This window comes from Pimephales promelas, chromosome 6, assembly GCF_988280905.1.
Source record: "Pimephales promelas chromosome 6, fPimPro1.hap1.1, whole genome shotgun sequence".
Lineage (NCBI taxonomy): Eukaryota > Metazoa > Chordata > Actinopteri > Cypriniformes > Leuciscidae > Pimephales > Pimephales promelas.
The window spans coordinates 25777398-26045182 of NC_142774.1; the positions used below are offsets into that span (position 1 = coordinate 25777398).

General features: G+C 38.7%; 9 protein-coding genes across 15 annotated transcripts; 5 read left to right on the forward strand and 4 right to left on the reverse strand.

Annotated features, from left to right (window-relative positions):
• The first annotated feature begins 10230 nt into the window (after positions 1-10230).
• kcnip4b (potassium voltage-gated channel interacting protein 4b) lies at positions 10231-26176 on the forward strand. The gene is made up of 8 exons (XM_039683714.2): positions 10231-10561; positions 20753-20877; positions 21000-21069; positions 21644-21714; positions 22016-22123; positions 22203-22307; positions 25545-25607; positions 25684-26176. Exons 1-8 carry the CDS (start codon positions 10474-10476, stop codon positions 25729-25731), a joined length of 678 nt encoding a protein of 225 aa, XP_039539648.1. The 5' UTR covers positions 10231-10473; the 3' UTR covers positions 25732-26176.
• A 9967-nt stretch (positions 26177-36143) lies between these two features.
• On the forward strand, positions 36144-46983 carry synpo2b (synaptopodin 2b). Its single transcript, XM_039694173.2, has 3 exons — positions 36144-36572; positions 40107-42107; positions 45497-46983. Exons 2-3 carry the CDS (start codon positions 40428-40430, stop codon positions 45977-45979), a joined length of 2163 nt encoding a protein of 720 aa, XP_039550107.2. The 5' UTR covers positions 36144-36572; positions 40107-40427; the 3' UTR covers positions 45980-46983.
• A 2191-nt stretch (positions 46984-49174) lies between these two features.
• On the forward strand, positions 49175-59900 carry myoz2b (myozenin 2b). 2 transcript variants are annotated; one of them, XM_039694162.2, is made up of 6 exons: positions 49175-49274; positions 50305-50417; positions 53098-53264; positions 57262-57370; positions 58169-58352; positions 58753-59900. In XM_039694162.2, the coding sequence occupies exons 2-6, from the start codon at positions 50333-50335 to the stop codon at positions 58976-58978; spliced, it is 771 nt and encodes a 256-aa protein (XP_039550096.1). In that variant the 5' UTR covers positions 49175-49274; positions 50305-50332; the 3' UTR covers positions 58979-59900. The 2 variants fall into 2 exon arrangements, with proteins under 2 accessions (XP_039550096.1, XP_039550099.1); XM_039694165.2 differs by lacking the exon at positions 50305-50417.
• A 1229-nt stretch (positions 59901-61129) lies between these two features.
• On the forward strand, positions 61130-118717 carry usp53b (ubiquitin specific peptidase 53b). Of its 3 annotated transcripts, none has more exons than XM_089132296.1 (18): positions 61130-61498; positions 63286-63944; positions 66086-66178; positions 67815-67949; positions 74556-74669; positions 74780-74862; positions 75232-75337; positions 83425-83571; positions 85738-85887; positions 87736-87904; positions 93271-93384; positions 94236-94355; positions 105771-106425; positions 106502-106566; positions 113443-113509; positions 114270-115081; positions 115611-115695; positions 117129-118717. In XM_089132296.1, exons 2-17 carry the CDS (start codon positions 63762-63764, stop codon positions 115685-115687), a joined length of 3090 nt encoding a protein of 1029 aa, XP_088988422.1. In that variant the 5' UTR covers positions 61130-61498; positions 63286-63761; the 3' UTR covers positions 115688-115695; positions 117129-118717. The 3 variants fall into 3 exon arrangements, with proteins under 3 accessions (XP_088988422.1, XP_039550084.2, XP_088988423.1); XM_039694150.2 differs by having other exon boundaries at positions 61130-61442; XM_089132297.1 differs by lacking the exon at positions 61130-61498 and having other exon boundaries at positions 63801-63944; positions 66076-66178.
• Positions 118543-119689, reverse strand: fabp2 (fatty acid binding protein 2, intestinal). The gene is made up of 4 exons (XM_039694145.2): positions 119551-119689; positions 119228-119400; positions 118870-118977; positions 118543-118764 (listed from the first exon to the last, which is right to left on the reverse strand). The coding sequence occupies exons 1-4, from the start codon at positions 119615-119617 to the stop codon at positions 118714-118716; spliced, it is 399 nt and encodes a 132-aa protein (XP_039550079.2). The 5' UTR covers positions 119618-119689; the 3' UTR covers positions 118543-118713.
• An 8236-nt stretch (positions 119690-127925) lies between these two features.
• On the reverse strand, positions 127926-183088 carry gucy1b1 (guanylate cyclase 1 soluble subunit beta 1). Its single transcript, XM_039694136.2, has 13 exons — positions 182880-183088; positions 182361-182434; positions 180254-180354; positions 179818-179936; positions 178764-178961; positions 169083-169313; positions 168853-168969; positions 168516-168649; positions 163618-163815; positions 139316-139553; positions 134065-134205; positions 131597-131751; positions 127926-129121 (listed from the first exon to the last, which is right to left on the reverse strand). The coding sequence occupies exons 1-13, from the start codon at positions 182880-182882 to the stop codon at positions 129004-129006; spliced, it is 1827 nt and encodes a 608-aa protein (XP_039550070.2). The 5' UTR covers positions 182883-183088; the 3' UTR covers positions 127926-129003.
• Positions 183089-183972: 884 nt separating this feature from the next.
• gucy1a1 (guanylate cyclase 1 soluble subunit alpha 1) lies at positions 183973-194730 on the reverse strand. The gene is made up of 8 exons (XM_039694127.2): positions 194176-194730; positions 193900-193958; positions 193415-193503; positions 192613-193328; positions 188869-189354; positions 187775-187918; positions 186942-187096; positions 183973-184691 (listed from the first exon to the last, which is right to left on the reverse strand). The coding sequence occupies exons 1-8, from the start codon at positions 194407-194409 to the stop codon at positions 184520-184522; spliced, it is 2055 nt and encodes a 684-aa protein (XP_039550061.2). The 5' UTR covers positions 194410-194730; the 3' UTR covers positions 183973-184519.
• Positions 194731-227429: 32699 nt separating this feature from the next.
• Positions 227430-251966, forward strand: map9 (microtubule-associated protein 9). 4 transcript variants are annotated; one of them, XM_039694097.2, is made up of 14 exons: positions 227430-227575; positions 227670-227757; positions 228779-228896; positions 229091-229711; positions 230266-230465; positions 237147-237243; positions 237406-237461; positions 237662-237732; positions 245883-246036; positions 246142-246231; positions 246679-246840; positions 249646-249794; positions 251181-251316; positions 251720-251966. In XM_039694097.2, the coding sequence occupies exons 2-14, from the start codon at positions 227683-227685 to the stop codon at positions 251837-251839; spliced, it is 2049 nt and encodes a 682-aa protein (XP_039550031.2). In that variant the 5' UTR covers positions 227430-227575; positions 227670-227682; the 3' UTR covers positions 251840-251966. The 4 variants fall into 4 exon arrangements, with proteins under 4 accessions (XP_039550031.2, XP_039550037.2, XP_039550032.2 ...); XM_039694103.2 differs by having other exon boundaries at positions 249649-249794; XM_039694098.2 differs by having other exon boundaries at positions 229094-229711.
• Positions 251967-264844: 12878 nt separating this feature from the next.
• Positions 264845-267272, reverse strand: npy2r (neuropeptide Y receptor Y2). The gene is made up of 2 exons (XM_039694084.2): positions 267078-267272; positions 264845-266265 (listed from the first exon to the last, which is right to left on the reverse strand). Exon 2 carries the CDS (start codon positions 266241-266243, stop codon positions 265098-265100), a length of 1146 nt encoding a protein of 381 aa, XP_039550018.2. The 5' UTR covers positions 266244-266265; positions 267078-267272; the 3' UTR covers positions 264845-265097.
• Positions 267273-267785: the final 513 nt, after the last annotated feature.

The window sequence follows — 267785 nt, forward strand, 5'->3', positions numbered from 1 at the left end:
ATTAAAACAGTTATATACCGTAGAAAACAAAACTAGCCTACAGGAATATACTGTGAATTAACAGCTCTCAAAGTCAACACTCAGAGACTGTGTTCCTAATCACACCCTATACCCTCATTCACTGTCTATTCCCTACATTAGTTCACTAATATAGTCCACTTGAATGAAAAGAAGTGAGTGAATTGAGACACTGATGAACACCTGATAAACAGAATCACTGAAGCACAGAGAAACAAGAACTGAGAAAGAGAAACACAAGCTCTACAACTGACTTCCAGCAACACTGAGTGTGAAAACAGTTTACAAACCAGTTTAACATTATTTATTTCATACATGTACAAAAGTTCTTGTTGAGAATTAACAGATATTTAATTAATAATAAAGTTTTTGTCACCATAATGGAGATCAGTATTTGCTTTAGTAGGTCTCTTATCCCTGGACTTGTGACATTAATCTCATTCTGACTGCTTTAACAGTGAGTTTTAAAACACATTTGTTGTAGCAAGAAAAGTCAAGAGGAAGTTGATCTGGTGTTATTGGCTTTTGTGATGATGTCATGATCATTCTGGATATGTCTGATTATACAGTTTGTATTCTTAGAATAAATGGGTGCTTAATATGAAATTTACATTAAGTAATGATTATAAAATAAATCTGAGAATCTACAACACGAAATCAATATGTTGGTTAATCATGTCTTCTGAATTCTATTGTAATCACATAAAACATTTAAAAAATATCCTGCTAAAGTCAGACACACACAGACATCAACAATTATAATATTCATCTCAACAACGGTAACATTCAAAAGTTCCATGCAGCAGTGCATGCTGGGTTCCAGGATTGTATAAAACTCCCAGCATGCACTGCTGCATGAATAAAAAAAATTGTCACCATTACTGAGATTAATGTGCTAAATTATGATATCTTGGTGTTTCAACAACACTGTAGCGCTGTTTTGGTTTATGTATGATATGTTAAAAACAAATAGTCATAATTAATTGCTGTGGTTTCACGGTGGTGGTAATGTAACTCTTTTGGTTGAGATTGAAACTCTGAATGAGTAAGAATGAATTATTTAGTAAATGAACAAGACCATATGATGATTGTCATATTTTGACAAATCATTACTAAACTGTGTGTCTGCACAAGTGTGCCTTGCACAAAACACAGCTCACAGCGTCTAAAGAAAATCTCATGTTACAGCATCAGCAGACCAACTAAAGCAAACACTGATCTCTATGATGGTAACTTCAAGCCAAACATTTTTAATTAAACATCTCAACAACATCTTCTATAGATGTATGACAGAAATAAAGCCATACTGGTTAATAATAAGTGTAATAATGTGTAATGGCTGAAGTCAGTTGTAGTTCTTGTGTTTCTCTATTTTCCGTTCTTGTTGTTCCTCTTCTCTTCAGTGATTCTGCTTGTTAACAGCAGGTGTTCATGCTCAACAATCACTTACATATTCCCCTAATTATCTCACTGCAACACTGCATCAATGTTAATTTTTAGTCTTTGTAGTGTGGATTTTCCTGTGGGGTTGAAAGGGTTAACAGTGTAAGATAAAAAGACACTCCCACAAAATGTATTTTAACAGTAATAAACTGTAAGTTATAAAACAGGTTTATACTGGCAACACTGTTGCCAGTAGTTTACTGTAAAATCTTGTTTTTTGGGTCACCGTTGTGCTGAAGAGTAGAGCCTGTGCTTCAGTCCAGGAGAAGATCTACAAACATTGATGATACGCTGCATGTTGCTTTATTTAAAAGGCACTGACTGTGTTAGTTGCAGAATCTGGTAAAAATCTCTTTATTTACAAAAGTTAATTCTTGTTGTTTCTAATTAAATAAGTTCACAATAATACCTTGCTCACATTATTAATGCATTATAAATTTAGTTGATTCTTTTAAGTTGGTTTCTGCAAGAGAAATTAGTTAACTCGAGTTTTAGTCCATTTTTACAGTAAATAACTGGCAACACTGTTGCCAGTTATTTACTGTAAAAATGCACTAAAGCTAATAAGTTTTATTTTTTTTTTTAGTTAACTCTAGTTTTAGTGCATTTCTACAGTAAATAACTGGCAACAGTGTTGCCAGTATTTTACTGTAAAAAAACCTGGTAAGGTCTAACAGTGAAGTCAATAAACGTGTAAAACAAGAAAAAGAAAACACCAAAAAAAATGTGTCCTGTGTATATTAACTCCATTTGGAGTTTTAAACATTGTGTTTACAAAATGCTACTTGATGCTTCAGGCCGAAGAGAGACCTTAGAGTGTAACGCTTGTCTGCAGAGTCTGGATATTTAAAAATGGCTTTGAATGGAGCGCATTTGTACAGAGTTGCGAGTAATTTTGAGCAAAGACATTGAGAAAATTTAGTTCAGAATCAGTTAAAATGCTGTTACAGAATGGGAAGTTCAAATGCCTGATTGCTTAGCCTTAGAATAATGCTGGTTCAATCCAAGCTAACAAGGAAAGTTCCCATAACTTTCACTAATGTTCTTTAAAAGTTATGTAAATGTTAGGGCAAAACGTTCTTAAAACATACAACAAACCTAGATGTTTTGACTGTTCTAAAAAACATTCAGAAATATCGTTTTCATAACATTTTCAAAATGATAGAATAGGATGTTCCTCTAATGTTCACATAAAATAAAATAAAAATGTTTGTAGCAACTCATAATATAATAAAGGATAACGTTACAGCAAATTGTAATAAGCATTACATTATTATTGTAATAAAATGTTCATAATGTAATACTTTTATCAAAACGTAAAAAAATCATAAGCTCATAATATAATAAAATATTTTACATTATGAGAAGTTTATTACATTATAAACATGGTCATATTGTTATAATTGTAGCTTTTAAAACTTTATGCAATGCCATAATTGCATTGCCAATTGTCGTGGAAATTCTTTGCCTATAGATCTCAAATAACAAATGAAGATCTCGAAAGTCATAAGCATAAGCATTTATTTCTTGCAAGAAAGGCAGTTCACACACAGAGTCTGATATGAGAAGGGCAAAGGTCTTCTCATCTTACACAGTTTGTATACAAAAGAACATCCTCCAAAATGTACCCCTTCCCCTCTTATCTTTGTGCAACAGCTTGTGTTTCCCTTTCAAGGGAACTTGCGTTGCATCTTTTGAAGCATCAGCGCGTGATGATGTCTTGAAGCACATGTAAAATCAGTCAAAATATAGCGTGACGGGAAGTCAGAGCGGGTGACGTCATGAACCAGGAAACTATATAAACTGGTTCAAACCCAGCTGCGACAGCTTCTGTGTCTTCACAAGCACTCTCTGAAACTGTATCTGTTATTTGGTGTTGTCTGTTTCATTATTATATCTATTATGGCGAGCAAGCAGCAGTTTAAGATGTGTGTGCACCCCTGCCCTGCCCTTATATAATGGGTGGGGACACTCATATTCTTTGTGTTGCTTGTTTGGGTGAGGAGCATGCACAGTCAGCACTCGAGGGCGCTGGCTGTGAGCACTGCGAAGTGCTTCCTTTGAGGACACTCCGATCCCGCCTGGCGTTCTTCAGCAAGGACGCTCAGGCTCACATTCCCCAGGGCTCAGGTCTCGCTGCTGCCGGAATTGGATGTTGTAAGTGTTGATACACACGAGTCTGAGGATTCGACAACCCAGTCTCGTGCGTATGCGGAGCGGTTGAGAGATTAAGTATTAAAGGGTTATATTTTGGGTTAATTCACCCAAAAATGAAAATTATGTCATTAATGACTCACCCTCATGTCGTTCCAAGCCCGTAAGACCTCCGTTCATCTTCGGAACACAGTTTAAGATATTTTAGATTTAGTCGGCAAGCTTTCATTGAAAATGTTTGTACCTTATACTGTCCTTGTCCATAAAGGCAATGCAGACATCATCAAAGAAGTCCATGTGACATGAGTGGGTTAGTTTGAATTTTTTGAAGCATCGAAAATACTTTTTGGTCCAAACATAGCAAAAACAACGACTTTATTCAGTATTTTATTCTCTTCCGGTTCTGTTGTCATTGCTCGTTCATGATTCCGCAATGACACTGCTGACGTGTTATCTTGTGCGCCCGAGCTTGGTTTACAGTCTGATGGAGACGTGCACTTAATTCAAGCTTTTCTACATTGTTTGTATTTTGGTAATGCAATATTTTTAAAAAATGGTTCATAAGTGTGCATGTCACGGATGTCCTAATCGTCCTAATCGGGCGCACAGGATAAAACGTCAGCAGCTTCATTGCGGAATCGTGAACAAGCAATGACAACAGAACCGGAAGAGAATACAAAGCTGAATAAAGTCATTGTTTTTGCTATGTTTGGACCAAAAAGTATTTTCGATGCTTCAAAAAATTCGAACTAACCCACTCATGTCACATACTTTGATGATGTCTGTATAGCCTTTATGGACAAGGACAGTATAAGGTACGCACATTTTCAATGGAGGAACAGAAAGCTTGCAGACTAAATCTAAAATATCTTCAACTGTGTTCCGAAGATGAACGGAGGTCTTACAGGCTTGGAACGACATGAGGGTGAGTCATTAATGACATAATTTTCATTTTTGGGTGAACTAACCCTTTAAGTATTGAATGGCCATCTGATAAACAGGACGTTCGGTCTAAAAGAAAGCTCGACGAACGCTTCCTGCCCTCTCGTGCAGAGCTTCAACACCGGGGTCTGCCGTTTTTCCCCAAACTTCACACTGAGGTGTCTAGATCGTGGGAGAAACCAGTCTCATTCCGAGTTTACAATGCACAAACATCACAATATTCCAAAATTCACAATTATAAGGAGGAATATGGTTATTGAGAAATGCCTAAGGTGGAAGAGACACTCGCAAGCTATCTCTCCTCTGAGTCTGCGTCTTCTCAGAGCCCCGGTGTTACCCACCAAACCAGTTAGTGACGTCTGGTTTGGTGGGTAAAGCTTATTCTGAAGCTGGTCAGGCTGCAGCATGTCTCCACACCATGTCATTGACACATGTACCTCCCTCCAGCAGGGACACAGGGTTTTACAGCTGTTATTTCATCATTCCAAAAAAGGAAGGGGGGTTGCGTCCCATTCCCATAGATCTGAGAGTTCTGAACGAATCGGTCATGCAACTAAAGTTCAAAATGTTAACGTTGAGACAAATTGTTCCACAGATCAGATAATAGATCTCAAGGATGCATATTTCTATATTTCCATCCACCCATATCACAGGAAGTTCGCTTTCGGGGCGAAACATACCAATATCTCCCTGCACCTTCACGAAATGCGTGGATGCAGCTCTGGCACCTCTACGTATACAGGGTATTCGCATCATGAACTAAATCGACGATTGGTTGATTTTAGCTCAGTCACATCAGTTGGCGGTTCGGCATCGAGATGTCGTCCTCGCTCACATGAACGAGCTGGAGTTACGGCTAAACACCAAGAAAAGTGTGCTTTCTCCATTACAGAGGACCACTTATCTAGGGGTAGTTTGGGATTCTATGTCAATGCGGCAGAGGTGGGTAGTAACGAAGTACATTTACTTCGATACATTTACTTGAGTATTTTTTGGAAAATTTTTACTTTTAAGTGTAGATTTAATTGTGGGTACTTTTACTTTAACTCAAGTACATTCCTAATGAAAAAACTGTACTTTTACTTCGTTACGTTGTGCGACGTTCCTCTCGTTACTTTATTTTAATGCAATATGTTGTTAAAAGCGTAGTTTTTTATAAGCCCGCGCTCTCTCTTTTTTCTGGGCATGAGCGATGCTCAATTCACAAATGAATCACTCTTTTGAGTCGATTCTGTTCAAAGACTTCATCAAACAAGTTGGGCAGATCTGTCTAAATCGGTTCGCAAATCAGTTTGAATAATCTGTTCAGTTTCTTGCACGCACTGAATCGTCTTGGATTCGTAACAGAAAGATTTAAGAACACCAAGAGCGTTATGAAATGGCGGTCCTAAAAAGTAAATCATCATATTTTTTGCCAGCGATGAAGATCTTTATTAGTTGAACATCTTCGTTATCATTAACATCTGATTAATGTTACTTCGTAAACTGTCTGTGAATTAATTATTCCACACGACGATACGTTTGATTTCATTTCATTCAGGCAATACATTTGCCTGGATGCCAGCCCGAACTCCGCCCACAACATTTTTTGGACGGGAAGTTCGGTCTGGACTCGATCCGTTGAGGAGTAATTATGATCGGTTCAGAAATCATCGGGCCAATCAAATTGCCAGGGCGGGCTTTATATGATGATGGACAGGTCAGAGCCATCTGAAGGGATGTAATCATCACGTTATCAAAGAGCGCTAACTGTCTTCCCTCAGAGATGACTGCAGCTGGAGAATGGAGATGTACAGATTCCGCAGCGGAATCTGTACATCTCCATTCTCCAGCTGCAGTCATTGTGTGAAATAAATCATGTTGTGAAATAAATCGACAGCACATTAATTTTAATAGACAAACAGAAAACTGCAATCAAGGCATTTGTCGATTGGAAAGATACACATGATTCGGGAAAAGTGTAACTTATCAGCTGGCTCTGACGGTCGCTAAGAAGATGGGACGTAATGAAAAGCCTGGTCGTTGTGGTTTCTCCTTTGGTCACATTCATGAAGGAGTAAGTAAAAGAAAGCAACACTCGTTATTTAACTTCTAAAATCAGTAAAGCTAGGCTACGTTCTGTATTTGACAACTGCATGCAAAGTAGCTGACTTACTGCGTTGCTCTGATTGGTTGTAGGTTTACCGACTATCCAATTGAGTGCATAGTTGTTGTTTTTTCCTGATTCGGTTAAGACACGCCTCATAATCAAAGCCAGACGGAGGGGTTTCAGACTCCGATAGGAAAATGAGTGTGACGAAGTCAGGCTAGCAATTTACAACCAAACAGATATAGCATTACTACAAAGTAGGACATTACCTTTTTTTTGGACATATGCATTAGTTTATACATTAAAAAAGCTATCATCATCCAGTTTATGAATGTGTGTAGTGTACAAACACAATGGCCCTCATTTATCATTCTTGAGTAGAAACGCATTGGCGTAAGATTATGCTTACACCTTTGAAATCCAGGTGTATGCAATACCTGCCCTTGATAAATCCTGCAGCTGAAAACGATCGTCATTAGAATAACACGCCCCTATTCAAGGGTGTTTCCCAAAACCAACAATGCAAAGAATGGACTTGTGTTCTTGGGGAGAACGCTCTTGCTCTTGGAAGAATGAACTCACAAGGTGACAATCACACAGAACGCTGCTGACAGTTTGAGACGATGTGTTCTTGCTGGTATTGCGCAATAATACCCCCGAACAGACGCCGTCTGCAGTACCCAAACATAATGAGAATTATTGACGATAACAGCCAGGCTGCAATGGATCTCATTGTCTCTTCATGGTGGGGTAAAACGAGTCTGTGAGAAGACTGGCCAGTATGCTCGCTAGCTAACTTAACACCTGCTTAAGGAGATTCTCACTTCCGAAAACGTCTGAGCACATAAAATGCCAATAGGCTATTTGAAAAAAAACATAGTTGATTTCTCGCATCAAATGTTCTCAGATATGAATTTAGTGATGAAATAGTGTACATAATTGTAGAAAAACGAATTGCTGTATTGAGCTGCCTCGAATGCCGAATTGAATGCTGGGATATTTCTGCCGTCAAGTTTACACAAGTTACCAACTGATGCGTCCTCGGTAAAATGGGCGTGTCAAGAACACATCCATCAAGAACATTTAACCATTCTTGCCAAAATGCAAACTTGTATATAGGGACAGTACTTGGGCCACTAAAGATGATGTTTCACAAGGACACAAGTACAGACAAGAACACAGATTGAGAAAGGCCCCAAGTTTCTGCTTCCCCCACGATCTCATTTTAAGCCATGGACACAAGGAAGATGGCAAAGAAGAGAAACTTCTCTGACGTGGAGCCGAAATGACCTATCACAATGCATTATTTTACAGCACGTCTTTTAAATTAGCATTCAATTTCGAATCACGTCACATGTATAATAGTGATAAAAAAGGACTTCAATTCAATTCAACTTTATTCGCCATGTATAAAAAATACAAGGAATTTGATTTGGTTTTCTCCATGCAGGCAACACACAGTGAATACAAAAACAAGCAAAAGAAAAGGACAAAACCACAGTGCAAGGACAAACAAAGACATTATGCGCAATAAATTAATAAGGGTATAAATAGTTTTGTGTTAATAAACAGTGTGCTATTGCTTTGGGGAAAAAACTGTGTCGGTGGCGTGATGTTTTAGGCAGAATAGCCCTGTATCGCTTTCCAGAGGGGAGAAGATTAAACAAACTATTGGCAGGATGAGAGAGGTCGGCCGCAATCTTTACAGCTCTGTTAATGGACCTGGAACTGTGCAGGTCCTTGATGGATGGCAAGGGGCAGCTTGCGCAGAGGCAAACCAGACCGTGATGGAGGATGTTAACACACTCTCAATGACCGCTCTGTAGAACTGCACCATGATGGGTGGACTGACCAGTAAGCCTTTCAGGCGGCGGAGGAAGAACAATCGCTGCTAGCCTTTCTTCACTAGTTGGGAAATGTTGTTGTCCCATTTAAGTGTTTTGGTGATGGTTGTGCCCAGGAACTTAAAGTGCTCAACCACAGTCAAAGATGTGTTATTAATGACCAGAGGAGGATGAGTCGGGGCCTTTTTGCGGAAGTCCACTATCATCTCCACTGTTTTATTGATGTTCAGCTCCAGGTTACTGACTGCACACCAGGACTCCAGGAGACTGACCTCTCTGCGGTAGGCTGACTCGTCGTTGTTGGAGATGAGGCCTATTATGGTGGTGTCATCCGCATATTTGATGTTTTTGACAGAGGGGTCTCCAGAGATGCAGTCATTGGTGTACAGTGAGAATAGCAAAGGGGACAGCACACACCCCTGGGGGGCACCGGTGTTGACTGAGCCGGGCTGTGAAAGATGTGGGCCTAGCCTGACATACTGAGTCCTGTTGGTGAGGAAGTCTGTAATCCATGAGCAAAGGAGGGGGTGAATGTTGGATCTATATGCAAACGGAAGGGGGTCCATGAGGTGGTCAGTAGATGTTTTGAGATAAGAGAGGACCAAGTGCAATTAAGAAAAATAACATTTGAATTATCATTTCGTCCCCTTGGAATTATAAGGTTCTATCTGCATTCTGAACAGTTTATTGAGATGTTGAGCTTCAAAGTTTTTGCATTCCATATAAGAAAATGTGTATGGGGAACAAGTTTCTTTCAAACATAAAAATAACAGGGACCCTGAATGTACAAAACACATCACATAATGTAAATAAATTGTCACAGAATAAGAATATGTGAATAACTCAATTTTGACAAAAATGTCAGATAGAACCTTATAACTCCAAGGGGACGATTTTGCCACAGTTTTAGCTTGAACATGTTACACATATCTAATCATTTCTGTAATGTATTTTAATTTGAATTTTGTCACTTATAAAGCGTTTCAATATGCATATTAAAACTAGTGTTTGAAATGGCGATTGTAAATTATGTAATTTCATTTTCATTTTGCACCAAAGGTTACTAGAATGGTAATGTAAAAAGGTAGATTTGAATACAAAATGCAATGTCATTTTACATATTGCATTGTCATTTTGCATGTTACATTTCAAATTGAATATTGCTACACATATGCTTCCATATTGTAGCCTACTTAGGCTACTTTACAAGAGGCCTCACTACGGCTTTAACAACCAACATGTTGTCACACGACCATTCTATGTACTATAGGCTATTTTGTATATATAGTAATGTAACACAACCTTGTTTTTCTATTATTGCATAACTGAAGAGGCAGAATACACAGAATGATCACATTACATGATTTTGTCCACCAGAGGGAGTTGTAAAACAACACAGAGTGAACTGCCTCATTTTTGCTTTTAGAGGTACCACAGACTCCTTCAAAATGAAGTTTTCTCACTGAGAAAATGCATGATATTCATTGGAACTACATAGGCAGAAAGCCAAGGTTGACTTTATGAGAGTTTGTTTTATTTATTATTTTTATTGTCATATTCATTTTTATTTTTCTTATTAAAAAAGAAAGAAAGAAAGAAAGAAAGAAAGAAAGAAAGAAAGAAAGAAAGAAAGAAATAAACTTACAAATGGTCTGACGTATGAGACAGTAGCCTACACCAAAATAATGGTAATCTGTCATGAAATGAAGAAATCCCTACATGATATGTGTGTGCGTGTGTGTGTGTGTGTGTGTGTGTGTGTGTGTGTGTGTGTGTGTGTGAGAGAGAGAGAGAGAGAGAGAGAGAGAGAGAGAGAGAGGGTTGATTCGCTCTCAGGTGTTTTTAAGGCTGACGCGGATCTTTCAACGTCACTGTTCATCCATTTAGCCTATCTGATAGGGAATTGAAACCAGTGAAATCCAACCTGACAGCACATTGGAATAAATCGGAGAACTTGCTTTTGCTCCAATTCCTTCTCTGAAAATGAGCAGCCGGCGGCGACGATGCAAGCGTCAGTTGATCAAGTTTACCCAGCATATTGCTCGCTTAATCACAGGAACTCTGAACTCAGGTAACGAGTTTTTTTTTTTTTTTTTTTTTTTACAATATTTTCTGGATATAATTTACCGCATTGCACCGAGACTATAAAGTTTGCATCGTTCTGTCGCTTTGTTGTTCTGAATTTCATTTAGCCTATCAGCTTCTGTTCCAAAATTGTTAACATTAACTGCTAAATAATTGCTTTACCAGAGTTAGACTATTTCATAGCCCAGCATTAGAAATCAGGTAATAGTCTATACTGAAATAAATCTAATCAACAGGTACACATAAGTTCATGAATATTCTAATATGACTACTGTGTGTGTGAAAATGTTCATGACTTTTCTATTTATATTTACTTTAACAAATTATCTGTTATGCATTACCTATCTACAAAAATGTTAATATTAAAAAAAGTAATATATATATGGGTGATTCTCCAACTAGGAGCACTTTTGGCACTGTGAGTTTTTGAAAATTCACTCTCTTAAAACACACTTAAAACAATCTTCCTAGCTTCATTAATTTGTCTTCTAACACAATATAATAGTGGGCAGTTTTAGAATTCCATGGAATATTATTATTTTTAACAGTTTTTCTGAAGAGCGATTTCAAAGATGTCATTTCCACCACTTTTCAATTTATGTATTTTATTACAATATAATATTGTAAAACTGATTATATAAGATTATGTATCAGTCAACAACATCAGTGGCTACCTAATCATGTAACAAAATAAATCTTAATACTTCATGAACTTAATACATTTCCATTTAAAGTTGTTAAATGCCACGAGTTGCCACGAGTTGGGATTTTTTGCCTACAGCATTTCATTTTTGCTCAGGTCTATGATTATTTTTTAAAGTCACTAACACATTTATTGTGAGTAATGAACTATTAATACTTGATTTAAAATACATTTAGATCCACATAATTTGTTATTCTTATGTTTTTACTTAAAAACTGTGTAGTGGTGGAAAGTGGTGGAAATGACGGTTAAGATAGTTTCTGTTAATTTTTACTTAAATTGCCAGTCCAAAATATTTTTAACCTTGTATTTTATTATTTAACATGTATAAATTGAACAGTATACATAATAGTTTTGAAAATAATGATTACAAATGATATGAAAAATATATGAACCTGCTCAAAACATTAATTTCATTCAAATAAAGCTGTACACTGTGTGTGTGTGTGTGTGTGTGTGTGTGTGTGTGTGTGTGTGTGTGTGTGTGTGTGTGTGTGTGTGTGTGTGAGAGAGAGAGAGAGAGAGAGAGAGAGAGAGAGAGAGTCTGTGTGAGATAGAGATACTGAATGTAGTGTCATAGTGTCTGTGTGCATGAATCATAAAAGTGCATGGAATGCCCCAGCTTATAAATCACGTTGTGTGCATTACACATTAAAATGCTACCATCATAAAAAAACACAAGTGTAACATCTTAGCCATAACCACATAGGCTACATAAAAACAGGCTAGACATAACTAACATGTTTTACATAAACAACAGCAGTAAAAAAACTGTGACTTCTTGGCCACCGACTTCGGCATCTTAAATAGAAATATAGATGATACATATAGAGTGTACTGGAATGTTAATATATAGTTTTCAGTCCAAAAATCACAAATATGTCATGAGAACACACAAATAGCACACAAAAACTGCATTTATATCATGTCCAAAGCTATGCCTGTAATTTCTCAGAGGTGGAAATGACGGAGGTGGAAATGACATTTTAGCAGTTTTTCTGCAATATTAGCACACCCTCATGTCATGCTTAGCTGCTTTTAGACTTAGCATGTTGTTTACTCATAATAAACATAAATACATTATTTTCATATTTGTTGTACATAATTCAACCAAACTACAGCCACGGTGGAAATGACGCTGAATAAAAATACTCTGTATAAAAGCTTGAGTTACCTTGATTTATTTTCTTGTACTGAAGAGCACATGTGCCTGAAGTTTCGTCTTCAACTAAGACGTCATTTCACTAATATTGCCATGGTTACCAAGTAAATAAAATATTTAAGGTGGATGTATTAAGGTGGATTTTGTTGAGGGAGGTGGAAATGACGGAAAACCTGGGGACAGACTTATTTTATTCCAAAATTAGTTTAAAATTGTGATATAAATGTGGAATTTCGATTCGTAAGATATTATTTTATTAGTCCTTAAGACAAACATGTAAAAAAAAAAATTTTAATCGATTCTTTAATTTGTATTTTTAACATTCAAAGAGGGCCAGTCTGGGCTGGGGACAAGCATAAAACTGCAAAATCTGCTAATAAACAGCCTTGCAAAGGCATTTTAAAAAGAAAACAGGGGCCAGATTTGGTGGTTACTAGGATGATGGAGCATGAACTTCATAAATACAATGTATTTTTGCATTTGTTTGTTTATGTATTTACAAAAAAAGGCCAAGGACACAAAAGTGCCTGTAGTTGGAGAATCACCCATATATATATATTGTAAAAGAACAAAGATTTAAGACATATTTTGATAGGTCTACAATGAAAATATTTTTTGTAGAAACACTTTTAACTCAGAAATCATTAGTAAATGTCAAAAATAGACATATGGCAAAACTGAATTAAAAATGAAATCTTGTAGTAGAAAAAAGTCGGTAGTAGGCTATGATTCTCGTTCCCTGAAGGAGGGAACGGGAGACATTATGTCCATGTGACGACGTAATTGGGATCGCCTTGAGAGACCAATCAGAGGACACAATTATTTGTTATATTTAACAAATAATATTTCAAACTCATTCTGGGATTTATTGTGCCATCCCCCCCAACAAGGGCAAGAAGGGTCTTGGCTACCATGACTACGATCAGAAGTTGGTTTTATTGCTGTTAAAAATGTGGTTACGTGAAAAAAGCAGAGGCCATAGGACAGGTAGAGGCCATAGGACAGACCCTTAAAACAGACTTTCTTGCATTCGTTTATGTACGAACTGTTCTGTAAATGATCCTCATTTAATGACTCACACTTCAGTGTTCATCACCTTCTCATAGAATGCAGTGTGTGTTTGTTATATCTATCTGAGTATAAATTAACACAGACAGCAAGGCCTATGTCTAGCCACACTTGAGAGAGAACCATAAATCCTCCCAACAGAAGGATTTACTGTATGGAAATTCTCCCTTTCTTACTCTCAGGGAGCTGATCGTGGAAGAATACACGTGGTCACCTAGAACCTCCACGTCCTGTCAAGGCACCAGACATGGAGTTTCCAGAGGTCTGGAGACGGGTGCCACAGAGTGCCCCGTCTCTGAGAGAGCACCTCTCTTAAGAGGTGTAAGAGTCTAGCTGAGCATAGCCAAGTCTTATGGTACGGATGAGCCTGTCTCAGGGGACTGCTGAGTTGCAGCCCTGAGACGGGTGGTGCCATCTTCCTGCAAAAGCTCCATGTCACAGTTGAGCTGGTGTGGCAGATGTTTTTTTTTTTTTTTTTCTGGAGGGGACAGACACCCTTGGCAATGAACAGACTGAGGGGCAGCCCACCAGTGACTCAGAGTCGCTTGGCACAGTCTCCCAACAGTTTCGCCAAAAGGCCACCTCGTGAGATGGGAGCATTGAGAAAGCGAACTTAGACGATGTCTTGCACCTCTTGAAGGTTTGGCCAGGGGGCGCTTCTGGACCACTAGGGTGGATATCATCTGGCTGAGGGCCACTGCTGTGACTTTAAACACGGTCAGTCACCAAACATAGCTAAACCCCGACTCAGAACTACCCTCATGCATTATGACTATTTGGCCTTCCACAATTTTTTTAGCACTGCCGCCCCACCATTGAGGGTATTGAGAGAGGGAAAAAAAATCTTATGCTTTTTGCATGTTTTGCTTGCCATATTGGTGCCAAAATGCTTCCATACTGCAAAAGTTCTTAACACACATCTGGGAAGGCACACTCTAAAAAATGCTGGGTTGTTTTAACCCAACTTTGGGTCAAATATGGACTAACCCAGCCGTTGGGTTAAATTTTTACATTACATTTTTAACCCAACATTTTGGGTTTGTCCATATTTGACCCAAAATTGGGTTAAAACAACCCAGCATTTTTAGAGTGCACAGGGCGGGGCAAGATGATTATGCGTCACACTGCACCTCCAGAGTAGTCCGGGAAAGCATGGCTGTCAAGTCTGAATTTGATTCAGCATGAGCACGCAAATCCATATAGCGGGATCTCAGCATCATCTTCATTTCCAGAGCGTAACAGCCCTCTCTTTGATGCAGCGATCGACATTTAGTTCTCCCCTGTAGCCCCGAAAGAAATGCTAGGTTTATCATGAGAATGACCAGGAATCACATCTAGAAAGCTGCCAGGCATACGAGACAGTGAATGTGATCATCAACTCGACGGCACACAGCACGCTGATTGTTTAAACCTTAAAGGTATAGTTCACTTTAAAATTAATTTTTGATATGTTTAGCTTACCTCAAGGGCATCCAAGATGTAGATGTCTTTGTTTCCACACTATTTTCAATTTTGATATTTTTAGGTCAAACAGTTCGTGTCTGCCAGTCATATAATGGATGTTTATGTGAATGGGGTCCACCCTGGGTCCACCTTAAAGAGCATGCACAGAGAAGTCCAAATTAAACATGATTTAATGACTCATAAATGTAAGCACGCATTGATGGCCTGAGACAAGAAACGAGCAGTATTTTTATTGTTTTTACCTCGTGTATCCCTTTAATGAAAAAGCCAAGACGAATAACATGCTGATGTGTTCATGTTCTCATAAGAGAATATAACCAACCACAAACACAGTCTCAACATGTTTGCTATGTGATAGAGGAGTGAGGGGCCCACATGGATTGGTTACATGAACTGAACTGAAAAAAAATTGGCGTTGAAAACTTGTTGTTTATGACAATTAAAAGTAAATTACACCAAACATTTAAAAAAATATATAGCTTTTTTAAAGTCCCCGTGAACCGGAAGTTGCAAACGATTTTCTCCAGTGCTGTGACGTATTTCCAAGTGAAACGGAATATTGAACAGAGGGCAGGGTTTTACTCTAGCGCTCCTCCTCTCCATCGCTCGCTCATAGCAAACTAACGGTTTGAGGGGAGTGGTTAAGCGTTTCCCCACCCAAACTGTGAAACCTACGTCATCAGAAAAAGAAACCGTTCCAGACCGGAAGTAACTTTTCAGATTTTGATTAAAGATTACCAAGGTAAAGCATTTTTTAAATATATATTTACTTGCACGGATTAATTGTTCACCACAAGACTAGTAATATGCGCTAACAAAGTAAATAGGTTCAATTTTGTTTTCACAGGGACTTTAAGCAACACAAAAATTGCGCTTGTTAGCGCTGGCAATTTCGATAACGTCACTGGCATGGTAGGCATGGTCCTATATACACAGAAGGAAATGAGCACTTTTAAGTCAAGTCAAGTCAAGTCACATTTATTTATATAGCGCTTTTCACAATACAGATTGTATCAAAGCAGCTTCACAGTAATAACATGAAAGTAGTACAACACAGATCAATAATATTGTAAATATTAAATATCCCCAACTGAGCAAGCCAAAAGCAAGGCAATGGACTTTTAACGGCACGGATTACGCATTTGAGCTCGTGAGGGACAGGCCAGTAGTATCGGACTACACCACATGGAGGACGGACCTCTTGTCCACTTACAGTACAGGATCGTTTAGGGGGAAGTGACTGTGGGCGTGGGTGCTGCTGGAGCATGGACACTGCACCGCAGTCAATCTGTTGCAGAGAGGTCAACCCGGAACATTTATTGATCGGCGAAAAAATACTTTATACTAATACTTTTCTCAGACTGTTTAGGTTAACAGCGTACTGGCAGTTCACTATGGGCGAGGGTGCATTTAGGAAGGAGAATCCCATCCTTTACAGTGAACTATACATCAGGGATCTTTTCCCCTCAGCCGAATATCAAGGATTCGAGTAACGTTAACGTGATGCGTTGAACTTGTAACTTGTGTAAATAAAACATTTGATGCATACATTGTCCGACGCTTCATGTACTCATTGACGAAAGTACATATCTCTAAATAGTGTGTCGCTAAAAAATCTGTTTCCTCAGCTAGCCTCAGACTATTTACAAGCCACGGCTGCTCTGCTGGTGCGGGTAGGCAATGGAGTGGCTTACCATGCCAGTGACATAGCCGAATGTTAAAATCCAACATGGCGGCGACCGTGCAACACAAACAACACTTTCAATGTACCATTTTATCCCTTTTAAGAAATTCTCCCAGATAGCAGACTGACATTGAATCAACGTGGAAATATGACATAGAAACAACGTTGATCTGACATTGTTTTGCTCATCGAATTAACGTTGAACCAACGTCAGACGCGTCATTCTTTCAAAACTAACGGAAAATCAACTTGAAATCAACGCGTTGTTTCAACGTTATGAAAGCAAACCAATTTTCGATTTCATTTAGCTTTGAAGAATGCCGTGTCTGACGTTGGTTCAACGTTAATTCGATGAGCAAATCAACGTTGTTTCAATGTCATGAGAGACGTCGTTTCCACGTTGATTCAATGTCAGTTTGCTGTCTGGGCTGCCATTTTAAAAATTGTACAAATGAGAATAAATAAAATACATCTGTTATATCACCTTTTCTCAAATTTCAGTTCAGTTCATCTTTAAGCACGGGCATGTGAAACAGTTATCATGGCCGTCAGATGAGGATAGGAAAAGACCGCATCCAGAAACACGGTTTGAAAGACATCTTGAAAAAGGCAGTGTCATCCTCTTTCAAGAAAAACTGCTGTGAAAATACAGACCGGAAGTCAAAAGACAACAAGCGCAGAGCTGAAAAGGGGCGGGGCTACATAAGGTCTATACACTCGAAGTACATTGGTCTCTCAAGGCGATCCCAATTACGTTGTCACGTCGACGTAACTTAGAACGTGAGCGACTGAAAGGAACTGAAATTTTATTTTCTTGTAAAATTTACTTCAGTAATCTGTTTTATTTACAAATTTGAAAAATCAAATTTGTACACAAACAGACCAGGGGCAGTTGTCATTTACATTTGCTGCTTTTATTCAAAGAAACATTGCACTGAATGTATAGTCTATATTATTTCATTGTCAATATACATGTATTTTTGCTTGTCCTATAACAGCAGAAATGCTCAACAGTGTTTTCTATTTACATGTAAGTCTTCCAGGTATGTGTGTCTCTCAAACTGACTTTCAAAAATACCCCACCATAAGAAATTGCTTGCTGTACACCCCTTCTTAGTTTCCCATATGCCATATTTTCTACGACAATGATTCATATTTAATTTTCAAAAACCGACATCAGGCAAGAAGTAACAACACCATACTATAAATGTCCAAAATAAAAACAATAAAATGTTAATTAGAATGACACAGATCCAAGACTAATCTCACTTACAAAGGTGTTGATGAGGAATGAGTAAAATGGCATTGAATAGCAAGGAACATGTTATCAACTCAAACTGTCAGTGCAAATTAAATTAAATTTACAACATTACATCACATTGCAACACTTATGCTAATAGAAAGGTCAACAGGTGTTAAAACTCTTTCCAGACTGCTTGTAAGTTCATGCCTTACACCTCTTTTTCTCCCTTGACTCTCTAAGGGTGTAATTACACATCTTACTGAAATACTTAATATTTAATGGCAGAGCCGTAGATCAGATACCTTGCCAATGTAATACAGAGCCATGTTTAACAGCTATAGAGGTTGGCTAACTGCCTCTAACATATTTTAGTCTAAAAATAACATAAGTGTACACCATAATAATGCAAATCCACCATATTAAGGTTTAAATATACACTGTTCTTCCATAATTTTTTATTTATTTATTGACAATTAGTAGATTGTGTTGTGTATTTTGTTTGTATTCAGTCATCACTGTCTTATCATTAAATGCAATGAAAATAACAATATAGTTGCTTACCCCACCCCATGTGGTGTATTACTGTTACAGTGCTAGTCATTAATGGTCTTAACTTTGTGGATGAGAGTTCTAATTAATTTCATTTTTCCCTTGGCTATGCTTCATCCTTGTGGGACTAAATATAATTACACACTCCATCATTCCATAGCCAACCATAAGACACTGATGATCCCTTAATAATGCCATAAATTAAGTATTGGAGACACCAGTGTCTTTTTCAGGTAATTTTATCCGCCACATTTCTGCTTCATTTCTTCTGCATTTGAGAATTTTAGAAGAACCTTCCTATTTTAAATTCATGCATTCTGAATGGATACTTACATTTAGTTTTTTAATCATTTAATACAGTTGATCGGTTTCCCTCTGGGGATTCACTGCTCAGTCTGTATTTATGCCTTAAAAGCATCATGAGACAAAAATAGCTACAAACCATTCAATCTTTTTTCGCTTTGTACTTCAAAAACAGACCAAAGCAGACATTTATGAAAATTATACTGTGTCATGTTGCCACTCAGCAGGGAAAGAATGATTATCACACTCCTTGCGACACACTATGGCAATGAGTGGAAATTTATGAGATTACATTTAAAATAAGCTCTTAAAATTAACAAATATGGTTAACTTACAATTTGTTTTTTTAATTTTTATATATAAATGTTCCAAAAAAAAAGCTATTTTTATAGAAAAAGTTTCTTCTATCAGACACTTGATTTTCTTTCGCTCTTTCACCTGAGTCAAAGCATTTTCTTTTTGTTTCTTTCTTTGTTTGTTGTTTAATAATGCTTTTTTGTTTCTGTTTCTTGTGTGTCCCAATGATTCATTTTAGGTTTCCTCACAACTGTATTCTCAGTCCTAAAATAGAGTGAATTATTCTATAATTTAGCTCCAAATCTCCAGTGAAAATGGTCATTCTGACCCCCCTCAACAAAATATTGGATTACTCAGTAAATATTCATCCATGACATTTAATATTTTGGCTTTCTTTCTTTAGAAAAAAATATTAACAAAATCAAAAATTTGAGCCAGTGAAGTTTCTGAAATTTGATTGATTTAACACGGAGTAACCCTATTGATAAATCTATATTATGTAACACACGTGATTGTTTTCTCCATAAAAGTTTCCCTTTAAACAAGTTGAAGATCCAGAACTAGACTTTCAAATCTGCTCTGGTTATTTATAGCACACCAGTGAAATGTGCACAGTGAAGTGGTGGGTGTTGTGACTTGATTATGTTTTTAGAGCAGCTTGTAAAGTCTTGACCAGTCTTTAAGTGGGTCATTCTTCTACCCCAATTTATTAGTCCCAATGTACCCCCAATATATTAATCCACTCATTCAAAAACAGATGTTTAACAAGAACATGTTCACCTTCAAATAGTAAATAGCAGTATAGTTCAGATAAGACTGGATGTTTTAATAAAGGTTTCATGCAATTATCATTGCCTTTTCTTCTTCTTCTGTATTTCCTCAGAAATGGTATAGCCTAGTTCCATACTTGGACAAGGATATAGGTTTGAAGTAGTACTTTTTTTTTAGCACAGCGACTATTTTGTGAATAGCATTGCTTCTTTACGGCTGCAAGCATCAACTTATGCACCAGGACGTTCTTCATGAGAAACTGGGACAGAGGTATTATGGATGTCCTAAAGGAGACACTAGATACCTGACCTGCTAAGGCACAGTGGTGAATATTTAATAAAATTCATGGAAACAGGCCAGTAGACCCGTTAAGCAGTTTATGCTATGAATATTGAACCATACATTCTGTACATAATAGGCATTAAATGGTTTAGGTTTTTTTATGAACAGCTTTAAATATCAAAAAAGAGTGATACAAAATTAAATCAAAAAGCAATAAAAAATGAAAAATACAGTACTGCACAATAAACTACTTGCATGCTCCCTAAACACGATACATTTTGTTATGATACATTATTGAAGTAAAGACATAAAATCTGGTTTGGACTATAGTGTAGTTTCTTAAATCAAAGGAAATGTGTAAAAGGAAACCTAGGCTTGAAAAAGCCATCAATGCATGTCACGCTCTTATCATTATTTATTATTTCATTATTCATCAAAAAGTCTTTGTGTAATCAGTGTCATTGGACCTGCTAGTGTCAGGATTCTTAATTGTGAAGATTCTTAAAGGGTGTGTCTGACTCTGAACACATGCATATCACAGTAAATAAAATTATGTTTCTTTGATACATTATTTTGCTTATTCTTTCTTTGATGCAGAAGCCGTATTGCCCATAAAAAATAATAATGGCAGCTGTATGCGCTATGTTGTAGATAATGAGGACGAAGAACAAGAGAGCACAATGGTGCGGTATCACCCTGAAAATCTGGAGCAACTGCAGTCACAGACCCACTTCTCCAGACAAGAGCTGCAGTTACTCTATAGAGGATTCAAGAATGTGAGAGTTCAGTATAACCCCACCTGCTGGGTAAAAATGTTGACATTTTTAGGCTTCTGCTCTCTTTGGAGAAATCCCAGTCCCTTAAATATTGCTTTCTTGTCTGATCCTGTTTTTACTAGGAATGTCCAAGTGGAGTTGTGAATGAGGACACATTTAAAAACATCTATGCTGTGTTCTTCCCACTGGGAGGTTGGTCCACTTAAAGTTTATATTATTAAATATGTTTAGGTAAAGAAAATGTATATATATATATATATATATATATATATATATATATATAAAGATCTATTGTGCAGGCATTAAACTCTACTAGTAAATTACTGTATTTAAAAGTATGTGCAGATCATGTGAAAATACTTTGTAATGTGACAGAGTTGGACAACCGAGATCTTTTTCTGCACACTGTAGTCAGTGTCTCCTCCTTGTGGTCTGATGTGAAATTTTTCACACAATTTTACCAGAAAGTTACAACTCTTAAAGTTACAATATAATATGATGAAACAAACAAACAAAAAATAAGTGTGCCATTTTATGTGCAGATTCAGTTCAAATCCTGATTTTATTAAGCTATAGAACAGGCCAAACCAATTCAAATAAATATATAATAAAAAGTAAAACTGCCTGCCATGCCATTTATAATAGCCTACTATTTCTTGTTGTTTAGAAAAATGTTTAGAACCTAAAAATCTAAATACATTTTATGTTCACATTTTTTCACATTTTTTTTCCTGCAGTAATATAATTATTTTCATTATTTTCTTAGATTCATCAAAGTACGCTCAGTTTCTCTTCAATGCATTTGATAAAGACAAGAATGGCTCTCTCAGTTTTGAGGTGAGGATTTTTAACTAAATTGTTTTTTGTAGATCAGGACAAACATTTATGTGGAAAAATATGCATATGAAAAAGTCAATGTTTTGAATGGCTTTAATTGTTTGAAAACAGTTAATCACTATGATCCCTTATATTTGACATTAATTTGATTCAGATTTTTGAAATAGATAATGTTTTCAATGTTTTCAGATGTTTAAATCTTTAACACTGGATAAAAGATTAGAAAGGATGTACTGACACTTTATTATAACCATTCTTTAAGACTGTTGTTAACGTGTTTATGTGTGTTTTGCTTTTAAAGGAGTTAGTCTGTGATCTCTCTGTTTTGTTGAGAGGCACTACTGAAGAGAAGCTGAATTGGGCTTTCAATCTATATGACATCAACAAAGATGGACAGATTACTAAAGAGGTCTGAACACTCTAATGTCAAGGACTAAACACCTTGTGAGGTTTGGTTTGTGATGCAATATTTGATCTTTTTGTTTCAGGAAATGTTGGATATTTTGAAGTCTATTTATGATTTGATGGGGAAATCAATCCACCCACGACTCAAAGAGGAGGCAGTGAGGCAACACGTCAGAATTTTCTTCCAAGTAGGCCTACTGCTATTTTACAATATTATAATAGGAAAATGTAACTATGCATACATTTTTGGAAAACATGCAATTTAGCTTTGTATAACAGTTGCCAGATTAAATATCCACAGGACATTTGAACTTGTGTTATTTTACCCTTGTCATGGAAATTTATAATACACCCTACGAAAACTAATCTGACTTTTTCACTTGTGACAATTCAGATAACCTACAGTTGTCAATACAATACTTGCAATACTTCACTTCAGGTCAACTGGTAAAAGAGCAAACCTAATCCTAACCCTCCAGTTCAAATGTCCACAGGAGTAGAACTAAAAGCACTATTACATGCACTGCCTCTTCACCCGATAGTATTTCGACACCCCGGGATGCAAGTTGGCAGGAAACTTAGCGTTTAACAGCCAGCAAACAAACTGGGCCAGAGATTGCAGATTCTATCCGAACTAAAAAGCCTGAGTAAGGTTCTCCGTCTTAAAATCTCAATGAACGAGAGCATATTAAAATGCGGGTAAATCAACTCATCAACTTACAGCGTCCATCTTACACTTAAAGGGTTAGTGAAATGAAAATTCTGTCAATAATTACTCAGCCTCATGTTGTTTCAACCCCGTAAGACTTTCGTTCATCTTCGGAACATGAATTAAGATATTTTTCATTAAGTCTCAGAGAAATAATAACTTTATTCAACTATTAATTTCCTTCTCTGTGGGCCTCGAGATTTCACGTAGTGTAAAGTACTCGCTTACTAACGTAAGGTGTCGGTTACGTATGTAACCCTCGTTCCCTGAGTAGGGAATGGAGACATTACGTCAGATGACGACGAATGGGGTTTCACTTAGAAAGCCTATTGACTGAGTATACAAAACGAGCCAATGGCAATGAAATGCCATAGGTCTGTAGAATTGGCATAGCGTATCTCCGCCTTACCTCGCTGGTATAAAGAGAGGATGCCGGCAATATGCAGATATGTTAGAGAATACACATATGACCCAAAGGAATGCATATGGAGAACACTGGGGTGTCTAGCCGCAGGTGGAATATTTCAACCCCAGGGGTGGAAAGGTGGCTTGCCAAGGGAAAACACATGCTCAGAGAGGCTTACAGTGGAAATACACATGTGGGGGTCGCTCGAGTGAGGGACAATGCACACGGGAGGCACCTGCCCAGCGCACAGGCAATAGACACTGGCGCCGACGTCTGGAGTGGTGGAGGAACTCAGGGCTTTGGGGAAGCTCACCTGAGGAGAATATCGCACATAACCAGTCCGTGGAGTAGAATGGCGAGCAAGCAAAGACACCTGAGCAGGTTCAGTACTAGCGGGTTGAAGCGAGTACATGAGAGGACACAGGCTCCACTCGGAGATTGTAGAATCTGGCGAATGTGTTGGGTGTCGCCCGGCCTGCAGCTCTGCAGATTTCTGTTAGTGAGGCGCCATGTACTAGAGCCCAAGAGGACGCCACACTCCGGGTGGAGGGGGCTGTCACACCAAGGGGGCACGGTCGACCTTGCTGCTGGTATTCCAAAGGAATGGCGTCCACTATACTGTGAGACAGCCTTTTCTTGAAGAGAGGCCTTCCCTTTAGCTTCTCATCATAACAGACAAAGAGCTGGTCTGAGGTCCTGAAACACTGCATTCTGTCTACATAGGCGGAGAGAGCACGTACTGGACAGAGCAGTGCCAAGGCTGGGTCTGCCGCCTCTAGGGGCAGTGCTTGCAGGTTCACCACCTGGTCCCAGAAAGGAGTGGTGGGAACCTTGGGCACATATCCAAGACGGTCAGGGAATAATACAGGGCACGATGGTGTGAGTCGTGAGAGGCAAACAGATCTATCTGTACGTCCCCAAACTAGTCCCAAACCAGCTGAACTGACAGGAGCACTGGGTCTGTGTGTTCACAAACCTGGTCTTGAGAGTGAGCTAGGATAGCCAGTCACCCTCTGTTCACACAGAGGAACCAGGGCTGCCTCGACAACTTTTTTGAAGGCGCAAAGAGACAGGGCTAGATCGAATGGGAAAACAGTGTACTGATATGTACAAACCATAGGTACGGTCTGAGTCAAAGGCACACATTCGAAAATGCATTTGGCCAGGAGCATCTTGAATGGCAGCCTGTGAAGGGGGCAGTTCAGATGCGCCGATCCAGGATTGGCCGTAACCCACCGGATTTCTTTGGGACAATGAGGTAGGGGCTGTAAAACCCAGACCTCATTTCGGCTGGAGGGACAGTCTCGATCGTACCCTTCGCCAGTAGGGTAGCAACCTTTGCTCTCATGATAGGGGCATAGCCACTGAACATAATGGAGTGGACTCCCTTGATGCAGGGAGGAGACCATGAGAACTGAATCGCATAGCCAAGCCGATGGTTCGCACGACCCAATGGAACAGATTGGGAGCCCTAGCCAGGCTCTCAAAAACTGTGCCAGTGGAATCAAGCGAACCACAGCAGCGAAGTGGACCCTTCGCCAGTAGGGTAGCAACCTCTGTCGTCCAAGAACTCTTTGCTTAGAGACGGGGGAGTCAGTTCTTTCTGAGAAAAGAGGATTCTCCCCCAGCCCTCCACCGGAGAAAGGAGTGGGCCTGCTACCACCTCCTGGAAAAAACTGAGTCCCATCTCTGAGGAGCCTGTCTCAGGAGTGCCGCTTAACCCGGCGTTTTGTAGGGAGCAGGGCTGGAGAGGGCTGGTTTGCCTACCTGCGGCTTCCTCCACAACACAGCTATGTGAAGGCTGCTGCTGGGGCTTCGCGGGACGGGTGGGAGCCGTGGGAAGGGGCCCATGGCAGTGGGCAGACTGATGGATCTGAGCCAACGGCGGGGCAGCAGCGGGCCGTCGGGGCAGAATATATTGGAAAGCCTTAGTCTGCTCCTGGGCGGTTAAGAACTGTTGGGCAAAGTCCTCAACTGCACCGGCTTGGGATATGGGGGTGTTGAGCAGATGAGTCCAGTCAGCACCCCACACATCAGCCAGGTTCAACCCCAGGTGTCGTTCCTGGACCACATTGGTGGACATCACCTGCCCCAGGGAGCTTGTGGCCACTTTTGTCGTTCGGGGAGCAAGGCCAGTGGCGGCGGGCACACAGATCATTATAGAGCCCTGGTTCATGGGCTGATGCTTGCAGACATTCTCACCCTCAGATCACCCTGGAAACTATATCAAAAGTCAGTTTTACTAGATTACTCCTCACTGTACATATAAAAGAAAATGGCATTTGAATTACTTTTTTTTTCTCTCCTTAGAAAATGGACAGAAACCAGGATGGTGTGGTAACTATTGATGAATTCAGTGACTGCTGCCAAAAAGTAAGGCTCATTTTATCTTTATCAAAACATGCATTACTTTTAGCAAATGCATAATAATTTCACTTTTGTTTTGCAGGATGAAAATATCATGCAGTCTCTTAAGATTTTTGACAATGCAGTCTAGATTTAAGTCAGGAATTCCACTAGTACTTGGACAATTCTATTATCCAATTCTCATTGGATAATTTCATATTTTCTGTGCTGCTGTTCTGGAATGCTCTAGACAGCTCTGGATAACTCTGGACTGCTCCAGACTTCTGTGAACTGACTGCTGAATGCATACATACCTAGGTAGAAGTTTGGGGCTCTAGTGTGATGCAAATATAATGTACATGTTAGTGGTAGAAAACACACACACACACACACACACACACACACACACACACACACACACACACTATTTTTCATCTAAAGTTGTTTGCATGCACAATGTGCAATGATGATGAAATGTAGCTTCTTTTCTGAAGAGAAAGAGGTTGAAGATGATCAGAGTGTGACAACCTAAATATTATGTTGGTGCTATTTTCTGTTCTCTAAGTGCTGCAATGCTTAAATTCTTTAAATTCTTATTGTCTTTCCTTATTGTTCATATAATCAAGCTAGCAATTATTTCAAGAATAGATCCCATAAATGACATTTAATTAGTAAGTGAAACTGCATTACTGTAGTTCAAGATGCCTGGACAACGTAACACATCACAGTAGTAATAATACTATATCTCTAATAGACTATATTGCACATTTAAGCTTATGCATAAAACAAGGAATTAATGCTAACTTGTAATTATATAGGACTCTCAATATATATTTAACTAACATGAGAAAGGGAATGAGACACTGCATCGAGTTGATGCTACGGTAACACACTACGTGAGCCGGTTTCTGAAGCACTTGTGTTACAAGCCAGTCTTGATTGGCTATCGCAGTCGGGAGTCATCAAAGAGGTGCCTAGTTAAGACGACATCAACGTCATATTGCCTGAAGGAAGATGTTAAGGCATTACAGAAGTATGGCAACATGACAGTATCTTGTTCTCCTTCTTAGGGAACCGGGTTACATACGTAATCGAGATATTCCCTTTCGAAGAAGAACTCAACAATGCGTCATGGAGTTGACACTATGTGAATGTAATACCCACATTGGCGCACTGAACAAATGCCTGTTCACTGTGCTGTGAAATTACCCAGCAGGCTAGGCTGTAGACAAATAATTGCCTGCGTACCTAGTGACCTTGTTCAATACCTGGAGAGAGAGCATCGGGAGTGGAGCGCATAACCAGCTCTACAGCCCCCTGCACTCTATCACCTTTCTTCACAGAGGCATGACTCCCAACCTCTTTCTGAAGACCGAAAAACTTTGCCGTCGAAACTTTAGGGAAGCATTCTACCCTATAAACAGATCCCCTTGGGATTTAGTTGATGTAAACCCATCTGACTACTACCTCCAGTATGAACCGGAGGGGCTACTGAGACATGAGTGCCATAACGCTCTTAAACTGATCCCTACCAAGTAGCCCTTTTCAACTGATGGTTGTCCATTTCTACAGTTCTAGCAACTTACAGAGATACTGGGTCGCTAACTGCTAATAATTCCACTTTTATGCTCTGTCCCGATACTCCTTACGAACCGTTAGGGACAGGGCTTGACATCAACACCCGCCAAGCCGCCAAATGCGGGTGGATTTCACCCATGGTAACACAGTCACTCCCACTAGCCACTTTGGCTTGTTGAAAAGTCTTGTCAAAAGACATCTGACATAACTAACGAAATGCAATTTATCACTACGACACTACAACTCCCATGAGTACTATCTGCACATAGTCTAGTGTTTCGTGAATTCGTGAATCCTCTTGAACGACATTAGAAACGTAGAGATTAAACCTTTTTCATTTTATGGAGTCAAATGAAACGAGTTAATACATGAGATTTATCGCAGTCGGGGGGTCATCAAAGAGGTGCCTAGTGAAGATGGCATCAACGTCATATTATCTGAAGGAAGATGTTAAGGCATTACAGAAGTATGGCAACATGACGGTATCTTGTTCTCATTTTTAGGGAACCGGGTTACATACGTAATCGAGATACATTAGGGCTGTGAATCTTTGGGTAGACAGCGAATCGATTCGATTCAGGATTCATAGGTTTTCGATTCGATTCAAGAACGATTTGTGCAAATTCAGAACGATCCAATTCAATGCTATTTACATCCAAATTCGATGCGATTCGATTAATTTGATTCTTATTTTTTTATATGCATTATACTGTAGTATTATTTCAATGCTTCCCCCAATGGGTCTTTGTCTGGGTTTGAATTACACAGCGGCCTTCGGGGGTCAAATAGTGGGGACAAAAAACAACAACAACATTTTGTCCATTGTTAATGTTAGTTCATGTTTGTTCTTAATTTTCATAAATATATTATTATAAAAAAAAAATCAATGGCCTACAAATTAGCATTGTAGAAACCTAAGTAGCCAATATTTTGAAAAAGGCTTTAAAAGTGTTGCATTAAATGACTGCATGCACAAATTAATGGAGACATTTTCATTGGTTTCATTTTGCGTCCTCTCAGTGCTCTCGTTAACATCTTTTCACTGGATTTTGCTTGCGCTTGGTCCCATTGCTCTCATGTACAGATTTTTGAGCAGTCCATGTTTGAGCTCTCCAGCTCTCCATTGAGAAAGCAATAGTTTTGAGGCAAACCTCAAGACATTGATAAAGCTCACTATGAAATAAAACGTTTTCATTGCGTGGAAACGTTGCAGTTATTTTCTTTAAGATAAGATTTTACTGAAATGGGTCATAGCATTGACATTGCCCGTCCTTAGCTGTGAAGTAAAAGCCCACTTTATTCAAGGGGCGGCATTTATTACACGGAAAGAGTCTCTCCGCACACGTAAGGTGGTCTTTCGCTAGCTTTCTCTCTCTCTCCCCGCTTGCTCTAGATTTCGGGAGATTTTAACTAATTTGCAGTATAACTAGCCGATCACGATATGAGTAGCTCAACAGGTAGAAAGATAAACTCATCTTTCAGGCATTTGACCGACTGTGCTTCAGGGTGAGAAATCGGTGGTGTGTGAGCTCGTGAAACCAATCAAATGTGGGTGTCTTACGGCCAATGCGTGAGGCCCCAGATAGCAAACTGACATTGAATCAACGTGGAAATATGACATCAAAACAACGTTGATCTGACATTGTTTTGCTCATCGAATTAACGTTGAACCAACGTCAGACGCGTCATTCTTTCAAAACTAACGGAAAATCAACTTGAAATCAACACGTTGTTTCAACGTTATGAAAGCAAACCAATTTTCGATTTTCATTTAGCTTTGAAGAATGCCGCGTCTGACGTTGGTTCAGCGTTAATTCGATGAGCAAAATCAACATTGTTTCAATGTCATGAGAGACGTTGTTTCCACGTTGATTCAATGTCAGTTTGCTATCTGGGGCAGCTTGTACCAGAAACACTTTAAGGTTGTGTTTATATATATTAAACCACTGAATCGCTATAGAATCACGATTGATTCAATTCTTACCCTTTTAAATCGATTATTCACGTATATAAACGATTCACGATTCAAAATACGTTTCAGGATCGATGCATATGCAACTTCAGGATTTGTAATCGATGCATCGAGAAAACGAGTGAATCGTTACACCCCTAAGATTCATGAATTAAAAATCACTTTGCCATGGGAAAGACGGAATACGCATGAAACCTTCACCACAAATCGAAATCCACCATTGGGTCATTTTTGTGGCGCTTTACAAAGTTGATAGGCTTTCTATGTGAAACCCCATTCATCGTCATCCAAAAGAACTCGGAGTGACAACGAAAGGGAACTATTTGATGTATCATTTCTGGTTTCAGGAGATGTATCATTTCTGGTTTCAGGAGATTTGCTATAAACAAGCAAAATTCTACAATTAATATTGCAATATGAAAGACAATGAGCAAATGCATTTTATGCATACAGTACATATGCAGACCATATGGAGTAAAATTTAGTTACGTGGTGCAAACAACTAGGTGATAATTCGTCCCCTTGGAATTATAAGGTTCTATCTGCGTTCTGAGCAGTTTTGAGATATTGAGCTTCATAGTTTTTGCATTCCATATAGGAAAATGTGCATGGGGAACATGTTTCTTTCAAACATAAAAATAACAGGGACCCTAAATGTACAAAACACATCACATAAATAAATTGCCACAGAATAAGAAAATGTGAATAACTCAATTTTGACAATGTCAGATAGAACCTTATAATTCCAAGGGGACGAATTACTGTATAATTAATCATATCCCCAATCATATTATTTTATCTCTGTTCATGCTTGTGAATGCATGAGACATAAATGGCAATGAGACTGTCCAAGGAGCATGCAGTAGAAGAAAATATGGCCTACAGAGCACACAATATGGAAAACAGCCACCACACTGTTGTGTTTGGCTTCCAGGACACAAATGCTAGTTTAACATTTAAACACAAACAGTGAATACCATTCCTTCTAGAGAGAGCAGGAGAGCTGATGGCTTTCCAGACATTGCAGATTCCCTATTGAGGGAGAAGAATGAATGCACTCCATTAGTCTCACTATGAGTTGGTGAATTTGTATGATATCTATTTACTTAGATCCTTTTATACTCCTAACTTGATAGATATTTTAGTTTTGTAATGGCAGGTGACTCCTTTTTTCGACGTCTACTGCACGTCTAATGTTGACATCCGTGGGACCAAATGTGGTCGTTTGTGGACGTCTTTTCAACATAAAATTTAGACTAATTTTTGATGTCGTTTTCATACAACTTTTATAACTGTAGTCCCATTAAATTTACATTTATTCATTTAGCAGATGCTTTTATCAAAAGCTGCTTACAAATGAGAACATAGAAGCAGTTACACTAACAGTAGGACAACAAAAGTAAGTGCTATGACCCCTCTCAGATACATTTAACACAGTTTTTTTTTCTTTTTTTTAGAGAATAGAATAGAAGAGAAAAAGAGAAAGTGTTAGGATCAAGTGCTGTCGAAAAAGATGCGTCTTCAGCAGTTTCTTGAAAGTATTTACTGACAGAGTAGCTCTAGTTGAGTTAGGCAGATCATTCCACCAGCAGGGAACAGTCATGGTAAAGATCCGAGAAAGAGATTTTGTGCCTCTTTGAGATGGTACCACAAGACGCCATTTGCTAGCAGAGCGCAAGTTTCTGGATGGCACATAAGTCTGAAATAGTAAGTTTAGGTAAGAGGGAGCAGTCCCATGTTTCAGAAGGGTGGAGGACATGTTTTCTGTACCATGTATTTACATGTATGCATTTGGCAGACACTTCTATCCAAAGTGACTAACATTGCATTACACATTTACATTCCTATAGTTCTTGCTTTCCTTGGAAATCAAACCCATGATCTTGGCATTGAAGGCGCCAACGCTCTACTGTTTGAGCTACAGCATTATACCTTTGTATGCGTCTCCAGTTATCCCTGAGTTTTTGGAAAATTAAAATAAATATTTATAAATAATCTGTATTCATATGAAAAACTTTCTCATAATTATGACTTAGTATCTCATTATAATGAGAAACTTTCTCGTGACTTAGTATTTCTTAATGATGAGTAATTATCTCATAATTGAAACTTTCTCATAATAATGAGAAGCGTTGTCATAATAATGACTTAACATGTAACATCTCATAATAATGAGAAACTTTGCTAAATTTACGACTGCTAAAACCTAATAATTTATTAGGTTGTTAATAAATGTAATTGCTAATTTGCTAATTTATTATCAAATCATCTGCTTGTCCAGAAAACCTGATCACTCGATCTCCATCATCCTCACAAAATGATTCTGCTTTATAGACATTCAAGAGAAGCTATTCCTCTTAGCTTTGATCGCAACATTAAAAGGACTTTGAAATGTGCACGAGACAGTCAATCGAATGCATATAATGTATTTAATAAAATGAAAGCTAAGTATACCTGGAATAAATGTATATAACAGACAATAACAACGAACTTGACACTGAAAGAAACTGAAAGTGAAAGAAACAGAAAGTGAGTGAGAGAGAGTTCCCGAAAGAGAGCAGCAAATTACAGACCTTAAAGGGGTGGTAAAACACAATTTCACTTTTCAAACTTTAGGTATTGCGTAATGTTGCTGTTTAAACATAAACAACACCTGCGAAGTTCGCTCAAAGTTTAAAGCGAATGGAGATATTTGCTTTAAGGAAATCAATTTCTAAGAACTATACAGCAAACGGCCGATAAGGACTACACGACATTCCTCCAGGGTTGCTGACATCATTAACCCCAATATTTACATAAACCCCTCCGACGAGAATACTAAATAAAGTGGGTGAGTCTAAAGTGTATATTGCTTTGGAGAAGAGTTGTTGTGGTATAGTAGGCTGGAGTGTTGTTGACACAAGACTAAGACTACTAAGAGACAAACGTCCAACACATGAAGAAGCCGAAGAAGAGTGAGCTGATCTTGATGATCAGAGATTTTAAAGCGTGACGATGTCACACCCTCTGGAGGTGTATGGGAGTTTTTACGACTCTTTGTCTCTTTGCTGGGCATTTGAATGTTTAATGAACAGTGTTAAAAGATGTAGTTTCTAACCAGAAAGCTGTTGGGCATAGGATAATACATATGGCATTAAAATAATGCCAAATAGTTTTGAAACAAAAAGCCTGTTGATTTGTACTACTTGAAAAAAATACGCATTTCATTATCCCTGGTTTTGGCTCAATTAATTAAAAAATAATTAGGTTAGATTAACACTTTTTTCACACAAGCAACATACACATCTCTGCATGCTACAAATGAACACTTAAAGTTTTTTCTAGGACCTACCATTTTCGTATGTTGCACTGAAAGTGACAGAAGTGCAAATGTTGCAACTTACCCCATGCGGGGTTAATTGTAACAGACGGAGGGGTTAGTTGTAACACTTGTGTGTTACACATAATTCAGTACTATTTTATTTGTATAGTTTGATATTGTTTGTGCATCTGTAGACAGATATCCATACATACACCCCTCATCCAATCATCCTTCTATTATGGATCAATATCATAGAGACATAGAAAAGAGCTGCATAGTTTTGCAATAAATAATAATAAATAAAATTATAAATATTGTTATTGCAATTAAATTAGATTTGTGAGTGGCAGCTTCATGTACAATTATTATTATTAATAATAATAACAGTAATAACAATACAAATGAGCTTAAAATAAAAATGTAAAGGGTTTATTGCATTAATAACAGGCCATATTTTTAATAAATAAACAAGTTATCATTCATAGTACGCTAAATTTTAAACATTTTAAATTCCAACATTGTTTGTGAAAGTCTAACAAAGTTAAATGTATGCTCAAACCTGAAAAGTTGTGTGGCTCGGTTTTCATTTGATTATCATTGTAGGCTACACTTGGCGGCTTAGTTGTAACACTCTGTTACAACTAACCCCGCTGTGTATTACATATTTTAAACCTAGCTAACAGTCGCTAGGAATTTCTGACATGTTTCAAAACGGTGTCATGTTTGAGCCAACAAGACCGTGATTAAGGCAACGGTCTGTGATACATTTAACCCCGCGTTAGGTTGTGCCCCGCGCTCCCCTACACTTAAACCTGAAAAGTTGTGTGGCTCCGTTTTCATTTTATTATCATTGTACACTTGGCGGCTTAGTTGTAACAGTACAACTAACCCCTCTGTGTAGGTTGTGCTCCGTGCTCCCCTATTTCAATTCAAAACACATTTTCATTAGAAAAAATTCAATAATCCATATTCACCTTTCATATTTCACTTCCAAAATATTCAAACTGATTAAAAATACAACATATAAAATTTAACAGGCGGTTTTTGGTCCATTTTATTTTACTTTGCAAATTCACTTCCACAAAGTCAGTGGTTGAAATTCGAAAGTAAATTCAACATTGACATTCAGGAACGGCAGGAAAAGCAGTAGATTACTGAGCATAATCTCCATCTGCTGTTAGTCGACCTAATCAACAGGGGGTGCAAGCACAAGTCGTTTTTTTTTTTTTTTTTTTTTTTGGTGTCCCGGCCTCGGCCGATGGTGTTATGAGTGTAATAAAAAATGCCCACAAACCAGTGCTTATTCTACATGCAAACACAGCCCGTAATACATGCAGGGATTGTACAAGTAAATTCGACTCGTAAGGTATATTTGAAAACTCCAGATATATATTGGGACATTACAATTTGTAGTAATTATGCTTTTCCTCCAGGGTGACATGACAAGCTCTTTTTTCAATGGAAACACATGGGGTATAGTAACAGTTCAGGATCTTTGTAGAGAAGGTACATTTAGCTCTTTTTTTAACAGCTAAAACAAAACTATGCTCTTGTTTCTGCTCATGTCTTCAGTTATTTGCAAGTTAGAGACTTTGTTAGAAAGCACATTACAAATTTTGAAGTTTTGAATTTGAATCCCACCTTAGAGAGAGTTGTTAATTTACATCTTGGTATGTGTGGTGTGTGTCAAATTTTTACAAATTACTGATAGAAAATGTGGACAGTAACATAGAGAAAATAAAACATGACTGGGAGGAGGAAATTGGTAACATTCATGAAAACGTGGGATGCATGCTTGAGAAACATACATGTTCTGTGAATGCTAGACACAATTTGATTCAGTTTATGGTAATTTAGGCTTCATTATTCTAAGTCAAAACTTCATAAAATATATCCCACGATTTCTTCACTATGTAATCAGTGTAAAATGTCAGAAGACACACTGGTCATGTAGTAAAATTCAGCCATTTTGGGAATGTATATTTAAAATTATTACTGAAGCAAATTCTATTGATTTGGAGCCTGAGCCTTGCACTGGACTTTTAGGGGCAGGGAATGATTTTCGTAATAAATATCAGACACAGGCCATTTCGCTGAGCACGATTTGGCAAAAAGACTTATTTTACAAATGTGGAAAGCAGATTCTTTCCCCATGTGGGCTAGGGAACATATTAAAGGATTAGTTCACTTTTGCTGAAAAAACTTTTGCTGATAATTTACTCACCCCTATGTCATCCAAGATGTCCATGTCTTTCTTTCCTCAGTCGAAAAGAAATTAAGGTTTTTGATGAAAACATTCCAGGATTTTTCTCCATGTAATGGACTTACATGGGAACCAGACGGTCCAAGGTCGAAAAGACAGTTAATAACAGTTTCAGATGCAGCTTCAAATGTCTTTAAACGACACCAGACGATGAATAAGGATCTTATCATGCGAAACGATCGGCTATTTCAAAACTTATTCCAAAAATGTAACTTTTCTAAGGACAAATGCTAGCCTTGCTCTATTCTGTGAGGCGAGTTTGTAACGTCACGTAATACGTAATTACGTTCAAAAGGTCACGGGCGACGTAGCCGGAAGTAGCTACAGAATCAAAATCGTCCGACATCGTTGTTTTACCTTTTAATTCCTTTTTTTGTAAACGGCGTTGAGTTGGTTTGCACGTTCAACCTATGCGTTCAACTTGTAAACACTGACTCTGTACTTACGGCTACGTCGCCCGTGACCTTTTGAACGTAATTACGTATTACGTGACGTTACAAACGCGCCTCACAGAATAGAGCAAGGCTAGCATTTGACCTTAGAAAAGTTACATTTTTGGAATAAGTTTTGAAATAACCGATCGTTTCGCATGATAAGATCCTTATTCATCGTCTGGTGTCGTTTAAAGACATTTGAAGCTGCATCTGAAACTGTTATTAACTGTCTTTTCGACCTTGGACTATCTGGTTCCCATGTAAGTCCATTACATGGTCCTCCGACTGAGGAAAGAAAGACATGGACTTCTTGGATGATATGGGGGTGAGTAAATTATCAGCAAAAGTTTTTTCAAAAGTGAACTAATCCTTTAAAAAACAAATGATCCATTTTCATTAAGATTTGGGAACCAATAAGAAAATTCTTACAGATGGACTGAACAAGCTTTATGTGTTATTTTAATTTCTGTTGTTGCCATTCACTAGGATAAAAGACTGTGTGTGTTCATTCCTTGCCCATTTACAAAATGTTTTTGTTTGTAGAGCCCCTGAAGACACCTAATACAATCATTGCAATTTTGTGGGGGGAGAGGGATATTCTAATTTAAAAGCTGTAAGTACCTAGCTCAATGAAGCATGTAATGATATTAGAAAGTATATATTTAGTCTTACTCCTATATAGTTACTGTTTTGGTGCATTGTGCATGTGGGTTGTCTTCATGAAAATGAAAATAAAGAGATAAAAAAAAATATCATTAGGCCAGACTGGGAAGATTCTGTCAGATTTTACAATCTGTATTGTAAAACAAATATACTAATAAACAAATATAGGTGACTTGAATTATAATATGAGGAAATCAAGCAATGAATAGTTGCTTGTAATAGCAATGTAATTTAAATTATACTATAAATTCCATGTTTTTACTCTGGATGTCCATGTGATGTCTATAGTACAACAGAAGCTATATTTGTATTCATGGATCCATTGTGGAGAAACAAAAAGTCTCGTCAAGCATCCAGAGCACAAGCAAGCAAGCAAGCGTACATTTCTTTGGTCACTTAAATAATGGTTCTATCAGTATATTTTGACATGAGAGAGCAACTCCCCATTTCCACATCGAAGAGACTGATATGGGCCCTTCTCAAAGTACCTGGCTCCTCATATCTGAACACAACAACATCCTCAAGTGGACTAATGCTTTTCTACCACAGGTTCTCACTAGAACCCAGAGAATTTGAAGTATGAACTTTTTGATTCCTTGTAAACTGATGGAAAAAGGGCCGAAGAAGAGGAGGAGACGGGAGAGGAGGAGGAGGGAGAGGTGTGGGACCTCCTGTATGTTAAGTGGAATTCAAGTCCAGGGTGCTGAGCAGGCAGAGTGGTGGGGCACTGGCTCCTTGACGAAACCGACCAGACTCAGCAGACACCAAGCAAGATAGGCACGTAAGACAAATCTTCTCCAAATCTGTCCCTCAGTGGCTGTCTTTGTCTATATCTGTTTGTGTTTTTCTTTTTCTTCAGCTCTCCTCTGATAATTACTATTCTACTGTTATCTAATGTTATTTAATTAAAGACATTTTCAATAATTTGTAATTTGATGCATTATATACTGAACCTTTAATAGAGTGAATATAATTACAACAATATAAAATATAAATTAAAAGATATATTTGAAACTTGATAATTTGGCTGGTTTGTAAGGAACTTGCTTGCATGAGCATGTCTTGAATGGTAAAGTGCCTGGACAGAAATAACCAACCAATTCTGGAATAGGGTTTTCGCACTGGCCTTCCCTTGCTATATTAGGCAATGTATCGTCTGATTATGCTGATATTCTTTAAACTTACATACATTTCCTCACAGACTGAAACACTCAAGGATTGTTTGGTTTTGCTCTTGGATGTGGAGAGTCTAAACTGCAATTAGAAGACTGCACAAAGTGAATTTGGACACATTTCTTTTCTTCTTAAATTGATCATCATTTGTCAATAATGTGAATGGTTTGGGATTGATGAGGCAAGCCAAATGCTTAAAGACCATTTGAGAGCTTCTTAAACAGTAGTGCAATAGTGCAGTTGTCCTCAAGCCACTGGTTTGATAGGCACCAGCATGTGTCAGTAGAGATATGTCATACGACCTCTTGGTAAAGAGCCCTGACTCCATCCCCACCCCACCCCACCCCCTCTCTCTCTTTCTCTTTTTTTTTTACTTTTAATTTTACTCACTTGTTTCCTTCATAGTCCTGCCACCACACCACAGTTTTAGCAGTAGCACTGACACAGTTTGCACAGAAGCACATTAGCTACGGGGTTTTATGACCTCTTACAATGTTTGTTTACCTAAAAAAGCTTTCAGGAGTCAGGGGGCTTTGGATTAAAAATGTTAGAAAGCTAAATGTCAGCATTAGAAAATTATTATTATTTTTACAAATTCGTGAAGATAGATTTTCTTCAAAACAACTTGAAGATTGCCTTGTGGTTTCAGCTAACCCAGCTAACAATGTTCTACTGAGGCTTGTGTGATGAACTTTTTTAAGGATTTGAGTTAAACTGAGAAATTGATCATTGTAAGCTAATAGACGATAAAAGACTTACTTAATTTACTTAATTTAAATGTTCTTATCTAAACTGCACTTTATTAAAACGATATAATATTGGAATTTAATGATAATACATTATCTTATCAATACCTTGAAATAATAGTTGCCTGTTGTGTCTAAACACACTATGGTAATTACATGAGACGACTTATGCAAATTTCAAGGTGCACTATGGCCACATTCACAAATTTCAGGAGTGACAACTGCATTTAAAGGGATAGCTCACCCAAAAATGACATTTCTGTCAGTAACTACTCACCCTCATGGTGATCCAACCCTGTAAGACTTTCGTTCATCTTCAGAACAAAATTTAAGATATTTTTGATGAAATCTGAGAGCTGGCTCACTCCTTACATTGGCTTCTATGTAATTTCATTCTACTGGCCAGAAAAGTTAGTAAAAACATTGTTAAAATAGTCCAAGTGACTACAGTGGTTTAACCTTAAATTTATCAAGTGAGGAGAATACTTTTTGTGCATAAAAAAATTACAACTTTACTCAACTATTCAGTTTCTTCTTTGTTGGCCTCTGACGTGAGTTCACGAGACCACCACGACACATGAGCAAGAACTGTGTAGATGATGCAGATGGGTCACGATGTAGTGTTTAAAATGGTTCTAAAGTGTGCATTTCCTGGATGTCGGAATCGTTGAAAATCAACGAGGAAATGTGAAAGTGGCTTAACAATTCTGCAAAATGAATGGTTTAGCTTTCGCACTTTACCATCAAATGATTGTGAGTATCATCTTCAGTTCTTCTTGCGCATGTGTCATGGTGCTCTCGTGAACTCGCGTCAGAGGCCAACACAGAAAATTAATAGTTGTTAAAGTTGTTATTTCACAAAAAGTATTTTCGTCACTTGATAAACTTTAGGTTGAGCCACTGTAGTCACTTGGAGTATTTTAACAATGTTTTTACAAACTTTTCTGGGCATGAAATAACATGAAGGAGTGAGCCAGCTCTAAGATTTCAGCAAAAATACCTTAAATTGTTTTCCTAAGATAAACGAATGTCTAACGGGTTTGGAATAACCAATGCATTCTCATCCTAGGGCGTCATTTAGTGACGCTTTTGACATTTCGTCTAAATCCAACGCACATGGCACCCTTTAGTGTCAATATAATAGGCACAGAGCTTTGTTCGGATATGGGTAAGTTTAGGTCTGGGATAGGGTTAGGGTTAGACCACTAGGAGGCGCCTTCTGGCCCATATACAGTATATCTGCGTCTCATATTGACGCTAAAGGGTGCCATGTGCATTGGATATAGACGAAATGTCAAAAGCCTCAGTATATGACGCCTTGGGATGAGACCGGGCTGGAATAACATGAGGGTGAGTAATTACTGACATAATTTTCATTTTTGGGTGAACTAACCTGTTAGTTTGGGTGAACTAACTTACTTGTCTGGTTTATACTACTCTGAGCAATGTTTGAACTTTGTATTTTGAGCATTTTGACTAAATGTCTAAATGTAAATGTTAAATATTGGAGCGAATCCCCCAAATTATTGTTTTGTGTGTGTATAGAACTGAACTCACTCTCGAAATTATGATGATTGACACTTTGGTAACCATATCAACATTCTGGCATCTCGCATGTTTGATATCCAATATATTATTTTTTTACCAAAGTAATATTACAGCAACCAAAGACTTGCTATGTTCAATGAACACTAAACTACCATCAACTAAGCCGTCTTGTTTTGTTTATGTGTTAAAGGCTGCTTCATAGAGCACGCTCTTTAAGTGTTGCCATGTCCACTTATTATAAGCAACGTTTATAAATTATCTTTGGACGTGTTGTTGGACATGGCTCAAATAGCGATCCAATTTAGTGCAGGTTGTGTTATTATGGTATTTGGAAATAAGTTTATTATGGACTTGATCTTATTTATTTATTTATTTATTTTTACTTTTTAGCAAGATCTGGCAACTCTAATGAGTCAAGTACCTCGTACCCTGTGATTTTCTTGCACCATGTGCACAGAAGATACAACTTTGATGCACGTTTAAATACATCATTAACAATTAGTTGTTCACTTCAGATCTGAACACACTACATAGAATGTATGTAAATGTGGTTGTCACTACTTGAATTTTTCATGAGCTAAGAATGTGGTTGTCCCTCCCGTAAATTGCTGAATTGTGTGCTTACAAAACAGGATTTTTTGTTTTTCAAGTACTAAAAGATGAACTGACCTCTGAATTTACCTGCACTGTGTATGTGGCCTGTGAGCCCATGCTGCATCATGTTGTCCAAAATGCATTAATGTATGAATTTCTAAATAATTGCTACGTGTATATGGTGTTATGAATTTCCATTCTTCATCATTTTCATGCCATGTTTTAATGTATTTGTCTTGAATTTTCTTTCACAGGACTAAGACGGAGTGAGGTACAGTCAGTGAGACAGCTGAAAAAACAACTCTAAAAGTGAACGTAACGCTTTGTTTTTACTGCTGCCAAAACAAGCGTGTGTTGATGTTCAAGAAGTGCTAACAAAGGGTCAGAATTACGGTACGTCGTCTAGAAGACAGATTTCAGGACAGGAATAAGATAGTACACTACAAAGTAAATCAGGACGTCAGATTGCCACGCTCTTCAAAAGTTTATTCTGAGAAGACGACTGATCTGAACCAACGGACTGTTTTGAGCTATATCTGAATTTTTAAGCACAGATCGAGTATAAGTTGGAAACAATGGAGCATCTTCCACAGACGAAAGGCAAGGGAATCTTTATGTTTGCCAAGAGGCGTCAAAGAATGGATGATCTTTCTGCAGAACAAGAGGAAATGAGACGAAAAGGCATACCAGTGGATGCAATTGTGGAACCATTAGGTGAAACTGTAAAGCATCCTCCACAAGAAGAAAGTACACAAGCCTCAAAAGATGTCTATGAAATACAACAACAGTATCAAGAGCAGCCAATTCAGCAACAGATGTTAGCACAATCACCAAATGGTATGAATGGTCTGGATCCATATCAAATTTTGGCTGTTCCCAGACTACTTGTTCACAACAGAACTGCTAAGCCCTTCCTTGGTGGTCCTTATCAAGGCCAAAAAACATTTTCACCAGTCAGAGGTGTCTCAAGCCCAACACCTAAGAAACTTGAAAAAATATTTAAAGTAAATGTTCCAGTAAACACAACCCCACAAGTTTGGTCCCCCACATCAGACATCATTGCTTCACGTGATGAACGTATTGCTGTACCTGCAATTAAAAGAGGTATCCTACCAGAAACTAAAAGGAGAGGAGCAAGCAAGACAGACTTTAAAGAAATGACCTTGATTCAAAAGAAAGGAGATCAGAGGTCAGAGTCAGTTCCAGAAGATGACTTTCTCAGTCTGGGTGCTGAAGCATGCAATTTCATGCAAGCTCCAAAGATCAAGCAGAAAAACCCTCCACCTGTCCTACCCAAACCTGTTATCAACCCAGCTCACCCTCCCTGGTCCGCAGAGGGCAGTGCCATCTCTTGGAATCCCCTTACAGCATCAAGCTCAGTTCCAGTTATGGGGCACACCCAGGTGCAGGCAGTACCCCAGAAAAACCCACCAAAGCTACAGCCTGCTGGAAAATCCCGGCCCTCATCATCTTCTCAACCGAAATCACCAGATCTGCATCAATCAGCCTGGACTCCAAAACCACATCAGTCACATAAGCTAGATTCACTCCAGGCTGGTCCTTCCCAGTTTAAAACATCAAGGTCACAAAATGATGGCAACTCTGTTGCTTCCTGTCCACCCCAACACCTGGGCACATATGTTCAGGTATCTAAGGCTCCATCAGGTTCTCCCAAAGGGTATTCGTCGGATACAGGTGATTCTGTTGGGCTGAACCTTAAAGGAAAAGGAGCTGAACTGTTTGCTCGTAGACAGTCCCGTATGGAAAAATTTATAGTGGACAATGAGACTGTGCGAGCCAACAAGGCAAGATCCTCTTCACCAACATTTTCAATGCCAAGCACTTGGAAATACACTTCTAATGTCCGTGCCCCACCTCCAGTGTCCTACAATCCTATTTTGTCCCCCTTTTATCCTCTTGCAGCAGTTAAACAACCCCCTCCTTCAACTAGTCCAAAGATAAAGCCTAAAGCAAGCAAGGAGGAGATGTATCCACCACCCAAACATCTCAATGTTCTGGACGTCATGAAACATCAGCCTTACCAACTGAACGCCTCACTTTTTACCTACAACTCCACTCTAGAGGCTAGGGAAGCAGTTTCCCCTGAAGAGTCTAAACAAACTTCTTATCAACCCCCTACCAGTTTTCAGACCCAGTCCCTCGCTTATGAGCCATCTACAACATTATCTCCATCCCCAAATAGTTTTTCCAAAAGTTCACAGCCAGTTCTAAAGCCATCTAATGCCACCGGAGAGGTAAGTGTTCCATACCCATTTGTCCATAAGTCTACATCAAATGAAGCAACCATTGTTCCACGACAATTAGATGGGAAACGACAGTCCATGTATGATGGTCCCAGAAACATCTCCAATGCCCCTGGTAGCACTGGGGCCAATCTTTTTGTAGGGTCTTCTTTACGCGTGAATAATGAATTTGCTTCACGGTGTGCATTACCAGTGACTCCAAGACCAAAGTTTTCAGCCAAAAAGTCAAACACTGGCAAGCAATGGAAACCAATAATTTTACAACTTTAGGTCATGACATGCTTTTTATATTATTGTCTTGTTTCTTGATTCACTTTTAATGCTAGTAAAGTTAGTAAAAAAATGGCACAAAAAAATAGAATATACAAGAAAAACATTTTGTTTTGGCAGATTCAAAAAATGCTGTTTTTGCAGTTAGGAGGAATTGTTGTGGTCCGAAAATTTTTTTATTGTACAATGTTAAAGGATCAAAAAAAGTTTGATTCCGTAATGACCCTTTTAATGATACTTTCTAGATAAATGCACAATTTAAGAATGTCATACATTATAGAACAGTTCTACAATTTATCGCTTACATTGATTTTGATTAGATTTTATTAGTTTCCCTGCAATTTTATTTTGATTTCCATGTGAATGACAATTGCATTTATTTTTATCTGTATTTTGTAGAGAGAAAAAAACTGATAAACATTTTCTCATTATGCCAAGTGGACTTGTGAAAAGGATTGTCATTTTCTGATATTTGTGGACAGGCAAAGCACCAATGACATAATGAGTGTCAAAAGCATTAGGTGCTACATTTTGGCTACAGTTCAAAATCAACATACTAGATTATCCCCTGGACCTGGTTTCTTTTGCAATTCTGTCAGACCTCTAATTCATTCATATGTATTTTGTAAATTTATTATTTGTACTGTATTTAGCAGACTGTTCAAATGCAGAAAACAAATGATGGGTGTACATATTCATTTGTACTCATTCAAATATCAATCTGAACAACGTTAGCCTACTACTGTTCTTGTTTCTTCTTTCCCTTGCACTTCTTGATCTCTCCCTTTAATAAATATTTCCATCAGCTCTGTCTCACCTAATGCTTTCTCTGCTCTCTATTTGCTTTTCTTTACCAATTTTAACACAGTTCTCTTTCTGGGATTTCCATATTGCTCATGTTAATCTATCTACTTTCTATCTGGTTCTGGAAAGAATAGTCCCTATGGGCTTCTTCAGTCTAAAATGACCGAAAACTGTTATGTTTTTAAATTTTTTTTTATTTTTTTTGCTTCATTGTTGCTTAATTTTGTTCAATTACCTTTCTGAACACATAAAACAATCAAGGAGATGATTCGGATATTTTAAAGGGTCATAAAACAATAGTCACACTTAGCTTCCTCCCAGTCAAAAATGACTGACCATAGGAAATGAATGGGAAATACATCATCAAGATTATTTTTTGCCAAGCATCACTGAATTGTAGATGCAATGGGAAAACTCAGATACACTTTTGGTGGTACAAACTACAGATCAGCCACTGCAGAAAAAAAGTGTACAGCAATGAAGGGGTAAAACTCTAAGACATCAAGAGTGCAAATAAGACCCTCCACCTCCCAACCACACACATATACACCCCATCCACACACACACACACACACACACACACACACACACACACACACACACACACACACACACACACACACACACACACACACACACACACACACACACACACACACACACACACACACAGAAAAACTAGGAAGACTGCAACAGCAAATTTTTAGAATATGCAAAATAAGATCAATAAATGAAAAAAAAAAAAAAACGCTCAAATTGCATGCACACACACACACTCAGAGAGAGAGAGAGAGGAAAAAAAGCTTTTTGTATTGTGTTCCCTTTCTAACCAAATGTTATTGTATGATTGTAATCGAAATGCAAAACCCGATACTTGACTGATTCTAAACCTGATCTTAAAAACAAAAACAAACAAACAAAAAAAACAACAACAATAAAATAGAGAAATCCTGTCTAAAACAACAATAGGAATCAAAAAAACCTTTCTATGTATTTATATAGCAAGCTACTGTATAGGCAGCCTACAGTACAAGCAGTTACAGGACATTTCACACGTTTATATATTTTTAAAGCCACTAGATGGCGATTCATTTTAAGGCTCCTGTCTTTTTTGACTGGGAGGAAGCTAAGTGTAAACCCTAAACAAAGAAGCCCAGAGGGTTAAATGTACTGTAACACATTCAGTGTAATAAAAATACACATTGGGTCAATACGTTCCAAAATTGAGTCAACAAATACTAAGGTCTAGTCTTTATTCTGTCCGAATAATTCTGTTCTTCACAAATAGTTGAAGTACTATGGTTTAGCACACGTAGCTCATTTTAAATATAGCTCTTGCTCCACCATGTTTACAACACACAAACTCTAAGACACCATCTCTGCTTAGCAATCTGATAGGTCTTATACTTATCAACAGCCTTTAACTAGAGGTAAGTGCTGAAATAACCCCATCCCCAACTCACTTATCATGTTCTAATGAAGACACTAGAACACAGCATTTTTTTTTTCCTGACAGAGGCAATGTCAGAATCTTTTAGATAATAATTTGGAAATTGTGTTCAGAGCTTACTTTATGACTTGCATACATTTTTTTTTCTCCTATGAAGTCCCCCCCACCTTCCCAAACTGAATATAGGCCTATACTTTTGTAGGTTACAAAGTTATGAAAAATCAAACATATTTCAGGATGACTGTTTGAAAAAAAGAAAAAGAAAAAAAAAATCAATCACAATATTTGTCAAAAAAAAAATCTTTTTCATAATATGATTAATGCGTTAAATGTGATTAATGTTTAATGCTTTTTTATTTTAATTATACATAATTAAATTACATACATTTTTAAAGGGACAATACATATCAATTAACATTTTAATAATTTATCATTTTAATTATTACATGTCTCTATTAACTGATATTCATATTTATTCATATTTAAACTTACTCTTATCAAGAGTTTAACTACTCTCAAAAATGTTGCGACAGTCTAATTATAAATCATGATGACTAATTATAACCACAGAATTAATCCAGTGCCAACCAAACCCAGTAGCCAAACAACCCTGACCTCCCCTAACCTAAAATGAGTCTATAGAGCATTTACAGACACTGTCCAGATGAGGGCAATCTAAATGCATGTGATAATTTATATTTAGTTTGGTGTAAAAAGTCTTGTTAGAAATCCAAAAGCATCAAGATTTTCTTTATGTTACAAACTAAATCTGTGATAACTTGATAAAGCTTATGAGTCTGTGTTCACTTGTTTTACAAGAACTAATAAGTGAATGTCCTTCTGTCTTGCTCTGTAGGGATTCAGCAGGAGTCGGTCCTTGTCTTTTCCTCAGAGACTGGCCTCTGTGTCTTCCGCTTTCCCTGTATCCTCCTCAGGTGTCCATCCAACACGTGATTCAATGAACAGGCAATATTCTTGGTCGGAGCCGCCCAAAAAACTACTCGCTTCTACAGCTGCTCAAAGCCCCTTTGTTCTCGATGAGGTCAAAATGTCTGCTACTCATAGAAAATCACTACCAGAAACAACAGCAGAATGGAAACAAAGAGTATTCTACGAGTTAGCTGGTTGCCCACAGGAGATGGCGCCTGTTATAGCTGTTACATCCCCTACTAACAGTTTTTCTTCAGTGGCAAAAAAACCCATTGTACATGGGCCGCCTTTCCATTCTGCCCAGCCTCTGGTGACCAGCAACAGGTGCAGCAAGGGTATTTCTCTGCCAAGTAAATTCACACATCACACAAACTATCCACAATCGCATAGAGTCAGTTGGAAACTGTAATCAAAATATTATTGTGATTTATCAAGTTAAATAATAGTTATTAAATGTGGCTTTATGAGTTGATATTTTGAATTGATTTATTACAGAAGTTTTAGGAAATTTGTTATTAAGTAAAAACAGTTAAAAGGAAAAATATGAAATATTTCATTTGATCACTGCTATTTACTGAATACTATTGGTGTGCAATTAACTTTCTACAAGCAATCAATTTGGGAGTTTTGTAGTTTATAATAGTAATAATAAATAGTTCAACTTATATTCATTATTGTCAATATAGGACACAGCTTTTAGTGACTTAAATTAAGCAGGACAGTGTGTACTGAGAAAATAAAAATCATTCTTACCAGTGACTACTCTGAGTAAAATCTGCTTTGGGTGGTTGTGGAATGAAAGTCACAGTAGTGAGAAATATGATGTCAGTTAATAGTATTTTGTGGCCTAGCACTGATTATAGTAATTTAATATATTTAAAATGCATTGTATATTACATATTTTACACTATGACAAAATGAGTGAAAGTCACTTAAAAGGGGAGTTAGTATTAGGTTAGATTGACCTCATGCAGAGAGGAAATTCTTTTACACAGTATGTGTGAATATTTTCTGTTATAAAGGGGAGAATGTGAGTGTTGTAACATGGTGTTAAGAGCTGTGGTGACGTCATCAAATATCATACACTCCAATCTGCTTTTTGAGCTCACAGGAGAAATTACCCAGACTGAGAGCAAATTTGTACATGTTATGACGAAAAAGAAAAAAAAAAAAACAGGTAAGAAAGTCATTTTTCATGAAGATTATTTTTGGCCAAGCATCATTGAATTGTAGATGCAATTATTAAACATGACCTGTAATAACTGCGTATCTAGTTTAATTTGATGCTTTGTATTTATGCTAAGTTCAAACTGTTTGGGGTGTGGATAGTTGTAACAGTTTATTAAAAATATTACAAACTCCTATGATGATTTCAATGAGACCAGTTATCAGTTACATCCTCTACTGAGGCAAAGTCACTTGATTTTTTTTTTTTTTTTTGCGTAACGATTTATTTAGTAAATTTGTGTTTCCATATAGTTTAGCACATCTTCTTACCAGATACAAACAATCTGCCTCAATTGAACACACACATTTATTGTGCACAATAATTAATTTTTGAGCATCTTGATGTTTCCATCCATTATTTTTTATGCAATATCTCAAAATTCACATAATATGAGGCCAGGACAACAGCACGCTTACACACATACTCACACAATCACCTATGCAATTTTTTGCACTACATTTAAAGTCCTATAAAAGTACAATTTAAAAAATTTTGTCAGTTTAAATTGTTCACGTTGTTCAAAACTGTTTTTTTTCTTTGTTTTTCAATGATGTTTATGCAAACAAATTGCATAGTTAGGCCTACCTGTACATCTGTCCCTAGTAGTTCAACTCAACCCAGTAGTGGGGTATACATTATAACACTGGAACTCTTTGTATTTGACATTAACTCATATGTTGTAACCAAGTGAGTTATATTTGCAGTAGACAAATGTGGCTACCATATATGAAAATTTGAGATATATAGCACAAACAACTATTGAGTTACTCAAAGCGTTTTACAACGATCCCCGTTCTCCCCCTATTTTGGTTTGACTTCTGTCTTGTGATCTATTTAGTTGTGACAAATGCTTGCAACAGCGTTACCAAAAAAAGTTCTTGATTGAACATTGATGGAGCAACAGATTTTGTATGAAAATGAATCATAAAAGTGGTTTATTGGTTAAAAGACCCACTGTGGTGAAAATCATTTTTTTAATGTTTATGTCTACATGGTGTTTTTATTATGCTTTAAAGCCCCCCTGAAATCAAAACTTAAGTTTTTTAGCTTTTAGTTTGAATATGTTAGCCTTTTAGGTTATGAATAAACTGGTGTGCTCCAAAACAACGACAAAATTCCTATTTAGAAGATATAAGCATTCAAAAGTTACAGCCCCTCACTTCAGCTAAAATGGATCACAGGTTTTTATGACTTCACTGCGGACTTCATCTTCTCATCACATCTTCTGTCCAATCAAACGCTCTCTAGAATCTAAAGCGTCCCGTCCCCAATACTATAAATACCACCTGACCAAAGCGACCATTGCGTTGACTCAATATGAGTTTTAGCCAGGGTCGATATTGTCCCCACCACTTTTTGAAACATCTAGTGGCACAAATGTACCTAATACAAATAAATAAAACATTTCCATCTAACTAGCAGGACATTAATTTAGTTTTTTGTCAAGTAAGAGGCATTCTGAAATGTATTGGGTGTTTTTTAAATCTGCTGAGTGCTCGTTGCCGCTGCTATCAGTGTCTTGGATACAGTGTTCTCTTGTGTGCATGCTTCAATCTATTGCCATTGCGGAGACTCTATTCATACAATTCAATTCAATTCAATTCAGTTCAATAGCTTTATTGTCTATCCCCATAGACGGGAAGAAAATTGCCTTTAGACAAAGGCTCAACAAACAGTACAATACAAAAGACAACCACACAATTTATTCCTATTTAAAATATCAATGGCAGTTGGAATAAAAGTCTTCTTATACTTGGCCTTTTTCACCAAAGGTACTTTATATCGTCTACCGGAAGGACATTAAATGAACTATGCAAGGGATGTGAAGAGTCTGTCACAATAGCAGAGGCTTTCCTTTCCACTGCCACAGTGTAAAGATCAGTCAGAGCTACTTGTTTCTCACCAATAATTTTCCTGAAAAGTCTATTTTTGCATTTGACAGAAAGAGAGTTGAACCAGGATACAATGTTGAAAGTGAGCACAGATTCAAAGTGATCTATACACCACTCTCAGAATGTCCTTTTCAATATTAAAACTCCTCAATTTCCTCAATAAACCTAGACGTTGATGCCTTTAGCGTCAGTTAGATGACGCAGTAGGATCGCGTCATGTAAGTGACGCTAAAGGGCGCCTAAAACGTCAAATATTGAAGCATGGTCAAAGGTGACGCCTTGGGGTGAGAATGCGTTGTACAAGTACTCACCCACAGACTTTTGTACACATTATTCTCATGCATACAGTTCTCCCTCCCCCTTCCATACCATCTTATAGTATTGTGAGAGGTTTGAGTGCTGAACACAGCTAAAATTAGCCTATTGATGTAAGCTGGCGTTCCACTAACACCCGCACACACCCCCACCCCAGTGCAAGTCAAGAACAGAGAGCGAGACAAAGACAAATCAGGCGGAATCGATCTATCTAAAGTTAAGCTCTTCATTTGTACAGGTAGAACTCAAGACAAACACAGCTTTAAAAGGTAAGACGAAGCTGGCCTTGCTTGAGAGAGTGTGTGCGCTGTGTGGACATAATGATAACCAACATGTGTTATAACAATATTGGGGGTTGTTTTGTGGACAGTCTGACCCTTAAACTATGATAACAAAACAAAGGTACAAAGAGATGTTTGTACATCTTAAATGGGTAATTTAGATTGATTATATATAAATGTGCCCTTAATAATGGAATGATGACTAAAACAGAATGAAATTTTGAATGTCACAGAAATACAAAGCATGCAAATAGACCAATTTTATTATATAAACTTGAGAAAAAAACAAAAAAACAAACAATTTAATTAGGAATAACAGTCGACCAAGACAAATCAGTTCAAGCAATACTAGCAATGTTACCAAAAAAAAAAAAAGAGAAGAGGATAGAATTCAGGGATTTTGAAAGTTAGATTTTGAAAATAGCAATGCCGTAACTGTGCAAAAAAGGTTTCTATTGTCTTTGCAACCAAATCTACACCCTGGACACAATGTTCTGTCACCAGCTCATGCATAACCATTGATTTATATCACTTCATGACATAAGATATCTTGTTCTGTATAAAGATTTGGCTTGTGGTCGGTTAGTTTCACCTTTAAGCTTTAATGACTGATATGGAAGGACATTTAAAGTGGCTTAGAAAGCCTAAATATGGAATTTAATGCAACTAAAGGATTTGCTTTGGTGACTATTGTATTTTCTGTTTTCTATTCAAATGCTCTGGTTCAAAAACACCATAGCAATCCTTAACAGTTTTACACAGAAGCCCTAAATTAGAAATTTATATAAATGGATTTTTATTTCAGTTAGGATATATTGCGATGATATTTCCAGACATATGAATATTAGTAAAAAAAAAAAAAACATACAATATTGTTACAATGATAGATTAATATTTCTAAAGCTTATCTTTGTATCCTCATGTATGACCTTCTTTTTTCAGACAGGTTCTCTCAGGACTTTTCATCAGGACTTTAGATAGTTCTACTTCAAGTATCTGTGTCCTTTATCTATTACAGCACTACTGGGATTCCCATTTAAACCAACATGTCACAGTTCAGCACTCTTTCAGTGCGTGAGAGGAAGATGCAGGCAGCTGCCCTTTGCCATGAGGTTCATGGTGGTGCCAATGGTATAACCTTCTATTAAAACCTGCCCTCAGATCAGCACTGAATTATTACAAAGCACACTCAAAAAAATGATGTGTTGGCTTTACTTAACTTTTTTTTGTAAACAGGTTCCACCGGTTCCACATAACTTTGTTTTGTTAAACAAACAGAATTTGTTCATGTAACTTCAACATTATGGAAGTCATTTTAAGCCATCCAATCAAACTCTGAGCTGAGTGTTAAAGTTAATGAGACAATTAAGTGAATAATTTAGTGATGATTGAGCATTATTGAAGACACCTGATGTTAACAAGCAGAATCACTGAAGGAGAAAATCACAAATTGTAAGCCACCGTTATGGAGATCAGTGTCTGCTTTAGTTGGGCTCTTGACCCCTATATTATTAACTTTATATTATGTTTGGCTGTACATGAGTTATAACAGCTAGATGATCACATAGAAAAGGTGGAACTGTGGATTGAACCACCAAACTTCCGGTTTGTAGTCAAACTGCATGAACCACTGTTAAGTTTACCTTATGGATCATAACAGCACTGCTGTTGTAAAACATACAATTTTAGCCTTTTCAATGAAATTCAAATGATTAAATCAATAAACAAAAACATTTTCTGGGTGCATTCTGGGTGCCACCAATCAAAATTCATTCATGGCTCCCATCATGCATTGCAGCATGAATAAATAATGAGCTTAAGACACCTAAAGCAGAATCACAAGGAAAAAAATCTAAAATTTTAAGCCACCGTTATGGAGATGAGTGTGTGCTTTAGTTGGGCTCTTGACCCTTTTATTATTAACTTTATATTTTAATCTGCTGTTGCATCTGAGTAATACCTGCCAGATGAACAAAGATAAACAATTATAAAATGATGTTGGACATACAATGACATTCATCATTTGAAATTTATGTCTGTGATTTATTCTGTTGGTTACTGCATAACTGAAATTCTGCATAAATATCCAGAATGTTAAATATAATATAATGGATTTCTCAAAAGTTGTATTTTTACAAAAAATTCTTTCTTTAAGGCACACACAGACCTCAAGATTCAGTCAATGCTTCTCAACAACGGTGACAAGTAGAATATTCAATTAGGAAAAGTAAATTACATAGACAATTCAGATCATAATTTATTCATACCGCAATGCATGATGGGAGCCATTAATGAGTTGTGATTGGGGGCAACAAGGACTATTAATGTCACCACGATTGAGATAGACAGGCTGATTATTGATATCTGTTTCTACATAAAGATTAAAGTGATTTGATCAGAATAGTTTTATTAAATATTTTCTGTTATAAGAAAATACAAATATGCTGTACAATCACTAAATTGTTGCTAGCAAGTTAGTCCTAACCATCAGAATTACTAATTTTTGGAATTTTCAGATCACAGCTTGATTATGTCAAAACCTAACCAACACTATCGGATCACAGCTTTCTTTGTTCATTTGACTGTTATAAATCAATAACAGCAGCCAAACAAAGTTTAAAGTAAAAGTATAAGGATCAAGAGCCCAACTAAAGCAGACACTGATCTCCATAACGGTGGCTTACAATTTGTGATTTTCTCCTTCAGTGATTCTGCTTGTTAACATCAGGTGTCTTCAATAATGCTCAATCATCACTCAATTATTCACTTAATTGTCTCATTAACTTTAACACAGCTTCAGTGTTCATTTAACCCTCAGCTCAGAGTTTGATTGGATGGCTTAAAATGACTTCCATGATGTTGAAGTTACATGAACAAATTCTGTTTGTTTAACAAAACAAAGTTATGTGGAACCGGTGGAACCTGTTTACAAAAAAAAGTTAAGTAAAGCCAACACATCATTTTTTTGAGTGCACACAAAATGTAGCTGCCTATCACAGAGAGAAACGCCAACATTTGGAAAGGGCCACAGCCTCATTCTAGCCATAAATAATCTTGTATGGATGTTCTGCTGCCTGCCAGTGGATTCACTCTGTCATTGTCATGAGCTATTTCTGCAGAAGCTAAAGTTGGATGGGATGGGACAGCTGTGTTGGAGCTGAAATGAGAACAGAATAAAGATCATGTATAACAAGAGAGATTCTCCTGTTTAAACAAACACTGAAGTGTTTGAATCTTTTTAGGTGCAATTTTAAATGCTTCAGTAAACATTCTCACATTGAAACATCATTCCGTAACAATTAATGATGCACAAAATGAATGCTTTTTATTTTAGATATCATGTTAGGAATCATCATGATAAATGCTCCTGCAGCAAAAGCACATGACATCCAATTTTCCTTAACAAAACTTTCACAATCATCATGTTTTACCTGTTTATAATGAATTTATGATTAAATTGAAATGTTTTCCCCATGTGACCTGTCCAACCTGTCATAGAATCTGTCTAACACAGGCATCCACACTCACACTAAACCCTTTTGTATTCTCATTTTTTTATATCATGATATATGATGTGCTATATTTGAATAGATGATGAATATTATGAAGCAAATTACAGTTCACATACAGACAGACCCTATGACATTATAGTCCTGTAATCTTCAGTATTTAACATCCATATAATTTTAATAACGTCATGAGTCATGTATGTTCATTTATATAAAGCGTCATCCAAGAATTTAGATTATCCTTTTTCCATTCTGGCTCTGTTGAATTATTCTGTAATAACAAAAATGTTATATTAATGCAGGATTTACTATGGACCTGGGAAAGAAACTTTCCACTCCAAAGGACATCATGCTGGAGGAACTTTCTCTCTTGTCAAACCGAGGATCACGCCTTTTTAAGATGCGACAGAGAAGATCAGAGAAATACACATTTGAAAGCATTCAGAATGAAGCCAACACCATTTTAAATGTAAGACGCATTTACACAAATACACTGGCTTGAGACTACATGCATAATGAAGTCTATTTGCTTATATTGTGCACAAATCATTTTATGACAGATCAAAGGATGCAAATCAATGTAATAGCTACTGTGGTGCTGATATAACAATAATATCTAAGCTAATAATGGCTTGAACCTCTAATTTGATGTTTAATTTGTCACTTGATCACTAACACTGAGCCTAAGACTAAACTGTTCTGTAATATAATTGTGATTTGCTTGTTTGAACTGTGTGTTTTGTTACTTTGTCAGTAAAGCCAGCATGTGCTCAGCTGAATGAATGGCAGACACACATGGAAGATAGCAAATGCCACGTGCCCCATGTCCTTCCAAATGTTCCTTCTTTAGGGTCAACACTGTCATGCGTCCCTGACAACCTTCATTTATCACTGTTCAAGTGTATGTGTGTGTGTGCCATGCTCACTACTGTGTTTCAAAAAACAAACATCTACCTACTGCTCATGTCCCGCATAACAGTTTAATAACTACAAAAGTAAAATTTTGATCATTTTCACATTTTCATGGGACTGTTAAAGTTAAAAACAGACAAATTGTGTGACTGGTCTCTTTTTTTGTACAAAAATGTTTTCAATTTAGATTGAAAAACTAAAACCACAATTTTATCATTATAGTCTTTAATATGTCAGGTGGTTTGTCATGTCTTTCATTTTTAATTGCCTTCCCTAATTTTTTTCCCAAAAAAATAAATAAATAAATAAATAAATACAGTATGAATGTGATAAGGATGAGAATCTTGTGATGACGTGACTGTTACAGGTTTGAAGGAAGACATTGCCTTCAGTTTTATATTTTTAATTTTGACTGACTTTCTGGGTCAAAATATCTGCGTGAACAACACAGCGTTTCTGCTGCTGATATGGCTCCCATCTGGATGCTTGTCAGTGTTTAAGTGGAGACATTAACATAAAATATTCTATTTATAACAAAATTTTGATTTTGGTATGTATATATTTACTAAAACGATGACTATTTATATATTTTTTATTCAATTATTCATAAATGAAGTGAAAAAACACAAAACAATGTGAAATATAAAGATATGTGACAGGGTTGAGTGTAATGTGTTTTTTTAAATGTAAAGTTTTTGTTTGTTGTTAAAAATGGCCACAGGTCCATCTAGAATAATTAAAAATAGTATAATTATTCTCATGTAGAATAATTAAAAATTTTCCTTAAAAATATGAATAAAAAGTACCCAACCAAACTGCTGCCAAAAGCGCCTGGTTCCCTGAAGGAGGGCATGGTAACGTATTTGGGATCACCTCAGGTAGCTATCTTCTTCGAGTGTCTACAGAATGAGCCAATGAACATTGGCGTTCTTGAATCACGTCACGGGCCTCGCCCCACAGCGCGGGTGTAAACAGGAAGCACACATTTTTTTTTCCGCTGAGGAGCCAAGATCATGATGGCCATCACAGCGATTGTCATCAACAGTGGTGACAGTACATTACATTTCCCGTTCCCTCCTTCAGGGAATGATAGTTACATTAGCAACCGAGACATCCCCTTTCAGTTGCTCATGTTCGACATAACATACGTGACGACGTAATGGGGATCCCATGGAAAACGCCACGGTTGCTGCCATATGCAGTGCCCTATGGAAGACTCTCAGACCCCCCAATTAGCTGGGGCATAAAGGCCATTGCACACCGAGTCCGAAATTCGCATCCGAAATTTTCGCACGTTAAAAAAAAAATTCGACCTCACGTTATGTCAGTCACGCTTGCACACCGCCTCCGAAACTTTCGTCCGTCATAAAATTAATCGGATCGGGTTCGATTTTCTGCGTTTTTCGCATCCAGAGCCAGCATTTTGAGAGGTCTTTTGACAATTCAGGGCCGGGGGGAGCTCGTCCTCAAATCATTGCATATGCGCCGTGCTTTCAGTTTCGGTTTTCAATTCGATCAAGTGTTTATGTTCTCTTCTCCATATTGGATTATGAAATTAATAAACCTCCCCTTTCAATCAGATTGAAATTTAGGATCGAATAAGGTGTGATTGAGCAGCCTATTCGATAACTAATGTATTATTTGGGCACAATACACAATAACAGCCTAGCTGGTCTGCCCAGCGCTTCCAACAGGCCGCGCGCGCCGCGCGGGTGTGTGTTTGTCCGTGTGTGTGTGTGTGTCCATACCTGGTCCATTTCAGACACATTGCCAGTCTCCGTTCAGAATCGATTGGTTCACGGAAATTGGTGGTCTTGTTTTTAATATGTGGCTCCAGAATCGCTAGCAAAGCATCGAACTGTCCCACTGACATTCTGAGGTAAATTTTGAATCGCTCAGGATAAATTCGCAACTCCTTGATAAGGAACTCTCCTTCCTCTCGGCGCAATTTCAGGATTGGATGGACGTAATATTTTTTTTCTTTCTTCCCTTTTCAATATGAGAGAGGGCAAAAATCATCCTCACTGCTTGACGAATCCATTTGGTATTTTTGCGTTTTTCCCCGCAAAGGTTTAAGAAATACGCAACGGACTCGGTGTGCAAGGTTTCTATGCGTGACGAATTTTTAAGCTGACGAACACGAAAATACGCATACGAATATTTCGTGCTCGGTGTGCAATGGCCTTAAGGCTTGCATAGGGGAAGTTCAAACTCCGGTTCCTTTATAACCCACACAGTGGAACTCTTGGATAACACTGGGAAAGCGACTTGGTTGGGTGTGGTCGACTTCCTGGATAGTGGCTGCTGAGGCTTCGTGGGTGTTACACGTGTGGAGTGTCGACCTCAGCGACGAGTGGAGAGAGCTTCTGTGGCTGGTGGGAGCAGCAGCGGTCCGCGGGGGCAGGATGTGTTGGATCGCCTCCATCTGCTTCTGGGTGACCGAGAACTGCTGGGCAAAGCTCTCTACCACATCACCGAATAACCCAACCTGAAACAGAGGGGCAACCAGGAAACGATACTTGTTGGTGTCCCTCAAATCAGCCAGGTTGAGCCAAAGGTGGCTCTCTTGGACCACCAAGGTGGACATCACCTGACCAACGGAACGTGCAGTTTCCTTTGTTGGCCGGAGAGCAAGGTCAGTCGCCACACAGAGCTCCCAGAGGACCGTATGACCGGACGAAAACTTACAAGCCATGGACGGGAGGCATAGATTGCCCGCCAGGAGGAAGCGTCATGCAACACAGCCGAATCCTCATCTCCAGAGGACTGAAGCTCCCCCTCCGATGCTGGGATCGACATCTGATCGTCAGGTGGAGCCTTAAAGGACATGGCTGGCCATCCAAGAGAAGGGCCAGTGTGTTCCTTTGGAGGCTCCAATGGTGGCAGCGCTTGTGAGGCGTGAGGGGCCCACGGAGACTGCTCCTTTTTTCAGCATCCAGAAAAGCACAAGGGGAAATAACATCCTGAAAAAGATGCAGGGTCACACTTGTGTTGCTCTTGTTAGATAAAACAAAAAAGAAAAAGAACTCTTTCAGTCCTGAAGAGCCCAGGGGTAGCCGCAGTTTAAACGAGGTACACACTCAAGGAAGCGCACACCGAGACCAACACACACACACACACACACCCAGTGCAGTGCTGTGAAAACAGCAGTTTGTGAGTTTAGATGCTTGCGGCCACCGCTGATCGCGCTGTCACACCAACACCAGAAGAAAGAGTCGTCTTGAAGAGTCTTCAGCATAGAAGGAGCTTTGCAGAACTCAGAAGTCAACAGAAGCCCAGCTCTGAAGTGAAAGACAATATGTTCATTGGCTTGTTCTGTAGACACCCGGAGATGATAGGGCTCCCTGAAGTGATCCCAATTACGTTGTCACATCAATGTTACGTCGAAAGTGAGCGACTAAAAGGGAACAATATCCCTTTCATGCCACTTTTTTTTTTTACAATGTTAATTGAATTTAAAATAAAGAATATTCTAATATGGAAACAGTATTTGTATGTCTTGCTACAAACGCACAATAAGCTATGTCCAAATTGAAACTGACATTTTGTTTCAGAATGAAAATCAAGCAAATGCAGAAAACTCAGAAAATAAAGTTGCCTCAAAAACACCACCAAACACGCCAGATCCCAGAAACCCAGCAAACCCAGAGGAAATTGCACCAGGTATGTCAAAATCACAATGCTTATAATGCACAGTTAAATCATACTATGTTTAAAGGTGCTCTAAGCGACACGTTTTTTAGGCCAAAATAGTTTTTGTTACATACAGCAAACATCTCCTCACTATTGTCATCTAACCTCCGTTTTGTTTGAAAATAGCTACTTTAAACGTCAACAAGAAGTCACGTCACCCGACATCGCTTAGAGCACCTTTATTATGACAATGTGCTAACAAGAACTAGAATTGTGTTACAGAACAAATTTAATTTCAAAACTTCTTCATTTGAAAAATGAAAACGTATTAATGGATGTCACAATGGCAGATGAGTCAGGATGATCGCAGTACTCTTTCTTGTTATATACCCTCACATGCTTGTAAGATGTTTTAAAAGCCTTGTATAATCTATGACAGTAAGTGCAATGGAATCAGAGAAGGTGAAAAGAGAATAAGATAGCGACAGCACATGCCACCCCCAACTTACTTTCTATTTTTAGTGAGTGAATCACTCTAAGTGACTTTAAAAGGGTTAAAAGGTATGTGTGTCGGTTTCACTATTCAACAAATGCAAGCTAAAGTAAAATAAACTATGTCTAAGACAAAACTGGATTCAGACTTCTGCTTTAATCTCTCCAATTCAGTTTAGTTCTAATCCCTTTCATCTCAGTTTAGGTTAATGCCTTTCAATTTAAACGGTGTGTTGTGTTCTACATAAGATATTCTTTACAGAGGGCCATCCAGAACTTAGCCTGATCAAATGATAACATGCAATCAAAGTCTAAACAGCAGAAACTGTTTCACAGGATATGGCGGTCCCTTGACAAATATTCCTCCAGAGAGGTTCAATGCAACAGCTATGCCAAAATCCTACCACTCCCCATGGGAAGAGGCCATCATCAATGACCCAACTCTGACTGACACACTTAAAGTTCACATGCCAGTCCCAGAGCCCAAACTAGAGCTGCCTGACTACAAAAGCTTTAATAGGTATTTCATTTTTTTCATTTTAGTATTTCCAACAAAAATGTCATGTTAATTTCAGAAAATGCAAATAGTTTTTTTAAGGATAAGTTGGTTTATTTGATGTCATATTTATCATTAAATATTGTGTATTGACCGTTATTTTAACATTGTTATTTTTAATGTACAACACACTGTTGAAAATTGTACAGTTATGCAGTATGTTCAGTTCTGTAATAAAGTTTCTGCACATCACAGCACCATCTTGAGGAGATGAACAGGTGGTGAAGTTTAAAAATCCAGTTATTAAATAATTCATACCTGAAAAATGTGTTCATGCCCTAAAATGTTTTTTTTTTTAAATTAAAATCAGCATAACAGAAACCAATACAGATGCCTTAGTAATTAAATCTCTGTTAAATCTCAGGGTGGCTACACCATTTGGTGGTTTTGAAAAAGCTCCACGAGGGATCACCTTCAAGCTTCCAGATGTTGATTTGAATGCTCCTCGATATCCTGAGCTCCAGGATCCTACAGCTAAGCGGCCCACTTTCAACAGGACTGCCCAGGGGTGGATCTCCGAAGGAATGCCTCTCATTTTACCCACTGTCTCTCTGGAGCCTTTCGAGATCCCTGAGTCTGAAGATCTGTAACACTGATTGAATTCTTCATGTCCCCCAAGCCCAATGAGCTTGACTGTGTTAAGGTGTTTGTAGATGTCATCCATAGCTTCTGATTGCAGGCCAGATTTGTGTTTTATTTCTTTTCTTTGTATGTTGAAGTGACTTTTGGACAGCTGTTCTAGGGACAGGAATTTCCACTTTTTTAAATAATGGATGCCTCAAAAGTGAAGAATAAAAGGGGAATTGAACAAAACAGTAATATGAGGCAGCATTAGTAATCATCAGGATTAATACTTTTTGTACTGTTTGCAAAACAATAAGCATCCAGAAAGTATAAGAATATACACGTGGTGTTTGTGCAATTACTTAATGTATTGATACATTAAGGATTTCATAGTGATTTTCACTAACATTTTGCATGGTCATACTGTGAAACATCATCAGTATTCTAAGGTTGCAGTCATCTTTATCAGTAATATATTTAGTACAGCATGACATAATTTTGAGGTTGTAATTTTTTTTGCACTCTAGGTTCCACACACACACACACACACACACACACACGCGCACACACACACACACACACGCGCACACACACACACACACACACACACACACACACACACACACACACACACACACACACACACACACACACACACACACACACACACACACACACACACACACACACAAAAAACCTTTTTAAAATCATTCATTTCATTAACAAAATCAAATTGATCAGGGATAGGTCATTGGTTGAAAATGTAATGTAAATATAATATGTCGTGTTCCTGAAATCTTGTTTGAACTTATAATCTATTAATATACAGTATATTTCTGAAAATTAGTTTTGTGATGTTTTGGCTTATGTTTAACATTATATTCACAGTGTTAGAACCTTTGCTTGTATTGTAGCTCAAAAAATAAATTGCATATATATTTATATTAATTTCTGTCATCATTGTTTATATAGCATGGTCAACAACAACAGCAACAATAATAATAATATTAATAATAATAATAATGTTCCGCATGGTATTTTCACCTATACAGTCTATCAGCATAAATCATCATCATCCAAAACAGTCTCTGGAAGAATCTGTCTCAGTTACCCTGACATATAGCACACAGACATATCCTCTGACACTAGCTATATTTACAGGAGTCATAAGTAGCCTTGAATTTGACACTCTCTGCGCTACAGTTAGTTACAGTAAACACAAAGAATTCCAGACAGTTAGCAAATGCTTCCTTTTTGCTATTTAACAAAACATTCATTGAAAAAACATTAGCTATTTTATACTAGAATAAAGACAATTAATAATCAATAGCATTACCCAAATATATACCATATTAGAACATACCCTAAACAACAACCAATACCTGTTTTAAGGGTGATGGGATATTCTTGTAATCTGTCAAGAAAGTTATTGCCTGCAGCCTGGTTTCACCTCATTATTATTGTTATTCACATCATTATTCATACAACAATGACTAACAAAAGCTAATTAGTCAGCAAAATATAGATAGACTCATATAAGATAAGGTAGTAGCTATATTAACTGTGAGCGTTGAGCTGACCAAAAACAGAAGGACAAGGCAAACTTTATCTGTCTGTGTACTGTTCAGTGGGAAAAATCTTGTCTGATTTATGACAATAAAAATAAGATATAAAAATTGAATATATATATATATATATATATATATATATATATATATATATATATATATATAGGCTATATATATATATATATATATATATATATATATATATATATATATAGCCTATATATCAGCTTGCACAAATAAAACAACATATTTCATCACCTTTGAGTCATATAATTTTGCGCGTAGGCTAGATGATCTATTCTTTTGCCCTAGTTTCGGGTAGAATTGGTTTAGTGTTGCATAATTTTTTTGTTAATACCTCTGAGGTCATCCACGTCATGCTGTTTTAAGCTGGGGTAGGCTATCGTAGCCTATGTTTTGTATTCACAATTTTCTTGAAATGCGACTGTAATATAATAATAATATTATGATAAGATCATGTTAAAACATTATTGTTCTTTAAAATGCAATCTGTTTGTGATGCACCAATCACTACAACAATCGAAATGTCACATCGGTTGTTTTGGTTGGTCTAGTGAGAAAATGCCTGAATCCACGCCCTCCAAACACGCGGGTAATTTCTGCAGAATGACAGTAAATATTGTTGCGATATGTGGGGCGGAGTCAGCGCGTCTAACTCCACGTCCATGAATAATCTCTCCAGCTCAAGACCTGAACGGATTAAACCTCAATGAATGTTGATAGAATGAGGCAGGAATGCATGAACATAGACACAGCGCTGCGGTGTTATTGTATTTAGGCCTGTAAGAGGATCTTTGACCATATGGATTTACTGCGCTTTTATGGCATGCCGAATGAAGGATTCCGACAGCAGTAACTTGAGCTGGACGCGCACAACGAACTCCTTATACATAGGCTACCGGTATGTGGATAAACACGCTTCTAAAAGCAAGTTTTGAATATACTGGACACGTGTAGGTGAGCTGTGCTTGTTTATTAACGACTGTGTCTCAAAACCTAGCAAGCTGCCTACATTGACATCATTTTGTGGCATCATAGGCGCGTTCTAATGCCCCAAAATGCTGCAGAGCAGGTCACCAGAAGCGCATGCGTAGTAACAAGTGTAACGGCATGCTGAGCGAATTTCTGGTTTTGTTTATCGTCTCACGTTATGCATATTTTTCAAGACAACACAGTAATGGATGGTTAATAACTACTTAAAAGGAGAAAGCACATTTTTTTAATGGCTGTATCGTTGACACAATGCGAATGACATTCAGAAGAGTGCAATTTTGAGCTCAAATGGTCACCCAGATCTGTGTTAACATTTTTCGGACAGTTCTGTCACTTTCCGTGTTTTTAATGTTCGTTTGAAAAAAAAAAAATGACAGTAAAAATAAAAATAACAGTAGCCTACCACGAATAGTTAGTTGTTCTGCATTGTTGTTTCATGATGAAGAGCAGCAAAGAAATTTAATGAGACATAGCCTACAGTAGGCTATTTACAATGATGAACCCCAAAATATTATATATCACACATGACAACCACACACATTATCCAGAAAATCCTTAATTTTTTTATTTTATTTTATTTTTTTTAGTATGAACAGGCTAGGAATTCAGCATCAGTGCTGCAGCTGCCTACAGCCCATCATCTTCATGCTGTAGCCATGGCAATGGTCCAGCAATTTACAGTACTGCATCATTGCAGCAACAAGTTATACATTCATCCTATGGGCACTGAGGCTCTGGAAGAGTATTGCCCCATTGCATAGAAACCAGTCAGATTTCCTTAACAGTCAGCCTCAGACATCATGACACAGCTAATCTTCTGGAGTAGTTCACTTTTAAAAAAAACTTTTGCTGATAATTTACTCACCCCCACATTATCCAAGATATCCATGTCATTCTTTCTTCAGTCGAAAATAAATTAAGGTTTTTGATGAAAACATTCCAGGATTTTTCTCCATATAATGCACTTTACTGGTAACCAAGCGGTTCAAGGTCCAAAAGACAGTTTCAGTGCAAACTGCAAACTGTACGAAGGTCTTTAAACAATTTCAGACGATGAATAAGGGTCTTATCAAGTGAAACGATTGTTGATTTAAAGAAAAAGTTTAAGTTGTATAAGGTCAAATGGTCGCCTTGCTCTGTTCTGTGATGTGCATTCGTGACTCTCTTGTTCAAACTCGTTTATCAAAATGAACAAATCTTTTTTCGTGTCATTTGATTCATTCAACGAACGAAATGAACGAATTGACTCGGAAAAAGAATTTGTCCTCTTCACCTATTCAAGTTAGTGCTCACACATTTGCAGTGAGTAGTGAACACACACACACACACAGCAAACCATGGACACGAATGCAATGAGCATTTGGCAGCCATTTTGCTGTGGCACCCAGGGAACGATTTGGGGTTAGGTGCCTTGCTCAAGGGCACCTTAGTCATTTTCTGCAGACCGAGAATCAAACCTGCAACCTTCAAGTTGACTCGACTCTGTAACCATTAGGCCACCACGACTGCCAAATGTTGTGTATGTTGTGTATAGTCTCATAAATTCAGATGACTGTATTGTGAGAGAGTTAAAAAAAAACATCCTGTAATGAAATATAGTTGGCAACTGTGCTGAATATGTTAATTATAATAGCACCAGAGTTCAGTAAAACAGTATTCTAAAGTAGCTTTCTATTTAACAACATTTGTTTTCCATATCACTCCCCTTCTGTACCCCAACCTCTTCTCTGTGTGTCTCTCCTTCTCTGTAGGTCTTCCTTTGTTAGCCTGTGATCTTCTTCAGTGGCTATCCTGAGGAGCCTTTATGAATGACCCCATTCAATGACCTCCATTGACTTTGCTGGAAATGCTGAGGAGAGTAATGGATTTGTTTTTCTATCTACATCCATCCTCTTATTGCCAGTGTGCCTGGATGCAGATGAATCCTCACATACAGAGGAGACAGAGTGTGCTCATTGTCATAGTAACTGCTGGACTGATAAAGCAACGTCCTGCATCTTGTGGCTAAAAGTCACATTATCACATTATTTGAAGAGCTACTGAAAATCCTGCACATTGAAAAAAAAAAAAATACAGTGCAGTATATTTTGCAATTTTTGTGAAGTTGGCATTCTCTGTCAGGTACAGGGACTGTGGCACTAATGTCGCCTAAAACAAATGCATCAACCTCAAGTTCCTTCAGTAATTGACTCTGGTTGTTTGCTGGGGAGGGCCAGGCTCCAACCTCATGGCATGGGTCAAACTTTTTAAAAAGCCTGGAGGCAACATGGCTGGGACAGGTACAGGTGCCTTGAGTGGAACAGGGCTGGGCAAGTCCTACCAGCCGGGCAGTATGATCTCTCTCGCTTTGACCAAAGGTCTTCTAAATGAGCCAGGCCAGAACAGCTGCTTCCTTAACAGTGCTGTGCAGGTGAGTAAAGTTATTTTAAAAACGTGAGCAGATGTATGATTTAACTAATAGATAATATAAAACATTTTCTGTTATGGGGTTGCTGATATAAGCAGCTGATGTAAGTAGCAGATGTATTTTTAAGAAATAGAGCCCTATCTTGCACCCGGCGCAAATAACTTTGTACACTGACGCATTTATCATTCCTATTTTGCACCCCGGCTTTTCCCTCCACAGACGCACGTCAGTAAACTAGGAAATGAACTTGTGCTCCCTCGGCGGGTCGGCGCAAAAATGAGGCGTTTCGGTGCAAATATTCCCTAGTGCTATTTTACAGTTCCAGAAAACAATTCAGCCACTGACCAGAAAAAAACTAGTCTAAAGTCAGTGACACGTTGCGCGTTGTTCATAATGCTATTTAAAGCGTGCAAGCTTGGACATTATAAAGTGGGTGCACAATGCGCATACAGTACACTTTGATTCTCTCATCAACACAGATGCAGCAGTTTTTATTTTGCCAAATCATACATTATAACAAGGAAACATATTAACACATGAGGGAAATCATTGTGGTGTCCACGAATATGTAAAAAATGTAGGCCTAAATCTAGCTTACACATTTACCCAAATTGTTCAGATTTAATTGTAGTAATGACTGATCAATAGTGGCAAGACACATATGTATATAATGTTTGACCGACGCTGATTTGAACGTCACTTCTGTCTTTCACTGCCCTGACAAGAACGTTGGTCTCCTCGGCTGTGAACCGCTCCATGCGCGCGCCTGCTAAATTTGCCATAATAACAATCCGCCATGCAACATGCGCACCTGCTCTTAAAGGGTATGACGCTCTGATTGGTTTATTTCACATTACGCCCAAATAGGGCTGTCGCGGTAACGTAAATATTGTATTACGCGCTTCTGACAAGTCAACCGCAGAGGATTGCACGTAACCGCAGCAACCGCGATATTCACGTTTGTTTTTATAAAGCTATACCCTTCTTGTTTTGAACTTAATGCATGTCTATTGAATGTTAAACAAGTTCATAATGATAACAAGACTGTTTATCATGGTGATGTGTAGCCTACAGGCTTCACACAGACAGTGAATGAGAGAGACGCAGGTAACGATTACCTGCGTCTGTCTTTGAAGTCGTGAAAAGCTTGTCGTGTCAAAGGGAAGCGAAATATTTGTCGCATCATCATTTTAACGTTCTCTTCACGGGTATTTTCCCATAAATGTGCGTCAGCAGCAGCGCTAGTCACGCATTGAATCAATGCTATATGGGCCTCTAATAAGCGAAGCATCAGCTTCAGCGTTGCTCATGCGACGCATTGCTGCTCAGCTGAGCCTTGAAAAGTTGAACCTCAAAGTTAAAAATAATTAACATCTTGTTTCTTTACATCTCTTTTAATGAATCAGCTTTTTTAAACGTGTTCGTTGAATGAACGACTCGCTCAAAGTCCGTTGTCATAACAATATGCGCGCTGAGTGAAAGTCTTTCAATGCGCATATACTGTAGACGCTGTTTAGTTTCGGTTACATTGGTTACTGAAAATGTCCTCGTTTTTGTCCACATCGTAAACTTTATTTATATAGCAACAAATACATATAAATTAAATAAATAAATAAATGGCTGTAATACCGCATATTGCGCTATTGAGCATCTCAACATTACCTCAAGGGAAATTCCATAACCGCGACAGCCCTACGCCCAAACCACACATATGACCCTTTTAAACTTGCGTCGGGCGCTAGAGTCATTTATCACGCCGGTAAAATAGCAACAGCGCCCAAGACCCGCCCACAAAGTTACTTGCACTGCGCGCTTGATACTTACGTTTCAGAAGGTTAGTAGGGCCCATGGTGTCTTTATAGCAAACTGTGGTTCCATTAAGCGCTTTTATCATCCATGGAACCTTACTATTACAAAATAGGATCTTTATAGTGTAAAAAGTTTCTTTCGATTTATTCTGTTCACCGTATGGTTCTTTTGGGAACCAAAACAGTTCTTCTATGTCGCTACTGTGAAAACCCTGTATAAACCATATGCAGAATAGTTCTTAATTAAGCAGTATTAAGGGTGCAACAAACAGTTTACATGGTAGCCTACACTGTAACAGGCTGATTATAAACAAAATAAAGACCAGTTTCTTACAGGTTCTTTGGCAGCTTGACATCTTCAGGAGGAGCATACGACACCTATCTGGCCATTTCTGCTTGGGAGATGCCTGTATTTTCTGTGCTTTAAAGGTGCGCATGTGAAGGCTAAAATGTCTCATATTCTAGTGATTTTCCTACCTAGACAACATTAAAAACAACATGAAAATTGTCTCAACTTGTAAACATGTATTTATTGTACCTTTTAAAGTTGGCATTGCAATCATCTTCCCAATTGTGATATACACAGAGGAACCAAAACATTATGATCACCTGCCTAATATGCTCTTGGTCCTCCATGTGCTGTCAAAACAGTGCCGATGGACTCTATAAGACTCCTGAAGGTGTCCTGTGGTATCTGGCACCGAGACTTTTGCAGCCGATTGCACATTGGATTGAGATTTGGACAATTTTGAGATCAGGGCAACCCCTTGAACTCTTTATCATGTTCCTCAACAATGTCTGATTCCTGAACAATGTGTACAATGTGACAGGATGCATTATCCTGCTAAAAGAGGCCACTTCAACCAGGCCACTTACACCAATGTCATGAATGGGTGTACCTGTTCTGTTACAGAGTTTGTAGGTGGCACGTGTCAAATTTACATCCATATAAATGGCCGGACCCAGGGTTTCCCAGTAGAATATTGCCCAGAGTATCACACTCATTCCACTTTTGTTTTCCCACAGTGCATCATGGTGCCATCACTTTTCCAGGTCCACGTGATGTAAAAGAAAATGGCACTCATCGGACCAGGCAATCTATTTTCCACTGTTCCAAAGTTTAATTCCGGCACTAGTGTGCCCATTGTAGGCGCTTTCGACAATGGACAGGGGTTGTCCGATACACTCTGATTGGTCTGGGGCTACGCAGCCCCATATGCAGCAGAGTATCATGCACTGTGTGTTGTGGCACATTCCTCTCATAACCATCATTACAATTTTGTGTGACTTGTGTCAAAGTAGAACATTTGTTGGCTCTGACCAAATGGGATAGCCTTTGTTGCCCTCATGCATCTATGAGCCTTGGGCGCCCAACACCCTGTCACCAGTTTGTGGTTTGTCCCTTTTCTGACCACTGTTGGTAAATACTGTTTACCAGTAGCAATCCACATGCCTTGCCATTACTGAGATACTTTGATCCATTTGCCTTGCCATAACAATTTGTCTCTTTTCAAAGTCAGTCAGATCTTTATTCTTGCCCATTCCATGTGTTCAATGTGTTCAACACTGATTTGGAGAACTGATTGTTTGCCAATGACCTTAATATGTGACCTTATTAGGAGAGGATCAACACTATTCACTTAACCTGTGACTGGTAATAATGTTTTGGCCCATCAGTGTATATCAGGGTGGCAAAAAAATTAGGGTGTGATATTATTTTGTCCATCGGGAATTGATTGGATCAATTAATTGGATCTTGGATTGTTAGATCATTGTTGTTTGCTAAGTTCTGCACTAATGTGCACATTTAAATAATTTATTGATATTCCATAAAACATATTTGTGAATTTTGATTTCATAGTGACATAAAGATCTAATTTTGACCAAATTAGGGTATCTTAGACAACCAAAGTTAACATGACACACATTATCACATAATCAGATTTGCATATCTTACAACAACGTTTTGATACTCTTTTTCACTGAACACTATTGCAATTCTGAATTGTGTGTACGCCATTGATGAGTTTTTACATGAGGTTAATTTGGCTGTTTCTTTTTACAGAGCATTTTCTGTCAGTTCCAGCAGAGTCGAGAGCGGGCTCTGCCATCAGACACCCTGCGTCACGCTCTGGCCGAGACCTTTAAAGATGAGCAGCGCTTCCAGCTGGGCCTCATGGATGATGCAGCTGAGTGTTTTGTATGTCTGACTTCAGAGATAAAATCTGTTTATATTACCATTTACTTTTCAAAGGTGAACTCTACATTGTGTCATGGAGTTGATGCTATGGGAATGCTCCTTGTTAGCCGGTGTCTGAAGCACATGTGCTACATGCCTATCTTGATTGGCTACCGCTGTCAGGTGACATCACACGTTCACCAGCAGGGTATATAAGGGCTTCTAGAAAGGACTTCATCAGCTTATTTGTCTTCAGTTTGTTTACAAGCTGTGTGTGAATTGTCTGTTTGTTTGTCTGTTGTCTACAGGATGCAAACAGAACGCTTTTCGGCGCCACCTGCTTTTTCACATCAGTTTGGGTGACTTGTGTGAATTGTGCAGATCCGAAGAGATTTTTGTGGGGGTGGGGGGTGTCTGATTATAATTTCACCAATAATAATTCTGGATTGCCTCCACCAAACAAGTAAATAGGAAATAAGCAAATCAGAACACTGCGGGCCAAAACAGCAGTATGCTTGCAAGTGTGAACCTAATGTTTCTTCCACTAACTCTTGGCCTGATTGGAGGTAGCTCATGCTCACTGTGCAGAAACGCGCCCGCGAGTGGATGGCACTCAGCGCGTGTATACTGTTTTTTGCCCTCGTATCCTGTGCGCGAGTTTTGAGACTTAATAAACGCCGTAGGGCCGGTAAGAGTTCGCTATTTCAAATGTAGGCACAAACTCTTACCCTATGTACATACTCAACATGTATGTACATACAAACATGTACATACATGTTGCTCACATATGATGGTAGCCCTGTTTGTGCTAAATAGAGTGTAATTTCAACTGTGCCATTAATATGTTTATAAGCAACTGAAAAAAGTACAAATGTCAGGGCATGTCAGAACATCTCAAGGACCCCAAATACACCTTCGTCCCCTGGGGGTTAATGACGTCCTCTTTAGGTGCCCATAACCCTCTGGTGTCTAAGTTGTTTTTGGGGTCCTGGAGATGTTTTGACATGCCCTGACATTTGTGGGGGTTTTTTTCAGTTGCTTATAAACAAATTAATGGCACAGGTTAAATTACACTCTATTTAGCATAAACAAGGCTACCATAAGATATGAACAACATATAAGTACATGTTTGTATTTTTGAGAGAATATTGTTTAAGCATGGTTATTGACAAAATTAAAAATGAAAGTTTCTGAAATAAGGCCACAAAACACATACTAAATATGAGACTTTTGACTAAGGAATGTTGTCACCTAGAGATTTTGCATCAAACTGCCTAATCATTCACATAAAACAATAGATTGTTTTAAATTGTGAAAAAAACATTTTTTTGTTTGTAAAGGCAATATGTGAATGGACATGAACGGCCCAACAGCCTCATCATGAATAATTAGGTGGTTCTCACCTGAGAAGACAAAGACCCGCATAATGAGCCTTTCATTCAGGTGTGTCAGGCAAGAAAGAATACAAGGACAATATATGTATACACTTACCTAAAGGATTATTAGGAACACCATACTAATTCTGTTTTTGACCCCCTTTCGCCTTCAGAACTGCCTTAATTCTACATGGCATTGATTCATCAAGGTGCTGAACGCATTCTTTAGAAATATTGGCCCATATTAATGATAGGATAGCGCCTTGCAGTTGATGGAGATTTGTGGGATGCACATCCAGGACACGAAGCTCCCGTTCCACCAAGACACTCTATTGGGTTGAGATCTGGTAACTGCGCGGGCCATTTTAGTATAGTGAACTCATTGTCATGTTCAAGAAACCAATTTGAAATTTGAGCTTTGTGACATGGTACATTATCCTGCTAGAAGTAGCCACCAGGCTCATTTAAGCGATGCCCAACTGGCACTAAGGGGCCTAAAGTGTGCCAAGAAAACATTCCCCACAGCATTACACCAGCCTGCACAGTGGTAACAAGGCATGTTGGATCCATGTTCTCATTTTGTTTACGCCATATTCTGACTCTACCATCTGAATGTCTCAACAGAAATTTAGACTCATCAGACCAGGCAACATTTTTTCAGTCTTCAACTGTCCAATTTTGGTGAGCTCTTGCAAACTGTAGCCTCTTTTTCCTATTTGGAGTGGAGATCAATCAAACACACTTGATTGAACTCATCAGCTCATTAACCCATGTGATTATGAGCTGATGAGTTGAATCAGGTGTATTTGATAAGGGAGACAAAGAATACGTGCAGTGTTGGTGTGCGCAGTGTTGGTGTGCCGTCAGGAACAGGGTTGGGAAACACTGGATTAGATAATTGAACAGGTGTTCCTAATAATCCTTTAGGCGAGTATATATATATATATATATATATATATATATATACATAAAAATGAAAGTCAAAAGCACAATTTTAGTGATACCTGGAAACAAATCCTGTTCAAATAGGTTATATGGGCCATTCTATAGAATTGGTTCAAAGTTAATCTTAAAAAGAAAATTGTCCTTTTCCATAAATCTCTTATAAAGTATTATTTTTTAAAGTAGGCCAATAAATTTTATCATACATATTTCAGAGTTAAGGATTCATTATTTTGATAAAGCCTAGCTTGCTCTGGAACAAACACTATAACAGTTGATTTGTTTATTTTTGACAAAACATTCTATTTATTTAACATGAGCAGAAACTGTCTAACAAAAGCTTATTTGATGTCTATTTTAGAGTAAAAACTTTATAATCTATCCAAAACTAATAACAACTAACAAATCTCATTAAGCTATAGCAATATAGTTTGGATGTGTTCATGTAAAAATAACATTTACTAATGTAGCAAGAGTAAATGAACAAAAGATGCGTTATACATAAACAACATCCTCCGCGCCTCTGTGCCGTTCATTCATTCACACGCGGACATGCAATTCATATTTAAACAACCTTTGTGCAGTTTACAGACACTATTCAAAAATGCGATTAGAACAAAGCACTTTGTTCTGCTTTGTGGGGCTAATCTACACTGTTAGACCTTACCAGGTTTTTTTACAGTAAAATACTGGCAACACTGTTGCCAGTTATTTACTGTAAAAATGCACTAAAACTCGAGTTAACTAAAAAAAAAAATAAAACTTATTAGCTTTAGTGCATTTTTACAGTAAATAACTGGCAACAATGTTGCCAGTTATTTACTGTAAAAATGGACTAAAACTCGAGTTAACTAATTTCACTTGCAGAAACAAACTTAAAAGAATCAACTAAATTTATAATGCATTAATAATGTGAGCAAGGTACTATTGTGAACTTATTTAATTAGAAACAACAAAAATTTACTTTTGTAAATAAAGACATTTTCACCGGATTCTGCAACTAACACAGACAGTGCCTTTTAAATAAAGCAACATGCAGCGTATCATCAATGTTTGTAGATCTTCTCCTGGACTGACGCTCAGGCTCTACTCTTCAGCACAACGGTGACCCAAAAAACAAGATTTTACAGTAAACTACTGGCAACAGTGTTGCCAGTATAAACCTGTTTTATAACTTACAGTTTATTACTGTTAAAATACATTTTGTGGGAGTGTATTTTTATCTTACAATGTTAACCCTTTCAACCCCACAGGAAAATCCACACTACAAAGAGTAAAAATTAACATTGATGCAGTGTTGCAGTGAGATAATTAAGGGAATATGTAAGTGATTGTTGAGCATTAGTGATGAACACCTGCTGTTAACGAGCAGAATCACTGAAGGAAAGAGGAACATCAAGAACAGAAAATAGAGAAACACAAGAACTACAACTGACTTCAGCCATTACACATTATTACACTTATTATTAACCAGTATGGCTTTATTTCTGTCATACATCTATAGAAGATGTTGTTGAGATGTTTAATTAAAAATGTTTGGCTTGAAGTTACCATCATAGAGATCAGTCAGTGTTTGCTTTAGTTGGTCTGCTGACGCTGTAACATGAGATTTTCTTTAGATGCTGTGAGCTGTGTTTTGTGCAAGTCACACTTGTGCAGACATACAGTTTAGTAATGATTTGATTTGTCAAAATATGACAATCATCATATGGTCTGTTCATTTACTAAATAATTCATTTTCACTCATTCAGAGTTTCAATCTCAACCAAAAGTGTTACATTACCACCACCGTGAAACCACAGCAATTAATTACGACTATTTGTTTTTAACATATCATACATAAACCAAAACAGCGCTACAGTGTTGTTGAAACACCAAGATATCAAAATTTAGCACATTAATCTCAGTAATGGTGGCAATTTCTTTTTTATTCATGCAGCAGTGCATGCTGGGAGTTTTAAACAATCCTGTAACCCAGCATGCACTGCTGCATGAAACTTTTGAATGTTACCGTTGTTGAGATGAATATTATAATTGTTGATGTCTGTGTGTGTCTGACTTCAGCAGGATATTATTTAAATGTTTTATGTGATTACAATAGTATTCAGAAGAAATGATTAACCAACATATTGATTTCATGTTGTAGATTCTCAGATTTATTTTATAATCATAACTTAATGTAAGTTTCATATTAAGTACCCATTTATTCTAAGAGTATAAACCGGAAAGATCTGAAAATCAGACATATCCAGAATGATCATGACATCATCACAAAAGCCAAAAACACCAGATCAACTTCCTCTTGACTTTTTCTTGCTACAACAAATGTGTTTTAAAACACACTGTTACAGCAGTCAGAGAGAGATAAATGTAACAAGTCCAGGGATAAGAGACCTACTAAAGCAAATACTGATCTCCATTATGGTGACAAAAAACTTTATTATTAATTAAATCTCTGTTAATTCTCAACAAGAACTTTTGTACATTTATGAAATAAATAATGTTAAACTGGTTTGTAAACTGTTTTCACACTCAGTGTTGCTGGAAGTCAGTTGTAGATCTTGTGTTTCTCTTTTTCAGTTCTTGTTTCTCTGTGCTTCAGTGATTCTGTTTATCAGGTGTTCATCAGTGTCTCAATTCACTCACTTCTTTTCATTCAAGTGGACTATATTAGTGAACTAATGTAGGGAATAGACAGTGAATGAGGGTATAGGGTGTGATTAGGAACACAGTCTCTGAGTGTTGACTTTGAGAGCTGTTAATTCACAGTATATTCCTGTAGGCTAGTTTTGTTTTCTACGGTATATAACTGTTTTAATGGAAAATGGTATGATAGTGTCAGAATTTGGCCTGTTGCCAGTATTTTACTGTAATAAACCTGGTAAGGTCTAACAGTGTAATCACGTTTTTAGTAAGAATAAATAACTTACTACGTCAGCTGAATCCATTGCTCCTGGAAATGAAACTACCAGTTTTATCCAGCTGATGGGGGCGTTTTCATGGCTTGCCTCAACATTTGCCCTTGAATAACGCATGCAGTGGGCGTTGTCACATTAACACGTTATACGCTATAATTAGCTGAAAGGAAAAAGACTGACATGTCTCTCTCTTGGATATCTGCTTTTTATATAAATTACTTAATTTAAAAGAAGAGAATTCCTGTTTCATAAAAAAAGATCTTTCGTGCCTTACGGTTCGTTTTTTGGACACGTTTCAGAATGAACTTCACTGACAGAGAGATGGCAAAATTTGCATAGTTTGCATAAAAAATAGACATTTAACAGGATATTAGGATGTACAACACAGTATGTAAGATCAAAATCAACAGAGTAATTTGAGTCTTTTTTGCACTGATAAGGAAAAAAAAGAGCTTGTCGCGCCGACGTGATAGCCGACCCCAGAGGGTTAAATACCCTGATGGCGCATCTGTGATTTTACCTGACCATGGTAGCCAATCAAGAAAAGTGGAAAGGTCAAAGACAAAGAGGTTTATATCATCACTATGTCAACTGATTTCATTTGATCAGTGGTCTAAGCAAGTTTTTGCAGTGTCTTGCCTACATTTTTGGGTTACACTTTATTCTAAGGTGACGTTGTTACAGTGTACTTAAACAGAGAAGTAGCCTACTGAGTACTAATAATTAATTAGTATAAGGTTAAGGTTTGGGGTGGTTTAGGGTTGCCTGTAATTATGCATAATTTACTATTACTACTATAGTAAGTGCATATTGTATAACTTATGTAACTGCATAATCCCTTAAATAAAAAGTATTTCCAGTGATTTGCATTGTATAGTAAAAGTTGAACAATAGAATTAAAGGGATATTAAAGGCACAGTTCACCCACCAGGCTTTATTTATTTATTTATTTATTTATTTTAACTTGTAATGCCACTCCTGTCCACTTGTTTGATTAAATATTTTGATAAACTAAATGGGAAATATGGTAAATGGCATAAATAGTATGAATATATTGTTCTTATACAATTTTCTATGGTATCAATGTTGGATGTGGTTTAAATGCATTGTCCATTTGCTTATTCCATGAGCGATCTAAAATAATTTCCTTTTCTTTCTGTGAATAATTTTAATCTATTTGATGCCATTAATGTGCTTCATTTTAAGTAGCTGTTTTGTGTTGTTTGACCGACTTTATGGTAGGTTGATGTCACCAATAATAACGACGATTGTTAAAAATAACATGAATAAGTATTAGAACAGCCTAGAACTAAGAATAACTGATTCATCACTGATCATTGTTTCTTTTATTGTTTTGTTTTTGCATCTGTTTTGTAAACTTTGGGAGACAGGAGAACATTCTAGAAAGGATACACCTGCACATCGTTTCTGACTCATCCACAGAATTTTGTACTTCCAAATCATGCATCACTCACCAGAAGTTTGCCATGACTCTCTATGAGCAGGTACTATGGTGTTTTTTCCCTTTTTTCTAAAAAATGTTTGTCTTTCAATCATAAAGTTTTTTGTTTAAAAACCTCACTCCACCTTTACAGAAGTTTATTTCCCTCTGTAGTTTGTTTGTCGTAGTTGTGGAGCATCATCAGACCCCCTCCCTTTCACTGAGCTTGTGCACTATGTGTCCTCCACGGCCCTCTGGTGAGTGAAATAATCTCCTGTAATTTATTCCTCTCCTGGAGAGCAAATCTTTTTCAATCAAATCACAATATTTTATGTTTGTTTCTTTATTTTTTTTTGTATGAATAGTGCCAGTGTGAGGATCCAATTGATCCATTTTAACCATCATGAATGCATTCTTTGGGAGAGACAAAAGTTAAATTCTGACACAGATAGAAATAGCTTCACTGAAAATTCTGACTGATAGCTAAAAGCTTCACCGAAAACAACATTGTTTGCATTGAAGGATTACTAAGTGGAAAAGAGCAAAGTCTGCAGTAAACTATTGCCCTGTCTTGAGTGGTTCAGTGTCAGAAATGATCCTCTTTGTAATTTTTGCTCTTTTGTCAGTCAACAAGTGGAGCGAATCTTGGAAAAGACAGACAGACTGCGCTCAGACATGTTTGGTGAACTGCTGCAGGCAGCCAACACCATTGGAGATCTCCGCAACTGCCCTGTATGCCAACTTTTGTTTCCTTTTTAACTAATTTCATGCACACTAGATTCCACCACATTTTTGAATAACTCTTATTTTTAAAGTGTATTTTTTTCCCCTCTGTTAAGTTAATGTTAAGTTAGTGTTAATGCATCCATTCCAACATAGTACAGTTGTAATTAAAGCATGTAAAGATTTCATTACATATCACTGATGACATTATTTTAATCAAATTGGCTAATGCATAATTTTGCATTAAAACACTCTTTCTTTGTTGTTTATAAATGTACTACTTAAAAAGCCATTCTTGTCTCAGAAAAATATATTGCAGAATGTCTTTATCTAAATGTTTTTTTTTATCAAGACCATGCTCCTGCCCAATTTTCAGGCAACCAAAAAGTATGTTAAGAAGAAGTCCATCAGGCTCATGTTTTGGCCTGGTCAGAGTCCAGATTTTAACCCTGTACTTAATATTTAGACTCGCATTAAACTCAAACAAACTAGGAGACATTTTTCAACTTCTCATTAATTGTCTGAAGTCTTTAACATGGAGTGGAACAACAAGGACTCTTCTTCCTATAAAAAGCTGTCTGCAAGTTTACCAAAACAGCTTAAACTTTTAAAGAAAACAAAGGGGAAGGCAATTCTGTTTACCAAGTTACATTATCTACAGTATTTGTGAAATTCTTGTTAATTTCCTGGTCAAGTCTGTTAAAAGACCACTAAATATTTTGCCATTTTTTACTTTTTTTATTTATTTATTTTTGCTCAGGACTGTATAGCCTCAATTGCATTTTATAATCATACTGTCACAGCAGTGTCATTTTACCTTATTTAAACTTTTTTGCCATGAGCACATCAGGGCCTTAAATTATGCTCAGTATCTTGTATGTTATGTGGTTCGTAAGCAATAAGTTGTTGGCTGCAGTTCACTTAAAGGAGCAAAACGCAAGTATCAGAGTTTTTGCAGAACTACGCCCCCTCTGGCGACAAGCGAAACTGCGTGCGCGCTCACACACACCATACACTGTAAAAAATAAAATCATAAAAAAGGGTCAAATAACTGGCAGCAAAGGGTGCCAAACAAATACCGTAAAAATAAAGTAAAATATCGTAATTTAAATTAAGTTGTTTTACAGAAAAACACTGTTATTTTACAGCTATTATCTGGATTATTACGATCAAACACTCTAACTGTAAAAACAATGCATTATTATCATCAAATACCTTCATAGTAAAAAACAGTCAATGACTGTCAGCAATGGCTGCCATACAAAAAACATAAAATGAATGTAAAATAGCCTAATTTAAATAAATGCAAAAGTAGAAATCTTCAGTAAGCTCTTTAACAGAACAGTTATTTAACAATTATTTCACATATTTCCTGAATGTTTTATTAAGAAACATGTAGGTGATGTATGATTTACTGTCACTACACATCACTGCATCAGCAACTACACAGTTACTGTCAGTTAAATAAAGGAACATGCAGCATTTCATCAGTTTTATTCTGTTCATCCTGAACTGAAGCACAGGCTCTACTCTTCAACACAATGGTGACCCACAAAACACACCATACAGAAACAATCCAGACTTTATTTATTGCATACTAACATTCTTACTGAGACAGATGTTTAGAAGTTGATTTTTTATGTAAAATAATAAAGGTTGATGTCACCAAGATGGAGATCAGTGTTTGCTTTAGTGGGGCTCTTGACCCTTTGCTTTTAACATTACTATTTCTCTGGTTGCTTTAACTGAGTGTCATAATTGATACATATTTGTTATGGTAGGAGTCCAAGAGAATCTCAGTTCAGAAGATCTGATCACTTATTAATGGTAATGTTTTTCATGTAATTGAATGCTTGGTGATATCACCTGATTTTTAATGCACTATGGCTCAGCTTGTCAGCTAACTACAGCTCTTCGTCACAGCAAAAACCCAGTCAGTGTTAATTTAACACTCCTGGGATACAGGAGTATACACTCAAGAGTGTTAAAGTTAATGAGATAATTAAGTGATTAATTGAGTGATGATTGAGCATCATTGAAGACACCTAAAGCAGAATCACAAGGAGAAAATCTAAAATTGTAAGCCACCGTTATGGAGATGAGTGTTTGCTTTAGTTGGGCTCTTGACCCTTATTTTATAAACTTTATATTTTAATTGGCTGTACCTGCCAGATGAACAAAGAAAAAAAATATTTTCTAATAATTTTTGTTATATTATGACAATCATTATTTGAACTTAATGTTTGTGACTTATGTTGTTGGTTACATTATAACTGTGATTCTGTATAAATACCCAGAATTTGAGATATAATATAATGGATTTCTTAAACGTTGTACAAAAAAGAAAGTCTGTCTTTTAGGCACACACATATATCAAGATTCAGTCAATGCTTCTCAACAACGGTGACGAGTAGAATATTCAATTAGGAAAAGTAAATTACATAGACAATTCAGATCATAATTTATTCATACCGCAATGCATGATGGGAGCCATGAATGAGTTGTGATTGGTGGCAACAAGGATTATTATTGTCACCACGGTTGAGATACACAGGCTTTTATAGATACACAAGATTTATTTATCTTTTTAAATAAAGATAAAGGGATTTGATCAGAACAATTTTTATTACATGTTTTGGATTATAAGAAAAATACAGATTATCATATGCTGCAGAACCACTAAACTGTTGCTAACAAGCTAAACCGAATCATTTGAATAGGTTTCATTTAGATCCCAGTATGATTATGTCAAAACATAACCAACTCTGTCAGATCCCACTTTTCTTTGTTCACTTGACTGTTAAAAATCAATAACAGCAGACAAACAAAATTTAAAGTGAAAGTATAAGTGCCGAGAGCCCAACTAAAGCAAACACTGATCGCCATAACGGTGGCTTACAATTTGTGATTTTCTCCTTCAGTGATTCTGCTTGTTATCACCAGGTGTCTTCAATAATGCTCAATCATCACTAAATGAATCACTTAATTAATATTGTTTCAATATAACAAGGTTCATGGGGAAAAATACGACAATCCTAGATTTAATCTAAAACTTAAGTACACCTATTTATAATGTAATCACAACAGATACACTCGGGTATTTCTCTGTCATATCAGTGAATCAGGTCACCATATGATGACTATAACATTACCAATAACTGACCAATATCAGCTGATATTTTCTCCCGCTTTCAATGCTAAAACAAATGTATGTTAAAAAAAAATAATTAAAGCAGCCAGAGTAAAACTAATAGCATATAATAAAGGTCAAGAGCTCAACTAAAGCAAACACTGATCTCAATCGTGGTGATGTCAAGTTTTTATTTAAATTAACATATTTTTACTGTAATTTTATGGTTTTTGTTTGGCACCCTGTGCTGCCAGTCAATTGACCCTTTTTTGACGATTTTTTTACAATGACGGTATTTGATCATAATAATTCAGGAAATACCTTTAAATAACAGTGTTTTTTCAGTTTATTTAAATTTTTAAATTTTACTTTAATTTTATGGTTTTTGTTTGGCAGCCTTTGTTGCCAGTCATTTGACCATTTTTTTATGATTTTTTTTTACAATGAAGGTATTTGATCATAATAATGCAAGAAATACCTGTAAATAACAGTGTTTTTCAGTTTATTTAATTTATGATGTTTTACTTTAATGTTACAGTTTTTTGAGCTACAGTCATGTAATCATTTAACTGTTTTGTTACCATTTAATTACAGATTCTATTTGTACTTTTACATAAATGTTGATGTAATTTAAGAAAACAGAAAAATGCTGTATGAAAAATACAATCAATTTCTGTAAAAAAATGTGAATGACTGGAATTTTTTCTTTAATGTAACAATACCTAAAATATCAGCTGCATTTTTATTTTCCAGATATTATTTGTAATTTTACAGTGTTTTGTGTAAAATTTAAAATGAAAGAAAATGGTCGTCAAAAATCACAGTTATTTTCTGTGAAATTAGGATTTTTTTTTACAGTGTAGCTGTCAACATTGAACATTGAAAATAAGGGAGTTTTCCCGGAATCCTTCCCCAAAATAAGGGATTTTTTTTTTACACGATTCTTACCCACAAACTTTAAAAATAAAGCACGAATCCTTAAAAGTCTAAAGAGTTAATAACTAGCCTAGAAACTAGTGTCATTTAAAAAAAAAAAAATCTACATTTGGATTAGCGGTGTGTTGCTCCTGCCTTTACAACGAAACTGTTATCACATCTTCCAAAACCCACAAAATAGGGAAGTGGGCTGTCTGTTTATTTTAATTACATTTACACATTTTATGTAGTTTTAAAGAGCCTATATTTAGCCTGGTGGTGGACCGTCACTCAGAAGACACACTCTGTTGTTATTGTAGCCTATCCCATCTTTATATCCCATCTTTTCCTGAGGCCCAGAACGTTTTTTTCCAAAAGTTTTTTCTTCTTCTTTGTGTAATCATTGTTAAGAGCATAAGAAACAAATGGAAAAAAAAAGAAAAAGAAAAGATATTTTATTGATATGTTATATGACATTAAATTATATAGGCAAAACTAATGGCAATATAAATCGATTATTATAATTAGGCTATTATTTGTTTAAATTACATTGATATCTGAATTTATGTAAAAACCTTGACTTTCAAACATCAAAATGTAAAATGTAGACTATTCGAGTACAAAATAAACATCGTTTCCTATTTTTTATTTATTTATTTTTTTTGCCTGGAAACGCTTTCAACACGCTTGCGTGTCGCGTGAAAAAATAGGCGTCAGTTCTATTTCTAGCATGCACGCGTTTTCTGGAGTGTGCAAGCTCTAATCTGTTAACATGGGAACCGAAATAAAAACGGACACGCCACACAGCCAGTGTGTCTCCGGCCAGCGCGCGCGGCGCCGCATCTGAGAATAAACGACTTCAAGCCGAATCAGTCCGAGCTCGTACGTCTCACACAATCAGAGTAAAAATACGGGATATTTTACGGGAAAATACTAAAACGGGAAGACAGCGGGAAAAGAGTAAAAATACGTGAGAAACCCGGAAAAAACGGGAGGGTTGACAGCTATGACACACACATACACGCACGTTTGCACGAGCTGTTCATAACCAAAGGAGAATCAGCCGCACACTGTGCGGCACACATCTTTTGTTACAGTCATAATGAGGTAATACAGTTATAAATCTGCAGGTCATTTAAAATATATGAAAGGAAAGGCATTCGAGTAAATTACACACTTATGTGTGTGTGAGGGGAAAACAGGGCTAGTAGAAAACTTCGGTTTTTGTTTCCATCTATCTCCATAATGCTGTGTTATGTGCTTACTGTATCCACGTACAGTATGATTGTATAATTATGGAAACACGTTCATGAACAATATAAGTTATTACTTTGTGTAGGACCCATTTGAGCCTTAGAGAGGAGATCTCTCCGTTTGCTGAAAGCCTTCCTGATGTTGACTCTCGTCTTATTCCGACGAATGGCACTGGACAGACAGAAGTTGTATTTTCTTTGTCTCACGTGGAGTTTGCGTTGGGGTTTGGAATGAACTACACGCCGGTCTCTTTTGGGGCTGTTTACACCTGGCCACAATGCGTTTTCTCAGATCGGATAGCTATCTGATTTATCAAAACGATTCCATTAATCCTGGTCACATAAATGTGTTTTTGCAAAACGGATATAATCTGATCTTCAATTCCCGCGCTATATAGGCTACAGATTTCATGAAGTGTACGTCACCGAAAGCAACAGATATGAGCTGCATTTTATTAATCATCGGCTAATTTCAAAATCAGCAAAGACAGCAATAAGAGAGAGCGGCAACAGCCCTGGTTGCCTGGTAAGATCATTTAATTTCTTTACTTTTAATGAAGATGGTAGTGTTAAGCGTCTGCGACTTACTTTCACTTTGATTTGCGATAGATTGCGGCGCGCTGGCTTTATGAATAGACGCTCAGCTGCTCATCTGAGGTGATGCGCGTTGTCATATATGACTAATGACATAACCTATAGCCTGCTTTCAACAACCAGATGCATTTACACTTGTCCAGTTTTGTCTGGAATACGGCCCAGACCACGTCCTCAAGTGATTTGAGTGATCGGATTCAAATCCGTTTCGGAGGGCAACCTGGTCTTTTCACGTTCGAAAAGTCCGATTGTCCCTCTTCCTCGAATTCGACCGCGTCTTTAGACTGGAGAGAGGCATGCATACTCCAGGGGTCGAGCTGTTCACTCCAGGATAGAGCTGCCGTTGTGGGCGGTTCTACAGGGATGGATACCTGCGGAGTGTTAGCTTGTGCAGGGCTAGGAGTCATGAGGGGATCCTGGCCCGACAGGCTAGCTTGGCGTGCTAGCCTGCGACGAAGACTCTTCGTGGTGAAGCGTGCGCAGTGTTCACACGTGCCGGGACTCTCGATCGCCAATTGAGTGTGTTTCAGCCCGAGGCATGCAGAGCAGACCTGGTGTGTGTCCTTGCATGAAATCTTGTTCCCGCATGAACAGAGTCACACGGAATCTCCCCCACTAGCCTGGATAGTCTGCATTGCTGCAGCCAACGTAGAATCGAACAATCCTCCTTGCAATCGGCTGGGATGCGAATCGAAGGAGCCAGACGAAAAACGCCGTGGTGGCCAGTAGTTCGTCCAAGAGTTCGTAGAAAATTTCAAAGGCTTCAAGGCTTCTGGTGTGAAGCGAGAAGAGGTTTTTGAATGTCGTAATGACGCTGTGTCGCTCCTCTTATACGGAGGGGTGGGGTAGCCACTCCCAGACACAGCGTCATGTCTGCCAGCCAATTGGGGCTGGCGTAATGTAATAGGGCTTCTGAGGAATACGCGGAAGGGGCTTATCCCATAGTGAGACACCGAAACGTATGCTTGAAAGAGAACCTGCCTGGAACGTAGCATTAAGTTCTTCACATGTTCTTCACATGTTTATCCGATACAATTTGATAGGAGGCGCTGTGTTCGAAAAACGAGGGGTCTGAGAATGCGGGACTAGTGAGACTGTAGATGCAGGTCTTCGAGTCTGCAGCTTCATACTACTTCATATTTTTGGTCTCGGCAGGCTATTACCATCGCAGTTTTATCAAAAATATGGTTAAACGTTGTGCCTCGGGCATTTGTATCACAGATACGCGTTTCCCAGAGAGGTTGGAGGGGGGTGTCGGTTTTTTCCCTTCCCAAAACCAAAGTCAAATCCTGACAAGTGTCGTGTTTTGATTAAACTGTGTGGACGTCCTCAGTCAGCTAAACCCTGCAAAGATCAACAATATTTTTTTACTTCTAACATTACTGTGAGTGTGAAGTTATACTAGTTAGACCGTTTTATAATGTTTTACGTTATGATTTCAGTTCTCATACCGGTTGTTGATACGCTAGCACACGCTACTAATACAACGTTATACTCGTGTAGTCCGTTTGCTTTGTAATAACGATGATAGCAGTGAATAGAGACCTACCCAGCTTTGCATGAACAGTGTTGCTCCCTGTCTTTAGTCCCAGCCTCTGTCTCGATTAGTAGGAAATGCGGTGGTTCATTTTTTGACTGTGAGCGCTAACGTTATGCTTTTGCCTCTATTTTGGATGCCTTTTCTCTATCTTGCGTTTGTATGTCTTGAATATAGTCTTCGAACGCATATTGCAGCCCCTTTTGCCTACTTCTATCGGACACTTTATTTGCTGCTTTATAAAAGTTTGGTAACATTTCAGCAGGAAGAGCTGTTACAGCATAAGCCACGCAGAGCGCAGATGAAGTTTGACGGATGTAGCAACAGTAACTAAGGGGGGCGGGGCTTAGCCAAAGGTGAATTACAAATTGAAAGACATGAAAACATAAACGAACCAAAACCCAAATCATTGTGACACTTCCATTGTGTGAATAATATGTAATCATGTAATCATACTGTTGTCTGATAACGATTAATTAAAAAACATAATATTATTTAATTACAAGTACTTTAAAAAAATGTGATTACGTAATCTAGATTACATGTACATGTAGATCAGTTACTGCAAATTAAACAGTATTATTATACTGCATCAGCATGCCTTTGTTTGACATTTTGCTCAGTGTAATTTGATCTGTAATTTGTAATTTTATCTTGTGCATTGCAGAGTAATTGTGGGCAGAGGATAAAAATCCGACGTGTGCTAATGAACTGCCCAGAGATTGTCACCATTGGCTTTGTGTGGGATGCTGAACAGTCTGATCTCACTGAAGATGTCATCCGCTCTCTGGGCCCAAACCTCAATCTTTCAGGGGTGAGGTTCAAATCTCTCTGCACGACTGTAGCTGAGTGATATGCATACAAGTTCAAAATTAACCATCTATTATGTATTATTACTATTACTAATATCCTCTTAGAGGAGTAGTTCACTTTTGAAAAAAACTTTTGCTGAAAATTTACTCACCCCCATGTCATCCAAGATGTCCATGTCATTCTTTCTTCAGTCGAAAAAAAATTAAGGTAATTGATGAAAGCATTCCAGGATTTTTCTTCATACTGTATAATGCAATTCAGAACCAAACGGTTCAAGGTCCAAAATAAACTGAAATAAATAACTGAAATAACAAAATAACAAAAATAACAAAATAACAAAATAACTGTTCAAAGGGCTTTAAACGATTCCAGACGATGAATAAGGGTCTTATCAAGCGAAACGATTGATCATTTAATAAATAAATAACAAAGTTTAAGTTTTATAAGCTCAAATGCTCGCCTTGCTCTGTTCTGTGACGCACGTTTGTGACTCTCCTGTTCGAACAAATCTTTTGGTTTATTTGGTTCAACGAGTCATTTGGTTCATTCAACGAACGAATTGACTCGGAAAAAGATTTGTTCATTTTGATGAACGAGTTCGAACAGGAGATTCACAAGCGTGCATCGCAGTACAGAGCAAGGCAAGCATTTGAGCTTATAAAACTTAAACTTTGTTATTTTTTTTAAATGAGTGATCTTTTCGCTTGATAAGACCCTTATTCATCGTCTAGAATCGTTTAAAGCCCTTTGAACAGTTTGCAGTTTGTACTGAAAGTGTATTTTGGACCTTGAACCATTTGGTTCCCACTGAAGTGCATTATATGGTGAAAAAATGCTGGAATGTTTTCATCAAAAACCTTAATTTCTTTTCGAATGAAGAAAGAAAGACATGGACATATTAAATGAAATGGAGGTGAGTAAATTATCAGCAAAAGTTTTTTGAAAAGTGAACTACCCCTTTAGGTTTTTGTAGTGTCTGGAACTACTATAGGCTCTAGAGCAGTGTCCAAAAGTCTCAAAGTTTCTCTTTTGCATTTTTCTAATTGATTTAAAAATGTTTAATTGGAAATTATGTAATTTACTTAAAGATAAATGAAAAAAATGAATAGGAATGTAGAATTTCTGATATGACCTCCACAAATTTATGCAAAACCTGTTGATCCATGTAAGTAAACATGTTTTGAGAATGTTTTAAAAGCACATCATGGCCATTTAATTTAAGTGATTCATTCTTAATTCGTGGCCATGATATATTATTTTTTCTCCCTGTTTTAACTAAAGCATTGCCATGTTGTACTAACATGTTGTACTAATTTGTTCCCTCGTTTTAAATCAACCGTGGCCATGTTGGACTAATTCATTCCCTTTTTTTATTTAGTTAAATCAGGGGTGTCCAAACTCTGTCCTGGAGGGTTTAGCTCTAACTTGCATCAACACATGCCCAGAGGTTTACATGCATACATTTAAATGCTACATAGCTGCTTGCAAATATGTGACGCTAAAGTCAGCCATACTTTGCCATACTCTCCTCTGCTATCCTAGACCTCAGTTTCCTCTTTAGCAGTCTTATATGAGTGCTGCAGGCCAATATCACATAATGTCTAGGTCACTACACTAGAGGAGACATCATGAACCTTGGCACTATATGATAAAACCATCCAGTCTGAACCCCCTGAGCTGGAGGCAGTTTAACCTGTTATTTTGATTTTGTGACATAAAAATTCTGTAGATGGGTTTGCTGTTCTGTAGTAGACTAAATGTGACACATACGCCTTATTCACGGCAGCGCCATCTTTGATTTTTAATGAGAATGAAAGCGAGGCTGTGAGGGATAGACATGCATCTCTTCAATGGGCTGTACTGTTATTTAATGTGTTCTCGTTTTGTTCTGCTCATGAAACACTGGAAAAATATCTTTCCAAGAAATTTTAGTTGACAAAAAACTCCCGACAATATAAGCTGTGGAAAATTGTAAGTAATCTAGGAGCTTTTTACAGCGGATGCCATTGGAAACACGGTACGTTTATCCCTCACAGCCTCACTTTCATACCTGTCATGGCGCTGCTCTGAATAAGGTCTATTGCCTCAAAATATCTCCAGTCTTTCATTTTCTTCACTGTGAGAGTTTTAAATGTCAGTTTGACTGTTCTCTCTGTTTATTCTTCAGCTTTTTTATAGAGTCACTGATGAAAATGCAAAGAAAAGAGATCTCCACCTGGTGGGAATGATCTGTTACTCTAGTCGACATTATCTAGCATTCGCTTTTCACAGCAAGTCTTCCAAATGGATATTTTTTGATGATGCTACCGTGAAAGAGGTATTTAACAAAAGCACACACAGATTTTTGAACATACAATTTGAAATAGTGTTGGGTGAGTGTTGGATCTGGACTGTTAAAGGAAATATTGACGATTTAAACACAACAAGGGTTGATCCATGAGATTCCACCATTGCGTTTTTGATCATGGCATTTAAACTCAGCTTGCTGTAGAAAGACCTTGCATCTACTGTTTGTAACATTGGTTGAAAGTTTTTGCTAAATGACAACAACAGCATAAGCTATATACTGTATAATGTCATATCTCACTCAAAATATCTCAAACACTACAAATTATCCAACTGATTCTTCCAGACTTAAGACTTCCAACAAATATCTGATGCATTTTTAGATTTATATAGCAGCTTGTCTTCTGAAATCATACAGTCATTGGCACAGGTATTGTTATTATTGTGTGAACAGATTTTTATTTTATTTAAAAAAAATTTTTTTTTACAGTGGAATGACTTTTTCTCCCTCATACCAAACATCTGAGCCTTATACCCTGCTTTAAAGTTTAGTGGAGTATAGCACCTGAGAATTAATTCCTCAATTTACTATTTGCAGAGCAGAGAGTGTGGCCATGATGTACTAATTCATGCCATCATTTTAGGTTAATAGTGACCATGCCATGATATAACTAAATTTAAAACAAGGAAACAAATTACATCTCTTTGGTATATTGTATATAGGGTCTACCATACATGGTTTTGGTACTGTTATGTAGCTTTTTTGGTATAAAAGTGGATTGAGATGTGGACATTTTGTTAGTGAATCTATTTTTAGTTGAAGTAATTGTAATTACCGGAATGATAATGAGGTGCATACTGATTAAGATAAGCTTAGTGTGCTGAGCTTAATAAAGAGTTAGAACAAACACACTCTCAACGTGATGAGACTGTGTGCTGTATTAAGGCAGCTAACAGACGGTCGCTTAAGCCTGTCTGCTTCCTGGCCTGAGGCCCAGTGAGTCAGATAGGCCTAGATACTATTAGATGATTTAACAAATTTAAGAGTGGCACCTTCCCTTAGGAGATGGAGTCTTTCTGTCTTCAATAGGCCAGGTCTACATCACAAATTATTGCAATTACGCTATCTCTGAATGCTGTTTTACTGTATTCTCTTGACAGCATTCACATATTCACCACCCTTTTTAATAGGACCAGAGCAGATTACAGTGTCTGACAACATCTTTGCTAGCACACACACCTCTTTAAAATTACTATTTGGATTCCCCAACACGTAAAGCCAGATGTTTTCAGTGTTGTGAATAATAATACCATTTACTAGAGGCATATTTAAAAGTAATATAAAAATAGTACTTTTAAATATCTGAAATAAGTGTCTGACTGGGTCCTACAGTTTGCTTTGCACTGTGGTTGCAGACACATCTTCTAAAAACTGCTGAAACGCAACATCATCACACTTTGTATACAGCCAGTGCTGTAGGTTGAAATCGTGTTTCAGGGCAGTCCGAGTAATGGCACGTGAAAAGTGCCGGTACACAAGAACGTGTGGGTACGCTATAGATAAAAATATAGAAGTGTGTGCTGCTGACCCACTTTGAACACTGGGTACAGCAGCTTGTCACTGGGCGACATCTTTGTACCTTATTTACCTATCTTCATAGTAGTACCTTAAGTGTAAATATTACTACTCTAAGTTACTAAAATGCACTTTTTGGGGGTTAATAATGTACAAAGTTATGCTCATAGGAGAACTGCCCCAGAGACAAGTCCCTAAATAGACAATTATTGCACAATTTCTTTCAAAATGTGTGAAGCTCTCTGATATTTGAACCTCTTTTTATATACTGACATATTCTTGTATCCAATATCTTGTATCTAGATTGGCTCCAAGTGGAAAGATGTGGCATCTAAATGTATCCGAGGTCACTTCCAGCCACTCCTCTTATTCTATGCCAACCCGGATGGTACTGCAGTGTCCAATGAGGATGCCCCCAGACAGACCACCATGTGGTCCCGTTATAACTCCCCCCTCAATGGGAAAGGGACAGGTAAGACTGTTCATCTTGTTTAAACAGAGGATAGACAGGCCAATGATTTTAAAATCTTTTGAATGAAGTGCAGTTTTTTTTTGCCCTAATACTTGCTTGGGGTGTAATCTTTTAAAAAAAAAATATATATATATATTTTTGACAATAAGAATTTTAATCTGTCGGACCTAACAACATCAAGTCGATTCCACCAACATTAATAAATATTAATCAATAATTTTTCTTCGAATCAATATAAAAGTGTTTTTTTATTATTATGAATGATCGGAAATTAGGTACAGACAACTATTCAATTAGTGCTGATATTTATGTAAATTGTGTTTTCGTCCGTTACAATAGTCTGTTTAAGTCTGATTTTGGAGCACAAATCCCAGGTTTGCAGCAAGCAATTGCTGGGTGAATGAGTTGATTTCTGTTAGGGTTTCTGAACTCTAGCAAGGACAGGGATTATCACCCACGCGCACTTTCTCTATCTCTGCCTTTCACTTTATCGCTCTCTCTCTTCCTGGCTGTGCTAATCCTTTCTCTCTGGCCTCTGCATTCCCTCTACCGAATTTTCCCTCCATTCTCTCTTCCATTCTTGCTTTCCTCTGACTGATGTTCTAAATGGATATTCTCCCCAGTCTGTCGTACTCACAGTGTTCTATTGGAATGGGAAAGCATTCTTATTTTCCCATGAAAAACTGTAAGTAGTCATTGTCTTTCTTTTATTTTTCCTGTAAGTGCCAAACGATTTTATTCTATTAGTATATTTGTTATTATTTCTGTCAATAGCTGACCACAGAAGGAAAAATTATTTTTTCTTTTTAATTTTAGTATGTGTGGTTTTATGCACAGTGGGATGCAGCACAGAGAGAGCAGTGTTGTGCATGGGTAACTATTGCAGTTGTGCAGCAATCTGTGCACTTAACAACCTCCCTCCTCTGCTGAACCTTTGTGTGTATCTTTGGTAGTTTCTCGGTCTTGAAAGGTCTTAATGAGTTTCCTGGATTTGTTCCTCTGGTGCTTTTGGAATGATTTTTAATGTGCGATCTGTACCAGATTGTTCCTGTAGTCTCTGCTGATCTCTGTACTTTAGACTGAGTTGGCAACACTTCTGCTGAGAAGGACACAGATGCTCTCTCGGTAGTGATAGACTGCTGCAGTGCCTTGATTTCATCAAAGTTGCTAACTTTTCACTTGCTTTAAATGCTGGGCTTAAATACAACATTACCTATTAAAGTCCCCATGAACCGGAAGTTGCAAACGAGTTTTCTCCAGTGTTGTGACGTATTTCGGAGAGAAACGGAATACTAAATGAGGCAAAATAGTGGGCGTGGCTTTTTTTTCTAACTAGCACCTGATTGGATCTAGAAAAATGGGTGTTTTATTCTGAAATGGAGGATGACGCAAGTTTACACACGCTGTCAATCAATGCTCGCTCGGCGTTCGCAAACACACAGCAGCTGTCAGTTGGAGGGGCGTGGTTATGGATGTTAAGGAGACACCCAAACCGTAAAGCCTACGTCATCGGGTAAGGTCCTCCAATGCAGAGGGGAGGGGCATTTTCAAAATTTGATTAAAGATTACGAAGCCAAAAAATTTTTTTTGTGTGTATTGACTTGCATGTATGAATTGTTCACCACAAAACGATCAATTTAGGCAAACAAAGTAAGTATGGTCAATTTTGATTTCATGGGGACTTTAAAGTTTGGCTTTGAAAAAGAATGTTAGTCAGGCATCAGTTAAATTAGTCATTAAATGTGTTGTATTTTTTTAACAAAGACTTATAGTGTACTTATAACTCTAAAAGCACTCCTTTTTTTCATCTGATATCAAATTCTGTTACTGCATGGTTTTAAATATTTTCCCCTAAAAATTGTAAAGAAGTGCTAGAGACATGGTGTAGTGCAGGGTTGCTCAAATCTGGCCCTGGAGGGCCACTGCCCCTGTGACAAGCTGCTAAACCCAGTGCTCGAAGTGGGCCTTTGCATTTCCTCACTTTAAACCCTGAAACTCGATTTAAACCCTCGGGAGTACCGGCATCTTTTTTCCCCTCTTTGCGTACTGGCTGTATACAGAGTGTGATGATGTTGGTTTTGCATAGTTTCGCTCAAACCCTGATCAAACTCACCGTCCTGTGATTTTTTAGTGACCCTGAAGACCTTGCTCAGCCTGCTCAGGTATGTTTGAGGATTGGAGCTAAACTCTCCTGGATATTGGCCCTCCAGGGCAAGATTTGAGGAAACCTTGTGTAGTGGTTAATGCACATGTTGGTGGTCTTGATCCCATTCCACCTTTTCACTCAATAATTTCCTGTCCTCGTTTGTCCCTGTTAATAAAATTGGCCAAAAAAGCCAAACATTTCAAGAACACTTTTAAAAAATATTAATTTCATCATTGTATTATTATAGTAATCATTAGTGTGTTCTCACACAGTCAGTTAAAGCTGTAGTATACGATGTTGAAAATCGGTCGAGAGAGCCTGAAACGGGAGGGAAGTTTTGAAAAACTCATCCCGCCTCTCCACACACACCCCCCTCCCCTCTGCTACCTGATCCCTCCCACAGGGAAACGAATTGAACAACGTCACTCAATCAAGTTGTCATCATCGGAACTGAGATGTACTCTGTGCAATGTCTGATTCTCGAACAGAAACCCGCTAGGCATACTGCAATATATTCAAGCACTTCAAGAAATATATTTACTTTAAACCGTGATACAGGTGATGCTAAACAGCTAACATTCCAATGCCGACCGGCAGCATTAGCAAGTTTTCAGACTGATAAAAAGCTATTTATGTAACACGTCACACCATATAAGAGTACAAATAAATGTTTACCTGCTCAACAAAAAGTCAGCCCTGTCAGCGTCGGTCTTCAGTCCCAGATCTCGCTGAAGTTTCCTCCATCGGTCAATGGTGAACCCTATATTTATCCTACTCAACTTTCGGCGTTCTTCACATTTTCTTTTCGTCTCTGCTTTTTCCTCAAACGACTTTCTCTTCCGTCCTAACTTTCTTGTAGGGGCAAGCAGGGGACGCTTGCTGATGTATTTTTCGTTGTTATCCATTGCTGTCTGATGTGCTTAGCTAGCTACCATGTGCGGTCACCTGCTAACGTGCGCGATTCTCATGACGCAGAAGGGGGGCGTGGTCGGGTGCGGTCGGGGTGGAGACGCGAGCTCCAGGCGGAGTTTCAAGTGTAGCTGGTGATTGGATGAGAGCAGTTGACCAATGTAGCTTTGCGCTCGCAAAGCTTCCATTGGTCAACTTTTATGTGGCTGTACAGCCAATAGAGTGAATGGATTTTTTTCGTTCTTTTTTCTATTTATATTGTTAGGATTATACTATATAACCATAAACAGCATCTAAACGAGGATATTAATAATGAACAATCTTTGATATCGTATACCCTAGCTTTAATGTTTCGATCAGTTCATATTAAGTTTTGTGATTAAAGTCGGCATGAGCCATAAGTTGTGATAGTCTTTTATTCCCTGTTGTGACATATATTCCCCCGTTGTGACTTCCTAGTGAAATGGTTTGCTATTGCTTTGATCTCATGTGAGTGACAGTTAGTCCCACCATCATGCTAGTAAACATGTCATCAGAGAAGAGAAGAGATGTTGCTGCAAGAGGGAGGGGAAGTTATTTTGAATCAAGATTATGATTTTTTTTTGTCTATCTCTCTTCATAGATTTCTTTTAAATCCAAAACATTTTATATTGTTTTATGGTGGTTTTAGTTTAACTGTATTATTATGTTATATTATTATTTGTTTGATTTATTATACAGTATTAATGTGTGCAGATCCTCATTGCTCTTTATCTATGGGGAATGCAGTAATCCATGCACTTGTTTTTTTCTCTCTTTTTACATCTAGGGTGGCTCACTGTGTGTCCTATATAAGCACATGATAAGCAAGTTTGTCCTCTCTCTCTCTCTCTCTCTCTCTCTCTCTCCCAGCAGAAGTGTGCAGACGCAGCAGAGATGTAATATAGTTTAGCAGCCCATCTCTACCCAAAGCTGTTTGAGTTGCAGATTGCATTGGTTTATTTGATTACTTGCTTTCTTTGGATGAGATACAGAATCAAATCGTAAAGGTCTTTCTCTGCAAATAAAATCTAAAGCAATATAGATAGATACTATTAAACTGTAGTGCATTATGATACGAATCACATTATATGCCCCTTGCATGTGTTATGACTAAATAAATGTTGTTACTTGCAAATTAGAGGCAGACCGATATATCGGCAGGCCGATATTATCGGCCAATATTTGGCATTTTCCAAACTATCGGTATCGGCAGTTATAATGGCCGACAAATGAATAGTTCAAAAATAAAATAAAACATGCTTGAATCATGTCATGAGTGTTGGAGTTGTATAGTTTGTCCACCAGAGGGCACTCCACACCGTCCCTGTTGGCAACACTCGTTGAGTTGGTCACTATACATACATTGCTTGAATAACAATTAAAAGAACATCCCCATCAGTTCTCTTAACTCAAATAAGCATGACAAAATTTGTGACTATGATGTCCAGTTTTGCTGCTGTTAAATAAGCAGAGAGTGAAGTGGAATTAGCTAGTAATAGTTATGTTATATTGTTACAGTGTAGTTGACTGACTGTCCTTTTAACTTTTGACAATGTGACTGAAGTATTTCTTTAATAGCACGTGACAGTTATAGATAATGCCATTATCATCAGTCTGTTCTGTTGTTGTGACAATAAAAGAAACAAGTTTCGTTTTAAAATGCATTATCATATTATTTTAGTTAAAACTCTATAAATAACTAATGTTAGGGAAATCTGTTAATATTTTGTTGCGCGTTTCTGAAAATAAAAAAAAAACGGCCGATATATCGGATTATCGGATTTTAAAACAAACAAATATTTGTATCGGTATCGGCCTTCAAAATCCTTTATCGGTCGGGCTCTATTGCAAATACTGTATTTTGCAAAAGATTACACCAGCCAACAGTTAAGACCAGTCATCATTTACTACCCATTGTGTCTTTCCAAACTTGTGTTTCTTTCTTATCTGGTTTGTATTTTTTCTGTGGAGCACAAAAGGAAAGGTTTAACAAAATGTTCTCACTGCTCTTTTTGAAAATTATGGTTTTACTTAACAATAACAACACTGCAAATTATTGACATGTGAACACTAAATATAAATGCAAATTTAGAACTTAGAGATCTTACAGTTTTTATTTCTATATTACATTTTTTGGTGTTTTTATTGTTTTGAAACACACTGAACTAAAATTCAAATGTATTTTTTCTACTTAAAAAACAAAACTTTTGCAATGGCAGAGTATTTAAGAAAAAAAGCCCAATTGGATGTAGACTTACCCCTGTGATTTCTCTGTCTTTCTCTGTTGCAGACACTCAGTTGTCAAGCTCTAAGAAACTGGACAGTTTGAGAGATGTGAGTGCAGGTTCCCAACGAACAAATCAGGGATCCCACAAAACACCAATGCAATCATCATCCAATCGTTGTAAGTCATCATCATTACTGTATGCCTGTACAGTATTTTATGCTTCAATGCAATGGTAAAAGGGTTACTCCACCCGAAATTGCAAGTTTTCTCATAATTTACTCACCCTCATGTGTCCCAATTGTATATGACTTTCTTTCTTCAGAAAAATAATCCTTTTTTGTGAGGCCAATAACACAAGTGGATGAGTTCCTTAAAGTTGACGATTCAAAACCCCCGCAGAACAACCTTGACGGTAATCCACACAATCCCAGCTGATGAATCAACATTTCTGAAGCAAAATGATTGGTGGGTGTAAAAATATACTTTTTAAAAACTTTTTTATAATATTTTAAAAAAATATTTTTGACTTTCTTCACTATAAACCATCATTTAACTTAACTGTCCTATGCGGGTGCATGCGGGTTCCCGACACTTCTTACGTGAGCTTCAGAACACGGTTAAATCATTCTTTACAACATGCTGATGTAGCGCTTCATGACACTCTCATGAACCCACATATGACAGCTGGAAGCGATGGTTTATATTTAAAAAAATATTTAAATATTACCACAGTATTTAATATTATCACAATCCTATTGTTTCACTTCAGAAGTCATTGATTAATTAACTGGGGTCGTATGGATTACCATCACATTCACTTTGTCTTCATTTGTGTTCATTTTAAGAAATAAAGTCATACACTGTACATCTGGAATTACATGAGGGTGAGTAATTTGTGAGAAAATTTCCGTATCCCTTTAACTAAAGAAAGAAACAACGTTTGAAGGAATTGCATTATAAAGATAATTTTATGCCAAGAGTAAGAGCTCTTTAGAGTTGTGATCCTTCCAATTTCTGTCTTTTCAAAGTGCTTCCAGAAAGTCCCTGCAAGTTTCGGGAGTCTTCCAGAGATTTTTCTCACCGCGGAGGAGGACAGAGGAGAGAGAGTGAAAGAAGCTACCGAAGATCAGACTCTCTCCAACACAAAGGTATGTTAATAAAAGATACATAGGTAACACTTTACAAAAAGTTTCATTAGTTAATATTAGTTATCTACATTAGTTAACATGAACTAATAATAAACAAAACTTATACAGCATTTATTAATCTTTGGTAATGTTAATTTCAACATTTACCAACAATTTATTAAAATCTTGTTCACATTAGTTAGAGAACTCCAGTCAATTTTAACATTGAGCTCATTTTTGTACATTTGAAGTGCTGTCAGAACAGACAAAAACGACAAAAATTGGTGTTGCCTACACCGTGTTATCGTCTTTTTAAAATTCGCACCCTGTTGACTTCAACGGGGCATGTTCTAAACCTGCTTTTAGCCTCTTAACATCCTTGATTTGTCATTATGAGTGCACAGCCATGAGAGTGGTGTTATTAAGAGTGACCACGGTCAATCTGAGTGCAGTCGATATGAAAGATATTAATTAAAATGATGTTAATTCAGCCAGCGCACATGCCTCTATTTGCTTCCTGTTTTCGGTCGAAGCCCACAGTAGTCAATTGTCGAGTTCACACGAGCGATCATTAGTGAATATCATCTCAAACCCAACACTATGTGGTGTTCTGAGAATATCAGCTCAAATGGATAGTTCATCCGAATCAGATGTTGAACACACAGAGGAGGTTTTTCTAACATGAACAAACAATGAACAGCTTTATTTTTATTAACTAGCATGAACAAAGTTTAACAAATACAGTAACAAATGTATTGTTCATGGTTAGTTAATGTTAGTTAATAGCACTCAGTTCAAAAGGTAAGCGTAACATGACAGATAAAGCAAACAATTAACGGAACTAACTCAACCGGAGAGAAAACAATCTCAAAGATCTCAAAGCAAGAACAAAAGATCTCAAAGCAAAAACCAAAATCTCTCTAGGCAAAACCAAAAAAAATATCTCTCCCTTCCCGCTGTTAGCATGCGTCTAAAGTAGGGTTTCTCCAGGTGTCACACATTGGGCTGATGATGATCCCGCCTCACAGGCAAACCCACTCGTCTCATTACAGGTGATTGACAGGTATTACAGCCAATCAGCGACGGCCTGTTAAAGTGAAAGTAAGAGAGACAGAAGAGAGAAGAGAGAAGAGACTGTATAAACCTCCCAAAGGACGTAACACCCCCACAATTAAGATCAAACTCAACGTTTGATAAAAAAATAACACTAAACATCATATAGAGTAAACAGAGACATCATAACTGAACTCAAACTCTAGAAAGAGTATCAGCAAGAATGTTCTCGGAACCTTTCTTGTGACGAATGTCCAAGTGATAATTCTGCACAAACAAAGCCTAGCGCATCAAGCATTGGTTTGCATTACACATGCGCGACAGAAACACAAGGGGATTGTGATTAGTAAACACAATTGGAAAACTGGAAGAACCCAGATAGACCTCAAAGAACTGTAGAGCCAATAAAAAAGCTAGAGTTTCCTTTTCAATGGTGTAATAATGTGCTTGATGTTGTTGAATTTATGAGAAAAGAAACAAACTGGATGATCCACGCCATCCGTACCCTCCTGAATCAGGACAGCTCCAGCGCCGTCTGCACTCGCGTCAACCTCCAGCTTGAACGCCTGATCAAACTGTGGGGCTGCCAGAACGGGACTGGTACACATCAAAGCCTTGCATTCATCATTCCAGACAAAAGTCTGCTTAGGGCTGAGAAGATTAGTGAGAGGAGTTACTACCGTAGCAAAATTTTTGCAAAAACTTCGTTAGTAACCAATCCCAATACCCAAAAATCGTCTCAACTCTCGCCGTCTAACAGGAACAGGAAACTTAGTAATAGCACCAACTTTCTCATCTACCGGCTTTACTTGCCCATTTCCCACTTGCTTTCCCAAATAGGTCACGGTGGCCTGACCAAACACACACTTGGCAAGGTTAAGTGTTAAAGGTGCACTTTCTAAACATTCAAACACGGTACGCAACAAAGACAAATGCTCTTTTCCAGTCATCAGAAAAGATTACCAAGTCATCCAACAATGCCTTGCAATTTGATACGCCAGCGAGAACAGTTTGAACCAGTCGCTGAAATGTTGCTGGTGCGTTTCGTAACCCGAACGCCATAACATGATATTGTAGAAAGCAATCCGGAGTCACGAACCCAGATTTGTCGGATGCACGTGGGGTTAAAGGTACCTGCGAGTATCCTTTAAGTAAATCGAGCTAACGAATCTAGCAGAACCGATACTGTCGACGCAATTCTCCATTCTAGGAAGCGAATAACAATCAGGCACGGTGACAGCATTGGCTTTTCGGTAATCCGTGCAAAAACGAAATAAACCATCAGGTTTCTTAACGAGAAGACATGGGGAACTCCGCGGACTATGACTGACAAGCTAAACCATTCTCTAACAAATAGTCAGTTTCTGTCTTCATAGCGGCCCTCTTAACCTCGTTAACTCGATAAGGTTGCTGTTTTATTGGTTTTGCATCTCGAACGTCAATATCATGCTGTAACACCCCAGTCTGGGACGGTACATCAGAAAACAGAACGGGAAACGATGTAATGAGAGCAACCACGTCCTGTCTTTGCGCGTTAGGTAGAGAAGATAAATGAAATGACAGATTGGACAGAATAGCAGAGTTTCCCAATTTACTACATTGTTGTGGAGTATTTCTCAATACTAGTCCATCCTCATCCTCCTTCAGGTCACATTCTAAAACAGAAGAAGCTTTAGACGTGATTAAGACAACTGCATTGTCTGGTAACGGTTTAACAGATTCACAATGGTCATGATCACAATATGCTTTGAGCATGTTAATGTGACAAACACGTGTCTTATGCCTTCTGTCGGGAGTTGAAATAACATAGTCTGTATCACTGAGTTTCCTAACTACACTCCAGTGAATCTAGCAGATAATGCAGACCCTGGTATTGGCAGTAATGTTAAGGCTAAAATCATCAGTCATCAGGCTGAAAAGACTGTGCCACAGCGTTTTTGTCAAATCTACCCTTCATCTCTGACTGCGTACTTTTTAAGAAGTTACGCGCAAGATCACACGCACTGTGCAGTTTCTCTCGAAATTGACTAACATAATCAAGGACATTCGTTTTCTTCTCAATTTTACTCTCCATCATTTTATCTTTCAAAACCTTAAGCGGTCCCCGAAGATTATGTCCAAAAACCAACTCTGCGGGACTAAAACCGAGCGATTCTTGCGCACTCTCGCGTACTGCAAACAATGCTAAAGGAATTCCTACATCCCAGTCTTTAGTCGTGTCCATACAGAATTTTCGTAACATGGATTTTAAATTCTGATGAAACCTTTCGATCACACCCTGGCTTTCTGGGTGATAGGCACTAGAAACTCGGTGCTCGATAGACAAAGACTTTAACGTTTGGGTAAACACTCGTGACAAGAAATTTGTACCTTGGTCTGTTTGAACCACTTTCGGAAGTTCAAACGTAGAAAAGAAATTAGTCAAAGTTTTCAGGATAGCAGGAGCCGTAATTTTCCACAATGGAACAGCCTCAGGAAATCTAGTCGCTCTACACATTATAGTACATAGATATTGATTACCTGCTTTCGTTTTCGGTAATGGTCCGACACAGTCAACCAATACCTCTTCAAACGCTTCTCCTATAACCGGGATAGGAGACAGTGGAGTGGGTGAGATAACCTGGTTTGGCTTTCCTGCAATCGGGCAAGTGTGACACGTACAACAAAATTTTGCAACGTCTCGTTTCTACCCAGTCCAAAAAAAAAAAAATGAAGAATACGTTGGTAAGTTTTTGTTACCCCCAAATGTCCCGACAGCAAATGATCATGTGCCAAACGCAACACCTGAGAACGATATTGGATTGGAACTACCACATGATATACCACGTTCCAATCCAAATCCTTCTCAACCTTAGAACACCACTTACGCATTAGTAAACCCTTGTCTGCGAAGTATGCAGTATTCCATTTCTTGGCAGCTTCAGCGCTAACTACAGCTGACAAACACTTTCTCAAAGAGAGATCGTCGTTTTGTGCCATAACGATCTGAGAACGAGTTATGGGTAAATCTAATGACTCCAAACCCTCTAGCCAATTTTCTGACTTTTTCACTTTAGGAGCGTTTACAGAACCCATCTTAGTTTCAGAGGTCTTTTACATCATCCGCTAAAAAGGGTCCCAACAGCGAGTCAGCCAAATCAACTTCGCACACTGTTTTAGCTGACTGAACACGAGTAACTGCACAAGCAGAAAACACTTCAGGATGCAAATTAATGACATCATCAACAATTAGGCAAACACACAGAGCATCAGTCACCTCTGGAGCTGGCAAAACTTTGCCTCCAGCCAAATCGTTTCCCAAGATGAATGTAATTCCTTTTACAGGGAGTGAACTACGAATTCCAACTCGCACGATCCCTGAAACAAGTGTACATTGTAAATGCACCCGATGCAAAGGAACAGACACAACTTGCATTTCGATCCCACGAATAAAAATGTTTGAGCCACAATATGATACATTAGAGAATGGTAACGCATCAGACAGCATAATTGATTGCATGGCACCTGTATCTCGGAGAATAGAGATTTTTCTCTGATCTTCTTCCTTTCCAGACAACGAAACAAATCCTGGCATAACGAAAGGTTCATAATTTGCATCAAAACTCTCAGGACAACATGATGGTTCGAACGGTACAGTCTTCACGAACGCAACACTTTTCGGGTCTCTAGACTGCTGTTTACGCAGCAACACCGGCCAATCAGCAATCAAATGTCCGAGTTTATGACAAGAAAAACCGGCATTGCAGTAACAAAGCCCCACAACTGCACCACAACGGGAGAACGGTCAACAGTGGCAGCGGAACCAACCCGAGGGGAATCTCACTCCCCTCACTCCTCTCAGCCTCTGCAACCATTTGAACCATTCGCGTCCTTCAACCATCTGGTGAAGGACGCGATAGAGCCGGTCCCTCCAGCCGATATGAAGTCAGGGCACTACAGTCCCTACTTCATTGTACCCAAGAAAGGTGGTGGGTTACAACCGATCTCTGACCTGGGCACGCTTTCCCAGTGTTATCCAAGTCTCACTGTATGGGTTATAAAGGAACAACAGTGTCACCACTCTCTGTGTAACCCTCCTCCTATTGTCCTTCCAGGCAAGAAGGTGCAGAGGCTTGGATGGGGCGCTAGATGAGGTGCAGCGACTGTGGCGCTTTAGTAAGGATTCCTATTGGTCAGTCTGACCTACGTTGTAGTGACTGACCGGTAGGGAACGTCTCGGTTACATATGGTAACCCTCGTTCCCTGAGGGAGGGAACAGAGATGTAGGTCCCGTCGCCACATCTACTGCTGCCCGCCGGGGGGCCAGCTTCCCAAGTTTGGCTCCTCAGCAAAAAACTGAAGTGCAATCACACAGCTGCTCGTTTATACCCGCGGTGACAAGGACGCGCAGCTGATGCAAATGATTGCACGCCAATGTGCATTGACTTGTTTTAGATTCACTCGAAGTAAATTGGCTCTCTAGCGAGAATCCTATTGGTCAGTCTGACCTATGTCTCCATTCCCTCCCTCAGGGAACGAATGTTACCATATGTAACCGAGACGTTTTGTATGTTAGATTTTGTATCCAATCATATTTCAGCCATCATGCGTTGCCAGGGTCAAATAAATTTGCCTGGAGGCCTTCACTCAAAAAAATGATGTGTTGGCTTTACTTAACTTTTTCATGTAAACAGGTTCCACCGGTTCCACATAACTTTGTTTTGTTAAACAAACATAATTTGTTCATGTAACTTCAACATCATGGAAGTCATTTTAAGCCATCCAATCAAACTCTGAGCTGAGTGTTAAAGTTAATGAGACAATTAAGTGAATAACTGAGTGATGATTGAGCATTATTGAAGACACCTGATGTTAACAAGCAGAATCACTGAAGGACAAAATCACAAATTGTAAGTCACCGTTATGGAGATCAGTGTTTGCTTTAGTTGGGCTCTTGACCCTTACACTTTTACTTTAATCTTTGTTTGGCTGCTGTTATCGATTTATAACAGGCAAATGAATAAAGAAAACTGTGATCTGTTAGTGTTGGTTGTGTTTTGCCATAACCATGCTGTGATCTGTAAACTCCAAAAATTCATAATTCTGATGGTTAGGATTAACTTGCTAGCAACAGTTTAGTGATTATACAACATATCTGTATTTTCTTATAACAGAAAATATTTAATAAAACTATTCTGATCAAATCACTTAATCTTTATGTAGAAACAGATATCAATAATCAGCCTGTCTATCTTAATCGTGGTGACATTAATTGTCCTTCTTGCCACCAATCACAACTCATTAATGTCTCCCATCATGCATTGCGGTTTGAATAAATTATGATCTGAATTGTCTATGTAATTTACTTTTCCTAATTGAATATTCTACTAGTCACCGTTGTTGAGAAGCATTGACTGAATCTTGAGGTCTGTGTGTGCCTTAAAGAAAAAAAAATTGTAAAAAAAAACATCTCTTGAGAACATTCTGGACATTTATGCAGAATCTCAGTTATACACTAACCAACAGAATAAATTACAGACATAAATTTCAAATGATGAATGTCATTATATGTCCAACCTCATTTTATAATTGTTTATTTTGTTCATCTGGCAGGTATTACTCAGATGCAACAGTAAATTAAAATATAAAGTTAATGATATAAGGGTGAAGAGCCCAACTAAAGCAAACACTGATCTCCATAACGGTGGCTTACAATTTTAGATTTTTTTTCCTTGTGATTCTGCTTTAGGTGTCTTAAGCTCATTATTTATTCATGCAGCAATGCATGATGGGAGCCATGAATGAATTTTGATTGGTGGCACCCAGAATTTTTTTTTGTTTATTGATTTGATCATTTGAATTTCATTGAAAAGGCTAAAATTGTATGTTCTACAAGAGCAGTGCTGGCATGATCCATAAGGTAAATTTAACAATGGTTCATGCAGTTTGACTACAAACCGGAAGTTTGGTGATTCAATCCCCAGTTCCACCTTTTCTTTGTGATCACCTGGCTGTTATAACTCATGTACCGCCAAACATAATCTTAAGTTAATAATATAGGGGTCAAGAGCCCAACTAAAGCAAACACTGATCTCCATAACGGTGACTTACAATTTGTGATTTTCTCCTTCAGTGATTCTGCTTGTTAACATCAGGTGTCTTCAATAATGCTCAATCATCACTCAGTTATTCACTTAATTGTCTCATTAACTTTAACACTCAGCTCAGAGTTTGATTGGATGGCTTAAAATGACTTCCATGATGTTGAAGTTACATGAACAAATTATGTTTGTTTAACAAAACAAAGTTATGTGGAACCGGTGGAACCTGTTTACATGAAAAAGTTAAGTAAAGCCAACACATCATTTTTTTGAGTGTTCCGAATCGACAGTGTGGGCGCCTGTAGCTTAAAATGAATGGCAATGAAACTGTTTCTTTAACCAATCAGATAATCAGTCAGATTTAATCAGCCAATCAGATTTTGTTTTGACTGCAGCGGGGCCATCTAGCAGGCATATAGTAATGTGTGCTTCTGTCGAGCAGGCACTCTCAGCCATAAAGCGAATTAAAACTTATGAAATATGACGAGACGGACACGACATTGTTGGAACTGAAATGCAGTTAGAACCTTTACAATAGTAATTGAAGTCTTTTTGAGGAAAGAAATAAGGATGGATTTTGTGTAAAAAATAATCTGTAGTTTTAGTGAGTACACTCTTAAAATGGATGTGTTAAAAACAACACAACCTGTGTTATATCTTAACACATCTGTGTGTTTAGTTAAGGACAACACATTTTGTGTTACTTTTAACTCAACCAGTGTGTTATTGTTCTTAACACAGGGAGTGTGATTTCACTAAGTTTGCACTTTGAATTAGATTAAAATGTAGCAACTGACAAAATATTGTGTGTAAATAAGTTTTATTTACACTGGTGCACTCTTATAAAATGATTTTGTAAATAACACAACCTGTAAAAAGAGATGTCAAAAATGACACATGCTGTGTAGATTTTAACACATAAAGTGTGTGTGCTTAGGGACAACACATTTTGTGTAGATTTTAACACATGCTGTGTAGATTTTAACACATGTAGTGTGTGTGCTCAGGGACAACACATTTTGTGTAGATTTTAACACATGTTGTGTAGATTTTAACACGTTTTGTAGATTTTAACACATTTAGTGTGTTTGCTCAGGGACAACACATGTTGTGTCAAATTTAACACACAACCTGTGTCGTTTCTTTACACATCTCTGTGTTTATAAGGATTACACATTTTGTGTTACATTTAACACAACTAATGTGTTAGACAGCAGCAGTGTGTTGTTGAAACCTTTTACACACTAATGTGTTATAGTAACACAACTTGTGTCAGATATGCGTCACATGTGACTGTAGTCGGAGAGTATTTGCCAGAGTTACTTCCCGTGTGCTTACAAAAGTGTTTGGATGAACACTGACACGTATTGGTAACTTGTGTTTATGTAGTCCAGTGATGTTTAATAGAGTTTGTTTGAACATTTGGATGTTTTAAACATCATTAATCTACATAGACAAGCTCTTATTGAGAATTAACAGAGGTTTGATGTTTCATTTCAGTTTTATTTCAAGTCACCATAATCGTGATTAATGGCTCCTTTATTTGGGCTCTTGACCCTTTACTCTTGTTTTAGTGTTTCTCTGCCTGCTGTAACTGTATTTTAATAAAATACATCTGTTATGGTGATAGAAAATATGATCAGATGGTTCTTGATGATGTCATAATCAGCAAGTTATGATCAAGTTTTTGAGTATATGGATGGATTGCTTTATTTTAATGATTTATTGTTAGTTCTGAAAGTTTTGTGAAACTACATCCAGCAATCAAAAAGTGCAGAATGACAAAAAATTTTTAAAGCTACGGCAGAATCCAGTCAAACACAGATATCAAGAATCAGCGTATGGATCTCAACAATGGTGACAAACGAAAAATTCAGGCCGCAATGCATGCTGGGACTTATGGATGAGCTTCATACTAGAGACATGAAGCTTTGCCACCATTGTTGAGAGTCATATGCTGATTCTTGATGTCTGTATTTGACTAGTTTCTGCTGCAGCTTTAAACTTTCTCTAAACATATTTTTTTAAAGAATTATAGCATAAGGTAGCATACACCATAATATCATTTAAACACTGAGTATCTGTAATCGAATATAAGTGATCAAATATAAGTTATCTCTGAAACATTAAACTTCTCTTGCTATGTTAAAAAACATCATGTTGAAAAAAGATCATTTAATGATCTTTTTCCTCAAGATAATTTCAACTGTTTCAGATGTGCAAAATAAATACACAAAAAACAGCAAACAGAGAAACGAATGGTAAAGAGTGAAGGGTCAAGAGCCTAAATAAAGCTGCCACTAATCACGATTCTGGTGACATCAAAACAAACATTCAATGAATCGTCAACACAAAACCTGGTAATTCTCAATAAGTGTTTCTGTAGACGTCTGACAGAAATAAATTGTTTGTTATAATAAATTAGTTATTAATAACAAGTGAAATCAGCATTTGAAAAAAACATTGAAACCGAGGCATGATGTGATTGGCTGCCAAAAACACTCATTAATCGGAAGTTTTTTTTATGAATTAAGATTGTATTTATTTATTGTAATGTATTGTTTCATTTATTTTAGAGCTTGTTATGGGATACCATATAAAAATATACTACCTCTAATTAGGTTCTTAAACACAAACTTCCCTCCACCCATTAAAATTCTATCGAGTTACATTTTAACACACATTGTGTGTTAAAAACTACACAACTTGTGTCAAAATACCATCAACACATGATGTGTGTTGTTTTTTAACACATCTCTTTTTAGAGTGTATAATGCTTTTTTCCCCGTGGTGAATATGATTTTCTTCTTAATTTTTCGTATAAATTTATGATCGAAACTTAATTTTTTTCAAACAGTCATACTATTGTAACGTCTGAATAGGGGCTATTGTAACCCTTAAACGACAAGATAAGGGAGGCTCCGTTTCTGAACTTATAATCGGATTCGGAACACAAGAACCACTATACAAACGCACCTGCTGGACTCACACATTCGTTTCTCTCTACCGGCCTTTCCCGAACTCACCGCATTAACCCAATAACTGCCGATGCAAAATAAAAACAACTATTATAGGCCTCGTTTACACTGCAGGTCTTGATGCCCAATTCTGATTTGTTACCTATATCCGATTTTTTTAACTGTCTGATTACACGTTCTTTAAATTGTGACCCATATCCGATTCATGTGTTTACACTTGCCATATAGGCTAGTATCTGAAACATATCGCGCATTCCTGTAGCCTACTTACACAACACTGACAGTAGAGTTGTGCTCAGGAGTAGAGCAGCTGTGGACGATTTTCTTTTTCTTTTTTGAGAGGCTGCGGATTAATTCTTTCTATGCACACAAATTATGATGTCACACTCTGCGCGCATGTTTTAAAAATATAGTTGAGCATGTTAATAGTCCTAGCACGTTTTAAATATCCAACTTAAAGTGTTTATTACAAATAAATTACTAAATTCTTAAAATAAATGTAAATGAACCATTTTCGGCACATTTACAATCCTGTGAAAACACCTCATGTGCTCCTGTCCACATTCCTCTCCTATGACACGGCCATCCGTCCCTTTGCAGAAGCACGTCGGGGGTTTCTCTCGTCATCAAACCGCAGAGACGTCACCTAATGCCTCAGAAAATCCGATCTGCCTGTTTACATGACAGTCGCATTGGCACATATCGGATTTATATCTGATATATTTCCACAAATGAACGAGGCCTGAAACCGATCTCAAAATATCCGAATGCATGCGTTTTGTTCCTGTTTACACTGTAATAGAACACATCCGATCTGTGTCGCATAATTATGAGCAAAAAATCGGAATTGGGTCACATTTCACTGACAGTGTAAACGGGGCCATAGAGAGTCTTTGCACTGATACAAAAAAAGTTATTAATTCAGGTTGGACAGAAGGCCTAGGTGTGAAATGCACAGCCCGCCACTGATGTACGGTATACCGTCCTTGTCCAGAAAGGAAATAAAGACATCATCAAAGTAGTCCATGTGACATCAGTGGGTTAGTTAGAATGTTTTTAAGCATTGAAAATACATTTTGGTCCATAAATAACAAAAACTACGACTTTATCCAGCATTTTATTGTCTTCCGGTTCTGTTGTCAATCTGTGTTCAGTGATGCTGAACGCGGATTGACTCTTTATTATATAAAGAATTATATAATATTATTCTTTAAATTATATTATGTTATTAGTAAATTAATTAATTTAATGTAGCTTAGATATATATTTTGTTCCACTGTATATTTATATTTCTAATGTGATTTTTTTTTTTTTTTTTTTTTTAGATATGACATATACTCTATCATCTTCTCCCCCTGAAAATGGCCAAAGGTTTCATTCTGACCAGAGACAGAGAACTCTCCCCTCACGAGTCTCTCGACCTGAGCATTCTTCAGTACATGTTCGTGTATCACCCCAGGAGTTACGCTCAAACCAGGGACTGGCCACTGGCACAAGCCGTCACATTGATTCATCATCTCTCTGCCATCGTGGGCCCACAAATCTCCCCGAGCGTGGCAAGTCCAAGCCCTCATGGAGACCGGTGCGAGAGGTCCTGAATGTGGACAGTGTGCTGAGCGAACTAGAACAACGTCAGAAGCAGCAACAACGTGGGAGCCCTCGATGTGTCCGCCGCTTTGGCCATGAGAGAGGGCTGATAAAGGAGAAACAAAAAGGTCTGATGACTATTTACGAAGATGACTCGCGTTTGGAGACTGAAAGTCAAAGCTCCCAGGAGTCTCAGCGACAGATAATGGTGACCAGACCTAAAGGTGGAGCAAATGTCGCACAGCGGAGTGATAATTGGATGATCCAGAGGACAGAGTCAGGATACGAGAGCAGTGATAGGTTGAGCAGTGGTTCCACCAATGCTGACTCACCAGGTGTTGAGAACTTCACAGGCAAAGAGCTCAAACTCAGTGAAGAAGCACAGCACCTCAGGTAGGATAAATTAAGTAAAGATTGGAAGTTTTTCTTTTGGATTCCTTGGTCTTAATGCAGTGGTGTATTTTCTCAGGGATCAAGGCCATAATAATCAAGGTGATTCAAAAATGGAGGGAGTGCGTTCTCCGCTGTATCACAGTGAGTGTTACTTATCTGCCATGGTTATCTAGTCACCTTTATTTCTATAATGTTTTATACAATACTGATTGTTTCAATGTAGCTTCCCCATAATATAGAGGAACATAACAAAATAAAAGATGCAAGCATCTTTAGATATGAAGCAAATTTTAATTATGCTGTAAAGTAGCTCTAAAAAGTCAAAAGTTTCATTATTCAGCTCAAGTCAGTTCAGTTTGTTGGTTCAGTTCAGTAAAGTCCATCATTTATGAAATTAGGTAAATACAAAGTTCTGTCATGAAACTAGATAGCACAGGCTAAATAGGTCCTTAACTTAATCTGCTTGAAATCACATCATTCTCTATATAGGGCACAGCTGTTTGGTTCCCGCTTAATCAGTAGCTAATTAGCTTGCTTGCTCAACCTTTAGTTAGCATTTTCTGTATAAGTGCAGCATGTTTTCAGAAACCCTCCACCTTCCCCAGCTCCACCTGTATCTGCAATGGGTAATTTGGGTACTCTATATTATATTGTACAGCAGCAGCATGTCTTTCTTTATCGCAGCGGCAGCAATAACAGCAGCAGTGTAGCGGATCTATTCTGTCAAGGACAAATTTATCAACATTGTCATACCAATTACAATGCCAAACACTCTGAAAGTTGTACAGAAATTAATTTCAGTTCAAGTTTTGTTCTGATAGTGTCAGTGCAGTTGATGCAGTGATAGCATCATCTCTTGTTACAATTTGTAAAAATAAAATTACGAGTGTAGTTAATTTGCTTCTTTAATATTTTACAATCAACAGTCTTGTAGTAGTCTTGACCAAGCATATTTGCACATGTGCTATACTGATGTTGAGTCTATTGGTGCTTATTCTGTATAAATCTAGCCCATGATTTCTGAGTTCTGTCTTTCCTGTCTCTTTTATCAGTCAGAAAAAAGCCCCCAGTCTTCAGTGTCACTTGATCCTTCAGAAATAATTCTAATAATTCTAATATGCTGATTTCTTGCTCAAGAAACATTTCTTATCATTATTATCAATTTTAAAAACATTTTACTGCTTATTATTTTTGTGGAAATGGTTTTCTGATGAATAGCAGGTTTAATTAACAGCATTCATTTGCATTTATTATGCTTATTCTTAGTGGAACATTTAGACCCCGTTTACACCTGGTATTAAAATGCGATCTGTATCCAGATAAGTTATCCGGATAATAAGTACTGATTCCATTTACACCTGGCCACATAAATGTGTTTTTGCAAAACGGATATAAATCCGATCTTCACCTCCTGCGTTATATGCAGATTTATTGGATTGCACGCCACCAAAAGCAACAGATCTGAGCGGCATTTTATTGATCATCAGCTAATTTCCAAATCAGAGACATCAATAAGAGAGAGTGGCAACAGGCCTGGTAAGATAATTTCGTTTCTTTACTTGAAGATGTGTTAACTGCGTCTGTGACTTACTTTCACTTTTATTTGCGATGTTTGCACGTTGAATAGATGCTCAGCTGCTCATCTGCGGTGATGCGTGTTGCGTGTCGCATCTGACTAGGCTATAACATGACATAGCCTATATAACACGCTCTCACTCGTTTATTTTTTAGCATTTTTGGGAGGAGTAAAATATACATATGTGGTTTCAACAACCAGATTGCGTTTACACCTAGTAAAGATCCGGACACAATGCGAGCCAGACTACCTCCAGATGTGGTCAGGCAGATCCGATCACGATCCGATCACAACGCGTTTACACCTTGCATTAACATGCGTTTTTTATTAACTTATCTGGATACAGATCGCATTTTAATACCAGGTGTAAACGGGGTCTTATTGTCCAGCCGAGAAACAAGGTGCTCGTCCAAAAAGCAAACCTGACGCGGTTGGAGAACTGCCACAGATTTGTCTCGTACCCCTCCACAAGAATCATAGGGCTTGGGATGACACTCTCGGCCAAAGCCTTCTAAGCAGAAGGCGGATCTGAGGACCGTCCTTCTCGTCCTGTCACCACTGGTGTCAAACTTCTAAGGGCCCCACCCCACAGTGCCCACATCACTTTTGTGCCCTCAGGGGCCGTTCTGCCAACCTCACCCTTGGTGCCAAGCACAGTGGTTTCCAGTGAGCTTATGAATCAAGGTCCATCACAAGGGGTTGTTTCATGCTCACACCATCTGAGCATGGTCAAAAAGCAGTAAAATCGATTGTTTCCTGCCAGTTCGCTTAAAGTCACCAAAGTGGCTGCTTTGAGTACACAGGAGGCCACCCTCAAGAGGCTGGTTCCCTAAGTAATTATCTAGAAAAGTGTAGGCTTCTGCTTCTGACATGGCTTCTTCCATGTCTCCATCCTTCCATAACACAGGAACTTCCTGAGGTTTTTTTTCAGGGGCGAATCATTCCAGTATCAGGTTCTTCCCTTTGGCCTAGCTCTATCACCCCGCACATTCACAAAATGCATGGTTCGCATTCTGTAATATATAAACGACTGGCTTATTCTAGCAGAGTCGGAGCAGATGGCGGTTCAGCATCAAGATGTTGTTCTCACTCACATTCAAAAGTTGGGGTTGAACCTGAATCCCAAGAAGAGTGTGCTTTCTCCAGTTCAGATGACCATTTTTTTTTGGTGTGGTGTGGGGTTCAGTATCTATGCAGGCCGTCCTATCGCCTGCTCATGTTGCTGCAATCCTCAGATCCGTAAATGAGATAAAGCTAGGCAAGTCATTCACTGTGAAACAGTTTCGTTCCCACCTCTTGAGATATGGAACATGTGGGTTTGACCTCTGAGGGGGCCCCCAGGTTCACAGGTGATTATCTTCTCAGTATATACAGGGACAGGCACTTACAAAGCATGCCATTTGGGCATTATATTGTTCCCAAAGCAGCATTGACCCAGCATCAGAAGTGATCGAAATGCTGCGTCACCTTGCCATACTTCCTTCATCCGTGTCATCGACTTGCTTCGGCTAATTGAAGCGAACGCCGGTCATTTTGGATGTGCTTTTATGCTTTCCTGGTCGTGACGTCTCCTGCCTGGCGCAGCAAGCGAGACAATGAGCAGGATCTCCGGTATCTATTTGAATAGCATAGCGTTGCCTCTTGGGACCCAGAGTTAGAGGACACTGTTATTTTATTTAAAAATTGGGTACCGCTGACTGTGGGGCTAGTGGCAGAACAGAAACAAAACTCTCCATCTGGCCTTTCTCCGGTGATGCGGTCACCATCTCCCGAAGAGCTTCTCTCTTCATTTCTTGGTCTTGGGACACTTTCTCTGACACTTACCGCCTGGTTTGGCAGGGGCCTGGACGGGCTGGGCAGCATTCCTACGACCTGCTCCACGCTGTGGCCTGGGTGGAGGCTGCTACTGAGGCTGACCGGTGGTGGCAAAGGGGGCCACCCTTAGCTCGTTTAGTTTACACTCAAATGTTAATGGGCACTAGGGTTGGGAATCGTGAGAAATTTTCCGGTTCCGGTTCCGATTCCGGTTCCGCCAAACGATTCCGGTTCCGGTTCCGGTTCCCATTCAATTAAAAATATTAGTAAGAGAAAAATCCACAATCCTTTTTGTGTTTATTTCTTATAGTACATGACAAATTAGTTTAACAGACTGGTAATGTAAACAAACTCAAAATATTATTAAGCAATCTTTGCAAAAAAAAAAAAAAAAAATATATATATATATATATATATATATATATATATATAAAGGAAATAAAAAAAATTCTGCATTCTCTATAATAATTTAGACCTCTCCTTTATTGTATCTCCAACAGTGAAGAATACCCTCTCACAAGGAATAGTATATGCTTTAACACACATGTGTGTAGAACAGATTATTTTTTAAAACGGTTTGAATGATTGATTCATAAAGACTTTACTTATTTAATTACTGGATAAATCGGCGCTCTAGCAGTTAATAAACAGAACTGCATGCGTCTTGCGGAAGAACATTGTTGCCGGAGCTACTTCTCTCTGTTTATGTCCATGACGAGTCACGCAGGCATTGGGCTACTCCGCAGCAGCTGCGATCCGCCGGCCAGTCTAAAGAAGTCCGAGTATTAACGCTTATTATAGGCTTTACGTAGTGATTCAAGATAAGACAAAAACACGGTTTGAAAAAAAAACATTATGATGTACTCGCTAGGGTGACCACCTGCTAATAAGCCCAAGGGGGGACAAGGGGTATGTTTCTGAGGGACAAGGTGGGACACTGCTTGGCGCGGCGGTGCCCCCACCCCACGGGCAGACTCTGATAGTGGTTTACCCATATCTAGAATTGTTACTATTGCCTTACTGTTTGTACATGAATAATTGTTCAAAAAAAGCACATACCTTAGCACATACATTAATAATGCCCTATTCCCTAAACATGTTTTGCTGATAGGCTATATGCTGATGCTCATGATAGGCCAACCAATGTTTTTTTTTTCTAAATAAAGATGAATATTTTGAACATTCAATGAATTGACAGATGCACTTCCACTTACGATTTACTTTAGCTATTTAATTTTATTTATTTTTCATTACAATTAATTCACTTTAAATAAATAAAAATATAAAATTATAGGATTAACAGGAATTTTAGTTGCTCAACACCACAGGAATAGTTTTAAAAAAAGTCGAAAAAAAGTCTAAACTCACAACTCCAGAGGTTCACGGAACGAGAAGCTGCGCTGTCATGACAACAATGAAAAAGTTGACAACAACCTAGTCGGCAGGTCACGTGGGAGTGGCAACCAGTGTTGGGGAAGTTCACTTTCTACATGAACTAGTTCAAAGTTCAGTTCACACATTTTAAAATGAACTAGTTAAGTTCAAAGTTTGCACAGAAATGTACGATTTTTGCCATCTTCACCGACCTCGTTATAAAATCCGTTTAAATTATCATACGACGCCTTTGTCAATGGTGGCCGCGGTGCGACACTGATGGCTTGTGTTGCCAGATTGGGTGTTTTTTCGCTACATATTAAGCCCTGTTTACGGTGAGTTTTAGCCGGGTTTTCGCCTGGAAGGCTCTATAAAAATCTGGCACCCCATTAAACTGAGAGAGCGTGCGTTCACAGACACCGGAATGAACGAGTTCACACGTTCATCGGGACAGGCAGTAAAACAATACGTTCAGTTCACCCAAAATATGAACGAGTTCTGAAAATATGAACGAGTGACCGACTTTTTTTTTCTTTTTGAGAAAGCATTGATTATGCGTGACACAGTCTCAATTTGCGGGACGCATGAATTGGGCTTCAAACGCTGTGCACGCACGCGCTACGCGGGACGGGTGGTCACCCTAGTACTCGCTCATTGTATATATTTTGTAAATTCTGAACACAAAAAATATACGGACTGCATCTGTTTTGACCACTACCGTCAATGTTTACTCAAACTATAATCTCACTAATTCTGTAACGGAAATCATTTGAATATGTTAAACAAATAAATATTGAGACTGTGTGATTGTAAAGCAGTTTCATATCGACAACTGCTCTCTCTCTCTCTCAGCGCAAACAGGCGCGCGCAGCGTGCGTGTGTCTGTGTGTGACAAATGCAGCGCGTGTGAGAGCAAATCGCAACTTCAGTGGTGAAGTTTTTGTCATTTAGGAATAAGACGGCGTCTTCTACTCCCAGCACTTCGCCCACATGATGATATCGCATCGGCATCAGAACCGTTTTCGGAACCGAAACTTAGGAATTTTGCACGGTTCCGGTATTTTTTCAAAAACACAACCGGTTCTGGAAAAGAACCGGTTCTCGGTTCCCAACCCTAATGGGCACTCAGGCGAAATTCCAATTCATCGGTTCGTTCTGATGTGACGTCGATCGTGACCAACTGAAGGGAAACTATCTACATTACATTTCATGAATCGACGCACTACAAATTGCTTATTCTGTGGAGAACATAATTTTTAACCCCCTTTTGTGGAGTAAATACATATTTTATTCACAGAATGAGCATTTCAGGTCACAAAAGGATGTTTTAGTTTGATCTTCAAATGAAAGTAAGCTCCATCAAACCCCAAAAGATACACTTTCATTTGGAGACATTCCAAAAAACTGAATGTCATTCTACAGTTTTGTCATATGTTTGAATACTTTATGATTTAGCGCAACTCTAATTCTCTCTAATTCCATGGTAGCACATGGTAGCATGCCAAAAACTGAGAAAATCCCTCTCCCTCCTTCTATGAGAGCAAAAACAGAAGCAGCTTTAAATTTAAAACACATTGTACCACTAAAGATTGTTATATTAGGTTGGAAAATGGGGATGTAGGAGGAAGAGAGAGAGAGAGAGAGAGAGAAAACGAATTCTTTATAATGCCTTAGTTGCACCATTGTCGATCAGTCTTGTGTGGCAGTCACAAAAGCAGCCCCTTGATATCTCTGTCTTTAAAATCTGCATGTACTATTTCCGAATCTTGGTTTCCCAGAAGTCATGGACTTTTAAATCCCATTTTTAGTAAAGAAAACAAAAAAAAAAACAAAAAAACATCTGAATCTCATGCACAAGTAGAACAGCACATATTTGGTAAAGAGACAAATACAGTAGTACAGAAAATTGAAAATAAAATAAATATCCTCAATTGTAAAATGTTTTCTAACTAATGCCTAAATCTTAGACTTAGAGCACATGTTGTATCCTGTTGCTTTATCCTTACATGGAACTCAGCAGGTTGGCAGGAAAGAGATGAATAGTCTGTCTATTTATAAATAAGTGAGTAGGATGTGTCCTAGTGAGTGTGTCTGTGCCCACTGTGATCCAGATAGAGGGATTTTGGCAGTTTGGTTCCTTTGTCGCTACACACCAATGGCAGAGATGCAAAAATCCACCTTTTTAGGCTTTATTGTTCCTTTTGTTCTATGTTTTAGAAAATAAATTATTGGTTTGCATTTTGTTTCCTCAGGTAAGCATTTGGTTAAAATTCAGGGAAAGAACTCAGAACATCTCATGAAAGGCAGTCCAAGTTCAAGGTATTTGCAGGCATTGCATTTACACTGCAAATATGTTGCAATATATAATTCACATTTATAAAAGGATTTTATGGTGATATTTGAATCACAGTTTGATCACAATAATAAAAAGACAAATATAAACTCTCAAAAAAATCCAGTTGATACTAACTTGTTTTTAAGGCTACAAATAATGCATTGACTGTTGCAATGACATGCCTCTATTTTTGTTTTAACTTTTTTCAAGAAATGCATTAAAATGCAATTTGTACAATGACTTGAATACATCTTATGTTTTTAATTTATGAATTAAAATGCATTTTTAAAGGTTATAAAACAAAAACGTGAGGGTGATGTAACTGTGTTGATATATTCATGAAGAAAAAAGCCTCATTAAAAGAATGTATTGTACTGTAATTACTCACACAAGTTACCACATGACATTTGTGACATTTGAGTCATTAAATGCAAACTTTTCTCAAACATATTTTAAAATTTTTTCGAAACTACATAAAATCAACATCTATAAAAAAGTACATTTCCAAAAAATTGGCACGTTTGTTTTAAACTAGATTTTTACAAGACTTGTCCGCATCTTAATCATGGACACTTTGGCTCCTTTAACAGCAATTGTGTAACAGTCCATTTCTGTCGTTTTTCATTGTTGTTGTTTGTTCATTTTGTTAGTTTAAATGAGACAATACAATATGTTATCTGAAATGTGTACAGTAAATATGATGAAATAAGGTGACATCTAAATAAAAGTGTTCATGTTTCACAGAAGGAAGCTTAGATACTCATCCTGTGGTGCCAGGAAAGGGGGCTACGCAGAGAAAGACCCATCGGCCGGCAACCTTCAAGTAGAGCAACAGGAAGTTTCCATGCGATGGCACCACAGTCCGGAAAGCCCCCTTCTGCGCCGCCTGGGCAAGATCAGCAGTTCAGAGTGTAACAGTTCTGATGAACTCACTAACCCTCTTTCAGAGCAGGAAGACAGTGCTTATCGTTCTAGCACCAGTGAAGTCGCTCCACACGAATCACCGGGTCCTAATCGCACCATTTACCCTTTGCAGCCGAGGGAAGAGTCAGCAATAGCTCCATCAATGCCAACTCATTCCAAACACGGACAGCGACCGATTGAGATACAGACTCCACCCTTCCGTCCCAGAATTTTACAGGAGCCATCCCAGACAGCATCCAGAGCATCCGACCGTGGCGTTTCATCGTTGCACACCACTGCAGTACACAAGAGAATGGAAATCAATGGCACATGCCCAAGCTCATCAGATGTGAGCTCAAAATCGTGTTCGGACCAGGAAAGAGGGGAGCAGGTGTCCTGCCAGCCTGAGGAAAGATCTTGTGGGTGGGATAAGCCATCTACCTCAGTGTCTCCAGGATCTGGAGTAGCACTGACCACTTATTTCTCTGTGGATAATTGTATGACAGACAACTACAGACTAAAGTATCACCACCAGAGGCCGTTGGTCCTCTCCATGCCTGAGCCGAGAGGAGCTGTTAAGGACGGGAGAGACACGGGACAGTCAAGCCGCATAGAGAACCAGTCTGAACGTGCCAAAAATAAGTCTGACTCTGGTATGTTAGAGCTCAGCTGAGCTGTTCATTCAATCATTGATATATTGCTATATTTTTGGGGTTCATAAGATTTTTTTTTTATGTTTTTGCTTATCATGGCAAATGTATTTGACCAAGAAACAGTATACACGGTAAAATCGTGAAAACATATTCCAGTTTTAAATAACTGTGTTCTGTTATTTATTTTTACATTTAAACTTAACATTTATTCCTGTAATGCAAAATCCAAAGCTGAATTTTCAGCATCATTACTCCAGTCTTGAGTGTCACATAATCCTTCAGAAATCATTCTAATATGCTGATTTGGTGCTCAAGTAATATTTATTATTAATATCAAGGTTAAAAACAGTTTTTTTTTCTTTTGTAACATTATGAATGTTTTTACTGATACCATTGAGCAATTTAAAATATCCTTGCTGAATAAAAGTATTTCTTAAAAAAAAAAATCTTACTGACCCCAAACCTTTGAATGGTAGTGTACGTACTAACTGTAGTTACTAGCTTTAATAAACTAAGTTGTCCTTTTCAGGCAATAGCATCAATAAGCCCACTGCTAAATGGCACCCTGTCACTTCAAAAGGGCTAGATGAACATGGATATTTGTGAAAGTTATGGTAAGTTCTCGCCAAACCTTCAGATATTGTTTTAAACTTAAAAGTTTAAAATGTAGGCTACAATTCTTCAACTAATAATAAAAAAGTAGGCTACAATTCTTTGAATAATAATGTTGCACATTTTTGTAGCAATGCACTTGCTAACTGTTAAGATTTTACAATAAACTACTAAAGTTGAACCATAAGATAATTGTTTATTAGTGAATGCAATAGATAACACAAACTAACAATGTGCAATACATTTAGTAAATGAATTAAAATAACATTAATATGTCATGAATGAACAATGAACAATAACAGATTTATAAATTATTTTAACCTGAATTAAATGCAATTAAACAACTGTTCAGTGCTAATTCATGATATAACTGATGCTGACAAATGCTTTTTATGAAGTAAATTATTTATTTAAAATGGCTGTTTTAAATAATGATTCTCTACTTTACTGCATCACTGTAAACACAAATATGTTGGAAAAAAAATCCAAAGTTTAAGCAAGCAGAACTGGTTGATTTTTATTTTGTACTCATACATTTAAATTGGTCTTAACTTAAAATATTTGAGTAAGCTAAATAATTCATACATTCAACTTATAATTGAAGAGTTCAGATGCAAAAGCCTCTAAATGCCATTTGAAATTTTCTTCTAAAATGACCATTTTTATCAAGCTTGTATATATAAGTTCAGTAATTTCACTTAAATGACAATTAATAGGTAATCTTCATTGCCATTTAAGTGAAATTACTTAACTGAAATATACAAGCTTGATAAAAATGGTCATTTTAGAAGAAAATTTCAAATGGCACTTAGAGGCTTTTGCATCTGAACTCTTCAATTATCATATATATCAAAAAATATATATATTTTGTGAGCACAGTTTCAGTTAAATTAAAAGAAACAATATATAAAACTAAAAGCAATTAAACTATTTGGATTACTTAAAATGTGTCAGTTTTGTGACCTCAAAAGAAAAAGAAAGTTTTAAATACTCATAAAGGTTAAAAAGATAACCTTTAATCTTAAAGGTTAAAGATACTGGTAGATTAATTTGTTACCATTTTTTTTTTAAATAAAATGAAATTAAATAAAATTAAATTATTAAGCATTAGGTAAAAAACGTAAAATGTTACCTAAACAAATAAATGAAATAAAATAATTGCAAGTACTAAAATGACTTAAAGGGAAATAAATAAAGACAAAAAAAATATAATTTAAATGAAAACTGAAAATGTAAAAGCTAATTCAAAATATGAAAAAATACTATAATTCTTAATTAATAATACAAAGAAGAATGCCAATTCAGCCATTGATTGACTACTGCTACTAACACTGTAACAACTACAATAATAATAAAGAATGAATTGATGTTTTCAGACATTTGACTAGTACATTATGTATTTAAAAACATAAAAATAAATCTTCTTTGTTTTTAGGTCCTGGTGACCCAGTGAGAAGTAATGCAAGAGAATTGCCAAAGATGTTAAACATATGGATTGTTTTTGTACTTAGCATAGGAGAGATGTGTCCTTTTGTACACTCTCCCTGTAAATTGTGAAGTTTGAGTATCTTATGAGATCCACAACAGCCATCCCCAAGAGGGCAGTATGCACTTTGGCTTAAATCAGTATTTGCTTGTGAATGACCATTTTATGCTGAATATCAAATTTATTGATTATCTTTTACTGAATTGTGATAGATAATACAGTATACTACCATTCAAAAGTTTTAGACCGGTAAGATTTTTTTAAAATGTTTTTAAAATAAATCTCTTCTGCTCACCAAGGCTGCATTTATTTGACCCAAAACACAGCAAAAATAGTAATATTTTGACACATTTCGATTTGAATATAATATTTTAAAATGTAATTTATTCCTGTGATGTTAAAGCTAAATTTCTGTGTAACATGATCCTTCAGAAATAATGGTTTGTTTGTTTGTTTGTTTTTCTTCAGGATTCTTTGATGAATACAAAACTTTGGTAACATTATATACCATTAAAAAAAAAGTAAGATTTTTTAAAGAAATTTAAAAACAATACTTTTATTCAGCAAAGACGTAAAGATATTTATAATGTTACAAAATTTCTATTTAAAAAAAAAAATTGTGACAACTTTATATTCATAAAATAATCCTGAAAAACTATTTTCAACATTGATAATAATAATAATAAATGCTTCTTGAGCAGCAAATACGCATATTAGAATGATTTTTGAAGGATCAAAGACCGGAGTAATGATGCTGATATTTCAGCTTTGCAATCACAGGGATGAATTACATTTTAAAATATATTCAAATAGAAAACTCTTATTTTAAATTGTAAACACATTTCACAATATTACTGTTTTTTCTGTATTCTTGGATCAAATAAATCCAGCCTTGGTGAGCAGATGAAACTTGTGTTAAAAACATTTAAAAATCGTACCAACGGTACGACGGTAGTGTGTATATATAAAATAAGTCTTAAAGACAGAGTCTTAAAGACAGAGAAAGCGTCTTTGACATTAATTTCATTGCAAATGGACCTTTGTACATACTCCCTAGAGTTTGTTTGTGGAGTGCCTTCCTGCGATTTTTTTTTCATGCAAAATATTGACATAATTCAAAATGAATGAATAATGTAAAATGAAATCCCCTATATATTTTTGGAGATGATTATGCTGTTATTTTTATTCTTTGTTTAATAAACTTCAAATGTTCAATCACTGACACAATATTTTTTTTACACCTGAAAACATTCTAAATGTTTTGCTTTTTAAACAACGGAACACATTGTAATGTATCACAATGTATGTCTATTAGAAATGAGTCACAACACATGCAGCGTACAATTAAAACTGTTCACACAAGGACGTAAAAAGGGCTTTATTGCCATAAATATCAAAACTCATAGTGCAAATGTACATACATGCTTTGTAAACTTTAGGGCTGCCAATTTGTTAAAACCATTATCATCGGGTTGAATGCTTACAACACTTGGTTTCAAATCGTCAAACTAAATGTTGAATTGCTAATGGCATTTTAACCCCTCTTGAAAATCCTCTTGGCCTCGACACCTTCATAGCAATAACACTGCAAGCAACAAAAAAATCAAAAGTGAGACAACACAAGTTTATAGCATTTATTCCAAATTTTTATTTGAAGAAATGTCATAATCCATAAGGAACAACAGTTTACCTGTACAAGTTCATCACCGATAATCTTCCTGGTTGTTATCAGCATCTTTCCATTGTCCTTGCGTGTAAAAGTCCCTTTGAGCGTGTCTCCCTCCATGACCCAGGATCCCTGCAATCAGAATGTCAAAGGTCAGACTTATTTTGATCTTAGCAGTGTGACATTCCCTCGTTGACCTGTTAGTGATTCAGGAGGCTTGAATAGAGGGTGTTAAGAAAGTGACGCATTTTTTCTCTGAACATCTGAACCTTTGCCCTTTGGTTCACTATGGGTAAAAGGTTCTTAGTGGAACCATAGATGCCAAAACAGAGCCTTTATTTCTAAGGTTGTAAAGACTGAAATTTGAAATTATCGTACTTACTGTGAGCTCAGTGCCGTCTGCCATGGTATAGCTAAAAGTGACACCCAGAGTAAATTCAATATCCACTGTGCGGAAAGCGCTGACTTCCTTCAAATTGAACTTATCTCCAGTCTGCTGCACGGTGATCTTCAGGTTGTCATGAGAAGCTAGTTTCCTTTTCACCATGTTGATGCCTGTTGAAGATATGCAGTACACAAGCACAAACTCCTTATAAATAATGGCTCGCTGAATCACTCAACATCTTTAGAAAGAATATTGAAGCGTTTGATCTTGAAACCAACAATGTTCAGGCGATGCTTTGTCGAATTTGTCTGTCCACTCACCCATTTCTTCCAAGAACTTCTCGTAGTTCTCATTGCGGTCAACTTTCCAGGTCCCATTGAAGGCCATGATGACAGACTGCTGTGATCCTGACGGTGGCCTAACTTTACCCCGTGCCTGTCTTTTATACCTGTGCGAGTGAAGGCACGCTGTCTTATCTGGGAATTATCTCCATGCTGATGTGGCCGAGTAAAGCTCACAGAGTATAAAATTCACCCTCCCTACAGGCTATACACATCCCCGCCTGCCTTGCTTCATCATTGATTGTGCAAAAAGAGTGGAGGCTTCAAGTCATTCCATGAGAACAAGTACTCACTTGTGTTTGATGCATGTCAAATATTCACATGGCATTAGTGTCTCTGTTGTTCTCACACAAAGTCCTCCTTTTGTTTGAATTGTTTGCAGGGTTTTTCTGTTACACTTGTTGTGTAGGTTTATGTGGCAATAACTTCTGTGGAACTCTGAGTGGTGCATTAAGCAATGAATTTCGTCTGAATCGGTTGCGTCTTTTAAATTGGGAACTGTGAAAGGCGAAACTATTCTAATGGGGTTCCCTATCGTAGTCACTTCGAGTTACGTCAGAAGTGACGGAGATTGGGGGTTTCGCATAGAAAGCCAATCCTCTTCGAGTATTAAAACACGAGCCAATGGCATGCAATGCCTTGGGGCTGCGGAAATTTGCATAGCGTACTCCGCCCTACTCCGTGAGTATAAAAGGAGGAAGTGAACGCAACCGCAGTATGTTTTCGCTTCGGAGCCAAGAGAACCTCTTCACTCCTGAAAGCACTGTTCAAGACTCTTCGAGACGAGCGTCCTCTTCAGTGTTGGTGTGACGGCGGTACCCAGCGAGATTCTGCATCGCCTGCGATCTGAGCAGTGGTCTGCCAGACTTTGCGCTTCTCCCTGGTCGCTTCAGCGCTGAAAGAGTGAATTTCCTCCTCTCATTGAAAGAGCTGCACGCGCACGTCTTTTTAAAGACGGTTCGCCCGTGCTCTTCTGGGTGTGATTGATTTCTGTCGTCATCTGATGGTCACGATCGCTGCTTTGTATGCCTGGGCATTTCAGCATGCAGCAGCAGCGTTCGTGGATGACTCATTTTCCTTCTGTGGGAACATGACCATCTCTACACTGAGGTCGAGACTCAATGATCTCACTTGAGTGAGAGTCCCGGTCCCCCCCGCTCGATCGGTTTCCTCCATAGGGGGCCCGTCGACCCGGGGACCTGGTGATTTACGGTGATGGTGTGGGATAAGCCCCGACGATTCCTCGGGCCACACCTCCCGCCTCAGTGCGAGAGCCAGCGAGCGTTAGTTCGATTCAGTCGGTTGCTTCTTCGGTGGCACCGGCTGCTTCGGGCAGCGCTCCAGATGATGACGCGATGTCGATCACAGCATCACTAGGCGGGCTTGACTCCTCGGGAAGTGAGGATGCGGCCGCGTTGCCTCCCTCGGGAGCGTCAGCGCCGCCGTGTCTGATCCCGCGATGATGGCCGTGCTATCTCGGGCGTCCGTGAGCATCGGGTGGGGGTGGAACTCCGCCCCTCCCCGATCTCTCGCGGCTGAATAATTGGTTTTTGGGTAACGCTGCCGCCTTACGGCCACGGCCAACCCCAATTTCCTTTTTTCCCCGAGTTGCATGCGGAACTGACACGCACTAAAAAATAAATAAATAAAAAAATAAATAAAAAAAAAAAAAAAAAAGCGTGCTTAGTTCCCCGCCCTTCCTCCCCTCGGCGATGCGGCTGTCTGTGGGTACGCTGGGGCTCCCCCGGTCAACCGGCGGTTGCTCTCAGATGCCCCTCCAAAGCCTATGGGTTCTCGTCGTCTATGGCGGCGCGATTCTGTAGAGCGGCGGGACAGGCAGCCTCCGCCCTGCATATGATGAGCACCTACAAAGCTAGCTGCTCAGGAATGTGCACGAGGAGGTGACGGACCAAGCGAGCTGCGAGCCTGTCGCCTACCTTGTCCTTAAACGGGTCACGGAGGCGGTCGCTCGCTCCCTTGGTCAGATGATGCCCACCGCTGTGGTCCAGGAGCATCATAATGTTCGGCGGTGCGGTCCAGGACTTTGCCCAGCACTTCTCGACCGCCTAGGAGCAGACGAAGGCGGTTTCTCTGCCCCGACGGCCAGCTGCTGCCTCCAACCAGCCGTCGGCTCGGACGCCTCCGCCAGCTCGCCGCCGAGGACGCCCCCCTGCGGCTCCCTTCCCTCCCACGCGGCCCCAGCAGCAGCCTTCAGCCGGTTCGCGTCGCGGAGGAGGCCACAGGTAAGCGTCCCAAGAAAAGAGCCCCCCCTCAGGCCGCGTGCCCCGCTAGATGCCAGGCGAAGCGATGTTCCTGAGGCGGGCCGCTCAGTGATAGTGTCATGGTTTTTCTCAGGAGGCGGTGGCAGGGCCCCTCCTTCCCCGGTGGAGGGCCGGTGGAGAATCTTTTGTTCTAGCTAGCTCCCTGAGCTGGTTGAGGAAAAGCTGACACTGTCATTGAGCACACAGACTGGAATGAGCGCGCACGACGTCCAGTGCGTCGCCCCGTTCATTCCTCTCTGTCTCGGAGGGCGCGGAAGGGTGCGTGTGTCGTCCCCGGGCTACGCCAATCCCTTCCCCCTCTGTCGCCAGACCCCCGGCAGAACAGACCCCCGTGGAACGCTCTGCCTTCCCTGGTCTCTTCTGTCGGGGAGCGGGTTTCGACGGTGCATCCGGACGGGGTAACTCCTGCACGCATGCCGGTCGACCCGCCTCGCTGCCCCTCCGGGGGGACGTCTGTGGTTCGCATGACCCCGTTGGCTCACTTCCTGGAAGCCTGGCTAGCGCTTCCCGGGGTTCCCGCTGGGTCATCAGAACGATCGGATTCGGCTACGCGATTCAGTTCGCACGGTCTCTTCCCCGCTTCAGGGGAGTTCGCTCCACGATGGTTGGTGGCAATGCCCCAGTCTTGAGAGCGGAGATTGCGACCCTGCTGGCGAAGGGTGCAATCGAGACGGTCCCTCCAGCCGAGGTGAGGTCCGGGCTTTACAGCCCCTACTTCATTGTCCCCAAGAAAGACCGGTGGGTTACGACCGATCCTGGACCTGCGCATTTTGAACCGTTCTCTCCATCGACTACCGTTCAAAATGCTCACGGCCAAACGCATTTTCGAATGTGTTCGGTATCAGGATTGGTTTGCAGCGATCGACCTGAAGGACGCGTACTTCCATGTCTCCATTCTCCCTCGACACAGACCGTTTCTTCGGTTTGCCTTCGAGGGCCAGGCATACCAGTACGCCGTTCTCCCATTCGGGTTAGCTCTGTCCCCTCGCGTCTTCACGAAGATCGTCGAGGCAGCCCTTGTTCCCCTTCGCGAACACGGGGTTCGCATCCTGAACTATCTCGACGACTGGCTGTTACTAGCACACTCTCGAGCTCAGGTTTGCGAACACAGAGACCTGGTGCTACGGCACCTAGCCCGTCTGGGCCTTCGGGGCAACCGGGAAAGGAGCAAACTTTGCCCCGTGCAGAGGATCTCTTTTCTCGGCATGGAGATAGACTCGGTCGCCGTGTCCGCGCAGCTCACGAACGAGCGCGCGCATTCACTGCTGGCTTGTCTTCGACAGTTCGAGGGCAAGAGTGCGGTTCCACTGAAACTATTTCAGAGGCTCCTGGGGCATATGGCATCCGCGGCCGCGGCAACGCCGCTCGGTTTGCTTCATATGAGACCGCTTCAGCTGTGGCTTCGCGATCGAGTCCCGAGGTGGGCATGGCATCGCGGCTCGCTCCGAGTTCCAGTGACTCCGACGTGCCGCCGATCCTTCTTCCCGTGGTCGAACCTCAGCTTTTTACGGACAGGGTCCCTATTCAGCGAGTTTCCAGGCATCTCGTTGTCTCCACGGATGCGTCTACCACGGGTTGGGGTGCCATGTGCAATGGGCATGCAGCCGCCGGTTCCTGGACAGGAGCCCAGCGCCTCATGCACATCAATTGCCTCGAGCTGTTGGCAGTACGGCTCGCCCGGCACCGCTTCCGAGCGTGCTCTAGGGCCAGCATGTGCTTGTCCGCTCAGACAACACTACGGCAGTAGCGTACATCAACCACCAGGGGGGGTCTACGCTCGCGCCGGTTGTCGCAGCTCGCCCGCCACCTCTTGATATGGAGTCAGAAGCACCTGAGGTCCCTTCGTGCAGTTACATTCCTGGAGACCGGAACCGGGCAGCCGCGAGCTGTCCCGGGCCCGTCCCATCTCCGGCGAATGGCGACTCCATCCCCAGTCGGTCCAGCTGATTTGGGACCAGTTCGGGGAGGCACAGTTAGACCTGTTCGCCTCTCGGGACTCGTCCCACTGCGCCCAGTTATTCTCTGACCCGCGGCTCTCTCGGCTCGGATGCGCTGGCGCACAGCTGGCCACGGGGCCCACGCAAGTGTGCGTTCCCCCAGTGAGCCTCCTTGCACGGGTGTTGTGCAAGATCAAGGAGGACGAGGAGCAGGTCTTGCTGGTAGCCCCCTACTGGCCCACCAAGACGTGGTTCTCCGAACTCTTGCTCCTCGCGACAGCACCTCCTTGGCCTATTCCTCTGAGACCGGACCTACTCTCTCAGAGACGGGGCACTCTGTGGCACCCTCGTCCCGATCTTGGAGGCTGCACGTGTGGCTCCAGGACGGGACGAGGCAGGTTTGAGTTCGCTGCCACCTGCGGTGGCGGCAACCATCACTTCCGCAAGAGCGTCGTCCACGTGACACCTTTATGCGTTGAAGTGAAACCTCTTCGTCAATTGGTGTTCTTCTCGCTGAGAAGACCCCCGGAGATGTTCGATCGGAGTCATGCTTCCTTCCTGCAAGAGGGGTTGGAGCGCAGGCTGTCGCCCTCCACCCTTTGGATTATGTCGCGGCCATTGCCGCGTCTCATGATGCAGTGAAAGGTAAGTCTATGGGAAGCATGACCTGGTCATCAGGTTCCTGAGGGGAGTGAGGGGGCTAAATCCGCCTCCCTCCCCTCCTGCCCTCTGGGGACCTCTCAGTAGACCTGGGTGCTCTGCAGAGGCCTCCCCTGGAGCCTTTGCAGTCGGTAGAGTTTTTGCCCTGTCCTATGTGACAGCACTCCTGATTGCATTGGTATCCATCAGGAGAGTAAGGGACCTGCACGCACTCTCTGTTGACGAAGTGTGCCTGGAGTTCGGGCCGGCTTACTCTCACGTATTCCTGAGACCCCGGCCTGGATATATGCCCAAGGTTCCTACCACTCCCCTCCGGGACCTGGTGGTGAACCTGCAAGCGCTGCCCCTGGAGGAGGCAGACCCAGCCTTGGCACTGCTCTGTCCGGTACGTGCTCTCCGCACCTATGTCGACAGAACGCAGTGTTTCAGGACCTCAGACCAGCTCTTTGTCTGTCATGGGGGGAGCCAGAAGGGAAGGGCTCTCTCAAAGCAACGGCTGTCCCACTGGATAGTGGATGCCATTGCTTTGTCTTACCAGCAGCAAGGCCTTCCGTGCCCCCTTGGTGTGACGGCCCATTCCACTCGGAGTGTAGCCTCCTCTTGGGCTTTAGCGCACGGCGCCTCGCTAACAGACATCTGCAGAGCTGCAGGCTGGGCGACACCCAACACCTTCGCCAGATTCTATAATCTGCGAATTGAGCCGGTATCCTCTCACGTACTCGTTTCGGCCAGTTCTGGATCCGCTCAGGTGTCTTCGCTTGCTCGCCACTCCACTCCCCGGACTGGATAAGTGCGATATTTCCTCAGTTCTTCCATTGAAGTCTTGAGTCCTCCAGCACCGACGATGCGGGCACCACTGCGTTGCTCTGGATGCTAGCTAGGTGCCTCCATGCGCACGGTTCCCCATGGTAACCGTCTCATGTGTATTATCCACTGTAAGCCTCTCTGAGCATGTGTCTTCCCTTGGCAAGCCATCTGCCACCCCTGGAGTTTAAATCAGTAGCCACCTGTGGTTGGTACTCCAGTGTTCCATATGCGTTCCTATGTGGCCATATGTGTATTCTTAAGTCCTCCCTTCGGTAGGCAGCTGGTAGCATGTCCCCTTCGGGATATGTTTCCCAGTGTACCTTGGTAATCCTGTGTCAAAGTCGGATCCCCCAAAAAAAAAAAAAAAAAAAAAGAGGTAAGGCTCGGGGGTTCAGTCTTTCGCAGGGCACTGGAAGACAGCTTGAAGATGGCGTGATGGCACAGACCCCCAATCTCCGTCACTTCTGACGTAACTCGAAGTGACTACGATAGGGAACGTCTCGGTTACGTATGTAACCCTCGTTCCCTGAGTAGGGAACGGAGACGTTACGTCTCCCTGCCACTTCTGCTGTATCGCTGGGTAGAGGCCGAGTTCAGTCTTGGCTCCTCAGCGAAGACATACTGCGGTTGCGTTCACTTCCTCCTTTTATACTCACGGAGTAGGGCGGAGTACGCTATGCAAATTTCCGCAGCCCCAAGGCATTGCATGCCATTGGCTCGTGTTTTAATACTCGAAGAGGATTGGCTTTCTATGCGAAACCCCCAATCTCCGTCACTTCTGACGTAACGTCTCCGTTCCCTACTCAGGGAACGAGGGTTACATACGTAACCGAGACGTTATCCATGTATTATTTTGCAGCTACAGTGTGGATGACATGACAAAAGAGTTCATTGAGAGATTTGCACTGTTACTGCTTACAATGTCTTGAATACTAAGGAAAAAGTCACTGTGCGAAAAGCTGTGGCATATTCACTTATAATAAAAATGTAAACCAAAAAGTGTACATGGCCTGCCCGAATATAAAAATTAACACAACATGTAGGGTGGAAGTTTTATTTGGAGACTAAATGACAAGATTAAGAGATATCAAGACCTGAGATGTGATAGTCTCTGATAATGGTTTATTTGATCATTCCCTCAGTCTTTATCTCTCAACAGTGCAATAAAATAAGACCTTTGAAGACCTTTTGTATAGTCCTTTTTCATGACCTTTGGTATCGTCCTATTGAAAGCAAACACAAGAAAATATCTAAACTCAAAAATATTTCAATGATGTTCAAAAATGTCATAACTGCAACTTAACCCATAATGTTGAAACATAGATGCTTCAAGTGAACATCCAGAACTAATAAAACCATATACAGTTGTGGTTATAAGTTTACATACACCTTGCAGAATCTGAAAAATAGTTATTATTTTCTTAAAATAAATATGGCTTATTTAATAAGAGGTCTCTTATGCTTTACAAGGCTGCATTTCACAAATACAGTAGTTTATTTTTATTGTTATCATTCAGAAATCTTTGTTAATTTAAAATACACTCTTAATTAATTTAATGCATCCTTGTTAAATATAATTAATTTCTTTAAACAAAAAGAAAGCTCTTATTAACTACAAGCTTTTAAATGGTAGTTTAAATGCACAATTACTTTTTTTTTCCTGTCTAAAATGTGGCTTTACAAACCCTATGCTCCATTGAAGCCTCTGTGGTTCACTCTAGGTTGTTAATCTGCATTTTCCCTGCACAATTACTCTTCCATAAAACACCATAGGTTGTTTATTAATCAGGATTGTAAAGTCCTGCTTGGTTGCTGTTATCAGATAATTATGTAATTTGCATTTGCGCTCGTACAGGGTATCAACAATCGTCCGAGTTCAGACACAATTCAATACAATCTGTTTCTATGATGTTTTAATCTTTTTTATGACATAATCAGTTGTTTCACTGCACTTGGCACATTGATGCATTTTACTAGAGGAGTAACTGCTGGCACAGTCGAGAGGATAATGATTAACTACACAATCTCTAATCTACAAATGAAAGTTGATTTCTCTATGGAAGTGGAAGTATTGAAAATATTGGGGTCATGGTCCTTCAGTAAGATTTTTTCACTCAGAGCTAAGTAGTTACATGTTTTTACCACAAGAAGGAGACAGAGCTCTGATAAATTTGGCAAAGGGACAGGCCTATTGCTTTAGTGTGACTCAAGGTAACATTGTCATCTGGTGATGATAACATACATTATTCTGCTCATATAGAAGTAGAAGTTTGTGCAGTCAAAATTATGATCCATAGTAAGTTTTTTTTCCTATTCTCATGAAATAAACACCTTTATAATCTTTAATGTGTACACTTCTGACATTTATATTTTTGTTGATGTTTCTATTCACACACCACTTGTCAAGAAGAAACTGTATAAAGAGTCCGAGGGTCTGTCTGATTTTATAAAAAAACAAAAACAAACAAACAAAACAAAAAAAACAGTAGTGTAAGATTTTAGATTTGACTGTTTATTTTTATTTGATTTCCAATCAGCCATACAGATATACTGTATGTGTATGTTTATGAGCATTAGAAAGGACAACTTATAAAGACTACTGAATATTTTTAATTTTGTAAATGAAAACAAACCTTAGCAGTACAATGCAACACAAACAAATAACAAATCTTTTGAATAATATTTTAATACAAGACTTAAATATATGTAGAGGTGTACATAAAAGCATTGTGACATGGGCAGGTTTCCTTTAAATACATCTATATGTGAGATTCAATGAATACAAACTCTCAAATTCTATCCAATTTTTAAACACTAAATATTCACTTTGAAATGTGTTAAGAATATATTCATTCACGCAATAACACATAATAAAACAATATAACAGTAGCGTATTCTAAATTGTATTCATAAAATGTTTGGTAAATTCTCTGATGCAATGTAAGAGTGTAATTATGAATCTGTGCAGGCATTTTTATTATTTACAGCATGCACATTATCCCCAGAAACAGAAAAATAAATTCAGACTTATGGCTAAACTGAGTATTTCCAATATAATACATTGATACAGTAACAAAATGTACTTTGATCCTGACAATCTAAAAGCGAGTACTTAATTAAAGTGCACAATTTAAACAATTTGTTTTAGATATTTCTATGTTGTAGTGCTTTTAACTTTAAATATCATCAAACAGACATACACGACTCAATGCAGTGACACAAGAAAATAACTTATTTTACTCCGTGATGAACTAATAAAATATTCCTGGACTTTGTACTGATCTAAATACTGTCACATCCTATATATATATATATATATATATAAAAAAAAAAACACTTGATGAGCACGTCTGCATGTTGCATAGCGTATTTTTACCATTTTCCAGTTGTATTTATTCAAATGTATCTGTATCTTCTGTATTAAATCAATTCAATAGCTGGAACTCAAAGAAGTATCATTAATTAATATCAAATGGACAATAGTTTCCATATCTTTATGCAAAATGTGTACAGCTGGTCACCCTCTACTCTATAATAATTCCCTTTCCCCCCCATTTTTTTTTTTTCTGTGAATCAGAAATAATTGGTACTTGAAATGCAGGGGGTCACTGAAGAACATTCTTAATTTGGCCTCTGGGGGGAGAATAACATGATCTTGATGAAAAAAAAGCAAAGTACAGTATGTTCCTTTTCATAGATCTTAGAAATTAATGAACACACATCGCTGCAGCCCCACAGTGTGTCTGTTAGGTCTTGCGTGAGAGAAACCAAACTTTCATTGGCTCTTTTTTTCCTTTCATGGATACAGGTCCTCTGTACTCCAAATGAAACTGAGGATCAGCATTTTCCATGGACTGCAAACACCTGAGACAAAACAATTACAACATTCACTTTATTCATGTATATTAATTGTTATATTGTATTACTTTTATTAAATTATATTTTATATGATATTATATATATGATATGACATTATTGTATATTATACAATTAGTTCTTGTTCTCGATTCTGATTGGCTGAGAGCCTTTTACAGCCATGCGATATTCTAGCATTATCACACCACGTGAACCACATCACCGTTTGTATCACATCATTTCTCTCACAGCGAGTGTCATGGCGGATGAGCAAATACCATATTTTACAAACACTCAAAAAAATGATGTGTTGGCTTTACTTAACTTTTTTTTGTAAACAGGTTCCACCGGTTCCACATAACTTTGTTTTGTTAAACAAACAGAATTTGTTCATGTAACTTCAACATTATGGAAGTCATTTTAAGCCATCCAATCAAACTCTGAGCTGAGTGTTAAAGTTAATGAGACAATTAAGTGAATAATTTAGTGATGATTGAGCATTATTGAAGACACCTGATGTTAACAAGCAGAATCACTGAAGGAGAAAATCACAAATTGTAAGCCACCGTTATGGAGATCAGTGTCTGCTTTAGTTGGGCTCTTGACCCCTATATTATTAACTTTATATTATGTTTGGCTGTACATGAGTTATAACAGCTAGATGATCACATAGAAAAGGTGGAACTGTGGGTTGAACCACCAAACTTCCAGTTTGTAGTCAAACTGCATGAACCACTGTTAAGTTTACCTTATGGATCATAACAGCACTGCTGTTGTAAAACATACAATTTTAGCCTTTTCAATGAAATTCAAATAATCAAATCAATAAACAAAAACATTTTCTGGGTGCATTCTGGGTGCCACCAATCAAAATTCATTCATGGCTCCCATCATGCATTGCAGCATGAATAAATAATGAGCTTAAGACACCTAAAGCAGAATCACAAGGAAAAAAAATCTAAAATTTTAAGCCACCGTTATGGAGATGAGTGTTTGCTTTAGTTGGGCTCTTGACCCTTTTATTATTAACTTTATATTTTAATTTGCTGTTGCATCTGAGTAATACCTGCCAGATGAACAAAGATAAACAATTATAAAATGATGTTGGACATACAATGACATTCATCATTTGAAATTTATGTCTGTGATTTATTCTGTTGGTTACTGCATAACTGAAATTCTGCATAAATATCCAGAATGTTGTATATAATATAATGGATTTCTCAAAAGTTGTATTTTTACAAAAAAAAATATTTCTTTAAGGCACACACAGACCTCAAGATTCAGTCAATGCTTCTCAACAACGGTGACAAGTAGAATGTTCAATTAGGAAAAGTAAATTACATAGACAATTCAGATCATAATTTATTCATACTGCAATGCATGATGGGAGCAATTAATGAGTTGTGATTGGGGGCAACAAGGACTATTAATGTCACCACGATTGAGATAGACAGGCTGATTATTGATATCTGTTTCTACATAAAGATTAAAGTGATTTGATCAGAACAGTTTTATTAAATATTTTCTGTTATAAGAAAATACAAATATGCTGTATAATCACTAAACTGTTGCTAGCAAGTTAATCCTAACCATCAAAATTAAGATTTTTTTGGAATTTTCAGATCACAGCATGATTATGTCAAAACATAACCAACACTATCGGATCACAGTTTTCTTTATTCATTTGACTGTTATAAATCAATAACAGCAGCGAAACAAAGTTTAAAGTAGAAGTATAAGGATCAAGAGCCCAACTAAAGCAGACACTGATCTCCATAACGGTGGCTTACAATTTGTGATTTTCTCCTTCAGTGATTCTGCTTGTTAACATCAGGTGTCTTCAATAATGCTCAATCATCACTAAATTATTCACTTAATTGTCTCATTAACTTTAACACAGCTTCAGTGTTCATTTAACCCTCAGCTCAGAGTTTGATTGGATGGCTTAAAATGACTTACATGATGTTGAAGTTACATGAACAAATTCTGTTTGTTTAACAAATCAAAGTTATGTGGAACCGGTGGAACCTGTTTACAAAAAAAAGTTAAGTAAAGCCAACACATCATTTTTTTGAGTGAATACTACTGTTGTTGTGTCAGAGAATGTAGTTTTAAAGAGTTCGTTTTTTTTATTATGTCATTAATTTCTTATCTTCATGTCGTTCTAAACCCGTAAGACCTTTGTTTACCTTCGTAAAACAAATTAAGAAATTTTTAATGAAATCTGAGAGCTTTCTGACCCTCCCATAAACTGCAATGTAATCACTACTTTCAATGTCCAGAAAGATATCAAAGACATCGTTAAAATAGTGCACAAAAAGCAACAAAGTTGGGGATTTTATGCTGTCGCTCCAAACTGTGGAATGCCCTGCCCTACCATTTTACAACGTGTCTAATAACCTTCTAAGTATATTAATTGTACACTGCCAATTTCATAAAAATACAAACAGATTTTTGCCATTCAATTTTGACATCTCTCACCTGTATGTGTATTCAGACACATTTATCCTTCCTTTCTCTCCTGTGGTCTCTGTACGACTTGTTAGGTTGACCGTGTTTCCAAACAAGCAGTAACGGGGCATTCTTTGCCCTATCACCCCTGTGACCACCTCTCCAGTGTGAATTCCAATGGTGATCTGCTCCAAAACATAAGAGTTAGATGGTAAATATGTAAAGCTTAAAAATATGTAAACACATTCACACATAAAACATTAATAATCATATTGTCTTTAACAATGCTGACACATTTATACCAGAAAAATAGTTTTTTTTTCTCCAGCAAATGCATACAACATTCCTTCTCTGATCGAGACACACTCTGCCATGTGTACGTGCCAGAGCAGAGCTAACTGTTCAGAATAAAGTTAATGTGGGTGTATTTTTAAACACTGAAAGGAATGATGATCTAACTGTTCCTCTCTTTTGCTTACTTTGTGTGTCTTTGCGTAAAAGTGTCTATCCCATTCGCCTAATACAGCATTCTCTCTCATTTAGACGCAGCACATCTTCAACAGCCGCACATACAGTATAATAACAAATCTGTCTCGTCTGTTTAAACAAAAGAGACTATTCTTTACTTGGGACATATCTAACACCGTTTAGAAATGAATTATAGAGCTATTCTTAGAAAACACAAAACATACACAAGGTAAAATGTATACCCACAGGAGCATGTTTTATGATGGGGTGTTTTATGAAGGACAGCATGGTGGGTGGAAGCTTATGTGACCCCATCAGCAAGGTACGTAAAATATGCAAGAGATTTTGTTTAATTTATGCTATGAAGCAGCACATTAAACAAGTATAAACATTCAGGATTATTTATATATTAAATTACATATGCAATGACCAGTACGTATGTGCAGTGTGCATTGGAAGTATTAGTTAATTTACAAAAAAATGTTTCTGTGATTAATATTTGCTGTGTAATGCATTAAAAAAAATTAATATATTATTTTCATATATACTACTTTCAAAGCCAGAAAAATATTTCATTTAATTTCTCAAAATTAAAATCACTTTATAATCTCAAACACAAAAACAACCATAAAATAGTAGTCTGCAAACTTAATTAGTTGGCACAAAATCATAAGATTGTGAATCAGAAGATTGTCATCTGCTCAGTTCCCTGCACAGCACACACACACACACACACACACACACACATATATATATATATATATATATATATATATTGCGGACCCATTATCTACACGTTGCCTTAGGCATATTGGAGAGATGCAGACAAACAATCTACGCGCTCCCTCGGCAAACGCGCAATGTGAGCCACTAGATTCTTATTGCAAATACAAACCCATAATCTATGGGCTGCCTCTGCAAACGTGCAATCTGAGCTATTAGACTCTTTTTGCAGAGATGAGACCCATAATCTACGTGCTGCCTCTACACAAGCGAGATCCGGTGTTGTGCCGAATTTTGACCCCCCTGCCAAATTATTACCCCCTCGTTGAAGTCAGTACCTGATTGCCTAATCCTAACCCCACCCCTAATCCTAACCCCTCCCCCACAAGTAATGCTAAAACTACCAATACTAGGGGGAGGGTAATTATTTGGTGGGGGTCGAAATTCGGCACAACAGCAGGATCGAGTCACAGAATCTTTATTGCAGACCCGTAATCTATGCGCTGCCTCAGCAAATGCGAGATCAGGGCCAAAGAATCTTTATTGACTTTCTTCCCTCGAGAAGAAAGCCAACAGGAGCAAAAACTCTCGATTGTGCATATGTTACACGTAGAGAATTTATGAATGAACACTGTTGGCCAACTTTTACTAGAGCTTACCGTGCAGGCTCTACTCCCAAACAAACAACACATAAATTGTGTGTCCCCACTCGTAATGAAGCAAGGGCAAGGAGGAACACACAATCCAAAATGCTGTTTGCTTGCCATGACGTCACCCGCCTATAAACCATTGGACTGATTTCACAAGAGCTTCACGAAACAGTCACACTGAGCATTCCCAAAGCGTCTCATCTCAACGCAAGTTCCCTTAAAAGGGAATCGCTTGTTGTCCATGTGTTCGCGATTACTGTATCCACTCACAAAAATATATATTTTTTACATATTTACAGTAGGAAATTTACAAAACATCTTCATGGAACATGATCTTTACTTAATATCCTAATAATTTTTGGCATAAAAAATATCGATAATTTTGACCCATGCAATGTATTGTTTGCTATTGCCACAAATATAGCTGTGCGACTTGTGACTGGTTTTGTGTTCCACGGTCACATATTCTATATCATATTATATAGAATTTCATATAAAATCATATATTTCATATATTAACTCACATATTTCATATATTAAATATCTCATCATGTAAATTCTCAGCACCCTCAGCATGCCAACTTTTGCAGACTAATTAGATGTTCTGGAATGAAAGATTTTTTTTTTTTTACTTAAGGAAATATTCTGAGTGATCACCTGCACAGGATCCTTGTCCACTTTCACCTGTCCAGCGATCTCCATCATGTCTAGGGCCAGGTGACATATGGACTTTGCATGGTGGGTGCAGGGCTCCGGAAGGCCACTCACGGTCATGTACTTATCACCAACAGTCTCCACCTTTCAGAGAATAGAAAGATATTTAATAAAGTGATGGATTCAAATTAGAAACCACCAGAAAAAGCTAATGTGCCTGTGGTATAATGAACCTCAAAGGATTATCCATGAGCTCAACTTGGATATTTGTATGTTCCCTACCATGATTGAATATTTGAGTCATTTAACAGTTAACACTAACCTACAATAATAATATTTTTATAGCATACAGATATTTACTTAAAGGGGTAATGAACTGGCTTTTTAAATTTTATTATATTGTTTTCTGAGGTGAACTTATGACGTACGCTTGGTTTTTGCATTCAAAAACATAAAAATGAATAATTAATAGGTTATTTTCTACCCGTACATTTTTTATGGGCGTCTCGCACTGAAGACTTAAACACCCACTGCTGTGAGTGGATAACAGTTTTGCATATTATAATGAGTTTTTTAACTTACCTCGTCTGTGTATGTGGGGATAATTGTTTTGAAAAGGTCCAATGTTGTAAAATGGAAACCGGAATGATTCGCCCATACATGTTCGACCCAGAGTCCGTGTGTTGCACAATTCCTGTCAGATCCAATATAGACGGCACAGCACCGTTCTTTACTCTTAATCGGTCTGCAAATCCAGTCTTGTTTACAAAACAATCATCAGTGAAATGAAGCGAACAGACGGTTTTACCCTCATCAGCTGGAGAGGAATGTCATTAAAAATAAAGTTTATCCATGCAGTCCTATTGGAATCCAGAGGAGGCATATGCAGCGTCTTCTTCCACAACCAGGCACTGCACAATATTTTGTATTGCTCGGTAGCTTGATCCGGTTTGTCATCACAAGGTAGGCCTGCCTATGTTATTTAGCTATGCAAGTAATGCGCAAATCGGTGGGCGGGGCTAAACTGACCGTGTTATAGTCGGAGTTGATCTTCTTCTGCGGGGGTGGTGTTTTATCCTCTTTGACATCATAGTTCCCCACTTTTAAAAACGAGTCGTTTGCTAGGGCTGGTGTCAATAAAAGCTTTTATTGGACTAATAAGGACGTTTTCAGTTCTGACGCTTACAGGATATTCTTATAATATGATAACCTCTTAGATGTCAAAAGCTCAAGGAAAATTTGATTTCTCAGTTCATCACCCCTTTAACATTTTTAATTAACATGTATTGGATAATGGATATAATAATGGATGTAATAATGGATATCCAAGATAAGAAATTAATTTACTAAGGTAAATCAATAGTCACTAAAACCATTTAAATATGTCTTGTGGCCTTGAATGTCTAGTAATAACTAGTTTGTAATATGAATGAATACAGCCAAACAAAATAAAATGAAAATCGCAGGATAAACTATTATCCAAGTTAGCCAATTGTAGGATACTTATGATTCATCCAAGTTTTCCTGACGACGCACACTACAGATGTTGCCAGTAAAACTCAGTAAATGTTGCCAGTTTTTTTTTTTTCTCCAAACCTTGCAACAAACTATAAAACACATCTTCAGAGAGAGAGCCCAGTCCTTCATGAAACCTTTGTACCAAATAGATAAAGTTTGTTTTAAGTAAATATTGCTTTTTTTGGTAAGCCAGCCTTGAAATTCTACCCGTCTATTTTATTTAGTTAGTACACCCTTGTTTTGAAGAGAGCAATGTACATTATCTGTGGTTGGGAAAGTACATGCTATGAGGCACAGCAAGTTAGTAAAGTTACAGAAATACAAAACCATGGCTGTTAATGGTTGCTCTGTAAGTTCCAAAGACTTACATTAACCCCATTGTAATATCTAAATCAAATGTGTCAAACACAGCCTGTGGGCCAAATATGGCTAATCCAGCATGTGAAATTATTTGAAAGAGAAAAGTTTGAAAGAGTAATTTATGCTAAAAAACATTCGAATCAAATGAATTTATGGGTATGATAAATTCATAATATTCTGTTTTTAGCTAAAGTGGTTTGCATTATAGCTCACATTTTAAACCAGCAGTAGAAATTAATCATACTATTTGGCAGCTGAAACTGGATTTGTGAGTGATGGGACTGTTCAGTTCCCCTTCGTCATGCACTCTCAATGTACATCAGAGGTGATCTGACGATATGGTGATTTGACACTGAGTCTTTTTCAAGATATCATCCAAACCGTGTTTCTGGGTGTGGTCGTTTTCTGTCCTCATTTGACAGCCATGACCGTTTTACATGCCTGGGCTTAAGCGTGTTGAGATGTTTGTGGGTGGTTCATGTTCTCTCATAAGAACATGACCACGTCGACACGTTGTTCATCTCCCCTTTCTCGTAGAGGCTTAATCCGCTCAGCGTGCCATGTGCCGTCAACCTGCCGGTTGACAGTGCGGGTTGTCACGGCAACCCAGCACGCGACGTTCGAAGCTCTAGACTCAAGTGCCTCAAACGAGGTGGAGTCCCCTTGCCTATTCCCTGATCTAGTTCCTCTTCTGGTGGCTACCAGAAAAGGGCTACTTTGGCTAATAGCACTGGTGATCTGAGGATTACAGTGAGCGTTCCCTGACGAGACCACCTCCTCTGGCCCCTCACTCTTCTAGCACACCGCAAACATGCTGAGACTGCATTCATGGGTGGTTTATGCTCACTCATGAGAGCATGACCACGTCGGCACGTTGTTCATCTTGCCTTTCTCATAAGGGCTTGAGCGGACAGTCTCGCATGCCTAGCAGCTTCCGGATGGGATTACTGGTCCTTCTCATGAGGGACCAAGCATTTCATTCGGGACTCCAGGGGTGGATCAGACGTCGATCGCTGTATCGGAGAGAGGGCTGTTGAGCTCTGGAAATGAAGATGATGCTGAGGAAATGTTGACAGCCATACTTTCCTGGGCTACTCTGGGGGTGCAGTGCGACACGTTTTCCTCTCTGCCTACCCTTGGTCACCTCAGTTTCATTTGACACTGAGTCTTTTTCAAGATATCATCCAAATATATTTAATATATATATATATATATATATATATCAAAATATAAATGAAAGTCAAAAACCTATTTTTTGTCATACCTGGAAACAAATCCTGGTCAAATAGGTCATATGGGCCATTGTGTAGAACTGGTTCAAAGTTAGAGTTGGAAACATCTTGAAAAGAAAATTATTTTTCCATATAAAGAATTAATTTTAAATTAGGACATTTACATGTTATAATATATATTTCAAAGTTAAGGATTCATTATTTTGATATGTGCATTGCATTAGCTTACATTGGATAACAGTTGATTAGTTTATTTTTGACAAAACATACTATATATTTAACATATGAGCAGAAACTGTCTAACTAAAGCTTATTTGATGTCTATTTTATAGTAAAAACTTTATAATCTATTTCGTCTGTAACAGTAGCCTATCTGTGCGTTTGCTCGTTTACACACCCGATTCATATTTAAACAGTCTTTTTGGTTTTACAGATCTGTATAGAACAAATCTCAGTAGTCTATATAGTCTTACTAATGTAGGAGCAAAAGTGAATAAACACAGCGTGCAAGCGTCTGTCTTGTGCGCGCATTTCATATTCAAACAGTCTTTGTGCAGTTTACAGACAATATTCAATAACACGATTAAAACAAAGCACTTAAGATAAATGACTTACATCAGCTCCATCCGTGACTTTCCCAGGATTATTATGACAGTATTATTCTTCACAGCGCAGCAAGACGAGGTAAGGTTAGATTTGTGATAGACTGGATGTTTTATCCAGTGGGTTTGAATAGCGCGCACTCTCAGTGGGCGGGGTCACATTAACACGTCATACGCTATAATTAGGTGAAAGGAAATAGACTGACATCTCTCTCTTTTTATACAGATTACATCAACTGAGAATAGTTGCTTTTTTATATAAAGCAAGAGAATTTCAACTTCATAAAGAGAAATCTTCAACTTCATTTAATGAGTTACAGTTCATTTTTCGGATGCGTTTCAGAAAGATTTTTTTAAGTCTATGTTGCAGCTATGTGAGAAAAAAAAAAGATCAAAACGCAGGAACGCATTTTTGGTCCTCAGGGGGTTAACTAGGTTTAACAAGGTCTTTTGATCTTCACATACTTGTTTTGTGTTACTCGGAGAATAAATAAAATATTGAATAATCTATATGAACACTTTAGATGTTACAGTGTAATTATATAAATAAGTACTAAAGAGTCATATAAATAGGATTAGGATTCATGTTTGGTTTATAGGGTTAGGCTAATCGCTTATAATTATGCATAATTTACTAATAGTAAGACTGTAAAGTAGACTGTAAAATATTTTTTACCAAACTGGTTTGCTGTTGAAATGAAAATTTAAATGAGATGTGGGCCTGTAATTATAATTAGCCTTACAATTTATGTAATATTAAACAAAGAACAATATATCAGTATTGTTGTTTGATTAATGTTCCCTAACTACCAATTGCATATAGTACATATGTAATCTAAGGTCTCTAGTAAATAAATTAGTACATTACTGTGCTTCTCTTTTATCCCAGTAATGGTTACTCAGAAAAATGAATTGTGTACATGCTCTGGATTGCCTAAAGCAAGGTTGAACGAAAAAACAAAAACATAAACCCACATAAGATGATTCAATCTGGCACTTGACCTAAAATAAGTTTCACACCCTGATCTAAATATAGTCATTCATTTATTGATCGAATTAGGTACATCATAAAAGATGTATTATACAACTATGTATCATAAAAAAGACTTATAAAAGATTTGTTGTCTTTGAACTTTGTAGCTGGTAGGTTTTTACATTTGTTGAAAGTGACACCTTTATTACAGTAAGTTTGCTAAAAGTGACACTGAAATTAGATTTTGATATATTTTTCACCTTGCAGGTTATAATGCTTTAATTTACATTGTGACTAACTTGCCTTCTCAAAAGCACATTTACACAAATGTATCCATGTACCTGGGACCATTTTTCAAGATATTTTTAGGCCAGTCACAATCATGCAGATTTGTGTCTTTTGAGTGCTGAATACCTTTTTTTATGTCTGTGAGTATGGGTATAAAAGTATTTTTAGATCTATCTATTTTGAAGCATCTTCAGTAATCATTTTATAATTATTATTTTTTTTTTCACAGCAGTTCCAATAAACCAAAAACAGATTTAATTTCAAGGTTAAAATTCACTCACCTTATACACATAAGGGTTCTTCCGAGAATCAGTGAGAATGTCAAATCTCGTGTAAATATCGTTGAGCAGGTTGACGATTTTAATGGCTCCCTCTGCTGATGCATGTTTGCTGCAGAATGCATTGAAGCCAACAATTCCACTAAAAAGAATTGTCACGTTGTCGTATCGTTTAGCAGGCACGGGGCGCTTATGCCGCAGTTCATTGGCTACAGATGGAGGCAGAACAGAATACAGCAACCTGAAAAAAAGAGGTATTATTATTTCTGTTTGCACTCTTTAGAAAACAACATTGAATTCAATGTCACTGAACAAAAGATTTTATTTTGAGTAATACAATTTACTGTTCTGTAGTCATTGAAAGCAATACAGTTAAAAAAAGACCTAAATGAATTAATATAATACAAAACAAATCCTTTTGTGAAATTCACTTCAACTGACCATGGAATAATGTGCATCACTTCATTCTTTTAGACACTGTACTTTCCCTGAAGGTTGAGTGCTAATTATCCACAGAGCTGTTTGAGTATTAGCTCTCTTTAGACATTTATCCATCTGTTCTGATCTTATTTCATATTTCCAATGGGAAAACACAAATATTAACCTCTGTGATCAAAAAGCATTTCAGAGCTCTGTTATACAACATGATAGAAAATAGATATTACTCTCGCTTATACTAATATTATAAACATTACAGGCTCTTTATAAATATGCATGTATTCTGTATTTTATGCATTTTATTTTAGTATTTTGTGCTCAACACTGGCATTTATTTAATCAGAGCAAATAAAGTAATATTGTGAAATATTATTACAATTTAAAATAAAAATTCTTTCAGGATTCTTTCAAAATGTATTTCAATTACAATGACTTTGATGAACAATCTGATTTTTTTTGTGTGGTCAGAAGTGTACAACAAAAAACCGCAATCTTCTATGAGGAGACACCTACTTCATTTCCATATAAAAACAGTGTCATATACATAAACCTTCTAAGCATCATTTTAAAGGGTTAGTTCACCCAAAATTAGAATTACTCTGTAGTTGACTTGTGGTTATGAGCTTGTGGTTCTAAGCATAATTTTAAAGGGTTAGTTTACCCAAAAATGACAATTCTGTCAGTATTTACTCACCCCTAATGTTGTTCCAAACCTCAATGTGTTTATTTGTTCTGCTGAACACAAAGGAAGATATTTGGAAGAATGTTTTAATCAAACAGATGAATGAGATCTGTTTGATTAATACATTCTTCCAAATATCTTCCTTTCAGCAGAACAAATAAACACATAGAGGTTTGGAACAACATGAGGGTGAGTATACAGTAAATAGTGACAGAATTTTCATTTTTGGGTGAACTAACCCTTTAAAATTATGCACAAGCTGCACAAATCAGCTACATAGTAATTCTTACACTTAAAGCTTGTAATTTGCAACACAATAGAAAAAAAACTACTTTCAACCTTTTCTAGGAACACTCATGTTTTAAATTCTGACAAGAATACAGGCATTTGAGTAGCTTCAGCTGGTATTTATTGTCTGTGTGGATGAGAGAGAGTTTCTCTGGTAATGTTCAAGGTTCTCCACCAGATTTAATAAACAAAAACAGAGCTTGCAGACTGAGGTAGCCCGGCTCCCCACGGAGAGAGTAAATACAGCCTGATTTTTCAAGCAGGAAAAGAGAGACAGCCATCTTTAAAAAAAAAAACTGTACACAGGGGAAACAAAGTAAACACAATTTCATGCATATTTTTTATCATTATAGCCATGTGACAGCTTGTGCGCCATTATATCACCAAACTATAGACTCGAAGCAGGATCGTAAGGCTTACAGTGCCATCTGGGGTAGGGCCTTAGTCATTAGACCTGAAAGTGACCTTTGTTGCATTACTCAGTGTATTGGTCTGGATCTAGGTCCTCACACATGGTCTCGCATAAGCCTATTTCCAGCTTGCCTTGTGTAAACGCCCATTTAGACAGGAAGATATGGTCTGATTGACATGTAATGTAATTTACAGACTACTGTACAAAGGTAATGATAACATGCAGAGGAGGAGATGAGCCTTATTTCATTTATCTGGAAATTGTAGAATACTGTAAACTCCACACAGACTATGAAAGGCCCTTTAGTGAAGAGGGGAAGGGAAGAAGTTAAGAAATTATGACAGAGATTTAACACTATACTGTATTACATTTAAGCATGATCTATGGTATACAATAGCCAGAGAATAGATTAAAAAAAAAAAAACAGTTAATCTCAAAATCAGTGTTGTGGGTAATGCATTACAAGTAATGCAAGCAACCTAATCAGATTACTTTTTGAAATAACTAGTAAAAAAAAAAAAAATGTGGAAGGCACAGGCCATAGCAAAGACACAAGGCCCATAGAAAGGGACTTATCCATTAACTCATAGGAAACCTTCTATGAATGAACAAGTTCAAGTATTCAATTGAGACACAAACAATCATGTTTCTAATTTCCCTGTGACCATAGGTTATTTATAATGTTTGCCTATGTATTAATCCTTGAATGAATGTGGTAGTTTTGCTTGATTAACCAAGATCGCATATATCATTCTTGGTAGCTACGAATTTGTATTTTGTTGACCTACATGATTGGATATATTATGTTGATTCCTGTGGTTTAACCTCCATCAACACCCAATCCAGTTACATATGCAAAATACCATGCTCAAAGACAAAGGATTGTAAAGTTTCCCTCTAAAGGTTTAAGTTCCTATTGGATCACTGATCCCTTGCATGAGTGACCTTCACATGAAATTAAAAGCCACTGTTGAAGTGATCTTCTTTTCTATTCCTTCTTCTCCTGGTTGCAGTTCATGTAGGACTTCACCAGGCCCCAGAGCAGAAGCAGTCGCGCCGGCAGGCCTTAACACATCAAGCCATGTGTAACTTCCTTGACCATAACAGAGTCAGTCTAACATTGCAAGTTCATTATAATTTCTTCATTAAACGCTGGAGAAATTGATTGCAATATCAACATCGACCACAGAGCCATCAAGAGTTTCCCCTGAGACTGCATACCAGGATGCTCATTTAACCAGTAAAGCTATGCAAGTATCGTACAATTAACTAATTAAACAGAGGTTTAGTATAAGTGGTTGAGCCCATATACAAAGGTGCTTTGAAGTAAGAAACTGATGGTTCTTTCAGATGGTTAAATGACTCTGTTTATAGCTTCAATCCCTGGTTCTGTTCCGGTTTCATTCACTTTTCCATTCCATTCGTATGTATGTGTGATGTGTGTGTATGTGATTGTGTAGATTAGTCATGTGTTCGTGATTTAAACTACACACAACTTTTGTGTAATTTTACCATGCTACATGCTAAGGAAGATTTATTTTTCTGTGACCACAAAAAAAAATATATTTTCTAAGAGTTGACAGAAGATTTACCTATACTGAGTGTATGCTATACAAACAGATTAATTGATTGTAATTGTAATAGCAATATTACAGCTGTAATAGCTGTAATATTACTGTAATATAATAGCAATAAATACAGCTGAATTGTAATATTAATTCAGCTACATCCAGATAATACAAACTGACCCATATATTTATAATTAATTATAATTAGTTATAATTAGCTTCCCTTTTGAGCTAATTTGCTATAGCATTCCCTCCTTGTGTATCTGGATGAGGTAGTTTCCTGGCCTAATCTGACAGCCACAATAACTGCAGACATGTCTGGGCTTTCAACACGCTGGGTGACCCAGCGTCCATTTTGGAGACCCCCAGGAGGATCAGAAGTTGATCGCTGCATTAGAGGCTGGGCTTGAGTCTTATTAAGGATGAAGACCAAGTAGTGCTGCCCTCTTTTGGGAGAATGGCACAGGTTGAGTCAGACCCAAAGTTGACCTGCCATGCTTTCATGGTCCGCTGCAAGTGTCAGCTTGAGCTGAACTCTCCACCCTGCTCTGAACACTCACGGTTGGACGATTGTTTTTTGTTTTGTTTTTTTGCCTCCTGCAAGTCCATCAGGCCACAGAGCCAAAAGAGCTGTTTGAGGCAAGTTCTGGGCCAGGGTTTTGGCAGGAACTGCGCACAGCGACTAACCTCGCCCTTAGCAGCCATCCAGGCTGCAAAATCAAGCCCCCCGCATGAAGCCGCCACTAAGCAGTTGGCGAAGCAACATCCTTGAGAAGAGTGACCAAAAGATGGAGCACATTCTCAATAAAAGAGCAGTTTTCTCAATCTCTGGGTCACATAAGGAGCGGATTGACAGCAAGCGATGCTGCACTTCCTTACTCTCAACCATCTCTTATCTTGCCAAAATGCAGTTTGTGGTTCAAGGACACAATGCCTCCTCATGTATTTCTAGCCAAACACATTTTCCAGTGAAACCTTCCGTGGAGCAAGGTAAGAGTCACACCACACTTACTACCTCTACTTCTGGATGGTATGACTTCCGGGTTGAGCCCAAGGGCTCCACTTCGCTGTTCCTCGGTGGTTATGTCTGTAGTTCCACTGGTGCCACTTGCATAGTGTCTGGGGGTCTGGTTAGTGTTTCCCAATTCATCTGGTTGGCTCATTCAGACGATCAGACTCGGATATGCGATTCAGTTCGCCCTGCTAGGAGCTTAGAGCAGCTCTTTGTCTGCTTTGGAGGTCAGCAGAAGGGAAAGGTTGTCTCCAAACAGAGATTGGCCCACTGGATAATGGATGCCATTGCCTTGGCGCACACAAACTCATGGCATGCTGTGCCCCTTCGGAGTTAGAGCCCGCTCTAGAAAAAGTGTTGTGTTCTCCTGGGCCCGTATTCATAAAGAATCTTAATGCAAAGTGTAGCTCCTAGTGACAAAATGACAAATTCTTAGAAATGTGGGCATTCACTCTTAAAACTAAAGAAAAAATCCTAGTTGTTAGGAGTACGGACATGACTTTTAAGAGGCTTAAGAGTATCTTTAGCAGCTAAACGTGCCATAGCTCTATGTAGCAGCTATGGTGGCTTTGGAGAGACATCTGTGGCTATATTTGTCCGGTATAAAAGAGAGAGACAAATATTTTCTGTTGAACACTCCACTATCACCTTCTGGCCTGTTTTCCAACGTGGTCACTTCAGTCGTCGACAGGTTTCAGGAAGTGAAGAAAGAAAAAAAAGAAAGAAAAATCAGCAGCGTTCCAACAGTATCTCCCTCACCCCTCTAAATCTGGATCAAGGAGAGCTGGTCCAAGTGGCCAGCCTCAGCCGTCAAACAGCTCCACCTATCAGCAAGAGTAGTAGGTGAGCGTTGCCTCTAGAGCCCCTCCTGCGGGAGCCTAGCAAAAGAGAACGCGCTCTCAACCATAGTCCTCCAGCCGGAAGAGTGACCTGAGGGTCATCCGTCAGGCGAAGAGGGCTTTGGGAAAGAGGTCCTAATGCAGTGTAGGACCTCTGAGGGCTGCCCCATGCTGTGGAGCAATCAATGTTGTTCTAGCAGCAGGAACCCTTGGGGAAAAAGATGTTGTCCTGCTGTCTTTAATGTTTCGGGCAATATCGATTTCCAGCAAACGTATACCATGGCATTTGCCCCAAAAGCTTGCAAACAGGCACCGACTATGGTCACAACATTTTTTGGGGGAGGATGAGACCGACGGGTTCCTGCCTGGGATCTGGCGGTGGTTCTCGAAGGGTTATCCCTGGCCCCCTTCGAACTCCTTCAGTCAGCTTCGGCCAAGGATCTGACGTTCAATTTTTTTTTTCTTAGCTATTACCTCTCTTTAGCCTGGATGCCAGCCCGAACTCCGCCCACAACATTTTTTGGTCTGGAAGTTCGGTCTGGACTCGATCCATTGAGGAGTAATTATGATCAGACAATAAACATTCGGGCCAATCAAATTGCCAGGGCGGGCTTTATACGATGATGGACAGGTGATCTGCAAGGAACATAATCATCACGTTATCAAAGAGCGCTTAACTGGTAATCAATGCTTAGCCTCATAATCAAAGCCCTACGGAGGAGTTTTAGACTCATATTCCAACAAGAATATGAGTATGACGAAGTCAGGCTAACCTCTCTTGAGAGGAGTGGGAGATCTCCAAGCCCTGGCAGTGACACCAGCTTGCTTGGAGTTTTCCCCTGGCAGAGTTAAGGCCCGAGACCAGGCTATGTGCCTAAGGTGCCTTCTAATACGGCACGGTCTACGGTCCTGCAGGCATTTTATCCTCCACCTCATGTGTCGGCAGAAGAAGAGAAGCTCCATTTGCCCTGCCCCGTCAGAGCTTTGAGTATTTACCTCGAGAGGAGGAGATCGGACCAACTGTTAGTGTATTTTGGGTCACCTAAGAAGGGGCTCCCGGCATCCAAGCAAAGTAATTGTAATTAGATTGTTCAGGCTATTGCCTCGGCTTACAAGGTGCACAATTTGCCTTCACCTTTGACCTTAAGCACTCAATCAACTAGAGGCATGGCGTCCTCTAGGGCCCTCCTTTCGAGACACTGCGTTGTCCTGCCATGCCCCTCGAGGCCTGAGAGCGTCTTGCTTCATCGCGAGGCTGATGTGTGTATGTGTATGTGTGTATGTGTGTATGTGTGTGTGTGTGTGTGTGTGTGTGCCGGCGTCACTTTTATGCATCCGATTATGCCGTCATGAGAGTTGAGGTGGATGTGAGATATGATATGAGAGTGGATTTGAGCAGAGAGAGTTGAGGTGGATGTGATCAATAATCCATCTGCTCCACTGCCCAACATATAAGTCTATGAGCCTTTTATTCCTTCAAGATCTCCACATTGAGGTGTGGAGATAATGGAGTAACCTGTATTCGGTTTGCATAGTGTCTCCCATGCAGTAGAACTACTCACGTGTGGAAGGGCTGTGTGAACAGCGATAGGTGAGCATGCTCCGGGTTGAAGAGTTGCTTGTGAGCTTTCTCTCCCCTTGCTCTGCATCCTCTTTTAAGGCTCCCACCTTGCCAGCACATTCCTGTATCCAGGATCCTTTATCCAGGATCCATGCAAACCGTTTCCCAGTTTGCACAGATCCTGTTATTCTGCCTGAGCTGTGGTCGGTCTGTGAGGATTCACGGCATGTCATTTCTCCTCTACTCGGCTGGGATTCTACTCAGCAGTAGAGGTCTTCACAGTGCACCCGAGACCCGTCGGCCCGGGACCCGAATCTATTACTTCGGGTCCCGGGTCTGTTTAACATTGTGTGTAATACCAACGCATTCTCATCATTTAGCGTCATATAGGATGCGCTGTATGACAAAACGGCGAAATACTACTCACATGGCACCTGTTAACGTTAATATAACACGCGCTGAGAACAGGCTGGTAATACACGTGCAATCGGAGTGCAAGCTCAAGCGCGTGTCATGTTTCTATGGCAACCAGAGCAGGGCTTCCGCCAAACCCCGCTTTGCATTTTCTCCAATGTTTATAATAATATAAATGAACCGTCTTGTTTAATCTTAAAGTTTTGGTGGTCAGATTCAGACTCAATGAAGAGCAGAGAGCAGAGATATGATCAAGCTGAACAAGCAATCGTTATTATAGTTCATAAGGGCAAACAGTTAAAGTTATTATGCGAGTTAACTCGAGTCAGAATGTACATGTGCAAGGCTGTATTTTTCATCCATCAACGTGACATCAAGTGGACTTTTAAAGCTGAAATAATGAGTGGATTAAGCTTGGAAAAACGAGAGAAATAACATGGATAGAGCTTTCTTGTCGGTGGATTGTAATGCATCACAGTCAGTCAGATAGCTAACGTTACAAGGAAGTGAGACGACGACTACTAAAATTAGGTAAGACAAAAAGTTTTATTTTTCGCAACTCGTGTGAAATAATATGTGACAATCGGGTCCAGTCGGGTTTGTGTCTTACTGCCGGGTTCGGGTCCAGTTTTCAAATAATAGACGGGTCCAGGTCGGGTCCGGGCAGTACATTTATGGCATTTCTCGGGTCTGCACGGGTCCGGGTCCAACTTTTGAAATGAACGACGGGTCCGGGTCGGTTCGGTGTAGCACATTACGGGTCTCTTCCGGGTCGGGCATGAATTTTTGGACCCGTGAAGACCTCTACTCAGCAGTTCTCATGTTCTTTGACTTGCTGTGTTCCAGTTTAATAGCCAGCTCTTTGTTTTTCTGACTGTTACTATTAAACGTATTTTTTAACTCGCTACTGGATCCGGTGTATGCTTCCTGACATAACGATCTGACCCCAACTATGGATCCAGCGAGTGAACTGAAAGAAGCCCTTCAGAAGATCGATGCTCGATTCGATCGACAGGATGAACAAATCACAGCTTCTGGTCGTGCAAACCGGGAAACAGGACCAAACTGCACAGAACAGATGTCAGCAAAGGAACCAGCAACCCAAACGATCTGACACTGAACATCAGTAACACAGCACTACATATAGGACTAAATAAACGAGACACACCTGCAACTGATCTGATCGTTCGTCAGCGCAGCTGACACTGATAGGCAATCAGATCAGCGCGGTACACACAGAATGAGCAAACAAACCCGCAAACCGTGACAGATCATTCACTGTACAGCATTTGCGGCAGATCAGAAACGACCGCAGACCCAGCTTCGACAGTTGAATGAATACATCACTGTCCTTAATGTCAAATATACATTTCGAATTAATAATTGTTCCTAGATGAACAAAACCTGCAGCTCTCGTTGACAGAAATCTTATTGTAAACATAATCCTCTGATCATTCGGACTTGTTGTTTCCAGCCGGTTTCGGCACATGACATACGCCATGACCACACATTAGCGATTGGCTATGGCAGATCCTGAGTGACTCTGGGAAGATCCAATAGTTTTGAACTTTAACAGAGAACCCGCCTACAAGGAAGTAAACGTTTCTCAATGTAGAGAGGCCAGACTCTCTGTACAAATGAAATGTACAAGAGTCTGGTTGAACCAGGCTAGTTCAAAATGCCCTAACCATCTCCAACCTAAATCACCAGCCGGGGCCAGCGAGTCTGCTAAAGCAAACGGACTTCTGACGTTTTTACAACATTACGATGTTTGCCAGAGTTTCGCATGACATCGAAATCCCTCCCTGGGGTGACATCAAAGACCTAAAACACCAGCGAATATCCACACACACACAAACTCTAAGGAATTTCCTCTACATAACGATATTACTAAAACATATTTGTTATGTTTGAGATACATGTACACTCACCTAAAGGATTATTAGGAACACCTGTTCAATTTCTCATTAATGCAATTATCTAATCAACCAATCACATGGCAGTTGCTTCAATGCATTTAGGGGTGTGGCCCTGGTCAAGATAATCTCCTGAACTCCAAACTGAATGTCAGAATTTTTTTTGTTTGTTTTATTTAACCTTTATTTAACCAGAAAAGCTTTCTGAGATTAAGAATCTCTTTTACAGGAGTGTCCTGGCCAAAAATGTGCAGCAGTACAATCGGTTCCATTACAAATAAACATCACACAGACAGATACAAAACAGTTAAAAGAGTAGTTTAAAAGCAGTTACATAATGTTTGATCAGCTTCCATTCGCCGGATAACTGATTTAAAACGGTCAGCAAATTTTCTAATTTTAATTTAGTTTGGAGGGCATTCCAATCAAACGGCGCTGCATACATAAAAGACTTCTAACCTAACTCAGTTCGCACAAAAGGGACAGAGAGAGTATAGAAGTTTTGCGAACGAAGAAAATAATTTTTGATAATTTTCTGCTGCATAAAATAACAGAGATAAGAAAGCAACAACCTCAAAATAGCTTTGTAGATAATTAAGTACCAGTGCATTTTTCTTCTGGTAGACAGAGAAGGCCAACCTACTCTATGGTACTGTGACGATCACCAGTTGGAGTGCCCTAGAGAAACACCAGAGGGCACTCCACATCTGAACTGATCACTCCCACCAGAACTCCGTTTCCCATAATGCCTCTTACCTGTGACTGATTACACACACACCTGCACCTCATTTCAGACTGCCTATATAAGCTACACTCATACAAGGACTCTTTGCGAAGTATTACATTGCCACTGCCTGTAATTTCTGAGCGTGTTACCCTGTTTCTTGTTTCTCTGGTTTCGATCCTGGTTTGTTTCCTGACTTCTGCCTGTTTGCTGCCTGCCCCGATCTTCTGCCTGTTACCTGACGACTCTCTGCGCTCACTCTCTGATATCCCTGTTTTGCTGTTTCCTGACCCCTGCCTGTTTGACCATTCTTAAATTAAAGCTGCATTTGGATCTTAACCCTCTCCTCAGAGCAGTTTGTAACAGAATACTTCGCCGCACCAAGATCCAGCAGTGTTACCAAAATGAATCCAGCAGCCCAAATTATGCGTCTCCGTCAAGGAAATCAAACGATTGAGCGTTATGTGATGGACTTTTTGGACCTTGCTCATCTGACTTGCATGGACGAGGTTTGCTTAATGATATTTTTTCGTGGAGGATTATCTGAGCCGCTAAGCTTCCTTATGCCATTGCATGACCCTAGCTGGACTCTAAAACAGTATATTGACTTGGCCCTGCAACTGAGCAGTTCAACTCTTTCTGTGAGTTTGACGTCTGCCAATTCTGAGTCTCTTCACGCCTCGCCCACCCAGCCTGAAAATCTTCACGCCACGTCAACCATTAGGCCTGTCACCAGATCGGTCTATGGCCGTCTAGGACTGGTTGCCAGTGTGGCAGATCCCCCGCTGAAGTCAGTGCGGAGGATCAAGAGGACTGTCGTTCCCAAGTCCCGCCAGCCAGAGCCTGTTCAGCCTTGTCACGTCTCAGCAGAGCTTCCAGGGCCTCGTCACGTCAGCCCTGCCGAGCCTGCGCTCACCGCCAGCCCTGCCGAGCCAGAGACGCTTCACGTCACTTCTGCCGAGCCAGAGACGCTTCACGTCACTTCTGCCGAGCCAGAGACGCTTCACGTCACTTCTGCCGAGCCAGAGACGCGTCACGTCACTTCTGCCGAGCCAGAGACGCTTCACTTCACTTCTGCCGAGCCAGAGACGCTTCACGTCACTTCTGCCGAGCCAGAGACGCTTCACGTCACTTCTGCCGAGCCAGAGACGCTTCACGTCACTTCTGCCGAGCCAGAGACGCTTCACGTCACTTCTGCCGAGCCAGAGACGCTTCACGTCACTTCTGCCGAGCCAGAGACGCTTCACGTCACTTCTGCCGAGCCAGAGACGCGTCACTTCACTTCTGCCGAGCCAGAGACGCTTCACGTCACTTCTGCCGAGCCAGAGACGCTTCACGTCACTTCTGCCGAGCCAGAGACGCTTCACGTCACTTCTGCCGAGCCAGAGACGCTTCACGTCACTTCTGCCGAGCCAGAGACGCTTCACGTCACTTCTGCCGAGCCAGAGACGCGTCACTTCACTTCTGCCGAGCCAGAGACGCGTCACTTCACTTCTGCCGAGCCAGTGTCTAAAGACAAGATGGCCGATTCAGAGACTGTTGAAATCACTTCTGCTGATCCAGATTCTGTTCACGTCACCACCTTCGAGCCAGTGTCTACGGACAAGATGGCCGCCTCCAAGCCAGTGTCTACGGACAAGATGGCCGCCTCCAAGCCAGTGTCTACGGACAAGATGGCCGCCTCCAAGCCAGTGTCTACGGACAAGATGGCCGCCTCCAAGCCAGTGTCTCCGGACAAGATGGCCGCCTCCAAGCCAGTGTCTCCGGACAAGATGGCCGCCTCCAAGCCAGTGTCTCCGGACAAGATGGCCGCCTCCAAGCCAGTGTCTCCGGACAAGATGGCCGACCCAGTGTCTGTTCCTGAGTTTGTTTCTGTGTTTGTGACCATTTCTGTTCTAGTGTCTGTTCCTGAGCCGGTGTCTGTTCCTGAGCTGGTGCTGGTCCCGAGCCGGTGTCTGGTCCTGAGAGGGCATCACCGCCCAGGCCGCCCGAGGGGTCTTCACAGCCGTGGCCGCCCGAGGGGTCTTCACCGCCGTGGCCGCCCGAGGGGTCTTCACCGCCGTGGCCGCCCGAAGGGTCTTCACCGCCGTGGCCGCCCGAGGAGCCTGCTCCGCCCTGGCCGCCTGCACAGCCTGCTCCGCCCTGGTCGCCTGCTCCTCTTCTGCTCCACGGACCTGGTCCTCCATCCCACCCCCAGATCCGCCTCCGCTCCACCACCCACCTGGACAGTTTTGTTTGTTTGTTTGTTTTGAGCGTCTGGAAGCCGCTCTTTGGGGTGGGGCTATGTGACGATCACCAGTTTGAGTGCCCTAGAGAAACACCAGAGGGCACTCCACATCTGAACTGATCACTCCCACCAGAACTCCGTTTCCCATAATGCCTCTTACCTGTGACTGATTACACACACACCTGCACCTCATTTCAGACTTCCTATATAAGCTACACTCATACAAGGACTCTTTGCGAAGTATTACATTGCCACTGCCTGTAATTTCTGAGCGTGTTACCCTGTTTCTTGTTTCTCTGGTTTCGATCCTGGTTTGTTTCCTGACTTCTGCCTGTTTGCTGCCTGCCCCGATCTTCTGCCTGTTACCTGACGACTCTCTGCGCTCACTCTCTGATATCCCTGTTTTGCTGTTTCCTGACCCCTGCCTGTTTGACCATTCTTAAATTAAAGCTGCATTTGGATCTTAACCCTCTCCTCAGAGCAGTTTGTAACAGGTACAAGGTGCATGGTGGGTTGAGGATTTACAATTTGATATAAACCTTAAAGCACCATGATAGATGGCATCTAAGGAAGAAAGAAGATGGGAAGGTGCAAACTGATATACAACATCACCATAATCAAGGACAGGGAGAATTTTTTATATATACTTGGTTTTATCAGTATTCAGAACAAGTTTTAAACTGTGAAGTCTTAACTGAATAATATTAAAAGCTGACTGAAACTTAGACAAGGCTTGCTGTCCAGAGGAAGCGCTGCAGTACATGATGAAATCATCGGCATTGAATTGAAGGTTTACATCCTGAATGTCATGATCAAGGCTGTTTATGTAAATGGTGAATAGAAGGGGCCCAGCACCGATCCCTGGGGAACACCTTTGGAAATCTCCAATGAATCAGAATGTTTACCTTCGGCTTGGACACACTGGGTTCTTCCACTCAGATAATTTTTAAACCAATGAATATCATGACTTGATAAACCAACAACATTCAATCTGTGCAGCAAGATACCATGATCCACTGTATCAAAAGCCTTAGATAAATCAATGAAATGCGAGGCACACGATTCACCATTATCCAATGAGCTTACAATATCGTTTAAAACTTTCAAAGTAGCCGTTGTAGTACTGTGTTTTTTGCGAAACCCAGATTGATTGATAGACAACACCCCTCTTGCATTCAAATAGCATGTCAACTGTTCACCAATGAGGCTTTCTAATATCTTAGATAAAACACAGAGCTTTGAGATAGGTCTGTAATTATTCATTATAGTGGGATCCCCCCCTTTTAATAAAGGAGCAACAAGTGCTGATTTCCAAATTTGTGGAATAACACAAGTATTTAAAGAAAGATTAAAAATATAAGTTAAAGCAGATGTAATATAATCTGCTGCTAGTTTCAGATACACAGGCTCCACACTATCAGGACCTGGAGATTTGTTTATGTCAAGCACACAGAGTGCTTTATAAACGTCAGTAATCTTAATTTGTTTAAATCTAAACTCTTCCTTTTCTAAAAGACTTTCTGCATTAATAAAATCAGAATCAGAGCCTATAAGATTTAGAGGTTCAAATAGAAACCCAGAGGCAATAAAATGCTTATTAAAGCAATTGAGCATATGTTCTTTATCTGAAATGCTAGTGGAATCCGTTTTTATACATGATGGAAAACTAGACTTGTTTTTACTACCTGATAACAGTTTTATATTCTGCCAGAACTTCTTAGGATTGTTTGAGTTGATAGTGGTTTTTTCAATAAAATAATCAGCCTTTGCCTTTCTAATAGCAACTGTGCATTTATTCCGGAGCTGCCTAAAACGGATCCAGTCGGAGCCAAAATCAGTTTGTCTGGCTTTTGCCCATGCCACATCCCGCTCACGAACTTGAACAGAAAGGGCTTCGGAAAACCAGGGATTATCCCTACCTTTAACACGGAATCTTTTGAAAGGTGTATGCCTGTTAGTGATTGATAAAAATCCATCATAAAAGTAATACCAGGCAGACTCAACATCGGGAATGAGAAAAATCCTGTCCCAATCATAGCATGCTACATCAAAAAGAAAGGCTTGTTCATTCAAATATTGTGTACAACGTTTAGTGATAATACGTGGTTTATCCTTGGGTAATTTGGTATCTCTGACTATGGCAACGACGCAGTGATCGCTAACATCATTAGCATATACATAGGCCAAAGAGTACTTGTGAAGCAAATTACTAAAAATAAGATCAATCTATGTTGACTTTTTATAGTCCTTCGAGTTAGGTCTAGTTGGTGTTTCGACTAGCTGAAAGAGATTTAAAGAATCACAAATTGCTTTAAAACAATCTGATACTGAATGTAGCCAGTTCACATTAAAATCACCAAGAAGAACAAGCTCCTTGTAATTCAAAGAAGTCACTGAGTGCATCAGGGAGGAAATGGCATCAGTACTAGCTGATGGGGGTCTGTAGCAACCAACTACAGTAAGATGTAAAGTCTTAGAAACGATAAGATTTAAAGCTAATAGTTCATACTTTTTAACTACTGATTCAGAGAGCAACACAGTAACTTCAAAACTATCCTTAACATAGATTGCTACCCCCCCCTCCCTCCCTCCCCTGTTTGGTCTGTCAGTCCTATAAACAGTATAACCATCAATATCTATGGCATTATCTGAAACTGTTTTTAAGCCATGTTTCGGATATCACTATAACATCAGCACTGGTATTTTCTGCCCAGATACGCACCAAGTCCAACTTAGGAAGCAGTCTTCTCACATTCATATGAATAAAACCTAATCCTGATCTAGATTTAAAATCAGCAGGAGCTTTGAACATTAGGGAAGTATCGTTAAAAGGACCAGGATTTGGTAATACATTACCTGTAACATAAGAACTATAAAACTCCGACGCCTTACTGTTTCACTTACATTTCCGGCAGGAGGATTCAAACAAGTGGAAGAGTTTAAGATGCTGGACTCCTTATTCGTTTGAGTAGAAACTATGGAATTCCCGTTCACAAAGTTTGAAAGCAGTAACTTCAAACGGCAGTCCGAGAGAACGTTAAAGTTTGTATATATACCAATCCCAGTCCAATTTGTCCATTTTAAAGTTGAGGTTGAGGAAATATCTTTATGAGACAAAAAGTCTGAGTCATACCTGTAGCCGATGTTTCCCTGGAAGAATATCACACCTAGGATTGCCACCAGAGCCGCGCAACTAGATGAAACAAACCGCATTGTCCTTTCAATGTCCAACTGGGCCGACAACAGTATAAAATATGTAGGTTTCTTTGCTGACGTGTAGACTTGTACTACTCTAACTCTTTTCACGGAGCGCTGCTTGACACCACAATGCAGAAAGCGGGATCCACGCTAACATCAGACCGTGTCCCGCACCGAGAGAAATCAAAACAGAAACAACCAGAAAATGATCAGCGCCGAAGCGACAAACAGCGACCAAATTCTCGAGACGCTATATAGACAAGGCCACATGCATGAATGAAATAAGCACTTTCCTTAGCGAAGTAGAGCCTGACACACTTTGCAGTGGGTCGGCGTCTTCCCTTCGTTAATAGAGACATCCCAGCACGATCGACAGATCAGCTCTTCTCTTCCATTGGCGGAGATATAGAAATACACACGATCAACAAACAAGCCCCAGCTAGTCTTAATATAAGACAACGAGCTCCATAAGGAAAAGTAGAAAATTATCTTTGACATAAAATTAAAACAGACAGAGACGTGCTACACACAGACGTGGACATGCTGCCGTCTTGGATTCAGAATGGGAAAGAAAGTTGATTTAAGCTATTCTGAGCGTGGCATGGTTGTTGGTGCCAGATGGGCCGGTCTGAGTATTTCACAATCTGCTCAGTTACTGGGATTTTCACACACAACCATTTCTAGGGTTTACAAAGAAAGGTGTGAAAAGGGAAAAACATCCCGTATGCGGCAGTCCTGTGGGCGAAAATGCCTTGTTGATGCTAAGGGTCAGAGGAGAATGGGCCGACTGACTCAAGCTGAATAACCACTCGTTACAACCGAGGTATGTAGCAAACCATTTGTGGAGCCACAACACAAACAACCTTGAGACGGATGGGCTACAACAGCAGAAGACCCCACCGGATACCACTCATCTCCACTACAAATAGGAGAAAGAGGCTACCATTTGCAAGAGCTCACCAAAATTGGACAGTTGAAGCCTGGAAAAATGTTGCCTGGTCTGATTAATCTCGATTTCTGTTGAGACATTCAGATGGTAGAGTCAGAATTAGGCGTAAACAGAATGAGAACATGGATCCATCATGCCTTGTTACCACTGTGCAGGTTGGTGGTGGTGGTGTAATGGTGTGGGGGATGTTTTGTGGCACACTTTAGGCCCCTTAGTGCCTATTGGGCATTGTTTAAATGCCATGACCTACCTGAGCATTGTTTCTGACCATGTCCATCCCTTTATGGTCACCATGTACCCATTCTCTGATGGCTACTTCCAGCAGGAAAATGCACCATGTCACAAAGCTCGAATCATTTCAAATTGGTTTCTTGAACATGACGATGAGTTCACTGTACTAAAATGGCCCCCACAGTCACCAGATCTCAACCCAATAGAGCATCTTTGGGATATGGTGGAATGGGAGCGTCATGCCATGGATGTGCATCCCACAAATATCCATCAACTGCAAGATGCTATCCTATCAATATGGGCCAACATTTCTAAAGAATGCTTTCAACACCTTGTTGAATCAATACCAGGTAGAATTAAGGCAGTTCTGAAGGTGAAAGGGGGTCAAACACAGTATTAGTATGGTGTTCCTAATAATCCTTTAGGTAAGTGTATGTTGGCTATGTCCTGCAAGTGTTAAGAGATGTTATCATAGAAGTAAAGGAAGCCTAAATGCCTGTAATTATGCATTGATACGTAACTGATACGTAACAACACGTAACGTGTTGACTACGTTGTTAAAATGTATAATCGCATGTCCATGCCATTTTCAAACTTGAGCTTAATTTCCAACTCAGTCATAAAAATGCAAATTAAATGCCATGGTCCAGTCAAAGGGCGTACACTCTCTGAAAGATGGACCGTGGTCACTGGTCATCAAACCATACTAGGGTGGGACCAATTTACACGTTAAAATCGGTGAACGTGTAACTGCTCTCTCTCTCTTACGTGTGCTCTCCTTCCATGTACTCTTCGTGTTACTTTAGAGTTAATCTTCAGAGTTTTTCCTTTGTCCTTGTTTTATTTGTCTTTTGTTTATTTTTCGCTTAGCCAGTCTGTTCTCAGTGCGTTGTTCTCGTCTCCGGACCGAACTACCCACGTGCGCTTTATCAGTCTCCAACTTCCGGGCGAAAAGACTATCATCACGCGTATGCTTTTTAGGACGTTTTTAATTTCCCATGAGTAAAACACGCTCGAAAAGAATCAGAAAGAAGTCATCATTTCACGAGCACCCCGGACACCTGCGCGCTCCTCCTCGTTCAACAACACAAGGTCCAAGTGTGCAAGTATTTGTTCCATCCAAATTTAAATGCTTTAAAAGTGTGTATTCCTAGTTGTCTCTGAAGGCTCAGCTGTGCTAGCAATTGGGTTTTTTTCCCTGTGTTTCCATTTTTCTTTCTTACTGTTTTTACTTTCGTTTTATAGACCATTTCACAAGATGTAAACAACACTGGTCCAGAAGCACTTCCTGTTTCAGTTTTTTTAACACTACATAAAAGCTGGGATAAAATACAACCAACAGAACATTTAAAAGTGAATCAAAAAGTTAAACAAACATCTTTAAGATGTTTTCTTTACATGTGAAATAAAGAAAACAGTTACAAACTGAAACAGGAATTGTTTCTGGACCAGTCTTGTTTACATCTTGTGAAATGGTCTATTCCATATATATACTTGTGTTACTGTACATGTATACAGTAGTTCATTTTTATTAAACCTCATTATATGATTATTGTCTCTGTCTGTTGATCACATAACAAAGCCTCTTGAATATGCAATCTTAAAGCTACAAGCTGATATTGTTAAGTGAACTAACCTATTATTAGTAAACTTAAGCTAAAATAGACCATTAATAATTGATAGCGTTTCCAGCGTCAATTGTTTAAAGGTATTCTAAAAATCAACAGCAAACTGTCTGTGTAGGATGTATATTCATAATTAATCATAATTTGTTGTGATTAATAATTTTTACATATCTGAAGCAGACGCGTATGCTGTATAACTCCTTCCTGCAAGGACCTGGTTCAAACTGTATTCTATAATTGTTGATCAGACATTAATAACTATTGAATATTTTTCCCCGAAATTAAATTGGCCAGTTAAGTCTTTACACAGTATCTCCCTCTCTGGGAGTCCATGAGGGCTGAAAGAGTATTATCTGGTAGAGATCGAGAAAACATATTTCTCTCTTACTCTAGGCTCCTAATAGGCTTACTTCGTCATACTCATAGTCTAGTCAGGATGTGAGTCTGATACTACTCCACTGATTATGAGGCGTGTCTTAAAGGGTTAGTTCACCCAAAAATGAAAATTCTGTCAGTATTTACTCACCCTCATGTTGTTCCAAGCCTCTATGTGTTTATTTGTTCTGCTGAACACAAAGGAAGATATTTGGAAGAATGTTTTAATCAAACAGATCTCATTCCCCATTGACTACCATAGTAGGAAAATATTTTTTCCTACTATGGTAGTCAATGGGGAATGAGATCTGTTTGATTAAAACATTCTTCCAAATATCTTCCTTTGTGTTCAGCAGAACAAATAAACACTTAAGTTGTGTTAACTCACCTTTGACGTAGTGATCACTAACGTTACACACACGCATTTTCCCATTCGGCTCCTCCTGACCGCAGACATAGGTTTGCAAGCCGTTTTTCCAGAGTTTTTCGATCAATTTCTTGCATTTCCCCCCGTTATGAACAACAACTTTTGGTACACGATAAAAACTCCTTGTGGTTTGATCGATTCAAGTAACCATAAATAACTCAAAACAGGCATTTTGAGTTTATTATAGTGCTTTCTAAATACAGCAAATCACTTCCTGCCCTCCATTTGTATTTTGCGCCATGGCAATGCAGTGGTGTGACGTCGTGTGAAAACAAGCTATTGGATAGACCTACAACCAATCTGAGCAACGCAGTAAGTCAGCTACATAGTTGCATACCATACCAACAGAACTCAACTGCACGCACTGAGGAAGTAGTAAAATAATGAGTGTTGCTTCTTTTACTTGGTCCTCCATGAGTGCGACCAAAGGAGAAATCAAAATGACTACAGGTTTTTCATTACGTCCCATCTCCTTAGCGACCATCAGAGCCAGTAGATAAATTAAAATTTTGATCAAAATTGAACTTTTGATTCCTATGGGATTAATTTCAAAGGATGGCAAACACATCTTTCCAATCGACAAATGCCTTGAAAGGAGTTCTCTGTTCGTCTTTTAAAATGAATGTGCTGTCAATTTCTTTTAAAACACATGCGATAGCGGAATCTATACATCTCAGTTCTCCAGCTGCAGTCATCTTTAAAGCTAGGGTATACGATTTCAAAGATTGTTCATTATTAATATCCTCGTTTAGATGCTGGTTATGGTTATATAGTACAATCCTAACAATATGAATAGAAAAAAGAACGAAAAAAATCCATTCACTCTATTGGCTGTACAGCCGCAGAAAAGTTGACCAATGTAAGCTGTGTGGCCGCACAGCTTATATTGGTCAACTGCTCTCATCCAATCACCAGCTCCACTTGAAACTCCGCCTGGCGCTCGCGTCTCCAACCCAACCGCACCCGCCCCCGCCCCCGCCCCCGCCCCCCTCCGTGTGTGAGCAAACAGCTGACAGACTGTCTATGGTAGCTAGCTAGTAGCGTCAGGTCAGCAATGGATAAAGCAATGGATAAAAATATAAACGACAACAGCAAGCGGCCCCTGCTTGCCTCTACTGTAAAGTTTGGACGCAAGAGAAAGTCTGTGGAGGAAAGATCAGAGATTAAAAAGAAATGTGAAGAACGCCGGACTCTAAGGATAAATATAGCGTCCTTCATTGACCATTGGAGAAAGCTTCAGGGAGATCTGGGGCTGAAAACGACGCTGACACGGATGACTTTTTGTTGAGCAGGTAAACATTTATTTATTCTTTTATGGTGTGACGTGTTACGTGGCTTTTTATCAGTTTGACAACTTGCTCATGCTGCCGGTCGGCATTGGAATGTTAGCCGTTTAGCATCGCCGATCGCGGTTCAAAGTAATTATATTTCTTGTTCAAGGTTTCTGTTCGAGCCGATCGGAATTTGAACAAGATGCGCTGCGTGCTGCAATAACAATTACTGAAAACCTTAGCTATACTAGTAGTATTATAATGTTGGTGGGGAGTTTAGAACATTTCATGTGTTGCTAATCTTGCGTTGACGTGAACTCAAACGTGACATACGTCAGGGATCAGGTAGCACAGAGGGGAGGGGGGTGTGTGTGGAGGGGCGGGATGAGTTTTTTAAAACTTCCCTACCGTCTCGACCGATTTTTAACATCGTATACCATAGCTTTAAGGGAAACCAACCAGTTCAACCCAAGCACTCTTTAATAACGTGATGATTACATAACTGCAGATCATCTGTCCATCATCATATAAAGCCCGCCTAGGCAATTTGATTGGCCTGACGATTTCTGATCCGATCATAATTACTCCATAAGGGATCGAGCACAGACCGAACTTCCCGACCAAAAAATGTTGTGGGCGGGGTTCGGGCTGGCATCCAGGCTAGGCTCCACACCCTCCAGCTTACACTGACATTGGGGTCTGCCTTCATGGACATGATGTTTTCCTGAGTTAATAAAAATATATACTTTTATACAGCTTCATCGCCCTCTCCACTTTTTAGGCTTGGAGATGAAAGAGAACACAGTTTATGTTTGTGCGCTTCTATTGGAGAACCTGCTTAATGCTTACATTCTGCTTTGTCAGGGGCTAAGGCACAGTGTATGGATCTGTTCTCTTTTCTGGTCCAGACCAATGCTATTGTTCAGCATGCTCCTCTGATGTAAGCTCCTCTGAGGGCCACATGAAGGTGTTGGTCACAGTTAAATGATGCAACTCCTTCGCTTTTATCTGGTGTAAAGCAGAAGGTGGCAGTGAGAAAGAGGTGATTTGGTGGATTATTTTGGTGTGTTTATAGCACTTGCATAGTGCCCCCCCCTCCCCCCCAAGTGCTCCCCGAATTGATAGAATGTAGTGGACTATGTCGATACACACCACCCACTTATCATCTGTAGAGTAAAAGGAGATAGTTTAAATGTAGATGCATCCATGCAGCACGCTTCCAGCAGGAATGGATGAGTCGGCAGAGTTGGTGGTTGGCATTGTCTTCCCACATTCTCTGTCACCTCCCTCCAGTAATGTAAATTGGAGGTAAGAGTGTGGATGTAAAGGGATCTTTACACACTACTTTGGTGAACTTGTATGGAGATAATAGCAACCATGCCAACACAGGAACATTGTAGGGTGCTTATGTGCTTAAAGGTTCTATTTGGAACTTTTTTTTATAAAATGAATCCTTTTTTATTGCCTGTGTTTGAAGGGGTTGTAATCACACATTGCAATGATCCACTTTTCGGGTTTTGCTATTACATCTGAAGGCCAATATTCATATTTATATGTGAGGTCTCCGGGTCGGATTCGGATGTGACGTGCATGCGCGCTTCCGAGCCTCTCCATCCTACAGCCTATGCGACCCATAGACAGTAAAAGAAATGGACACAGTAACCACCCCGTTAATTTCAACATGCGACCAACGCCACTTCAGCTGACAACATGGAGTCTGATAACTCCCCAAAACGTCTCACAACACAGACTCCAACACAAACTCCAAAAAACTCCACAAACAAAAATATAAAAAACAAAGGTTTTATCTGCTGAATCTCGTCAGGCAAAACGTGAATCTGATCGACTCCGGACGCAAACGCGGATCAACATCAGCAAAATATTAGTAGCTACAACATATTAGTAAACTCTAGTGAAATAGCAAGGTAAAGTACATGAAAGATCACATGTACTGTATACAAAAGAATGTTCCAGGATAACAAAAAGTCGGTGCTTTAGGATGTAACTTATTTTATTTACTAGACTAACATCACTCATCCACTACTACCATATCGTTTATAACTTACAGATTTCCAGAGACGTTCACTACAGTAATGTCACTTCCTACGATCTTACTGTTACACTGAAACTGTTCAGTTTATTTCACAAACCGTTTTCGTTATCATATTATATATTCACCTATGTTGACATTGCTGATTGTGAAAGATACACGAATAGTCAGTGAAATGGCTTATGCTATAAAACATCACATGTCGGCTAAATGCACTTTATTGTAACATTATGATCATGGTAAGAGCACAGAGCAAGGCTGTCAAGCTGATAAACGTCAAGCTGATAAAACTAGGCTATTATTGTACCTGCAGTGGGAGTTTACATTAGTTTGCAGCATGTTGTGTTATGATTTCACCATTGCGTTGAAAGTCTCCGTGTGGCCGGTAGTGAATGCTCGCTCTTGAGATCTAGCATGCACACGAGCACGAGCGCTCCATATCCTTAGGTTTCCAGAAATCATTTTTTTGTAGGACCAATCAGCGAATAGAGGGAGTGGCTGAGAACGATGACGTTGATGTAGTGCGTCAGTTTGAGTGCAGTAATGGCAGCGGAGAAAGACGTGAGAAAAGCCAGTCGGTCCGTTGTTGGTAAAGAAACTGCCGAATATACAGAATTTAAAGCCGGATTGTTATCATCTCACCTCTTGTTGCACAACGGAGGACCAAGTGAAGGAGGCAGAAAGTTTGGAAGTTTGTGCTGGGCAGCTCGTGCACAATGACCGTGACATTTTGGACTTTAGCCTGGTGTTCGCGGTGTTCGGAAGCCCCGAGTCCTGGCTGCTAAACTATTGTTGAAGATCCGCTCAGGAGTCATGTCAGTCGCTCAGATTCCCAACAGTAAATTTACTGATTCTTGTGATGAACATTTTGAGCCCCTTTGTGTACTCGTGCAGGAGGTTGGTGTGTCAGTTTTACATGTTGTGATTAAAAAAAAAAAAATTTGTCATAAATAAAAATTTGAAAACCCATACTTTGGAGACTATATTTGATTTTCAGTTTTAGATGTCAATGGTTAATTTGTTTTAATAAAAAAAACAACTAAATGCCATATAAAAATGTACAAACACATACTTTGAAGACCATAATTAAGGTAATTAAGAAACAAAAATACGTAATATGAAAAATTGTTGTTTATTACACATCTGCAGATAGAGACAGACTGATCGTTCACTGTAGCAGCTACAGCATTTGCGGCAGATCAGAAACGACCACAGCGGCGTATTTGTAATGATTAGACACAGCTTCGACCATTGACTGAATAATCACTGTCCTTCATGTCAAATATACATTTCGAATTAATAATTGTTCCTAGATTAACAAAACCTGCAGCTCTCGTTGACTGAAATCCTATTGTAAATTTAATCCTCTGATCATTCGGAGTTCGGACTTGTTGTTTCTTTTACTGTCTATGGTTGTTCCAGCCGTTTCGGCGCATGACATACGTCACTCACGACCACACATTAGCGATTGGCTATGGCAGATCGTGAGTGACTCTGGGCAGATCCAATAGATTTGAACTTTAATAGTGAACCCGCCTACAAGGAAGGAAACGTTTCTCAATTGAGGGAGGCCAGACTCTATGTACAAATGAAATGTACTAGAGTCTGGTTGAACCAGGCTAGACGCACTCACTCTGCAGCCCCCAAGGCAGAATCATGCTCCTTGTGAATGGGATGATCCCCATCCCCAGGCTACTCAAAAGTCTTTGCAAAATGGTTAGTATTGTGGTTAGTGACCGATTCTCTGTTGCCTCTCCAGCTCATTAGTCTGGATATTCTTGGAATTCTTCCTTTGCATGCTCCCTTCAGAGAATTCAAATCTGATGATGTGTAATGCAGGCACTCTTTTGCACTCTCGGGTGCTCCATGTGACATTATCAGACTGCTGTCAGCCAATAAGACTGCTGTGAATTAACCCATGCATCGGACGCCTTTCAGGTTCCGTGGGACACATCCAAATAGTGTCAGCAACTGACACAGAATCTCATTCCCTTCTCAGGGAACCTGGGTTTGACACGTTAACCAAAGACGGTATCCCATCTTTACATTATTTTTGGCCACTACTGTATTTAAATATTAAAATCTGTCAAAGACTGACCTGTCTGTCTTCTTCTTCTCATCCTCCAGGGCTCGGAGAGTGTGCTGCAGACGATCAGTCAGGATCTCCAGCTCCTGGGTCAACTTGTACTCCTCACGAAACTGCTCCCCCAGTAACACAAGGTCACGGGTGGCGTCATGAAGAGGAATGTCACTCAGGTACAGACCTCTCCTTGTAAGGTCATCCAGATTCATTACACTGAAATATACACAAATGACAAAGCACGGGATTAAGCCCATAAATTAGCAAAACGTCAAGAAACAAAATGTTATTCTCCAAAAAAACTGTCTTCAAAAAAAGTATATCAATCTAACTCAAATACTGTAAAACCCAATATAACAGTCCCGTCAGAAAGTATTTAAACTATATGCCTCATTATATGTTATCAAAACTGGATTATTGTAGTTTAAAGAAAAACTGCAAACGATTCAACCTAAAACAGTGGGAAGGACACAGATGCTTGCCAGTGAAAGAGTGTCTGAACCAAATGACCTGTTCAACTGTAAATGGACTACCTCACATTCACCCATTCATACACTCATGGTGGTGTCAGCCATGCAAGGCACCATCCAGCTCGTCGGGAGCAGCTGGAGAAGTGTTGCTCATGGACACCTCAACACTTCAGGTGGAACCAGGGATTAAACCACCAACCTTCCGGTTTGTAGACAACCTACATGAACCACTGAGCCACTGCCACCAACTGTAAGTGGACTGAACTCATCTAAAAATCGCATCTGGTAGGATTTGGCTTAAAAGTAGCCTACAGAATAACTGGAATGTAAACACGTTGTAGATACTGGCTCAACGTCTGCTATACATTGTTGACCATTAGTGTTTTTATTTAGGAAGCAATAGACTGTACTTCACTTCATTATAAATAAAGCAGAAGAGAAGTTTGTGAAATTTCCAAAAAGTACCAATAAATTACGTAACTGATACTTTAGTATTTTAGCATTTTGTATTTAACATGGTATCTGTAGTTTCTATAATCCCAAAATGGGTCAATTTTTGGGAAAATCAATTTTGGCCCCACCCACTGGCATTAGTGAGATGAGGAAGAGAGAGAGAAGAACACAGGGTCACTCACTGGACTAAAATAACATTACCTTCCAAAGGATCGTAATGCTAGGAATGTGGATATTTATTTAACAGTGTGAATGTCTCAGTTGAGCATTATTTATTCGTATTCGGTACATTTCACTGGATTCTTGGGTAAATCAGTCAGCAAACTCAGTGCAGGCTTTGCAGGCTTTTACGATATGGACTTGACAGTATTGTATTGCCACAACATGTAAGTAAACCTGTTCATTCTAATGCCTCATCTGTGACCAGTGATTTCTGATGTACTGATTCATGTAGCTACAGTCAGATGTTCTTTATCCCGTCAGTAAATTAAACCAGTGACTAAATTGTCAACTTCACATTGTTTCTCTTAGTAGGGTGTAAATAACACCCTAATAAGATTATGTTATTTAAACTGACTGAATTGTTATTTAGACTGATTTAATTATATTGACGGCGATGAAAGAACACTCTGTTTACAATAGCTGTAGCTGTCAATCAAACAGCGCACATAGAGGAGCTGTCAATCAAACAGTGTTTATCAGTGACTGAGTTCTGGACTGGCGCCAAAACTCCCATAATAATCAACAAATTTCTTATTTACATTGTGTTTGCACTGTTCGTTATGATGAAAGCATTCGTTAGAGTGCAGAAATCGAGTTGCAATGACGAGATCGCTGCATACATGTCTGTGATCGATCGGCTATGCTCATCACTGCAACCCTTAATGCCACAATCTAAATATAATGTCATAGATCTAATTGTAGTGCTATGATCACTTTTCATGAGTAGTTAACATTGAGAGCTGTAAAAACATTTTCAAGAGAGTTCCCCATGTAATAGCTATTTCATATACAAAGCTGTTAACCAATCACAGCAGTGGGAGTTTACACTATAGGCTCTCAACAGAGCTATCAAATCAGACAAATATCAGACTAGGAAAATGCCTTAGTAAAAATCATAATAACATTATAAGTGCACCACAGGAAACAATATGAAACAATAAAACAATGCAGTTCATGACCCCTTTTAATCATATTCTTACTATTTATGTGCATTTTAAAGATTCTCTTAGCGATCCTGGGTGACGTCACTTCTTGACGTTTGAACTATTGTCAAACAAATTGGAGGCTAGCTAGACCCTCCCTCCTCCGCATCTCGTCTCTGGAAGCCCTTCTGCCGGCAGAGTTCTCGCCATCTTTCGAATGCTTTACCGATGTAAATTCGGTACTTTGCGCATTCTTTATCCTTTTCCCTCTTCTTTGTAAGTTGATCATCGAAACGTCGTCTCTTTGGTCGTGTGTCGGCCATTACTCAAAAACTTCCCTCTTGATGCTTCTCTCTCCTTTACATACCCCCTTCATGTGCACGCACACTAACCCCCTAGACCCACCCTCAAATAGTTCTTGCCAGTGATTGGCTGGAACACTGTTTGTTATGTTTCGTGGTGCGGGTAAGCCAAGTTTGTTTTTGTTGCCGTTTTGTTGCCGAGACCACATTTTTTTACAGTGTGTTCACGGGACAGGCAGCTAGCGGATAGTGAGGAGATGTTTGCTGTATGTGACAAAAAATATTTTGGCCTGACATCACTTAGAGCACCTTTAAGTAAAGTGGGACTGTAATTGTGTGTGTAATTAGAAATTAGAAATGAGGTAAAATTCCTACAAAAATCTAATTCCTATTGATTTTTGATTGATTCCTATCCCTATAACTCTCTCATTTTCCCCAGGACAAGACAAATCCGCTATTTACCTTTTCACTTCCTCCTACAATGACGCAAAAATTGTCATTTTACGTCATTGTAGGAGGAAGTGTAAGCCCGCCCATAGGGTGTTGGACGTAATGCGCAAACAGACCTATCACAGATCAGTGCCAGTGCGTTTGATTTCACCGGCAAAGACGTTTTGAAAATATGGACGAAGGTACTGAATACACAGACGGATGGATTATGGATAGGGTTGGGTACTGAAACGGGGTGCCAATAGGGAACCGGTTCCGACGAAAACGGTAATAACCAGGCGGTTACCAGAATGTCGGTGCCTGAGTCTCTGTGTCATGAGGCACACACATGCGAAGTTTCTCGCTCTCTCCCTCTCCCTTGTGCGCACACTATACGGCTACACAGCACAGTCTGATCTGCCTCGCATGCGCGTTCTTGCTCACTCTCTCTAGATTACAGGAGATTTTAACTAATTTGCGGGCATCAGGGAGCCATTATCAATATGCAGGAGACTCCTGGAATGTCTGATAGCGAGGGGATTAATGAAGATGCCGAAGACAAAATGCTGCAAGGTTTGGCTGCATTTCACATTTAAAATTATTTTACATTATATTTTACCGATTGTCCGAAGCCCAAATAGAATTACGCCAATCCATTGACTGATGGCGTTGGCACCGCCGTGATGCTCTTACGTATATTAGCGCGCATTATCTGATTTCATTGTGCGAAATGATTTCCAGGCGGTAGCATACAGTGGAGCTCAACTCTAGTCTACATTGATGGGCAGAGTAGTGGGAGCGGCCTGCGGAGCTGAGCATTGAAATGCACTATGTGGATTGTTGTCTACAATCCACACACACTAAAAAGTCATTTTCTGCCTTTTATTGCCCAAGAAGGATCCAAATTAGAAATGTATGATACAATTCTGCTACATATATGACCCACTTTCAATACATATTCATGTCTCCACCTGTGGAATTACCCTTTAAAGGTGCCATATGGAATAGTTGAGGTAAAAATATCCAAAAAATGAGCTACACACATCATTGAGCTACAATGAGAAGAAATAAGTGCAATGATGTCACTAAAAAACTGGCAAGTTATAGTGCTACCGAGATATAACCTAAATTAGCATGCTAAATTATTAGCCCTGGCCCGGCAGGTGTCGTAATACCAGTTTCGGCCATGGGAGGCGGTATGCGGGCGGGCAACGTTACCACCAGCCAAACTGCAGTAACACGAGTAAGTCGCGCTCGCGCCGGCTTGTGTGTACTTGAACCTGATGTCATGTCGTGATGTCTTGTGGAAATACAGCCCGCTACTAAATTTCAGTTCAGGGATGAGTTAAATAAATGATTGGTCGATATTATGCATGAGGAATAGATTTTGGTAAGTTGTAACATATCTTTCAACAGTGTTCGTGTTCTTTTACCATTAGCTAGTAGAGATGATCGGTTCACGTGCGCTAGGGATCTGTCGTCTAACATTTACAAGCGCCAAAACTGCATTTATTGTTTGAATTGCGTAATAAAATGAACAGAATCTGAGAGCTGAGATCGGTCTCTGTGTCCTTTTCTGTGCATGACAAAATGGATGTGGCGTGAGAGTGAGTGAAAAGTTGTGTGTCTCACGGTGAATTTGTGAGAGTTGGCAGCTCTGAAAGACGCTAGCTTGGTCCACATCAGGGAATGCTGTCTGTCAAATTAATTCAAACTAATGATAAAAATGTAACATGAACAAAACGAATACCATAAACTAAAAATGCCTGGGCTTTAATTTTCCCATATCGTCGAAATGCACCGGCTTGTCTATGAGACGGCCTTTACAATTTAGTATTGAGATGTTGTTCATTTAGTCTCTAATCTCTGAAAATCTCCAAATGATCCACGTGAAACTGCGGTCTTCCAACCTTTTACTATTAGTTTTACTGATTAATATGCTCGAGGGAGACCCGCTCGCCCGTGTTGTTTGAAGAGGTATTTTTCTGGAGGTATACTGACCCCATCTGGTATGGAATATGGTGTATGATTTATTTTTTTATCCCAGAGGGCACCTTTAATGACCATGGGAAAATGGGTTCAGAATTGAAAACCACTGGTTTAAGCTTTCCATCTACCTTGGTGAGCACAGGAAAAGAATGTTCTCAGTCTCAGGAAGTGAAATCATCTGGCCCTTCAGTCTGAGACAGCTGATCTCTGTTCCTGTGAGTTCATCTTCACTCTCAGCAGTCTCTACGTTCAGCAGGCCCTCCTACGTGAAACAAACCTAAACTTGTATTTAACAAATTTAAATGTTCATATTTCTTACAACATGCATTGTAATCCTTGTATTTGCATGATTGTGTGACATGTACAATAGAACTGATAAACCGAAAATATTAACCACATTTTTGTTAATGATTGTTGGTGGTTTTTATATCAGACTATACGTAATGTGTTTTGAGGCAGACAGACCTTACTCCGCAGCACAAAGACAGTGTTGATGTGAGACAGGATGCCATGGAAACTAAAGTCTATGTGCGGCCGCACCAGAGAGAACACTGAGGACAGGTTACAGACGCCAGGCTGCAGCTGGAAGATGACACACATAACTTAACATGTTACTCCATTACACTTTAAATATACTTTCTAAATCTTTTCTTTTATATTTCTAAAATAAACTATATTTTTTTGAGTAGACAGACCTGTGGCAGAACTCTAAAGATGGCATTTCCACACTGTGAAAGCATGAGATCCTTGTCAAACATCAAGTGGAATGGGAAAGCCTTGCAGAAGGTGTATGGACTAATCCTTGTCTCTTGAGTCCCATTCTCCTCAAAACCATCCAAGTCTTCATAAAATGCCTCTTCCTCTGAGTCCTTCTCCTCAATCAAGAACTTAATGTGATCACATTCTTCACTCTTGTGCTGAATAACCTGGTACACCCCCACAAATAACAGATTTAGAGTCTCATTCGGAGAATACATTTCCAAACATTAAACATGGTATGAAGGTAACAGAAAGGAAATACTTGTATGGACTGATACAGGGATATTATAGTTAACTAAAACTATAAAAATCATTACTTGAACTAAAATAAACATTTGATTAAATGAAATAAAATATGTATGTGTATGAAATGTGCTATTTAAATAAACTTGCTTTGCCTTGCCTAATAGTAACAAAAACTATAATAGTATATCAATGATAATAAAAGACTGGGCTAATATATCCGCAAAGTTGATTAATTAGCATTAATAGGGCCTATTAGCATTTCCGCTTTGTTAATAAAAGTGCTACACAAGAGCTCCAATTGTCTATTAAAAATGTTGAGTATATAATGTATAATAACTGTAAAATAAGTCATTTTGCAATTTTTTGTGCATCTTGGACGAATTAATTCGGGGTGGAGGGTTCATTACCTGAGATATTTAGTAATGTATGTTTTAGTTTGAAGTTTTGCCACTGCTGTTAATGTTTCTCGAGGAAACATTACACTAGTAAAATACATAGTGACTCAGGGAAATCAAAGAAGGATGGACAAAATTCTACATGTACTGAGCGTGTTCTAGTGTGAGTCAATCAGAGTACAACTTAGGATGAAAGCACTTAAGTAACTTATTGGGATTAGTATGCTAGCTGGAGCCATTTACATCCAGTCTTTGTGCTTAGCTAGGCTAGCGGTGGGTGCGTCAGACAGAGTTAAAGTACGGAGATGAAAAAGGTATGTATGGACTTATCTAACGCTGGGGGATACAGCGAATAAGCTAAAGTCCAAAAAAAGTTGGTGTGTTCTTTTAACCTCAAAGTGCCATAAAGGAAAAAAGTTACTAAGTGGTGTCTCCCCAAAATCCCTTTGCTTAATGGTGGGTGGAAGGCAGCTATGCTCACCATGTAAACCTTAAGCATGGAGGGGGATAGATCAACTGAAAAACGTTCCAGAACGAACTTCAGCACTGAAGTCACTGGGCAGTTAAAGGATTAGTTCACTTTTGAAAAAACTTTTGCTGATAATTTACTCACCCCCATGTCATCCAAGATGTCCATTACTTTCTTTCCTCAGTCGAAAAGAAATTAAGGTTTTTGATGAAAACATTCCAGGATTTTTCTCCATATAATGGACTTCAATGGGAACCGGATGGTTCAAGGTCCAAAAGACAGTTAATAACTGTTTCAGATGCAGCTTCAAATGTCTTTAAACGATATCAGACGATGAATAAGGGTCGTATCATGCGAAACGATCGCTTATTTCAAAACTTATTCCAAAAATGTAACTTTTCTAAGGACAAATGCTAGCCTTGCTCTATTCTGTGAGGCGCGTTTGCAACGTCACGTATTACGTAATTACGTTCAAAAGGTCACGGGCGACGTAACCGAAAGTACAGAGTCAGTGTTTACAAGTTGAACGCATAGGTTGAACGTGCAAACTAGCTCAAACACCGTTTACAAAAAAAGGAATTAAAAGGAAAAACAACGATGTCGGACGATTTTGATTCTGTACTTCCGGCTACGTCACCCGTGACCTTTTGAACGTAAGTACGTAATACGTGACGTTACAAACTCGCCTCACAGAATATAGCAAGGCTAGCATTTGTCCTTAGAAAAGTTACATTTTTGGAATAAGTTTTGAAATAACCAATCGTTTCGCATGATAAGACCCTTATTCATCGTCTGGTGTCGTTTAAAGACATTTGAAGCTGCATCTGAAACTGTTATTAACACTATCTTTTGGACCTTAAATCATCCGGTTCCCATTGAAGTCCATTATATGGAGAAAAATCCTGGAATGTTTTCATCAAAAACCTAAATTTCTTTTCGACTGAGGAAAGAAAGACATGGACATCTTGGATGACATGGGGGTGAGTAAATTACCAGCAAAAGTTTTTTCAAAAGTGAACTAATCCTTTAACTGGGTCCAACGGGTTTACTTTTCTCTGCATAAAGTGAATACTCTACACTAAAGGGGACCTATTATGCCCCTTTTTACTACTGTAGACTTAAAACAAGTCGCTGATGTCCCTAGAATGTGTCTGTGAAGTTCCAGCTAAAAATACCCCACAGATCATTTATTATAGCATGTCCAATTTGAGCAAAAACAAAAACACTCTATTTTCGTCTGTGTACCTTTAAATTCAAATGACCTGCTGCTCCCTGCCCCATTTCCGGAAGACAGAATTTGATGAAATTTCTGTTTTGGTGAAGGATAGAAATATAGACGTATGTGTCCTTTAGATCCATCAGGACAAACCAGTCCTCGGACCTGATTTAAGTCACTATGAGCTGAATCGTGAGCATCTTAAACATGTATGTCCTCAGTGTGTGGTTCAGTTGATGCAGATTTAAAATGGGACGCAACCGCTTATCCTTATTTGGAACTATGAAGTACTGGCTGTAAAACCCGGAGTCCCTCTAGGTAAAAAAGTTTTTAATATGAAATTGAAATTATGAAATTATGTTTCAAAAATGAATGTCTTATCATTAAGAGCTTTCAAGGAAAATAAGTTATGACTGTCTTTGAACATTGTATATATATGCCCTGTTTTAATTCATACTGTAAAAAAAAACAATAAAATATAAATGAAAAAAAAAAGAACTGGAATAGTTGCAGACGTGCTTAAGATGTAATCACGCCGAGCCGTTCCCCATAGCGTCATCAGACACAGCATGGAGTTCCCTCGAAAGGTAACCAAAGTCCTTTTCAAGGAATGTTTACATTAGTTAATATTAGTTAACGACTTTAGTTCAAGTCAAGTCAAGTCAAATATATTTATATAGCGATTTTCACAATACAGATTGTATCAAAGCTGCTTCACAGTATCAATCAAGACAACATAACAGTGTTTGTTTATTCATGAAAAGACAATCAAGTTTGGTAGAGCTGATCAATGGTATGATGGGTCATTTAATTTGAATATCCCCAACTGAGCAAGCCAAAGGCAACAGTGGCAAGGAACCGAAAAACTCCATCAAGTGACCCGATGGTGTCCTAAAACTCCATCAGATGACCCAATGGAGAAAAAAAAAAAACCTTGGGAGAACCCAGGCTCAGTCGGGGGCCAGTTCTCCTCTGGCGTTTATGAACTAGAGGCCAAATTTACAGTAACTGTAAGATGAAAAACTTATATGAATGCCAGGCTAAATAAATGCGTCTTTAGTCTAGTTTTAAACTGAGAGCGAGTCTGAGCAACGAACAATATCTGGAAGGCTATTCCAGAGCTTCGGAGCTAAATGTGAAAATGCTCTCCCTCCTTTGGTGGATCTGGTTATCCTAGGAATGACCAGAAGCCTCGAATTTAGTGATCTTAAAGAGCGCGATGGATTGTAGGGCGATATGAAGATCTGTTAAATAGACTGGAGCTAAACTATTTAGAGCTTTATAAGTCAAAATCAATACCTTGTAATTAATACGGAACTTTATAGGTAACCAATGAAGTGATGATAGATTCGGTGTTATATGATCATATTTTCTTGATCTAGTAAGAACTCTAGCGGCTGCATTTTGGACTAACTGTAGCTTGTTTATTGAGGATGCAGGACAACCGGCTAATAAAGCATTACAGTAATCTAGTCTCGAGGTCATGAATGCATGAACTAACTTTTAGGGATGCACAATATATCGGCCAGCATATCGGTATCGGCCGATATATGTTCATTTTTAATGTTATCGCTATCGGCCTGGTGAGAAATATATTAAAGCCGATAAATAATGTATTATTCCCTTCAGCTGAGACACTTGTTGAGAACTGTTTATGTTTTTGAATTTCTTGAAATATGATTGAAATCTCTTAAAAAAAATTAAAATCTGGTTCGGGACAACATGTGCAACGCAAATGTGTCATATCGACTAGAGCCAGACCGATATATCGGCAGGCCGATTATCGGCCGATATTAGGCATTTTCTAAAATATCGGTATCGGCAGTTATAATGGCCGATAAATGAATATTTCAAAAATAAAATAAAACTGACGAATCACGCTTCAACCATGTCATGAGTGTTGTCAAAAAGTGCAGGTAAAGGGGTAAGCAAGCTGACATTGTAATTATAAGGTAGCTTATAACTATAAGGCAATGTAGGGACTAATTATTCATTTATTTATCAGAACTTGTTCCTCTGTTCTGTTGTGACACTCGAAACAAGTTTCTTTTTTAAAATGAATATATAACTCATAAATAACTACAAATAACTAATGTTAGGGAAATCTGTTAATATTTTGTTGCGCGTTTCTGAAATAAAAAAAATAATAATATCGGCCGATATATCGGAATATCGGATTTTAAAACCAACAAATATTTGTATCGGTATCGGCCTTCAAAATTCTTTATCGGTCTGGCTCTAATATCGACTATACAACACTATAATGAGAACATCATTATAATTGTGCGCTTGGGACATGGATTTAATTGTGAGACTTTTGTTTTTGTAATCAGACTCTCAAAATTAGATAAAAAATTGGATTTAAGTTTATCGGCCGATATATCGGTTATCGGCTTTCAAATATAAACAATTATTGGTTATCGGTATCGGCCAAAATTTTTATATCGGTGCATCCCTACTAACTTTTCTGCATCAGAGACAGATAGCATGTTACGTAGCTTAGAAATGTTTCTAAGGTGGAAAAGGCTGTTTTTTGTAACATATGAAATATGCTTTTCAAAAGACAGGTTGCAGTCTAATATAACACTCAGGTCTTTTACTGTAGCGGATAAAGTAACAGGGCATACTAATATGTTAAAGTCATGCTGCAAAAGGTTTTGTGGACGGTTTTTAGAACCGATAAGTATTACCTCTGTCTTGTCTGGATTTAATAAAAGAAAATTACGCGTAATCCAATCTTTTATATCTTTAACACAATCTGTCAATTTGGATAATTTAGCGTATTCATCTGGCCGTGATGAAATATATATTTGAGTGTCATCAGCATAACAATGGAAACTAATTCCATGTTTGCTTATAATATTACCAAGTGGCAGCATATATATTGAGAATAATAGAGGGCCTAACACAGATCCCTGCGGCACTCCATAGTTTGCCGAAGTTATGATCGATTTTTCTCCATTTAAGCAGATGAAATGGTAGCGGTCAGATAAGTATGACCTGAACCAGCGTAATGCTTGTCCTTGAACACCAGTGTAGTTCTGTAGTCGATCTAAGAGTATTGTGTGATCTATAGTAACGAACGCAGCGGTAAGATCAAGTAAAACTAGTATTGAGATACAGCCTTGGTCCGAAGCTAGAAGTAGATAATTTGTGATTCTAACAAGCGTAGTTTCAGTGCTATGATGTGGCCTAAATCCAGACTGAATTTTTTCAAAGATGTCGTTTTCTTGCAAGAAAGAGCCCAGTTGAGCGGACACAACATTTTCTAATATTTTTGACATAAATGGAAGATTTGAGATGGGTCTGTAATTTGCTAGGTTATGTGGATCTAATTGCGGTTTCTTAATAAGAGGTTTTATAACTGCCAGCTTGAACGTTCTTGGAACATGACCTAAAAATAAAGATGAGTTAATAATATTAAGAAGAGGCTCTTCCACGATAGGTAACACTTCTTTCAATAGTTTAGTTGGTATAGGATCTAATAAACATGGTGTTGTTTTAGATGAAGTGATAAGTTTATTTAACTCATTTTGTTCTATGGTTTTAAAGCATTGTAATTGTTCTTGTGGGGTGATAATTGCGGCTGAATTATAAGGCTCCAGCAAAGACTAAGCGTTTACGTTTGTGATTCTGTGGCTTTCAATTTTCTCGGTGAAGAAGTTCATGAAATCATTACTACTAAACTGTAACGGGATATTTTGTTCAGGTGTCGTCTGTTTATTTGTTAGTCAAGCCACGGTGTTAAATAAAAACCTTGGATTATTTTGGTTATTTTCTATTAGTTTGCTGAGGTGCTCAGCCCTGGCCATTTTAAAAGAGCCTTTTTATAATGTGACATACTGTCTTTCCACGCGATTCTAAAGACTTCTAAATTAGTTTTTTTCCATTTACGTATTATTGTACCATGGTGCTATACTTTTTTCTCTGACCTTTTTTAATCTAATGGGTGCAACAATATCCAATTTTCTAGAGAGAATGGAGGTCATAGTGCTAGTTAGTTCATCTAGTTCATCTGTTTGTTTGGGTCCAGGCAGCAGCTGAGTCAGATCAGATAAGCTATTTGAGAAATTATCTATGTTGGACAGAAGAATCTGGTCGATAACGTGGCGCAGGCAGCATGACATATTACTGCAGTACTTAATATGCAAGTTAGTTAACACAAACCAACAATGAACAATACTTCTACAGCATTTATTAATCTTAGTCAATGGTAATTTTAACATTTACTAATACATTTTAATAATCCAAAGATGTGTTTGCTAAGTTAATGCATTGTGACCAGGAACAGGAACAAACAATGAACAATTGGATTTTTACAAACAAACATCAAGAAAGTTTAATAAATACTTTCAAAATATTTTACTCATTATTCATTCATGTTGGCTAATGCATTAATTAATTTTAACAAATGAGACCTTATTGTAAGGTGTTACTAAATATTTAGTTTCAAAAGTATTAAAAAAGCTTTACAGCTCAATAAATGAAGTTAAATAGCTTCATAAAATAAGAATAATATTAATTGCATTACATTATATTTGCTTTTAAATCCTTCAAAAATTAGCACCATTTTAATGCCTTAAATGTAACCTTGATTTACCCATTTAAAGAAAATGAAGGATTAGTCCAAATGACTTTGTGGTAATCAGCATTGTGCCACAAATGTTGTTGATTGAGATTAATTTGTATTGAACGCAGAATATTTCTTTTAACAGAGAGAATTGGTCTCTCGTGATTCCAAAAAAAATATTTTTAAGTGCTAAAAGCCCAGGGTTAGTGAACTCATTCCTGTCTTCAGTCTTTGCATAGCGTTTAGACTAGCAAAAAGAAAGTTACAGCTTCAAGTGTGTCTGAGTGTTTAATAAAGGAGAATGTTTAGTGCATTGAGTATGAGTCAAATGCAAAAATAACTTTTGGAATTTTTCACGTAATGAATACACTCATTGCAGTGTATCACTGTTTTCTTTTTAGAAATATCGCTGAAAATGGCTCTAAAAGCATTTTATTGTAGACATCATATCAGCTTGGGCTGAATACAGAGAAGCTGTTGTTTTTTTCTCTCTCAGCTTGAAGTTGAGCCCATTTCACTGACGTCAAGTCGCTGTCTATTTGCCCTCCCGTCACCATGACGACAATGGCTAACATTTTTTTTCAACAAGTCAGGTGTTGCATTTCGAGGGTCTGTCGATTGGACTCCCTCATTTCACACTAAGCCCAGATGGAGAGAGAAGGACGGAAAGAGCAGTCTGCCGTCTGGGCAATGATTAGCTCTTATTGGGAATGGGGTTTATTTCAAAATAAGGCAGAGAGTGAAGCACGGTGACAAAGGATAAAGTTCATCATTATGTATCGATGAGCCTCTCTGTGAGAATGAGACTAATTAATCTATTACCATTAATGTATAATCAGACCTGTCTTTTGATTAGGGGTACACTCAAAAAAATGATGTGTTGGCTTTACTTAACTTTTTCATGTAAACAGGTTCCACCGGTTCCACATAACTTTGTTTTGTTAAACAAACATAATTTGTTCATGTAACTTCAACATCATGGAAGTCATTTTAAGCCATCCAATCAAACTCTGAGCTGAGTGTTAAAGTTAATGAGACAATTAAGTGAATAACTGAGTGATGATTGAGCATTATTGAAGACACCTGATGTTAACAAGCAGAATCACTGAAGGAGAAAATCACAAATTGTAAGTCACCGTTATGGAGATCAGTGTTTGCTTTAGTTGGGCTCTTGACCCCTATATTATTAACTTAAGATTATGTTCGGCTGTACATGAGTTATAACAGCCAGGTGATCACATAGAAAAGGTGGAACTGGGGATTGAATCACCAAACTTCTGGTTTGTAGTCAAACTGCATGAACCACTGTTAAATTTACCTTATGGATCATACCAGCACTGCTCTTGCAGAACATACAATTTTAGCCTTTTCAATGAAATTCAAATGATCAAATCAATAAACAAAAAAAATTTCTGGGTGCCACCAATCAAAATTCATTCATGGCTCCCATCATGCATTGCTGCATGAATAAATAATGAGCTTAAGACACCTAAAGCAGAATCACAAGGAAAAAAAATCTAAAATTTTAAGCCACCGTTATGGAGATCAGTGTTTGCTTTAGTTGGGCTCTTCACCCTTATATTATCAATTTTATATTTTAAATTACTGTTGCATCTGAGTAATACCTGTCGGATGAACAAAGATAAACAATTATAAAATGATGTTGGACATATAATGACATTCATCATTTGAAATTTATGTCTGTAATTTATTCTGTTGGTTAGTGTACAACTGAAATTCTGCATAAATATCCAGAATGTTCTCAAAAGATGTTTTTTTTAAAAAAAAAAATTTCTTTAAGGCACACACAGACCTCAAGATTTAGTCAATGCTTCTCAACAACGGTGACTAGTAGAATATTCAATTAGGAAAAGTAAATTACATAGACAATTCAGATCATAATTTATTCAAACCGCAATGCATGATGGGAGACATTAATGAGTTGTGATTGGTGGCAAGAAGGACTATTAATGTCACCACGATTGAGATAGACAGGCTGATTATTGATATCTTTTTCTACATAAATATTAAAGTGATTTGATCAGAATAGTTTTATTAAATATTTTCTGTTATAAGAAAATACAGATATGTTGTATAATCACTAAACTGTTGCTAGCAAGTTAATCCTAACCATCAGAATTATGAATTTTTGGAGTTTACAGATCACAGCATGATTATGTCAAAACATAACCAACACTATCGGATCACAGTTTTCATTGTTCATTTGCCTGTTATAAATCGATAACAGCAGCCAAACAAAGTTTAAAGTAAAAGTGTAAGGGTCAAGAGCCCAACTAAAGCAGACACTGATCTCCATAACGGTGACTTACAATTTGTGATTTTCTCCTTCAGTGATTCTGCTTGTTAACATCAGGTGTCTTCAATAATGCTCAATCATCACTCAGTTATTCACTTAATTGTCTCATTAACTTTAACACTCAGCTCAGAGTTTGATTGGATGGCTTAAAATGACTTCCATGATGTTGAAGTTACATGAACAAATTATGTTTGTTTAACAAAACAAAGTTATGTGGAACCGGTGGAACCTGTTTACATGAAAAAGTTAAGTAAAGCCAACACATCATTTTTTTGAGTGTATAAGAACTGATCACAGGACCATCTTTGCAACCAATCTGAATCTGCAAGGCTAAAGACAAATCAAGGAACAAAGCAAAATCTATATGAGGGGATAATCAATGGAGAGGCACAGAACAAGCAGACCTTCATCTCAATCTCAGTTCCATGAATCTGCTGTGCAACCGTCTTGATGATGCCTATGACGATGTCCTGAAGACCTTCTCTCTCAGAGTAATAGTGTAGAATAAGATTGTTCCCTTTCTCTGCATCAGTGCAGCGGAAGGATGGCGCGCGCATGCCAGGGTAGATGGTGCCCAGATGGTCATGCAATGCGTCCAGATTCTGAAGGAGAGAACAAGATGATCTTAATGTGGAGATGCAAAGAGCAGATTTTTTGCTAAGCTGGAATAAGTAAATGCAAGGAAAAGGGGTGTACTAATTTACATGCAACTCAATATTTAAAGTAGTGAAATCCTAGTCATTTACTGTAAAAAAAAAAAAATGAGAATCTAAATTAGGCTGGCAGCATCACACTCAAACACAAATTTACAACTAATGAGAAATTCACACCATATGATAAACTGCAGTAATGAGTTTAAATGAATATTTAAATATAGAAATCTAAATATAGAAATATATTATTATATGTATTCTAAATATATAAATAATAAATAATGATACAAAAAAATTAATTTAAAAATTACATTACATTTTTTTTTAACTAAGCTGCTGAAAAACAGCTATGCTGCTGAAAATGAGTGTCTCTATTTTCTAAGAAACTCATTAACACCACTAGCTACAGTGAAGTCAAACTTTTCTCTCATTTTTAATTTTCACATTTACAATGGACAGCATAGAATTTCTCACAAAATAAACCAAATAAATTACATTCTTTGAAAAACACGATCTGTAATTCATATTATTACTACACAAATTGGTAGTGAAAGGACATTGAGGATTATTTCAAATGTATCGCTGATGATGTTATTGTCAATTCTGACACAAAACATACAATTTCTATTGTTCAATCTAACAAAACTGACCCAGTCTATTATTATTTTTAGCTATTCTAATAATATTTAACCCTAAAACTCTCACAAAATGTACAGTACAAGCAATGTGTGAAAAAGAAAAAAGACAGATCTGCTTGCGTCATTGCTGCTACAGATTTTAGGTGATAAAAACAGTAGCTTCTTACTTGTAAGAATTCACGGACGTTAGAGCCCAACACTCTGAGAATGGTGTCATAGCCAGATTCCTGACAGAACTCAAAGAACATTTTCCCAAACATTTGCAAGATGCCTCCAGCATCTATTTCTAGTGCAGAAGAAATCGTATTTAAATCAACAAGGAAAAGAAAAAGCATCATCAAAAACATCAAGTAGATTTTTACATTCAAACTAAGTAACTTTGTTACATTTTATTGTATAACACCAGTTAATCATGATGTTGTTCTGCATCATCCATTAAACTAATATAACCTTTATAATGAATCACATCTATCTAAATAACACTTAAAAAAAAAATATATATATATATATATATATATATATATATATATTTAATTAATTAATTTAATTTTTTAGCTAATTATTATCTCCATCCTTTTAAAAAACAAAAACAAAAAAACTTACTCAATACTTTGCTTGCGGCAGCCACAAGGTCATATGTTTTGGCATCTTCATAGATAATTCTGACCAGAAACTGCCCTTCTACATCAACCTGGGCCTCTCTCCTGAAAAAAAAAAAAAAAAAAAAAAAAAACTGAGCTGAAAAAATCACCATTGACCAAGAATGACCAAAGAGAAGTTCAGTCAAAAAGTGGAACCAGCCTAATAATAGAACTAGAAACATCATGAATCATGCCTGGTACACCGCACTGAGAGATGCTGCTAACCTTGTTGTGCTAATACTGAACCTCATATTGGCAATAACTGAGTCCAACTACTTTAAAGTTGCAGTCAGAGGTTTTTCCTCTTTGTTGCTATCTCTGTTTGAAATCTGCAATTGCAGACATTCGCAGAATTATCAACTTTACGTGAGTTGTACTACTTCAACACCCTCGACACGGCACAGCATGGATGAACACAATGTTTAAGGAGACTGTGAGGCTGTCAGTCACCGTGCCGATGTGGATACTGTCATTCAGAATCACAGATTATTATTTTTGGAAGTATGACCAACATCATTCACTGGAAAATGTCATCTAGTCAAAAAGAAATTAAGGTTTTTGGGGAAAATATTCAGGATTCTTCTCCATATAATGGACTTCAATGGCAAACAACGGTTTGAAGGTTCAAATGTCAGTCTCAATGCAGCTTCAAAAGCTCAACATAATTCCAGACGAGAAATAAGGGTATTATCTAGCGAAAAAAATATATATATATATATACTTTTTCACAAATGCCCATCTTGTACTATCTATTTCTGATATGCTCAATGCATTACATCATCACGTTGGAATTTGGAAAGGTCACGCATGATATATACTATATACTTTTTCACAAATGCCCATCTTGTACTATCTCTGATATGCTCCATGCATTACATCATCATGTTGGAATTTGGAAAGGTCACGCGTGATGTAGTCGGACCTTTCCAACGTGATGACGAAATGTGTGGAGCATCTCAGAGATGGCACAAGACAGGCAATACTTACAATACAATACTTGGTACAATACTTGTGGATAAAAAGTATATAATTATTATTTTATTTAATTTTTTTTTTTAAATGACAGATCGTTTTGCTAGATCAGACATTTATTGCTCGACTGGGATCACGTCGAGCCTGTGAAGCTGCATTGAGACTGACATTTGAACCTTCAAACCACTGTTGCCATTGAAGTAAAGTCCATGGAGAAAAATCATGGAATGTTTTCCTCAAAAACTTTTTTTTTTCAACTGAAGAAAGAAAGACCTGGGCATCATGGATGACATGGGGGTGAGTAAATTATCAGGAAATTTTTATTTGAATGTGAACTAATCCTTTAATGTTGCCAGAACATTGAGTGAGACTCAAGCTCAGGACTTGAGCCTAAACAGACTCTAAAACATTATGTTTATATTAAGCACAGCTGTGACTTGACAAGACTGCTCTTAAAAGTCATGTCAAAGAGCTGGAGGAAGTTAAAATAAAGCTGAACTATTTGTGCAAAAGGAAAAAGTTGTGCGCATGTGACCTCACCCCACGACATGTTGTGCGTGACTTCTCATGCTCTGAGTCTGAATTAATAAAAAAGTGCATATGGTAGTAAAGACTGGGCTATCACAACATCCTGAGCTATTGATGTAAAACATTTATTTGGAAATGCAACTACTTTTCCCCCTAGGTTTTGAATAAAAAGTGCTGGGAATAAAACAGAAATTGTTGAAATGTTATTTTATTTCAGTAGCTTTTTTTCTACATACACTCAGTGTGGAAAGAGAACTTGCGGGTGTTTTTTTAGATACGATGATGAAATAAAATCTTTACCACACTGATCACAGTTAAATGTTTTTTCTTCAAAGTGAATGTGCAGGTGAACACTGAGATTTGATGAATGAGAAAAACTTTGACCACATTGAGTGCATGTATACAGTTTCTCTCCAGTGTGAATTCTCGTGTGTTTGTGAAGGTTTCCTTTATGTGAGAAACTCTTTCCACACTGAGTGCATGTAAAAAAATCTTTCTTTTTTTACTGTAATTGCCAGTGTCATTGTCAATAACACATTGATATAATATAGAAGTACATTTTAACTCACTTGATGTCCTCCCACACATCTGGACCATAATTTCTCAGCACCAGAAGTTCCAGTGCGTGGTTCACAAAACCATACTGCCAAAAAGAAGAGAGATATACAAATGTAAAATACAAATACAAATATAAAATGTTTTTATCAGTGACTATATATGTTATAATGCATGAATGCATTCTTCTGTCATTTATTTATAGAAGAAGAATGCATTGTTTACTTTCTTATTGTTTACCAATTCAGCCATCTATGCTGTAGTGCTTTTTGTGCGTAAATCAAAACATGCTGTGGTTTCATGCACAGCTTACATTTTAACGTTACCACGCAATGAAAGGCAATACAATAATTAACGTTACCAGGCAATACAATAATTATTGACCTAATACAGAATTACATATTGAGTAGCTAATGCCATCGCCTTTACACAGCGAAGATGCTGTAAAGTACAGAGCAAATATTTAGGCTACGTGAAAAGTGGTAAGAAAATAAATACAACACGAGTACAAACGCATTCATATTGCTACATACCATGTTTCGATTAATTCGCCAATCCCTTTTCTGATGCTAGATTAAATCGCTAAACACCAGAACTGACTAAACCGTAACGTTACAGCTGTTACGGTTGAAACCACCATTCCTGGAATGAGCTCATTGTTATTGACAGAGGATGTGGCCAACGGGAGCGCGGGGATGCAGAGACTACACACAGCTGGCTCTCGCTATTTGCATTTCGCTAGATCTTACGTTGACGGATTGTCTTATGAATATTGATCACGCAATATGACGTTTATCCAGAAGACCTACCTGATTGGCTGCGAGGTTGACGTTAGTAGGTGGGCGCCAATAAACTGGCGAATCAGCGATTCCTGAAACCTGGTAAATAAATATTAATTAGGTTGAGTCTCGTACGCTCCGGGTAGGGTTACCAAGCAACTCCAGCTGAACTCATTAATATTCATCGACCAAGTGCAAGTGAATGCAAAGGAATATTATAAATATTACAAATATTATCATTGGAGTTCCTTAGAAATATCGTAAGATTGTTATTAATCGACATACTTTTTTTCTTAATCAAATTAAGAAAAGGCTTTTATTAATTGTATAACCTTTATAGTCTTTTTGACAGTCAACATATAAAATGGCAAGATACAATTTGTCTAATTTTCTGCTAGCAAATCATTTGAACCTGAATGAGTCCATTTTGGGTTTTGTAGGCCTGTTCTGAGACATTTACAGAAGCTAACCTTGGTGCATTCCTGTTTGTAAAATGCTATGTTAAAAAAAATGTTATGTTATATTTCAACAGTTTTATCTTGCATATTTAGTTGTAATATGTATAATAGTAATGAATGTAGAGAAGAAAAATGAAATAAAAAATTATGATTGTGTGAAATGGTGGGTAGCTACAGACAGGATTACCCCTTATATACCACCACATTACTTTTTATAAAGCATGGATTTTAGGAAATACCCCACGTGACCCATGTTCTGTTAAAAAATGTTAAGACAATGTTAAGAGACCGCAGATTTTAGGATAATGCGACAGTCTTTTATGTGGTCTCTCTTCCACTCATTTCATGGAAAGAACACAAGGCATTGAAACATCAACAATAAACCAAACTTTCAATAAAGAATATTTATTACAGATCTATTACAATACAAAAGAAATGTCACAATGTTTAGTTCAAGAATGATTGTGGATGGTCTCTGCTGAGGTGATGCTTTACTGTGTGCATTTATTCGCCTTTACTGTGATGTGCTCATTAAGATTATTGAAATGATACTTGTTGTCCTTAGACTACAAATGATTCACTCACTTGACTCTATAGCGTTTAAAGAAATCAATCATTATAGATACAAATGTGGATGACATTCTTTGCTTTTCAGATTTTTGGTATACAGTTAGGAAGTCAAAATAAACTAATTACTTTATTAAAACAGTCCAGCCGATCAAAATGACAGAACTCATACTTAATACCACTGTGAAAAAAAAAAAAAAACACAGTGCTCAATGAAACCCTTATAATGAGTGTTATTTGATAGCTTTTTGGCAACATTCAACAGTTGGATGATAAACTACCTCTGGCTCAACTAAAATGATACACAGAGTGACAGGCAGTATTGTTTCCACTGTTTCCAGTATTCGTTGTTTGAGAGATTTTGTGTTATCATCCACTGGGCTGAGTTTCCTCTGTAGCACAGCCTCTGGAAGCAGCACTTGTCTTTTGATCACGAGCCTGGAGAAAGTAACAAACTCCAGGGATGTCAGTGGGGAAGTTGGGCGGAAGATCCTCTCTTCTCCGGGGGATGAGAATGAACTCTGGACAATCTTTTAACAATCTGAAATGAGAAAGAAGACACAGTCCTAAAGACCACTTGCAAGTAAACACATTAAAACTGTTAGTGTTAAATCAGCTGTAACAGTGGAATATGACGAAAATACATTTGGCTCAGCCAGAAATGATTTAATAAAGGATTACTGTATCTTGTTATTCTATCTCAAACATAAAAATAACAGATCCATTTGATGGAATCGTCCTGGTCTTTGTTTATGTAAAACTAATATAGTGGCACTTATAAATAACAATTGTTCTGGTTGGGGAGCAGACCAGCAACAATAAATAACTAGCTGTTGAGCTCATTTATGTGTACAATTACAACTAATTTTACTTAAAGATTGAATATTTGTTTATATCTCAAACCTACAAAAGAATTAGAAACATGCTGATTCAAATATATTTAAAAAAAATAGTCAAACAGACTTGCCATCACTCAAAAAAATGATGTGTTGGCTTTACTTAACTTTTTTTTGTAAACAGGTTCCACCGGTTCCACATAACTTTGTTTTGTTAAACAAACAGAATTTGTTCATGTAACTTCAACATCATGGAAGTCAGTTTAAGCCATCCAATCAAACTCTGAGCTGAGGGTTAAATGAACACTGAAGCTGTGTTAAAGTTAATGAGACAATTAAGTGAATAATTGAGTGATGATTGAGCATTATTGAAGACACCTGATGTTAACAAGCAGAATCACTGAAGGAGAAAATCACAAATTGTAAGCCACCGTTATGGAGATCAGTGTCTGCTTTAGTTGGGCTCTTGATCCTTATACTTTTACTTTAAACTTTGTTTGGCTGCTGTTATTGATTTATAACAGTCACATGAACAAAGAAAACTGTGATCCGATAGTGTTGGTTATGTTTTGACATAATCAAGCTGTGATCTGAAAATTCCAAAAATTCGTAATTCTGATGGTTAGGACTAACTTGCTAGCAACAGTTTAGTGATTGTACAGCATATTTGTATTTTCTTATAACAGAAAATATTTAATAAAACTATTCTGATCAAATCACTTTAACCTTTATGTAGAAACAGATATCAATAATCAGCCTGTCTATCTCAATCGTGGTGACATTAATAGTCCTTGTTGCCCCCAATCACAACTCATTAATGGCTCCCATCATGCATTGCGGTATGAATAAATTATGATCTGAATTGTCTATGTAATTTACTTTTCCTAATTGAATATTCTACTTGTCACCGTTGTTGAGAAGCATTGACTGAATCTTGAGGTCTGTGTGTGCCTTAAAGAAATATTTTTTTGTAAAAATACAACTTTTGAGAAATCCATTATATTATATTTAACATTCTGGATATTTATGCAGAATTTCAGTTATGCAGTAACCAACAGAATAAATCACAGACATAAATTTTTTATAATTCATTTAAAAATCATTTCATAATTGTTTATCTTTGTTCATCTGGCAGGTATTACTCAGATGCAACGCAAATTAAAATATAAAGTTAATAATAAAAGGGTCAAGAGCCCAACTAAAGCAAACACTCATCTCCATAACGGTGGCTTAAAATTTTAGATTTTTTTTCCTTGTGATTCTGCTTTAGGTGTCTTAAGCTCATTATTTATTCATGCTGCAATGCATGATGGGAGCCATGAATGAATTTTGATTGGTGGCACCCAGAATGCACCCAGAAAATGTTTTTGTTTATTGATTTAATTATTTGAATTTCATTGAAAAGGCTAAAATTGTATGTTTTACAACAGCAGTGCTGTTATGATCCATAAGGTAAACTTAACAGTGGTTCATGCAGTTTGACTACAAACTGGAAGTTTGGTGGTTCAACCCACAGTTCCACCTTTTCTATGTGATCATCTAGCTGTTATAACTCATGTACAGCCAAACATAATATAAAGTTAATAATATAGGGGTCAAGAGCCCAACTAAAGCAGACACTGATCTCCATAACGGTGGCTTACAATTTGTGATTTTCTCCTTCAGTGATTCTGCTTGTTAACATCAGGTGTCTTCAATAATGCTCAACCATCACTAAATTATTCACTTAATTGTCTCATTAACTTTAACACTCAGCTCAGAGTTTGATTGGATGGCTTAAAATGACTTCCATAATGTTGAAGTTACATGAACAAATTATGTTTGTTTAACAAAACAAAGTTATGTGGAACCGGTGGAACCTGTTTACAAAAAAAAGTTAAGTAAAGCCAACACATCATTTTTTTGAGTGATGTGATGTATACAGAATAAACAAGCAGGACATTGTCTCTGTTTACCTGTATGTGGTGGGACTGACGTTAATCTTTCTTGGCAGGCTACAGGACTCAAACTTGTTGGCTAATGTGACATTATTGCCAAAAAGGCAGTAGCGAGGCATTTTAACACCGACCACACCTGCCAATACCGAGCCAGAGTGGATCCCGATACGCATCTGAGAATAAAACAAAGCAAGCATGCTGTTAAAAAAATAAAAAGATTTTTGCTTTACATCTTTCTACTCATATTTTCTTTGTTCAACCTCTATATTTCAAACCATGTGTAATATTATAATTCGGAGCCTCCTGACATCTCCTGATGTCTATTGTTTGCCAATACATTTCATGTTAAATTGATCAATCTTCAAAGTTCAAATTAAGATCATTTGTTAAGATAAAAATGATCATATTTTTTTTTTTTGTCTAAAGCAGCAGTATTCGTATCCTAATTCCAATTCTGATCAATTATTCTGGGTGACAATTGCACTGTTTTGAATAATATGAACATACCTATTTTTGAGCCTTAAATAGGATACATTAAATGTGACCTTTCAAAAATTATTTTCATTGTAGTGTAAGGGTGTTTGCACAAAAAAATATACAAGCATTCATGTGTAAATGAGTCACACATAGATTTTATTCTACCATTTATTTTATTCTACCACCGAACAACATTGTTGAAACCGTTGCATTGTTTAGTTTAATATCTGCAGTATAAAGGTTTCCATGACAAATGAGAGAAATTTAAATAAAAGAATAAAAGACAATAATAAGTATATGGAACGTTTGACTCATATTATTCATGCCATATAATATAACTCATAATAAAAAAAAAACCCTGATGAAACACTAACCTTGATGATCTCCCCCATGGGAGTCATGACCTCATCCGACAATTCCATCATCTTCAGAGCCATGAGAGCAATCTGGACAGCATGGGTCGGACACTCTTTGTGTAATCCTCCAGCTACACAGTACGCATCGCCGATGGTTTCCACCTTGAACGCACAAATGAGGACATATGAAAGGTTATGAGAGCAGAGTGCTAAATATTTCATAACACACCTCTGAGTATATTCAAGGTTCATGGCTGCCGTAACTCTCTGAATTGCCTCTCTTGTGACATTCATGTATTAGTTAAAATCAAGAACCAATGTGCATTTAGACAACAATTTAATTAAGATGAATAAATAATATGATATCATTGCATAATTATTAGTAGATAATATTATTTATTTACATCAGATCATAATTTTTATTATTGAAAGCTCGGGTTAGCTGACTATTTTTACGTAATTTTGACCAAAAAAAATAAATAAAAAATCATCAGCTTCTTGCAACGTGAAAGCAGAAGTTTCAGTGTTGAAAGTAAGCTATTTTGAAACCAGCTATAACAAACTAACTTTATGTTAACAAAATGGGACGATTTTGACAGCTTGAGAGACATTAATTCCTTGTTATTGCACATTCAGTATGGAAATGTTTAAGACACACATCATGAACCAGCTGAGATATGTTGGGAGAAGACAAGAGGGGAATCTATTTTAGGATATAGCTGTCTGTAAGAATGTAAGCAAAGCCAGACACTAAGCTAAACTTTACCTCCACTGTCTTTTACAAGAAATTAATCTCTGCTGCATGTGTATGGGAAATTCTACTACAGATTACATTAGGCAACCTCCCAGCACTTTATGAGCCTGCATGTCAGAATGTATGAAAAATGAAAAAAAGATTTCCAAGGGCCCTAGATAAAGTTAAAAGAACATACTTTTTGGCTACTTTGAAGCTAAAAGACCAAAAAAGGTTACAATACACTCTGCCAAAAACAGTCTAACCAAAGGACTAATCATCCATGAAGAATTCAACACTTATCAGTAGTAGTGAGTAGCAGTGAAATGTTCTACATAGTGTTATTTATTTGTTCGGACCAAAGTACATTATCACTCACCTTATACACATCCAGCTCACCGCAGTGGTGATCAAACCTAGTGTAGAGCTCACTGAGCATGTTTACCACCTGCATGGGCGTACAGCGTGAGCAGGTTGCAGTGAAGCCCACAATATCTGAGAACAGCATGGTGACATGATCAAACTTTTTCGCTTGCACAGGAAGTCCCTGCCACAAACGCTGGGCGACGTTCCCTGGGAATATTGTGAAGAGCAGCTCTACCGTTCGTCTCTTTTCTTCTTCCAGGGCCTGGTGTGCCTGTTCCAATGCAGCTTTGGCTTTGCCCAGGCGTTTTTTTAGTCCATCTTGGGCCTTTGTCTGCTCCCCAACCAGAACAACATCTCGAAGTGCATTATGGATGGGAATGTCAGAGAGGTAAAGGCCCCGGCCTGTCAACTCCTCCAGCTTATCCACACATGGAGAACCGAGGAAGAGAAGAGCACTCATTTCTGACATGAAGATCATCTGCCCCTTCAGGTCCATATGCTGAAAAGAGACGGTTGGGAGGATTGGAATTCATTCAGAGGTTTGGACAAGTTTGGTATAAATGTGACAGATGTATGTTAATATGTTAATAGGCACTTTCATGGTTATTCTGTACTATTCTGGACAAAACAAATTGCAATAAATTATATGAATTCACCAACAATGTGTATTTTTTTTTTTTTTTTTTTTGTAATTTTCTTTTCAGAACAGGTTGAATATAATGTAACTTATCTTGCTCAAAGGGATTTGATTTGCACTTAGTTTATACATTGTTTTGAAGTAAGCTTCTTAATGTCATCCTGACCCTACCACCTTTCATAGTTTTGTTTAGGGAAATGATTTCTTTGCTGGTGGATGTCCATTTATCTTATTTCAGTCAAATCTAATAGTGTACACTGGAAATATTACAATTTTGTATTGTATACCCAAAAGATCTGAACTACAAATTATGTTTATGTTTTTTTTTATGAATTAAACTATCAAAATATTTTAGATATGAAAGGGAAAAACAAAGCACTAAACTTGGTTAAGGTATTTATCTAATAAAATTATTATTATTTAAATAAAGAGTGAAGATATACATTTTCCAAGGTCAGACATCACTTTCGGCAACAACTGTAAATGAATTTGTGTTTTTGAAAAGACCCAAAGCATAATATTATTAACTGATATTTAGTCTGTGTAAATGAAATAAATGTGCCATTCAGTGCAGTATTTTTAAATAAAATATAAATATCTTCCTGTATTTTTCCAAAAGATTACAAACAGGGGTAAAGCTGAAATGAATTCTATTTAATATAGATACATGTAACTAATATGGAACATGGATGCAAAAACTCCTTATAAAGCCTTTACCATCATTGTAGTACATGTACTGTTTGTTTCTTAAATTAAAGATATGAATTTGCTGCGCAATTCCTTTCATGTGATCAGGTAGATATCATTGATTGTGCCTTTGAGGGTCCTTCCACATCTTGACATTTGGCGCCATGTTCATTTCACTGCGGTACAGGACTTTATTGCATTGCCCTTATTACTGATCATCTACAACCTGATATTTCCCAATATAAATTTTGCTCAACCACCTCATAAAAACTCATTTCAGATCAGCACGAAGATAAACCCATGAGTAAAAATCCTACTAATTACTTTGCACTGATTATTTAAATCATGTTGTGCTTTTTAATTGTCTAATCAACATGAAACCCAAAGCAATCTTTGATTCTTCTAATTCTTTGATGCATGTCGATGTGATAAAATGACAAATAGACCTTCAGAGGTTCACATTGTGAATGCAATCTTGCATACACTCAAAAAAATGATGTGTTGGCTTTACTTAACTTTTTCATGTAAACAGGTTCCACCGGTTCCACATAACTTTGTTTTGTTAAACAAACATAATTTGTTCATGTAACTTCAACATCATGGAAGTCATTTTAAGCCATCCAATCAAACTCTGAGCTGAGTGTTAAAGTTAATGAGACAATTAAGTGAATAACTGAGTGATGATTGAGCATTATTGAAGACACCTGATGTTAACAAGCAGAATCACTGAAGGAGAAAATCACAAATTGTAAGTCACCGTTATGGAGATCAGTGTTTGCTTTAGTTGGGCTCTTGACCCCTATATTATTAACTTAAGATTATGTTCGGCTGTACATGAGTTATAACAGCCAGGTGATCACATAGAAAAGGTGGAACTGGGGATTGAATCACCAAACTTCTGGTTTGTAGTCAAACTGCATGAACCACTGTTAAATTTACCTTATGGATCATACCAGCACTGCTCTTGCAGAACATACAATTTTAGCCTTTTCAATGAAATTCAAATGATCAAATCAATAAACAAAAAAAATTTCTGGGTGCCACCAATCAAAATTCATTCATGGCTCCCATCATGCATTGCTGCATGAATAAATAATGAGCTTAAGACACCTAAAGCAGAATCACAAGGAAAAAAAATCTAAAATTTTAAGCCACCGTTATGGAGATCAGTGTTTGCTTTAGTTGGGCTCTTCACCCTTATATTATCAATTTTATATTTTAAATTACTGTTGCATCTGAGTAATACCTGTCGGATGAACAAAGATAAACAATTATAAAATGATGTTGGACATATAATGACATTCATCATTTGAAATTTATGTCTGTAATTTATTCTGTTGGTTAGTGTACAACTGAAATTCTGCATAAATATCCAGAATGTTCTCAAAAGATGTTTTTTTTAAAAAAAAAAATTTCTTTAAGGCACACACAGACCTCAAGATTTAGTCAATGCTTCTCAACAACGGTGACTAGTAGAATATTCAATTAGGAAAAGTAAATTACATAGACAATTCAGATCATAATTTATTCAAACCGCAATGCATGATGGGAGACATTAATGAGTTGTGATTGGTGGCAAGAAGGACTATTAATGTCACCACGATTGAGATAGACAGGCTGATTATTGATATCTTTTTCTACATAAATATTAAAGTGATTTGATCAGAATAGTTTTATTAAATATTTTCTGTTATAAGAAAATACAGATATGTTGTATAATCACTAAACTGTTGCTAGCAAGTTAATCCTAACCATCAGAATTATGAATTTTTGGAGTTTACAGATCACAGCATGATTATGTCAAAACATAACCAACACTATCGGATCACAGTTTTCATTGTTCATTTGCCTGTTATAAATCGATAACAGCAGCCAAACAAAGTTTAAAGTAAAAGTGTAAGGGTCAAGAGCCCAACTAAAGCAGACACTGATCTCCATAACGGTGACTTACAATTTGTGATTTTCTCCTTCAGTGATTCTGCTTGTTAACATCAGGTGTCTTCAATAATGCTCAATCATCACTCAGTTATTCACTTAATTGTCTCATTAACTTTAACACTCAGCTCAGAGTTTGATTGGATGGCTTAAAATGACTTCCATGATGTTGAAGTTACATGAACAAATTATGTTTGTTTAACAAAACAAAGTTATGTGGAACCGGTGGAACCTGTTTACATGAAAAAGTTAAGTAAAGCCAACACATCATTTTTTTGAGTGTACATTGCATTCAAAGTTGCAAACATAGATGTTTTTCCACACTCTGTTTAGCTTGTCTTAGCTAAGCTAAGCAATAAGCTTGACATTTTAGAAAGTCCCAGGTAAGCAGTTTCACACATAACTGGTGGCCCATTGTTAGCATCAGCATTTCGATATATAGCATGCAAGGCCACCCTTATGACAGAGGGATAAAAAATGGAAAATAAAAAAAAATACCTTTCCAGGGCTGTCAGCAGGGCTCGCTCCATGATGTTTCACCCGTAGCACGAACTGGGTGTTAAGCATGGTCAAAATGTCCTGGAAGCTGGCTCGTATCTCGGGTGACACAATGGCAAAGTGGTCATTGAAAACGGGTCTCCTTTGACCATCTCTGTATCGCCCAAGCCTCCTTCTCAAACCATCTCCAATCTGCATCAGGACCATTTCCTGATCCAGGAGAACGTGGAAGGGAAAAGTCGAGTAGAGCAGCGAGAGGGGGATGTCTCCAGACGAGTGTGTCCTCATGGGGCTTGGTGTGAGGCTCCTGCCATCTCTCACTACCACCGAGTACAGCAGATGAGGCTGATGACTGGCCTGTAGAGCACCACTGTCTTTACCCCCAACATCCATTCTGACTTCCACCCGTGTGCAGTAGAGCAAATACGCTGCCGCCTGGATGATACCCGAGAAGAAGAGCTCAGTGGTGGGGAGGGGGTTGAAGTAATAGACTGTCAGGAGTCCTGGATCTTTGTCCAGGCAGAGGATGGATGCTTGGTGGATGTAACGCTGTACCTCAGGGGTGGGTGGTGTGCTTTGTTTTAAGAGAACGTTAAAGCTGTTGAGAAAATCATGGAGAGCTCCCCCCACCACTCTGAGAATATGACCATCCTCCTCATAACAGTCTCGAAACACCTCCAGACCCAGAGAGATCTTTAGTGCATCCATGGGGATCCCTTGGATTTAATGTGAAAAATACAAATCATTCAAAATGAAATTAATATTAAAGGATTTACATATACATTTTAATGCCTCTTCCTACCTGTTTTAAGTGAGTAGTTTCTCATGACATCGGATAATTGTTCAGCATTGTCCAGCGTCTGAGATCCATCAGAACTGCATGCCGCAGGGCTTTGGACACATATTAAAACATATAGTCAATAAATGAATATGTAGAACGGAACAAGGAGAAAAACATCAGAGCACTTTTGAACTTTAGGCTGAATAGGAAAATATATGTAATAAAGGCTAAATATGTTATGATGTGATATAAATATATGTTATATAATAATTGACAATGACAACATCATAGAACATATAATTGAAAATATTGGATGTAATATAAATATAAAACAATGTGGAAAACAATAATGAAATACTTTGTCATAAGAATGAAAACAATATTCAAACGGGGTCAACAAATTGTCAAAATTAAAAATAGTATGATACAAGGACAATATAATTCATGGTCAACATTAACAGATGTAAGGCAACCTATTATAATGAAAGGGGAAAAAAACATCTTACCAACTCATGTCTATCTGCTGTTTCATAACTCTGAACAATGCATTTCGCAATTTCTCGAACTAAAAGAAGAAAAAAACAACAACATTTTATATAGGCCAGCATAGCCTATCGTGTGTGCATTTGATAATGTAATTATTAACTGTCGTTTGTCTGCCTTGCACATTTTTCTTTGCGCGCTTGCAAGCAAAACCCAGAAATTAAATAGATTTTCCAATCCAACGTAGCCTATTAGAATCTGCTGCAAAATATCATCAGGTGAATTAAACATGAATTTACCTCCGGGCACACCAGCTTTCGGATGCTCTCCCCCAGTGAATGCAGATTAACTTTGCTCCGGCTTATTTTGCGTCTGGGCAGAATTTTTGCGATGTTGCCCTGCACCTCTCTGGATACTGGCACAACATTCACCGCATTGCTTTCCTCAAAGTCCGCAGGTTCCTCATTTCCCACGACCATAGAAAAGGGGCATTCACCCGAAATCTTGAGATCCTTCAGTTTAGCGCAAAACATAATTTGCAAAATAGTCCTCTCCAAACATGCAGCAAAAATATCTACATTGTGAATATCCGACTGAGACCATTCATGCCTATCCGAATACAGGATAGAAGCATCCTAATAGGTGATGGAAAAAAAAAATCTCAGCCAAGCAAGGACATATATTTTGCCCGCACGCACACGTCTTATCCAGGACCAAGCTATTTCAAACTTATCAGCAGCTATTCCGCCTGCATACAATATTCATAGTAAATAACAGGGGCAAATGATGAGCCAATGATCATTAAGTATGGCCAATCACAAGCACTACTGGAAACCTCCAGCTAGCCAATGGATGCACTGGCAGCCAGAGCTCCTAAAATATGTATAATACTCGTCTGGAGATGCGTATGGAAGCTTGTTTCCGCCACTGAATAAAAAAATAAAGTAAATAATTGCGACTTTTTATCTCACAATTCTGACTTTTTTTCTCACAATTGCGAGATAAAAAGTCCGAATTGCGTGATATAAAGTCGCAATTGCGAGTTATAAAGTCAGAATTGCGAGATATAAAGTCAGAATTGCGAGATATAAAGTCAGAATTGCGTGATATAAAGTCGCAATTGCGAGATAAAAAGTCAGAATTGCGAGATATAAAGTCACAATTGCGAGTTATAAAGTCAGAATTGCGAGATAAAAAGTCAGAATTGCGTGATATAAAGTCGCAATTGCGAGTTATAAAGTCAGAATTGCGAGACATAAAGTCAGAATTGCGTGATATAAAGTCGCAAAGCGAGTTATAAAGTCAGAATTGCGTGATATAAAGTCGCAATTGCGAGTTATAAAGTCAGAATTGCATGATATAAAGTCAGAATTGTGAGATTTAAACTATTCTGATGGGGGAAAAAAAATTGGCCTAATAAGTCGCAATTGCGAGTTTATATCTCACAATTCTGAGAAAAGATGTCAGAATTTCGACATATAAACTCGCAATTATGTGTTATAAAGTCAGAATTGCGAGATGTAAACTCGCAATTGTGAGAAAAAAAGTCACACTTCTGTCTTTTTTTCTCAGAATTGCGACTTTATATCACACAATTCTGACTTTATATCTCGCAATTCTGACTTTATATCTCGCAATTCTGACTTTATAACACACAATTCTGACTTTATAACTCGCAATTGCGACTTTATATCACGCAATTCTGAGAAATAAAGTCAGAATTGTGAGATATAAACTCGCAATTGTGAGAAAAAAAGTCAGAATTGTGAGAAAAAAAGTCAGAATTGTAAGATAAAAAGTCACAATTCTTTATTATATTTTTTATTCAATGGCGGAAACAAGCTTCCATAGATGCGTGATATTCTCTTGGAGATGCTGTGTACCATGCGCATCATCAATGGATTGGCTGGTTATTTTAGAGGACTGCCGTTCTCGTTTGCTCAATCTTCAGCTCTTTTGATATGCTTTTAGCGACGCCTTGCAACTATTTAAATGTCACATAGGCTACTGTATAGTTTAACCCTATCCGTCGGATTCTTATGCAACATCACGTTTTATTAAATTCGGATTCCATCGGAAACGTTTCCAAAAGGAAGCGCTTTCAACATTTCGCACTTGGATCTGTGTGATCATCTCAGAAACAAACAATTTGGACACGTGCTCCGCTTTGGGCCACCCAGATGTCTGCCCAGTTTCTCGCCAACATAAATTGCCATGTTACTCATTACAGGCGCAATAGATGTTATGTAAGTGTCTCAAGGCATTGCATTCTTTCATGGGTCCCTTTCCTCAACAGACAGCAAGGACTTGTCAGGCTAATGAGGAGCATCGATGTCAAGAGATTACAGTTGAATGAACCTAATTATTTGGAGAAAACACATATTTGATTTCATAACAAACAAATATGTTTTTAACCACAAAAAAAAAATATATATTTTTCTATTTCAGTCTAGCAGATATTTCACACTATTGCATAGGGGCAGAGTGGGGCACAACACATTTTGATTTTCCTCAGTTTGTGTAAATCCATATAATGTTTTTATTTTTTTTCCCCCACGTTAATTTCACACATGTATTTTACAATTATGTGGTTTTGATTCATGAATACAGTTTTTTCTTTATTTACATGATGGGGTAGCCAACAGTACATTGTAACATGACAGCTTAAAATGTTATCTGATCAAATATACAAGACAAAATAATGTAAAAATAAAATACAATCATTAACTTTTGCTTATATAATAATGGATTTTTTAAATAATTAAAAATTAACTCATATTTGAGATTGACACAATGATTTGAGATTTGAATGAAAACACAGCTCCAGCATAGTTCAAAACATAATAATAATAATTAATAATTTCTGAACATTGACATTGTCTTTATTCACCCCTTTCTCATGGTTTCTCAAAATAATTAATAAAAGTTTCAAATTTCAATGATATCATTACCATTATAGAATAACATAGTTCTCATGAGCTTTTTATTACAACAATAATGTAATACTTATTACATGATGCAGTTTTTACTATCTCAACTGTTAAATAACAAATTGAAATAATAGCAGATTTGTCTTATTGTATTTTTTAACTTCAGTAAGAAATTTAACTTTACTGTGGTAAAATAAATGTTAAATGATGAAAAATGAAAATTTTCTCAAAGTAGTGTTGATGAGTGTGGAAACTTTTAAACAATTGTGAGTTACAATAGTCCAATGTTTGATACCCTGCTCACCCCTACACATATTCTTGGTGTTCTTGTTCTCTGTGACAATGATTTGTTTTCAATGTTGTAGTGGTCTTGAAGATTGCATTAGGGTCCTGCAGAGTCAGACACTGAGAGAGGTGAGGAAAGTCCATAGTTCAAAACAGATCAATAACACAGATCAATGAAAACTCAGAATTCAATTATTTTCAAAATATGTATTACTTTTACTTTCACTGGATTTTGATAAAACACAATGATCAATCAATGACATATTCTTAAAATTATGTATTCTGAGATTGAATGGAGTGGGAGAACACCCGGTTGCCTTACAAGGCTGATTATGGTCATGTAAAATGTCTCAAATATACTTTTGTTTAATTGAAATTATGATGTTTTTGTACAAGGACAGTAAAAATATACTGTGTATAAAATTTAATTTGTTCAATATCTCATTGCTTTTAGACAGCTGTGTAATTAAATGGGAAGAGAATTCCAATTCCCACTTTTTTATTTTCTCCTGAGACAAAATCTGGGATATGTCTGGTCAAAAGAGATCTCAAAAGTGTGATACTGATAGTTAAATGTAAATATCAACAGCCCCCCCCTCCCCCCCAGTTGTGTTACATGTTGAATGAAAAATATTGGACAATTTCCCCTATTGATCTTATCAGTATCTGTCTGAACACATATTCAAATAAGCTGAAATCAGCAACCTTACAAAATACTTTATGTAATAAACAAACAGGCACAGGGATCTGTAGAATTTTAAATGAAGGGAGTTCCCGTTTCTGTGGAAATCTGCTGAGTTTTCAGTGAAGTTCTGTGGGCCACAGAATATTTGTAGACATGCATGAACAATTTTCACAAATTACCCAACTTTTTCTTACTCAGTAAACTAAATATTTTTGCTGTCAGTATTAGTAGTTAGGAATCGACCAAAAAGTATTATATTGTGATATAATCATACATTCTTTTCCCATTCAAACTGAATTTAGTATAGGGCATTTCAACTTTCAAATTATGGAGGAAAAAAGTCTTGATAATTGTAAAAAAGTGTTTCAAGATTTGTTATCACAACATTTTTTCTTTTGTCAAATCAACTTAAATAATTCATTTAGTTGAGATAACTTATTATTTTGAGTTTCGGATGATTCAATTAATCTCCTTCATTGTATTAACTCACTAATTTTCAGTTCAATCAACTTAAAATTTTAAGGCAACCAGGTTACTTACTTTTTTAAGTTAAACCAACAATATTTTTTATAGTGTACATGACTTTCATGACATTGGTGTACCTGAGAATTTTATTATCAAAAGGCAATTCGTACTGGAACCTGTAATCATCATCTTCTTCATCTTGTGACAACTGCAGTTTTGCAAGACCCTTAAATCAATCATCAGTTTATAGGACTCAATTAGCTCCACAAGAGCTCACTGATTAACAAACAAGAGGAATCATCATTCCTCTGATTAACATTAATAGCCACCTAATGGCCACAGATTTATCAAAACATGATGCCATGGCCAGTACTTCTTTTAAGACACTTTGAGTGCATACGCTTTTCAGTGTTTTCTGTGCATATTCTGTATGTTTATCCGATATTGGCCTTGATTATATCTAGGCTATGTGTTCATTATGTAAACACTGGCTACTCGTCAGCATTAAAATAGAGTTTTCTTCTGTTCCAACGCATTCTCACCCCAAGGCGTCACCTTTGACCATGCTTCAATATTTGACGTTTTAGGCGCCCTTTAGCGTCACTTACATGACGCGATCCTACGGCGTCACCTAACTGACGCTAAAGGAAAGCGTCAGTTAGAGGACGCGGTTAGGTTTAGGTGTGGGGTGGGGGTAGGGTACACGTGATCCTTGGGCGTCATCTTACTGACGCTAAAGGGCGCCTAAAGCGTCAGATATTGAAGCATGTCCAAATGCTTCCCACGGCGTCAGTTAGGTGACGCCTTGGGAGTGAGAATGGGCTGTCTGTTCAGCTTGACAAGCCAACACAGGGCCCAAGTTTCACTTGAAGCACAGAGAAGAAGGCATAGGAAAAAGATGAAGGAAAAGAGAGATGAGACATTTGTTTTCTTGTTAGTTTATCCTCATTTGTCGTTGGTGGCATAGTTGCGTGATGGCAAGCTCTGATTCTGTCTTTGCCCACATACTTTAAAAAGCCATATAGCGCCAGCTATAATCATCCCTGTCCTCTCTCTCTCTCTCTCTCTCTCTCTCTCTGACCATGCATAGACAAATACTCAGTATCATGCTAAAATAGCACTCCATTAAGAATTCATTGTTTTAAAACCATTAAAGTTTGGAGCAAAGCGGCTTCTTGTTAACCTGGCAATACAAACTGTTTACAGATATATCCCAATTTTGCACTTTGCACTCTGCAGTTATTGTTACAAAGGGCGCTGACACATGAATACAAATATTTCACACACCAAATGTCAAAAAATAAATTAACTTGCCAATCTCCATGTCTGTTACAAGCATGACTCATTTAATCATGCCATCAGTTCATTAGCCTACATCATGTTTGGTACAAGTTAATTTTTTATTTTTTTTTTTCCCAGAGATGCTGACATGAATAATTTAAACATCCATGGGTGCTGTGAGACATTTGCCATACTGGATTTACTGCTAGATCTGTGCCTAATATAAAAGAGTGATAGAACTGATTTAGAAGTTTGTTTTGGTCAGTGCCCTCAGGGAGGTTGCTGATTGGCTAGGTAGCTTCCATAGCGATGCTTTATATCCAAAATCTTGTGTATGGCAGTGTGAATCATTCTTCAGAGGTGCATGGCAAAAGGAACAAACCTCTGTGCAACTGATGACACAAACAGATAGGGCCAACAGAACAAGAGCAGGTGTGTGTGTGTGTGTTTATGTTATTTGCTCATTGTACACATGTATATAAATTGGGACATAATGAGGACATATGAGCACGTGGCCAACAAACACACACACACACGCATGCAGAATATTATCCTCAGAAACCCTCTGGCACCGTCTACTGCATTTGAATGCATTCAAAGAACATCATAGGTGTTCCCTCAGAGTCTTTAAATTATTTTTCCTACCTACTCATAAATGACATACTCTCCCCCCAATTCCCCTTCTAATATAAGAAGATTACAAGACCCAAGGTCATCGTAGCTGAAAGGGATATTTGTTCTGAGTCATTGCCAATCTCATAATCCAGAGTGGATGGCTGAGCAGGACTCGTTTTGAAAGGGAATTTGCCATTAGGAGCCCATGACAACACAGAAAACAATACTGAACAAGAAGGCAGGACTCTGAATGATACTCCAAGCCAACACAGCATGTTTATTCATTCATTTCATATCTTCATTCTTGAGAATTGGCCACCAACTGAGCAGTGGATTTTATAGCACATAGCACACAGTGTTTTGACCTTGGACTAGATATTGTGTGAAAACATGGAATGAAATTAATACCCACCGAGGCATACAATGATATTTATTTCTCTTCTATGGGGTGACATTATGAGAGAGATAACAGAAGGGGAATGTATTTCAAATGTTTCAAAATAATGAATCTTATCGATAAACGTTCATTTGTGTCAATATTTTGCGATATTGCTCTAACCACAATTGAAAAAATCAATCAGAGGTCTGAGTACAATAGATGAACTTTACAGACCGAGTGCAAAACTGTTATTTACAGACTTCCACTCTTCCACAAGATTAGTCTCTGAAATATCCAGGGAGGGAGTCTGAATCATTATGTAATCCTGTCACGTATTTATGAACGCAATGATGGTTTCGAGCAGCACTGGGAGTTTGTGTATGTGTGTGAGTAGAATGTCATAGCTCAATACCATAGCAACACACCCTCCACCAGGAGAAATGTTTAACTGAGTCCAATAATGTGACTAAAATATTCTTTCTCCAAGGAAATATTTTCTCTATAATTGTATCCCTTCTTACGCTTGCATGATCACTACCATGCAAAACAGTAGCATGGACAGCCCAACTTTTTGAAAGTCAAATGTATGTAAACCACAATGTTACAGTACATACCACATCGTAATTTTGAAAGCACTCATTAAAACGTTGTATACCTCAAAGGATTTTGATCCTGTTTATGGGTCCCTTGCTGCAATCAGTTTTGCAGGAGCTCATTTATTCTTTAGAGCAGCAAAACAGCATGATGAGGACATTGATTAATGTGCTATAGGCAGACTGGCCCCTGACAGCTCAGTTTTTGAGCTGTTATTTTTAGCACTTATGGTAGTCTAAGCTCACACACACACACACACACACACACACACACACACACAAAATGTCTTTAGGTGTGAACTTTTTTCCCAACACACATGTATAGGTCTGAAAATACTCAATAATTTTACCAAACCATGCATTGCACTGCAAAGTCAAAGTGCTGAATATGTGAAGCTAAATCAAATGACGGTACAGTAGTTGCATGCCCAAAGCACTTATCCATAGATAAAATGAGGGCACTTGGCAGTGAGCACTGCAGGAGACCTTCCTCTGGAACACGCTGAAACATCACAAACACATTTAAAAGCTTAAATAATAGAGAGAGTTGAGGAAAGGTACTGGTATGACTCTTTCTCCATCTTCCAGGCCTTCTTAAAATGGGTGGTTGACTGCTTTTTTTCTTTGCATGATTGTGTTCATGGGGTGCAATATAACATGTATTCCTTGTTTTTTTTTTTAAAAAATTGTCTTTTTTCTTATTTTTCATAAATTTCATCTTTATTGTAAGTCGCGTTCTCCTCTGTCATTTGAAAGACCGGTCAACTTCCCGAGTCTATGAAACCACTCCCTCAGAAACAGGCAGTGGGCTCAGATTAGTTAGTTTGGAATCAGACCCAGAAAGCAGCGATGAAGAGAGTCAAGCAGAACCTCCCCACAAACGGCTCTTACAAAACGGTTCTGAATGGTAATTTGCCTATATTTTTTTTAACTTTATACATGTTTGTTTTACACAATAGCATCAAACTGACTGGCTACTATATACAAAAAAACAGCGTTGGCATTGGTTTATGTTCTTAATTAAATCGAAAATAACATCATAAAATATATATATACATGAAAAATACATTTACAACATTATACAAAATTCAGGTCCATAATGTTTGTACACGTTTGTCATAGACATAAAATAGCATAACTAGCTTAGTGGCTAAAAAGCTAGCGCTGGCATTTGATAAAAAATAAAACTAAAGGCTACGTCTGAAATTATACATGCAAATACATTTATATTATTTAGCCTACTTAAAGGTTGTGGCCCAACAATTGCTGCCTCTGGTTTTAAAGTTGGAACTGCTTCATGTTTTAGTAACAGTTTCTTGTTGAATCCGGCATTGAATTCGTGGAGATTCTCGAAGCTGACTTTCGTAAATGCACAGAATTCCGATTGCCATTTTTAGCAACATAATAAAACATAAATTGTATCCATTGTTGACGAAGTATGGCCCGAACACAGAAGACTTGACAGCTGGGTGAACACAACACACTCGACGAGCCGCAGAAATATGGCCCTGCCCTTTTTTGCATTTTCCGGAGGGAGGGTTGATGTAAATGTATGGGTTAGTGACGTCTAAAACCCTGTTAGTCCCATTCGAGTCATTTTTGTAGGCATTACACTTCCTGATTTTTAAAAGACGATATCTCTGCTTACACTGAACTTTCAGTGCTGCAACTTTGCAGATACTGTTCATGGACCAATGGCAACATTACACAATATTTAAAATGAAAAAAAAAAAAGTGGAATCGCAATCAACCACCCCTTTAATAATGCCATGCAGCAGAAAAAAACAATCAGAGCTGTTCTACAAGCACTTGAATGAGGACAGACAGTGTGATTATTCAGCTTGTTCGGTGTTCATTCAGTTCAGTTCAATAACTGTGTTTATTTCAGCTAAAAGCATCAGAACAAGTTTGTTGCTATTCAGCTTGAGTGAGTTGTTGACTCAATTCAGTCAATTAGAAAACAAAGTCAGATCAGCTATAGAGCTGCTCTGCAAAAAACAGCAGATTTGTTGGTGTAACCTAATAAATTTATGTTGAATCAGTGATATTAAATAATATTGTTGATTTGAATAAAATCAATTAATTTAAATGTTAACAACTGATTCAGATGTCATATTTTAATGTTTTTTTTATTATTTGATTTGGCATTAGATTTGGTAAACCTTCATCACATTTTATTTGTGCATCAGAGGGTTAATCAAATCCTAGGGCCATTTTCACTCAAAATTTTAGGGGGGGGGGGGGTTGACTGCGATTTCACTTTTTTGATTTTAAATAGTGTGTAATGTTGCTGTTGGTGCATGAACAGTATCTGCAAAGTTGCAGTGCTGAAAGTTTAGTGTAAGCAGAGATATCGTCTTTTAAAAATCAGGAAGTATATTGCCTACAAAAATGACTCGATTGGGACTACAGGTGGGTTATGGTACGTCACTAACCCACACATTTGCATCAACCCTCCCTCCGGAATATGCAGAAAAGGGCATGCGCATATTTCTGCGGGTCGTCGAGTGTGTTGTGTTCACCCAGCTGTCAGGTCTTCTGTGTTCGAGCTTGCCACGGATGCTGTACTTCGTCAACAATGGATGCAATTTATGTTTGCTTATATTCCTGAAAATGATGATCGTAATTTAGCTCTCTGTGCTGCACATTTTACGGAAGACAGCTTCCAGAATCTCCACGAATTCAATGCCGGATTCAACAAGAAACTATTACTAAAACATGAAGCAGTTCCAACTTTAAAACCAGAGGCAGCAGTTGTTGGGCCACAACCTGTAAGTAGGCTAAGACTTAATCATTTTAAATCAATTTGCATGTATAATTCCAGACGTAGCCTTGTGTTATATTTTTTTTTTTCAAATGCCAGCGCTGGCTTTATCAACTAGGCTACAAAATGCTATTTTGTGTCTACGACAAATGCGTACAAACGTCACGGACCTGAATTTTGTATAAGTACTAATGTTTTCATGTATATATGTTTTATGACGTTATTTTCGATTTGAGCAAGAACGTAAACTTGCCAACGCTGTTTGAGTATAACATTAGTAGCCAGTCAGTTGCTATTGTTGCCAGTCAGATGTTATTGTGTAAAACAAACGTGTATAAAGTTAAAAAATTTAGCAAATTATCATTCAGAAACGTTTAGTAAGAGCCGTGTGTGGTGAGGTTCTGTTTAACTCTCTTTATCGCGGCTTTCTCCGTCTGATTCTGCCTCAAACTGATACTGCAGTTCGACACATATTTACATCTGGACCGGAGCTCATGACATGCAATAAGACTTTTAAAAAAATAAAAACCATGAATACATGTTATATTGCACCCCATAAACACAATCATGCAAAGAAAGAAAAGCAGTCAACCCCCCCTTTAATTTACTAAGAGTTCTCCAAAATAACAGTAAAGGTTATTCGGTAAGTGTTTCCTCTTAAAGCCTATTCACAAAGCCTAACCCTGAGACCAACTTTTAACAGAGAGAAATCTTAAGTGGTTTCTCTTAAATCAGCAAGTTGGAGCTACTTTTAGCCTTAAAATGTTTTGTGAATACGGCCCCTGGTCATTTTGTATAAGAAACTTGAGGCTTGGTAAGGGATTCACAAATTAACATTAGTATTTTTCTCATAAATTAAGTGAAGTTTAAACAAGGGAATAAACCACATTGTTTCATTTGGCTCCTAATATGGCCATCCTGAGCTCAGTATGGAAGAATGTACAACGCAATGAAGAGGAATATCAGTATGTCAGATGATGCTTACTTTACCACACATTTCCCTCCTAACAAATCAGCTACATAGGCACCATTTATGAGTCGCAACAAATTTTAAACATAAACTAAACCTTCTGTAAACGAATTCCCCTTTTACGTTGTACCTGTGCCGCTGTCACTGTGCCATGGCATGTTTACACATATAGAAGAGGGATTTATCACATTTTCGTTTCACCAATGTTACAACCCCACGTCATGTGTTTACAAAAAAGACCCACGGCTGCCAGCCCATGCTCTTAAATGGTAACCATGATAAACAATCTTAGGTTTCCCACAGTGTTCGGCCCATGACCAGACCTTTTAAGACTGGAGCACTGATGCTGTGTTTACTTGGAGGAGAAGGGCAAAGGGAACCACATGGAGAGTGACAACTACACATCCAAATAGCAACCTGAGATGCAAGGCTGCACATCAGGAGAGAGAGAGAAAAAAAAAACTGTGATGGTCTGTGTCTATGTGTGGACACAGCTGTCTCTAGAAGCACAAATACGAGGAGTGTTTGTCCAGCAAACTGTGAGGTGCCATATGGTCATGAAGAGAAGAAATATACCTTCATTAATCAGGTTTGTCTCTTTAGAAAAAATACAATAAATACAAATATATATATATAGGCTATTTGAATGTTCAGGTAGCTTGTAGTAGCTACCTGGAAGCTATTTTTTTAATATTATTAAAAAAAATGTAATTTAATTAATTATCTCTAGTCCACAACAAAGGCATCCTTCTGGGCAAAAAAATATCATGTTGAGTCTAAGACTCAAGGGAATAAAGTGAGACATCATACATCAATATCTGCCTCTGTATTTTAAAAGGCCCATATACACAAAAAGCAATATCTAACAATGACTACAACGATATTAGCATTGACACCAACGAACGTTAATGATCTGTTTATTATAAGTGCACTGGAATTTTGTTGTGTACTGCTTTAATTGGCAGTTCAAAAGGTATTTACCAGCTGGGGTAAACTTTTCCAGAAAGTTCGCTTTGGAAATCCAGATACAAACTTTAAATGATGTTTTGGCCTGAGTTTGTTTAAAATGGCATTTCACCAGTTCGTTAAATTTTGCTTCAAGTATTATGGGTCTTGTTCATGTTCTGAGAAGTACATTGTGTCCAGTTCAAAAAGTCTAGGTTCATCATGATGGGTTCAACCAATGATAAAGCGACCGAGAGGGATCCTTCAGAACAGTGATTTTCAAGTTCGTCTGGGGACCGACCACTTTGCATTTTGTGTCTCTCTTTATCTGATACACTCAGTTGAGTTCACAGAGCTCTCTCCTGATGAGCCAATCGTCTAAATCAAGTGTGTTAAATAAGGGAGACATACAAAAGTGTGACTGGAGTAAAGAACCACTGTTTTTAAAGCTGTGGACAAATTGGCACTGACATCTGACCTAGCAAGGACATTGATATTCCAGTCAGTGCCCAGGCTTACCTTTAGGAATTAACATTTATAAATGGCAAGACTGCTGGAAGCATGTTCCTAATGATGAATTCAGTCAATTTAAAAGCTGCAGAAGGGCTGGTATGTGTAGTGGTTCAGGTAAATGGTAAATGGACTGCATTTATATAGCGCTTTCATAGACCTAATGGCCACCAAAGCGCTTTACATATTGCCTCACATTCACCCATTCACACACTCATTCATTCACCGACGGCGGTTTCAGCCATACAAGGCGCCATCCAGCTCGTCGGGAGCAGCTGGGGTTAGGTGTCTTGCTCATGGACACCTCGACACTTGGTCGGGTGGAACCAGGGACTGAACCACCAACCTTTCGGTTTGTAGACAACCTACATGAACCACTGAGCCACTGCCGCCCCTACAGGTAAGGTAGAGTATCACCACAGTAACATTTAATTGCCAATCATTGCAAATAATTTCTATTGCGATAGAGTTTGCTATAGTGGCATAACATACATTGGTAACACTTTACGGTAAGGGTACATGAATTATCATGAATTCATGTATAAATTAATGCATGAATTATGCATTCATTCATGAATTAATATCTCATGAATCATCAGGAACTTACACAAGTTCAATGTTTTTCATTCATGACTTCATGAATGAACAACACCTTAATTAAAACATTAACTAAGATGAGCACATCATCATGAATTATGATTTATTACGCATGATCATGATGTTTTCTTTGTTCACAGTTATGCCACCATTAATGGCACATTGTTCATCAGTGTTTCAAAGGACCAAGTCACCACTTTAGTTGAGGGGCCACACAGATGATGAAGTCATTGATAGATAATGCTTAGTTAATGATGACTTTAACAGAATATGTGTGCTATGAGCTGCGATTGCTCTATTTTGTTGTCTGTCCAAAGTAGTCATCATTAACTAAGCATTAATCTATTAATGACTTCATCATGTGTGTGGCCCCTCAACTAAAGTGGTGACTAGGTCACTGACCTAGACTAAGAACAAAGAAAACATCATGATCATGCGTAATAAATCAAAATTCATGATGATGTGCTCATCTTAGTTAATGTTTTAATTAAGGTGTTGTTCATTCATGAAGTCATGAATGAAAAATATTGAACTTGTGTTAGTTCCTGATGATTCATGAGATACCAATGTGTTACCAATACATTTACAGAGGCTCAAGTTCAAAAAAATGTGTCTAACTAATCACTAATAGCCACAATAATAATCGGCTACAATGATTATTTTGGTGATTAAATACTTTCAGGCAAATGCACAAATACAAAACCATTTAAATTTAATTAACAACTTCATACACAGTAAATTCCCCGGTGTTAAATTTAACACCGCTCGGTGTTTATATGGGAACCACCAGCAGGGTGTTAAAAGTAACACTGATACAGTGTTAAAGTTAATGAGATAATTAAGTGAATAATTGAGTGATGATTGAGCATTATTGAAGACACCTGATGATAACAAGCAGAATCACTGAAGGACAAAATCACAAATTGTAAGCCACCGTTATGGAGATCAGTGTTTGCTTTAGTTGGGCTCTTGACACTTATACTTTCACTTTAACTTTGTTTGTCTGTTTTTATTAATTTATAACAGTCAAATGAACAAAGAAAACTGTGATCTGATATTGTTGGTTATGTTTTCACATAATCATGCTGTGATCTGAAAAATCTAACTTTTCAGATGAATTGGCTTAACTTGTTAGTAACAGTTTAGTGATTGTGCAGCATATCCGTATTTTTCTTTTAACCGAAAATATTTAATAACAACTATTCTGATCAAATCACTTTCATCTTTATTTAGAAACACAGACATAAATAGTCAGCCTGTGTATCTCAACCATGGTGACATTAATAATCCTTGTTTCCACCAATCACAACTCATTAATGGCTCCCATCATGCATTGCGGTATGAATAAATTATGATCTGAATTGTCTATGTAATTTACTTTTCCTAATTAAATATTCTGCTCGTCACCATTGTTGAGAAGCATTGACTGAATCTTGAGGTTTATGTGTGCCTATAAGAAGTTTTTTTTTTAACAACTTGTAGAAATCCATTATATTATATCTGACATTCTGGATATTTATGTACAATCTCAGTTATGTTGTGACCTACAAAATTAGCCACGAACATATATTTCAAATGAATGTCATAATATGACCAACACCATCATATAAATTGTCTCTTTGTTCATCTGGCAGGTATAACTCAGATGCAACAGCCAATTCAAATGTAAAGTTAATAATAAAAGGGTCAAGAGCCCAACTAAAGCAAACACTCACCTCCATAACGGTGACCTAAAAGTTAGGTTTTCTCCTTGTAATTCTGCTTTAGGTGTCTTCAATAATGCTCAATCATCACTCAATTAATCACTTAATTATCTCATTAACTCTAACACTACCTCAGTGTTACTTTTAACACCCTGCTGGTGGTTCCCATATAAACACCGAGTGGTGTTAATTTAACACCAGGGAATTTACTGTGTATATTCTTCTAATGTCATATTCAGCTAAATAAATTACAATGTTCCTTTTTTCACTGTTGATGGTCGTTGATGGTTGATGGTTATTAAAATGATTACTTCCTTTTATACCGCACAGGGCCGTTGAACATTCTAAAGTGCGCAATTGTTTTTCAGTAAATGCACGGCTATGGAGTAGTTTCAGGTCTGTCAACTTTTACAATTCCATATGTCACTTTGCCAAATTATTTCAGTTGTTATAAAAGATCTTTATAGCCTACACCAGCAAAAGAACTGGAAACTAAAAAAAGAAACTGACCAAGCAAACATATATGACGGCCACACTTTATATTAGGTGTCTTTAAAGGGGGGGGGGGGGTTCACTGCTTTTTTTCTTTTCATGATTGTGTTTATGGGGTGCAATATAACATGTATTCATGGTTTTTCTTTTTTTAAAAGTCTTTTTTTTTTGTCATAAACTTCACCTTTATTGTAAGCCGCGCTCTCCTCTGTCCCCTGAACGAGCGGTTGACTTCCTGATTCTATGAAACCACTCCCTCAGAAACAGGCTATGGGCTCAGATTGGTTCGTTTGGGCCGGTGTGTTGTGATTGGCTAAACTGTCGCTCACGTTGTCTGGAAGGTTAACGCCCATTACCTTTACGGGTGAAACGGGCATGCCAAAGGTGGATACCATAGACGGTGGATACACGTAAATAATGATGTCGAGACTGCAGTGAGGCAGAATCAGACGGAAAAAGCCGTGATGAATCGAGTCAAGCTGAACCTCACCACGCACGGCTCTTACTAAACGTTTCTGAATGATAATTTGCTACATTTTTTTAACCATATACATGTTTGTTTTACACAATAGCATCTGACTGGCAACGATAGCAACTGACTGGCTACTAATGTTAAACACAAACAGCGTTGGCATTGGCAAGTTTACGTTCTTGATCATATCAAAAATAACGTCATAAAGCATATATACATGAAAAATACATTTACAACATTAGTACTTATACAAAATTCAGGTCCATAATGTTTGTACGCGTCTGTCGAAGACACAGAATACTAGCATAACTAGTAACCTATAGTGACTATAAAGCCAGCGCTGGCATTTGAAAAATAAAAAAATAAAACACAAGGCTACGTCTGGAATTATACATGCAAATACATTTAAAATGATTAAGTCTTAGCCTACTTACAGGTTGTGGCCCAAAAACTGCTGCCTCTGGTTTTAAAGTTGGATCTGCTTCATGTTTTAGTAACAGTTTCTTGTTGAATCCGGTGCTGTATTCGTGGAGATTCTGGAAGCTGTCATCCGTAAAATGCACAGCACAGAGAGCTAAATTACGATCGTCATTTTCAGGAATATAATCAGACATAAATTGTATCCATTGTTGACGAAGTAGCGTCCGTGGGAAGCTCGAACACAGAAGACCTGGCAGCTGGGTGAACACTCACTGGACGTGCCGCAGAAATATGCGCATGCCTTTTCCTGCATATTCCGGAGGGCGGGTTGATGCAAATGTGTGGGTTAGTGACGTCTAAACCCTGCTGTAGTCCCAATCGAGTCGTTTTTGTACACTCAAAAAAATGATGTGTTGGCTTTACTTAACTTTTTTTTGTAAACTGGTTCCACCGGTTCCACATAACTTTGTTTTGTTAAACAAACAGAATTTGTTCATGTAACTTCAACATCATGGAAGTCATTTTAAGCCATCCAATCAAACTCTGAGCTGAGTGTTAAAGTTAATGAGACAATTAAGTGAATAATTGAGTGATGATTGAGCATTATTGAAGACACCTGATGTTAACGAGCAGAATCACTGAAGGAGAAAATCACAAATTGTAAGCCACAGTTATGGAGATCAGTGTCTGCTTTAGTTGGGCTCTTGACCCCTATATTATTAACTTTATATTATGTTTGGCTGTACATGAGTTATAACAGCCAGATGATCACATAGAAAAGGTGGAACTGTGGATTGAACCACCAAACTTCCGGTTTGTAGTCAAACTGCATGAACCACTGTTAAGTTTACCTTATGGTTCATACCAGCACTGCTTTTGTAAAACATACAATTTTAGCCTTTTCAATGAAATTCAAATGATTAAATCAATAAACAAAAACATTTTCTGGGTGCATTCTGGGTGCCACTAATCAAAATTCATTCATGGCTCCCATCATGCATTGCAGCATGAATAAATAATGAGCTTAAGACACCTAAAGCAGAATCACAAGGGGAAAAAAAATCTAAAATTTTAAGCCACCGTTATGGAGATGAGTGTTTGCTTTAGTTGGGCTCTTGACCCTTTTATTATTAACTTTATATTTTAATTTGCTGTTGCATCTGAGTAATACCTGCCAGATGAACAAAGATAAACAATTTTAAAATGATGATGGACATACAATGACATTCATCATTTGAAATTTATGTCTGTGATTTATTCTGTTGGTTAGTGTATAACTGAGATTCTGCATAAATATCCGGAATGTTAAATATAATATAATGGATTTCTCAAAAGTTGTGTTTTTACAAAAAAACATTTCTTTAAGGCACACACAGACCTCAAGATTCAGTCAATGCTTCTCAACAACGGTGACAAGTAGAATATTCAATTAGGAAAAGTAAATTACATAGACAATTCAGATCATAATTTATTCATACCGCAATGCATGATGGGAGCCATTAATGAGTTGTGATTGGGGCAACAAGGACTATTAATGTCACCACGATTGAGATAGAGAGGCTGATTATTGATATCTATTTCTACATAAAGATTAAAGTGATTTGATCACAATAGTTTTATTAAATATTTTCTGTTATAAGAAACTACAAATATGCTGTATAATCACTAAACTGTTGCTAGCAAGTTAATCCTAACCATCAGAATTACGAATTTTTGGAATTTTACGATCACAGCTTGATTATGTCAAAACATAACCAACACTATCGGATCACAGTTTTCTTTGCACATTTGACTGTTATAAATCAATAACAGCAGCGAAACAAAGTTCAAAGTAAAAGTATAAGGATCAAGAGCCCAACTAAAGCAGACACTGATCTCCATAACGGTGACTTACAATTTGTGATTTTCTCCTTCAGTGATTCTGCTTGTGATCATCAGGTGTCTTCAATACTGCTCAATCATCACTCAATTATTCACTTAATTGTCTCATTAACTTTAACACAGCTTCAGTGTTCATTTAACCCTCAGCTCAGAGTTTGATTGGATGGCTTAAAATGTCTTCCATGATGTTGAAGTTACATGAACAAATTCTGTTTGTTTAACAAAACAAAGTTATGTGGAACCGGTGGAACCTGTTTACAAAAAAAAGTTAAGTAAAGCCAACACATCATTTTTTTGAGTGTAGGCAATATACTTCCTGATTTTTAAAAGACGATATCTCTGCTTACACTAAACTTTCAGCGCTACAACTTTGCAGATACTGTTCATGCACCAAACAGCAACATTACACACTATTTAAAATCAAAAAAGTGAAATCGCAGTCAACCCCCCCTTTAACTACTTTGTAGTTACATCCAAAAATAAGTACAATGTACCTAGTCTTTTGAACCTTTGTGCAATTGAGGTGGGATATGGATAAGTTTAGGGACAGGTTTGGTGGTATGGGTAAGTTTAAAGTGTTAGTTCACCCAAAAATGAAAATTCTGTCAGTATTTACTCACCCTCATGTTGTTCCAACCCCGTAAGACCTTTGTTCATCTTTGGAACACAAATTAAGATATATTTGATGAAATCTGAGAGCTGTCTCACTCCTCCATATACTAGTCCATAGGCTTCTTGAGAGATTGAAACTTGCCGGCCTCGAAAAGTTATTAAAGACATTGTTAAAATAGTCCAAGTGACTACAGCTGCTCAATCTTAACTTTATCAAAGGACGAGAACACTTTTTGTGTGCAAAAACAAACAAAAATAATGACTTTATTTAAACTATTCACTTCCTTCTCTTTGCGCCTCAAGCCAGTTTAACTAGTGTAATTGCCTATGATCTGTTGTTGTATGTACAGCCAATAGTGAGCCTATGTGTGACATAGCTCTACGCTATCACACTACGTTAACTGACTAGAAGCGCAAAGAGAAGGAAGTGAATAGTTGAAATAAAGTCGTTATTTATGTTTGTTTTGAGCACAAAAAGTATTTTTGTTGCTTGATAATATAAGATTGAGCCACTGTAGTCACTTGGACTATTTTAACAATGTCTTTTCGGGGCCGGCAAGTTTCAATCCCTCAAGAAGCTTATGGACTAGTGTAGAGAAGTGATCCAGCTCTCAGATTTCATCAAAAATACATTAATTCGTGTTCCGAAGATGAACGAATGTCTTAAGGGGTTGGAACAACATGAGGGTGAGTAAATACTGACAGAAGTTTTGGGTGAACTACCCTTTTAAGGGTGCTTAAAATGGTCAACAGTGTAATTATAGCAGTAATTACAGAAACAAATTACATATGTAATTAGATGCAGGTAATCATAATCATAATCAAAAGTATGTAAAAAAAAATAACGATGAAAAGTAACGATATAACGATGACGAAAAAAAAAAAATTCTTGGGGGGAGCTATGGGGTTATGGACCGGGACAGACCCCGGTTCAGGAACAGACAGAACAGACACCAGTTCGGGAACAGACACCAGCTCGGGAACAGGAACAGGGGGGCGTGGCTAATCAGAACCACAAGGGAACAATGATCAGAAAATTAACAAGACACATGGCAAATGTCACGGATACATCTGTTTCAGTGCCAGATTCCATCACTCCGCCCACCCGATCGGCATCCCCGGATTACTAATCACCATCACCTGTCACCGCCACCTGCACCCAATCCCCATCTCATTCACCAGCACTACAAAGGACTCACCCATGCACTTCCGCAGTTGTCTGGTCGCGTCGACTCATACGACCTCAGACTCCCTATTCGCAAAGACTACTTACCTATTACATACCTGCTTCCAGTTCATCTTCAGATCCTTCGTCTTCCTGCTCTTCAGTCCTGTTCCCGTTCCTCAGTGTTCTGCCTGCCATCATCCTGCCGATTCCATTCATCCTACGTCAGATAAGAGACTTTAATCACAGACTGTTTCCAGATATCTACAATACTCTTCAACCAATTTACTCTCCTGCTATTCTCCATTGTTCATGTTTGCAATAAACCTGTTAAACTCACCAGTCTGTGTCATCTGATCCCTGACAGCAAACAGGAAATCACATGACAGACAAGAACAAGGAACAAGGCACAAAATCCACACCATGACAGTATACATAAGCACATTGTATTAAATGATCAGACTGATCTCATGAAGTAGCGTGTGTATGACACGGCAATTCATATTTCCATTTTTGGCGTGCTATCAAGACGCATAATCGCCTTTCAGCGTGTTTATGAATGCCGTTCACTTAACGTTATATAAATATATGACTTACCTCAACCCCGTCCCTAAACCTAACCGTCACTGGGGTTAATGGCATTTATAACTGTTCCCTTACCATCCTAGGTAAAAAAAAGGTATGACTTACCTCAACCCCATCCCTAAACTTAACCGTCACTGGGGTTAATGGCATTTATGACTGGAAATTTGACTGCGTGTTCGGACACGCGGAATGACGCGGACGTTAATGGCATAGACGTATACGCATACACGCGGATAGCTCAAAATGCGTGGAGATAACACGCCACCTGACTCGAAAGTGGCGTATATGTTTACGCAAAAGTCATGATGTCATGTTGTAAATGATTCATTTAAATGTTAGTACATAGGAGACAGTTATAATATAAAGTGAGGCCAATATGACTAACAATAGGATAAAAATGACAAACTATTTCTCTTTCCCCAACAAATGACATTTTATTTATGAAAAGCACATTTTCTTTCTCCGGCTGTCTTTGCACACACAAAGTACAGATCTCAGAACTTACAGCTTCTATGAAGTACATGCACTCATTCAGAATATGCAACCAACACAGACTACAAATAAAACCCCGGAAAACCAGATTGTTTTAACAGTTGTGTCGCTAACATATACTGTATTGCATTTTATTACATCCTATCTCTCCATCTCCAGCACCAGTATTATTTATAGCTTTATATTTCATTGACAAAAAACATTCAGGCTTTGTTGGTGCTCCAAGGCATCTTCCAGCAACCTGATTTTTTCCCATCATCCCCTTTTTGGTTTGACACAAACCAGCAAGCAGCTTATAACTCACAACACAAACAAACTGCAGGCATTTTAAAAAGTGTCTTCCTAAGAACATCTACATCTGTTAAAGCACACGGCTGGTGCATTTAAAACGTCAGGTAAGCTTTTGTAACAGGTTATTTTGGACTTGAATAGAACTTGGACTTGGAGAGAATATACAATCAGATGCTATTGTAAAGGCAACCAAAAAATCTAATATTCTCATGTCTTCTACAGTGACAAAAAAACAAAAAAAACCACTAATAAACAGTAATACTCAGATATAAAGGAATTACTCTGACAGGGTGAGACTGTAGATTCATACATTGTGTAACTACAGTGATTTTTTTTTTTCATCTTGGTGTTACAGTTGATGGTCACAGATTCCAAGTAAATGGCGTAAGTGGGTTTCCTGGACAGTGCCTTAGGCCACTGATGCTCTTCTGTATAATTATGCACTCTCCATATGAAAAATTATTACAGAGCACCAATATAGTCATCCTAAGTTTAATTTGAATCAGAGGCAAAATTGAAAGAAGATTCAATACAAAAGTTATTGAAGCTCAATCAACAGCATTTGAAACAAAATGTTGATTAGTAAATTGATTTTGAATGTTTAGAAATTTAAACTGAATGTCAAGTTAGTAAATGTATTGTAAATTAAATTATCTTGTTTGACTTGGCCCTTAAGTTTGACAACAAATTTCAAGTCAGTATTTATATCAGCATGAATTAGTTGTCCTGGCCATATGAGACTGAAGAAAATAGTTAAAGGAATTTTTAAATGTTCCACTGAGAATGTTCCAAATTAGTAATGCTTAATGTAAGTCATTATGAAATATTACCAACACATGCAGTTTATGTAAACAGCTCCTGTCCAAACACAGCTGAAGGGAGGGGTGTGATTGATATCACAGACAATTCCTCTGCAATAAATAAATAGATAAACATGGAAGAGTAAAAAAAAAGTAAAAAAGAAAAAGATTGTGATGGAGAAATAGATGGTGTCATAGAAAGGTCAGGATCTTATTAAGACGACATTTGTGGTGCTTGCAGGTTGTTGATGAAGATGCAAGAGCAACATGGACCACTGACTGAAAGACAGAATCACATTACTTTTTTTTGTGACAACTAAACATAGCTTTTGAACTAAAGAGTTTATCACTGACTTTAACAATTGAGAGAAAATGTCATTTTCTTGAAATGCGTTTTCATTATGGCAATTTCTTTTCTTTTTTAACGATTAAATAAACACAGAAACATTACAGTAAAATTAAAACTTAAGAGCACTTTTGTCCGATATAGAGAATATTTTCCATTGACCATCACCTGGCTTGATCAGTGAGCTCCTTTTATTGCAGATCTCTTTTCCCAGGACAGGAACATTTTGAGATGTATACCTCCCCCTGGTGGAAATATATGGTATTATATTTTCAGATATTAAGTCAGCAATTGGTCCAGCCATGACAACTAACACAAAATGTGTGAATATTTACTGATGCTCAAGAAATCAGGATGAATAACAGTATAATAAGTGTAAAATGCTCTTAAAGGCCTATGTATTATTTATCATCCTTCAGAATCAGATATTATAAAAATGTAGCCTATCTATTCAAGACAAAATGCATCCTGTTAAAAAAAAAAAAAATTAAGTTTAGCACGAAATAGCACATGCCAAGGAATATTCAAATATTTCAGAAAATTAATATTTCAGAACACCATAAGCAGTGGCGGCTGGTGAAAAATATTTGAGGGGGGGCTGAATAAGAGGGGGGTCTGGGGGTCCCCCCCCCAGAAAATTTTGAATTTAGTAGATGTGATTTCCTGCATTCTGGTGCATTTTAGGCCTTAGGCCATCCCCTTACCTATACCAATAAAATAACTTAAACCAGTCAATACCAATGGTCAAATAATACAATAATAATAATAACAGTTTGACAGTTACTGATAATGAACAAGTTGCATGTTTATTATGCTCTGTGTGCTGACAGAAAAAGTGCAAACGCATAATATTGATAAATTATAATATAGGTAATACAAAAAATAATAGGTAATACAACAATCTAGTTTAATCAATCCCCAGCTGTAGATTACATATTTTTGACAAATTGACAATTGGATAATGGATAACAATGTGTTGATACTAGAGAAAGAGAGAGAGAAAAGGCTGTGAAAGAGAGGGTGGGACAACATTCTTAAGGGTAACACCCAAGTATGAGAAGAAAGTTGATTTTAACTAGCTCAGAACTTAAAAACATTAAAAACAAAGCAAACACACAGGTATTAATATTCCTATAACTATTTTAATATCAAATGTGTGTGAAACAGTGTTTATGTGTGTGTGAGTGTGTGAGTGACAAAGACAGACAGGTCAATTCCCACGACTTACTTTACATTTTTTCCACTCGACGTCACTGGCGCTGCCTGCTCTCATCTGAGGTAAAAAAATGTCCCGTGGTGCGCGTGCACGGTGCACTCCCCTAATCTGATACTGTGGGCGATATTTTCAGCGCCCCTAATCCATAAAATTTGACGACGCTGATTGGCGAAATATTAACTTTTTTGCATAGCAACCGGGGAACTATTGGCTTAAATTCCAGCACTGTGGGGCTGAGCGAACTGGCGCCCTGAGAAGACAGCCTATTGGCTACTACTACACCAACATGATAAAAGAAACGAAAGTGAATACAAATATCATTCTGGTGAGTTCAAAACACTTTTCAAAGTAAAAGCATTATTAGCATATAATTAACATTGATTATTTTTCAAAATGATAAATTATAATATATATTAAAAAAACAGACAGACAGGTCGGAGGGAGGGCGGCGCCCCAGCGCCCTCTATGGGCGAGCCGCCCCTGACCATAAGTTTGCGCTGAAATCATGTATGTTGCCTGTTTGGGATTCCACATGGATAAACGCATAGATTTTAGATCAGGCACTGTCACTGGAGCTGTGAGAGAGTTTTGTATGGATACCCATTTTTCGCCAGACTACAGTAGTTTTTAAATCTTAATTCAGTATAAATCAGATTTCTATTGTGAAATCTGGTTGCATTACGCACACAAGGAGAATCTTCAAAGATTTTCTTCTTTCAAATCTCAAAACTGCACATGCAAGATTTGAAAATTGTGGCGCATCACACACTGCAAGATATTCTTAAAATTATCATGTCAGATTTAGCAACTCAAGTAATCTCACAGGGAAGCAGATGTAAACAAAATGGATACTGTATAAAAATAATTACTCTTCAATAGTTATTGTAATAATAGTATCAAAAATTACAATTTTTAGCATGAAGCATGAATTGTAGCATGAAGAACCAGAACCTGGTGTGTTGTTGCCACAGTTTGACCAGCAGTTCCTCACCGTGGCAACCAGATTTCCCAATCAGATTTAAAAACTACTGTAGTTTGAGGAGCTGGCATTAGTTGACCTGTTTAACTACTTGTTGTTTCGCGGTTGCCCTATAATGTTCTGTCACTTCAGTCTCTTTGTAGACTTGTCCTTCATTGGCTATTGTTGAAGTACTGACTGATCATATGATCATCCCGATTTAAGTTACAATATATATAAAAACAAAAAATATTACATAAAGTTAAAGGGGTCATAACGCACAGTTTCTGAAAATCTCATGCCTAATATACCTATGGAGTGCTGCATCCTTCATAACTCTGAAGAGTCTTTTTATAAAAGACAGAAACGCTGTACAAAGTCTTTCCGAAAACAGTCGAGCTCTGCAGCTCTGCCGACGACTTCTGTAACCCGAACGAAGTACACTATGTTTGGGAATGCTCTGACGTAACTGTCAGGGTTTGGGACTGAGGAGATGAGTCGAGGAATTAATCGCAGAAGTATGAAGGCTTTTATTAAAAATAAAACAAACAAAAATTAAGGCGGAAGACAAGTAACGAGGGAGAACAGGTGGGGTAAATAAATCAGTAATCAGGTACAAAATGGGAGAGGTAAGACAATCAACAGGAGATTACATGGCACAAGGCAACATACATGACAAGCCATGTACTCATACCAAACATGACTAGAACACAAGCATGGCCAGTACAAATCACAAACCATGTGCTCACATAAAAGACACATAAACAGCAGGCAATGAGAGCACTCATAAGCCACGTGTTCACACAAACTCCTGTAGTCTAATGCTGCATTCCAGGCAGGTTTTTGAGCACGTAAATCACCACTTCAAACCACGACTCACGACTTTGTAGCATTCCAAGCCAGTCATGCCAAACTACCCGAGCGCAAGGAATTGTGGTAGCTAGATGTAAACCAGCATGGCGGACCTTATGCACATTTGTAATCATTTCTGTCACCAAAGGTGCCTACTCCTGAGGAGGAAAAAAGGCGCATAAGACAACATAAGCTGTTATACCTACCTATAGCTTGTTTTCATATGACGTCACGCCACTGCGTTGCCATGGCGTGAAATGCAAATGGAGGGCAGGAAGTGATTTGCTGTATTTAGAAAGCACTATAACAAACTCAAAATGCCTATGTTTTGCGTTGTTTATCGTTACTGTAGCAAATGCAACATTTAATAATATACATAAAATGTATTTAAGGGGGCCGAAGGCCAATTTAGCTCAAAGGGAAATGATTCATTGATTTGCAATGAATCTATGGAACCGAATCACTGAACCGAGCAAAGGACTCGCTTAGAATTCATTTGAACGGGCCGTAATTATAACCAAATCTATAGTGAAACACTATGTCTTAGCAAGGTAACTTTACGATCGAACAGTACAAGACATTAAATGTGCAAACACGACACAAGAAGATTTATCTTTTCAAATATATGGAAGACTTTATTAGCTATTCTAAACACAACTAAGGTTTAACACAACTAAACATAATCACGCACACACACACATTCATACAGTCGCGAAAGGGAAAGAGTGAGTTGGAAAGAGTGAGAGAAAGTTTTAACTTTCTATATGCACGTAAGGCATCACCTGAAAGGACCACCAAGCATTAATTTGAACCTTCGTTTCTTAGAGAGGTTATTCAATTAACATTGAAGAACCAGTTCAGTTAGAGCCTGGAGTACTTGCGCTTTGTAGTGGCTGAGGGAATTCCCTTTGTCTGCGTCGCATCGAAGGGGGGTTTCCTGGGTCCTCGTGGCGGGTTGTCTTTGAAGTGCAGGGATGGAAGTTCCGCCGCTGGTCACGTGTGATTAGCAAGCGAATGAGAGTCTTTTCCAATTCGAAGCGCGGTGCAAACTTAACTTTGAAACGAGACTTTTACGAAAAAGGAAAGAAAGGAAAGAAATGCAAGTAAGGCGAGTCGGATGGCTTGACTGAGCTGAATTGTAACCCTGATCTTGATGGGTTATTCGTCTGCTGGTTGAATTTGGTCTAGTTGATGTAGAAGCATGCGGACATGTTCTTTGTTTCAGAGATAAGCACGAACAGAACACTCTCTTGCTGGTTTTAGAGAGAGGCACGGACTTAACAGTTACAGAACTGAACGAACTGAACTGAACACAAAACAAAAATCACAAAAGTCACAAAAATCTTCTGAAATCTTCTGAACATGAGGTCCTTTGTTCGGATCTTTAACTTAAAGTGTGTATGTCAGGTTAAATTTGTAATCATGATTAACACAAAATAGTTAGGGGAAAAACACGTTTGTCAAGTTGGTGTATTGTTTTGTATGTTTTTCGATACCTAAAGGCAGAATATAAGATGAAAAATTTCGTTATTTTCAGTACTCACTTAAAACTGCTCCTCCCCCCAATCGAATCACTTGACGTCATAAGAGGGAGACGTCTCCCCAGGTCGCTGAGAGTGAATCAGTGAGCTGTGTTGGTAATTGTACGAATGATAGAGCGAGAGAATTATTTGATTAGGACATTTATTTAGTTATTTAAGTTAGGTAGTTAGTTGGGTATACTCAGGAAACAGGTTTGCCAACCGCAATTAAACCCTGAAGAAGAAGAAGAATAAGAAAAAAGAAGAAATGTATATATGCAGGCGTATTATCACGATGGTGAATTACTGTGTTTGTACTGGGTGCAAAAACACCGTTAAAACCGGTCACAGAGTCCACTTTTTGATGACAGCCGCGAAACTAGCTCTCAATATCAGCACGTGAGTCTGTAGCGGCTGCGGGAGAGAAAGGACGGAGCCGCACGGTGAGATTAGTAGATCAAGTGCAGATGATGAACACCTGTGTGTTTGATTGCAGTAATTTTCCGTGGAGAGACCGTGTATAACCGGCGAATGAGAGTGCGAGAGAGAGAGTTGGACTGTCTGGGACTTCACGCAGCTATAAGCAACCGAGACTGAAGCAAGTGTTGGATCGCGTATTTGTTTATGGTGGCGAATGCGCTACTGTGCGCCTCGTTTCTTTTTTGTTTTTTCTGAATAAACGAGTCCCAGTCACGCCGACCCTGTCTTCTTTCCACATACTGAACCTCTTCACACTGAACTATTCTGATAGGCTACCGCACATCTCTACCACGTATCTAACAGTAACGTAGTTCCGCATTAATTAATTTGCACGCGAGTTTTATTTATTTTAACCCTGTATTCTCCGTGTAAATTCATGCACCGAACCGTGACGGCCGTACGTTTCGGTTCAATACGAATACATGTACCGTTCCACCTCTAAGTTATGCCTATACTTACCAAGACACCTGACCAACTCTCCACTGGTTCTCTTCACACCAGATATTTATGTTTCTTCGATAGGAATTATTTAAATTTCTGTTTGGTTCCTCATCTGTCTCATGCCTGGGAGGCTCAAAATTGTAAGGTTGTGGCCCATCGGATGTTTGAGGGGGATTTTGGATCTCCTCAGACTCAAAACTCTCCATACTTGAATAGAACGTTTTTGTCACATCTCCCTCTTATGACATCACAGGCAGCTCCACTGTGTTTTAAAAATATGATCTTGACAGAAATGGCTATAAAGCTTAATGTAGGGCAATTACAGTAATAATTTTAATGATAATTACATTTTCACTCATACATCTAAACATTATTTAATATATCTAAAAAAAAATTTTAACCTGACATACACACTTTAAACTCTAGTCCAACCTCCAAGAAACTTTAGGCCAATGGGTAATGGCATGATCTCAGGAGGTGGATCTACTTCTTTCTTTATCATAATTTATGCATGGTCTGTGAGCTGGTCTCCAGCACTTAGCAGAGACAAAAGACCATCGTTTTAACCTTATGATAATTATAATCATAAAACAAAACCTTTTACGCAGATTTCAATCAAGCCATCTTTTGAATTACGAGAATACAGTTCGTTTAAGAGCAAACGAGGCATTCACACTTCTAATGGTTGTATAACAATTACAAGAGTTAATAGTTAACAACAATTACATGGTTATTATGTGATCTAAGCATAATAACACATGAAGTGTAGGAACAACAACAATTATGATTGGTTATAGGTCCAAGAATTGTTCTGTGGTGAGTTTATATGATTTTATGTGTGAGATCTCCGATCTCAACCGCAAGGTTACTGCGAGTTCAACTCGTAAGGGGGACGAGGAGATGTGTTCTGTGGAACATCTCTGTCAGGGGATCAAAGGGGTCTTGGTTGTGAGCCTCTCGTTCCACCATTTTGGAGCCGATTTGTCTTAGTAAAACCATTAACATATTGACACGTTTCTTCCTGTGGCATTCTGTTGCTATCTGCAGGACCATAAAAGTCTTCGGAGGGGGGGTTTATTGTCCCCCCAAAGCAAACCCTCGGTGCCGTTCCGTGACTCTGGAATGTGGGCTCCAGAACTTTTGGAGTGTTGAAGCCATGTGAATTAATCCCATGAGAGATTAATTTGATTAAGTTGTGTTTGATTCGCCTCGATTCTCTACATTACTTAAAGGATTAGTTCACTTTTGAAAAAACTTTTGCTGATAATTTACTCACCCCCATGTCATCCAAGATGTCCATGTCTTTCTTTCCTCAGTCAAAAAGAAATTTATGTTTTTGATGAAAACATTCCAGGATTTTTCTCCATATAATGGACTTCAATGGGAACCGGATGGTTCAAGGTCCAAAAGACAGTGTTAATAACAGTTTCAGATGCAGCTTCAAATGTCTTTAAACGACACCAGACGATGAATAAGGATCTTATCATGCGAAACGATCGGTTATTTCAAAACTTATTCCAAAAATGTAACTTTTCTAAGGACAAATGCTAGCCTTGCCATATTCTGTGAGGCGCGTTTGCAACGTCACGTATTACGTAATTACGTTCAAAAGGTCACGGGCGACGTAGCCGAAAGTACAGAGTCAGTGTTTACAAGTTGAACGCATAGGTTGAACGTGCAAACTAACTCAAACGCCGTTTACAAAAAAAGGAATTAAAAGGAAAAACAACGATGTCGGACGATTTTTATTCTGTACTTCCGGCTACGTCGCCCGTGACCTTTTGAACGTAATTACGTATTACGTGACGTTACAAACGCACCTCAGAGAATATAGCAAGGCTAGCATTTGTCCTTAGAAAAGTTACATTTTTGGAATAAGTTTTGAAATAACCGATCGTTTCGCATGATAAGACCCTTATTCATCGTCTGGTGTCGTTTAAAGACATTTGAAGCTGCATCTAAAACTGTTATTAACACTGTCTTTTGGACCTTGAACCATCCGGTTCCCATTGAAGTCCATTATATGAAGAAAAATCCTGGAATGTTTTCATTAAAAACCTTAATTTCTTTTCGACTGAGGAAAGAAAGACATGGACATCTTGGATGACATGGGGGTGAGTAAATTATCAGCAAAAGTTTTTTCAAAAGTGAACTAATCCTTTAAATCGATCAAACCACGAGGAGTTTTTTAGTGTACCAAAAGTTGTTGTTCATAAGGGGGGAAATGCTAGAAATTGACCGAAAAACTCCGGAACCTACGTCTGCGGTCGGGAGAAGCCGAATGGGAAAATGCTTATATAAATGGGAAAATTTTAATACTTAATAAAATAAGCTTAAGTGGCTATGTTTGTGCAATGTGTAATGTTTCTGAACTTTGTAAAGTCAAAGTATGTCTGCAAGATGAGGTAGTTGCTGATCTACCGCCTCGATGGCTGGAAAATCTTTCAGTTCAGTTGAAAAATCGCTCCTCTTCATAATGTAAGGGTCAGGTCCAACATATGTTTGATTTTTTGTTTATATATTTCTCTTGTAATAGCGTGTAAAGTAAAGTACATACTTTCCTCCAACTCGTCCATTGCGCTCTTCACTCCCTGCCCTCCAACTGAATTTCGCGCGTCATCATAATCACGTGACTGAAACCCAGCTATTTTACTTTATTTGTATATTTGGAAATGTATTTGGTATTAATTTATCCTTGCACTCAATGGACTGAAAACTAGCTAACGTTATATTGTCCTAAAGTGTATTCTCACTGTCTACCGCCTGCAGAAACACTGCATCCATAGGGACTGCCATTGTTGTTTTGGTTTTGCGGGCTATGTTGTCAGAGCTCGTAACTGGGAGTACATCGATCTAGTTCGAGTTCACGGGTGGGAAGTCTCGGGTTTGACTGCCGTTACAGTGCACTTTCAAGAGTATAAGGTTGGAAAAACACAGGTTAAAAGTTGCCTGGAATGCGGCATAAGCCCGATGATGTCATAATTTCAAATTCTATTTCATAATTTCGATTTAGTATGTCATAATTTCAACTTTTTGTGACATTATGTTTTTCGTTGAATTTTTGGTTGTAATTTAGACTTTTTATGATTTACAAAAGCATGTTTTTTGTTTCTTATGTGAAATAAATTGCCTTCCATAGGTTTTAAAATCCAGAAGCCGCTGCAAGTTCATTCAAATTGAATGAATTGGTAAAATTTAGGGCATTCAATGTAAAAAGCGTTGTGCAATGTAAATTACACGTTTTTTTTTTTTTGCAATTGTTTGTTAACATGGACAAATGGTGCTTAATCTAATTACATATGTACTAATTTGCATAAATACCCAAACAGATCTAAACATTGGGTATATATGTATGTATAAATATATATGTCTTGAAGAATGTTGCTGACATATAACAGTAAACTATTTAATATTAAGGTCTGAATGGAACCAATTTAGGCAACTCATGAACATTAATGCAGGAAGAAGTACTTTAGAAACCAGCCTTTATTAATTATTATGGCAGAGATGGGGTTTGAGGCTGGGTCATTGGGACTTTTTCTGGGGGATCAGTCTAGAACAGGAGACATGGGTAAGGATAATGCAGAAGACAAAAGGTAGGTGAAATAAAAGTGTCTGGATCAAAAAATCTAATTACGTACACAATGCACTCAATGCCCAAACCCCATCTCTACAATAATAATTAATAAAGGCAGGTTTCTAAAGTACTTCTTCCTGTATTAATGTTCATGGGAAGCCTAAATGGGTTCCATTCAGACCTTAAAAATTAAGTATTTTACTGTTATATGTCAACAAGATTCAAAAACATTTTCACCTGCTATACCCAATGTTTAGATCTGTTTGGGTAATTATGCAAATAGCTAATACGTAATATTATGCACCATTTGTCTATGTTAACATTAACAAACAATTTCAAAAAACTTGTAATACATTTTTTCTTTGTCTTGATGTAAGTAATCAACTCAGTGATTTTCATGATATCTAAAGGTTATTTATTTATTTATTTATTTTTACCCTTTTCACGTTACAAATGAATGAAGAGAATGAACGGGATTTGGGTCTTTTTTTTTTTTAAACGTTCCCCTAATGGGATTCTTCGGGGCTTTTTTCCCCTTACTCTGAACATATTGAAGATAAAAAATCAGTTGAGTTTGCTTCTGTTGCAATTTGTTCAACCGTTTTTTAATAAAATGACTTAAAAAGCTTTCCCCTACAAAAATATAGCCCAAAACGTATCTAAGTTGTCACCCTGCCTCTCCAAATGCAAAACTGAAAAGTACTTGGGTGTGTGTTTTATTTTATATTTACCATGTAATAATGCAATCGCTGCTGTCTGTCAATAGAAGAACCATGAGAAGAACCTGTCTTGAGAACTGAGAAGAACATGACAGCCCGCGTACGTTTTGGGGGTTACATGAACCACGTGACAGCTGTCGCGGCGACATCAAAGCGTGTCGCAACCATAGACAGGCTATCATACAGAGACTAGATACCCTATCTGCCGCTTGAAACCGAGAAATCCGGCCGCCATCTTGAACCGGTCATATTCCTAGTTTCGTTGCGTGGCAGCAGGTTAGATGCCAAGAGCAAAGTGGATTTTCCTGTAATCGCTGGACCATCGAAAATAGGGCTTTTCACAAGTAAGTAATTACATTACCGTACTATTGGTTGTATTTTGTGAATAGAATATTACCAGATAATATAGGAGCAAGGATCTTTGATATTAGGCTGTAGGCCTACCGAAATCGTTGTGAAATGGCTCTTTACTGCATCAGCCGGTGTTAACTGGAGAGGTGGGGTAACTGTTAAAGTAATAATTACAAGAGCTTCTCAGTTATCAGATAAGCATTCAACTGTCTTGTTGTAGCCTATAGGTTATTTGTATTTGCGCACATGATATCAGGAACAGGTAGCAACGTAATACACGCATGACAGCGATGCGCAAATTTACCCCTCCCACTAACCTATCTTTCTTATCCCATGCGATTTGGCTATTAATATTACAGAAGTCCTGTGGTAAAATTACATTATTAATTTACTCCACCTACCCTTGTAAAGTTAATCCGAATAGGGCTTTTGTATCGACATTTCCCCCGTCCACATCCACATACAATAAAAAAGGTGTAGGCTTAATGTTGTCCTAATTTAATTTTTGGAAGTTACTGATGCAAACACGTTGAAAAGCTTCTTCTCATTTTTTTTTTTTTTTTTTTTTTTTACAGGTGGCTGCGTTCTCTCTCTCTGTGTGTGTGTGTGTGTGTGTTTGAGAGAGAGAGAGAGAGAGAGAGAGAGAGAGAGAGAGAGAGAGAGAGAGAGAGAGAGAGATAGAGCGTGTGTCTGTTCGTGTTTGTTTGTGTGATCTGTTTGTGTGCGTCAAAAATCATAAATTGTTTCTTATTAAATATTTTACTGCAACTATCTGTTTCAGCTAATTTATCATATTTATAGTGTGTGATTTATAAAATACATTATCTCCTTCCTCACATATATCACATATTGTGTCTGGTACCTTTTATCAGAATATTAATTACTGTTAAGCCTACAATTGATAGGACGACTATTAAAAAAACATGTGTCTTGGATCATGGCTAAATGAATGACATTTGCAGCAAAAAATCACGTGAAAATCAGTTCGCTTTTCAGTGAGATGTGATTAATTTAATGCGCTGACAGCTCATTTCACCCATCATACTGATTACACTGAGCGGAGCGGATGACCGGTTTAAGATGGCGGCTCCACGGCTCGTCCAGTAGCGGTCGATAGGGCGTCTATCTATATGATTTCTATGGTCGTAACCCTTTCTCTCTGTGACCACCATACAGGAAGCTCACAGACCAACGTCACCACGCCGTCGTGTTTAGCCTCGCATCACATAGTTGCTTGGTAACTTGCGTAAACAAATGGAGTTGATGATGATTTGAGCAACGTTTGCTACCTATGTTTTCAAGCTACGGTAGGTTTTAATTGTTTGAACCGTCGATGATGGTTAAATGCTATATCTAAAACGATTATTTGCTTGTTAATTAACAAATCATTGCATTTAACAGTCCGTTCGATAAGATGAATGGCGAGCCCTTTTCTACAACGCTTGCTTACACGAAAAGCCCTAAAACATCCAGAAGAACAACTTTTCAGGTATTAAATCATTAGTGTGCTCTTAAGGGGAATGTTTGTCAGACACATCAGCCGTTGACTGAAAGCCTGCTGCCTTTTCGAATGGAACGTTTGTTACCGTGTTAATGCTCTCTGCCGATTGCTCTATCTGCTGAATCTGCTCTAAACAATGCGCGCTGCCATGACGACGACTCCGGTTGTCAACTTCTGGTTCCAGTCTAATATGTTTTTTTTTGTTTTTTTTGCCATGTGTTTTAGATTGTGTCATCCCCACATCGCTAAACTAAATCGAAAAAACATTCATCAAATGTGATCTGATCACGTTATTTTTTATTACATCACAGAAACAAAATGAACGTTTTTCTTCGTAACTTCCAAAGGATAGCTGATGCATGACTGCACGATCTCCCTAATCCAGCAAACATCCGACAGTTTCTATCACCCCGACTGCTGCAGAATAACAGGACAGTTAGGCTGGTTTTACTGTCTACCTCTGCTTTCAAAGATGCATAGTCCTCAGGCCTGTGAGGTTATGCATAACGTTACGCCGAGTTTCATTTATGAGACCAAAGTCCAGTTTGCGCGCTGTCGCCTTCGTCATGATCATCTACTGTATATACTTCTTAATTATTAAAACCAGACAATTGGTTGTTGAAACATTGATTTAAATTAAGATTCAATTAATAAAAAACGAATAATTCACTTTAAATAAAGGTTTCTTTGTTGTTTCTCTTTAAAATCTCTGTGAAAGTTTTAACGTCGCTTTCATAACGGTCATGTCCGTGAATACAATTATAAACGCATGTGTAGACTGATATTTTTCTAATGTCTGGACCACCGATCTATACAATATATCATTGTATATAGATGAGTGGTCTGAACTAGAGTGCTAGCATTCTATGTACACAAATACTTCAACGGGAAGTGGAGAACCAAAGTCAGTTGAAACAGCAATGAATCATGGGAAATAGAACGGGCGCAGAATAAGGTGGATATATGTAAGTCAGTATGTCTATGACACGTGCATGTTGTTGAATTTCAGGATGAGCTAAAGAAAGCTGTGTCTGCTAGAGCCAACAAGCATAGTTACTCTGATGACTTTGAGGACGATGATGATGATGAAGAAGATGGTAAAAATGATGATGATGATGATGACGATGGTAGGTACTGAATGGCATCATTGGCAATGAATGGCAATCATTCAAATATGGCTCAAGTTCATTGCATAGGTTAGCCTATTCAGAACTATAGGCTAAACCTTAACTTTACATAGAATCAGTTTTCTTATCCACATTGAACAGTAATTCAGTTTCAATTTAATGTTGTTCGTATTGAAATACTTGAATTGTTTCAGCAGACACACTGAACAAACTTCTTAAAAGACAAAAACAGAAAAAGGAGAGATTTAAAGCCGGGAGGACAAAAGGCAAAATCAATTATTTTAAGCTTTCAGATGATGAAGAAGAAAATGTCAAACCCAAAAAAGTGTCTTTCATGAAAACCAAAAGAACCAGCTCACCTGTGCATTTTGAACAGCTAAACTCCATGGGAAGTGCAGATGGCCCGGTTAGTTCTTTACATTTCACCCAATCCAGGAATACTTCTCACAGTCCAAGCGATTCTTACACTCCAGAGAAAAATCAACAGTCAGATTCCCTTTTTTCCCCTCTATCTGACAAGTTTCAACCAGAATTCACTTTACTCCAAAAGGATGAACAGTCAAAATCAGTAATGAGGTTGAGGAACCAAACAGAATCTGTGGTGAGGAAGAGCCTGTCAGAATCTCCAGTGCCACTAAACTCTGAGAATAGCCTATGGGAATCTTCCATCCCCATTACATCAGAAGGCTCTCAGTGGGACAGTCCAGTACCATTGCCTTCAGATAAAGATGAGGCCAACCAAAGGATTGGTGAAGATGGTGACCTACCCATTCCTCAACCCAGGGAGAGAACTGTTAAACCAAAGCTCTCTACAGGTCAGGGCTACAGTTTTTGCATGTGTGCTGCTGTTTACAAGCTGTTGTATTTCGTAAGACTAATTAATTACTACTATTTATTATTATGCTGTTTTGGTGCTCAATTATTAATAATGGTTCCTATTACTTTTTAATGAATAGAAAGCTTAAAATAACAACACTTATTTGAAATAGAAATCTTTTGTAACATTATAAAAATCTTTACTTTCACTTTTAAACAATTTAATGGATCCTTGCAGAATAAAAGTATGAATTTATTTTCACCATAGTAATATTCTGAAAATTCAACTTTGCAATCACAGGGCTAAAATCCATTTTAAAATATATTAAAATAGAAAACGATTTTAAATTGTAATGATATTTCACAATATTACTGTTTTTGTATTTTCATCATATCAATGCATCCTTTGTGAGCACAAGAGACTTTTTAAGAACCTTAATTATTCCAAACCTTTGACTGATAGTGTACTTCTGAAAGGTTTCCTATGCTAAGATTTTTTTGTCTTTGTAAATGTCAGAAACTAACAAATAAAATGCACATTCTTTAATTAAAGGTTATGTTGCCCAAGACATGTCACCCAGACCCAAGCCCAGACAGAGGACAGCAAATATGTGTGACCCTGGTCATTTAGAAGAGGAAACACAAGCAGAAACTCCTGGCTTCAGCAGAACAGCCACATCCTCTATGTCTATACCCTTCTCCACCAGATCCTCTTCTGAGAAGAGTCAAACCTCTACCACTGAAAGTGTTCAGGTGAAAATGTATAAATAGAAAGAGAAAATTTGAAATTGCAGAAACAACTTTAAACTTGTAGCTTTAAATGCTAAAACCTTATAAATGGGTTCCCTTTCGTCCTGGGTGTTGTCGGGGAGTTCCCTGACGTACTGGGATCAGGCTAGGGAGCCTATTGCCTTCGAGAGAATTAAAAAAACGAGAAAAATAAATATTGGCATGCAAGATTTGCATTCCGCAAGCCGCCTACTACCGCGGATGTAAAAAGCGGAAGTAAACAATTCATGACGCTTTTTTCTTCGGAGCCTCACAGTAAACTGCTGTTGCCGAAGTTGGGGAGAGAAAAGGTTTCTTACAAGTCTTTGGGAAGAGAAGAAGGTCTTCTTGGATGCTGGTGTGATGGCGCGGCAGTGATCATCTTTTCTCCCGGCAAAATCTGGTTGAGTACAGCACACAGGCTTGCAGTTTCCCCGTGTGTCTGTTGCGGTGATCCCTCGGTGCGTCGGCACGCAAGAGAGTGCGCACTCTTCCTCACAAAAGAGCTTTGTGGGTGTTTCGCTTCCTTTTCAGAATGTCATTTCACCCATGCTTTTCTGGATGCGAAATCCCTGTTCTAGTTTGTCTGTTCGTCTGCTCTACAGGAGGGTCCCTCTGCATACCTCCTTCCCCCGGGGGAGGGCCGGGAGGAACATTTTTTTTGGCTGTTCTGCGGTTGACCACAAGGTCAGTGGTACCCAAAATATCTACAGTAGAGTAGTTTCCTCCTTCTTAGGTCATCCTCGGTCGAGACTGATGGGCACACAGTCTCCTCCACCCAAGAGGGTCAGAACGGCAGTGGATGCTGTCTCCGAGCAGCATCGCTCCCGTGTCCTTCTTCCCAGTCTGCAGATAGCAGCGACGCTTCCTTGGTTGCGTCGCTCCTGTCGGTGGCTGGGCCCAGAGGGAGAGACCAGCTCACGAAGAGGCAGGGCCTCGTGCCTCGTCTCTGCCCCTCCCCTCGCCAGCCTCCCAGGTTCAGGGGCGTTCACTTCACCCGTGTGTAGTCAGTGGACGCCCCTGTCCTGTGTAAAGAGATCGATGTCCTGCTGGTGAAGGACGCAATCGAGCCGGTCCCTCCTGCCGAGATGAGGTCCAGGTTTTACAGCCCCTAATTCATTGTACCCAAGAAAGGCGGTGGTTTATGGCTGATCCTGGACCTGCGAGTTTTGAATTGGGCCCTGCTCAAACTCCCGTTCAAAATGCTCACGCAGAAGCACATTTTCGAATGCATCCGTCCGCAGGAGTGGTTTGCAGCGATCGACCTGAAGGACGCGTACTTTCACGTCTCGGTTCTTCCTCACACAGACCATTTCTACGGTTTGCTTTCGAGGGTCGAGCGTATCAGTACAAAGTCCTACCTTTTGGGCTGGCCCTGTCGCCCCGTGTCTTCAGCGTGCCTCACAGAGGAAAGTGTCCAGTCGGTGCTCACCTGCCTCAGGTCCTTTCAAGGCAGGACAGCGGTTCCACTGAAATAATTTCAGAGGCTCCTGGGGAATATGGCAGCCGCAGCCGCAGTAACGCCACTCGGCCTGTTACATATGAGACTGCTCCTCGATCGAGATCCCGAGGTGGGCATGGCAGAGCGGCACGTTCCGGGTCAACTGTCGCCAAACCTTCTCCCCGTGGTCGGATCCTGCATTTTTTTAATACTGTAGCAAGGTTCAGGGAAGAAGGAGGCAGGAACCGGATAACAATTAAAAAAATAAAACTTTATTTGAATGAAATAAACAAACAAAATAATTGCCAGCAGTCCCTCACGGAACTGCTGGCTACCCAAAATAAAACATAATTACCGGGCAGCAGCCCCTCGCGGACGACTGCTGGCTTACCAAAATAAAATATAAAACACAAACAAAAGTAGGCCTGTTCCTCTCTCGATCATCCACTCCGTCGCTCCCCCTTTATGGCTCCACTCCTCCGTGAATGATGCGAGACCGGTGTGCTTTACAGGTACTGCTCATTAGCACTCGCACCACCGGCCTCGCGACTTTCTTTCACGTCCCTCGGCCGTCCTGCTCACCACAAATACCTTTATTTATCCAGGAAATCCCATTGAGAATCTCTTTTACAAGAGAGACCTGGCCAAGGTAGCAGCCAAATCACAATAAATACATGCATAATAAACACCAAGTTACATTTTCATGATAAAAGAAGTTAAGAACACAAATGAGTTAAGAACATAATGAGACTCAAGAAAAACAAGAACATGTCTCCATCACAACACTCTTTACAGTAGTTTTAAATTCATTAATGGTCATAAGGGTTTCTAACTTTAGCTTTTTTTGTAGATTTTTCCACCCCAAGGTGCTAAATAAGAGAAAGCAGTTCTTCCCAATTCGGTTGCAACTCGTGGCACGTTAAAAAGCAACCACTTCGAGGAGCGTAGCTGATAGCGTAGCGTAGACAGAGAGGAGGTTACAGAGGTACAGTGGAAGTTTGCCAAGTATAGCTTTATAAATAATATATATTTATAATATAAGATATACCAGTGCTGTCTACAAATTTTAAGTGATTTCCAACCAACTAAATCATAAAGAATGCAGTGATGGGTGAGGGATTTTGTATTTGTTATGAATTGTAGTGATGCATGGTAAACTGAATCTATATGACGCAAGATGGAAGATGCAGCATGCATGTACAATATATCTCCATAATCAATTACAGACAGAAAAGTAGCTTTAAGTTTCTTAAAAATTAAGCACTAAAATTTCTACGAAGTAGAAGTGCCTCTATTACAGGTTTCCAGGCATGTTGTGGTTTTCACAGATGCTTCTGCCATGGGGTGGGGGGCCACGTACAAAGGGCATGCAGTCTCGGGTCTGTGGACGGGGCCCCAGCTGCATTGGCACATCAACTGCCTAGAGTTGCAAGCAGTACGCTTGGCTTTGTGCCGCCTCAAGGGGCTTTTCAAAGACAAGCACGTACTGGTCCGTACGGACAGCACTGCAACCGTTGCGTACATCAACAGACAAGGTGGTTTACGCTCCTGCCGCATGTCGCGACTCGCCTCCCACCTCCTTCTATGGAGTCAGAAGCATCTGAGGTCGTTTTTCAGAGTCGCACAGGTGGACCTGTTTGTCTCTCTGGACACGACCCATTGCCAGTGGATTTACTCCCTGTCCGAGGGGCATGGACACCCTGGCTCACAGCTGGCCCCGGGACCTGCGCAAGTATGAGTTTCCCCCAGTGAGCCTTCTTGCACAGACACTGTGCAAGGTCAGGGAGGACGAGGAGCAGGTCCTGTTAGTGGGGCCGTATTGGCCCACCAGGACTTGGTTCATGGAACTCATGCTCCTCGCGACAGCCCCTCCTTGGCCGATTCCTCTGAGGAAGGACCTTCTTTCTCAGAGACGGGGCACTCTATGTCACCTGCGTCCAGACCTCTGGAAAATACGTCTGGTCCCTGGACGGGACACGGAGGTTCTAGGTGATCTACGACAGGCAGTGGTAAACACCATTACTTCTGCTAGAGCCCCGTCTTCGAGGTGCCTCTATGCCTTGAATTAGAACCTATTCGTCGAGTGGTATTCCTCACGTCAGGAGGACCCCCGAACATGGCCGATCAGAGTCGTGCTTTCCTTCCTACAAGATGGGTTGGAGTGAAGGCTGTCTCCCTCCCCCCTGAAAGTGTATGTTGCCCCAATAGCCACACATCACATGTAGTAGAAGTTAAGTCCGTGGGGAAGCCCGACCTGGTCATCAGATTCCTTAAGGTTGCTAAGAGGTCAAATCCACCGCGGGTTTTGCACTCTGTACCCTCTTGGGACCTAGCTCTGGTACTGAGAGCTCTCCAAAGTCCTCCCTTTGAGCCTTTGCTGACAGTGGAGCTAAACATCCTGTCAATTAAGACAGCACTCCTGTTAGCTTTGGCCTCTTTTAAGAGGGTCTGTAATCCGCAGGCTTTTTCGGTCGACAAAACGTGCCTAGAGTTTGGGCCGGGCCTTTCTCATGTGATATTGAGACCCCGGCTCGGATATGTGCCCAAGGTTCCTACCATTCCCTTTGTGGATCAGGTAGTGAACCTGCAAGCACTGCCCCAGAAGGAGGCAGACCCAGCCCTAGCTTTTGTCTGTACCGTCCACGCCCTGTGGGTTTACATTGACAGAACGCAAAGTGTCAGGTGTGGTGGTGGGAGCTAGAGAGCCTCTCCCAGGAGAGCACATGGCACAAGGAAACATAACATGAAAAGCCATGTGCTCACCAAACATAACTAACACAAGCAGATGGCCAGTAAAACAAATCATCAGCCATGTGCTCACACAAAACGAGACATGAACACGCAGCTATTGAAAACACTCATAAGCCACGTGTTCACACAAAACATGACAAAAGCACACATCTAGTGAAAACACAAGCTGCGTGCAGCACAAGACAATAACTACATGAAACAAGGCAAAACAGGAATGTCAGGGCTCTGTCACAAAACCAAGAAATAGACTAGACAGAAGTGACAGAACCCTGACAGCAAAGCTTCAGGACCTCAGACCAGCTCTTTGTCTGTTACGGAGGCCAGCAGAAGGGGAAGGTTGTCTCCAAGCAGAGGTTAGCTCACTGGTTAGTGAATGCTATCACCCCAGCGAATGAAGCTACAGGTGAGCCTTGTCCTTACAGGTTGCGCGCTCACTCTACTAGAGGTGTTGCCAGCTTCTGGGCTTTGGCTCAAGTCGCCTCGCTGGCAGACATTTGTAAAGCTGCGGGCTGGGCGACACCAAACACATTTGCTAGATTCTATAGCCTATGTTTGAAACCTGTTTCCTCCCGAATACTCACTATGGCCATTGGTGCGAGGGAATAGGTTGTGTTGGCTTGCTACGCCACTCCGTGCCTCAGCCGGATACGTGTGTTTTTTGCTCTGTTGACGCCCTACGTCGGTTAGCCTCGTGAGTTCCTCCATCACCCCTTCGGTGCCAGGCATGGCGGACCGCCGGCACCAGGTCTACTACCTCTAAGGGAGTTGTTGTGTAGACTAGGTGTTATGTCCAGTGGTCTCTTCGGTGACCCATTATGCCACGTGCAGTTTAGCCGTGTCTTCCCCTTGACAGACTCATTCTGTCATCCCTGTTGAGTACCCTCCCACTCCCCTTGGATTGGGACAACCTCAGGGACTGCCTGGTTCACTACCCCCCCTGGGCTAGTAAATATATGTATTCCAGGCCTTTATCAGGCAGCTGGGTTCCGCACCGTTACCTTCCTCGTGACGGGTTAGGGCACGCTTTCCAAGTGTTATCCAATGTCCACTGTCTTGCGGAACAGCAGTGTGACTCGCTAGCTAGCTACTGCAATTTGTGAAACTTCTTTTGGTTAGCTTAGCTGGGCACTGGAAGGAGCCAGCACCATGGCGTTTTGTTAGTAATCCCAATTCATCAGGGAACTCCCCGACGACACGTTGGAGTTCCCAGGTCGAAAGGGAACGTGAGACGTGTCGTCAGGGAGTTCCCTGATGAATTGGGATCACGCTAGGGAGCCTATTGCCTTCGAGAATTAAAAACAAGCCAATAAACATTGGCATGAAACATTTGCATTCCGTGAGCCGCCTACTAGCGCGGATATAAAAAGCGGAAGTAAACGATGCATGACGCTTTTCGCTGAGGAGCCAAACAGAGCCCGGTCCTCCGCGAAGGTACAGCAACATGGCGAAGGGACGACACGTCTCCATTCCCTGTACTCAGGGAACGAGGGTTACACATGTAAACGAGACGTTTTGTGGTCACTAACAGAATATTTATTGAAAACAACACGTACATCAATACTATATAATGTTACACTATATGGTTACACTTACAGTGGGGAAATTACAAACAAGAAATACACACTTTCTGAGACATAAAATAAATAACTGGGAAATTTATTAACATTAAATCATCCTTCTCTCATTTTCACCTCAAAATTTTGGTTAGGTTGTGCCAGATTTTGCCTCCCCTAACGAGCTGCCACTGGTTAGCGGTAGTTAATATCTCACAACAGAAACAAGCTGACCAGGTCTAAAATCCAGATTCAAGCAAATGTTTTAACAGATCCTTGTTTTAACCCTTCCAAAGCATTAAAAAAACTTACACCTTTTGCAATCCAGGGTATGTTTGGACCCGTTGGAACATAAGCTTATAGAAAAGTCATAGCTTAATATTTTTATATGCAAAATTAATATGCACAAATGTTTAAGGTTTTAATTGTTACCATGTCCAAACCTTTTTAAAATTTAGACTAATTTGCTCTACACTTTAAAACATTACCGTAATTTGTTTGTCATTTTATTTTAATTTCAGAATTATTTGTGCATGTTCGAGCATGTTTATAAACAAAATCCCAGTGGAAGGGAAAAAGTGTAGGATAGATTCTGTGTCAGTGTAGGAAAGAGACTAAATGTATTTTAAGTAATTTGAGACAACTCTAATATATGTAAAAAATTAAATAAATAAAAAACAGCATATTTTTTATGTGTAAAGCCACTGTTCAATTGTCTGTGTCTAAACGTACTCAACGCAGAACAAAGTTGTAACAATTTAGTTGAAATGGTTATATTTCTATCTTTAAACAACATAAATGATGTGTATTTTGACAGTATTAAGACACCTAAAATATCACCTTTGTACTAAAAATTATGGATTAAAAAAATTACAATAATGTACCATGCAATAGGTGGGTTAACCCTATTTTTTACTGCAGGGTGCAGATGAACACCAGGCCATGTCAGAAAACTCCATTACACAGTCTTTTTCAAATGCAGAGCAAGTGATTGAGGCTCCAGCCACTGCAGACAGTGGTATGTAGGAATGGATTTAGACTGTTTCAATGTTCAGACTTTTACTGTTGTACAGAGATTACATTTTGGTATTGTTGATCTGTGACCTAACATCTAATTAAAGTAAATTAAAGTTAAGTATTTTATTAATCATTTCAAATAAATTTGTTATTTTCATTCTAGTTGCCTCAGAAGAATGCAAAGAGAGAAATCACTCGACATCATTTGAAGAAAAGCATGTAAGTCTGATTAAGAGTGAAAAGATCTTGTTCTTAATGATTATTCTGAAAGATGGCTCTTCGGAAATCTCTGTCAGCAGTGTAATTAGAAACAGCTTCTTTTTTCTGTTACTAAAGGATGCAGTACCGTACAAATTAAGGTCAATTAACTGCCTTGTCAACATTTAAATGCTAATGTAATTCTTAATTAAATCTGTCAGGGCAGTTCTCAGGATGACCTTGACTACACATCAACCACAGAAAGCCACATGTCTAGAAAATCCAAAGACAGGTTAGTGAATTTGTTTAATACTTAATACTAACACAGGCAGGGATGTGCATGTGGCGAACTTCTGAAATATGGAAGCTACGTTTTTAAAAAGTGTAAATACTATAAGCCTTAAGCACATTTTCACGCAAATTCATCTAAAAGTGCCACATTTAGCACAGGCGTAGCTCACATCATACTGAAATGATTTAGCAAGGGGCCAAGATGGCGGCCAAATGGAAAGGGATTCAGCTATAGCTTTTGAGCCAGATAAAATGCAAACTTGATGTCTATTTTACCTTTTTTGACCATGGGAAACCCATAGGAATACTTAAATTTATGATTGGTTATATCAAGAAGATTGGTAAGACTGAAGCCAAAACGTTTTTTCGGATAGCAGCCATATTGAATTTAGGGAATTTGGGGGAAATTGCCTAAATTCAAAATGGCAGCTGTCCAAAAAATGCGGTTTGTCTTCAAATGTTGAACCAAATATGCTACAAATGAGGATGTGATGTCTATTTAATGTTTATTGACACACAGGAAGTCCATTGGCATATTTATATTTATGCTTGTGTAAGTCTGGAACCTGTATTCTTTTCAAGACTGTGGTTAAATCCTTTTTTTTACCACAACTTTGAAGGTTATTCACAATGTTGATTCATGTTATTATAAATGGTAAATGGTAAATGGACTGCATTTATATAGCGCTTTCATAGACCTAATGGCCACCAAAGAGCTTTACATATTGCCTCACATTCACACACACATTCATACACCGACAGCGGTGTCAGCCATGCAATGCTTTTCAGTGTACCACAGGTGAATACTTTTCAAAGTGTAATCATATAAGAAAGAATAAGAAACAAGTATTATTGCAAGGCAATATTTATATTATCTTAAATTGATAAAAGAATAATATAATAATATAGTCAGTTTGTCTAAACTCTTAAAGGTTTGCTTAGCATAACAAAAAAACAGAAGTAACATAAAACATAAAACAACAGTGAATTCTCATGGTCTCTCACATGAATTATCATTATCACTCACAATCAACGATTCTCTCATCGTCTCTACCATCATTGTTTGTACAAGCACCCTTACATGCACATATAGAAGTGACTTTACAGCACTTACAGTGCCCTCTACATACTGTCTTGCAGCCACTGTGGAGGAGAATGGTGTAGGCTTTACTGGCGTCTCCGAGATAAGTCCAGTGAGGTTCCCAAGTCTTGCTCGTAGATTCCCGATACCATCCCCATGCATTGAACTCTGGGATATCTTGCTGGACATCAGTTGCCTGATTCCAGTAGAAGCTGACCTTCAGCAATGCTTTTTTGGTGTGCTGATTGCAGTGCAGCTTGGGTAGGAGGCAGGTTCTCGAGAGACTTGGTACCAATCGAGAAAAGGTGATGTCTAGTTTCATCCACACGGCTGGAACCACAGCTCTTGCTGTAAATGATGACTACCATACATTACAGTCTTTGGACATGGACGTCATTGTTGTTCTGTTCAGGCTCCAACGTGAGGGTAACAAATGATTCTGTGAGATCTAGTGTTGAATCCCAAGCTGCCCATGTACTCTTTTTTCCTTGCCCAGGAAGGCTGAGGTTGTGTCACAGCCTGTTAAAGCATGGAAGAGTGGTAAGTCCAGTGACTTCTGGGGACCAAGATCCTTGCTGATTTCATGAGCAGGAATGTCCCTATAGTTTTTTCCACCTTTTCCAAAGCCGATCCACAGCTCTGCTCTCCACAATCACCAATACGAATATAAAAAGGCCAACGCGCCAATATAGCGTATTTATAGGAGACTTTCTTAACAAATGAAATCAAAATAAATTCTGAACTAAGATTTGTACTTGGCAATAACGAAATAAAACAAAAAGTTTCATAAAATTGAGATTATGCCTAAGACAAACGAAAACGGGACTTGCTTGAGGCCGCCTCTCTCCACAATCACCAATAAAGGCCAATGCACCAATAAAGTGTCTTTATAGAGACTTTCTTAACAAATTAAATTAAGATCAATTCTAAATTAAGTGTTTGGCAATAACAAAATTAAGATGAAGATGCAGGATTTGCTTCGTCACTTCTCTCCACGATCCGCGGCCACAAATGCGACGGTGAACAGCAGCTGAAATTTAAAGAATATTGCCAACATTAGCCTGTAGCCTATACTCTGCTGTATGTATACATTATGTATTTAAGACTAAATTAATATTTAGTTATGATTTGAAAAACCTTTACTCACCAAGATTAGGCTACATGTTTTTGTGGAGGAAAATTATTGAAACCACTGTAGATGGCTTCAGCGCGGTCCTGCGCTCACCGATGGTGCGTCCAGCAGCACTGAAAACCCTTTCACTGCTGCTGCTACTGGCCGGGATGCATAGTACTGATCTGGCTGATTTTGCAAGTTTTGAGTAGGATGGTTTGTTGGCCTTCCACCAGCCAAGAACATCCAATTAATTTTCCATGACAGCAGCCATTTCAATGTAGCGAGTGACCTCGTCATCTTCCCAGTCAGCTTGCCTTACATTTTCCCACTCCGCAAAATTCGCCGTTTTTGCCAGAGGACTGTCACTGGGTTTGACTCCGAAGAGCTCTGGTTCTCGAATCTCCACATCTGGTGCACCTGCAGCCATGGCTTGCAGAAGAGTGCGGACATGAGCATGTACGGCATCCCTGTCTGAATGTGATAACATTCTCAACAGATTAAATTTTGGCCAGAGGAATGTTGCGATCTTGTGGAGGTCCTTTATGATCACTTTACGCGCGAGCCAGTCTTCGTCGCATGACAGCTTGCTGAGGGGAGTCCAGGACATTGGGCTGACAGAGGAGTTTCAGTTTCTCACTCCAGAGACACACACTATTAAGTGTTGGATACTTGTCTCCCTCAAGTTCCTGCTGTGCTTCATAGAATGGCTTCAGAAAGTTTATCAAAAAGTCCAGTGTGTCTGGTACTATTTTCTCAATGCGCGCGCTCTCTCCTCGCTCCTCCAGCTTTTCATGGAGCTCGTGATAAATGGCCTGTATAGAAGTTAGGGTGAGGTACACCGTACTGAACCGAGTGTCTCCCATTTGCAGCAATGTTGTTGACAGTTGTGCAGCCAACCCCGACTGTTTAACGTACCTCACTAATGATTTAGCAGCAGAAATGGTATCTCCTATGTCCGGAGCACCGTCGGCTTTGGATAACTCGGCAATGTCGAGTCCATGGCGCAGTACCGTATTGATGAGATTGTCAATGCAGTCCAATCTCTGGTATGGCCGCAGAGCTAATTTAATGTTTGCCCCCTCATCGGTCACCCATACAATTTTGCTGAGAGAGGAAGCGTCAAGGCCAAACTTTGTCACCAGTAGTTTCAGTATCTCCCGTCTGATATTTTCTCCCGTCTTTGACTCTTCCAAAGGGAACATTGTAGTTGTCAGGGTTTTATTCACCAGTTCCATATCCTCATTTATGAAATGGCATGTGATTGTCAAATAACTAATCTTCCGATATTCCTCTGTCCACATGTCCGTGGTCATTGCGAATGTGCCATCATTTAACAAAGTCTTAAGTTTCTGAACTAAAGCTTTCCTCTTTTCTTCTGCCATATCAGTGCACCTCTTCGCAACTGTCACATGGCTGGGAATAACAGAATTTACGGGAACCCTCCCATACGCAGCCCCGACATTAATTAGTTCTTGTGCCAGCTCTTCAAACCCCTTGCCATTTACGATTTTAAAAGGCCTAATGTCTTTACAGCAAAAGCTAACACACCTCTCCGTCACCGTTTGTTTCACCTTTGCAGGGAGGGGTTTTGATGCTGTGGGTTGGGGGGGGGGGGGGGGGTCTTGATATACCCAATCATAAATGTTAGTATTTATATGGTTTTCTCATGGTCAAAAAAGGTAAAATAGACATCATTTTTGTATTTGTATCTCATCTGGCTCAAAAGCTATAGCTGAATCCTTTTCAGGCGGTGGCCATATTGGATTTAGGGAATTTTGGGGGGCCTTGATATACCCAATCATAAATGTTAGTATTCCTATGACTTTCTCATGGTCAAAAAAAGTTAAAATATACATCAAGTTTGTACTTGTATCTCGTAAATTGGATTTGGCCGCCATCTTGGTTTCAGGGACCATTGGCCCGGGCGCCCTGGCTAAATCATTTCAGTATGCCCTCAGCTACATCTGTGCCAAATTTGGTGCTTGTAGATGAATTTGCACAAACAGTGGGGTGTAATGCCTCAGAAATCTGGTGCATATCTGGTTTAGGCTCATGCTGGGGATATTTTTTTTTAAGCCCAGTACTGAATCTGTCTGACAAACACAGAGGTCACATGACTTCTTTAAACCAGAAATAACACACATTTTTTCACAATTCCCCCCTAAACTGTATGCTTTCTTTTAACCCTTTGGCATAAAAGAACACCAGGGGACACAAAACTCAACAACTTCAATACTCAAGGCTCTCTGATGACTCAGAAAATGTATAATATACCCATACTATTTATTTTTGAGAGCCTTAAATTAGACTTGTGCAGCCAGGTCTTCAAAATAGAATAGAACCAATTGAATGGACAAATAGTAAACCCTATTAGTCCAGGGGCAAATGGGCCAGGGACTAATATTTATTCATGCAAAGTTGTAATAGAAAGCAATTGTTTCATTAGTGTTGTCAACATAACACTTGTAAGTGGTTTAACAAAATGTTTCTATCATGTATTTTGATATTCACCCACTTTCAGTTAGAATGTCAGAAAGTAGCTCATGCACAGAATGTTGATGGATTTTGACAGTTTTGACAAAATGTTGACAATAAAACAAATTCTCGTGCAAATTCGCCTGGGCGATTGGTTTTCTGTGGATCTGAAAGATGCTTACTTTCACATTCAGAGAGCCCCCCGTCACAGGCCATTCTTGAGATTCGCTAAGGTCAGGGTCATTCAAGGGTCAGGCTTATCAATACACAGTTCTGCCCTTATGCCTGTCTTTAGCAACTCGCACGTTCCTGAGATTTCAGGGGATTCCTGAGATTCCCTGACATTTGCAGAGCCTGAGTCACAATCTATCCAAGAGCAAACTGAATCCCAGCCAGAGTGTGATATTTCTGGGCACAGTTATCGACTCTGTGACAATGAGAGCGTGCACTCTATTCAACAGCTCGCAGCCTCTTTCAGGGCAGGTGAACACTCACGTCTAAAAAAGTTTCAGAGACTTTTGGGCTCATGGCAGCTGCATCATCAGTGCTCCGTTTGAGACTACTGCACATGCGCCCGCTGCAACACTGGCTCAAGCACCGTATGCCAGCCCACTTGTGGCGGTCAGGCAGCCTATAAGTCACGGTGAATCATGGTTGTCTTCAGACACTGATTCCCTGGCTGGCTCAAGACTGGTATCTCAAGGGCGTGAGTTCGGGTATGATTTCCACTTGGAAGGTGGTTTTAGATGCATCCAACCAAGGTTGGGGAGCGTTACATGAGGGCAAGCCTGTCTGCGGCCTCTGGTCAAGTATGGAGCAGAGCTTACACATTAACTGCCTGGAAATGAAAGCATTTTGTCTGGCCCTCAAAGCTTTTCTGCCAAATATCAGGGGACACCAATGTTAGTCCGGATGGAAAATACATCTGTGGTGTGGTGTCTTACATAAATCGCCAGGTCGGCGTTAGTTTGGGGAGCCTGTGCATCCTGGTGAGATATCTCCTTATTTGGGTACAAACCAATCTGAGCTCCCTGAGAGCAGCACATATCCCAGGTATCCTCAACACGGTGTGGACATGCCGTCACGGGGCAACACTCCCCTAGGCGAGTGGACCCTGAGTCTTAGCACGGCGCACCTGATATGGAAAGTGTTTGGCGAGGCCGAAATCGACCTCTTTGCCTTGTACGGAACTTAGCTCTAGAGAATATTAATCATAATTATGAATATTTGGTTCAGTTAATTGGATTAACTTGACGTGGATATATTAATATTACAATCAATTAATCAGTTCGCCCAACAAACTCTTTTTATTATTAATTTATTCTAAGAAAAGGGTATCTTCCATGGCCACAGAAGAATAATTATTTCTTAGCATGTACAGCGCTTTGAGTATGTAGCAAGATCAAGAACGTAAAAGGGACTTCGTTATGAACCAAATACATAAAGTGCACAAGTTTTATAAACTAAATCATAAACATGAATAAACTAAACAAACATACATAAATACATAGGGAAAAGGAGTGAGAGATGGAATGATGTAACAATGGAGAAGATCCATCTGACTCTGAGAAGAACTAACAGCATTTCATTTTCATATTTCATTGAATTGAATACTTGCATTTGTAGTGGGAACAACACCCTAACCTTCATTAATGCTCAGATATATATAACACATCTACACTGCATTCTAGAAGAAGGTAATGTACATCAAAGGTGTGAGTCATTAAATGAGGATTAATTAGGTAGGAGGCATGATACAAGTGAGGATACGTTGATCATTAGTTGGTTGTATACCAAGGTACATACCATAATATTTACATAATAATACACTAGACAGTAAATCATTTACACAATGCTATAAAGCATGTTCATTTATAGATCAGTTAGACTATGATTAATACAGCAAAGTCTGTATTAAAGATTATTTCTGTCTTCCCATTGTCCCTCTCTTGCACATGCACTCTCTTCCAAAGAAATGTGGTCGTAAAACCAGACCCTACAGCGTCGAAAAAAACAACATTCTTCTCGAAAAGCAGGGATGCGTTGGCTCATCGTTGGCCTCCTGGTGGCCCCCCTCTGGAAATTCAGACTGTGGTTTCCGAAGCTGGTTCAGATGGTGTACGAAGTCCCCTGGCTAATTCCGTTGAGGAAAGACCTCCTCACACAGGCGGAGGGGACGATATGGCTTCCAGGACCCAATTAATGGGCTCTCCCCGTGTGGACCCTCAATGGTTACCCAAGGACCTTCCTGAAAAGGTTCTGAGCACTATCAATGAAGCCAGGGCCCCCTCTACCAGGCACCTGTATGCTTCTAAATGGTCAGACATTGTGCAAGGGTGACCAGTGGGCCAACAGACGTACCCTCGATGGGGTCATTAGTGTGGTTGCAATTACCTGGCTCCACGAACAGCATACTTCTGTCTGTTGGAGAAAAAAGGGGATTTGAGAGGGGCAACGTGGGGAGTCACACTGCAAACAAACCCACATTGTAATCCTCAGATCACCCTGTGAATTAATCGAAGTGGCCCTGTGCGCATCAAAGCCAGAACGGTGAATAGCAGAAAGGAGTCCACCTGTTTCCAGGTATCTCAGTCTTGTTTTTAAAATGGCAATGGTCATCTTCCTGCAGTGGATGCATCAACAAATGCCACCTCAGCGTGCTTACGGCCCAGACACGTGAGGCAGAGATTGTGGCTGTCAGACGGGGCCAGGAAACGACCACATCCAGAAACACACAGGTGGAATGACATCTTTAAAAAGACGCGTTTACTCTTTTAGGGCTCAGGGGAACAGCCGCTGTATTTGACTGTGCACTCACTCAGCAATGTGACCTCCGCTGGAATGTGCTGTCACACTAACACACACAAACAGCTTCCCTCTTGTTCCGTAGACACTGAACGATGATTTAAAAGCAGGGTGAAGACATACGTCTGCTCCTCTTTGAAGCGAAAGTTTAATGTGAGTATTTGCGCACTGCCATTATACCCGGAAATGGGAGTGCGGCTTGCGATGCAAATCTCACTCGCCAATGCGCATTGGCTTGTTCTTGACTATTTGAAGGTGAATTAGGCTATCAGACAAGAATCACAATTTGTCAGTCACTGATGTTAATGTCGAACGTGACTGACTGATAGGGAACCGAAGATATTTTTAATAAACCTTAGAGATTTCTAAATGCATAGTGGAAAGTAATCCATATTAATAGAGAGACGAATTTATAACATTTCATCAAGACACCACTACTATAATATGGATACTATCATTCACATTAATATACTTTATTGATACCAAGCCACATGGAAGTCTCCCCAACTCAACACTTCTGTTAACAATTTTCTCATGCTATTTTTTTCCTACCTTGTTTCCTTTATTCATATATGTTATTTTTTATGTATGAGGAAACAATTACTTGGTGCACCTAAAGTGTTACTTAAATGCATCAAACATTGAAAACTCAAAGTGAATATCTTTTGGACGTTAGAACTTCAAGCTCCCAGTCATCCAGTTCAAAGTCCAAAAGCTCATATATAGTGGAGTCTAAATACCTGGGAACATTGAAGATTTTGGATCAGGTGACACAGGAAATCCAACAGGTTCCAGAAGCAGCAGATTCACTAAGAGCTGCTGTGTACCAGGTTAGACTAATCATTTATTAAAAACATCATAATAATTAGTTACAGATAGAGGCTAAATAATTCAATATATTTAATTATAATTTTTTTATGTTTTTTTCTTAACAGGAATGGCTAAAAAAGAAAGAAGAAACTTTAAAAAAAACAAGCAGGGCAAAAAAGCAGGAAGAGAAATTGAAAGAGGAGAAAATGCAAGAGGTAATTAGCATAAACCAACGCTGCCTCCGAAATCGAATACTTCCCTACTATATAGTATGCGAAAAACAATATGCCCAAAGAGTAGCCGGCGAAAAGTACCCTGATTTCCTACTACCGCTGAGAACCTAAAGTGCACATTCGATAAAGTCTTTACTATCCCACAAGGCCATGGGAGAGGATTATTGGAGGGCAGTGAAGCAACACAACTGATGTTTGTATGTCACATGACAATAACAAAATACATTCAAACTATATAGAACATACTTTTAACCTTAAGTTTAACATAATTTTTAACCATCATGAAGTTCAACTTCAAATGTAGTACTGTAACTACTTAGTCCGCGATTTCGGACGCACCAGAAAATGTTTTGATGCACTTCAAATTCATTGAATTCTTTAGTCACCACAGTCATGTTATGATTTATTTATTGTCATTTCCCTTTGAAGGAAAAGCTTGCTAAAATTGCAGATGGAAAGGCCTCTTATGATGCTTGGAAAGAGAAAAAATCTGCAGTCATCAGAAAGATAAACCAAGAAAAACAGAAGTCAATCCACCAACAACAAATGGAAATGGATAAAATTCAAGAAAAAAAGGAAACCGCAAAACAGGTCAGTATTTTTCATTGGTAATTATATAAAAAAGTTGTTTATTTGAAATATTGTGAACCATTTACTGTATTAAAAATAAATAAGGGACTTGTTCTAGACATTTGTTTGTAAATTATCCATAATTATGCACACGTTAGGTGTGCAGGACTCCAAAACTATATTTTTAAACAGCCATAGTTTATAGTTTAAAAAACTCTTTGCTTTCACATCAATAGTATGCATTTCCAGGGAGATAAAAATACACTCCAGTCCACATAAAGTCCAAGGTGGCACTGATCTGCCCAGACTGACAGTTGCTCAACCCAGTCAAATGTTTAGAATATAATAATGGTTTGAGTAAAGAAACTATAATTTGTCACACTAAAAATAATATTCATACTGTTGCTCAAATAAACGAAATGCAACACATTTCTCTTATAGTTTATGTGTGTGAATGTGATTTGCTGTACTGGCCTGTTAACTGTGCAGCAGCCTTGTGAACCCTTTGCTAAAAGTATTGTGAAATGGACCTTTGTGGAGGTAATAAGTTGCTCATTTTCATTTGGAATGTCTCTTCAATTAGCATCGCTTTGCCACCATGACCATCAAGGATTTCATAACAATGCCTTAGAGGCATTTTAGAGCCAGCATCTTAGCCGCTTTCAGAAATGTCCCTGTCATGTCTGTTTTTTTTTTTTTTTTTGTGGTTTTTGTCTAGGGTTTCTGCAGGGGTCTGAAGGCGTTATATGGAGCAAATTATGTGCCATAATTAAAGAAACAAATCTAGCATTTTGCAAACAAACTTGTTCTGCTTTTCAAAGGAAAACTCGACTCGCAAACAAACTCGATCTGCTTTGCAAAGGAAAAATCAACTCGCAAACAAACAGAAAGCATTAAATTTTTCATCACCGTCTTAATATACGAGTTTCCATTTTCTTCCAAAAAAATAAGGCTGTCTATGAAGTAAATGTGTATTATTAGTGGAATATTAAACGCAATATAGTAACATAACTTAGCTGTGGTGCGCGAGCACTGAAACGCGCAGTGGATTGAGCACGCAGCAGCACAGACGTGCGAGCTGGTCGAGCACATCCCTTCAAACAGACATCAGTGGAATGTTTGTAGTTCAGTCGGATGTCAATGGCAAAGAAAATTAAAACGAATCATCTAGCTTATTATTAACGTTAACTGCTGAGAGAGAGGGGGAGAGAGATCGCGCGCGCACTTCTGTTGAATCCTGATCGTTCTCTCAGCACATGTTATTTGGATGAAAACTAAGTCGTATAATATGTAAGTAACATGACCTGTTACCTGATTTATGTATAACAAGTGGTTCCCTACATTATTCCTGGACGTGTGCAGGTCAAGAAGTTCCATGAACGCAAACATCCAAAGCGCGCGCCCGCGCAAACCAGCGCAAACCAGCGCCTCAGCGCGTGAATGGGCTCTATGCACGGCGGTATTTCTGGTGAAGGATTAAGGATGCTCGATGACTTCCGATCGTATAGAGTCCAATGCAATACAGAGAATTTATATTGAATTTTATAGTCCATGGTTATAATAAAGAAACGTTAGTTACGAAAACAGATAAAACAGACACCCCTCGTTGTGTTTATGCCTCTTTTTAAAATTATATTAAATAAACATAACTATATATAAAATTACATCTAAACGTATGTACGTTTCGTTTCAAAGACAGGAGGACAGTAAATTTTGAAGGCTCTGCCATAATCCCGTTTTCCTCGGTTCTCCTCCGCTTTAATCTACACAACCGGAAATGGACGAGCATCCTTGCATCAAATGCGGAACTTATGTACATATAGCCCATAACGTTGCTGAAAATTGTCTTGCGCTTGTACGGACAAATTCAGACAAAATTATGTAAAAACGGCCATCTTGGCGAGTATCCTAGTAAACAAAAGTCAGTTACATCTCAAGTGAAGGCAGTTAGCCATGTTCAAATAGGGCTGTGCGTTCGGTCTTAAAGGGGCAGCACTTTAATAAACCTGCTTCATGTGTTTTCATGTTAACCAAATACCAATTGTCAAGGACAAATAAATTATTCACTGCTCTTGACTAAATAGTCTAACCTTTTCAAATTTACACAAAAAATATATAATTATAAATTATAAATACATTATAAATTGCATTTATAATAAATGTATTTTTAATTAAAATATTCATCAGTAATAGTCATTATTGGGATTTGATCTGGTGTTTTACGGCTACATAATGGGTGCGATGTAGGTCTTAATTTTCATTAAAGTGGTCTTAAAAAGGTCTTAAATTTGGGCTGATCAAACCTGGGGAAACCCATATATAAACTTATGCATAAGTAAACATGTTTGATAAATATTTACCTTATCAATAGGGTGAACTTTAAATTTATTATAAAGGGGTGCCGAAGGTACATATCTATTTGAATGAGAAATAAGTGATATTTTTTCTGTATAACTATTAATTTCTTCAGGTAGGTAGGATAGGTAGCTGCCCAGACAATATTGCAATAATTGATGAATGGAAACAAAAAACTATAATATAAGGTTAAAAATGCTGAAGAATGAACTAAAGGACAAACCCTCCTCAATATACCCAACATTTTAGCTGACCTCTTAGATACGAAGTTGATATGGTTAAACCAATTAAGAGCACTATACTGTATATAATGACTCCTAAAAATCTGGTATGCTGAACCATTTCTTTTTGAGTTTTATTAATAAAGATTAGATAATTCTATAGGGTAAATTCAAAATTGTGAAATTAGTCAAAAGTTTATTAGTTTGCCTGATTATTTTTGTTGGTCATTTAACATCTAATTTACAAAAGCAGGTTTTTGAGAAGTGGAAAGAGGAGCATGACAGTATCCTTAAAGACAGGATAAAGGAAAAGAAGCAGACAGAGATAAAAGAAAAACTACAGCAGGTCAGAGAGAAAGAGGAAAGAAAAAAGGACTGCACCTCTGCTTTCACTGAATGGTAAGAAAGACATTTAAATTACATATGATAGGCAACCCTAGTTTATTCCTTTTATCTTGTAAAATAGCTCACATTTGATCATGCTGAAGTTCTAATGGAATTATGTATTGATTAATACGATGGGCGTCGGAAGCAAAAAAAAAGTGGGTGGGTCCTCCCCCAGAAAAATGTAAATTAATTAAGCAAGTAAACTAAACTCCACTTGACGTCATGCAATAAATGCACAGCTATCCGTGGATTATCCTGCTGTTGATGCCATGGACATTTCCCAGCACTGACAACTTTGCAATTTGCAATGCAATATTTGACTGGAAGGGTACAACGGGTACAATTTTTGTCAGTTGCGGCTTGTTGAAAAATATAATGTAGCGATTCAGCGGAAATGGAGTTTAATTTATTAGGGCATTCCTCAAGTGGAATGGATTTGACTGTCACCTCTATGAAAAGTGAACAGACATGTGACCTGAATTAGAGATGGTAAAAGTGAGTGGGTCTTGTCCCAACCATATACAATGGTTCCGACGCCCATGATTAATACATTATAGAAAATGTATACCTGTTATACATTTGAACATAAATGTCTGTTGGCAATGTGTGTACACAACCACCCTATAATGGTAAAAATCCACTCCTCTTTTTTTAATCCCCATAAGTCGTTAGCAGTGTCTTAGAACAAGCCATTTACAGATTCTTGCATACAGTATGCGACATCACAAATGCTTAGGCTCCGCTCACGACTGTGACAGACTCTGCCCTATCAGCATAGACCCCACCCTTAGTGAGCTGTATAGAGTCCGCCATGTTTATCTCATCACCAGAGCATTTAACTGTAGGGTTGCCACCTATCCTGTAAAATTTCGGATCGTCCATATTTTACGGTTCCCTGGTTGTTCCTTATTTTGCAACTATGGAGGCGCCAACCCTATTTAACAGCAGCATTTAAGTTCACGAGTTCACATTTACATCAATTAAACAGAGTAAAGATTATGCGTATTTGGCGTGCTGTCCAGGGGGAGGGCTCCGAGCTCGGAATTTTTGCCCGAACCCAGAGTGCTCCAACCCCCCCACCCACACACAGTTTAAGCGCAATAACACGTGAAAGAGAAGATACATGGTACACTTAAGATACACTTAGATACATGGACCAAAACAGCATGTTTTTCCTTCCACTCAAAAATGGACATTTACAACATGAAACAAAATATTACATGTGGGGTAGCTGAAACTAAACCTGAGTTTCCCCAAAGGGCATAAAAAAGGGCATAATAGGACCCCTTTTTAGATGTAAATGTGCCCTTTGTGAAGCCTCAGGTTACAGATTGAATTTAATGACTGTGCCGTCTTGCAGAACATGACATTCAGTTAATTATTGTATATATTACATAGGAGTGACAGAAAAAGGGATGTCATTAAAAAGAAGGTAAGGGCAGAACACCGGAAGGAGAAAGTAAAGGAAGTGGAGGAGAAATATGAAAAGGAGGAAAATGAAAAAATGGCTTTGGAGATGTACGACAAATGGCTGGTATGTATGTCCCAACTCCGTACAACAATTTGTAGAAAATAAATTTCCATGACATTTCTGTTTATTATTTATTAAAAGGTTTGTTCTATAGTGTAAATTTCTTGAACTCTTCTTAAATGGCATTTGCCTTTACATTTGTGTTATTATGGTGTGTGTTACATGTATGAAAGGGGCATATCAATCTTATTTCTATTAAGTGGGGTTGTTCAGTCCTCATTTGTCACGCCATGCACTAAAGATTCCTACGTATATGCACACATTTAAACATGCATTGAGACTAAGACTTATTATGTATTTAAATTACATTTTTCTTTTAATGAGCATGCTGTAAACAAAAGCTTTTCATTGTTTTGCCTTTGCTGACTGATGTTGTATTTATGTGGTCCTGGTCCTTTTATTACAGAGAAGGAAAGAGTTACAGCAAAAACGAGAGAAAAATGAAAAAAGGATACAGACTATTCTTCAGGATGAGCCAACTCCACCCTGGAGCCCACCTAATAAAACCATCCCATTTGGAAAATGAGATTTATTTAATTTAATTTAACCTGCTTTTTTGGCATTTGATATAATTATTTCAGGAATTGTTGAAATGTAAATAAATCAAACAAAAATTCCCTTAAAGGAACACTCCGACTTTTTGGGACTTTAGCCTATTCACCTTACCCCCCAGAGTTAGATAAGTCCATACATACCTTTTTCATCTCCGTGCATGCTATAAGTCTGTTTGACGCACCCACCGCTAGCCTAGCTTAGCACAAAGACTGGATGTGAATGGTTGCAGCTTTCATACTAATCCAAATGAGTGACAAAATAACGCAAACGTTTTCCTATTTACATGTTGTGGTTTGTATAGTCACAGAGTGTGCAAATATCAAGGCCATATGAGACACAGACATCTTTTGACCGTATAAATACTATATTTTCTGAAGGGGAAGCACTGCTACTTGGGCAGAGTGATAACAATCACCTGAGACGCACCGTGACGAGGAGCAGAGAGTTCGCTTCGCTCAGCGTTGGAATAAAGAGTCAGCAATTACTAACGTTAGATAGAAAAGCAAGGTTTATCATGGGTGTTTGCTTTATTGTATGAGCTGTGACAATAAACAGGGGAGACCAGGTAATACAGTACCATGTTTCATTGATTTCCAACCAAAAACGCACCCAGATTTATAAATATCACATGAATAAATAATTATAATTACAGGAATCAATATATTTTAAATGCAATTTATTAGCTGAACCAAATGTATTCAACAGTAAATACATTTGCCTATATAATATACAGTATTGCATTACTATAGGATAGAATAAGGGGAAAGTAATAGCACAAATTGTTTTTGCACAATGAACTCACAGCCTATCGTACCCTTTTGCACGCTCAAGTTCGTTATTTCCATGGTTATTTCAAATTTAGGCTACTAGGCGCGCCGCGCGCAGGGTGCAAGTTCAACGCGGTAAACGCGCTCGTTTTTTTTTCCCAAGCGCGTCCGCACCGCATCAAGATAAAAACATATTCATACCCTAATCATATAATAGTGTCACTGACGTTACATTAGATCTGGCTAAAGGCACTGTTACAGTAGGTCATCTAAAAACATAACGGAACACTTACCTCAGCCGCAGGTGATCCACGTGTCCTGTCTGTGCTATCGATGGGATGGCCGTATCCTTCAGCACATTATGGTCCGTGTGGCAAATTCCATTTTTTCAAAATAGTCGTCCTCATTGAAATGTACCGAGCAAACATAATGTCCCTTGATAATCTTAGGTGTGTTTGGATAAATATCCAGAGTAAGTTAGCCATTTCTTCATCCAGTCAGCGTTTTTAGTTGGAATTCTGTGAAACATGGTATTACCTCCCCTGTTTACAGTCGCAGCTATTTACAATAGAGCGAAAACCCATGACTCTAAACTACGCTTTTACTATTTATAAATTGCTGACTCTATTACCCAAACACTGAGCGAACTCTCCGCTCCTCACCACGGCGTGTCTCCGGTGATGCGGTTATTACGCCGTCAAAGTAGCAGTGCTTCGCCTTCAGAGAATAGTTCCCAGGTTTTATACGGTTAAAAGATGTCTGTGTCTCATTTGACTTTTTTATTTGTACATTATGTGACTATACAAATCACAACATGTAAATAGGAAAACGTTTGCGTTATTTTGCCACTCATTTGGATCAGTATGAAAGCTGCAACCAGTCACATCGAGTCTTTGTGCTAAGCTAGGCTAGCGGTGGGTGCGTCAAACAGACTTATAGCATGCACGGAGATGAAAAATGTATGTATGGACTTATCTAACTCTGGGGGGTAAGGTGAATAGGCTAAAGTCCCAAAAAGTCGGAGTGTTCCTTTAATGTGATGTAGTAACACTACATATCATTTTTATCAAGAAGTCTTTAAGTTATAAAGCGATGTCAAGATATTTGTCTAAATATCATAAAGTTGATCATAAACATGGCATGATAAGAGAGATAGCGATAAATATGTGCTGTTTATTTTATCATCACATTATAGGTTTATCAAAGCCTTGACCTTATTTACAATAAGTGTGTGTTTTGCTTTTAAATCATGTTCAATTTGTTCTTTTATGGAATTTGTTTACTTGTTGACAAAACATTCACACTTTGGACCTTTCCATTGTTTGTTTTGATGTTCAACTTTATTGTATTTATCTTATAAAACATATCTTGAAATTGTACATTTGTGTCTAATATTACTTCTCTCAAACTCCAGTTAATCAGCCTTCTGAGCTTTGCAGGCACTTTTCTGAAGTGGTCTCTTCAAAGGTAGTCAGAACCTGGGATCTAGGCCTATATATAGAGTAGACCTTATTCGATCTGCGTCATCAATGTTTGCGGCGTCCATAAGCACGGAAACTGTCAGTCTGTCAATTGACAAGCGAGGTAGCGTCGGGATTGTCCATGGTATTATCACTGTTTTTTTTTTTTTTTTTTTTTAACAGCGTGATGGTTTTGTGTAATACACAGCTGTTCTAACAACAGCAATAAGAATCTCAGCAGACTGATCTCATGAAGTAGCGTGTGTATGGCACGCCAATTCGTATTTCCATTTTTGGCGTGCTATCAAGACGCATAATCGCCTTTCAGCGTGTTTATGAACGCCGTTGACTTAACATTATATAAATATATGACTTACCTCAACCCCGTCCCTAAAACTAACCGTCACTGGGGTTAATGGCATTTATGACTGTTCCCCTTACCATCCTAGGAAAAAAAAAGATATGACTTACCTCAACCCCATCCCTAAACCTAACCGTCACTGGGGTTAATGGCATTTATGACTGGAGATTTGACTGCGTGTACTGAAACGCGGAATGACGCGGACGTTAATGGCGTAGACATACATGCATACACGCGGATAGCTCAAAATGCGTAGAGATAACACGCCACCTGACTCGAAAGTGGCGTGTATGTTTACGCAAAAGTCATGATGTCATGTTGATCTCAGAGTTAGTTTTTTATGCGATAAGTTACCGACTGTCAGAAAACGTGAAGGGAAGGAGACAGGGTTGAGACAGCGCATGAGAGGCTAGCTAGGATAAATAGGCTAAACTTTCAGCCAACTCTCCACAGAAAAGTCTGTTCCCATCATTTTACCACAGGTTTCACACATAATCCGTGTGCAATGCGTGTGCGGTGTGAATATGGTACAGAAGCAGGACGCGCTATAGTGCTTTATACAGTGTGCTGCGTTTACATTACAGTGCATAACTGATCAACGGCTGTACCACAAACACCCCGCTACTCACTATTTTTATTTTAACACATTCTCACTATTTCAACAACGTAAGCCAATTATTCCATGCATTACTTCTATATATTAAGTTGCTCAAGCAAGTGGTCAAATATTAGCCTGGCATGCCTAACATCACTCATGACAGGGCTCAATCCGAGGGGCGGGATAAACGGTTGTCTTTCAAATTCTCTCTGCACGCAATTGGCTCTATGCACGGCGGTATTTCCGGTGAAGGTGTAAGGATGCTCGATAACTTCCGCCGATCGTAGAGTCCAATGTAATACCGAGAATTTATATTGAATTTTATACTCCATGGTTATACTAAAGAAACGTTAGTCACAAAAACAGATAAAACAGACACCCCTCGTTGTGTTTATGCTTCTTTTTTTAAATTATATTAAATAAACATAACTATATATATAAAATTACATCTAAACGTATGTACGTTTCGTTTCAAAGACGGGAGGACAGTAAATTTTGAAGATTCTGCCATAATCCCGTTTTCCTCGGTTTTCCTCCGCTTTAATCTCCACAACTGTAAATGGACGAGCATCCTTACGTCAAATGCGGAACTTATGCGTGCATATAGCCCATTGGATAGCGCTAAAGCCAATCAGAGCAACTAAGAAGGTGACGTAGCTACTTAGCGGAGCAAGTTGATATATTAAACTTTTAACGTATCCAGTCCGGCTGTCAACATTGAACATTGAAAATAAGTGAGATTTCCTGGAATCCATCCAAAATAATGGATTTTTTTTGTTTGTTTTTTACACGACCCACAAACTTAAAATAAAACACTAATCATTAAAAGTCTAAAGAGTTTATGACTAGCCTACATATGTGTGTGAGAGAAAGAGACAGTATGTGTGTGTGTGTGTGTGTGTGTGTATGAGAGAGAAAGCAACATGACATCATGACTTTTGCGTAAACATACACGCCACTTTCGAGTCAGGTGGCGTGTCATCTCTACGCATTTTGAGCTATCAGCATGTATGCGTGTATGTCTACGCCATTAACGTCCGCGTCATTCCGCGTGTCCGTAAACGCGCGTCAAATCTCCAGTCATAAATGCCATTAACCCCAGTGACGGTTAAGTTTAGGGATGGGGTTGAGGTAAGTCATATCTTTTTTTTACCTAGGATGGTAAGGGAACAGTCATAAATGCCATTAACCCCAGTGACGGTTAGGTTTAGGGACGGGGTTGAGGTAAGTCATATATTTATATAACGTTAAGTCAACGGCGTTCATAAACACGCTAAAAGGCGATTATGCGTCTTGATAGCACGCCAAAAATGGAAATACGAATTGGCGTGGCATACACACGCTACTTCATGAGATCAGTCTGGAGAAAGAGACAGTGTGTCATTAAAAAAAATAATATAGAGAATGTTTAAACGCTCATATCAGCTTACGAGGTAAACGGAGGTGGAGTAGTGGTGCTTCGGAGTGCAGGAGATTCGGGAGAGGTCCGTGCACCTTACCGATCAGAGCGCACGCTGACACGGAGTAAAGCCTTTATACTCTACGCCACAGCACGAGCGCGGCAAAAATGACAAGTTGATCGTTTCGCCACAGCTTTTTTGTAACAGTGCGCTCGGAGCCGGCTGCATCCGAGGATGAACGACTTAACCGAATATGTCCGAGCTTGCTCTGACCGTTGCAACTCTGTCATCATTATGTTAAGCCCGCCCGCCGACTCTATACACGATGTGATTGGCCTTACCAGAGTTGGGGTTTTCCAGCTAAAACGTCTAGAGAGTTGCTAGACCACACTTTGCCGCTAGGGTGCGTCTAGATTTCTAGGCTAATCAAATATGTAATCACTTATAAAATCACAAACATTTTAAATGAAAAATTGACAAAAACAACCGACTCTCATGCCTTTTCTTTTGCACTTACATTTCAATACAACAAATCTTGCATGTCACAAAGAACTTGCTTTTCCACCTCCACGAATGGGACGAGTGTCGTTCATTATGTTCCCTTGTTGAGGTAAATAGTAGTTTGTACCTTACGATACTGATCGAGATAAATATTAATATCCGGATAGGTTACGGCTGGCAATAAGGACGAATCTTTACTTAATGCTATTATTTGATTTTGATGTGGGTCCACACACCAAATCAAGCTTATTTTCACTTGATACAGACGAGATGAAGCTCCCCCTCAACTCAAATCTGCACGCGGCTAGGGGCAGCAGGACAGATGTCATGTCAACAATATGGCCGCGGTAAGCTACTTCCGGTGTTTGCGAATAAGGTCTATTGATAAATTACAGGAATTTCTGTCTTTGTGTCTGTTATTCGCATATCTCTCGAAACGTTAGTTCAATGGATTTCAAACTTGACAGGTGTTTTGCTACAGCACAAGTAAGTGCAGCAAGTTTGACGTTGTTTGGATTAGAAATGCAAGATATCATATATATCGGTAAAAGAAGCACACATTTAGCCTAGATGTTTAGAGGGTTGTGGTTTAAAAATAAACATTCTGACAGAAACATTCTGACAGCTAAACATTAAGTCAGCTGTTAACTTCTGTATATTATATTTTGTTCACGGCCATCATTTGTAGTAGCCTATTCACAAAGGTTTTGCTCAAGCAAAGCCGGGTCAAGCGTAGCGTTTTTTGAAATTCACTCCTGCTCCCTGAATTGTCGTTCATTTGTGGATATTAACTAATTTGTTAGTCAGATATGCTGTTTACTTCTGAACATTATATTTCATTCTGGTGCGCTTAACGTTATCGCTTTTTAATAGTAGCCTATTCACCAACTAAACATATCCTATGTTTCATGAGTTCGCATCTACATTATGATAAAGATTATGCGTACTTGGCGTGCTGTCCTGGTGGAGGGCTCTGAGCTCGGAATTCTGCCCGAACCCAGAGTACTCCCCCCCGTTGGTAAGAGTAGATGGAACTAGAGATGGAACTAAAAGAGAGGAGATGGGGTGGAGGTGGGATGCTGATAAACTGTCAAGGAACAAGTGGGGGGTTCTGCTGATTTTTATCTTGTCCTAGATTGATTACTGATTGCTCTCCACTGAAAACTGTTTGGGAAAATGAATCGTCGAACGAATCATTTGGGAGTCGATGAGCAAATCAGTTAAAAATAAATGCATCCTTGCATGCACGTTTAACTGTTTTTGGGAACTCCTAAAACAAAAATAGGAACATTTCAAATGCTATGATAGGGGCTCTTTAATTTAAAGGCACACTATGCACTCTCTGGTTTTTTTGTAAAACAGTGACCTCTAGAGCCGCTGTGGTGTACTTGCACTGTCGTAAATAACCGTTATTCCCCTGTTACTGCATATCTACTGAACTACTGTCAAGTGCTAGACTGCTTTTTAATAATAAAGTTGCCTATCGCGTTTGCTGGCTTATAGCGTTTTTACATGATTTCTCCAAAATCAGAAGTAAATAGCCTATAGTGTATAGGCTACTGCATAATTTCATTCATGTTTTTTGATTGTAATGTTAAAATTACAAAATGTCAGATGACATCAATCAAGTTAAATGTACGTCGCATTATTTCATAACATTGGACGTTATGATTTAGACATGATTACAATTTATCATAATAACAAATTGTGTTCAATTATTTACAACCTCTAGGCTTATATATGTCCTAATAATTATGTGAGATATATGTCCTCATGGTAATCGCAAGAATCAACATCAACAGCGTCAATATTTGATTGATTCATAATCAACACAATTTGAAGTTACAGTTGGGAAGTGTACTGTTAGTCAGATAAACTTGATATAACAGTAACTTACACACGTCATAAGAAATCCGAACCAGACACAGGACTAAAGATACGTGATAAATACACATCACAACACCTGAGTTCAGCTGGCAAACTAGCTCTTGTGGCAAGCTCGGCAATAAAACATAACGGAAAAAACAACAAGACTAAGAGAAACGACTGTTTTTAGGAAGTCTGCTTAAAGCTTTGGTAATCGAAAGCTATAGACATGTGAGAATTATTGAACTGGTCTTATTATCAACAACGGATGAATGAACAGCACCGTAAAAAATTACATACCACAAGCCAGTGCAGCAACATACAATATAGAAACAACTAGTATACAAATACAAACAAGTTTATAAATAAGAGATTTACTTACAAGTCCATCAACAAGATCGCCAGGTCAGCATCGCAGTTACAATCCAGTGCAGCTTTTAAGCTCGCGCCAACGAGTGAAAGCCCGACCGAGTGGACTCTTGTCCGGTTTCTAGCACGGTCCGATTCTCTTTCCCTGTTTCGAAAGTAGCTTCATACGGTATGATGTTGTTGATGCGTGTGACGTCGTTGCCGTAAACCATTTCGTGATTCTCACGCGCTGTGTCAGGGGCGCCACTCTCAAACTTGCATGGCTGGTTTTTCCGGCGGCGTCCCCCCCAAGCTTTCCTACCAGGATGATTCGCCCTACTATGACTTTGTTAACCACCAAAACGACTTTGAAGCTGTTATATTAAGGTACAGATCTTGCATAGAGTGCCTTTAAGTTAAACTGTCATGTGGTTGGCTTTGACATTGGCTGTCATGCGCCCATTATAACTGTGTCATGAATATTTTTTGTGACCTCAACTACAGTGGTACTAATTGAATTTGTCATTAAAAAGTTATAATGGCTTCATGACAGGCAATGTCAAAACCAAGCACCTGGCAGTTTAATGTAATGAAACCAATAAAGCTAGGTGGTTTCTTAAGTTTGATAATTAATCTGCTATGTCATGTTTATGACATGTTGTGTTGTCTTATTAATGTCAAGTTGTCATGACAAAGACACTGACAAGTTATGATGTATTGGTTTATGTCAAGGTGTCAAATCAAAGACATCTCAAACAATGTCATATTTGCATTAAAAATGTCATAATTGTGCGAATGACTCTTAATGACAGTTGTCAAAAACATGCATAAAACTTCCTTCATATTCATAACATATGTCATGATTAAGAAGGTGTCATGTTAGTCTTATGCACACCCCTTCAAGTAAAGTGTTTCTGTATAAAATATATAATAACCTTTATTTATCCCTGTAGGAGGGGAAATTGTGTTGCTTGTGGCATCAAAGACTTTAACACTAGAGCAATGGAAATTTGGCACCTATAGTAAAATAAGGTTGGTGAGTACTAGGAACTACCTTAAAGCTTCTGTGTCTGGAATCTTTAGCGGTATATTGGCTTTGAGGCTAAAAGCCATCTGCTTGAAATAAAAATCCGTAATGCAACTATGTCTGTAGATAAATAGTTTTGTGCAGAGACAGGAATTCAATTGTGAATAATAGATATAATAAAAGTGGCTTTTGGGACATTCAAAGATGGGCACAGTCATTGACAGGATCAATACTCTGAGACCCTCTTATTCTATTTTTATGTTGTTGTGCAGTGAGTATTGATGGTCTGTTCTTGTCAGTTGATTGATCTTTCAGGGGCCATTGGCTATCAGAATTAGGAATACTGATCTTGAATGGAGAACCATTCCATTTGTAAACCATATTTATTTATTTATTGTTTTAGTATCAATCTGGTACATTGGCAAAAAATCGTACTCCCTCCCTATATTACAACTTAATAAAAATCTATTTTATAATATGAAAAATAATAATTATATGATCTTATAATTCTAAATAATATAGGGTTATTATTGTGCATGATCTTTGTCCAATATGGAATCTCCATAAGATACAAGTTGAGATAACATTCCACCAAATATACTTCCTGTTTAATTGAACTTAAGACATCATTTTATGAGAATATTTGTATTTTAATGAGTCGCCCTTGGAACCAAAATGGTGTTGTATTTCATTGCTTGTGATCCTAGACATCTTATTGTTAACAATGTGCAGTATTAGAGACCATGTACAGTAATGTCCAGGTTACATATTTTAACCCTCTTTTTTAAACGAGCCAGTGCACATGGGCGTGCAATCATTTGATTCAGCTGTTCTGCTGCGCAGCGCAGGTGTATTATGAGTAGCAGGTGGGATTGCACTTCAGTTTTTTGCTGAGGAGCCGAGCCGATGAGCTGGCTGCCCCAGCGGGCTGCAACAGATGTGGCGACGGGACGTGGGACGAGTTGCAACATGTGATGGGAGAGTAGACCACCTTGGTTGATGTACACAACAGTGGCAGTGTTGTCCGTACAAACCAGCACGTCCCTGTCCTGTATCAGCCTTTTTAAGTGGCTCAAAGCGAGACATTCTGCTAGCAACTCAAGGCAGTTAATGTGCCAATGGGACCCGTCCACACCCCTGACTCTGCATGCCCGTTGTACGCTGCACCCCAGCCTGTGGCATCTGTGAACTCCACAGCATGCCTGGACACCTGTTCTGGCAATCCTGTCGACAGGAACAAGGGGTTTGACCCCGGGCTGAATGTCTGGCGGCACGCCGGTGTGATTGTCACCCGATGAGTGCTGTGATGCCATGCCCATCTTGGGACTCAGCCATGGAGGCAGTGCTGAAGCGGTCTCATATGGAGCATCGCGAGTGGTGTTACCGCTGCCGCCGCTGCCATATGCCCCAGGAGCTTCTGTAAGAACTTTGAGCGTATTGAGGCAGATCAGCAGCTTCTGTGAGGTGCGCTGTCTGTGCGACCGAATCCAACTCCATACTGAGAAAAGAGATCCTCTGCACGGGGGAGAGTTTGCTCTTTTCCCATTTGACCTGAAGACCCTGGCTGAGGTGCCTGAGTATGAGATCCATGCGTTCACATAACTGATCTCAAGAGTGTGCTAGTATGAGCCTGTCGTCAAGAAAGTTGAGGATGCAAACGAAAGTTTCTCATGGAAACGAAAGTCTCATGACTTTCGTGAAGACACGGGGAGACAGGGGACAGCCCGAAGGGCAGGACTTTGTACTGATATGCTCGACCCTCGAATGAAAAGCACTGAAACGACCCGTGTCAAGGGAGAATCGAGACATGAGACATTAGTCAAACGGGTCGGCGTGTATGGTTGGGTTACAGAGTTCAGGTTACGGAGAGTTTGTGAGATAGTGGTTTTCTAACACCGACTCCCGTATAATGGAAATCATTATGAACATCAGCTATGCTAATTATTTCCCATCTCCCTTTCTGCTGTTATCTCGGGACGCTTGTCCCGAGAAAAATGGCGTTCGTCAGGTCCAGTTTTGTATTCAGCCTCTCACAGGGATTTCGGATGCCCCAACGCCTGTGATGAGAAGACCAACGCCTGTGAAGAGACGACTCAACGCCTGCGATATGTTATGGCGCCGTTTTATACATAAACAATATTATATTTAATATTTATATATATGAATGTAAGCCAGAGGAGAACTAGCCCCCGACTGAGCCTGGGTTCTCCCAAGGTTTTTTCTCCATCCAATCTGATGGAGTTTTGGTTCCTTGCCACTGTCGCCTTGCTTTTGGCTTGCTTTTGGCTTGCTCAGTTGGGGTTATTTAGTGTTTAGCAATGTCGTTGATCTGTGTTGTACTACTTTCATGTTATCACTGTGAAGCTGCTTTGATACAATCTGTATTGTGAAAAGCGCTATATAAATACTGTAAATGTGACTTGACTTGACTTGACATGAAATTACACATCCTTTAGGTCGATCGCTGCAAACCAATCTTGGGGACGGATGCATTTGGAAATGCGTCTCTGACTGAGCATTTTGAACGGTAGCTTGTGGAGACTCCGATTCAAAACTCGCAGGTCCAAGATCAGTCGTAACCCACTGCCTTTCTTGGGTACAATGAATTGGGACTTCACCAGTAGGACTGTGATCTCCGCTCGCAAGACATGAGCATCGCCTACTCTCACTGTAGTGGAGTGGATGGCCCGAATCTTGGGGGGAAGCCAGGCAAATTGAATCACATAGCCGAGCCTGATGGTCTGAATGAGCCAGTAAGACAGACTAGGGAGTGCTAACCAGGCTCGCAGAGAGTGTATAAGCGGGACCATATGGACCGTAGGTGTACCCGCAGTGGGGAAGGGAGGTGGAACGCAGGGATGCGGTTTGGGCGGCTCCCTCTGGAAGGCAGCCCATGTCAGGGCCTGAGGGTTCTGTGGAACACTTACCTGGTTCCACGAGGAAGGAGGCGCAGGAGGAGGAGCTACCCACTGGTGATAGAAGAAGCGGATGAGAGTCAGAGAACTTTTTTACCACTCATGTCACTTTGTCGCGCCACAAAGTTTCTGAAGAACTTGGGGATCATGACCACCCTTGTGCAGGTCCTTCTGTGCGTTGGCCTGATGGACCTGCAGCAACACCATAGCGTGTATGGTAGAGGCAGCTTCCCCAAAGGCCTTGTAAGCCTTGCCAATTAACTCTAATGAGTAGTTACAAGCCCGGGAAGGGAGACACAGCTCTCCGTGCCAAGGAGTTAAGGGACCAAGTGGCAGCAAGCAACAAGGTTGGTGAGGGAGGAGGAGCCACCAGGATGGTTTATGGCAGGAAAGGTGCCATCCATGCCCCAGTGAGCTTCTCATGCACTTCTAGTGAAAGGCACCGGGGTGGGTTGCTAAGAACCAGCGTGCGCCACGCAGAGAAACCAATTATCCAGCCTTGAGGGGTCGGGACACGGCGGTGGGTTCCACACTAGTCCGATCCTGTTGGCAACCCGAGAAAGCATGGCCGTCATCTCTGGGTCCGAATCGTCATCCACACTGAAGTCTGACCCACTCTCAGATGCAGCGATCGACACCTCGTGGATGGTCCAGCACTTCCCAGCGGCGGCTCAACTGGCTGCGGAGTGTGAGAGGGATGAGGGTTCCTAGGGGGTTGGTTCACCGAAGGAAGCATGCTCACCGTGATCCTCAGGTCACCTGTACCACTGCCTGAAGTATCCATTAGAGGAGGGTTAGATCGTGGCAGAGGCGCAGGGACTCCGCCCCTTTGCTGGAACATGAGTCTCGACCGTACACGCGATGAAGAGCTCGTAACCGTCCCGCGATCCCAGGTAACGACCGCATCCAGAAACACACAGATAGAGTGACATCTTTAAAAGACGTGCTCCACCAGTTTAAGCTCTTTTAGGGGTGCTTCTTCTGCTCCGCCAAGCTCTCTTGGTGCTGAAGCATACAGGGGGCATACAGCATCAGTCACAGCGAACACGGAGAGGAACACTTGTCATGTGTCTCTCTCACTGGTGATCTTACCAGCCATAAGAACGGCCTTTCAGTGCAGAGCAGCCCGTTTGTTTTTGCTCAGTTTAAAAGCAACAAAACACACACAGAGAGAGAGAAAAGTCGACCCCACTGGCGTGCTGTATCTCCCGCACCAGCCATGAGAGATCCTCCTATTCAGAACTCGTCTATTTACACACTTTTTTGTAGACAATAGCATAGAAGTGCTCAGCTCTGAAGCGAAAAGCTGACGTGCAATCGCACCTCTTGCTCATTATATACCTGCGATGATGGCCTGCATAGCTGAACAGCTGATGGAAATGATTGCACCCCAATGTGCATTGGCTCATTTACTGTATATTCACTTGAAGTAGATTGGCCTTTCTAGCAAGATTCCTATTCGTCGTTCTTGACGTGGCGTCTCCGTTCCCTCCTTCAGGGAACGAGGGTTACCATAAGATTGAAGAGGGACCTAATTTCCTGTTCGACACAGGAGTGTCTGAAACCGAAAGCAGCTGGCTTGCTGCCCAATGAATACTGTATATATATATATATATATATATATATATATATTAAGAATTGACTGCTGCCTTTTTAATGTTTTGACAACCATTTTGCAAAAAATCCCCTTTATTTTCACAGTAAACAAACAGAAAAACTACAATATACTTAACATGAGATCCCTGTCTCACTGGCTTTTTTATTTTTACAGAACAAATGTTAATTCTGAGAATAACCAAATACATATCTTACATTTTAACAACAAAATACAACATTACAAACTAAGTGTTTAGTCACAAATTCACCACAATTGTCTTATATATTTGTAGTGTTCAGTCTTTCGATTTACGTACAGTGCTTCTTTACAGTAGACTTTTTCTCCTTGTGTTTACATTTTGTTTTGAAATCTCAAAAAGCAAATGGCCATCACAGCAGAGTGTTTTCTTGTTTACAGGCAACACTGATTGCGTTTTGCTTATTGCGTGTACTTTTCTCACATACTGTCTCACTGCTACAAACTCTTCTCATTCTGTTGTTTAACCTTCCACACTTGAAAACAACCACAAAAGATCTTCTGTAGTTTCTGTTCATCCAGCCATAGAGGATGGGATTGGCAAAGGTGGAGCACATGGCCACAATATGAAAAGCTGTATAGAGCAATTTAAAGTCTTTCATTTCCAATACACTGCTATCAATATCCACAGCCAGCTGGAAGGCGTGAAAGGGCAGCCAGCTAATGGTAAAGACCACCACTACAGCCACCAGCATTTTCGTCGTCTTCTGTCGCCGTTGATGACGGTCGCTACGGCCACCGCCGGGACTGACGTGATTTCTTAGCTTGTTCCAGATTCGAGTGTACGCAAAAGAAATGATAGACAGTGGCAGTCCGTACTGCAGGAAAAACATGGCGATGCTGTAGATTGTCCCATCCGCGCTACTTCCAGGCCACTTCTCTGCACAACCCTGAATTGTCTGCTCAGGAGTTAGGTCGAAGGTCACATATTCACGGAAGATAGCTAAAGGGCTGGCAAGGATTGCACTTGCCACCCATGTGATCGCAATCACGACTATGCACATGTCTTTGGACATCTTGGTTTCCATGTGGTAGACAATGCTGCGGTACCTATCCAGCGCTATAACGTTGAGCGTGATGGTTGAAACATGGACCGCTAAGCCTTGTGAGTATGGCAGCAAGTAGCACATTACCTGCCCGAATTTCCACTCTCCATAGAGAGTGTACATCAAAGTAAAAGGGAGACACAATGTGTTGACCAGTAAGTCTGCTACAGCCAAGTTGGCAATGAAATAGTTAGTAACCGTGTGTAAATTTTTAAACTTGTACACGACATAGATGACCAAAGTGTTCCCGGTCACGCCAAAGACGATGATGGTGCTGTAAGCCAAAATCAAGATCACTTGAACACCCACCAGTTTTGTACTGTCTTCCAGACCATCTAAGACACCCTCAACTTGGATAGTGGCTGGTGTACAACAGTTTGTGGACTGAATTAAGGAGTTCAGGGTTTCGTCTTCAGATGTGTTTGTTTCGGTTTTTATATCCATGTTTAGCATTTGTTCACTTTTGTCACTTACTCTGAAAAAAAAAAAAGAATGAGTTAAGTGAAAATAAAAAAAAAATAAAAAAAAACTATTTTGTATTCAAAAAAGATGCTGGATACCTTGCTGTTGTTTTTTTTTAATAGCATTCAGTGAACAACATTTTTAAAAAGGATAAATTATAGGTAAAATTATTTTATGTTTGTTTAAGGTGATGTTGTTAGAGTGTAATTACACAAATAGGCCTAAATAGGCTACTTAGTAATAATTATTAATGTACTTACATTGTTTGGATGTAGTTTAGGTATAGAACATGTAATGTGTAATGTCACTTTAATTTTAATTTAATGATGATATAGATGATCTTAAACATGTAACATGTTAATTTATATTTTATATAAATAAATAATCAAAGGTTCATTGCATTCATCAGTTTGAATTTCTATTTCTATATATATATATATATATATATATATATATATATATATATAATGTTAAATGCACGTCAGCAACTAGTGTAATTAAAAAAACATAAACTTAATAGTGTGATATGCAATATTATTTTTGCAGATGATAAACAGAAATTCAAACTAATGAATCCAATGAACCTTTGATAATGTAATGCACGTCTATATATATATATATATATATATATATATATATATATATATATATATAATGTTAAATGCACATAATGTTAAATGCACGTCTGCAACTAGTGTTAATTTACTGACATTACGCGGTCATTAAATCATATAGATTAAAAAAAACATAAACTTAATTGTGCGACAGCTTGGAGTAGTGACAATATGTTGTGCAAAAGTGCACTTAATTTAGAAAGTGTCTTACCTTTAAGTTGTGAAGTTTAAGCTCATACGTATATCTGCCAGAAGAATAAAAAAACAGACCAAATCCATGCCAACAATAACGTGCATAACCCTACGACAGAGTCCGAATGAAATGGATGCATTGAAAGGGAAAGGTCCGCTTCCCTGAGAGTGAGATGGGAGTCTAACTACGGCTGCCTCTGCATGATCTCCGTGCGCAACTCCTGTACTCGCGAGATTGTTGATTGACATCGGACTTCATAATGAGCCACAGTTTGCTTTAAAATTACAACTATAACAGATAAGAGGTTTATGAATATTTAATTATGTTAATTCGCATTTATTATTGAAATGAATGAATCTTAGAATCTTGACATTTAAATCTTTGAAAGTAGGCTACATTAACTTTTGTTTTTTGTGTTAAAAAAAAAACGTATTCCAATATCTGCAGTAATATGGAGCTAGTATATAATTAGTATAGTGTCATCATAATATCCTTAATTATTTAACATTGTTTTCTCAGCTTTTTTCTATTGTCAGCTGAGCTTTGCAGATGGTATGGGTAGGCTACATACAAAGGGTTTCAAATGTCAGGAAATGTAATCAACAAAAGGACAAAAGTCTCTCCTCCTGATCCACATCAGGTAGGAAATGACACATGACGTCAACAATCAAAATAAGAGACATCACGTTTTGTTGCCAGACCTATCCAATTTAAACAGAATAAATG

Coding starts and splice junctions, on each gene's coding strand:
- synpo2b (XM_039694173.2), top strand. CDS start 40,428: ATGGAGCATCTTCCACAGACGAAAGGCAAGGGAATCTTTATGTTTGCC. Junction 42,108..45,496: donor CATCTAATGCCACCGGAGAG/GTAAGTGTTCCA, acceptor CTTGCTCTGTAG/GGATTCAGCAGGAGTCGGTC.
- fabp2 (XM_039694145.2), bottom strand. CDS start 119,617: ATGGCCTTCAATGGGACCTGGAAAGTTGACCGCAATGAGAACTACGAG. Junction 119,401..119,550: donor GAAGTTCTTGGAAGAAATGG/GTGAGTGGACAG, acceptor TATCTTCAACAG/GCATCAACATGGTGAAAAGG. Junction 118,765..118,869: donor TCGGTGATGAACTTGTACAG/GTAAACTGTTGT, acceptor TGTTGCTTGCAG/TGTTATTGCTATGAAGGTGT.
- myoz2b (XM_039694162.2), top strand. CDS start 50,333: ATGTCACAGTTCAGCACTCTTTCAGTGCGTGAGAGGAAGATGCAGGCA. Junction 53,265..57,261: donor AAGCCAACACCATTTTAAAT/GTAAGACGCATT, acceptor ATTTTGTTTCAG/AATGAAAATCAAGCAAATGC. Junction 58,353..58,752: donor GACTACAAAAGCTTTAATAG/GTATTTCATTTT, acceptor GTTAAATCTCAG/GGTGGCTACACCATTTGGTG.
- npy2r (XM_039694084.2), bottom strand. CDS start 266,243: ATGCTAAACATGGATATAAAAACCGAAACAAACACATCTGAAGACGAA.
- gucy1b1 (XM_039694136.2), bottom strand. Junction 180,355..182,360: donor GATGTGTGGGAGGACATCAA/GTGAGTTAAAAT, acceptor TTTTTTTTTCAG/GAGAGAGGCCCAGGTTGATG. Junction 168,970..169,082: donor TCTTTAGAGTTCTGCCACAG/GTCTGTCTACTC, acceptor GTCATCTTCCAG/CTGCAGCCTGGCGTCTGTAA.
- map9 (XM_039694097.2), top strand. CDS start 227,683: ATGAATGGCGAGCCCTTTTCTACAACGCTTGCTTACACGAAAAGCCCT. Junction 237,244..237,405: donor TCCAGCCACTGCAGACAGTG/GTATGTAGGAAT, acceptor TTTTCATTCTAG/TTGCCTCAGAAGAATGCAAA. Junction 251,317..251,719: donor AGATGTACGACAAATGGCTG/GTATGTATGTCC, acceptor CTTTTATTACAG/AGAAGGAAAGAGTTACAGCA.
- usp53b (XM_089132296.1), top strand. CDS start 63,762: ATGGCATGGGTCAAACTTTTTAAAAAGCCTGGAGGCAACATGGCTGGG. Junction 67,950..74,555: donor ATGATGCAGCTGAGTGTTTT/GTATGTCTGACT, acceptor TTTGGGAGACAG/GAGAACATTCTAGAAAGGAT. Junction 94,356..105,770: donor AGACTCTCTCCAACACAAAG/GTATGTTAATAA, acceptor TTTTTTTTTTAG/ATATGACATATACTCTATCA.
- gucy1a1 (XM_039694127.2), bottom strand. CDS start 194,409: ATGTTTTGCGCTAAACTGAAGGATCTCAAGATTTCGGGTGAATGCCCC. Junction 193,329..193,414: donor AAACTACTCACTTAAAACAG/GTAGGAAGAGGC, acceptor ATTAAATCCAAG/GGATCCCCATGGATGCACTA. Junction 187,097..187,774: donor CCATGGGGGAGATCATCAAG/GTTAGTGTTTCA, acceptor TTTTATTCTCAG/ATGCGTATCGGGATCCACTC.
- kcnip4b (XM_039683714.2), top strand. CDS start 10,474: ATGAGCAGCCGGCGGCGACGATGCAAGCGTCAGTTGATCAAGTTTACC. Junction 21,715..22,015: donor ATGGCTCTCTCAGTTTTGAG/GTGAGGATTTTT, acceptor TTGCTTTTAAAG/GAGTTAGTCTGTGATCTCTC. Junction 22,308..25,544: donor ACGTCAGAATTTTCTTCCAA/GTAGGCCTACTG, acceptor TTCTCTCCTTAG/AAAATGGACAGAAACCAGGA.